The 288,358-nt window shown below is 38.4% G+C and overlaps 5 protein-coding genes and 1 long non-coding RNA gene across 7 annotated transcripts in view; 4 read left to right on the top strand and 2 right to left on the bottom strand.

Annotated features, from left to right (window-relative positions):
* The window catches only part of spdl1 (spindle apparatus coiled-coil protein 1), a 111,384-nt gene extending 73,432 nt beyond the window's left edge, over positions 1–37,952 (top strand). For both annotated transcript variants that reach the window (XM_053505756.1, XM_053505755.1), the window contains 7 exons: positions 11,527–11,625; positions 11,708–11,818; positions 11,904–12,044; positions 12,139–12,239; positions 34,557–34,744; positions 35,900–36,182; positions 37,402–37,952. In XM_053505756.1, coding sequence (XP_053361731.1) covers positions 11,527–11,625; positions 11,708–11,818; positions 11,904–12,044; positions 12,139–12,239; positions 34,557–34,744; positions 35,900–36,182; positions 37,402–37,558 — 1,080 coding nt within the window. In that variant the 3' untranslated portion in view covers positions 37,559–37,952. The remainder of the gene's footprint in view (positions 1–11,526; positions 11,626–11,707; positions 11,819–11,903; positions 12,045–12,138; positions 12,240–34,556; positions 34,745–35,899; positions 36,183–37,401) is intronic.
* A 1,979-nt stretch (positions 37,953–39,931) lies between these two features.
* LOC128532295 (uncharacterized) lies at positions 39,932–41,095 on the bottom strand. Its single transcript, XR_008361280.1, has 3 exons — positions 40,891–41,095; positions 40,520–40,566; positions 39,932–40,336 (listed from the first exon to the last, which is right to left on the bottom strand). It is a non-coding gene; the product is annotated as an uncharacterized LOC128532295 (long non-coding RNA).
* Positions 41,096–51,882: 10,787 nt separating this feature from the next.
* On the top strand, positions 51,883–95,675 carry atoh8 (atonal bHLH transcription factor 8). The gene is made up of 3 exons (XM_053506251.1): positions 51,883–52,890; positions 79,480–79,671; positions 95,145–95,675. Exons 1-3 carry the CDS (start codon positions 52,249–52,251, stop codon positions 95,148–95,150), a joined length of 840 nt encoding a protein of 279 aa, XP_053362226.1. The 5' UTR covers positions 51,883–52,248; the 3' UTR covers positions 95,151–95,675.
* Positions 95,676–103,190: 7,515 nt separating this feature from the next.
* Positions 103,191–115,605, top strand: timm8a (translocase of inner mitochondrial membrane 8 homolog A (yeast)). Its single transcript, XM_053506253.1, has 2 exons — positions 103,191–103,322; positions 114,129–115,605. The coding sequence occupies exons 1-2, from the start codon at positions 103,212–103,214 to the stop codon at positions 114,288–114,290; spliced, it is 273 nt and encodes a 90-aa protein (XP_053362228.1). The 5' UTR covers positions 103,191–103,211; the 3' UTR covers positions 114,291–115,605.
* Positions 115,606–153,703: 38,098 nt separating this feature from the next.
* btk (Bruton agammaglobulinemia tyrosine kinase) lies at positions 153,704–201,029 on the top strand. Its single transcript, XM_053506245.1, has 18 exons — positions 153,704–153,828; positions 163,286–163,442; positions 163,593–163,697; positions 174,471–174,552; positions 174,658–174,786; positions 174,929–174,987; positions 175,082–175,269; positions 175,357–175,419; positions 176,222–176,276; positions 182,099–182,181; positions 197,222–197,355; positions 197,450–197,524; positions 197,680–197,851; positions 199,165–199,381; positions 199,490–199,554; positions 199,681–199,799; positions 199,892–200,049; positions 200,149–201,029. Exons 2-18 carry the CDS (start codon positions 163,308–163,310, stop codon positions 200,218–200,220), a joined length of 1,911 nt encoding a protein of 636 aa, XP_053362220.1. The 5' UTR covers positions 153,704–153,828; positions 163,286–163,307; the 3' UTR covers positions 200,221–201,029.
* Positions 201,030–206,906: 5,877 nt separating this feature from the next.
* On the bottom strand, positions 206,907–269,788 carry st3gal5 (ST3 beta-galactoside alpha-2,3-sialyltransferase 5). The gene is made up of 7 exons (XM_053506246.1): positions 269,594–269,788; positions 242,183–242,283; positions 234,389–234,512; positions 227,524–227,861; positions 226,883–227,069; positions 217,035–217,193; positions 206,907–207,236 (listed from the first exon to the last, which is right to left on the bottom strand). Exons 2-7 carry the CDS (start codon positions 242,218–242,220, stop codon positions 206,979–206,981), a joined length of 1,104 nt encoding a protein of 367 aa, XP_053362221.1. The 5' UTR covers positions 242,221–242,283; positions 269,594–269,788; the 3' UTR covers positions 206,907–206,978.
* Positions 269,789–288,358: the final 18,570 nt, after the last annotated feature.

The following is a 288,358-nucleotide window of genomic DNA, read 5'->3' as shown; positions in this document are numbered from 1 at the left end:
GCCATAAGAGGGCCGTTCCCTTAATTCCTACTACATTTTCTAATCTGTGAAGGAGAATACCATGATCAATAGTGTCAAAAGCTGCACTGAGGTTGAGTAACACAAGTATAGTGACACAACCCTGATCAGAGGCCACTAGGAGGTCATTTACTACTTTAACGAGTGCTGTCTCTGTGCTGTGATGAGGCCTAAATCCTGACTGATACAGTTCATGTATGCTATTCCTATGTAGATATGAACATAGCTGTTGTGATAAACGGGAGGTTTGATATCGGCCTGTAATTGGAAAGCTGACAGGGGTCAAGGTCAGGTTTTTTGATTAGTGGTTTAATAACTGCTAATTTAAGGGATTTAGGAACATACCCACTGCTGAGTGAACAGTTAATTACTTTTAACAGGGGTTCTGTTATTGCTGGAACTATCTTCTTGAGAAAATGTGTCGGTATAGGATCTAATTCACAGGTTGACGATTTTGAAGAGGAGATGAGTGAAATTAGTTCACTCGCTTCAAGGGGAGTAAAGTATTCTAGGTTCTGATGTGATGTGATTAATTTATCATCTGTATCACTTAAATTGTCTGGTTTTAAAGCCTGAATTTTTTGCCTAATATTTATGATTTTGTTATTGAAAAAGTTCATGAAATCCTCACTACTGTATGTTGTTGTTGTGGAGATTTCTGCAGTGGTCTTGTTTTTAGTTAATTTAGCTATGGTATTAAATAAAAAATCTAGGATTATTTTAGTTATTTTCTATAAGAGTGGAGAGATACATTGACCTAGCAGCACTGAGAGCTCTTCTATAGTTCAGGATGCTCTCCTTCCATGCTATTTGGAAAACTAACAATTTAGTTTGACGCCATTTGCGTTCTAATTTCCGAGCGGTTTGTTTTAGAGTGCGTGTGTGATCGATATACCAAGGAGCAAGTTTCTTATCTCTAATCATTTTTCTTTTAACTGGAGCTACATTATCTACAGTGTTGGGGAGTAGTTAACTACAAGTAGCGACGCTACTAACTTAACTACATTTTTCAGTAGCTTGGCAGTAGCTCAGTTGCTTTTTAAACAGTGTAGCTTTTCCAGTAGCTAACTACTTTTTGCAGCAAGTAGCGGTGTAGCTGCGCGAATCAGCGCGATGCAAAGATATTCTTCTTGTTAGATTACAAACTCATTTTTTGCCATTACCGCCACCTGTTGTTTAATCACGCATCTTGCGGCTAACGGTTCACTGACGTACAGAAGTGGGTTGACACACCCATCCATGATGGAGCAAGACGTGGCGGCAGATTTGGAGGATGGAGAAACAACTAACGTTAATTACCCATGGCCTTATTTGTCCAAGTTCATGTCTCTCAAAGAAACAACAAGTAAAAGTTACACTTTTGTATGCAATCTTTGCAAACCAAAGTTTAAAACGCTGTCTACGTCGAAGACCTCAAGCACAAATTTAAGGACGCACATACAGGTGAGTAATGGCCATTTTAAATGTATTAATTATCCTGCTTTATTGCTCTCTATGTTACATCAAATTTCTATTTCTGATTTAATTACAATGACCCGCCATGATCTGTCCGCCAGTTTGGTAATGAACATAAAAGACCACTAACGTTAACGTTTGCGCCATCGTGTTTGTCAGTTGAACAAAAAATGTAATCTTAGTTTTTTATTGCACGACAAAGGCTTTGATCTAATTAAATTGCTGTATAGATTTGTTGTGACTGGTTTCAGAGCAGCTGAACTGCATGTGAGCGAGTTTAACGTGCATTTTTCAAATAGCAGTTATGCTGTTTAACATTCACATAACTTCCAACATTTGTGTGGGCAGCCAGATAATTACAGCATTTCACTCGATTTGTCATATAAAAGCGTGTGCCAGTGCCACATGTGAGCGGTTGTTCAATGTATTTTCTTGCCAAAATGCAACCATCTCACAATCTGTATTTTTGAGGAAATGTTCTACATGCAATTTACGTTGGATGTAAATTTTGTTCTTGCAATGTTGTATTTGTTGCAATTTTGCACTTTTGACAAACAGTCTGAGATATTTGAGTGTTGTGTGTAATAAAACAATGCAATACAATTATGATTTTAAAGAGTATTGTTTCAAACACTAAATATTTTACTTAAAACATTCCTCAGACACTTATTCAGTTATTTATAATATACGTTGTTCAAAAAAATCAAAAGTAGTTTCAATGTAGCTAGCTACTTTTTGATAGTAACTTGTAGTGTAGCTAACTACTTTTCCAAAAGGGTAGCTTGACTGTAGTTTAACTACTTTAACTTACGAGTAGCTTGTAGCTTGTCAAACTACAGTTTCAGAGTAGCTTCCCCAACACTGATTATCTAAGCTATGACGAAGTGTTGACTCTAGATATTCAGTCGCTTGATCGAGTTCTGTGGAATCAAATGGCGATCCAATTAAAGTTGATAACTCTGGAAGATTATCGATAAAGCTCTGTGTGGTATTTGATGTGAATGTACGTTTAAGGCGGTAGCGCGGTGCTGTGCGTACATTATTACTATGAGACACTTTAATTGAGACAAGACAGTGATCTGATATAACTTCAGACTGTGGAATTGTAATTATGTTTCTTATACTTAATCCGAAGGATAATATTAAGTCCAAAGTGTGACCTGCTTTATGAGTGGGTCCTACTACACACTGATTTACTCCTACTGAGTCCAGTATAGACATAAATGCTGTTCTCAGAGGGTCTTCTGGATTCTCAAAATGAATATTAAAATCTCCAGCAATTAACGCTTTGTCTACGGAAACGACAAGGTTTGAAAGGAAATCTGCAAATTCACAAAGAAATTTAGAGTACGGCCCTGGAGGTCTGTAAATGATGACTAGCGGAATCGTCTGAGCTGTCTCTATGTTACTATAGAGAATTTCAAATGCATTAAATTTAAATCTGTGTTTTTGTACGATAGCCAGATTATCGTTATAAATAACTGCGACGCCTCCTCCTCTACCAGTTAACCGAGGCTGGTGTATGTAGCTGTATCCAGGAGGACTAACTTCATTTAGAGCTACATACTCATCCTGTTTAATCCAGGTTTCAGTTAAACATAATATATCAAACTCCTGGTCTGTGATAGTTTCGTTAATAATAACTGCTTTAGATGCGAGAGATCTAATATTTAACAGTCCTAGCTTCAGATCAGAGGTGCCGGCTGCGCATTCAGTTTGTTTCAAGTTTGTGGTCTTTATGTTAATTAAATTACTAAAACAGACTTTCTGAGTCTTTCTAAATTAGTTTTTAGCTCGGGGAACAGACACAGTCTCAATACAGTGAACCCTGGGTGACGACTCTATGCAGCTAGCAGACGGTTGGTTTAGCCTGTCTGTCTGCTCCCTGGCCTGGGCTCTGGATTGTCACCGATTAACTAGGCCTCTTCTGAGACTATGAGCTATACTGCAAGAAATGAGAGCAGCACCTTCCCGAGTGGGATGGACACCGTCCCGCCCTAACAGGCCAGCTTTGCCCTCAAAGGTCTTCCAATTATCTACGGAGCACCACCTGGACATCCGGCGGTTCAGCGACCATAACCTGCTGTAAGTTAGGTCACCACATCTCATTGGGATGGGACCAGAGCATACAATTGCACATTGTACATTGATTGCATCCTTACTGCAGTTATGTTCTAACTGGCAACAATACTTTTAACCCTAAATTATGCAGTAAGTACAGTAGGTGGACAAGCGGTATTCAACTTTTACCGTTTGGCGACAGCATTTGGGTTTGTGCGATTGCTGGCTTTTACCGCTGAGCTGCGCTTTATAACTGTAGACTGACGCCTCAGGCATCAGGTCGTTCTCTCCAGGCTTATTGAGCCGCAGCTTGTCTAGAGCCGCACGTAGTTGCAAATAAAATCAAGTGAAGCATTGTTATTAAACGAATTCATAATCACAGTAGTAACATTTATAGTACAAATTTATAATATAAATTAAATATTTTTAGGATCGAATTTAAGCAACGTAAACGTTAACACACTGAGCCTTTAGATTTTATGTGTAATTAGAAAAGATACACGTGTAGGGTCTTGCATCATCTTATATTTTGTGTTCTTTAAATTTGTAGAAGATTTATTAACTGAAATAAATTAAACAACCATAAAATTAAAACACTGTCAGATGAATGTGCAAAAACTATAGAGTAAAACTATATAAGCTACATAGCCTTTATAAGACTCTACTTTTATTTAGGTGCACTCACAATAACGAAAAAACTTTGTGATTTTGTTAAATAAAGAAAGTAAACAGGGTGCGCTGTTATGTATTGTTTTAGGTGAACTTGATCGCGTCAGAAAATTAACCGAAACTCTGTGTATACTCGCCTCACAGACGTGAAAAATATATACTTATAAAAAGTTAAATATGTGCTTTTATATAAAATAATAAAAAACAAATTATTAGATTATGTAATTCGTATGAAAAGTGAATTGTAGGCACGTCCACTGGTGCGGAGACGACGAGATCACCATCAGTTCAGCCGAAACCAAAGAAATCACTAATTTATCAATTAATTATTAAAATGGTCAAAGTGATTTTTATTGCTGTTTTTCCCGACGCATTTATAATCATTACTCTACTTCTGCCAGTGTGCTCTGGAAAACTTTATGCGTGCGGTTGAGCGCTGACTACATAGGAAATTAAAGAGCTGGATCACGATGCTCAACGCCCCGAGGCCAAACCTAATTTAAACTAAATTAACAAATATTTGAAGTCGATAACAATAGCCCACTTTTATTATAGCATTTTTATTTAGACTATAAAAAATAATCCTGCATTTATTTTTAGGTGTGCCCACTGCCACAGTTCTTATACGGCTCTTTATCGATGTAAATTATTCAGTAACAAGCCTGTAACTTTCCATGTAATACAGGTACATCTGTATGAATAAATTGTTTAAATGTATGCATCATGAGCTATTGATCAGTGATTTATGTAAACGACTCGGTTTAGATGTAAGTAAATGCTTATTGCTGTGCTGTTTGGGGAAGAAACGTGCTAATGACGATTTGATCTGCTGTGTGTGTGAGAGTTGTCAAGAGGTCTTACATACTCATGAAAAGTCGTGGATTATTTAGTGAAACATAGGCTCTGCTGAAAAAAGTTAGGCACATCAGTCACTTAACCCCAAATAAAAGGGGGTAAAAATAAACCGAGATGCGTTTTTCTTAGCCCCACCCCCGTGAACATAGCGTATACAGAAGAAAGCGCCCCGCGAGAGACCACTCAGACCACTCAGCTTCTCCACTCAGTACTCAGACCCATCAGCTTCTGCGGATTCTAAAATTCACAGTGTTACCGTTTTTTTAATCGCTGAAATGGAGATAGAAAGTTTCCTTATCATAACATGCCTTGTATTGTTTGTAATCACTCTGTAAATGGATTTTTTTAAATAAAATATTAATTTTCAATATTTTATATAAATACCAAAGAAAATTGTGTATAGAGGGTTTACAACCAATACAATTTATGATAAGGAAAATCTTCATTTCTTCTTTTCCAGTAAAACAGTAATAATGTCAATTTTAGAATCTAGAATCCAGAAGATGAAATCTGCAGAAATTTAAAAAGAGGCCTGAATCACTGCAGGTCTTTAAAATCCAGGTCTTAAAGTGGGGAGAGGTGCATTCAGTTTATCTGAATGTATAGGTGAGAACAGCTGACTTTGTAGGATATTAAAGAGGAGGAGATAAACAACGTTTAGAAAATCAGTTTTATTTAGACTCTATAAAATAATTCTGCATCTATTTTTAGGCGTCACAATGACACAAAAATTTTATGATTTTGTAAAATAATTAAAGCAAATGTTATTCTGTATTGTTTTCGGAACTTAAGCGCGTCAGAAAATGAACCGAAACTCTGTGTATATGTGAATTATTTAAATGGTCAGATGGGTCTCCTTGCTGTTTTTCCCCTTACGCATTTTTTTAACTTTATGCGTGCAGCTGAGCGCTGAGGAAGGAAGTTAAAGACGAGGATCACGATATGTCACGCCTTGCGCCTGTGATGGGTGTGCGCCCAAATCTTCTATCGCGCCAAGAGATAATATTATGATCTCGGCCTCCGGAGTAGAGTCCGGGAAGTACGTTTTGCTGTGGAGCAGGACAGAGTGGCATGCGAGTGGGGCGATGTGATGCGCCCCAGGGACTTTAAACAGGACACTGGAATTCCGCCCTTTGATCCTCACGCTCCCACAGTTGCGCTGCCTCCACGTGCTAAATTCTGCTCACCGCCATCTTTCGCCAGCCCCCGGATCTGCACGTGCGCTACATCACTTCCCCTTTCTTTCAGTCCTCCCTCCTTTAACCCTTTCTTTCACTATTTTACCTAAATAAATTATTTCCCTTTTCCTGTAAGACCTCGCCTCATGTCCGTGCTTCATGGTGCCGCCCGTGCAAATAGGCTAGAACCCATTACAGATACCAAATCCGAGCCCCAACCTCATTTAAATTAAATTAACAAATATTGTAAGTAAACAATAGCCCACGTTTAGAAATTCTTTCCAAAGCTGCATTGGGCAGGTGTTATGCGCAGAGCGCCGGGAGATTTCCTGAAGCTTAAATCTCTGGAAATTACACTTGTGACACAATAACAGTTATATTTTAAACATTTTGCAGGCTGCCGTTTGGAAAAACAAGAGATTAAAGAATAAACCAGTTGTTGGGTAAAAATAACTTAACCAGGTGTTCATTTGTAAATGACTCAATACATCTCATATGACCCATGAGCATGAGCAACCCAACAATGTGTCTAAAGTACCTGAAATAACCCAGAATTTTTACCCAGCATAAACCACCCAACGATGTGTTTACAGAAACAACACAACATTTTTAGTGCGTCTTTTTTAAGTTATTGTAATGTTTTATTCTAAAAGTCTATTTTACCAGGTATTTTTATATTTAAAGTATTGAATGCATTTTTTAAAATAACAATAAACAGATACAAACAGAGATAGGCAATATAACAGTTCATTCTTTGTACAAATAAAATTATCAGCTAGTGAACTTCGTCTGTCCAAACAACATTTTAAACAAAAATCGTCTGTCCAAACAACATTTAACCTTTTTTTTATATATTTTATATTAATTTATATATATATATATATATATATATATATATATATATATATATATATATATATATATATATATAATCATTTTTTTTTATTATTATTGTATTTTATTTTACTTATTATTATACAATAAATATCAATATCTCTGGTTCAGATTTTTCATTTTTGTTGTATAAAGTTCTCAGATGTGGAAATTACAATCACTGTAGTATTTCTTTGATACAGTGAACATATTGTTAAGACTTTTTTATGACTTAATATTTAAAACTGCGTAGAATGAAAAATGTCACTTTGCGCTATCTGGCTGTCATTTCACGAATGACTTTAAAATGCAACTGATTTATTTTGGCTGCTGCAGTTTTCGCGGTGGGTGCGACGGTAATAGGCATTCTGGTTGTCTACCTACTGTAGGGCCTCAGTTGTTCCCAACGATGACAAGTAAGGAGACTGCTGAAATTACTGGGAATGGTAGAGAACATAAAGCTTTATCTATTAAAACAATGGATAAAGCATCATCTGGTCCGATGAGTCTAAATTTCCCTATTCCAGTGCAGTAAACATGTTGGAGTAAGTAGGATGCACCCAGCGACCAGGTTATCTCAACTTTCCCTCAACACATTAATTTGGCCACCATGGAGTTCTGATCTCGGATTCATTTGGGATGTGTTGGAAAAGACTTTACAAAGAGTTTTAATATAATTAAATTTTATTTGTATAGCGCTTTAAACAATTATCATTGTCGCAAAGCAGCTTTACACAATAACCCCATCCCCCCCAACACACCCACACACACACACACACACACACACACATAATCTCTAGCAAATCTTATTTTAGGACATACATTCAAAGGTTTATTATTATTGAATATATTATTACTATTATAATTACCCCTAGGCACGTGACAGCCGTCGAGACGATTAATACAAATCCCCAAAATGATTATTTTATGGCACATTTATTTTGCAGGGGTTTGTCAATGTACAAATAAATTATTTATCACAAATTACACTAACTAAATATTGTTTGTGGTGAAAAATTACAGGAAATGATTTTTATTATAAAATAAGCAATATACAAATATACATGTGGTATATGAAAAAATATATAATTTATATATTTTGCCCCCTATACAACCTTTTTTTTATATTGCTTACTTTATAATTAAATTGATTTGTTATAATTTGTAATTTGTAAACCATAAACCTATGAATTTAGGTGGGCAATCCGTGGCCTAGGTCGGGGGCATTTTAGACCATAACACAGTAGCGTACTGTATGTAGTGAGCATAATAACATCAATGGATACATTTGTTACATGGACCACAAATAAGCAGGTGATTCAGCCTAATCAACCAAAAATCCAGCCGAAAGGAAAACATGATGGAGCCTATGTTGCGCTTGCATTCATGGTGGGGATGGGGGCAGAGGAGAGACCTCTGTGTGTTTTGTGTCTTAAACGGCTGGCAGCAGACTGCATGAGACAAAGTAGGAAGACACTTATCGACAACGTCTTTTTTGTAAGAAAGCTCTAGATAAGTGACAAAGTAAGCCTGTTATAACAATTGCATGTGTATTTTATCTGTTTTGAACTTGGTGTTATTTGATCTTACTGGTTTAGAAATTGATTTTTCAATAAATAGTACACTTGGCAGTTTTTAGTTAGCATTTTGTTGACAAGTGGGACTTGAAAATTCGCCCACCCCCTTAAGTGGGGAATGACAGAAAATGTTTGGGAACCACTGATTTATACAATCTGTTAGGTGGCAGGCAGTTCAGCTATAACAGTTGATGTTAATTGATGTTAATATGGAGTGCAGGTAGTTATTGGAGACTCAGGTAGACAGGAAATTCCTGTCCTGAACTATCGAGCAACCGCAGCCAAGTCAAGTCCTTAGAGAAACAGCTGCCAACACCAGTCGAGGCCATAATCATCTTTATGGTGAAGTGAAACTATCCCCAGACACCAGACGCATTCCAAAGAGACACACGGGGTATCCATGCGATGAGATCTCCACCCAGAAGCGGGGCACCAGAATGGGGCATCCGGAGGGCAGACGGAGTCTGGATCACTGGCAGCTCAGTAACGACATGTGTAGCTTGACAGAGAAAGAGAAGAGAGAGAGGAGGAGATAGGGAAGAGAGAGAACAGAAGAGGGGAGAGCAAAAGAGGGGAGACATAACAGTTAGGTATGGTCGCAGTCACATAATGTATAATGTGAATGTATATTTAGTGTAGAGTGCAAGCAGAGACTCCAGCAGGACTAGCTATAACAGCATAACTAAAAGGGGAGAACCAAAAGGAAACACAGACATGAGGGCTCCCTGAGATGTAAAGCAAACAATCACCTCACCGTCAACAAACCTGAGTGATCAGTGAGAGTGGGGAAGACGGTATCTAAACATATAAGTTTACCATAATACTCTACGTCCATGAGTCCCCCAGATCTGCTCCTTTACCTAAGGCAAATCTATTTATAAAAATGCTTGGCTAAATAAATAGGTTTTTAGCCTGGACTTAAACACTGAGAAAAAGCTCTGCCCCTAGCTGTAGTTTTCATAATACGCTGTACTGATAAGCAGCCTGCATCCTTTGATCGAAGTAGGCATGGCGGATCGTAAGACACTAGCAGTTCACTTAGATACCGCGGTGCGAGACCATTTAAGACCATTCAGGTTGATGAATTTGCAAAAGAGATGAGTGAAATTAGTTCATTCTCTTCAAGGGGAGTAAAGTATTCTAGGTTTCAATCTGACATGGCTAGTTTAACATTTGCATAACTTACATTGATTGGTTTCAAAGCCTCAATTTTATGCCTAATATTTACAATTTTATTATTAAAAAAGTTCATTGATGATTACATGATGCTGTTGTGGAGATTTCTGCAGTGTTCTTATTTCTGGTTAATTTGGCTATGGTATTAAATAAAAATCTAGGATTATTTTTGTTATTTTCTATAAGAGTGGAGAGATACGTTGATCTAGCTACACTAAGAGCTTTTCTATAGTTCAGGATGCTCTCCTTCCGTGCTATTTGAAATACTGACAATTTATTTTGATGCCATTTACGTTCTAATTTCCGAGCGGTCTGTTTTAAAGAGCTAGTATGATCGTTATACCAGAGAGCGAGTTTCTTATCCCTAATAATTTTTCTTTTAACTGGAGCTACATTATCTAAGGTATAACGGAACGTCGACTCTAAATATTTAGTTGCCTGATCGAGTTCTGTGGGGTCAGACGGTGATCTAATAAAAGTTGGTAACTCTGGGAGATTACTGATAAAACTCTGTGTGGTAGTTAATGTGAATGTATGTTTAGTACGGTAGCGTGGGGCTGTGCGTACGTTATTACTGTGACACACTTGAATTAAGACAAGATGGTGATCTGATATAACTTCAGACAATGGACTTGTGAATAAATTTCTTATACTTAATCCGAGGAATATTATTAAATCTAAAGTGTGACCTGCTTTATAAGTGGGTCCTACTTCACACTGATTTACTCCTACTGAGTCTAGTATGGACATAAATGCTTTACGCACAGGGTCTTCTGGATTCTCAAAATGAATATTAAAATCTCCAGCAATTAACGCCTTGTCCACAGAAACGACTAAAATTATCACTAACGACGGAGGAAGAATGTCTAAACGTCCTGCACTCAACACACTGAACAAGCTGAATGGTGGACCTGATGACGTACCTGAGTCGGAGTTTAGTTGTTTGGAGCTGAATTCCGTTTGTTCTTCTTAGACAAAGATACTCGCACATTCTCCAAAAATTACAAAAAACGGAAAAAGGCGAAGTCCAACAGTATGAAAAACGTAACAAAAATAGTTGCTGTTAATATTCATAGTTGCTGTTAATATATGACTCTTATAAATACAATATTTTGGACAAAGATTTATGCAATTATAAATGAAAAAGGTTGTGACCTTATGTAAGGTCAAAAGCTTAATCCTGGCAAAAGCTAAATGCAATGCCATAAATAATTCTAAAGGTGGTATTAATATTGTCCACTATTTTTTTGGCCAGAACTGTGTACTACACATTGTGGTTTGCTAAAGACATTTTTATTATGTTTATTAAGTAAATACTTCCCAAATCCATGCTTTAACGTTGCAAAGGCAAGTGTCGGATGCACTTCTACACTGGTTCACTGAATAAGCACACGAATAAGGATTTGTGACTACAGGGTTTTAGATAATAAGATAGAAGTTGCAGAAATCAGGCAAAAACCATTATTGAAAAAATAATTGGCATGTTTACCCTGGTCTACCTACCTGCCTATTGTGCAAGTCGTGTGGGCAAGTCATATATTTTGAATATCGACGTGTAAGCTAAAAAAGAGAAAAGAATTGTTCATGAATAAATGTGTATTTTTAAAATAATTATTAATATCAGCAGAAATTTGTGCTAATGCTAATCTCTTATTTTATAATAGAATTCCAGGAGAGACAACCAGCAACTTCAAATACAGTTGGACCAAGTATTGACTCATTCGCAAGATCCAAACAGCAGAGGAAATTCATTATTCTCTGAGGTATAGCGTTAAAAACATTTTATATTATGAAAATAGTTGTTCATATGATATTAATAACCTGTTTGTTTGTTTTTTTTTCAAGGTAGAGGACAAGCGTGCAGAAATGGAGAGACAGTTGATCAGTGTAAAAGTACAGTACCAGTCTCTTCAGAAGCAGCATGCTTTTACCAAACATCAGATGCTTCGCATGAAGGTAAAAGACAGCAGCATTGTTGTTGAGAGAATTTTTATTACAAAATTTTATTTTACATTGATTTTGTCAATTTTTTCCATTATAGGTGCAGATATCTAATGTGATGCAGCTTCAGGGCATTACAACTGACCCAGCCCAGCTTGAAAGACTACAGTTCATGTTGTTAGAGAAAAACCATGAGATAGAAACCTTGATAAAGAAAGTGCAACAGTTGGAGAAGGTAGAGGTAAGGTCACTAAAGTTAATGCATTTTTTTTATTGTGATCTATTTGATGCAATCCCACTGTGTTGAAACACAAACTTAACTCATTGAACAACAGGTGACATTAGAGAATCGGTCCACTGGTGTCTCCAAGGAAGCTGAGTTTGTGGATGAGACATACTACACTGACCTTTTGAAAATGCAACTATCGAATTCTAAGTAAGTTTGAAACTAATTAAACGTGTAACAGATTGATGTCATTTAAAATTGAATTTATTGGGTAAGGCTCTTCCCTAGGGTATTTTAAAAGATAAAGAGTGAATATCTGGAGAGTTTTCATTATGTTAAAACATAGCTTAACTATAATATATATATTTTTTTATCTGCTCCTCCAGCTGTATCACAGGGCAGCATATGCATGAAAAAGCTGCCTGATTTTACGGAAAAGGGCTAAATATGAAACTATTATAAATTAAAACTATTTTTCTTGTTTCTTTTTTTCTTGGTAAACAACTAAAACACCTACAGCGCTTTTTTAAATCATTTGGTCTTTTAGTCTTGGATTATATGAAGCAGAAATAATGGTAATTATTTATGATAATAAAAATATTGGTAATGGGGATGATTAGTCCCATTAGTCTTTTATTACTTAGTGTAGGCATCGGCCCACCTACTTGTACATTGGTCCATCATTATATATAAGCACTTAAAAAAAAAAAAAAACTATATATATATATATATATATATATATATATGCACACACACAGTGAGGTCAATAAGTATTTAATCACCCTGTGATTTTGCAAGTTCTTTTACTTAGAAATCATGGAGTGGTCTACAATTTTCAGCATAGGTGCATTTCCACTTTGAGAGACAGAATTTAAAAAGAAAAATCTTTTTTTACAATTTATTTGTGAATTACTGTGTCAAGTAAGTATTTGATCACTTGCTTATCAGCCAGATTTATGACCCTCAAAGACCTGTTTTGGACACACGGGGCATCCATGTGATGAGAACTCCAACCAGAAGCGGGTCACCAGGATGGGTTAGACAGGTCCGGAGGGCAGCTGGAGTCTGGATCAATGGCAGCTCAGGAACGACATGTGTAGCTCGACAGAGAGAGGGGAAAGAGAGAGAGGGGAGAGCAGAAAAGTAGAGATAACGGGTAGACCGAGTTAGTGTGCATGTATGCGTGTGTGTGTGTATATATCAGAGGTGGGACAAAGTCATTGTTTGGCAAGTCACAAGTAAGTCTCAATTCATTGCCCTCAAGTCCAAAGTCCTACGGTTTGACTTTCGAGTCTTTTCAAGTCTTTTTAGCAGAAAAATAAAATGTATACAGATTATGTATGGTTGTAAGTGCTGTATTTATTAAACAAACCTTTTTTTTTTATGAAAGAACATTGCTCAGATACATAAAAATACAAATGTTAGTAAATGCTAGTAGCAATGTAAAATGGTAGCACATATTCTCAATGAAGTAGGCTACTTCATACAAACAATAACGTTGTTTTCTTCACATAACATTAAAGAACTTTGCTCCCTACCTTGTGTGATACACTCACGTACAGTGGTTACCTAATCGGAATGTAGGTTCTACCGTCGCCGCGCTCGGCGGTACCGTTTGGCTTTGTGCATTTGCTGGCTTTTACCGCTGAGTGGCCCTATATAACCACAGACTGACGCCTCATGCCTTAATTAATTCTCTGCTGGATTAATGAGACACGGAGTTTTAGAACTGCACGTAGTAGCGGATAAAATCAAGTAAAACATTGTAGTTAAACAAATTTATAATTACAGAACTAAAATGACAATACAAATGTAGAATTCAAATTAAATTATATCTTATTAGGATCAAATTTAAACAAAATTAATGTTAACACAGTGAGCCTTTAGATTTTATCATGTGTAATTAGAAAAGACGCGTGTAGGGTTTTGTGTCGTCTTATATCTTGTGTTCTTTAAATTTATAGTAGATTTATTAACTAAAATTATTAACATTGTCAGGACGTTCTACTGCGTCAGCTGATGTTGGTCATTCAGCCCCGCTTGTGTTTGTGCGTTTTTATAAGAATGAAATGCAGTAGACTGTTATGATCTGTAAACGGGTTCGACCCATGTTGCACGGGCGGCACCATAAAGCATGGACACAAGACGAGGTCTTAGGGGGAAAAGGCTAATTTATTTAGGTAAAATAGGGAAGGAAAGTGTTGAAGGAGGGAGAATGGAAAGAAAGGGATAAAGGTTGTGCATGTGCAGTTCCGGGGGCTGTGCCACACTGGCATGCGGGCACACAGCTGACGCTAAGTGTTGGTGCGCGGAGTGGCAGAACTGAGCACGCGGAGGCAGCGCTCCTGCACGCTCCCTCGTGACGGCGCTTCTCCCGCTGTCGATGGCCGGCACGAGTTCTCGCTGACGCAAAAACCTAACCACACTTTTTCTCTTCGGCAGCGGGGCTGCGAAGGCGGGCACGGTGCGGGAGTGAAGATGCCGCGGTAGCTCGCGCAGCTCTTTCTCGCGCTGTCCTCAGCGCGGAGATCAAAGGGCGGAATTCTAGTGTCCTTGTTTAAAGTCCCTGGGGCGCGTCACATCGCCCCACTGACATGCTTCTTTCATATTCTCAATTACATCACGTACTTCCCAGACCTCAGACAAAACTCTGCGCCTTGCTTTTATAATGCGGAGCAAGCCCGAGATCATATTAACGTTAATTATCGCCAGCCGGCACGAATAGGGAGCCTATGGAGTGAGGGAGTAGTTATAGTAGATTTGGGCGCACACCCATCACACGCGCACGCCGTGGCAGATCATCATAATTGTCCTAAACTTGTATTTCATAAGGTTTTCCCAGCGGAGGTACAGCGCAACGGGGGTCATTATTTACTATTAAACATTAAACGAATTTACAAAACTTTATGCGTGCGATTAAGCGCTGATTCTACGTAGGAAAGTAAAGAAGAGGATCATGATGCTCAACATTCCGGAGACCAAACCCCATTTAAATTAAATTAACAAATATTGCAAGTAAATAACAATAGCCCACGTTTAAAAAAAAACATTTTTATTTAGATTATAAAAAAATAATCCTGCATCTTTTTTAGGTGTTCCAGCTGCCACTGTTCTAAAATTCAAATTAAATCAAATCTTATTAGGATCAAATTTAAGCACAATAAATGTTAACACGGTGAGCCTTTTGATTTTATCATTTGTAATTAGAAAAGGAGCGTGTAGGGATTGTGTCATCTTATTTCTTGTGTTCTTTAAATTTATAGTAGATTTATTAACTGAAATAAATGACCATAAAATTAAAACAGTGTTAGGACGTTCTACTGCGTCAGCAGATGTTGGTCATTCAGCCCCGCTTGTGTTTTTGCGTTATTATAAGAATGAAATGCAGTATGCTGTTATGATTTGTAACGGGTTCGACCCATGTTACTCAAACAACTCAGTTCAGGTGTAAGTAAATGGATAGAAAGTAAATGTCTGTGCTGTTTGGGGGCGGAACGTGCTAATGATTTGGTCGGCTCTGTGTGTGCGTGTGTGTGTGTGTGAGAGAGAGAGAGAGAGAGAGGGGGGGGGGGGGGGTGTCGCGGTCGTTTTTAGTGAAACAAAGGCTCAGCTGAAAAATGTTAGGCACATCAGTCACTTAACCCCCAATAAAAGGTATTTGAGTGTTATGATAGTTGTAATATAACAGATGCGCACTGAATACTGAACCTAAACCAGGCACGGAGATTAATAAACCAAGATAGCCCTCATACGCGTTTAATAAAAAAAAAAAAATTACCAAAAAATATTATTGTGTATAGACTGATTAAAAACAAATATAATTTTCGCTATCATAAGGAAAATCTCAAGTTCTTCCATTTCAAGTATTAAAAAAAGGTAACAATGTCAACTTTAGAATCTAGAATCCAGGAGATTAAAATTACACAAATTGAAATCACTGAAAGTCTCCAGAAGAGCCTCAGATTCAAGAGGTTTTTAAAGTGGGGAGAAGTGCATTTCAGTTCTCTGAATGTATAGGTGAGAACAGCCGATTCACACCTGGGGAGGGTGAATAATTTGTATTTGAATGTTGTCTGGCATGTCTGGTCCCGCTGCTTCGCATGTCTGAAGGGGAGGCCGTCTAACTAGTGAGCGAGGAGCGACATTGATTTGGGCGCACGCCGTGACAGGCTGAAAAAATTGTCAGATTAATGTGCAAAAACTATATAAAACTAAAACTATATAAGACTACATGCCTTTATAAGACTTTTATTTAAGCGCACTCAAAATAACGAAAAAACGTTGTGATTTTCTAAGTGTTGTGATTTTGTAAGTGTTGTAAGCTGCGCTGTTCTGTATTGTTTTTGGTGAACTTGAGCGCGTCAGAAAATGAACGCAAACGTTTTTTTAAATCGTCAGAGTCAGTCTGCTTGCCGTTTCCCCGACTTGTTAATAATCATTAGTCTACTTCTGCCGGTGCGCTCTGGAAAACTTCATGCATGCGGCTGAGCGCTGATTAAAACTATGTAGTAAATTAAAGAGGAGAATCACGATGCCGAATCGAAGTCCTGAGCCCAAACCTCATTTAAATTAAATTAACAAATATTATAAGTAAATAACAATAGCGCACATTTAGAAACCGTTTATAAATTATTTCCGACATGAGTTGGCCCGGTGTTATGCGCAGAGCGCCGGGAGATTTTTCTGAAGCTCTGAAATCGCTGGGCATTTTTTCTAAATAGACGCTATCTTTATAACTGATGGAGGTTTTGAGCTGTATACACACGCATTCCTGCCTATTCCTGCCTATAAACTACATCTCATATGACCCAACATGAGCAACCCAACAATGTGTTTAAAGTACCTAAAATAATCCAGAACTTAAATAACAATAAAACCGATACAGAGAACCGATACGTTATATAACAGCCACTATTGTATTTACTGCAACGAGCGAAAATGTCACTTTGCGCCACCTGGCGGCCAATTTACGAATGACTTTGAAATGCAACTGATTTATTTTGGCCGCTGACGTTTTTACACGTTTTTACATGGTAATAACCATTCCAATTGATTAACTACTGTAGGCTACCTCATACAAACAATCCGGTGCTGTGTCGAAGTTGGTTCCCCAATCAGGATGCGTTTTTGGGCACAAAAAGGGCACAGGGAATGCACATTTAGGAGAAGGCTCGCCCGCGAAGGGTTATGCGCGGACCACTGAGATTCTACGGAGCGCGGTAAAGGCCAAAAAGGACAGTTAGTGTTTTTTAATCCCTGACGAACTCTAGCCAACAGGATGTGTTTCCCTTGTTATCTTGGACATATTTAGAATGATGAACCTCGGCTGAGTCACTTGTAGGCTGTAAACATGTCAGTATTTTGTCTGATATATCATATCAAATATGCCTTTTTAGCAAAACCATAATGCCAAAATAGAGACCCGTCAGATACAGTCTCAAGACATTACTAATAATAATAGTAATAATAATTATTATTATATATAAATTAATAATAATAAATATTATTATTATATTATAATTAAATATTATAATATTAACAAATAATAAGTATTATTATAATTAAATATTATATAATAATAATAATAATAATTATTATTATTATTATTATTGTTATTATGCGAGATAATTATCATTTTATCCGCGTGATGTCAATTCACTAGGTCACATTATTTAACCCATTATTAACCCAAACTGCATATGAAAGAAATCAGCAAATCATGGGTAGTGTATACCAGTGATTAAATATAAACAATACAACGCATGTAGTGACATGTTTACAGCCTACAAGTGACTCAGCCGAGGTTCATAATTCTAAATATGTCCAAGATAACAAGGGAAACACATCCTGATGGCTAGAGAAACAATTTCCTTTTTGGCCTTTACTGCATTCCGTAGAAGCTCAGTGGTCCGCGCATATAGCCAATTTTTTATAGCCAAACGAAACTACCTTCGGTATTATTTCGCGAACTGGCGCGTTCACGTTGTTGTCATGTTGGACGCTTTGAATTGAATTGAATTGAATTCAATTCAATTTTATTTGTATAGCGCTTTTAACGATTTACATCATCACAAAGCAGCTTTACACAATCAAAAGAACTAAGTTTGTATGAAATGTAAATGTGTATGAATCAAAATGATATGATTGTCCCTGATTGTCCCTGATGAGCAAGCCTAGGACGACGGCGACAGTGGCAAGGAAAAACTCCCTGAGATGGTAATAGGAAGAAACCTTGAGAGGAACCAGACTCAACAGGGAACCCATCCTCATCTGGGTGAAAACAGATAGCAGGGATTGATGTGCATAATAATATGCGAGACTGGAAATTCAATATAAGAGGAGATGTGTAAGATTAAAGTCCAGTTTGTTCCTGGAGGCTCAGGTAGACTGTGAAAAATTTTAGTCCTGAACTATTGAGCGACTGAAGTCACAGGTCCTCAGAGAACAGCAGTCTGCATCAGTCGAGGACAGGACCACCTTCATGGAAAAGTGGAACCAACCCCAGTCACCACACGCACCACACGTTGTATTCCAGGCAGACCACACGGGGGCATCCATGTGATAAGATCTCCAACCAGAAGCAGGACTCCAGGATGAGTTAGGGAGGTCCAGCGGGCAGAGGGGGTCTGGATCACTGGCAGCTCAGGAGCGACATGTATAGCTCGACAGAGAGATAGGTAGAGGAAATAGGAGAGAGGGAGAGAGAGAGGAGAGAGCAGAAAAGGAGAGAGCAAAGAGATGGATAAATAACAGTTAGGTATGATCACAGTCGAACAATGTAAAAAGTGAATGTATATTTAGTGCAGAGTGCAAGCAGAGACTCCGGCAGGACTAGCTATGACAGCATAACTAAAAAGGGAGAGCCAGAAGGAAACACAAACATGAGGGCTTCCAGAGATGTAAGGCAACCAATCACCTCACCGTCAACAAACCTGAGTGATCAATGAGAGTGGGGAAGACAGCATCCAAACATACCAGTTCACCTAATACTCTACGTCCATGAGTCCCCCAGATCTGCTCCTTTACCTAAGGATAATCTATTTATAAAAATGCTTGGCTAAATAAATAGGTTTTTAGCCTGGACTTAAACACTGAGACTGTGTCTGAGTCCCGAACACTATTTGGAAGACTATTCCATAACTTTAGGGCTTTGTAAGTAAAAGCTCTGCCCCCTGCTGTAGTTTTAATAATATGCGGTACTGACAAGCAGCCTGCATCCTTTGATTGAAGTAGGCGTGGCGGATTGTAAGACACTAGCAGTTCACTCAGATACTGCGGCGCGAGACCATTTAATGCTTTATACGTCAAGAGTAGTATTTTAAAATCGATGCGAAATTTCACAGGAAGCCAATGCAATGTAGATAAAATAGGGGTTATGTGCTCATATCTTCTGGTTCGAGTGAGGACTCTCGCTGCTGCATTCTGGACTAATTGAAGCTTGTTTAAGCACCTAGTTGAACAACCAGACAGTAAGGCGTTACAATAATCCAACCTAGACGTGATAAAAGCATGAACTAGTTTTTCTGCATCGTTTAGTGACAATATATTTCTTATCTTGGCAATATTTCTGAGGTGAAAGAATGCTATCCTGGTAATATTATCTACATGTGCTTTAAATGAAAGGCTTGAATCTATAATCACACCGAGGTCTTTTACTGTTGCACTTGATGGAACAGAAAGGCCATTTAAAATCACATTGTGATCAGAAAGCTTACTTCTAGCTGCTTGTGGTCCTATGACTAGAACTTCTGTCTTATCAGGATTAAGCAGAAGGAAATTAATTAGCATCCAATCTCTTATGCCCTGCACACATTGCTCAACTTTAGTAAGCTGGTTTTTCTCATCTGGTTTTGCTGAAACGTATACTTGTGTGTCATCAGCATAACAATGAAAACTAATACCATGTTTGCGAATTATGTTGCCTAGAGGAAGCATGTAAAGGGAAAAAAGCAGTGGGCCTAAAACAGAACCCTGTGGAACACCAAACTCAACTTGAGAACATGAGGAATGGTCACCATCTAAATCTACAAACTGATAACGATCAGTCAAATAGGATCTGAGCCACAAGAGGGCCGTTCCCTTAATTCCTACTACATTTTCTAATCTGTAAAGGAGAATATTATGATCAATAGTGTCAAAAGCTGCACTGAGGTCGAGTAACACAAGTATAGTGACACAACCCTGATCAGAGGCCACTAGGAGGTCATTTACTACTTTAACGAGTGCTGTCTCTGTGCTGTGATGAGGCCTAAATCCTGACTGATACAATTTATGTATGCTATTCCTATGTAGATATGAACATAGCTGTTGTGATACTACCTTTTCCAGAATTTTAGAGATAAACGGGAGGTTTGATATCGGCCTGTAATTGGAAAGCTGACAGGGGTCAAGGTCCGGTTTTTTGATTAGTGGTTTAATAACTGCTAATTTAAGGGATTTAGGAACATACCCACTGCTGAGTGAACAGTTAATTACATTTAACAGGGGTTCTGTTATTGCTGGAACTATCTGCTTGAGAAAATGTGTCGGTATCGGATCTAATTCACAGGTTGACGATTTTGAAGAGGAGATGAGTGAAATTAGTTCACTCGCTTCAAGGGGAGTAAAGTATTCTAGGTTCTGATGTGATGTGATTAATTTATCATCTGTATCACCTAAATTGTCTGGTTTTAAAGGCTGAATTTTTTGCCTAATATTTATGATTTTGTTATTGAAAAAGTTCATGAAATCCTCACTACTGTATGTTGTTGTTGTGGAGATTTCTGCAGTGGTCTTGTTTTTAGTTAATTTAGCTATGGTATTAAATAAAAATCTAGGATTATTTTTGTTATTTTCTATAAGAGTGGAGAGATACATTGACCTAGCAGCACTGAGAGCTCTTCTATAGTTCAGGATGCTCTCCTTCCATGCTATTTGGAAAACTAACAATTTAGTTTGATGCCATTTGCGTTCTAATTTCCGAGCGGTTTGTTTTAGAGTGCGTGTGTGATCGTTATACCAAGGAGCAAGTTTCTTATCTCTAATCATTTTTCTTTTAACTGGAGCTACATTATCTAAGCTATGACGAAGTGTTGACTCTAGATATTCGGTCGCTTGATCGAGTTCTGTGAAATCAGATGGCGATCCAATCAAAGTTGATAACTCTGGAAGATTATCGATAAAGCTCTGTGTGGTATTTGATGTGAATGTACGTTTAAGGCGGTAGCGCGGCGCTGTGCGTACATTATTACTATGAGATACTTTAATCGAGACAAGACAGTGATCTGATATAACTTTAGACTGTGGAATTGTAATTATGTTTCTTATACTCACTCCGAAGGATAATATTAAGTCCAAAGTGTGACCTGCTTTACGAGTGGGTTCTACTACACACTGATTTACTCCTACTGAGTCCAGTATGGACATAAATGCTGCTCTCAGAGGGTCTTCTGGATTCTCAAAATGAATATTAAAATCTCCAGCAATTAACGCTTTGTCTACGGAAACGACAAGGTTTGAAAGGAAATCTGCAAATTCACGGAGAAATTCAGAGTACGGCCCTGGAGGTCTGTAAACGATGATTAGCGGAATCGTCTGAGCTGACTTTATGTTACTAAAGAGAATTTCAAATGCATTAAATTTAAATCTGTGTTTTTGTACGATAGCCAGATTATCGTTGTAGATAACTGCGACGCCTCCTCCTCTACCAGTTAACCGAGGCTGGTGTATGTAGCTGTATCCAGGAGGACTAGCTTCATTTAGAGCTACATACTCGTCCTGTTTAATCCAGGTTTCAGTTAAACATAATATATCAAACTCCTGGTCTGTGATAGTTTCGTTAATAATAACTGGTTTAGATGCGAGAGATCTAATATTTAACAGTCCTAGCTTCAGATCAGAGGTGCCGGCTGCGCACTCAGTATGATCTGAGTTTGTAATATCTATGTTAATTAAATTATTAAAACAGACTTTCTGAGTCTTTCTAAATTTGTTTTTAGCTCGGGGAACAGACACAGTCTCAATACAATGAACCCTGGGTGACGACTCTTTGCAGCTAGCAGACGGTTGGTTTATCCTGTCTGTCTGCTCCCTGGCCTGGGCTCTGGATTGTCACCGATTAACTAGGCCTTTTCTGAGACTATGAGCTATACTACAGGAAATGAGAGCAGCACCTTCCCGAGTGGGATGGACACCGTCCCGCCCTAACAGGCCAGCTTTGCCCTCAAAGGTCTTCCAATTGTCTATAAAGCCCACGTTGTTTTCGGAGCACCACCTGGACATCCAGCGGTTCAGCGACCATAACCTGCTGTAAGCTATGTCACCACGCCTCATTGGGATGGGACCAGAGCATACTACTCCATCGGACATTGCCTTCGCTAATTTAAACACCTCTATAAAGTTATTCTTACTAACCTCTGACTGACGAAGGCGTATATCATTAGCTCCAGCATGTACTACTATCTTGGAGAACCTGTGCTGTCCTAGAGCACTAAGATTACCTGCTATGTCCGGTGCTCTGGCTCCCGAGATACACCTAACCACTGCCGCTGGCGCCCCTAAAGGTCTAGCTAATTTCACGTCTCAGTATAGAGTCTCCTATAACCAGAGCTCTTTCAGGTTTCTCAGTGGGTGCATCACTGAGGAGAGCAAACCTGTTGGACACGTGAAGCGCAGAAGAGGTGTGCTCCGGTGGGCTAGCCTTAGCGTTAGCTTTGGCTGAACGAGTATGCCGCCGAGTCGTCACCCACTCGCCCCGCTATGAGGGCTCTAATGCCGGAGTCGGGGGCTGTTTATCTCCGCCTGCGGCATCCAGACTGTCCGCTACAGGAATAACACGGCTCTCACACTCTCTAACCCTCTCTAAAGTCTGGATGCGCTCCTCTAACGCTAATATCTTCTCCGTCAGAGTGCTCAACATTTTTTTTTTAACGTGGCACTAAAGCTCCATTGTACCGTCGTAGTATTTATACATAGATATATAAATATATATTACTATATATATCACCATTTTTTTCATATTTAGCAGATGTTTTTATCCAAAGGGACTTATAAATGAGGACATTTAAAGGAATTAAAATCAACAGAAGAGCAAAGACATGCAAATGCTATGCCATGTCTCAGTTAGCTTATACACAGTGCATTTAGCAAATGCTGATGATAGAATAGAAAAAGAATAATACATGCTTATGGTAGGCCTCTGTTTTTATTTTATATATATATATATATATATATATATATATATATATATATATATATATAATAGCCTAAATAAAATAAAAAATATAGTAAACAAAAAGAACAGGAAAGCTAGTGTTACTTGTTAACATTAGTTTAGTTTTTTTAATGTCACAATTCCTACCCTCCTCCTTTACCCGGGCTTGGGACCGGCAAAAGTGACCCAAATGAGACACTTTGGCGGAGTTTTTTTTTTTGTTTGTTTTTTGTTTTTCTGTTTTTTTTTTTTTTTTTTGCTTGTTTTTTTTTATCTATATAATCTTATAATCCACTTAGAACCTTAAAACATGAACAGTTTAACCATAACATTGTAACATTTTTTAAATACCATCTACATTAACAATTTAACAGAGTAGTCCAAATTTTTTTGTTTTTGTTTTTTCCAGACCCCCCTCAACACTAACACTAGTTAACATTAACTAGGGGAAGGGGACTCTTGCGAGAGGACAGGCCTGTCTGTGAGTGCTTTGGGACGGGGGAGGGGCCGGCGGCGGCAGCTGCTGTGGCAAGTTGAGAAGAGTCAGTACAGACACATCTCCAAAAGTCTCCAGTAACACAAAAGTCGCCAGATTTGTCGCTAGTCGCTTTTTAAAAAAAAGTCGCTAGAGGGATTTGAAAAGTCGCTAAGTTGGCAACACTGTCCACACCTCTGGTATATATAATATTACTTAGCAAAAATAGAAACGTCCTCTGACTTTCAACTGTTTTTACTTTTAGTAAACTTAATGTGTAAATATTTGTATGAACACTAAAAGAATCAACACCATAAGACATAAACTAAAAATGTTTGACAATGTGTCCCTGAATGAAGGGAGGCTTAAAATCAAAAGTACCAGTCAGTATCTGGTGTGGCCACCAGCTGCTTGAAGTACTGCAGTGCATCTTCTATTCATGGACTGCCGATTGCGGACAGTCTGAGCACTGATGGAGGGATTGTGTGTTCCTGTTGTGACTCGGGCAGTTGTTGTGGCCATCCTGTACCCGTCACGCAGGTGTGATATTCGGATGTACCGATCCTGTGCAAGTGTTGTTACACGTGGTCTTCCACTGCGAGGATGATCAGCTGTCCTTCCTGTCTCCCTGTAGCGCTGTCTTAGGCGTCTCACAGTGCAGACATGGCAATTTATGATCGAGGATGATCAGCAGTCTTCATGCCTCCCTGCAGCATGCCTCCCTGCAGCATGCCTAATGCACGTTCACGCAGATGAGCAGGGACCCTGGGCATTTTTCTTTGGGTGTTTTTCTCAGTAGGTAGACAAGTTTCTTTAGTGTCCTGCGTTTTTAGAACTGTGACCTTAAACGCCTACTTTCTGTAAGCTGTTATGGTCTTAACGACCATTCCACAGGTGCATGTTAATTACATGCATGGAAAACATTGTTTAAACCCTTTACAATGAAGATCTGTAAAGTGTGTGTGTGTGTGTGTGTATATATACATAGTGTATATATACACTTAGCAAAATAAAAAAAGGTCCCTTTTTCAGGACTGTGTATTTCAACAATAATGTTGTAAAAATCCAAAAATATACACAGTGGTTACTCAAGCGTGGTGACTGCAAAACGGCTGCAATTAATTTTGTTTAAACAGACTCTCTGTTTCTATCTGTCTATTGTTATTATTAAAGGAAACAGCACAAACAACAGTTCAAGGGCTTGTAAAAACATTTTTCTTTTTAACGGTAAAAATGTCACTTTTGGAGTCAATGGTCCGAGCACAAGGTAATAATCTTTGTATGATAAAATGACTCGTGGCATGAATCTACACGAGGCGCTTCAGTTTCAAATAATAATTTAACGCTAAACCCAAACAGCAAAAGAACATGATAATAATAATCTAAATAATAATCATCTTGATTTTAGCTGTTTATGTCCAGCATTGAATAATTATTTAATTATTAATCATTAAAGCTGCTCACTTTTTTAAAAAATGAAGTGTTTTATCAAGTATATGTCGCCTCTCTTTATGAAACAAAGCTGCTCGTGGCGGCTCATATTGGGAGCATTTTGATTAAAGGGGAGATTAGAAGGGGAAAAGTAAAAGTGTGTACCAACAACATAGCACAATGCATGTGTGTGAATGGCCGAAATGTGGTTATGAATAAATCTTTTAGTGAATGTAAAATGTTCGCGTGAATCCGCGGCGCGCGTGTGCGCTCTTTCACTTTGCCGAGTTTTGATCTAAAGTCAGATGAACGCGCGCGTTGATATGAGACATTTATAAGAGATTTCTCTTTCCCAGAAATATAACAAATACAAATTTATACGTGTTAAATAAGCACTCACGCCGATGTGAGCCGCCTTATCTCAGTCATAATATACAAACATGTTTTTGCTGTGTAGTGGACCGCGCGCGCCAACCTCTCGCGGGTGAGCCTTTCTCTAAATACGCCGTTTAAGGGGGGTGGGGTTAAGAAACACCGCATCGGCAGAAGTAGACTAATGATTATGAATGCGTCAGGGAAAAACAGCAAGGAAACTGACTGGCCAAATAAGCACTAACAACAGCTCAAGGGCTTGTAAAAAAAAAAAGATTATTTAGACTAGCTAATTAAGTTCATTAGCAAACGATTTTATTTGTTCAAAAAATGAAGTGTTATATAGCTTCTGTTTGTATCGGTTTATTGTTATTATAATCAAAATTTGGTTGAAAATTTTGTGGAAATGGGAAAATAGACCTACAGAATAGAACAAATTCAAATCAAATTCAAATTTTATTTCACATACACAGTCATACACAGTACGAAATGTAGTGAAATGCTTATACGACTGCCAGTGACCTAAAAGAGAATTAAAGCTTATAATAGAAATAAATATGAATAAAACAAATAAGATAGAAAAATTAAATAGAAAAAATTAAATTAAACTAGGAAAAATAGAACTAGAAATAGAAATAAAGTAACTTAAATATACACTTCTATCTTTGGTATAATATGGTTATAGTATAGTATATCGCGGCTGGAATTTTGTTTTACTAAATAATATTTATGCAGTATAATTAGGGCCTCTTATTTCTATTTACTTTAGGTTGTTGTTCTTGCAGTGTTACTGTGTGTGCTTTGCGATATCAGTCACATTCAAATGCAAATAATACACCCTCCTCAGGTGTGAATCAGCTGTTCTTACCCTTACACTCGGAGAAACTAAACTGCACCCCTCCCCACTGTGCATGGTTTCAGCAAACTGGGGAGGATCTTGGATCTTGCTTCAGGCCTCTTTTTAAATTTGTGTAAATTTAAAATCTTCTGGATTCTACATTCTAAAATTGACATTGACTTTAATTATTTTACAACATCATAACTTTTTGTTGTCATTGTGTGTGGACTTAAATAAAAGTAAAGTCTTAGAAAGGCTTATGTATCTTATATAGGTTTATTATATAGTTTTTGCCCATTAATCTGACAACACCTGTGACTCACCCACTGGCTACGCGGGTGTTACACATGATAAAATATAAAGGCTCACTGTGTTAAAATTTACTTTGCTTAAATTCGATGGAACTAAGAAACGCCTATATTTAAGTTTTAAATTTGTACTTTAATTTTACCACAGTGATGATAAATTCGTTTAATATTTCACTTGTATTTTATAAGGTTTTTGCCCGCGGTGGTACAGCGCAATGGGGGTGCTGGGATGTTAAAAAGTTTTCATTATTTATTAAAGAACATTATGATGATTATAACAGCCTACTGCATTCAATTCTTATAATAACGCAAAAACACATCGACATCTGCTGACGCAGTAGCACGTCCTGACAATGTTTTAATTTTTATTTTTATTTCATTTATTTCAGTTAAGTAATCTACTACAAATTTAAAGAATACAAAATTTAAGATGCGTAGCTTTTTTAATAACACATGATAAAATACAAAGGCTCACTGTGTTAACGTTTACTTTGCTTAAATTCAATCATAATAAGATTTACAGTGGTGTGAAAAACTATTTGCCCCCTTCCTGATTTCTTATTCTTTTGCATGTTTGTCACACAAAATGTTTCTGATCATCAAACACATTTAACTATTAGTCAAAGATAACACAAGTAAACACAAAATGCAGTCTTTAAATGATGGTTTTTATTATTTAGAGAGAAAAAAAATCCAAACGTACATGGCCCTGTGTGAAAAAGTAATTGCCCCCTGAACCTAATAACTGGTTGGGCCACCCTTAGCAGCAATAACTGCAATCAAGCATTTGCGATAACTTGCAACGAGTCTTTTACAGCGCTCTGGAGGAATTTTGGCCCACTCATCTTTGCAGAATTGTTGTAATTCAGCTTTATTTGAGGGTTTTCTAGCATGAACCGCCTTTTTAAGGTCATGCCACAACATCTCAATAGGATTCAGGTCAGGACTTTGACCAGGCCACTCCAAAGTCTTCATTTTGTTTTTCTTCAGCCATTCAGTGGTGGATTTGCTGGTGTGTTTTGGGTCATTGTCCTGCTGCAGCACCCAAGATCGCTTCAGCTTGAGTTGACAAACAGATGGCCAGACATTCTCCTTCAGGATTTTTTGGTAGACAGTAGAATTCATGGTTCCATCTATCACAGCAAGCCTTCCAGGTCCTGAAGCAGCAAAACAACCCCAGACCATCACACTACCACCACCATATTTTACTGTTGGTATGATGTTCTTTTTTTCAAATGCTGTGTTACTTTTACGCCAGATGTAACGGGACACGCACCTTCCAAAAAGTTCAACTTTTGTCTCGTCGGTCCACAAGGTATTTTCCCAAAAGTCTTGGCAATCATTGAGATGTTTTTTAGCAAAATTGAGACGAGCCTTAATGTTCTTTTTTCTTAAAAGTGGTTTGCGCCTTGGAAATCTGCCATGCAGGCCGTTTTTGCCCAGTCTCTTTCTTATGGTGAAGTTGTGAACACTGACCTTAATTGAGGCAAGTGAGGCCTGCAGTTCTTTAGATGTGGTCCTGGGGTCTTTTGTGGCCTCTCGCATGAGTTGTCTCTGCGCTCTTGGGGTAATTTTGGTCGGCTGGCCACTCCTGGGAAGGTTCACCACTGTTCCATGTTTTTGCCATTTGTGGATAATGGCTCTCACTGTGGTTTACTAGAGTTCCAAAGCTTTAGAAATGGATTTATAACCTTTACCAGACTGATAGATCTCAATTACTTTTGTTCTCATTTGTTGCTGAATTTCTTTGGATCTTGGCATGATGTCTAGCTTTTGAGGTGCTTTTGGTCTACTTCTCTGTGTCAGGTAGCTTCTATTTAAGTGATTTCTTGATTGAAACAGGTGTGGCAGTAATCAGGCCTGGGGGTGACTACAGAAATTGAACTCAGGTGTGATAAACCACAGTTAAGTTATTTTTTAACAAGGGGGGCAATGACTTTTTCACACAAGGCCATGTAGATTTGGATTTTTTTTTCTCTCCTAATAACGTAAACCTTCATTTAAAAACTGCATTTTATGTTCAATTATGTTATCTTTGACAAATAGTTAACGTTTTTTGATGAGCAGAAACATTTAAGTGTGACAAACATGCAAAAGAATAAGAAATCAGCCACACCACTGTAATTTAATTTAAATTCTACATTTGTACTGTAACTTTAATACTGTGATTATGAATTCGTTTAACTACAATATTTCACTTGATTTTATCCGCTACTACGTGCAGCTCTAACGGAGCGCCACTTAGCGGTAGAAGCCAGCAAACGCACAAACCTAAATGCTGCCACCGTGAGGCGTGGCGGTAAAACGAGAATACCGCATGAGTAACATCTATATATTTATTCTTGTTTTGACGCCGAGCCAACTGAGCCAGCGGTTTTTCTCTCTCTTGAGCTGTAAGCGTAAAGAACATTTTAATTTGTGTTTGTTTTAAAGCGCGTATGTACAGTTTCTTATAACGTGTGTGTGTGTGTGTATATATATATATATATATATATATATATATATATAGTGTGTGTGTATATAATAATACTATTACACCCAAAGAAAGATGCCCAGGGTCCCTGCTCATCTGCGTGAACGTGCATTTGCCATGTCCACACTGTGAGACGCCTAAGACAGCGCTACAGGGAGACAGGAAGGACAGCTGATCATCCTCGCAGTGGAAGACCATGTGTAACAACACCTACACAGAATCTGTACATCCGAATATCACACCTGCGTGACAGATACAGGATGGCCACAACAACTGCCCGAGTCACACCAGGAACACACAATCCCTCCATCAGTGCTCAGACTGTCCGCAATAGGCAATCCATAAGGAGGAGATGCACTGCAGTACTTCAAGCAGCTGGTGGCCACACCAGATACTGACTGGTACTTTTGATTTCGAGCCTCCCCTCATTCAGGGACACATTGTTAAACATTTTTAGTTTATGTCTTATGGTGTTGACTCTTTTAGTGTTCATACAAATATTTACACATTAAGTTTACTGAAAGTAAAAACAGCTGAAAGTCGGAGGACGTTTATTTTTTTGCTGAGTATATATTCACAATTATCTAATCAACCAATCACAAGGCAGTTGCTTTAAAGCATTTAGCGGTGTGGTCCTATCTCCTAAACTTCAAACTGAATGTCAGAATGGGAAAGAAAGGTAATTTAGGCAATTTTGTGTGTGACATGGTTGTTGGTGCCAGACAGGCCGGTCTGAGTATTTCACAATCTGCTCAGTTACTGGGATTTTTACGCACAACCATTTCTAGGGTTTACAATGAATGGTGTGAAAAGGGAAAAACATCCAGTATGCGGCAGTCCTGTGGACGAAAATGCCTTGTTGATGCTAGAGGTCACAGGAGAATAAGCCGACTGATTCAAGCTAATAAAAGAGCAACTTTGATTTAAAAAACCACTCGTTATAACCGAGGTATGCAGCAAAGCATTTGTGAAGCCACAACACGCACAACCCTGAGGCGGATGGGCCACAACAGCAGAAGACCCCACCGGGTACCACTCGTCTCCACTAAAAATAGGAAAAAGAGGCTACAATTTGCACAAGCTCACCAAAATTGGACAGTTGAAGACTGGAAAAATGTTGCCAGGTCTGATGAGTCTTGATTTCTGTTAAAACATTCAAATGGTAGAGTCAGAATTTGGCGTAAACAAAGAGAACATGGATCCATCATGCCTTGTTACCACTGTGCAGGCTGGTGGTGGAGGTGTGATGGTGTGGGGGATGTTTTCTTGGCACACTTTAGGCCCCTTAGTGCCAATTGGGCATCGTTTAAATGCCACGGGCTACCTGAGCATTGTTTTTGACCATGTCCATCCCTTTATGACCACCATGTATCCATCCTCTGGTGGCTACGTCCAGCAGGATAATGCACCATGTCACAAAGCTCGAATCATTTCAAATTGGTTTCTTGAACATGACAATGAGTTCACTGTACTAAAATGACCCCCATAGTCACCAGATCTCAACCCAATAGAGCATCTTTGGGATGTGGTGGAACGGGAGCTTCGTGCCCTGGATGTGCATCCCACAAATCTCCATTAACTGCAAAATGTATCCTATTAATATGGGCCAACATTTCTAAAGAATGCTTTCAGCACCACAAAGAAATTAAGGCAGTTCTGAAGGCGAAAGGGGGTCAAACCTTGTATTAGTATGGTGTTCCTAAGGACACTACTATATATGAGATGGACTTAAAGATCTAAAATTCATTCCAGATACACAATATTACCATTTCTCTCAAACATTGTTCACAAATCAGTCTAAATGTGTGATGCTGATCTGACATCATGAGTAGTGCACAGGTGTACCTTATACTGCCCACAATAAAAGGCCACCCTGGAATGTGCAGTTTTTTGCTTTATTGGGGGTCTGGGGACCGGTCAGTATCTGGTGTGACCACCATTTGCCTCATGCAGTGCAACACATCATCTTCGCATAGAGTTTATCCATCTCATGAAAAATCGGAACAGAAACAAAGGTGTTGCGTTTATATTTTTGTTGAGTGTGTATATATATATACTGTGTATATACACACACATTATATATTCTTCACCGTGCAAATACTGTCCACTGTACCTTACTTTACATTCCCCCACATCTGTGTCTTATTAGGGGCCCCCTTCAGCCCATACTGATGGTGCCTCAATGTCTAGCCCAGCCTTCATACACTGTCACATTCTATAATGTTTACGTTAGACAAACATCTAGATGTACAGCACTCACATACATATCAGGCTCATTAGTTAATGCTGATTATATCAATAGTGGGTACATTTTATTCTTTAATGGTAATTAAAATCATACCATACTTTTATACTGCGGATATAAGAAGACAAAATATTTAAGATGGCATAAAGTTATTAGATGTAACAGAAAGTAATTTCATGGCTCTAAGCCAAGGAAATTGAGTGGTCAAGATCCGCTTATAAGCACATACATTTTGACTGAAAGATAGATTGACAGATACGTACATACATAATTAATTGATTCTGCAGGCAATTCCCAGTACCCAGTAGTAGAGACAGTAACACCAATAGATGTCTGCTACTGTATATTTTACATATACACTGTGTGCACAATTATTAGTCCAGATAATTTTGACCAAATCACATTTTTTATGCATATTTTTTCAACTCCAGACTGTATAAACTTAAATGCTTATTGAATTGAAACACATCAGTTGATGTGTATTTGTGTAAGAAGGGAGGTTGTGGCCTTAGGAGATCATCACAATATCAAGGTGTGTGTGATCATTGGCCTCAGGAAAAAAGAGATTTAGCTGTTTCTGAAAAGTGAAGAATTGTTTGAAGTCTTCCAAAGGTCTTTCAAACTTTTGGTTGCGAATAGTTAACAGGGTCACAAGAAACGTGTTGAGAAAAAAGACGCAAATTAACTGCCAAAGATTTGGGAAGAATAAAATGTGAAGCTACCAGGAACGCATTATCCTCCAGTGCTGTCATATTCCAGAACTGCAACGTACCTGAAGTGCCCAGAAGTACAAAGTGTTCGGTGCTCATAGACATGGGCAAGGTAAGGAAGACTGAAACCCGACAACCACGGAACAAGACACAAGTTGTCTGACTGGGCCAAGAAATATTTGAAGATTTTTAAATGACTTTATGGACTGATGAGATAAGAGTGACAGTAATGGGCACAGAGGTCCACTTTGACCCAGACGAAAGCAAGGCAGTGATGGGATACTGGTATGGGCTGGTATTATTAAAGATCAGGTAGTTGGACCTTTTCAGGTTGAAGATGGATTCAAAATTAACTCCTTAACCTACTGCCAGCTTTTAGAGGACATGCAGTGGTCAGGAAAAAGTCTGCATCTTTTAAGACCATGATATTTATGCTGGACAATGCTCCATAACATGCATCAAAGTAATCCACTGCATGGCTAGATAGTAAAGGCCTTAAAAAAAAAAAGAATTACATGGCCCCTTTTCTTACCTGACCAAAACCCTATTGAGAACTTGCGGGCCCTTCCTAACTAGGCGATTTACAGGAAAGGAAACATTTACTCAAGTGCCTGGCAGGCTGTGGTTGAAAGAAGTAGAAGAAAAAAAAAAGTTAATCGTCAACATCAAAAAGAAACTGACAGACTCCATGAATAGAAGGCTTATGACAGACATAAAAGAAATTCTCCTAATATTTTCCTAAGAAAGCTCCAAAACCTTACTTTTCCTTTTTTAAATATTTGTTTGAGGTTTATTAACATTTTGAATTGACAGAGAGCACTGTAATTGTTCAATATATAAATTAATCCTCAAAAATACAACCTTCTTAATTGTGCACACAGTGTAGTCAATAGACAGAAATTACTAGTGCAATGTAAGAAAAAAAATAGAATATACACAAGAAACATATAAATAAAGCATATAAATGTCAAGTTAATAATTGAAATGAAGTTCATTGTAGTGCAATGTTGATGTGCAATTTTATGTTGCAATTTTTAGATAGGTGTTGAAAGGCCAAAGGGCTCTGGGGACAAAGGATTTCCACTGGACATACTCTTCTGTAGGCATAAAGTTTTGTGCAGTACAGATCTGGCCATTAAGAATGCATATTTCGAGAAAAGGGATCCCCTGACTTGCCACAGCTACGCGCGGCAAGCTGTAAAAATACCCTGCATTACCTGTAGGGGGCAGTCGTGTTTCAGTCTGAATTTATTGTGTGTCTACTGAAGTCAAAAATGTGTTCTCTCTTAGGCGCCCCATTGACAGCAAGCGACGGAGAGCTCATAAACATGTCGAGCTCAAACTGTAAATACTAATATATACATACATGCACACACATGACGCACACAGTGCATGCCCGGATAAATGGAAACTCTTATCTGTTGGGATTTATTTTAACTTTCTTTCAGTAGAAGAAAAATCCATTTTCTTCCTCAGCCTGTCGTTATGTGTGCGCGCGCATAATTTAACACCGTACCGGTTCACACACACTCTCTCTCTCTCGTTCAAATTTTTTTTTTAGGGCTAAGAAACAAAAAATTAGCATTTCTATTATTTCTTATGGGAAATTAAATTCGGTTTACTAATGTTTTGTAATTTGAGCCCACTTCCGGAATAAATTATGCTCGTAATCCAAGGTTCTCACTGTAACCCCCCCAACCACATTTCTTCCACAAAGTTGACAGTTGAGCACACTCCTTTCAGGTTCTGATAACGTGTTTAAGGATTCTTCAGTTCCAATAGTTTTCATGGTCATTGTGTGCACAAAGGTGGAACTTAAATGTAGTATGTATTTAGCGCAATTAAACACCATAACGTTAACTTTAAGCTACAACTAATAGCATTAATAATTGAATAAAGATAATCATGTGCAAAAAAAAAAAACATTTCAGGGTTACATGTTAACAGGGTGTGTGCCTGTGTGTGTGTGTGTGTGTGTGTGTGTGTGTAAGATGGCGACAGGTTCACCTGGGGGATGCCTCAACAAAATGTCTAAAATAACAGGAATTGTTTTAAGAAATTATCAATCCATAATTAAAATCTGAAACTATAGGGGCGGAGGATCCTTCAACTTCACAAATAGTTGTGGGTGGGGAAAAAAAGCATGAATAACCACAATAAGAGGGTAAATGATTGGTGACATTGCATAATTAAAAGTTGACAGTAAAAGAAAAATCACAGTTTGTTTAATAGTAAAAAGTGGTAAAAATGTTAGCCTTTTTAGGCTAACTCTAGCTCATTTACAGTATTCTTAATGTGGATTAGTAATAAGTATTATCACTGACAGTATTTTACTTTTAGAACATGATTTACAGGATTTATTCAAAAGGAATGGCATTTTACATTGGACTAAATAAATTCCTTAGTGCTAATTGTCAAAGGTTTTTTTGTTTGTATGTATGTATTTATCTGCCTTTTTTAAATAGTTTTTTTGTATGTTTTTAGGAAAATGGCAGAGAAACTAAAGGAGGAATTATCCATGGCAAGAATGAAAGCTTTGTCTGAGAGTCAAAAGGTGCTTGAGTTAGAAAGGAAACTCTTTGCGACAGAGACTGCTTTGAAGCAAGGGCGCATTGACATTATCAAGCTCCAAGTGAAAAATGAAGAGCTCCAGATGAAATATGAGCCTAATGGTAAAATAATACACACTATACCATAGCAGTAATCCCTCTTTATTTTAACATAGTGCTGAAAATTTATTTCAGAATTGTAGTTATTGAACTTTAGTTCTCATAGTTGCTGAAAACAGTCACTAGAAAGAAATCACTTCAAATGTACTTAAAAAATTATTGATACAACTTAGACCTGTGCCTAAACTGACATATTTATCAGATGCTGTGTGCTAAACATAACCTGCAGGCCTACCTCAACCTGCCTATACTTTACATAGCTATACACATTAAGCATTGCAATCTTTGTTATTCCTAGTCAGTGTTTAGTCCAGTCAGACCTGAAATCTATTTAAGTGGTTATTGCATAGCAGGCTGCTTAACCATATTTTAGAACATTTCATCAACTTAATTAGTAAGACAAGGCACTGTCTACGCGGGTAAATAACTATTATCCGCTGTTGGCTGCACTGTTTTTCCCCTTCAAGGCTGCTAAAAACTTTTTGCTCAGTATGAAGGTCGCACCAGTGTTATCATGGTGTTCGCAAGTGTTTTACAAGTGTTCATCAAGGGCCATCAAGAAGGAGCCAGCCACCCATAAATGTCAACAGCTTTGTCATCAGTTGTCACACTGCACCCTCCCCATAGTCCTGATCTTGCTCCATCAGACTTTCACTTGTTTGTTCCCCTGTAAACAGCCTTAAGAGGATGAAGATTTACACTTAAAGTACAGATAATTTTTGACTTACCCTCGTAGTTGTTTGTTGCATACAACATTCCTTTTCAAAACCATGGCTACGGAAATCCATTTTCTAAAATTCCCAACATAGAAATTATATGCAGGCTGTTGCTTCTGGAGACAGTTTGAAACTCTGTAGCAAGTTTTGCAGGAGAAGCACAATCCTGTAATGGAAGTTTGCATGAGCAAGGTATGTTTAGCAGGGCAGTACATTTCCCAAACTAACTTTGCGTTCTGTGACATTTAAAGTCACTGACTTCAGTATCTATTGTACTGCCAATGCTTGTCTATGGATATGGTTGTGGCTTAAACACCTTAACTTAATAATTAGTGCAGTTTTCTTCATTGTATTTATGAACTTTGCAAGTCCACTAGTTTGTAAACAAACATTTTACAAACAAATGTATGCTTGTAAGTAACTATAAATTTGCTTTCCACAGAAGCGAATAAGACACAGGCTCAAAAGTGCAAGAGGGAGAAATTCCCAATAAACTTACCTCATGGATCTGACCATAGCAGCATGGACATTCCAGGCATGAAAGCTGAATCAAGGAAGAAGGCTATGGATGAAGAAGTCCACCCTTGTCTAAATAAGAATGAAATCGTGACCCCAGTACACTTATCCCAAACCCTAAGCTCTAGCTCTAGCTCTGGCTTGCTTTGTGACACTAAATATGTTCGCATTTCTGAAAACACCCCAATTTCTCCTTTTGATTCTTCAAGGTAAATAGCTTACTTTGTTTAAAAATATTAAATGGTGTGGTTTTTTTTTTGTTTTTTTTGTAACAGTGAAGATGCTTTAAAACAGTAAACAGTTACATGGCTGACAATGTCAAAAATAATTATACACGCAACGTGAAATCAACGATAAAACAAGCTGCATAATCAAATCAAGTAAACAAATTATTCGAGTATACTCAATATAATGAACTGTTTTTTATTTTTAATTTTTTTTTTTTTAAGATCTCTATTTTGCATCCCTTCCCCGGGGGTATGAGCGGGTTGCCGTTTACTTACTTTTTATCTTTAGTGGTAAGGGTGAGGCAAAACATTGTTACTTTTTTTTTTTTTTACATTCTACTATCGCCTCTTCAAGCAAAACGGTGTCATCCTCTCTCCAGTTTCACTTTCATTTTGAAATCATTTTAATCAGATTATAACAGTCCTACACAGCTCTATTATTGAGACTTGAAACAGTTTGATTAGAATAACTAGAATAATTAGAATAATAAGTTTTGTCTGTGTGCATAAAGCTTTCACATAACTGCCATTGATTTCACCATTTCACTTTTTTACTGTTTCAAAACTAAAACTAACTGTCTAAACTAAAACTAAACTGTCTTCAAAAACCTGTCAAAACTACAACACCCACTATGTGTTGCCCGGAATGTGCAGCCTACTTTTCGGCTCTCAGTGTCATAAGTAACGCCACACACTTTCCTTTGTGCAGAAAAAAAAAGGTTCCTATTTTTTTCTCCTCACTGGAAAAAAAACTAGGAAGCTTCCTAAATAACATTTATGTAAACAAAAATAAATGAACTTTTGAGCCTGATACCTACGAGTGATTCATATAAATTCTTAATAATGCATTCATACTGTTTTACGTTTTAATATAAAAACAGACCATCTCCAAATGTTTCACACATACAGTAGATTTATGCATTATTTTTTTTTATTCTGGTTCTTCTTTATGATTACTAAATTCAGTAAGGAAAAACATTAACTTCAACATAACCAAATTTATGCAGACTTCACTGAAATGCCCATGATTGCTTGTCTCATTCAACAGCATGCAAAGACCAAAATGCATATTAAGTTATCATTCTACTGGTGGCAGCCCTCTACATAAATTATAAATATATAATTAATTAATATATAGATAGATAAATAAATAAATGAATAACTTATTTCCTTTTTTTTTACTTAACTTTTTACCTTTTAGATCTTCAGTGAAAGAATATATCAGCACACCCAAGCCTGAAATGCTAGAAAAGGATGAGAAAAAGGACAACCGAACATCTGAATGGTGCAAGAAGTATGAAGCACCTGTCCATGTTGATTCAGAAAATACCATGGAAAGACAGTGTGCCCAACAGTAGTAATCACATGTTTGTTAATGTTCACAGTTTAACTTCTTGTTACACAATAAATGTTTTGTGAAAATAACTTGTACTGTATCTATGTATGCCTGTCTCTCTGATTTATATACATTTAGGGATTTTGCAGATGGCCTTATCCAGAGCTTACATTTTTTTAAGGGGTAATGGGCAAGGGGCTTGCTCAAGGCCCCAACAGGGATAACTTGGTGGTTGTGGGATTTAAACCTGGGACCTTTCAAAGCATAGTCCAATGCCTTAACTATTGAGCTACCCCTGACCCACATACACACATATGTACATACTGTACACACACAAAAAATTACACAATCCTAAGTTTCCTGGGATAGGCTCCAGGCACCCTGTAACCCTGTATAAAAAAATTAAATAAATTGGTATAGACAATGAGAGTGAGACTGAATTCTTTAAAATAACCTTCTGCTTTGATGACAGCTTTGCACACACTTGGCCTTCTCCCAGGCAACCTTATGAGGTAGTCCCTGGAATGGTTTTCCAACAGCCTTGAAGGAGTTCCCAGAGGTGTTTTTATATTTGTTACTGCGTTTCTTTCATTTTCCAGTCCCAACTTATCCGAAACCATCTCAACTAGATTTAGATTTGATGATTGTGGGGACCAAGTCTCTGATGCAGTACACTCCTAGTGGTGTGTATCATTGTCCTAAACAGATGATGGTCCCACTTTTACTTATCAGACCAAATCACAGCTTTCCACTGATTTAATGTCCATTCTTTCTATTATATTGGCTTAAAAGAGTCTCTTCTGCTTGTTGTTTTTCTGAAGTAATGGTTTCTTTGCCACAATTTGACTACAATTTTGAAGACCTGATTTGCTTTTTGCAGGAAATAAGGAGTTCATTTTTAAGGCCTTGTTCACACGGGTGTTAAATTTTTGGATAAAGGAAACGTGTTGCGTTTTGTAGTGGCGCTTGATTGACTTCTACACCGGCGTTTGTTTGTCTCTGTCTAACGTTAGCCTGCAGCCCAAATTGTAGTTTGTGTGTTAACCTGTGGAGGCAGTGTTTTGAACACCAAGAAAAAGCTGCATGCAACGTTTTTTTAATGCCAGACAAACGCACGTCACCAAAGCCAGTGTAAACACACTCATTGACTCCTAGAAAACACTCGCTGCTTGATCCACGCTCATCAGACGCTACAAACACAAGAAAAACGCTCCATTTTAACGCCCGTGTGAACAAGGCCTAAAAGCCAGTGTTTATTTAGCATTGGAGAGCTGCTGGATCTATCAGAAAGTAAGTGTTTCAATGGAGTCACTGACAGGCTGCTTAGCATCACCAGTATCATAAAGAATGCTCCCATTGGCAAACGAAGTCCAACACACATGAATTACATTTAAACTGAGACCATGGCCACAGGATGTCATGGGCAGAGGTGGAAGGTAATATTTACTTCATTACTGTACTTTATTAAGTACATGTTTCACATATCTGTATTTTACTTCACTATATCTTACAACAAATATATCTACTCCTACTTAACTACATTTCTGCATTGTGTTGCCTTACATAACCACAGTCATCAGTAGTATGTGAAGCGGGCCACCTGCTGACTATTATGCATAACTGCATGACTCGAGTATTTTTTGCAATGAAAATTGCGAGCTTATACAAGCGTTATACTTTTGATTTGTATGTTAATTTTACTTTTAAAATTAAAAAGTACTTTTGTACTGTTACAAAAAAACGTACTGTAAATAGATGACTTCTACTTTTACTTAAGTAATATTTGATTTAGTAATTTTCTACTTTTACTCAAGTACAGAATTGTGTACTTTGCCCCCGTCTGCATATAAGTAATATGACGGCTAAAAATTATTTTTCAGAAAAATTAACAGCTGTGCAGAAACAGTAGCATTCAAACAATATTATATGCTAATATAATTATTAGGGAATGGTAACTCGCACACATCTTAATAGCCCTCTCCTGATGGAGATTTCTGCAGAGTGTTACACTCTAAAAAATAAAACTGCTGTACTCAATTTTTTTGGTAAAACATTTTTACACTTAAAAATATTGAGTAAATATAAAAAAATATAAAAATCATGTAAAATATACTTCATGAGTTGAGTACAAGTCAGTAAAAAAATTAAGTAGACCTGAATAACTATATTTAGTACAATGATGTACAAAATTGAGTAAATGTAATGAAAATTAGAAGTTAATGAAAAGTAAAAATGAGTAAAATAATTGAGTAGATATAAATGAAATGGAAGGTAGAAGATACTGAAAATGATACTATTATTTAATAAACAAATGTGCTACATTTACTAAATATTTTAACTGAATGAAAGAAACAATACACACATTTTCATTGTAATTAAACATTTATTTGCCAAATTTGACAAGACATGAAGTCTAAACTCAACCTGGTTTACTTTGCAAATGACATGTAACAAGATCATAAACAAAGAGCTGAATTTATGTTATTAGTAAACAGTTTCAGAAACAATACTCCTGCCACAAGTATTATACAGTTAACACATGGAAAGTAGACTTTTGTATTAGAATCTAATGAGTCACATTTTACATCTGAAAGATTGCACACCTTCACACTTCAGTTTCCTGCAAACTGTGGGATCCATACAAATGTGTGTGCAGACCTTCTCAAATCTTAAAGAAGCAACGACAGTCTAAATGAAGACAGGACACAACAGTACCATGCTTCACTCGGTAATGATCGAAATTCCTTTTGATGATACGACAAATGTGCAGAGCTTACACCGTTATCCCATAAACTGGCACCTGAAAAAGGAACAATAGTATACAAGTAAGTACAAGTGTGACTGTTACTGTAAAGTCTACCAGACTGGTAAAATAGTACTCCCGTTAAAATACATACTTTTTGGACTAATAGTCTATTTCTATCTTTGATTCAATGGTTACACATTTAATACTTCTGTAACATTTAAAAAAGTTGACATTTACCTCCTGTTTTATCTCTATTCAACTTCTCTTCATTAGTGGTGTTGGTGCTGTGAAAGAGATATAGAAAATATATAACATGTTTCACACAAACACACAAAATCAATCAGTTTTAGTTTATTTTACTTACATATCAGAACATACATAACATTGTAAATATAAATATTTAAATTTCATATTACTTTCTCCCAATTCTAATTCTGAGAGAAATGTTGTATTTTCACTAAATCTTTATATTTCATAGCTTTAGTTATTAGTACAGTACTTAGCACTTTTATTTATAACATCTGCTGCTGCGTGCTCAGTGTTTAATCATGTTAAAAATACTCATATACAGTAACGTATAAAACAGTACCAGAGTCCGGACACTGCACCTCATTTCTGCTGTTTAAACCTGCTTTGTTCTGAGTTTCCTCCTTAAAGTGTCGGAGTGACCGAGCAGACTCGCGGTTCAGTGTGTGAGGTGGACCGGTGCTGTGTCGAAGTTGGTTCCCCCATCAGGATGCGTTTTTTTAGCCCCACCCCCGTGAAATCGGCACAGGGAACGCGCATTTAGGAGAAGGCTCGCCCGCGAAGGGTTATGCGCGGACCAGTGAAGTTCTACGGAGCGCGGTAAAGGCCAAACAGGACATTGTTAGCGTTTTTTAATCCCCTGACGAACTCTAGCCATCAGGATGTGTTTCCCTTGTTATCTTGGACATATTTATGATGAACCTCGGCTGAGTCACTTGTAGGCTATAAACATGTCAGTACATGCGTTGTATTGTTTATATTTAATCACTGGTATACACTACCCATGATTTGTTTATGCTATTAAAAAAAAAAATTCAGTATATATTTAATATAAAGAAATGGACCACTACGAGTGCTTATTTCTTTCATTTGCATTTTGCGTTTATTCATATAGATGTGACCTAGTGAATTGACATCACGCGGATAAAATCCTTATTATCTCGCATAATAATAATAACTAGAGAGGTACATTTCCTGAAGAAAATGTGAGTGGTGCTTGCCGTGGCGAAACTCTGGCCCTCCATATCCCTACGACAATGGGATCTTGATAGCAACATGCTAATATAGCTAGCATCAAGCTAGCACCATGCTAATCAGCTAAACATCGTGCTAATTACACTAGCATGATGCTAGGAACATTCTATACATGTTATTAGCGAAAAGTTAGCATAATGCTAGCGACATGCTAATAGCGTTAGCATCATGCTAGCGATGTGCTGATGAAATTAGCATAACGCTAGCAAGATGCTAATTTTGTTAGCATCATGCTAGCAAAATGCTAATCGCGTTAGCATCATGCTAACAGCATGCTAATGAGGGTGCTAGGGGGCGTGGCTTATGAGCATGATGATAAATGCAAAAGAGTGTCTCTATGACAGTCGGTTCCACAGTTAAATCAATTTTAAGTCTGTGGGTGGTTAATTGCCCCCTGCGGGGGCAATTAACCACCCACCCCTTAGAAAAGTCACACCACCCTGTTCCCGAAGATGGGCCGCACGGTTTGACACCTCACTCATGGGACTCAGTCAAAGTTGGTCTCAATGTTAAGTCTGTGGGTGGTTAATTGCCCCCTGCGGGGGCAATTAACCACCCACCCCTTCAAACAGTCAAAGCAGCCTACTCCCGAATAAGCCGCACGGTTTGACACCTCATTCATGGGTCTACGACGAACGGTGCAAGACTCAGTCAAAGTTGTTCTCAGTGTTAAGTTTGTGGGTGGTTAATTGCCCCCTGCGGGGGCAATTAACCACCCACCCCTCAGAAAAGTCACAGCACCCTGTTCCCGAAAATGGGCCGCACAGTTTGACACCTCACTCATGGTACTCGGTCAAAGTTGGTCTCAATGTTAAGTCTGTGGGTGGTTAATTGCCCCCTGCGGGGGCAATTAACCACCCACCCCTTCAAACAGTCAGAGCACCCTACTCCTGAATAAGCTGCACGGTTTGACACCTCATTCATGGGTCTATGACGAACGGTGCAGGACTCAGTCAAAGTTGTTGTCAGTGTTAAGTCTGTGGGCGGTTAATTGCCCCCTGCGGGGGCAATTAACCACCCACCCCTCAGAAAAGTCACAGCACCCTGTTCCCGAAAAAAGGGCCGCACAGTTTGACACCTCACTCATGGTACTCGGTCAAAGTTGGTCTCAGTGTTAAGTCTGTGGGTGGTTAATTGCCCCCTGCGGGGGCAATTAACCACCCACCCCTTCAAACAGTCAAAGCACCCTACTCCCGAATAAGCCGCACGGGTTGACACCTCATTCATGGGTCTACGACGAACGGTGCGGCACTAGTAATTTTTTTAAATTCCCATTATAAGTCAATGGGCAAAGTCACCAAATTCCCCATTCAAATTCTATGGGGCAACTTTGGGGACCTCTCTTGCCCCGGGGGTCGAACTTATCCCCCTGTGCCGGGTATCTTCTGACACAGGCTGCAAACCTCTTCAAATGTGTTAAATCTGACGTCTCTACAAAATTCACTCTCTGCGCTACAATCCGTCAAAGTTGGCCTCAATGTTAAGTCTATGGGACTTTTCGGGGCGGTTAATTGCCCCCTGCGGGGGCAATTAACCACCCACCCCTTAGAAAAGTCATAGCACCCCATTCCCGTATAGGCCGCACGATTTGACACCTCATTCATGGGTCTACGACAAACGGTGCAGGACTAGTTACGCGCCGAACTTTCATACGGAAGAAGAAGAATAAGATAAAGAACTAGAGAGGTACATTTCCTGAAGAAAATGTGAGTGGTGCTTGCCGTGGCGAAACTCTGGCCCTCCATATCTCCACGACAATGGGATCTTGATAGCAACATGCTAATATAGCTAGCATCAAGCTAGCAGCATGCTAATCAGCTAAACATCGTGCTAATTACACTAGCATGATGCTAGGAACATTCTATACATGTTATTAGCGAAAAGTTAGCATAATGCTAGCGACATGCTAATAGCGTTAGCATCATGCTAGCGATGTGCTGATGAAATTAGCATAACGCTAGGAAGATGCTAATTTTGTTAGCATCATGCTAGCAAAATGCTAATCGTGTTAGCATCATGCTAACAGCATGCTAATGAGGGTGCTAGGGGGCGTGGCTTATGAGCATGATGATAAATGCAAAAGAAAGTCTCTACGACAGTCGGTTCCACAGTTAAGTCAATCTTAAGTCTGTAGGTGGTTAATTGCCCCCTGCGGGGGCAATTAACCACCCACCCCTTAGAAAAGTCACAGCACCCCGTTCCCGAAGATGGGCCGCACGGTTTGACACCTCACTCATGGGACTCAGTCAAAGTTGGTCTCAATGTTAAGTCTGTGGGTGGTTAATTGCCCCCTGCGGGGGCAATTAACCACCCACCCCTTCAAACAGTCAGAGCACCCTACTCCTGAATAAGCCGCACGGTTTGACACCTCATTCATGGGTCTACGACGAACGGTGCAAGACTCAGTCAAAGTTGTTCTCAGTGTTAAGTCTGTGAGTGGTTAATTGCCCCCTGCGGGGGCAATTAACCACCCACCCCTCAGAAAAGTCACACCACCCTGTTCCCGAAAATGGGCCGCACAGTTTGACACCTCACTCATGGTACTCGGTCAAAGTTGGTCTCAATGTTAAGTCTGTGGGTGGTTAATTGCCCCCTGCGGGGGCAATTAACCACCCACCCCTTCGAACAGTCAGAGCACCCTACTCCCGAATAAGCCGCACGGTTTGACACCTCATTCATGGGTCTACGACGAACGGTGCGGGACTCAGTCAAAGTTGTTCTCAGTGTTAAGTCTGTGAGTGGTTAATTGCCCCCTGCGGGGGCAATTAACCACCCACCCCTTTAAACAGTCAGAGCACCCTACTCCTGAATAAGCCGCACGGGCTGACACCTCATTCATGGGTCTACGACGAACGGTGCGGCACTAGTAATTTTTTTAAATTCCCATTATAAGTCAATGGGCAAAGTCGCCAAAATCCCCATTCAAATTCTATGGGGCAACTTTGGGGACCTCTCTTGCCCCGGGGGTCGAACGTATCCCCCTGTGCGGGGTATCTTCTGACACAGGCTGCAAACCTCTTCAAATGTGGTAAATTTGACGTCTCTACAAAATTCACTCTCTGCGCTACAATCCGTCAAAGTTGGTCTCAATGTTAAGTCAATGGGATTTTTAGGGCGGTTAATTGCCCCCTGCGGGGGCAATTAACCGCCCACCCCTTAGAAAAGTCATAGCACGCCATTCCCGTATAGGCCGCACGATTTGACACCTCACTCAGGGGTCTACGACAAACGGTGCGGGACTAGTTACGCGCCGAACTTTTGTACGGAAGAAGAATAAAAATTATAATAAAAAAAAAAAAAATAATAAGCCTGCAAGATAACAATAGTGATGCTTTGCAAGCACCACTAATAATAAGTTTGCAAGAGAATAGTAGTGATGCTTTGCAAGCACCACTAATAATAATTATTAGTAGTAGTAGTAGTAGTATTTATAATAATAATTTATATATAATAATTATTATTATTAATATTATTATTAATAATGTCTTGAAACTGTATCTGACGGGTCTCTATTTTGGCATTATGGTTTTGCTGAAAAGGCATATTTGATATGAAATATCGGACAAAATACTGACATGTTTACAGCCTACAAGTGACTCAGCCGAGGTTCATCATTCTAAATATGTCCAAGATAACAAGGGAAACACATCCTAATGGCTAGAGTTCGTCAGGGGATTAAAAAACGCTAACAATGTCCTTTTTGGCCTTTACCGCGCTCCGTAGAACTTCACTGGTCCGCGCATAACCCTTCGCGGGCGAGCCTTCTCCTAAATGCGCGTTCCCTGTGCCGATTTCACGGGGGTGGGGCTAAAAAAAAAAGGCATCCTGATGGGGGAACCAACTTCGACACAGCACCGGTACACACGCGGTAATTATTTGAACATGTTAGTTTTATATCCTCACAAAATCACCTCATTTGGCGGGAGAAATTCAAATATTGCGGCACAACCGCCGCCGTTTACACCGAGAAACCCCGGACATGCACGCGCTGCTGCTCGGTGTTAAATCTCTCCTTTTACGCCAGAGTTAAAGTGCCTGTATTAAACGCGCTTTAGCTGAGCAGTTTGGTGGTCGGAACAAACAAGCTAAATCACACTGAACCCCAGGACTGGCCTGTTGCTAGCTATCATTAGCTCTGGAGCTCGGCTGTGACAGGATTCAGAACAGTAACTCACACCCTGTAAAGTTGTGTGTGCAGGCAGACAGAGTCATTATTACAGTAACTTGTGTTAGCTGTTTACTCACCAGGATTTGTAAGGAGTGTTCCAGAATGTTCCAGGTGCTTGTTCTTACATCCTCACAGTCTTCTTGTCTCTGATGTTACACCAGACTTCCCATGAGTACTTGCACAGGGGAATTTACTCAATTATTTAAGTTTTTGTTGTTAAAAATAAAGAATATTGAGTTGGAATAATTTATAATTGTAGTTCTTGAAACTAATCAGTACAATTACTCCATTACCAGATATTTTGATTGAAATGTATCAAAAAATATTAAGTGCATGTTAAAAATATAATTCAGTTAGTCAAATACTGATTTTTACTAGTGAAGTAAACTTAAATTATAGTGTAAATTTAAGACAAAATGAATAATTGTTTTTTTAGGCATTTATTTTGATTTGTCTAACTCAAACAATCATGTATGTGACTTTTAGAGATTTTATTAAGGTAACATAACTTTTTTATAACTGTGAAATTTACAAGGCCACAGAATCATTTTTTAGAGTGTAGTGCTTTGAGTTTTAAGACTTTTAAAGAAAAGAACAGCAAAAGACTATCAAACGATTGGGGTGTGTTGAGCTTAATGGTTTTTAATCTACTTGAAGAAAAGAAGATTATAGGAGCCTTACCAGAGAGTGAGAACCTGAATCTCTGGGGCAAAATTGAAGAAAAAATTTGTCTTAATGAAACAACAACGGCAACAAAGACTGTGCTGCAAAACGAATCTAAGAAAAGACAAATAAGAATAATATGGGAGACAAAAGCAGCAGCTACGAGCAAAGGCCAGGGGTAGCTCAGTGGTTAGGGCATTGGACTACAGTTCGGAAGATCCCAGGTTCAAACCCCACAACCACCAAGTTGCCACTGTTGGGCCCTTGAGCAAGGCCCTTAACCCTCAACTGCTCAGATGTGTAATGAGATAAAAATGTAAGTCGCTCTGGATAAGAGCGTCTGCCAAATGCCCAAATGAAATGGTTTTACCGCGTGAGCTGGGGTTTGACCCGCGAGAACGAGTCAGAGGGGCTGGTGATCGTGGAACGCTTTAACACAGAGTGTGGTGTTTTTCACACAAATCTGAGCATTCTGATCCAGACGTCGACCAGAATGCTCAGATTTGTGTAAAAACACCACACTAAGTTTTCGGAGAGCGAATCACAGGACTTCCACAAGAGTCGTGATTGGAGGGATCAGCTCGTGACGAAATGCGCTCTCTTCTAGCCCCGCCTCCTCTTCAGGCGGTTAGTTTAAATCCCTCTAGTTCACAGCTTCGACACATCTGTCACGTTATCCGAATTTATGTTATCGGCGTCATGGCAAGCAACTCGTCACAAGCCTCGGTGCCTTCAACAGTGTCTGAAAGTCAGCTGTGTGAATCGAAGGGCTGCGAGTGCGCGATGGTTGGCTTTCTAGTTTTCTTCTGCACACGGTAAAAGTTGTGGTGACAAAGCTGTTGTTTATAGTCTTGTATCGCTACCGAGAGGAAACCTGCTATGATTGTATCATAGAGCATCCTAGTCAGAAACATCACGTGTGTCTGTGGGGTTTTACGGACAAATTTTTCCAAGATAACTTTGAAGAAGTTCGGAAAAGACTATGGACTAATTGGTTTATTCCGTCCATTTTGCGCTTTCTGGAAGCGAACAGTGTGTCTCCACCGGACGAGGCTAAACTGCCTGGTGTGACCAAGACCTTTGTACACGAGTTGAGATCCATTGTAACTGTCTAAGAAAATGGAGCTCGTATACATGCGAGTATCTGTTGATCCGCGAAATGCAGAGACTGCTGGTTAAAGTTATCGAAAACAGAGTCGACGACACTTTAAAGTTTAAATTCATTTTTAAGTGTGTACCTGATGAGGTAAAGAGATTCAAAGAGATTCTGTGTATTATTAAATCTGTAACCGGTTCTACTGTACATACAGTACTGCGACCTTTTGTAAGATTATTGATGTTTTGAGTAAAAAAAAAATAAATGAACATGCATTATATGCACTTTATGCATTGTTTGTTGATATAACAGGTTTTTTTTATAAAAAAAACAAAAAACAATCATTCTGTAAACATTGTTAACGATTTGCGGAAAATTCATTGTTTTAAACAGAAATGGAAATGTATTCCTTACACTTTTTTCATACATTTAAAAGTAATCAAATGCTGTTAATATTACTACGTAATTATTTCTTTTTTTTTTCTTGTATGATGTTTTATGGGAAAAAAATGATGAAATAAAAGATGTTAATTTATATAGAAATGGCAATTTATTCCTTACACAAGCTTTGAAAGTGATCAAACGCTAATAGTATTACTATGTGATTGTTTCTTTTTTTTTTTTCTTGTATGATGATTTAAAAAAAAAAACTGTTAAAATAAAAATGAGCCTAAACAAAATAATGATTTTTTTTTTCAGCCCTTAACATTAAGTCTCATGTAAACAAGCACGCTAAATGTAAACACACTTCCTAAAGGAGGGACAAGCCTAAAAGGGTCATAAAACAGACACTTTCTAAATGTGCACTTTACAGTGACAAAGACTCTTGGGTCATAAAACACTTCTTTGCGTTAAGCCTAACAGATCATAAAACTCTCACACACCTTAAACGACAAGAGTATTGTGAGATACATCACAAACACAGAGAGTGAGTCTTTACAATAAACATTAATTCAGATCAAGAATGAAGTTATTCTGATATATAAAATAATAAATTAAATAAATTAAATAAAAAAAAGTCAGAAGATCGGGTTAGAGATGTCTCGAAATAGGTTAATGGAAAAAATCTATTTCGATCCTTCACACTCCGCTGGTTTCGGTGGGGTGCAGAGGCTGCATAAGGCCTTACAAAACGAATCCGAACAGAAAATAAATCTCAAGAGGGTTAAGGATTTTCTATCCGAAAAAAGACGGATACACACTATATAAACCTGCCAGATTGCGATTTCCTCGAAATAGAGTTTTTACCTCGGGACCTCTCAACCAGTTTCAATCAGATCTCTGCGGTATGCAAAAATTGGCGTCATACAATGATGGATTCAAATATTTACTGACGGTAATAAATGATTTTTCAAAGAAAGCATATGTAAGAGCTATAAAGGAAAAAATCAGCTACAGAAGTAACCAGCGCCTTTGCATCGATTTGAAAAGACAGTGGGGTTCCTCATTTTTTAAATTGACAGTGAAAAAAACAAAAAAACAGTGAATTCTACAATAAAACAGTCAAAAAACAGTGAATTCTACAATAAAACTTTTCAAACCCCAATGAGGAAAAAATATCACGCTTTTCAGCACAAAAGTCTGCGTGGTTGAAAGGTATAATCGGACGTTAATATCTATTTAATAATTTACCTTTAAAAACACTTTTAGATACATTGACGTGTTGCAAGATTTTATCAAAGGCTATAATAACACCTACCAGTCCAGTATAAAAATGACCCCTATGCAAGTGTCTTCCGAAAACACTCCAAGTTTTTCAAAACCTCTACAGTACATTCCCTTCATGGCACAAGAAAAATTTTAATTAATTAATCCTCATTACATACCAGTGGCAAAGAATCATACTGAGAACATACATGTGAAGATTAAATCTGATCAGAATAAACAGGTAGTCTTCACCTACGGTAAGAGGATACTCATGCTCCAATTCGATTTTTGAAATAAACTCTAAACGAAACTTCCTACTCGACTTTTATTATTATATTATATATATATTATTCTGACAGATAAAAAAAAAATTACCAATCATCAGCTGAAAAATCTTCTCCGTCATCTAGTGGAAAATTTTACCCGTCGAGCTGTCACCACAAGTGATTTAATGTTCCGCCACGCATGGCTGTTAGGCATGGTGGATAAGGGATTTCCGCGAGGTCTTTGTTTTATTTAGAAATGGCACTGCTGATCAGCTGCGCTACAAATGGTAGAGCTGTGCTAAGTAAAGGTAGGAGAAACACGCCTGTTTGAAGAATTTTTTTTTTCTTGGATACAGGTATCTTTTTGGCAGCGATCAGTCTAATGTGCTTCTTCTGTCGCCGGAGTTTCTTATACTGTATAAAAATATGCCTCTGGGAGGGTAAACCTTGGGCTCTTATTAAACCGGAATAATCTCGAGGGTTTTCAAAATCCTTGAAAATTATTTCAGGATGACCTACCGGATACGGGAATGTGTAATTCACATAAAGGTAGAGTGATGTCACGTATACATACCTCACGCTTTCAGTGGGGCCTTAACGTGTAACGCAATCTTACAGGACAGGTCCGGCCACCGTACAACGCATTGCGGGTGGAGAGCGGTTGAGCGGGATTAAAGATTTTAGGAAAACTCTGCAAACCCTGATGGGTCTGTTTAATCTCTTCCCATGTATGCTCTCTTATAGCTACAACTTTCATCCCGTGCATATGTTGTAAGCGCCTCCGTTTCTCCTCACTTTCCTCATTCATGCATTCATACGTATTATCCGTTAAAGGAGAGAAGTATTGTGTACAAACATGATAAAAATCTCCCTGGAACTCATACAGTGTTTTCACCCCGTTCACCACGGCATAGCCATCTACAAAATACCGACCTCAACTGCTTTTTGCCTCTGTTAAGCATGTTAAATAAAGATGTTTTCGCTGAACATGAGCCATTCTAGTCATTGAATTCTAGCGTCCGAATATTTTCTACACTGTTTCCTATAATCATCGGGCGCTGCGCTGGTATAGCAATGTGTGTATATATATATATATAAGGGCTGTAACGGTATTAAAACTTCACGGTACGGTATTTATTAAATCATTTACAGGAAAAACAAAACTAATGAAGAGACTCAAAAAGTGTGAGAAGTGTTTATTAAACAGTATACATAAACACTGAATATATCAATGACATACAAATTAGCCATCTATCTGTATACTTTGAAACAGAAACTTGAACTTTTCAATTTTAACAACAAAAAATTATTGAACCATGTAAAAAAAAAAAAAAAGTTTTAATTTACCCACTGCGCATTGTGACGTCGTAGTGACGTCTTTTCCATGTAATTTTTGGATGTCCAATTTCCGTCCATTGATGGGGTTCTTATGTAAGATAGGAATAAGGTGGATAGGCTAGGCTACCATGATTTTTTATATAAAATATAATTTATATATATTTATTATTTATATATATATATATTTCTAAATATATATATATATATATATATATATATATATATATAATACTGCAGTGTTACACCGTTGGAAGGATCTTGGAGAACGAGTGAACTTAATTACTGCCCAATGCAAATGGCCGGGAGTATTTTTATTTACACACAGCACTGTACCTACTGGACCCACACCCAATTTCAGCCTTAGCATGAACTTGAGCAGACTTACAGGTCTCACTCACACACACACACACACACTAATACACTAGCCCAAACGAACTTCCCCAATCATATTGATAGGCTCTATTTTGTAAAACCTTACTGCCACTGCCATAGACGTCCAAATGATGTCCAAAAAAAAAAAAAAAATTAGGTCAAATGTTGAACGTCAAAATGACGTCCAACTTGGGTCATGGTTGTACGTCCAAATAGTGGACCTAGTTTGGACGTCGAATAAATGTCCAGAATTGGTCATGGACCCACGGACCCAATATAGACCCGATCTGCACGTCTATCCGACGTCCAATGTTAATTTTTTAAAAATCATATACAACATGTATTTTTATATAGATTCGTTTGGTGGAATATGTAAATCATCAATAATATTTGATGGGGATTATGTAGGGGGGGGGGGGGGCATTTTAGTGCATAACAAGGATGTTTCGCTGTCCTTGTCCGATGTGAACATGCAACTTGGTGATGATACTTTTAAAAACATAGATTTAGCCAAAAAAAAAAAAAGAATCACAGACGTTTGTGTAGTGCTCAATATATGGTCAAATTGACAGCAAAACTTGCCGAATGCAAATTTTGGACTTAGAACAGCCATATAGCCTTTTATTAGAGGCTATAAACGTCCACGTTTTGGGCAAAAAATGACATACAGCCATAAAATTTTCATTCCGAAGCTGACGCGTTGTGGCAAGCCAATCACATCCTTTTTTTCTGTCACATGATCAGTGAAATGAAGATACTTCCTGTAAATCTTAAAAAGGCAAACTTCAGACACAAAATATGTTTCAGCTGGGAAAAAGAAAAGTTACGTAAATGTTATGTTTTTTTCAGACTACGTATATTATCCTTGCTGTGTTCAGTCACAGGTCACATCGTGGGAAAACCTTTCTTTTGGTCAGCCTCCTCCTGCAGGCGGGGTAACGTTCTCGCCAGTAGGGGCTTTTATGTAAATACGGATAAGGAATGTCTGCTTGACTTTAGACGTGTCTCATAACAGCAGCGTGCTCTTGTTATAACGTAAGACTGATTTCTTTCCCCCCAGACTTATGCCAGTATTGGAGAAATAACGGCTTTAGGATACGAGAGTTTGTTATACGCTGACGGTACGTTATCAGAAATGAAGAACAGTCATCTAAACATGGATCGCTTTAATCCAACAGATGGATGTAAGAAGATTAAACGGAAGGTTCGGGATTCTGTTAAACATGAGGAAAAGAGTTCAGATGACTTTAAAAAAAGCGATGAAACAGTGGGAGCTTTGCTGGGAGAGGATTATGGAAAAGCACGTGAAAAAAAGTTACCGCATTTTTATGCAGCTGGAGAATACGTACGCCAACCGGACATTTTAAGTACTGCTCTTGATATGAAAATGTACACTTTGCAATCTGTGACTAAGGATGAAACGGAAACCCCACTATGGCCGATTTCCGAGACACCAGTTAAAGACAGAAACGACACAGCATCTATGCAAGTTTCAGTTTTTGAAAATCAGCAAACGTTTCCAACAAATCTTTCTCCACAGTCGCGTATTCTGTTATGCAAACGCTCTGAAAGATCGATCTGCTCAACCCCCCGGGGTTTATACCTTCATAACAGTGTTGAACCAACCGATTCACTAAGGAAACGATCAGAAGAGAAGTCTGCTGGCGTAGTAACCGAAATCAAAGCAATTCAACAGACAAGAAGACTCCTGGCAAATGCCAGAGAGAGGACCAGGGTGCATACGATCAGTGCAGCATTTGAGGCTCTGCGCAAGCAGGTATCCTTATTTTATTTACTAGTTTTATTGGTTTGCACCTCCCTTCCAAGCAGTTTTTTTTAATCGTAGATCAGCAAGTCACTTTGCACATTCAGGTAAGCCATTATAAGCGTGTTGAAAGACTGCAATTAATATATCATGTCTTTTGGGAGGTCCTTTGGGGGACCCTTAAAGTTTTGATGTAGAATCCTACAGTAGTTCTATTTTGTTATAAGTCCAAGAAGAACAGTTTAAAATGCTTAGAATGCTTAACTCCCTAAGAAACCCATAAAGAATAAATTACAAACTATTTTGAGTGATTATTCTTACACATCATACAAAAATGAAAATCCTACCACAGGATGTTTGCTACTTTAGGCCAGACATTCTTAACCAGTGGGCCACAGAGTAGTACTTTCAAATCATTAGGTAAAACCTATTTTTGTTTATTTTTTACATCTACATGTGCTCAAATATTCACATATATAATAAAAACAGGTCAAATTAAAAGACACAGTTTCAGTGACCAATTGTATTTGATTATCTCCATGTCAATGACATATTAGGGGAAAGACAATCGTGCATAGTCACTTCTAGCTAGGTTGCCAACATTCTGTTGAATGCAGTGACACAAAAGGGATTGATTTTTTTATTTATTTTAAAAGTGATGTAATGGAGACAATGAGGATGGAGAATGAGAGATTGCATCAGTAAAGGTTAAAAAACGTCAAAAAATTGTGACCTTGTTTACATGAAATTTAAATTTATAATAGCAGGCTGTTATGGTGAGCCAAAAACAACAATGCGATGAATGTGATGAAAGCCTGCCTCTCAAACCATGAAAACTCTAGAGACACTTTAATACAAAGCACCTGCATTGTGTTAGGAAGTTAAAATAATATATCTTACAGAAAGGGCAAAACAGAAACCCAAATAACGGCTCTGTCAAAAGATACTTAAAAAGCTAGGTATACAGAATACACTTAAAATACACCTAAAATAAAAAGGAATTTAGTGGGTTTGGTCTGTATGAATTTTAAAGACCAATTTATGTCTCTGTATCAGGTCTCTGTAGAAGGTCTTACATAGCACCCTACCCTATGGTGTAGCCTGATGTGTACCTCCTAAAAAACGTAACTACATGCTACTCCGAAGCGTGAAATCAACGTGAAGAAAACACACTACAAGCGGTTTCCTTGCGTTCGTTGGGTTTTGAACTCCAAGAAAAAGCTGCATGCCACGTTTTTTTGATGCCGTATAAACGCGCAGCCGGACAAACGCACGTCACCAAAGCCTGTGTGAACACTCTTATAACTCCTATGTGTAGAAAACACTCGCCGCTTGATCCGCGCTCAGCGGACGCTACGAATGCAAGAAAAACGCTCGATTTTAACGCCCGTGTGAACAAGGCCTTAAATGCATTTTGATTATAACTTGCCTGTGTGAAAATGTAGTGAATAGATAAAAAAGTTTCAGGAAATGCTGCTAAGGGTGATATCTGTCCATATTACAGCTTCTGTGTATGTCCTGCTTCATTATCTTGGTAACCTGAATCTAACCGTTTTGCTTCTGAGCGAAAAAACTGAAAAATCATGCCCTATCGTTTTACATTTTCTTTGCCAATCATGAGAACGGTTAGGGCAGTTAATGATACAGCAAGTTCTCACAATTTTATTGTGTTTTATAGGGCTATAGCTATTGAATATTTTAGTAATCGAGTTTTATACCAAAAATATAATCGAGTAATCGGATAAAATGTAATTTTGCCTAATTAAATAGCAATGTAAAATATAAATGTAAAACAAAGATTAATTGTCTTTTTTTTTTTTTTAGAAAATGCATATAGCATTTTATCAAAAATAAACATTGGCATTATTCACAATACAAGGAATAGCTTAAAGTTTACTGAGATGATAAGTGCATTACAGTGCCATACATTCTTATTTTAAAGCCTTTTCTCAGATGCAAAAACAAAAAAAAGATATTTCAAATGACTCTCTTATTTGGCTCACTGACGTAAGCGCTGCTTCTTTGTCTGTGTTAACTAACGGTAGTAATGGGAGGTTTGAATCATTTTAGTGACCCGGTTCTTTAAATCTCGTTCATCAAAATAAACAAATCTTTTTTTGAGTCATTTGGTTCATTTCGTTCTTTTGATAAGAAATAAAATGTTGAATTGTCAATAAAAATACCCCAATATATCTACATACACAAATTTTGGCTATAGTTCCAGTAATGAAAATATTACAATGCAGCTAAGGACATATTATATTAAACAGAATGTGAAGCAGAGAGGGGGTGCTTCTTACACACACACACACACACACACACTAAAGCCGAGAGAGTATGTGACCCGTCACGGTGGTAAATCGGGTGCGCACACAGAAGAGAAGGGGGGAAAATGGATTTTTAGCCTCTGATGAAACTTTCTTTTGCTTTACACGTGCGCACACGTGTGTTATAAGAGACTGTACACGCACTTACAAACACAAAATAAAATGTTTTAAACTTCTGTCTGTTGTTACAAACATTTGCAGATGATTTCCCAGAGAACCCACAACATGAAAACCTTTGGATTTTAGAACTTTTATCTGTGTGTCCTCCTACAGAAGGACTGATTGAACTATCAGCAGGCAGAAGTCCGAAACTTCAGCTTTCACAATTGACCTTGGTTCATTCTGGATACTGGCTGACAGTCAGTATTCCTCTCTTTCAATGAAGGCAATCAAATTTCTGTTCCATTCAGAATCAGGATTTTTTTACTTTTTGTCTTTCGGCTGCTCCCATCAAGGGGTCACCACAGTGGACCAATCTGCACAAAACTTTGCACAACCCTTTCTTTTTATCTGGGCTTTGCATCCAGTGGCTGTGGTTTTGGTGAGAATTGATTCCAGGCCCTCCACATGGCAGGTGAGAAACCTGCCACTGAGCTACCAATGACCATTTCAGAATTTTCCACAGAGATTTTCACAAACGGCAAGAAACAAATTTAAAGAATTATTAACTGGTCATTTACATTTTAACAAACCAATCATGATTTGACCTCATAATTTCCAGCAGGATGCAATTTTCTGTTGTAAATATAAAGTAGGCAATTCAGGAAGAAATTGTGAAATTGGGGTGCAGTGGTTCATTTTATGGCCAGATGCTGGTATTGGCTCATTTCAAGCATATATCATTACAAAGATAATAGTTTGTATTCTGCCTGTGGTTCCTGATACTATGTAGCTGTGCTTCCATCAGTAAGTAATTCCCTGCGAAGTAGACTGCACAGGATATTTATTATTATTATTATTTTTTTTTACAACAGATCTTTCATGATGAATCTGTGTATAAGTAAATATTCTTTTATGAACATGAAGTGCCTCGGGCTTTTGATAATAATCATCATGTTTTTGCTGTTTGTGTCTAGCATTAAATAGTTGATGAAATCCATTATTTGACCCCGGCTGGAAATAATAGCTGGAATGTGATTGTAAATTTATGACTGAAATAAAGCTGTTTGTCGGCGTGCAGAAACCCGCGGCTCAAACTTTCACTTCACAAAAGGCAGCGTTTTAATTAAAAGGCTGATAAAGTCGTGTTGTACAGTATATACAACGTGACAGTGTGCTCAGTTACTGTAATTCCACCTCTCACCTTTCATGTAGGTCTGCTCGGTCTTGTTAATTAATTTTAAATCCCTCAATTCTGTAAATTCCCCCATCAGCGAAACCGGTTTGATAACTTTACACCTATTGTGAATAAAAGGTTAGAGGGATTACAGTAACTAGGGGTTTTGTGGGAGAGCAAGAATTGTCAGAAGATTCTGCGGAATCTCTTCTCACCTTTAATTCACGATAGGTGTGAAATTATCAAACTGTGTGCGCTGTTGCAAATACAGGGGGATTTAGATGAATTAAGAAACCAGAGGACGTCTCTGCCTAAAATAGATTTTTAAAAAATTAAAATGATTAATGATAGCAATTAAATCAGACTCAATTGTTGGATTTGATACTTTTCTTTTTATTTACTATATGGAAGTTGTATTAGGCTTTCTCTATATTATCTATCTATCTATCTATCTATCTGTCTATCTATACTGAACAAAAATATAAACGCAACACTTTTGTTTTTGATCCCATTTTTAATGAGAGGAACTCAAAGATCTGAAACATTTTCTACATAAACAAAATAACCATATCTCTCAAATATTGTTCACAAATCTGTCAAAATCCGTTACGATGAAGAACTGGAGTCAAGTCGAGACCCCAATGAGGACGACGAGCATGCAGATGAGCTTCCCTGAGACTGTTTCTGACAGTTTGTGCAGAAATTCTTTGGTTATGCAATCCGATTGTTTTAGCAGCTATCCGAGTGGCTGGTCTCAGACGATTATGGAGGTGAACCTGCTGGATGTGAAGGTCCTGGGCTGGTGTGGTTACACGTGGTCTGCGGTTGTGAGGCCGGTTGGATGTACTGCCAAATCCTCTGAAACACCTTTGGAGACGGCTTATGGTAGAGAAATGAACATTCAATTGACGAGCAACAGCTCTGGTGGACATTCCTGCTGTCAGCATGCCAATTGCACGCTCCCTTAAAACTTGCGACATCTGTGGCATTGTGCTGTGTGATTCAACTGAACCTTTCAAAGTGGCCTTTTACAGGTGGCCAGTCTAAGGCACACCTGTGCAATAATCATGCTGTCTAATCAGCATCTTGATATGGCACACCTGTGGGGTGGGATGGATTATCTCGACAAAGGAGAAGTGCTCACTATCACAGATTTTGACAGATTTGTGAACAATATTTGAAAGATATGGTTATTTTGTGTATGTAGAAAATGTTTCAGATCTTTGAGTTCATCTCATAAAAAATGGGATCAAAAACAAAAGTATTGTGTTTATATTTTTGTTCAGTGTATATATATATATATATATACTCTTATTATGACTTAAACAAATTGGCTCACATCGGAGCGCGCTGGCGTGTTGGAAAAGCCAGCGTTTATCTAGCGAGTACTCTATATATTTGTGTTTGTTGTATTTCTGGGGGTGGGGGTTATACTGTATCTGCATTTTTATCAATAAATCACACGCGTTTATCATTCTTTTGATCTGCGAGTTTATACACGCCGATGAATGAATTTTTGATAAATTTTAAAGCATCTTTTTTTAGCCCTAAATATTCATTTTTATTAATGACCAGGTCTATTACAAAGTTAAGACCTGTTGTTCAGTTGTTTACTGCACGGTGTATCTGCACAGAGAAATTGTGTGTGTGGGTGTGTGTGCACGGAGAGTTTGTGTGTGTATTTGTGACGGTATCTTCTCCTTCAAACGTGCTTCCAACCAACCAACCCTGGCCTCCAAACTCAGAAGGCTACGTGTCATAGCCGATAACTGCTCCTTTGATCTGCTGGTTACCGCGGATTGCAGACTTTTAATCAGTGTAAAGTAGCCTGTACAAGCCAATCCCTGCCCGCAAAAATAGTGTGAATGTCTGCAATGTTAAGAATTTAACTAAACATATATAATAAAATTATTATGTATAATAAAAATGGTAATATGAATGACAATTAAATATTACAAAATGTGCAAGTTAAATTGGATTTGAATTAAAATGCCACATATTTGTGTTTTTAAATTTTTTATTATATTTATTGAGGTAATTTTTTTTTATTTTCAGACATACAAAAATAACACAATCACAAAACACACCTACACTAGTGTAAAGAATTTTACAATACAAATATTAATATATAATCACCTAGGTACTTAAAGCAAGAGTGACAGGGGAAGTGAAAATGTAAAAAACAAAAAGCAACAAACAAATAAATTTGCAAGTATCAGCACTATCGGTAGTATTAACAAGACATTAAGATCGAAAACAAACAAAAAGAAATGGTCTATTAACACCGACACTACGATTACAAGGTTTCAAGTAGTTTCGCAATAATCGGAAATTTTAAACAGGTGTTTGAAAAGAGGCCTCCAAGAAACTTCAAATAGATCTATATTTCCAGACATACTGTATCTAAGCCTCTCTACATGAAGGGTGGATGAAAGTTCAGACAACCAAATCTTGAATAGTGGCCTTGACATATTCTTCCACATGCAAAGAATAGATTTTTTTGCGATCATCAAACCATACTGTATAGGCACTCGGAAAGCGTTGTTATGATGCTGCAAGGAGACTGACCAGCCAAAAAGAGCAATTCCAGGGTCTAAGGGAAGTTCACAATCATAAACTTTTAAAAGAAATTAAAAAACTTCTGACCAGAATTCATTTTACGGCATGCCCAAAAAAGATGACCAAGCAAACCCTCAGCAGATTCACTCTTATTGCAGAGAGAGTAAATAGTGGGATAAAAAGTGTGAAGTTTAACCCTAAAGTAGTGCGATCTATGTAACACCTTGTACTAAATAAGTTGGTGCCTAGCATTAATAGAGCAGGTGTATATATTTTTAAGACACTTTTCCCAGTCATCCTCACAAACATGAATATCTAGTTCCTTTTTCCAATTGTTTTTCAGATGATTAGTAGAGACGTCTAACTGACTTGTAAAAAATCTACACATTTTGTGACTAACTTTGGGTTATTGGGAACGCAAGTAAGTAGTTTGTGTAATTCATTATCAGCTGGCAGAGTTTCGAAGTTCGGCATAGTGGAACAAACATAATTTATAATTTGTAGGTATCTAAAGTAATGCGAAGCAGTGTTGGGAACTTTTTCAGAGACCAGGAGACGTTGGGATGTCATTCAAGCAGAAGTTACTCTTTATTGAGAACTCGCCGAGCGTCGCTGTAGTCATCCAAGTCTGACCAAAAAAACTTAGCTCTGGAGAGTTTATACTTTACAAGAGGGAGGGATACAAAGAGGTGGAGACAATCTAAACAAAGCATAGTCTAGTACAGGAGTCAGCCTGGTAACAGAAGTTCCCCAGCCCTGATCTCATCAGCATAACAGTGGCTTTCAAATGCATAGGTACTAATCTAATCAGCCTGACAGTATCACCCAAACCTTTACATTCTCATAGAGACAAAGGCATAGCCTGGCCTTGAGATTAGCATTCACATTGACTTTGGGACCCTACCCAGTGGTCAGGAAGTACATAAAGACAAAAGGTTAATGTCTCTGACACCTGGGGTACAAGACTTGATCTTCTTAGAATGTCACCAACTTTACCTTAAAATGTAAAACCCAATGTACATAACTTGTTCAGTTTATATACTATTACGTTGGAAGCTAGATTTAACATTTTATAAATTTGTAATCCTACAGCAGGAAGGTCGAATTTCTCTTTTAGTTGAGAAAAAGTAGGAAAATTGTTGTCTATATATAAATCTCTCAAAGTGAGTATTCCTTTTCTTGCCCAATCTGTGAACCCCAAGTCTAATAATGAGGGTTTAAAGGCGATGTTTCAACAAAAAGGAGCCAAAAAGGAGATATTTGGCAGTTTGAATGTCTTACTAATCTGATGCCATATCCTGAGAGAGTTATTAATCATAAAGTGGGATCTAACTGCAACTTTGAATTTCTCTGGGGCAGCAAATAGCAATGAGGAGAGAGATGAGTTTAAAGCACCACGCTCAATCACAAGCCATGAGGGGAGATCAGCTATAAGACTATCGGGGCATGGGTCCTGCCAAAAGTTAAGGCTCTAGAATTGGCAGCCCGGTAGTGTTGAAAATTTAGCAAACCTAACACCCCCAATGACCTAGGCTTACACACATGCAATTATGCAAAAATAGATATTTTATGTGTTTTAAAGCCGCATATAAATGACAGTACAATAGAATCCAAAGTTTTGAAGAACTTTTTGGGCAAATAAATTGGTAGCTTCTGAAAAAGATACAGAAATCTGAGTATTATCACCATCTTAATGGCATTCACCCACCCCATCATTGATAGTGGCAGGGTCCTCCACTGTTTTATATTGGTTTTCAGATTTTCTAGCATAGGTAAAAAATTTAATTTTTATATATCCTTAGGGTTTCTAGATATATTAAGACCCAGATATTTCAAACTGTTTGTGGCTATTTTAAAAGGAAGAGTACTCATAAATTGTGAGTCTATATTGTTAGTCACTGCCAGAAATTCACTTTTTTGCCAGTTTACTGAATATCCTGAGAATTTACCAAATGTTTCCAGTAAATTTAGTAGGGGTGGTACAGACTGTTCTGGGTTGCGGAGATACAAAATAATGTCATCTGCATAGAGAGAAATATGATGATTAATTTGGCCTAAATTTGAGGGCAATATTAAAGGGTTCTTTATAATTGCAAGGGCAAGGGGTTCAACTGCAATTGCAAAAAGCAAGAGCCTCTATGTTGTAAAAATTGAGATGATCTATTAAAATTGGTTAAAACCAAAGCTCTAGGATGAGCATATAACATTTTCACCCAAGAGGCAAATGTATCACTCATGTCAAATTCTTTAATCACAGCTAAAATATAGTCCCACTCAATTTGGTCAAATGCCTTTTCTGCATCCAAGGCAAGAACTGCAATTCCAGCTTGAGGCTCAAACCTAATATACAAGATATTCATTAGTCGCCTAACATTAAAATAGGAGAAACGGTCAGGAATTAAACCAGACTGGTCATGATGAACAATTTTCCCAATACAATTATTTAGTCTGTTGGCAAGAATCTTAGTGGAGATTTTAAGATCAGAGTTTAAAAGAGATATCTGTCGATATGATGATGGATTTGTTTCTTCTTTACCTTTTTTTTAAATTAAGGAGATATTTGCCTTATACAAGGACTGGGGAGCTGATGTTTACCAGATAAGTGGTTAAACATTCTCAACAGTAAAGGGGAGAGTGTCTGTGCAAATTTTTTATAAAATTCAATACCGAACCCATTTGGGCCGGGTGCCTTCTCACCCGGGAAAGATTTATTAGCATCTAGTATTTCTGCGATTGTTATGTAAGCATTCAAAGTTAAGCTAAGTGTAAGCTCTGCACCCTAACTTTGGAAGATGTATTGAATGAAGAAAATTACTTAATGCTGAGGGGTCAGAGCAGCCCTTCGGCTTGTATAATTCTTTGTAAAATTCTTTAAATGTATTGTTGATTTCAGTGGGATTTGTTTAAAAAAAACACCCTCGTTGTTTTTGATTTTCTGAATTGCTCTACTGGCTTGAAGCCCTCTTAGCTGGCGAGAAAGCAATTTATCTGGTTTATCGCCAAGTTCAAATTGTTTTTAACTTTTAATATGTAATTTACTTGGTTTGAAAGAATTGAGTTATATTCCAATTTGAGTACTGCAATTTCATTAAGCAAGTCCGAATCTGGGGAATCTCTGTATGCATCTTCTAACTGCAGGCTTCATTTCTCTCTTTGTTTTTTAAGACTGGATTCATGAGAAATAATATGTCCTCTCAGGACAGATTTTAGAGTTTCTCAAAATATCGAATCTGAAACCTCGTCCGTATTATTAAATTTAAGAAACTCAGCAAGCAACTCTGCCAATTATGCTCACAGAACCCAGAGTCCAAAAGCATGGTAGGATTAAACCGCCAATTATAACGGGGCCTAATTTCTGACAGATCTAGGGAAAGTGTCACTGCTGAATGATCAGAAATGATTCTATTATGTTGTTTAATTGATTTAACACATGAAATTATTTTGGAGTCAATTAAAAAAAATCTCTCCTAGAGTATGATTTGTGAACCTGCAAAAAAAAAAATTTATGCTTGCCTGTTGAATATTTTAATCTCCAGATATAAACAAGGTCAAGGGAAGCCATCAGATCATTAAGAAGAATGGCAGAATTAGTCAAGGATATACAGATGTCGCCATTAAGACTGCGTGTGTTTTCCCACGAGATGCTGCAATTTAGTGTCTCGCGTGCCGCGACTTGCCACAGGCAACGTTTGGGAATTGAAATAAATGTTTTGTGCTTCACTGAATATTTGCCAGACGGCGCATGGAAGGACTTTATCTAAAAGCCGGACCAAGTACAACGATGAATTGTGTATAAAGTTAAACAATGTTGTTTCCAATGCTGAAGCAAACATGAATTTTATTTTGTTTTACAACAGATATTTCATAATGAACGTGTGTATATGTGCTTCATGTTATTTTCATAATGATGAAATGAGATGCTCAAATTCATGCTTTAAAAGTTTCTTACGTAGTTTTTGTAACTTCTTAACAGGGACAAAACAATGAAAGACATGGCAATGCCTCGGTTTGAATTAAATTTCCTGATAGTAGGCTATCTGATAGTGTTAACTATGCGAATGTCCTGATTCGTGAATATGCCAACATATCTTCTGAACATATCTCATCAGAAGACATAAATGAACTCTCTCTCTCTCTCTCTCTCTATATATATATATATATATATATATATATATATAACACTATCAGATAGCCTACTATCAGGAGATTTAATTCAAACCAATATATATATACACTTAGCCATTTGGCAGACGCTCTTATCCAGAGCGACTTACAAAAAGTGCTTTAATATTTACAACATTGGATACATACTTACACTGGGTTAACTAGGTTAATAACTAAGTGTCATTAGTTCAACACAACTGGGAAGAGTTTTTTAGTTAGTCCAAGTACTGGAGAAACAGATGCGTCTTGAGTCGTCGTTTAAAGATAGTCAAAGTCTCTGATGTACGGACATCTAGAGGAAGTTCATTCCACCACCTAGGTGCTAGAACAGAAAAGAGCCTGGATGAATGCCGCCCTCGATCCCTGAGAGATGGTGGGATGAGGCAAGCAGTGCTGGAGGATCGGAGGGAACGTGGTGCAGTGCGTGGTGTAATTAGCGCAGAGAGGTAAGTGGGTGCTGGGCCATTTTTAGCTTTGTAGGCAAGCATCAGTGTTTTGAATTTGATGCGGGTAGCTACAGGAAGCCATTGCAGGGAGCGGAGGAGTGGGGTGGTGTGGGAAAACTTGGGAAGGTTAAAAACGAGACGTGCTGCTGCATTCTGGATCAGTTGCAGAGGACGAATCGTGGACAGAGGCAGGCCTGCCAGGAGTGAGTTGCAGTAGTCCAGTCTTGAAATAACAAGGGACTGAACAAGCACCTGAGTAGCCTGTAAAGAAAGAAATGGGCGAATTCTTCTGATATTGTAAAGAAGTAATCGACAAGAGCAAGTAAGGTTAGCGATGTGTGAGATTCGGGTGGAAACCTGAGTGTCAGAGGGAGGAAAGGAGAGAACAAGTTGGGTGTCGTCTGCATAACAGTGGTATGAGAATCCATGCAATAATATGACCTTACCAAAAGACCGGGTATAGAGGGAGAACAGAAGAGGACCAAGTACTGAACCCTGCGGGACACCAGTAGAGAGTCTACGTGGGGCAGATGTAGATCCTCTCCATGTTACCTCATATGACCTATCTTTTAGGTAAGAAGCAAACCATTGCCACGCTGTTCCACAAATTCCAAGGCTTGTAAGAATAGATAATAGAATCTTGTGGTTCACCGTGTCAAATGCAGCTGGAGTCCAGGAGGAAGTCCAGGAGGATGAGGACAGATGACAGTTTAGCAGATCTAGCAGCATGGAGCTTCTCAGTAACTGACAGAAGGGCAGTCTCTGTGGAATGTGCCACTTTGAATCCAGATTGGTTTGGATCATTAAGGTTGTTCTGTGAGGGATAAAGAGACATTTGATTATAAACAGCTCTTTCAAGAATTTTGGGAATAAAAGAGAGCAGTGATACCGGGCGATAGTTGTTAACTTCTGATGGGTCCAGGCAGGGTTTCTTGAGGTTGGGAAATCGTCAGCAGTTAGAAAGGAAGGGGCAGGAGGAGTCGGTGGGTTGAGTAGTGAGGAGAAGATGTTGTGGAGTTTGCCAGGATCATGTGCAGAGGCTTCCAACTTTTGTCTGAAGAAGGTAGTTTTGGCAGAAGTCACATCACATGAGAATTTGGAAAGAAGAGTCTGGTAAGAGATGAGATCTGCATCAAGTTGCGATTTCTTCCATCTTCTCTCCGCAGTTCTTAATTCTCTCCTGTTGTTGCACAGTACATCAGATAGCCAAGGAGCAGGACAAGACGTCTTCCTTGGTTTAGATGACAGCGGGCAAAGGGGATCTATGGATGAGGAGAGAGAGGAGAGGAAAGTTTCAGTCGCAATCTCTAGTGGTAAAGAGGAGAAGGAGTCTGGGTCTGGGAGGAATGATAGGGTGTATGAAGACACAGAGGAAGAGGAGACAGAGTGAAGGTTTTTGCGGGTAAGAGAGACATTTTGGTGGTTAGGTTTACATAGAATGGAAAGGGTTATGGTGAAGGATACCAGGTAATGATCAGATTTATGAAGAGGAATAGTAGTGATATCTGTGACTGGGGAAGGGCGGCAGAAAACAAGGTCGAGAGAATTCCCTGCCTTGTGTGTAGGAGGGCAGCTGTTTAGAGTTAAAGAGAAGGAGTTAAGTAGAGGGAGAAGGAAAGAGGATTGGAGTTTATCAGATGGAAGGTTAAAATCTCCTAGAACAGTGAGAGGAGTGTTAGCAGAAGGAAAAAGACTAAGAAGTATGTCTATTTCATCTAGAAAGTTTCCTAGAGAGCCTGGAGGATGGTAAATAACTAAGATGTGGAGGTTAATTGGAGAGGTTACCTTAACTGCATGAAATTCAAATGATGAAAAACTGAGATGAGACAGGGTGATAGGCGAGAAGGACCATCTCTTGGACAACAGGAGACCCGTACCACCACCTCTGCCAGTTTCTCGTGGAGTGTGAGAGAATACATAGGCAGAGGATAGGGCAGCTGGTGTAGCTGAGTTCTGAGGAGATATCCAGGTCTCAGTTAGTGCCAGAAAGTCAAAAGAGTAATGAGTAGCTAGGGCAAAGATAAAGTCTGCTTTCTTTACAGCAGATTGACAGTTCCAGAGCCCACCTACCACCAGTGCAGGGCAATGAGACAATACTGGAGGGTAGATGAGGTTTCTGGAAGATCTGCCTCTGCTGTGTGAGTTAAAGCATCTTGGTCTGTGAGAACTGACAGAGATTGGTTGAAGACACATGCTAGACTAAGGTAACTGTCTATAAAAACTTGTAACTTCTTGGTAAACAAGAGTTTGAGTCAATTCTCTGTGCACTATCTTTGTTGCAGGATATTCTTATAAACCGATACAGACACTTGTGTCTGTAGCGGAGACACCTTCAATATATGTAGCTAAGCCCTGCCCACAATTCACACCTTAAGGAAGCCTGAAACTACTCGTGAATAATTACCTGAGAACAAATTGCTTTAGACCTACTTCAATCACACTGCAATCAACACTACCAAACAGCAAAAACTAGGTACAGTATACAGTATGAACTAATTGTGTTTTCAAAAACAGTACAAAAGTTAAAAACCTACCTTACCAGTGGAGAAGAATCCAATTTAGAAAACTAAAGCACATATACTGTACATATGTATATACTGTACAGTATATATATATATATATGTACAGTATATATATATATATATATATATATATATATATATGTACAGTATATACAACGCGACAGCGCACTCAGTTACTGTAATCACACCTACATCAAAGGTGAGAAGAGGGAAACCGGTTTCGCGGATGGGGGAATTTGCAGAATTGAGGGGTTTAAAACTATTTAACAAGACAGAGCAGACGTCTCCGCCTAAAATGTATTTCGCCAGCAAAACATAGAATAAATGGAAATAAAATGTTTAATGGTAACAATACAATCAAATCAGACTTTATAATTACTTTGAGTTTAATTCACAAATTTACTGAATATATTATGTTTATGTGTATACAGTATGTGTTTTTATGTGAATATATTATATAAGTATGTGTTTGTGCGCATACGTAACATTCATATAAAATGCAATTCATGATAAGTGTATGTTAAAGTATTTGTGGATATGTATGTAATGACGCGTCTCGCGTGAGAGGCAGAGCCGCGCATAAACTGTTCAGAACGGGCCGGGTCGTGATACCGCGACACTTCGTGTGATCATTCGATCGCACCAGTAAAAGGTGTCAGGGCTAAAGACAAAGCGCGCTGAAGAAGACACAGGCAAAGCCCAAGCCTCTGTCTGTCTAGGACACCGGCGAAAAAGTGAGGGAGAGCGACACGCATCAGTTTAGCGCGAGCTCTCGGGTTAAAGTGCACAAAGCACAAACTCTACTCTCTCTTTTCCTATAAATCCTTGGTAAAGGCATAAGCTCCGGGAGCATCTTTAGTTTTTTTGTTTTAGTTACCAGAATCCCGTCCGTTCTCGTGTAGACGGCGGAGCTCTGGTTATTTTGTGTTTTCGGTTTTCTTTTGGTTTCTTAATTAATAATCCCACGCTATCTCCAAACGGAAATGTCTTCCCGTGTCTGTCATAAGCACTCAGCCAAGGCCGGTTCTAAACAGGCACATATGGGGGGCAGTGAGAAATGTGAAGGGGGCATCATGTGTACACATCATGTTCGAGCACTGTTTTTTCACTGTGCTTACAGTAACAGTATTATCCTTGCTGAATTGTGTTGGTAACTGCAACAGAAGCCTGGAGAAGTGGAATGCACTTTGTCAGGCCTCTACCCTCAGACCTGTCCAACTTGGGTGTCCCACTTGAAGACTATGCTCCTGCTGGTATAGCTCTTAAGGTCACTGAGGCACACAAACCCTCTGACCACAATAAGGTGGCAATCCCTCAGGGGGAAACTGAAAAATAAAAATGTAATAAACAAAATAAAATATCCTTAATACAGATTTTATTAATCAACGACATTACATTTATCTTAGCTGGATGGTCTAATTCTCAAAAAACATTTTACCTTAAGTAAAACTTAACACACTATAACTAGAATATTTACAAAACTGAAAGGTTGTCTTATAAATAAAAAATAAAAAAAACAGGTTAAAGCGGATGGGCTGTAGAACAGATCATATGTTTTTATATATTTTTTAGATTTTTTTTTGTTATTTTTTTTTAAGTAAATGAACAGCTCTCTTCTCTCCGATTCACTCCTAAACAACTGTCTCCTATTTCCCTGTGCGTGCGCTGCAGCCTGTGAATGAATACACGCAACGGAGGGACATGAGAGAAACGAAGAAGTTTCTTTTTCCGTTTTTTTGCATTGAGTTTAATCATGCAGCACTTTTAGTATTCATAGCAAAAGCAACCCAACAGTGTTATTACAGTACCCGAAATAACAGAATTTTGACCCAGCATAAACAACCCTCGACGTGTTAACAAAAACCCAGCATTTTTACTAATGAATGGAGGAATCACGGTCAAAGCCCGGGGATTCTGCGTGCTGTTGCGTTGTATTCAGCGAGTAGCATATATTTTTGTGTTTGTTTCATTTCATGTCAGTAGTTTTATCGATAAATCTGCTCATATCTGCGCACGAGTTTATCAGCCTTTTGATCAAAAAGCTGCACGCGTAACTTACTTTCACGTTACACAAGGCAGTGTTTATTGTTTAGTGTATGTTTAAAGTGCATAAACACAATAAAACAATATTGTTTTAGGCTAACATATTATACATGTTTGTATTATTACTTCGTCTTTTTGCACACGCGCGGGTGCATTACAATAATAATAATAATAATAATAACAATAATAATAATAAATTCGGAGCACTACTAATAATAATACTGAATGGAGAAAGCGCAGTTAAAGAAGTATCATTACTGAAAATGAAGAATAAATACATATCAATATTTACAGTTTGACCTCGCCACGTTTATGAGCACTGTCGCTTGCTGTTAATGAAATTGAAATCGCCGCGTATTATCAGATGTGTGTTTACAGTGGTTGGCAAAAGATTAAAAACCTTGCGAAAAAAAGTGGGATCATCGAAATGAGTTGAGAAAAGTAAGCCTGATACAATTACATACTGTAACAACCGTTGGGATCACTGGTAGTCGGTTTGTGCTTAAAAGAAACAGATTAACGAATTAAAATAGCTACCTCCCTGGCCTTAAATGAGAAAGAAGACTGGAATACCTGAAAGATCCAACTGCATCTCGGTCGCCTTTGTTCAGAGTGCCTAATATGCGTCTCTGTAAAAATATGTCAGCAGCAATAGACTTTAAATAAGAAAAAACTTTGGCTCTCTTAACCTGAAACCACAGACATTCCAGCTGGCAGGGGTGACGTTCCCAACTTTAGATAAAGACCTATTACAAGTCATAATGTATAATATTTATGTAAAATTTAGTGGCTACTGTAAATGAATTTGGAGAGATACTAGCCGGTGAAGGAGGTACACAGACAACACACTACATACACAATGAAGAAAAAAGACACCGCCCATACCTCCCTTTTCAACAGCTTCCCCAAATGAAGCCGGAAAAAAAAACCCATACGAACAGTGGAACTGCTGGGCAGCGTAAGAAGTGAACGAAAAATCTACCTATCAAAGTAACCTTAAACAGAGAAACGAGGGCTCTCTCGCAGCCTCCATCCTAAAAATATAAGAAAAGCAATTGCTTAATGAACTTTAGCTATGGATTTAGAACTCTATTAACTGTTTGTAAAATTATTTTAAAAACTATTTAGACAAATATACTGGTCTCAACATTCACATGTAAACAAGGGCATTAATGACTACATATATAACGTAATCCAATAACAGACCGTGAACGATCTATAACTGTCCTTTTTTCTTTTCTCCATATGAGAACATACTCACAGCATGGTATAAAGGCCAGTAAGCAAAAAGATTAAGTCCTTTAGCAATGGTCACAACACTAAGAAACAGTCCTGAACTGCAGATCTCTACAATAGATCAGGGTTTCTACGATAGACTTCACAAACTCTTAAGCCTCCGGCACAGAGCCGAAGATTTTCTTGTCCTAGGTGACAAAAAGATGTGCGGGGAAGAGCAATCCAAATCAGATACCGGCCCCCTTTAGCTTCTTTATCCAGTACCTCTGCCGTAAAGTCCGGGAAGATGGAGATAAGTTCTCCGTCAACTATAAAAGGGGCATGTTGCCGCGCAAGTCGCAGTATCGTCTCTTTGACCAGATAATGATGTATCCTTGTGATCTTAATTCGGGGATGTCCTCCTTTTGATGGTGAAGGCCTGGTGCGATGTGCACGGTCAACTTTAATCCATTCGGGAAAGTTCTCAGTACCCAGGAGTTTCCAAGTTGTTCCACAAACTCGGTTGGGCGGCCAGCCTCCATGTTCTCAAATAACCCCACGATCTTGATATTCGCTCGTCGAGAACGTCCCTCGAGATCGACTCTCAAGATCGTCCAATTTAGCACGCAGGGCCTTGTTAACTGCAAGAATTTCCTGACAGGAGGCCTCCAGGTCAAAAATACGGGCTTCATGCTCAGCTTTAGCACCCTCAAGGTCAGCAATATGGCATTCTTCCTTAGCCACTGTACTTCAGATAAATGTGATGCATTTCTGTTTGATTAAAAGCAATGAAACTGCATGAGGAACTGAAGAGTCAAATTACTGTAACCCACTACTGTATGACATTCACTAAGTCTCTCACAATATCCCAAACTTGTTGTGAGTAGTGTATTTAAAGAATACATAAATAATAATAAATAAATAAGTAATTTAACACCAGTTACAGCGAAGTAGTAGGTATTTTAGTATGCTACAAACCAGCTTCAAATCTCAGCAATATTTTTGTAAAAATATTACCATATTTTTTCTTATTTAACAAATCACAACAGTCGTCCTGACTTTGCTAGGGTTGGTTTGACTGGGGCTGGTGATGCCCACGCTTCCAGCTGATGTCCACAAGCTGTTAAACACGGTGCATACCTCTGATTTTAACTTTATTTGTATCCTCAAATGTTCCATTAGGTTTAACATGTTTCTCTTTTTACAAGCAGTTGTTGGAAGACATTTGTTTTATGTTGTGGTGTCAGAATCCTTTGTTGTGAAGTACCGTGCAGATGCAAGGTGACGGTGCTAACCACTTAGCCACCATGCTGCCTTGAAAACTAATGCAATGCTTATGAGTTTTGTTGCACAGAGAAGGCATGGATAGAGAAAGCAGCTGTAGATATGTTTGTCATGTCCATCATCACAGGTTAAATTTACATTCCATGTCGCATACCCTAGATTATGGTGATTATTTCAGACAGGACTGTGCATCATGTAGTTTTTCTCTGTTTTTAAATTGCAGTTCCCAGTCTAAACATGAGCAGTCTCATAAGTTCATGTGAAGTTGATCTAAATTCCATAAAAAAATACAAGGAGTTAATGCAGCTCCGGCTGCATTCAATACGGTCAGGCAGCAGCTCCGTGGCATTGAAGATGTTCGGTACGGCCTGTTTCAGCGCGACTTTGCATCACATATAAGGGTGTTGAAAGGAACTTTGTTTGTTTTAGCGAAGGAAGCCAGTGATTATGTCAAAACTGTGATCTCTGGGTGAGCCTTAACAGCCCTTTAGTTTGGTGCTATAATGCTGCTAAGTGTTTACGCTCTCATTAGGGTTAACGCTACATGCGCATTTTTTTAGTGTGTCGCGCTAGGTACTGTACTTTTGTTTGCTTTTTATTTTCACTTTTATATTAAGACTAAATCGTATATTATACTCTTGTACTTTGGATTAGTCCAGCACAATCTTTTCTATGCTTACTGCATCTATTTGCACAGAACTTGTTTATTTGTATTTTTACATATTTTTGTTTTGTTGGAATGTTCACCGTCTGAGGAAACAATATTTTTATGAAAGTATAATAGTGGCAAAATTCCTCAAAGCAAAATAGCAGGTTGAATTACATGAACTGAAAAAAACGTGTTGCAATAAAAATGTTTGAATTTTTCTGCATTGCAATTTGATCTGAATTAAAATAAATCCTTAGAGCATTTACAATTTTTTAAATTTTTGCCACTGCAATTTATTGTGGTTGTATATATTTCAAGTGAAAGTGTAATCCAAGCATTTAAAATTCAATGCAAAAATATTTAAGTTACTAAATTGCAGTTCAAAAATATTTTCAAGTGTTAAAAATACAATCTTCATTATTTTTTAATCTTACAAATTTAGGTCGACAAAATTCAGGTAATAAAATTTAGGTTGCAAAAATTCATCTAATAAAATTCAAGTCGCTAAAATTCAGGTCTTCACATCCGGGATATCACAGGTAGAGCAGTGGAGAGTCGATTGCTGCTGTCCGTGCCGCAGTGTACTTTAAAGTGTGCTTCCTGCTCCCTGTGCAGTCTACTTCTCAGAAACTACTTACCGATCGGAACGCAGCCCTCTTAACTAACAGGCCGGGTTTTTTATTTTTGAAGGGTTAATGGCAATATAGATCCCAGCATTGCTGGGTCAGGCATGCCCCTTAGATTCATTAGTTGGAATATCAGAGGTATGGGTAACCCTGTTAAGAGATCAAGAGATTTTGATATAACATTTTTATTAAACATCATTATAGGTTAAATAGCCCTTGGGTAGGTCAGGTCTTTCACTCAAACTTTAATTCGAAAGCTAAAGGAGTTGCCAGTCTCATTAATAAGAAGGTTCAATTCTCTTCCACCAATGTTGTTGTTGATAAGAACGGTAGATACATCATTGTTGCTGGTACCTTAATGCAAAAAAAAGTTTTGTTGGTAAATGTATACGCCCCAAATTTTGACGATGCTGAATTGAGTAACATCCCCTTCTTAAATACCCATTTGCTGATCCTCGGTGGAGATCTGAATTGTGTTTTTGATCCAATCTTGGATCGATCTAATCCTCATAATCTGACTCCATCATCTATGTCTAAAATATTTTCAGATTTCATGAAACAGAATGATCTTATTGATACTCGCTATAAGCTATAAGGACGAGTAAGTAGGTAAATATATTTATTTAGAAAACTGAAAAAAGGTAAATTGTATTTCTGTACATGCAAGTACTGTATTGTTGTCCTTTTTTTCCAATAAAAAATATTTGCAAAAAAAAAAATAATAATAATTAAAGAACACAAAATATAAGATGACATAGATAGAACCCTACACATGCTTTTTTAATTACACATAAAATCTCTATTGTTAAATTTGTGCAACTGTTTTTAATATTTTTCTTATCATAACATAAATTGTATTGGTTGTAATCACTCTCACAATAAGTTTCTTTGGTATTTTTATAAATATTGAAAGTTAATATTTTATAAAAAATCTAAATAAAAAACAAAAAAATATTTCATTTGTATTTCCCATCTCTAAAATAGGGTTGTGTATATTAAAAGTGATTTTGAGTGATTAAAAACAATACAAGGCATGTTATGATGAGGAAACATTCTATTTCTTTTATTCCAGCGATTAAAAACCGTTAACACTGTCAATTTTAGAATCTGCTGAAGCTGAGTGGTCCGAGCACAACCTCTCGCAGGCGCGCTTTTTTCTTGTATTGGCTGTGTTCACGGGGGTGGGGCAAAGAAACACGCATCTCGGTTTATTCCGAGATTATTTATTTTATCTGGGGTTTAATAAATTATTTTATAAATAAAATAATTTATTTTATTATTTTATTTTTATCTGGGTATTTTATCAAGTGACTGATGTGCCTAACTTTTTTTCCGCAGAGCCTGTTTCACTAAATAAATTACCTCTTGACCTCTCTCTCTCTCTCTCTCTCTCACACACACACACACACACACACACACACACACACACACACACACACACACACACACACAGCAGAACAAATCGTCATTAGCACGTCGCTCCCTTAAAAAGCGCAGCATTTACTTACATCTAAACTGAGTCGTTTACATAAGTCACTGATCAATAGCTCATGATTCAAACATTTAAACAGTAGGCTTTTTACTGAATGATTTATTCTTTAAAAAAATACAAAAGCCAAATGTTCAACGTGTGACAGTGGTGAGACTGGCTATGCTGTATAGTTTAGACACAGTGAGTAACAGGAGTCAGAGGTGGGCGAAGCAGACCTGAAGATTTTGAGGTACTTTTTGGGACTGCCATAGTTGAACAGGACTAGAAATGAGTACATCAGAGTCATAGCTCATGTTTAACGTTTGGGGGACAAAGTTAGGGAGCCAGATTAAGATGATTTGGACATGTTTGGGAGAGTAAGTATATTGGTAGGGGAATGTTGGACGTGGATCTGATAGGCAGAAGGCAAAGAGAAAGGCCAAAGAGGAGGTACAGTATATGGATGTAATAAATGAGGATATAAAGCGAGTGGGTTTAAATGTTGAGTGTTAAGTTCCATATGACTGCTTGAATAAAAAAAAATAAATGCTATAATTTACCAGGGAGGGTAAAAGAGGGCTCTTATTGTGAAGAGGGGGCGTATAAAGAATGTTCTAGGGGGTTACGGGAGAAGTGGAAGGTGTAGTGTGTTGAAGCCTGACGGCGGTTGGTAATAAAGGTGTTATTGAGTAATTCCTGGTTTTGTCATTTATCGTTTAACATTGTTAGCAGAGGATGGTTGGCAATTACAGAATACCACCAACTTTTGATAAAGAAAAACCTTACGAGAGCTGGAAAAATTAAGTTGAAGTTGGAGTTTGGATTAGAGTTAACGAGCTTAAAAAAAGTAAACAGGCTCTTGCAGTGGCTTTGGCGCTGTCAGCAAGAGCAAGGGAAACTGCGATGGAAATACCGGTAGACGATTTGAATAACGACAGCGGGATGACGACTTTACTAACGAAACTTGATGGTTTGTTTCTGAAGGAAGAAAAAGACCGAACATTTAAAGCTTACTCGAACTTTGACCGAATTAAGAGAGATAGTGGTGTATCTATGACGGATTACATCATCGAGTTTGAACAATGCTACTCACGGGTGCAAAAGGACAAAATGGAGCTTCCTGATGCAGCATTGGCTTTTAAACTACTAGATACCGACAGTTAATGCTAACGGCATGTGCAGATTTGACTTTTGTGTCAATGAAGTCGGCGTTAAAAAGAATTTTTACAGGAAATGCGTGTGTTAAAGCAGTGGGAATTAATCAGGAAAGTGCATATATGACAGAGCAGAGGTGACAGAGAGGCACACCATGGCCCCAAAATAAACAACCAAGGGCACCACTGCCTGGCACAAACCCACTGGGCAGGTATGGGCGCAGATTTAAATGTGCTATATGTCAAAGTATATTCCACTGAGTGAAGGACTGACAGTGGAACAGAAAATGTAGAAGAATGCAATATTACACTGTACACAAGAGTCGCTTTCTGACGCAGAAGTCTTTATAACAGAGTGTTTTGGTGCAGCTATAATAGACACAGCATGCACCCGAACTATGTAATTATGTAGCCATCCTTGTCCACACAATTTAATTTATTTGTATAGCGCTAAATAAAAAAAAAAAGCGCTATACAAATAAATTGAATTGTGTGGACAAGAATGGCCAAATAATTACATCACTGAATTATATAAAAATGAAATTAAAAAAGTAAACAAAACTGAAACACATAGCCATAAACCATTTAGATTTGGAGACGGAAAAGTGATATATTCTATCAAAATGCTGAAAATATCTGCAAAAATTGGACAGACAAAGTGTAACATAGAGACTGAGGTTGTCCCAGCAGACATTCCATTGCTTTTGAGCAAAGCCTCTCTGAAGAGAGCAGGAACAGTGCTTGACATGAAAAATGACAAAGCAATAATGTTCAGCCAACCAGTTAAACTTGAGTTTACAAGTTCAGTCCATTACTGTGTGAACATTGGGGGCAAAGGAGACCGCATTAAAGATATTGAGTGTAATGAGCAGATCTTAGCAATTACCGAAGATGTTCCCAAGGAAGTAGAGGATGAGGATGAGATACTGACAGTTACAGAAACTATGAACTCACCAGAAAAAAACAAAATCCTGATAAAGCTTCATAAACAATTCGGCCATGCTTCTGCTGAGAGACTACAAAGGCTCCTTAGTAGCCCAGGCAACAAAGACCCAGAATGCATCATCATCTTACTAAAATTGTGAGCGAATGTGAAATATATCAAAGATACAAAAAAAGCAAGACCAGTTGATGGTCTACCACTAGCATCCTAATACAATGAGACTGTGGCTGTAGACCTGCATGAACTCGAACAAGGTGTGTGATATCTCCATATTATTGATCAGTTCACAAGGTTTAGTGCAGGAAGTATCCTGACCAGCAAAAGGTCCTGTGAAATAGTGAAACATTTTGTTCATGACTGGATAAGTGTACATGGTCCTCCTCAGAAACGGTTCAGTGACAATAGTGGAGAATTCAACAATGATGAGGTGAGAGATATGGCAGAGAACTTTGACATAGAAATAAAGACTACAGCAGCATACAGCCCATGGAGCAATGGTCTCCTGGAGCGACGCAACCAAACACTTAGTGAAATCATAATGAAAGTGAAGACAAGTACTGGTTGTGATTGGAACACTGCGATGGACTGGGTTCTTATGACGAAAAATACCATGCAAAATGTCTATGGTTACAGTTCTCATCAGTTAGTGTTTGGGCAGAATCCTAACCTACCCTCTGTACTAACAGATCAACCTCCGGCCTTGGAGGGAACTACAAAAAGTGAATGGGTGGCAAGACACATTTCTGCGTTACATGCATCAAGAAAGGCTTTTACAGAAGCTAAATGTTCACAAACAATACGAAGAGCACTGTGAAAGCAACTACGTCACAGAGATGAAAAGTATGAAATGGGTGACAAAGTGTACTACATGTGAATGGACTGTCCAGAGTGGAAAGGACCGGGAATTGTTATTGGTCAGGATGGTGCGGTGGTGTTTGTCAGACATGGAGAAACATGCGTTAGGGTAAATCATCTCAGATTGAGGAAAGTAAATACAGAAGGCAAATGTCAAATTATAGCACAAGCAGGCGCAGAAAATGACATAGACTGTGATCAAGGACAGGAGTTGGATTATGATAAACAAGGGACAGGAGAAGCACTGAATGAGATGCAGCAGGAGGTGAGGCAATTGGAGAACACAGAAGTAATCTCTAGGGTGATGAGTGAAGTGGAACACCACCCACTTGACATTACAGAGACTTTTACAAGAAGACAAAAACGTGATTTCAGCTAAAAACATGGACAAATTGTGAAATACAAGGACAGAGAAAAGGGTGTCTTACAAAGAGATAAAGTTTTGGGACGTGCAGGTGAAGCTACAGGTAAATATAAAAGCTGGTATAATTTGATGCTTATTGAGCCCACTGATGTTGCAGGCACTATGGAGTCAGTGGACATGTCAAATATAGAAAACCTACAGGTAGAACCTACTGTAACAAATGCAAGTACATCAGATGTCTGTAAGGAAATATTTGTAACAAAGGACACAACATTTGACTTGGCAAAACAAAATGAGATGAAGAGCTGAAATGAAAACAAGGTATTTGAGAAAGTGAAGAATCAGGAACAGAAGTATATTTCCACTAGATGGGTTTGTACCCTCAAAGAGACACCTACTGGACCAGTACCAAAAGCACGACTAGTGGCTAGATGTTTTGAGGAGCTGGAGATGTCAGATCTGCAAAAGGACTCGCCCACATGTGCTTCAGAACGGACTGGACTCTTAATTCCATAGACAAAAAAACTGCATTTCTTCAGGATATGGAATTGTTATGTGACATCTATGTCAAGCCTCCTCCTGAGGCCAGCTGTGGAAGCTCAAGAAATGTGTATACGTGTTAGCTGATGCTTTACTATACTGGTACAACAGAGTAACTTGTACTTGCTTGCCATGTACAGGTAGATAATTTTATTTGGGGTGGCACACAAAGCTTCACTACAACTGTAATACCTCTCCTTCGGGCAATGTTCCAGGTAGTACCTGAGGAACATGAGAATTTTTGAAAATGTGAAAGAGACACACTCAGATTCAAGGTGGGTCAAATTCTTTGTGTTGCAAGACAGAGCAGACCAGATGTCATGTTTGATGCAAGCAACTTGGCGTCAAGCATAAAAAATGCAACTGTGCAAACAATTTAGGAAGCAAACAGAGTTGTGTGCAAACTTAAGTCTAAAAATGTCATTCTGGACTATCAAAACTTAGGGAGTGACAAAACTCTTAAAATTATTGTATTTAGTGATGCCTCCTTTGGAAATCTTTCAGATGGAGGAACTCAGAGCGGCCATTTAATTGTTCTGATGGGTGAAGATGGAAAGTTCTCCCCTCTTTCTTGGCAGTCAAAAAGAGTCAAGAGGATTGTGCGGAGTACACTTGCTGGAGAAACGCCGGCAATGTCTGATGGCATTGATAATGCCATATTTCTGGCTACACTGTTTTCCGAACTGACCACTGGTGAGGCTGACCATACACCATCAATAATGTGTCACAGACAATCTTTCACTTGTTGATGCACTAAAGTCTACAAAATCAGTTGCTGAAAAACGACTACATCTAAAAATAAGCATCTTTAAAGAACTTATAACGTATAAAGAATGTTCCAGGGGGTTAGAACAAGTGGAAGGTGAAGGTGAGAAGTGGAAGGTGTAGTGTGTGTTGAAGCCTGACGGCAGTTGGTAATAAAGGTGTTATTAAGTAATTTTTGGTTTTGTCATTTATCGTTTAACATTGAGGATGCAGAAGATAGGGATAGGTGCAGAAAGATGATGAATCTAACACTGTGGGGTGTTTGCTAATTACACCTGTTGTAAAATCTCCAACCCTAACCTCTCTCTCTCCTTCCTTCTGTACTCCTCAAGCAGTTCTGGGTTCCTGTAAAACGTTTCCCTGAACTTTGTCAATCTGGCCTTTGCTAAAGATTTTTTTTCTCAGCTACACTTTTCCTGTCTACATGAAACAAGTCATAAAGCAAAACATCAGCTTTTTAAAATGTGTGTAATATATATATATATATATATATATATCATGGAAAACCTCCTGTTTCGATAATGATAATCTCAAATGTTAACATTCTGGCAATAGAAATATAAAATTTAACTGGAGCAATATAAAGAAATATTACCTTTTGGTAGCCATCTTGAGGTAACTCATAATCAAACTTTGTTTAAATTTTTTATATAAAACTGTGTTTAAACAGTCCTTAAAAAATGTTGCGGAGGATGAGAATTTTTCTTACTTTTTTTTCATTATTATAAATGAATATTCAGCAAATTATTTTCTCTGTAATCTGAATTATTTTAGTAGAACATCCATTCATTTTTTATTTTTTATAAATTATGCTAATTTATTTAAATTACAATATAATACACTGCATAACAGACATAAAACAAATTACACATTGTGCAAGGTAGAGAACAGTATTGTCTTTATTCTGATGCTTTTTTTATATTACTTAATTACACATTTCATATTTAAAATCATTAGTGCAGTGGTGTTTTAATGATTTTGTGAGAATCACCCATATAAAGATTACAATTCAGTTTATGTCATATGTTAGAAGTTACAGTGTTTAACCATAAGTCTAATTTTCACGTTTCACACCAACTGATGACCTGTCCTTACATCAGTTTAGTGAGTTCTCTTTTGTTGACCATTCAAACATTTTTAAAAATTTTCCACTATTTTATGAACGCTCATCTATGTTTTGACAGTGATGTAATGATGCGGGTGCAATGTGAGTAAGAATGTATTCATATATGAAGCTTAATCAGGTTGTATTTTGAAAATCTTTTAAAATTGCTTGGCCAGTATTACATGTGTGTTAAAGTGGAATGTAGGAGGATTCTGTATAAGCCTGCTATGTTGTAAAAGGATAAAAACTTTTACATCCTACCCCTTATCTTGTGTTTAACAATCCTTCTGTAGGTACCCTGCTACTCGTATGGACAGAAGCTCTCCAAACTGGCCATATTAAGAATTGCTTGCAACTATATACTGTCACTGGCTCAACTTGTAAATCTGGACTATACACCAGACCACAGCAACATGAGCTTCAGAGAGTGTGTTGAACAGTGCACCAGAACCCTGCAGGCTGAAGGTCGGTCCAAGAAGAGAAAGGTAATTAGAGGTTTACCTATATTATACTTGGTTTGGCTCACCTTTGGCTTGCCAATTAGGAAGCCAAACCTTAATATACAGTATATGTTGATTTCTGTAACTTTACAATGTCCACTGTTTAAAGGTCCTACACATCCCATTTTTCATTAAATGTTAATATGATCTTTAGGGTCCTAATGAAAAGTTTGTATTATACGTTAATTAAAAATTCAAAAGGATTGTGTAAAATAAACACTACTTTTATCTGGTAAAAACTAGCTCTGTTCTCAGCAATCTGTTTCAGTACATGCTAATTTAAATGCTCATTACCTCTGCTGAGCCCGCCCCCCCAGTCCTGTGGTGCGTGTCTTCACAACACACGTGGGGTATAGCCACGGAAGTGTAGTCCAGTGCGGGCAATGCTTTGTGGGTAATGCAGTCCAAACTGGAAAAAGCTGGAATATGGAGCCTGAGCCTGTTTTCTTCAGTCGTTTTTGGTTTGATTTAAGTATGGAACCTACGCGGAAATATCGCCTGACAACGCAGAAATTAAAAGAATGGACATGCATCGAGTCTTTCTCATCACTGCATGGGCATGAATTAACGGGCTGTTGCGCTGCCGCGAGCAACAACAACATAAAGCGGAGAAGCTTACTGAGAGAGATACGGACGCGATGTGTTTACTGATGTGTTTACATGACTTCTTAATCTTCGACAGACATCGTTATAAACCATCTAACGTAACAAAGGTAAGCATAATATAGTTTTCCGACTACCCACACAGTTTGCAACTAGACAATCACCTTAATGCATTGTTTATTATAAACAGGCGATTAGGGATTATATAGAGACGGATGTACACATAATAACCATGTTGTATGAGAGTGTAAGTTAACTTACACTCCGCATTCATCGTGATTATTAGAAAAGGTGCAAAAAGTCATAGTAAAAGGAATTACACTCACCGAGCCTGGTGAAGATGAAGCAGGAACACGAAGCGTTAGTACAGATCAATTTTTAGGCGCTGCTTCCTAGTAAAACCTGCTTTATATTGACCCGCGTTTAAAAAGCAGTCTGGGGAAAATGATTATCGCAAACATAAACGCATTTAGGTAAATCGGCGGGGACGTTAGCTTTAAAAACTAAATTCAGCCACTGCGTCCTCAGTGGCTCAGATACCTAACCCTAGGTAGGTACCCTGGGTCACTAACCCTAGGTAGTAAATGACGACTGCTGTGTTCGCTATTACACCCAACAACTGTACACAACGCTTGCTTAGGCGCCATTTTGCTCCAGCGGCGAAAAACAATGGCCGACAGCTTCTTCTCACTCGGAGCGGGTCTTTGCTAAAACACCAGTGTCATTCACTCATTCACTACCTGATCAACTAGTGTAGGATCATTCACTACCTGAATAACTAGTGTAGGAGAGGTCTCTTGTGGTGTGGCGTCACATCGACAGGCATTTGCGATTGGCCTGATTTCAGAAGGGGCATGTTATTGTAATAAATGAAAAGAAAACCACTGGGCGGCTCTTTATCATCGTAGAGTGGTTGTGTACGCACTCTCCTAACACACAGTTCAGTCCAAACAGCTTAAAAAAGGGCATGTAGGCCTGTATGACCCCTTTAAAGCCAGTCAGGTCACATATTTGGATATTTTTGTACAAGTTATCGTTATTTTGGCTATAATAGCTGAACATAAGGCTGCAGGTAACCAATTTCTTTTAGAATCTGTTGCCGTTAACTCTTTAATGAAAGTTAATTGGACTATAAAACAAACCCATTAAAAACAATGCATGAATGTTAGGCCTGGCTACAGGTATTGCAATATCAACTATTTGGAACATTTTTTTTCATAAATGATATAATGTGTGAATGTAGAATGCACCAGAGAGCTCAGGAAAACCAAGAGCACGGTAATGCACAGTTTGCATTTTCATTATGGCACACTTTGTGCGTCCACATATGGGAAACGCAATTGCAAATGTAATTGCAATTCCTTTTGAATATTGTCCGGGATATCGCTTCATACATCCAGCTTAGATAAATGTTATGTCATTGATTGATAAAAACTGGATTAAGGATATTTTATTTTATTTTGTTTTATTTATTCAATTTTTCGTTTTTTAGTTTTCCCCCTGAGGGATTGCCACCTTATTGTGGTCAGGGGGTTTGCATTCCTCAGTGACCTTAATATACCAGCAGGAGCTTAGTCTTCAAGTGGGACACCCAAGTTGGACAGGTCTGAAGATAGAGGCCTGACAAAGTGCATTCCACTTCTCCTGGCTTTGGTTGCAGCTAACAGCACAATTCAGCAAGGACAATACTGTTACTACTGTATAAGCACAGGGAAAAAACAGTGCTCGAACATGATGCCCCCTTCACATTTCTGACTGGCCCCCCCATATGGTCTGGTCATATGGTCCCCCCCTGCGGAGGGGCCTGATAAAAATCTCCAGAGATAATGAGCAGGGCATTTGGAGTCTGTTAAAAACAGAACGCAGAGCAATGCATGCCTCTTGATGATACAGCACACTACAAATAGCCAGCCCTTTCAGCGATGACTACCTGTGGCTTACCCTGTGTAGCCCACACGTTCTATAGAGTAGGCCAGCTTCAGAAGGTTCCAGGTTTGGCAAGAGCCAAGAGTTAAGTGATGCACTGAGTCGGAAAACACAGGACAGAATAGTAAAAAAAAATTCTATTCTAATTAAGGGTGTGTATGGTTAACATACATAACAAATGGAATGCAAATTATATCACAATGTTTTTAAAGAGAACTCTAGTGATGCATTCAATATGTAACTAAAATACATTAAAAAAATAAAACCGGCCTGGGTCTACTAGAGTCTAGGTGCTCCACTTTGGATTATTACACGAATTTCGATTCGGTTCGTTATAGTGTGTGGACACAATCCTTCCTACCGCACTTACATTTAGGCATTTGGCAGATGCTCTTATCCAGAGCGACTTACATTTTTATCTCATTATACAGCTGAGCAATTGAGGGTTAAGGGCCTTGCTCAAGGGCCCAACAGTGGCAACTTGGTGGTTGTGGGGTTTGAACCTGGGATCTTCTGAACTGTAGTCTAATGCCTTAACCACTGAGCTACCCCTGGCACTTGAAGATCAATCAACTTGATAGTATCTTATGGGCTATGCTCGCCATCCATGACAGAGAAAAGTAATCCAAGAAATCAATTCGAAAAGGTGTCCTCAGTGCTGTTCGCTGTTCTGGGTCCAGTCTTGACAAAAAACCTGACCGTTGCACTCATCAGATACAGTAAATGTCATCACATTTAACTCCAGGAACAATTTGCTATGGATTGCTCCTAATCGTGAGGGGAAAAACACAAATCCATTGGCTTTTTGCACTCTTGCAAGTCTAGGAAGTTCCAGCGCTGCGCGCATTCTTTTTACCTTTCAATCAATAGGGACAGACAACCAGCAGGGGTAAATCATTTAGTAAATAACCACAGGGGTGATCTTTAGAAACAACTGATTTCAGGACAAACCACATACTTGCACGGGGGATTTTAGAGCCTGTCTATTTGTCCATCTTTCACTGTTACAATAAAAACCTTAATTCTGGATTATTATTGTGTTTGTCACTCAAAAAGTTAACTCTCTGTTGGTGTATGATCGCCAAACACTCTTGAACCTTCGTCCTGCTGTATGAGAATAATGAGCAAAATCACTTGCCACCACTGTTATCGGGAGTACCTGCTCACCTCTACCGCTGTGCAGTCCGCCGTGGCAAACGCAGCGGTCGCCAAGTGATGCTGAAAGCCTGTTTGGCTTGTTTTCCTGAGACCTTCCGATCCATCTATGGAATTGATCAGCACCGTATTATGTTTCGGGGTTTCATGGACGCGGTACCCTGCCTGGTACCTGTGGTTGGCTTGGATGAATTTTCTCGGTCGCATCGTAGCATCGTTTTCGGGTGCGAGGGGTGAATGTGGGGAATCTGTGCTCGCTTTGTCGGGCGCCCTGGCCTTATCTCAACTCGCCCTCGACTCTAAACAGGATGGCCAAGATGGGCCTGGTAAATGTGAGGTCACTAACCAACAAAACTTTCATGCTAAAGGAGTTTATCACCTCATGTGGTTTGGACTTTCCTTTTATTATGGAGACGTGGCTGAATGTTGGTGAGTACAGTGCCTTATCTGAACTTCTCCCCTCATCATATGCATATCTAAACTCCCCGAGAACATTGGGTTGAGGAGGAGAAATTGCGGTGGTCTATAGGGATAACTTCTATTGTAAGCAGCTGTCGTTATTTACTTTTTCCAGCTTTGTGCTGAACTTATTTGAGCTCGGCCACTCTCACACAGTGCTGTGTGGAGTGATTTATCATCCACCTACGTATAATAAGGACTTTTTAATTGACTTGTCAGACTTTTTGGCTGAAATGATGCCGAAATATGATCGTGTCCTTATTGTGGGTGATTTTAATGTTCATGTCTGTTGCCCTGAGAATCTGCTGGCCAAAGATTTTTTAATTGATTCGTTTGGTTTTGTGCAGTTAGTGTCTGGCCCCACACAGGAGCAGGGGCACACCCTTGATCTCGTTTTATCTCATGGATTATCCATTTCTAACATTGAAGTCTGTGATGCAGTATTTTCTGATCATATGCCTGTTTAACTCTGTTCTACCAAATAATGATGTTAAACCCTGTGTGCGTGCACAGCGCTGTCGCGTGTTTAACTCCTTCACCGCTGCTGCCATCTGATGCGTTTAATCGGTGCTGTGATGATGACATCTCGGAGTACACTTCTGTTGCTGGCTTCAATACTGAGCTATTAGCATCCTGGTTCCATTCCACCTGTAAGGCTGCCTTGGACTCTTTGGCTTCATTAAAAATCAGGCGCCCCAAAGTTAAATCCGAACCCTGGTTAAACGACTAGACTCGTGCTGTCAGACATGAGTGTCGAAAAGTGGAATGCAAATGGAAAAAGGACAAATTGCAAGTGTCTTTTATTTCGTTGAAAGATAGTTGGCGTCTTTATCAGAAAACTGTAAAAGCTGCAAAAACCAAACATTACTCTGAGGTAATTTTAGCAAACTGTCATAAGCCTCGCGTTTTATTTCAGTCATTTAATGCAATTCTTAATGGTCCCCAAATTGCTAGTTTCGAAAGCTCATATAAAGTGTGTGAAAACTTTCTCCAGTTTTTTAGGAGGTTTCTTCTACAAGGGCTCTTATTACATCTCCTGCATGTAACCCATCTATTTCCATTTCTTTCTCTAGCTCTGCTGTTTTTAACCAGTTTGAACCCATCTCTCTTTCCTTTCTGTTGAAGATTATTAATATTATGAAGCCTGCAGGATCTCCTGTTGATCCCATTCCTCCATATTTTTTTAAAGAGTTGGCTCCCATTCTAGGTCCTGTAGTCTTAAATATGATAAATAGCAGCTTGGGATCTGGGGTGGTACCTTGTGCATAGGTACCACCGCATGCACTTGGGCAGCCTTTGTTAAAAAAAACCCTAATCTTGATCCGTCTGTGTTGTCTAATTACAGACCAATCTCTAAGCTACCATTTCCGTCTAAGATCCTGGAGAAGGTAGTTTATACACAACTAAGAAGTTATCTTGGTGAGCATGGAATGCTTGAGGTCTTTCAGTCTGGTTTCAAGGCTCTTCACAGTACTGAAACAGCTCTGTTACGAGTCCTAAATGACATTTATCGTATTACAGATTCTGGTAACTCTGAGTTTCTTTTGCTGCTTGATTTAACAGCTGCCTTTGATGCAGCATGCATGACATTCTTCTGAACACTGGGTGGGAATTAGGGGGACAGCTCTAGACTGGTTTAGGTCCTATCTTATTGATGGAACTTTTTCTGTTAGCCTTGGAGATCTAGAGTCATCATCAGCTCCTCTTACATATGGGGTCCCACAGGGGTCTATCCTTGGACCCCCTCTTTTCTCGTTGTATTTGTTGCTGCTCGGCTATATGCTGAGAAATCATGGCATCTCCTTTCACTGCTATGCAGATGACTGTCAAATTTATCTCCCGTTAAAAACAGAAGGAAGGCTACTCTGTCAAGGCGCTTTTATCATGTCTAGATGATATAAAGGCATGTTTAGCCCAAAATCTTTTTAATTTTAATGATAAATAGATGGAGGTTTTGGTATTTGGTCCTGGTGCCAGGGGTAAAGTTTCACCTTTGGATTTAGGAGATTTGGACCAGTATGTGAAACCTACAGAGTCAAATTTAGGGGTTATATTTGATCATGGCCTTAAATTTGACAAACAGATTAGTGCCGTGGTTCGGTCCAGTTTCTTTCAGTTAAGGCAATTGACAAAACTTAAACCTGTTTTGTCCTTTAGGCTGTTTGAAAAAGCCATCCACACCTTCATCACCACTCGCAATGATTATTGTAATGCTCTGTATTTTAGGGTTTCTCAGACAGCATTACATTGGCTACAGCTGATCCAAAACTCTGCTGCTCGACTATTAACATCCACGCGTAAAAGAGAACATATCTTTCCAGTTCTGGTTTCATTTCATTGGCTCCCAGTACAGTACCGAATTAATTTTAAAATTCTTTGGTCACGTTTAAATTCAATTCAATTCAATTTTATTTCTATAGCGCTTTTAGCAATTTTCATTGCCGCAAAGCAGCTTTACACAGTCAAAAGAATTATTTAAGTTAGTATGAAATGTGAATTTGTATGAATCAAAATGGTCAGTTTGTCCCTGGTGAGCAAGCCGAGGGCGACAGTGGCAAGGAAAAACTCCCTGAGATGGTAATAGGAAGAAACCTTGAGAGGAACCAGACTCAACAGGTAACCCATCCTCATTTGGGTGAAACAGAAAGCAGTAAATGATCTGCATTTATACAGTGTGTAGGGTGGGAGGCAGTTCAGCTATAATAGCTGATGTAAATTGATATTAAAATGGAGTCCAGGTAGTTATTGAAGACCCAGGTAGACTTGTAAGAAGTTCCAGTCCTGAACTATCGGACTGTCAAGTCCCCAGAGAAACAGTTGCCAACACCAGTCAAGGCCCATTTTCTAGGTAGAGAGAATCATCCCCAGACACCAGACGCATCCCAGAGAGACACACGGGGCATCCATGTGACGAGATCTTTAGCCAGAAGCGGGGCACCAGGATGGGTCAGACAGGTCCGGAAGGCAGAGGGAGTCTGGATCACTGGCAGCTTAGGAACGACATGTGTAGCTCGACAGAGAGAGAGAAAGAGTGAAAGGGGGAGACAGGAGGAGAGAGGAAAGAGAAAGAGGGGGGGGAAGAGAAGACGAGGAGAGATGGCAGTTAGGTATGGTCACAGTCACACAATGTATAATGTGAATGTATATTAACTGTAGAGTGCAAGCAGAGACTCCGGCAGGACTAACTATGACAGCATAACTAAAGGGAGAGCCAGAAAGAAACACAAACATGAGGGCTTCCTGAGATGTAAAGCAAACAATCACCTCACCGTCAGCAAACCTGAGTGATCAATGAGAGTGAGGAAGACAGCATCCAAACATACCAGTTCACCATAATACTCTATGTCCATGAGTCCCCCAGATCTGCTCCTTTACCTATGGCAAATCTATTTATAAAAATTCTTGGCTAAATAAATAGGTTTTTAGCCTGGACTTAAACACTAAGCCTGTGTCTGAGTCCCGAATACTATTTGGAAGACTATTCCATAATTTTGGGGCTTTGTAAGAAAAAGCTCTGCCCCCAGGGGTATTTTTCATAATACGCAGTACTGACAAGCAGCCTGCATCTTTTGATCAAAGTAGGCGTGGCGGTTCGTAAGACACTAGCAGTTCGCTCAGGTAAGGTAAATGTTTACATGGCCCCTCCCTACCTCTCGGATCTGCTCCAGCCCTATGCCCCACCCCGATCTGAGACCTCCGATCATCAGATAAACGTTTGCTGATGGTACCCAAGACCAAATCCAAGCTCTGGGGTGATCTCTGTGGCGGAATCCAAACTACTCAACTCAACTCATCTTTATTTGTATAGCACTTTAACAACAAGAATGCCCCAAAGTGCTTCACATAAATAATATAATAACATAGTAATCTTAATAAAATAAAATAAAAACAAGATGATAATAAAAACTAGAGAGGTACATTTCCTGAAAAAGTACAATTAGCATAATGCTAGCAACATGCTAATCACGTTAGCATCATGCTAACAGCATGCTAGGGGGCATGGCTTATGAGCATGATGACAAATCCAAAAGACTAAGTTAAATGGGGCCTCCCCCATGTCTCTATGACAGAGGGTTCCACAGTTAAATTCAATTAAAATATTCCTATGCAATTAACCATTGTATGTTAATTGCCCTCTGCTACGGTAGTTAACCATTAGCCCCTTAGAAAAGTTATAGCACCCCATTCCCAAATACGCCGCACGGTTTGACACCTCATTCATGGGTCTACGACAAACGGTGCGGGACTCAGTCAAATTTGTTCTCAATGTTAAGTCTGTGGGGAGTTAATTGCCCCCTGCGGGCAAAATGCGCACCCCTCAGAAAAGTCATAGCACCCTATTAAGCCGCACGGTTTGACACCTCATTCATGGGTCTACGTTGGACGGTACGGGACTAGTGATTCACCAAAATCCCCATTATAAGTCAATGGGGAAAAATTAGGGACCTCTCTTGCCCCGGTGGTAAAACTTATACCCTTGTGCGGGGTATCTTCTGAGACAGGCTGCAAACCTCTTTGCAAGCACCACTAAAAAGAAAAAGAATAATATTATATATAATATAATAATAAGCCTGTGACATAACAATAGTGATGCTTTGCTTCGTAAGCACCACTAATAAGAACTAGAGAGGAATAAGAAAAAGAAAAATAATAAGCCTGTGAGATAACAATAGTGATGCAATAGCAAGCACCACTAATAAGAAAAAGAATAAAAATAAGCCTGCAAGATAGCAATAGTGATGCTTTGCAAGCACCACTAATAAATATAAATTACAATAAAAAAGAGAAATGGGTTAATTGCAGTGCAGTCATTGATGTACAATTTTATATGTGATGAAGTCACAGTGCGACAGGTAGGTCTTAAATCAAACTTCACTTATGCACACACATATGAAACACTTGCAAACACATATATGAAACACTCGCACATACTTACAGTATATACTACTAATTGTTCAAATAACTACATGAAGACTTATGACTTCATACTAAATATTAAACTGAAACTGAAATGTTGTAATTGTGTTGCATAAAATAATTTATATAATTCATTTATTATTATATTTTAATCAGACTGACATTAAACCGTACTATTCACACTTTACGTTTTTCTTAATTACAAAGTTTTTATGTTCACCTTTATTTATAAGCAATATAAACAAAGTGTAAACAGCATGTATGTTGTTGCTGCTGCTGAATAAATTAATCCCATCTTGTTACTGAATGTGACTGTACATTACCGAGCTCGGGCAGGAATCTATCGCTCTCACGTGTGAATGAAACAGCGCTGGCTTAGTTTTGAATATAGCGTTTACGGCAAAGGGGTAATTTTAACACATTACACCCTTTATTGTGCAACTTGCAACCCGGCCTGTTAGTTACGAGGGCTGCGTTCCGATTGGTAAGCAGTTTCTGAGAAGTAGACTGCACAGGGAGCAGGAAACACACTTTAAAGTACACTGCGGCACGGACAGAGCCAACGGCTCTCCACTGCTCTTCCTGAAGAGCGACTTTAAATTTTATCGACTTGATTTTATTACCTGAATTTTATTACCTGAATTTTGTTTCCTGAATTTTATTACCTGAATTTTTTACACCTAAATTTTGTCGACCTGAATTTATAAGATTGAAAAATAATGAAGATTGTATTTTTAACACTTTAACTTTAAATATTTTTGAACTGCAATTTAGTAACTTAAACATTTTTGCATTGAATTTTAAATGCTTGGATTATATTTTCACTTGAAATATATAACCACAATAAATTGAAGTGGCAAAAATTTCAAACATTGTAAATGCTCTAAGGATTTTTTTCAATTCAGATTAAACTGTAATGCAGAAAAATTCAAACATTTTTATCGCAACACATTTTTTTCAGTTCATGTAATTCAACCTGCTATTTTGCTTTGAGGAATTTTGGCACTATTATACTTCCATAAAGCACCAAGCACCTGTGCTCACCGAGATTTTAAACCTCTCCTTATCACAATGGGTAATCCCCACATGCTTTAAATAGTCAATCATTGTTCCTGTTTTAAAGAAAACCCATCCTGTTTCCCTCAACGATTACCACCCTGTAGCCCTCACCTCGGTAGAGATGAAGTGCTTTAAACGGCTGGTCAGAGACTTCTTCATCTCTTCCGTCTGAGTGCACAGCTTTCGATAATTCTGTGTTCACATCACACAGTTCCTGTCATGGGCCTATCACATCCACACATGGTGAAAAAGGCTCAACAGTGTCTCTACCACCTCAGACGCTTGAGGGACTTTATCGGGAAACATCATAATCTGGTTCAGGAACAGCACCATGCAGGACAAACGAGCTCTATAGAGGGTTGTGCGATCAGCTGAGTTCATTACTTGCATCAAGCTCGCTGACCTGCACTCAATCTACAACAAGCGGTGCTGGACCAAGAACAGGAAGATCATGAAGGGCCCCAGCCATCCCAGCATTGGACTGTTCTCTTTGTTGTGGTCAGGAAAGCACTTCCACTCCCTGAAGGCTTTACACATGTGTTGGAACACACGAAATTTGCACATTTGCATAGGACTGAAAGACTGAATACAGAAACATATATGTTTGCCCATTGTTTTGTTTTTTTTGCACATTCTGGCTAATGTTTACATATAAAAGGACTACTTTTTCATCATTCGGTTCATCATTCTATTTCACACTCCATGACACTGCTGCTGCCTGCACATTGCACATTCCATACTTTTTACAATTTATTTATACAGTTCTTACTTTTTTAGTCTTGCATTTTTACATATTTTTACTTTATTTTATTTTATTGTAACAAAGATAGTAGATTGAATATTTTATACTGTATTTCTATTCTTTCCTATTGTAAATTTATCCCTTCTTACTTCCCTTTTTTTTTCTTTCAAGGTCACAAGTAGTCGTGTAAGCATTTCACTAGACATCATACCGTGTATGGTTGTGTCCGTGACAAATAAAAAAAATAATTTGTTTGTACTGTGTGACTAGTGATGAAATATTCTGTTATACTGGATTTGTGATTTTCTTAAACTAGAAGCCATTGTTGCCTATTGCAGGTTTTGTTGTTGGTGGCAATGGCAAGTAAGGTTTATTAGACCTGTTCTAGACAGACAGAAAAACAGACAGACCGACTTCAGCCACATTTTTTATCTCCTCCTCTCCAAATCCTAAATGGAACAGATATTGTTCTTATATATCTTCCCATTTGTCTGTGTTGATTTTAAGGGATTTTATGTCTCATTTGAGCACATCTTTATATTTGAGCTTGGTTTAGGCAAGCTTCCTGTTTCTGGACATTAGTTCACCATGGAACACATTTTTAGAAATTCTCCCTTCCTGCATATAGCAAACATGTCTTTGGACAACTTATATTGGTATTTGTCTGTACATAATGGCTGTAATTTGAAGTGCTGTTATTTGGACATTTTTAATGCTGGTGATTCTAAATAAACAACATAGGTAGGTTTTGTTTTTTCGTTGGATGGTCATGAGGGGAATGGTAGACATTTTTTTTTTAAATAACTGTTGTTTTCCTTAATTACATAATTCCATAAGTGTATTTGCATAGTTTTATAATCTAGTTTTGAAATCTGCAGTATTGTTCTCGAATATTTGAAGCAAATCCACCAAAAAAAATTCCTTAATAAACATTAATTTGAAGTAGATTGACTAGTATTTTACATGGTAAGATTGTGGTGTCAGGGACCTTGTCCATCCAGGTTATGATGAGATGTGCCATAGGCAGCGAAGGTGGAAGTTGTTCAGACTTCCCTTTAGTTTCAAGTATGCAGTCCAAGTATACCATCGTATAAGAGGCTGCTAATGAGCCAGGTTTCAATTTTGAGTCATTCAAGACATGGCTTGACAGTATGGACATTGAGCTGAGATAAGTAAACTCTCATAAAATGGATGATTTTTAGCCTGTGTTTGTTAATCTTGACAGTTGGTTAGTGTTATTCTTTTTGGGCCCTTTACCTTTTTCAGGCTTGTTGCCAAACCAAATTCAGTGCATGACTGGAAAAAATAATTCACAAGACTGTGGAAATACTCCTCTGAGCAGGCCACAAATTGACACAGTAGTTCCCGATCTGTTGTTTTTTGTATTTTGTTTTTTGCTTAGAGCTGAACAAGATGGAACAGGCCCTCATCGCTCCAGGGAATCATAAGGATTTATGGATGTTACAAAGGCATATTCTGAGAAACTTGGTCTGCGAGTGTTTTGCAAGACGGGCAAAATTTTTTAATAAATTTAAACTTATTGAACGAGCGAGGTCTTGAAATACGAGTAGTATAGTACATATACGCTTTGCTGAGCGTTATGTAATCACAACTAAGCCAATGGTTCTCTCTCTCGCTGTGGGATTGCCATCATTGATCATTTGCCATGCTCTGTCTCAGTGCTCGTGTGTCACTCGTACATTTAACATCTGTGTGTGTAAAGCATTTTTAAATTTTGCTTCTAAGTGTAGTGACTGTTCTTTAGTAACTGCATTGCAACAACGGCCCCAATGCAATGTTACATTTCTGCGAAATCCTCAAAAGAAAGGAAAAACAAGTGCCATTTGATGGGATCCTTTTTAAAGATTTCAGTTTTCCTGACAGAGACTAGTAATTCCTTTAGTGTGTGTGTGTGTTAGAGAAAGTTGTCCACAGTAGCCCTCCTCCTCCTCTCGTCTCACATGTACAATGATTTTATTCAAGGGTAAAGTGCAGGTAAATTTTTTACTTTATATTTTGTATTAATCTTTTTTATATATATTTTTTTGGGTTGTGGAATGTATCATGAGAGTTTCCATTATTTATGCGGGAATTGGATTTTGATATGAGTGCTTTAGATTACAAGCACAATTGGTGTAATACGAGTGCTTAATGTGCAGTAAAGCATTAATAATAAATAAAAACTCACTCAGGTATAAACTCAAAAAATGCTTCATTTACATTTATTAAACATGTATTAAACACAAGTTATAAATCCCATCATCTTAACTTGACAAAAAAATTAGTTCCATACATCTTATTTTCTGTGTTTAAACTGTCACAGTAAAATGACCATGACTGTAAATTAGCATAAGCAATATAAGGGGCAGCTCCATCAAAACAACAGCTGAAGTTTATCAATAATAGTAAGCCAGCCTGTGTGAGCATCATGTTCCGCATTGAATGTACGAATTCCTTGTTTTTCCTGTCTGTATGCAGATCTTTTTATTTTTATTTTTAGTTGCTGTTTCCCCTAAAAGTCTCTACCTCCACATATCTGCACTTTCTTATTAAGCAATAAAAATAAAGAGCTGTATTATCATTGTAATGAAGCAAAAAAAAAAAAATTAGTTTGGTCGCTCTCCGAGAACATCATCAATAAAGAAAATCCAAATACACAATATGTACAATTCAATACATGTACAGTGGGACTTGGACATTCAGGAAAACAGGTATTGTCAGAAATAAAAAGGCATTACACTGTAATGCTCTGGGAAATAAGCTGTTCCTCAGTCTGTTAATGCATTTCCTGATTGTCTTGTACCTTTTGCCCTATGAGAGTGGCACAAACAGTCTGTGACCTAGATGGGTTGAATCCTTGATGATGTTAATAGATCTCTCATGTAGACGCTAGCACAGACTGTGAACAGATTGAGAAACTTAGTTCCTAATTCTCCAAGCAGTCTTAACTTTCTTAGCCAGGTCTCTCTGGTTCTCTGCAGTGCAGCTGGTATACCACGCTGTGACGCAGGGACAGAAAATGTTCTGCTTTCTATCATGCTCCTGTAGAAATTCACTTGACTTGAGTTTAGGACCCATCCCAGTGTGCTCCTGTATTCAGTTGTGAGAATACCTAAATGTCAGGGCCCACCCTAATGTGACATTTGTCAACAAGTCATTAGTTATCCCAAGTACCACAGACACCAACAGATCTCAGTAAGAGAGGCCCTAGCTCTCTGGAGGCACAAAGTTTTTCTCCAAAAAGGGGTACACTTGGGTGCAGTGTCCCATTAAAGAGCTTCTGTCACTGATTAGGGAGTTGTGTGGTGTGTCAGAGGCATGGAAGGCATGCATTTGCATAAAAATAGAAAGAAGTAAGTGTGACAAAGTTACCAAAAGGGCTCATATTCTCCAGCAAGCTCAGTAAAATCCAACAATCATTTTATTTATAGTACTGGGTAAAGTCTTGGGCACATATAAAAATATGGCATAAGCAAAAGATGCTTTTGACAACATTTCTGCATAAAATAAACTTCTATATATAGCAATAAAGAGTAATAAAATCTAATAAAATAGATTTGCGCAGTTTTATAAGAAAATAGCTGTTAGGTTTTACTGAGCATGCTGGAGAATGAGTTCTGGTAACTTTGTCACACTCGCTCCTTTCTATTTTTATGCAAATCCCAGGAGCGTACATTAGGTTTTTTCGTTTCCATTTAAAAACTAGTCTGTCTTGTACTATATATATATATATACACATTTTTTACAGCCATACATATATTCTCCTGTAATGTTATTTATTATATTTTTTGTACATAATTATGCAGACATGATAAACATATATAACAAAATTAGTACAGCATATAATCTGGTGCCTAAGACTTTTGCACAGTACTGTATATATATATATATTAAATGTGTAGACATACAGTTCTGCTCTGCTTTATAATTTACTTTACATTGTATTGCATAAAACCCAGTTAGAAAGAAACAGCCAGGCACTATACCCCCCCTCCCCCACTGCTGACAGTCCCAGACACCAGATGTTTGCAAAGCTAACTGGGAAGTCCTGCTGGCGCCATTTAGGGCAGAGGGCAGAGTGAAGGCACGCAACATGGAACCAGGAGAATCCACTCACTGCAGGAATTGGCACATTACCCTGGCTGGATCCCCAAAGTCTTCCTAAGCCAACTGTTGATTTTTTTTCTGGATCTCATTCTAAGAAGCACCTATTAATAAGAGTGGGGGAGGGCAGAACTAAAAGAAATCTGTCAGAGAAAGAGAGGGAGATATGCATTCTGGGGTGGGGGTGGGGTTCATAAGAAGGAAAGATGTGTGCATGGTCCTATGCTTATAGCATTTTTAGCATAATTCACTCATTACATCTCTACATGTATCTAATATAAATAAAATAAAATGGTTATCTTTTTATGTGACAACCTAATTTGGGAAGTTCATGGTTGCCCACAATGTTTACCATGTTCTCCATGCTATAATCACAATTATTTATTAGCTGGCTTAACTCATACTAATATCTAGTTAAGCTGGCTTATACTAATTTATTTTCATTTTAACATGAAGTTTAATTTGTGTAATTTTCATATTTACATTTGTATAGGAATAAAGTGAAGACTTTGGCATAGAAGAAAGATGAACTTCACCACAGAATGGTAAACCAAGGCGTGTTCTGCACTGAGGCATTTGAAGCCTGATCTCTTGGAATGTTCTACAAAGGTCAAAGCATATTCGGGAAACATTTTTAACACATAATAATAATAATTATAATAATAATAATAATAATAATAGTAGTAGTAGTAGTAGTAGTATAGTAATACTACAGTAACTACAGACAATTGAGATATAATGCTTTTAACAGAGCAAATTTATTATATTTCTGATTCTAAAATTATCAAATGGTATTGTAAATTTCCCATTTGATATATTGGATATATTGGCATTTAATTTACTTATTGGATTTAATTCACTTTTTTTTTTTATTGAAACTGGTAAAATCAGATGGATTTTAACACATTCATAATATGAATTATTAACATAAAATGTGTAATGCCATAAAAGATCTTATGGATAATCAATATGGATAATAATTTGTATTTAATGTTTACTCCTCAAAATAAATACTAAAATAATTTTTGTTCTGATCTGTCTCTCAGTTAATCTGATATGTGCCAACATAAATCAATGTTTATCTTAAATGTAGTAATTTGTTAACATTACAGCACAGTATCTTTTGTTATTAACATGGATAATTAGATAAATATCTATACTAGGTGTCATTATATTGGTTACAAATCTGGTGTCCCCATTTTTTATTTTCTTTAAGTCATGTTCACCAAAAGAACAGTCAAGCACTGCAACATTTTATTCATCACCTTTAGCTTTGATTACAGCACACAATGTGGTGGCCAGATCACATGTGAAAATTATTCCTCATGCTCTCAGAATCATCGCTTTACAATTTGAGTCCTGCAACATGCCTGTGCCATCAGGGAAGAAAACCTCTATTGAAATGACACCTTGGTCATTCACTACATTTAGGTTGTCAGCTGACTTAATTTTAATGCCACATAATATCTCTGAGCCCTGACCAGGACCTGATCAACAGTAGCAACTCCAGATCAAACCACTGCCTCCAGAGGCTGGTATAGTATGCACTATGCATGAAGGGTGCATTGCTTCATGCGCTTCCCTTCTTACCCTGAAACACTTAATAGGTTCAATTTGAACTCATTACACATCATAACCTTTTGCTTCACAGTCCAATCTTCATGCTTCCTAACAAATTTAAGCCTTTTTTTTTCCTGATGATTTTAATTAACAAGATTCTTAGGGGGCTTATGGTAACACAGCAGTAAATCCTGTGTGTTCTCATTACATTGTGTGCATATGGAAATGCTTTTACTTTTACAATTAAACACATTTGTTTTTTTTGTCTGATTTTTTTACTATGCGACTTCAAGTGATCTTCATTCATGATTTTACCTAGATTTTAAAAATGTGTTGAAGTGTTCTTAACCCAGTTCCAGTAATATCGAATCTTACTTCTTTTTTTTCTTTTTTTTTTTTGCTTAATGCAGGCCAATAATTTGACTTTGGTGACTTTTTGGGCCAGGCGTGTATAATGGAAGTACACATCCTGCTTATCTGCACAAGTATAAATACTGTATCTTTTTCTTTTTTTTTTTTTTCAATTTCTTCCGTTCTATTACAATATTCATAAACCAACTGTCTTTACACGCATGTCCATACATTTTGGAGCAAAGATATGAAGCAAATCATTTGGCCTCTGTACACAACATCAAAATTCAAGCCTTTTAGCTTTAATTCAAACTGTGTGGCATAACCCATTCAGAAATTAAAGCCATTTTCACATGCATACCCACATTTTGAGGGGCTCAGAAATATGCAAAAAATGCTATAATTCCAAGCGTAACGATTGCCTTTACTACTTGTATGAAAATCTTTTAATTAGTGTCAATGACTGCCCGAAGTCTGGAACCAGTAGACATTACCAAATGCTGTTTCCTCATTTAGAGAAGCTTTAACATGCAATTACTGCTGTTTTGTGAGTCCTTCTGCCACCAGTCTCCTCTTTTGTTGGTGTAAAACAAAGTGGGTAGAGAGCAGGTGACTGACTTGGCCAGTGAAAAATAACCCATTTTTTTGCCACTGCACCTCATCAAGTTTTCTTCCAGTGCTCCATGTGGGATTTGTGTCTGTTTCTCACATGCCCCATCTTGATGGTGGATGATGAGATGACTGCCCACAAAGTCTAATCACCTCGCCAGGGTTGTCTAAGGACCTAAAAAAAAAAAAGTTTATATATTTTTAATATAATCATTTTTACTTCAACCATTCATGTCAATCTTGCATCAGGAATTTGGTCTGCAGACAGCGCAAAGTGTAAGTACAGATAATAAGGCTTTTAGAAGCAAAATAGAAAAATAAACAGAAACAAAAACAAAATATCAGCAATACTCAAAATTACAGTAATTTTGAACAAAAGATTGAAGACAACGACCAACTGTCAGAGAGGTGTATGGGTAAATAAGTTTAAGACAACATGGCTGGTGCAGAACTGAAGTCTGGAAATAACACCCATAACACAGGAGAGTACATAGGCACAGTGTGCCCTCCAGTGGTTATCTCTGACACAAGAGGTGCATTCCGGTTGGCCTGAAGTACCCTGCAAAGTATACTTCACAGCATTCTCAGCCAGAATACCTATGTCATTACATCTCACTGGAGTGTGGAACAAAATGGAGCATAAAGTAAAATTTATTTATTTATTATCACAATAATTTAAAATCTTTATTTAATTAAGAAATCCTTAGCATTATAAATAATTTATACATGTTTCAACAGTGTTGTTTTAATAAATATTTAATATTTAATGTCCATAATGTGAAATTTCCACAGGACAGGTTGAACTAAACTTTTTGCCCAGACATGGTGTGTGTGTGTGTGTGTGTGTGTGTGTGTGTGTGTGTGTATACACTCAACAAAAATATAAACGCAACACCTTTGTTTCTGCTCTGATTTTTTATGAGATGGACTTAAAGATCAAAAATTCATTCCAGATACACAGTATTACCATTTCTCTTAAACAGTGTTCACAAATCAGTCTAAATGTGTGATAGTGAGCACTTCTGCTTTGCTGAGATAATCCATCCCACCTCACAGGTGTGCCACATCAAGATGCTGATCTGACATCATGAGTAGTGCACAGGTGTCCCTTATACTTCCCACAATAAAAGGCCACCCTGAAATGTGCAGTTTTGTCTCACAGCAAAATGCCACAGATGCCACAAGCATTGAGGAAGCGTGCAATTGGCATGCTGACAGCAGGAATAACAACCAGATCTGTTGCTCGTGCATTGAATGTTCATTTCTCCACCATAAGCCGTCTCCAAAGGCGTTTCAGAGAATATGGCAGTACATCCAACCGGCCTCACAACCGCAGACCACGTGTAATCACACCAGCCCAGGACCTCCACATTCAGCAGGTTCACCTCCAAGATCATCTGAGACCAGCCACTCGGACAGCTGCTGAAATAATCGCCTCTCTCTCTCTCTCTCTATATATATATATATATATATATATTATTGCGAGAGGCGATGACTTTCTGGTGGAATATGTCTGCATTTTATCGATAAATCACACGCGTTTATCAGCCTTTTGATAAAAACGCTGCCTTTTGTAAAGTGAAAGTATGAGGCGCGGGTTCACGCACACCGATAGACAGCTTTATTTCAGTCATAAATTCACAATCACATTCCAGCTATTCCAGTCACCATTTGCCATATACTGTCTGCTATATTTTATATTTAATTAAACTGTATTGAAACAAAATAGTGTATTTTCCTTATTTAAAATCGCTTCCGGAACATGGAAAACAGTAAAACCTAAGCACAAACAGAAACGACAAATAAGGGAATGTACGAAACATTAACACCTTTACCGTGTTCAAATGAATAAATAGTTACTGCATTATGTTTCAAGACATCCTTAATTTACATCTTTGTCCTAATTATATTGTTACGGGGCGTGGTGTGGCGGAGATCCGCACCACGAGATGTTTTACTGATTATAAAGCCCTGATGCAGGGCTTTAGAGGGGGTCAGTGAAATAGGAGTTGTAAGATCTTATGACAGGCACGGGAATACCTTTCCGTTTGGAGATAGAATGGAATTATTAAGAAACTTAAAAGGAAACCAAAAGAAAAGTGAAAACAAAATAAACAGAGCTCAAAAACTCAAAATCCTCTCGGAGCACATTTATAGTAAGGGAGAATAGAGTTCGTGCTTTGTGCACTTTAACCCGATTGCACGCGCTAAACTGATGCGCGTCGCTCTCCCTCACTTTCTCTCTCTCTCTCTCGCCGGCTTCTTAGACAGACAGAGGCTTGGGCTTTGCCTGTGTCTTCTTCAGCGGGCTTTATCTTTGCCCCTGACACCTTTTACCAGTGCGACCTTATAATCACACGAAGTGTCGCGGTATCACGAGCCATTATATAAACACGCTGCCAGGTGCGGCTTGTTCTGGCCGATTGCCTGACGGCGGCGCTGCCTGGCAACCGCGTGTATAAATGGCTGCGCAATTATAGCCGATCCGCCTCAAGGTTGTGCGTGTTGTGGCTTCACAAATGCTTTGCTGCATACCTCGGTTGTAACGAGTGGTTATTTCAGTTAAAGTTGCTCTTCTATCAGCTTGAATCAGTCGGCCCATTCTCCTCTGACCTCTAGCATCAACAAGGCATTTTCGCCCACAGGACTGCCACATACTGGATGTTTTTCCCTTTTCACACCATTCTTTGTAAACCCTAGAAATACTTGTGCGTGAAAATACTACAACAGCTACAACAGCAGAAGACCCCACCGGGTACCACTCATCTCCACTACAAATAGAAAAAAGAGGCTACAATTTGCACACGCTCACCAAAATTGGACAGTTGAAGACTGATGAGTCTCAATTTCTGTTGATACATTCAAACGTTAGAGTCAGAGGCGTAAACAGAATGAGAATATGGATCCATCATGCCTTGTTACCCATGTGCAGGCTGGTGGTGGTGGTGGGGTAATGGTGTGGGGGATGTTTTCTTGGCACACTTTAGGCCCCTTAGTGCCAATTGGGCATTGTTTAAATGGCACAGGCTACCTAAGCATTGTTTCTGACCATGTCCATGTACCCATTCTCTGATGGCTACTTCCAGCAGGATAACTCCCCCGTGTCACAAAGCTCAAATCATTTCAAATTGGTTTCTTGAATATGACAATGAGTTCACTGTATTAAAATGGCCCCCACAGCCACCAGATCTCAACCCAATGGAGCATCTTTGGGATGTGGTGGAACGGGAGCTTCGTGCCCTGGATTTGCATCCCACAAATCTCCATTACTGCAAGATGCTATCCTATCAATATGGGCCAACATTTCTAAAGAATGCTTTTAGCACCTTGTTGAATCAATGCCATGTAGAATTGGGGGTCAAACACCATATCAGTATGGTGTTCCTAATAATCCTTTAGGTGAGTGTATATACACTCACCTAAAGGATTATTAGGAACGCACACACACACACATATATATATATATATATATATATATATATATCCTGTTTTCTCTGACCATCCTTGAGATGTTTTTGCAGCTTAATTGAAGTTCTGTGGTAAATTCAGTTGATTGGACATGATTTGGAAAAGCACACACCTGTCTATATAAGGTCCCACAGTTGACAATTCTTGTCAGAGCACAAATCAAGCATGAAGTCAAAGGAATTGTCTGTAGACCTCCCAGACAGGATTGTCTCAAGGCACAAATCTGGGGAAGGTTACAGAAAAAATTCTGCTGCTTTGAAGGTCCCAATGAGCACAGTGGCCTCCATCATCAGTAAGTGTAGGAGGTTTAAAACCACCAGGACGCTTCCTAAAAATGGCCGGCCATCTAAACTGAGCGATCGGGGGAAGAAGGGCCTTGGTCAGGGAGGTGACTAAGAACCCGATGGTCACTCTGTCAGAGCTCCAGAGGTCGTCTGTGGAGAGAGGAAAGCCTTCCAGAAGGACAACCATCTCTGCAGCAATCTACCAATCAGGCCTATATGGTAGAGTGGCCAGACGGAAGCCACTCCTTAGTAAAGGAGCCCGTCTGAAGTTTGCCAAAAAGCACTTGAAGGACTCTGAGGCTCTGAGGAGGTGTTCTCTATCGTATGCAATCAGTAATGGAGATTTCAGCTTCGTCCCACAACAGGTTGATGTCTTTTAGGTCTTTTTCCCATGTGATCTTTGGGCGCCCTGACATTCTTATCCCTGGCTGTGTCTTCTCCTGACGCAGTCTCAATATGGATGCAGCCATCATCGCTGGAAGGCATTTATCCGGTGGATGATTCTGAAATAAAAATCTTTCATTTCTGCATACTTTCTGGACATTTATATCCATTTGATTTTTCACACTTTTGCACATTACCATATTTTGCATATTTGTACAGTCATCCCTGTGTATATTTTGTACAGCTATTATTATTTTTGACCATATCCCATATTTTATATTTAATATTCTGTTCTTCTTATCTTCTCCTCTATATTTTATTCATTTCCATTCCATAAATTTCTATATTTTTTAAAATATATTTCTATTCATAATTTAGAGTTTAAGGGTCACGAGCGGTTGTATAAGCATTTCACTGCATATCGTACTGTGTATGACTGTGTATGTGACAAATGAAATTTGAATTTGATGTTTTTTGTCACCTTCTATGTCCTTGCGAGCATGGATTGCAGTTCAGACAATGATGGCATGAAAAAGGAAGATTTTGGTTTGTATACTGATGATGTTAGTGTGCCATATTGATTTCAGGTCAAATATGCTCAAATAATTTGAACAAATGCTCAAATTATTATAGTCAGACTTAAAAAAAAAACATTTAATAGTAGACTGCGTTTTGTGCAGAACTTCATTCTTGCTAGGTTGGAGGTCACTCACGTACGTACGTGTGTGTGTGAGGGAGAGAGAGAGAATTGCTAAAAAAAAAAAACACTGTATAATAACAATAATAATAATTAAGAATATTTTTTTTACCAAGGTTATTCGCTTCCATGCAGGTTACTGTGGTTTAATGTTTGAAACAAAACAGTGAGCGCATATATCCTTTGACGTGTTCATATGCCTCAGCATATTGTTTAAATAATCATTGTGGGCCGCTATGGCCAATATGCCAGGGCTGTTTTTTGATCCCAGTCCAGCCCTACTAGTCATTAGTCTGGCTGCAAGCACACGAGTATGCTTTGGCTGTTTCCTAGTGTATCCCGTTAACACTCCCTACCAATAGATGGCGTGATGCACTCATTGTTGTTTGCCAACCATCATAAGGCTCAAGAAGAATTTTTTCCGTCCACTTAAGGGTGGAGTCCAATCCGAAGTGTACTTTACAGGGTACTCCCTACTCCCTGTTTCGTTTGCAGTGAATGTTGATGAAGGGAACTTCCCTCGACAAAATCCCACAATTCGGAACACCCTGCGAAGTTACCAGCACAGACGTCACTTTCTCCGTGCGTTACCATGATAACACAAGCACCTCGGATACATGTCGCTGCTACTGTGGAAATTTTTAACTACGGACATTAAATATTGAATATTCATTGAAACAAAAACTGATAGCATTATAAAACATACTATAGAAACGTGTATAACTTGTAAATATATTATTGATTAAATATTTACGGAGCTGTATTTATTATTATTATTATTTTTTTTTACAGATTTCTTACCTATATAGCACTAAGGATTTCTTGGTTAAATTAAAATTTAAATGTGTCCTTTTAATATGTTACCGTCCTCGATGATAATTATAATAATAAATGAATTCTTTTTCTAACTGCTTTTTTTTTCACGCTGCAGCGAGACGCAGTGACTACATTTTCCCTTTACCGGTAAAGTGTTCCCTTTACCTGATGTTCACTCGTCCCCTACACCGTTCGCAGTTCCCTTTAAACTAAACATTTCCGCTCGTTTGGAACCACACTTAACATGGCTGAACACCCTATGAACTATACTTTGCAGGGTACTTCAGGCCGTTTGTAACGCACCCAGGTTAAGCTCATACTTCAAGGGCAGGATCACGAGCATTAAGGTGCTATCTTTCAGTAACTTATATATTTGACATACGCGAATGTAATGGATAGTGAAGGTGTGCGGACGGACTCTCAGCTTCAGCAGTTTGTTGAAATCGAGTCTCAAAAGCAAAGGTTTCAACAGCTGGTTCACCAAATGACAGAAGTCTGTTGGGTAAGGAAAGACGTGTATTAGCATATTAGCATGAAATTACTTAAATTGTATAAACTAATCTCATAAAATAATTAAGTTAATCCAACGAACTGGGTTTAGGTAAAAAAAAAAAAAAGAGGTAGCTTGCGAAGTAAGTACGAGCTGTTTTAAAAAGAGGCAAGTGCTGTGCTATTTACAGCATCTAGACTTTATCTTGCTTATATGGCTAAACCATATGTGTCAGACTCAATAAAATCGAGTTGGACCTTAACTGGAAATGCGTAATCTTCTCAAACCTAAAAATTGTACCTATTAAAATGACTTGGTTTGAATTTTATATATCAGTGCTGGGAATTGTTCAAGAATTTTCAGTACAATACCAAATTTTATACATTGTGTTACAGTTCCTGAGCAAATCCTTAAAAAAAACATTTTAATATAATGATGTCTTAATGCAAATGTTGAAAATATAAGTACAAAGATAATTTCTGAAAATGCTTCTTTTTTTCATTCTTTTCTAATTTAGTACAAACACTTTCATTATTTTCAATAACTAGTTTGTCTCAATTTAATGACAACATCCATTCAGACAGACATATTTTGAACAAGGGTTAACATGGTCAGTACCACAAATTAGTTTCATAATAAATAATGTGAATGTATAATGTATATATATGTATACACACTACGAAGTCACGTCTCACACGCAAATGCAAATTGTAGAGGGATTTTTGTTATTTCAAACAGGTCAGCCGTGACGATGCCTTAAACGTATGCCGAGTGGTTAATAACTTTGTGTGGCAATATATTGAGTGATATTATAATCAGTGACACCATCAGTGACATGTTGAGTAACATCATAGTGTTCATAGCATCTGTGGCCTATTCTACACACATACAGTACACATCACAAATGCTAACACTTTCACACGAACAAACACACACACACATCACAAATCTTAACATTCACACGCATGAAATAAGTTTAAGGCATTATCACGGCTGACCTGTTTGAAATATACAAAAATACCTCTACGATTTTGCATTCTCAATGTCTTTAGATCACATTGGCTCGATTTGGTGGCGATCATATAAATTTCATGAAATTACTAGAATTCGCGTACCGGTCCGGTACATACCGGTTATATAGGTTTTCGGTACCCAACCCTAGCCTCCTGTTGAGTTGAGCCCATGACATGCAAAAGTTGTTCGGCTCAATGAGCTGTAAATGTGTTTCTTGTGAATATGTGCAAGTGTGTATGAGCTATGCAGCAAAATCTCATGTGAGGGCTCCTGAGGGCCCCAGGCCACGTGACTTTCAGGTATTCTAATAGCAGCAGATTCCAACTTTTCTGTAAATTTTCAAGAGTTTTTAAGTATGTAAAAAAAAAAAAAAAGCGTTGGAATTTTTAAAAAATCCTTAGGAAAACAAGTGCGTAACGTGTAGTGCCATTGCCACCTGGGCACACCGCACAACCTGTGTGTTATTCGAGTTTGTTAAGACTTATAAAAAGCCATTGGCGCCCAGGTGCACCTCACAACTTGCACACTTCACACACTTTATAGGGATAATGTCAGATTAGGCCCTAAATATTTGTTGTGTGTGTGTGTGAGAGAGACATGTGACATGTGAGGGTTAGTGTGTCCGTGTGAGAGAGAGCCAGAGGTGTTTGTGTAATGATTAAATGTCTGTGTGTTTGTGTGACGAGTAAATGTGTTAGTGTGTGTGTAGTGTGTGTCTGTGTTCTGTATTAACATTTTTGATGTGTGTGTGAGACATGACTTTAGTGTGTATGTGTGTTTCTGTATGCGTGAGAGAGAGAGAAGGTGTGTGAGTGTTAACATTTGTAATGTAAGTTTAAGGCATCGTCACAGCTGACCTGTTTGAGATATCAGAAATCCCTTTACAATTTTGCATTTGCTTGTAATGCGTGTGTGAGACTTGACTTGTTTGTCCGTGTTTGTGCATGTGGGTTAACATTGTGTGTGTTAGTATGTGTGTGTGATGTCTGTGAGACGTGACTTATTAGTGTGTGTGTGTGTGTGTGTGAGGGATGTGTGTGTGTGAATGTTAACATGTGTGATTTGTACGTGTGAACAAAAGGCCACAGATGAAAAAAAAAAAAGTATCACAGTGATGTCCCTGAATGTGTCACTCAATTTAATGTCCTACAGAAAGTTGTTATTCACTTTTCAGCATAAGTTTAAGGCATTATCACGGCTAACCCATTTACGGTATGAAAAATCCCTCTAAAATTTTGCATCCTCAATGTCTTTAGATCACATTGGCTCGGTTTGCTGGCAATTGTTTAAATTTCCTAGGAGAAGTATATCAAAATCCATCGGGTGTGTTTTGGCAAACAACCCAAAATAACTGACTCTCTGTTGAGTTGAGCCCAAGACAGGCAAAAGTTGTTCGGCTCAATGAACTCGAGTTTCGTGGTACACATTTATAGCTCACACATAAGTGTGTATGAGCTATGCAGCAAAATCTCGCCACGTGACTTTCTGGTGGCAATCTTAATCCTAATGGCAGCGGATTCTTGTCTGTCAATGGCAGGAGATACTTGTCTGTCAATTTTCAAGAGTTTTTGAGCATGTTAAGACCCCCCCTCAAAAGCCTGAAAAGGTGAGGGGAAAAAATCCTTAGGAAAACAAGAGGGTTCTGCGCACCCTATAGTGCTTGGTCCCTAACTTAGGAAAGAAAGAGTGCCCTGCATCATCTAAAAGGACAGCAGAGTCTGCCATAAAAAATAGATCTACTAGTTTTGGTAACTACTGTACATACAGTAGGGTGATTCCATCTCAAATCAACCAGAGGGTTTCACCACATGATCACAGATTTTGCTGATTTTTTTCACCAATTGTTGATATTGCCATGAAAATAAAAACCACCAATTTTTTTGTCCCAACTCCCACTCGTTAAAAAATGGCAGCCATCTTAATTTTTGGCCTCAAAGTGCTTTAAGACATGCCACGCCCCTTTTTCGAAGTCCTTTTTTCCTTGATAACTCACTTGCTATATGTCATATGGGAATGAAACTATGTATATTTATGTAAGTTTTTATGTAGATTCAGATTCTGCAATCGGAATTTGGCTATCTGCTGTGGTTATGAAGATATTTCTGAAAAACCATTTTTTGGGGGTACCCCTCTTCGACCCCCCCAGAACCCAAGGTCTGCATGTATGTATGTTACTCAAAAAAATAGGGGTTACTTCACATCACCTTATCTTGAAAATAAATAAAAACCAGGGGTGTGTTATGCCCTGTTTTATAGAAATCATTAAAAATCAATTGTCCAGGTTTTGCAAATGTTTTACGATTTGATACACATTTTATATACAGAGAATGTACATGGATCTACACAATAGGCCTTATCTACCAGTAAATGTGTCATTTTATGGTGGTACATGTAAGATACATGTATCACTGTCAAACAGTATCCTGTAACTGAACCATTCAGGTTCATACTGATCAGAAAGTTGAATTACCTCCAACCAACTCCATGAGTGACCTCACACTCAAGAAACTTGGTGATTGCATCATCTTTTTCTTGGTGCTTATTAAGTGCAGAAAAACAAAAGCATGTGAGTGTGTTTCATTTATGTTAATTTATTAACTGAAGCTTTCCAATGTAGTTTGTTATCTTAATCACAATCTGATTACAAAGACTTGATGGCAAAGCTTGTCGGTTCTTTGGATTCTTGTAACTATATGTTGCACAGGTGTGAGCAGTGCCCCCCTAAATCAAAACTATCTGATTATCTTGATTAGGGCAGGGCAATATGGCCAAAAATATTTAGCACCATATATATTTGAAAATTTGCGATAATGATATAACTGACGATATGATTGACACGAGACAAAGCAGCTGTTTGTATGTGCATTAAAGCTATATAACATTTTAACAATGCAAATGCAAATTCCACACCACTGAAGTTGCACAATTTTTACAAACCAATTCTGGTTTATCTGTTTCATTCAACAACCCGCTTTCGCCCTTCTTATTCTCCGCCGCCGCCATGCTTTTTCCGTCATAAGCGTTTGGAAACAAAGGCACTGCACATGTGTGTTTTACCCATATTCTATCGCAATATTTAATTTTCTTATCATTGCCTAACATTGTACCGGTATTACCGTGGAAGCAGTGTTGCCAACTCGTCAGTAAGGAAAGTAGCTATTGGCTGTCGTAGAAGTCGCTAGAAGTCGCTAGATGACGTCATCACGTAATTTGCATAATGCACGCTTTTTCACAGTGTGAAAAAGCTGCTTTACCTGCTTCTCCAATGTGATCACATGCCAGCATAGAACAGTGTTCAGCGATAACTAATGCCATGGTGGCTTTAGCTTTTTTTGAAGAGTCATTATTTATTTTTTTTTTTACCATAAATGGCAGTTTGTTTTGTGTGAAACTATTGTAAGTCTTTGCCTTTTGTGTATGTTTCTGAGTTGACATGTGTTTTTTTTATATCGCAAAGTTTGGCATAAAAATCAGTCTTGCAATACAGGGAGTATGCCTGTGTATTATCTCTAATAAAAGGCTTCAACCATCCGTTAAATTCAGGATTTGATTCCCACTCCTTTCTGAATTTCTGAGAGTATAGTTTTGACTGAGACATGATGAACTAGCGAGCTATATGTTTATGCTAAAGTCACAGAGAAGCACAAACACAGTGGATGAGGTAAGTAATGAGGCTGTTTGAGTCAAATGCAGCGATTTATTCTTGTGCAGCAATTTATTTTAGACAAAGAACATTTTTTAATATGCATCGGAACAGGATATTTTTATTACAAGCCAGGGCGGGATCACTTAACGGCGGATTCGCGCATGGGCAATTCATTTGCAGTCGAGACTCGTAGGAGTGAGCATCTCCTGCTGTAACTGCAGCTTGGGGGGGTTGGGTTATGGCAAGCCGTTTTAACATTTAATGGCAAAATTTTACTATCCGGAATAAACCTTACAGATATCAACAACATATTTTTGAAGTTGTAATTGCATTCTGACAAGTCAAAATGACAGTTAGAGATATCTGTAATTCAGGTTTGGATAGTCACAATGAAAGTTAGGGATATCTGCAATTAAGTTTTTAAGAGTCAAAACTGAATTATGGATATCTGCAATGACGCCACTGAAACTGATATTCGACTTGTCAGACATTCTAAATTACAATAACAGATATCTATAACTGAGTTTTGCCTAGGCAGAATTAAAGTTAAAGATATCGTAAACGTCAGCATTCTTGTGTCCGACGTTGCTCGTGAAAGACTTCACATTGGATATTTGCCCAGCAGACAAATTATTTGAACAGTTAGCAGAAGAAATGGCGGTCGCTGTTGTAGACAAAATAATTAAAAAATGCCATGCCATAGAACTCATATACAATCAAGAAATCTGTGGGGAACAAGAGCTTAGTTGTGGGAAAAATTTACGTCGTATTTAAACAGTAAGCCGCTCCCGTCAATATCAAACCCGTCCCGTCCTCCTATTTGCCGTAACTTGTGACACAATTACAGATATCTGCAACGTTATTTTGCCTAGTCAAAGCTCTATATTCAAGATATCTGTAATTACAATTTGACTAGGCAGAATGAAAGTTAAAGATATCTCTCATTTGAGATATCTCTAATCAAAATTCATTTAAAGATATCTAAAATTTGATAACAGATATCTGATTCTAAATTATGTCTATTCACAATTCCTGTTAAAGATATCTACAATTTCATTCTGACTAGTGACAATACCAGTTCAAGATATCTATAATCCAGTTTTGACTAGTTAAAGTAGATTTTAAGATATCTAAAAAGGACATTATAAATATCTTTAATTGAGGGGAGTTGATGATATCTTGAATTGGAATTGTGACTAGTCAGAATTAAATTGTAGATATCTCTAACAGGAATTATGGATAGTCATAATTTACTTGTAGATATCCACATTTCACAATGTGAATATCTACAACTGAGTTAAAGATATCTGTTAAGGAAAGCTCCATAGACATGAATGGTAAAAGTGACGTCATTCGTCCTAGGAAGAACGACGTTGTGGATATCTGGAATGGTCGTTGTTGATAGAAGGAATGCTATTGTGGATATCTGAAATTTTCATTTTGCCTAGGAAGAACTGAATTACGGATATCTGTAATACATATCCAGACTTGCCATTAAATGTTAAAACGGCTTGCCATAGGGGGGGACTCCTGCGAGAGGACAGGCCTGTCTGTGAGTGCTTTGGGACGGGGGAGGGGCCGGCGGCGACAGCTGCTGTGGCAAGTTGAGAAGAGTCAGTACAGACACATCAGAGTCTCCAAAAGTCTCCAGTAACACAAGAAAAAGTCGCCAGATTTGTCGTTAGTCGCTTTTTAAAAAAATTGTCGCTAGAGGGATTTGAAAAGTCGCTAAATATAGCGACAAAGTCTCTAAGTTGGCAACACTGCGTGGAAGGTATAATCTGGCCCAGCCCTAATCTTGATGGTATATTTGAAAATGCTGATTTGGACCCAGATGACACTGTTCAGTTCAAGCAGTGGATTTCATTATGAGACTTTGTGAAAAATGTGACCCCTGCACAGCTCATCACTATACAGCCAAGGCCCAAGCTGCTTATTTGAAAGAACTGAAAGAGAAACTTCCCATTGGAAAGGAGGCTGTTATCCTCATGGATTTTGCCGAATGTTATTTTTTATTTGTCAGGATGCTGTTCAAGGTTTTCATTGGGATACATCCCAGGTGATTCTGCATCCCTTCGTGGTTTACTATAGGGATGGTAGTGAAAACGATGGTTCACTAAGTTGCAAAAGTTTTTGTGTTGTCAGTAATAAAAGGGAACACAATGCTATTGTTGTTCACTAGTTTATTAAGGTTCTCATGAATCCACTGAAAGTTCTTCTACCAAATTTAAATCATGTGCATTACTTCTCAGATGGTGCAGCCAGCCAGTACAAGAATTATAATTTTTTTTTACAAATTTGTGGAGTGATTTCCTATCAAAATGACTTTGGTAGATACAAAGTGCATGCCTTTCCTAGTTGATATTATTATTATTGTGTCACTGCAACGTGACAGGTCTCATACATGTACATGTACCTTTTTGTCTTATTCCATGAACTCATTTTTGTGGGCTAATAGGAATTTAATAATTCAAATATTGAAAAATTATTAAAATGCTACCTTTTTTCTGCCGATAACTGCACATGCTCAAATCATTGTTGTGTAAAATGGCAGACAGTCCCGACATCACCTGTTATACAACTGACCTGAAAAAAGGTCAATCCTGGATGTGGCACAATTTGGATTTTTGTCTAGTCATCTTTTGTCTGTTCTTTACCCAATATAGCTGGTACTGTATATTGTGTAAAGGCACCACCATTCTCCTTAAAAACTCCTTGCATCCTACTGCACAATACTGCTACTTGCTATTTAAACTATTTATTATAGTGTATATAATGCACACTACGGCTACTTGCATTAACTTGCAGACTCACTTTATGTACATCTGTTACATACTTATGGTCCTTCCCGGTCTTTATTTAATCTGTTTAGGGGGCAAACACTTTTTCACACAGTGCTTTGTAGTTTTGGATTTTGTTGTCCCTTAATAATAAAAAAACTTCAATTAAAATGCATAATGTGTTTACTTGTTATCTTTGATAACATATATTTAATATTTAAATTTGTTTGATGATCTGAAACATTAAAATAATGGTAAGGGAGCAAACACTTTTTTACACCAATGTATTTTTAATCTTTTATTTGCCTTATAGGTTTTGAACGATACCAAACTTCCACCTTCCAAATTTGTAATTCTTTGATTTTGTCCTTAATGCCTGTTTTAGAGTTTTAGGAACTCCTTCTTGGATGATGTAGCTGCTGTTTCCAGTCATTACTATAGGTTCTAGTCATCCATATAGGCAAACGCATACATACTATGCTTTTGTGATGTGGTCTTGGTCTTGGAGAGAGGGAACAAAAATGAATAAAAAATGGAGAGATGGTAGATGGATCTATAAGGAAAGGGCAAGGAAAAAAATCTGGTCAAAGGAATTAATCTTAAGAATACCATACCAGATTTTTATATCTAAAAATCTGGTATGGGTGGGAGAAGAGTGAAGGAGAGAAAGAGATGAGGAGCTCCCTTCCCCTGATTTGTTAATGGTTGAACTGCCTCCAGGTTTGCAGCTAGGGGCAATGGCAACTCCGTAGCTCTCATTTCGCTCTCAGCTTTTAAATCAAGATAATAAAAATGAATACGTCTTTACATCTTTTCAATAGAAATTATTTAAATACATTTTTCTGATGAAGCAACATATAAGACAAAGTAAACACAAAGAAGCAGCAAAAATATAACTTATTAATTAAAGCGTAAAAATAGCAGATGACAATTATGGGAATTAAGTTGAAATTTTAAGAAAATTGAGATTAAGTCTGTGGTGAAGAGGTGTGGTCAAGTGGTAGGAAAGGGGATCCATCGAGATCCTAAAGGGCCACAAGAGTGAGGTAAGTGAGACCCACACCTAAGCAGAATACAAGCACGATAACATCATCAACTTATTGATTAACATAATTTTTGGTTTTAGTTAACGTTGATTAATCTGGGCATTCCATGACAGTGGTAGTAGACAAACTGGCCACTGAGTCCCACAATGCCACCTTTCGCTAAAGGAGCTCAGTGCAGGCCTTTGGCTTTTTCTAATGTCTCATTTTAGACAGGCTGTTGTAACATGTAGTTGCTGCATCCAAGGTGGTGAACCATGCTCTAAAGTATTTGTTAATCTCCAGTCTGTACATAGAGGAGAGCCTCCAGACATTGCTGTTGCTCAGTATGCAGCTCAGAAATAGCTTCTTAATCCAAAGTCAAACTTGACACAAATTTGACTTTGGATTAAGTACTTTGTAATGTTTTATTCCGCCTTCATTGACAATGTCATAACTTACTGGAAAGCTAAAATGCTATGGAGGGTTTCACAACTGCAACTTTGACTAATTGCAATAGACGAAGAGACCAACATTATTTAAGCCATTACTATGTGCAGTACTCTTTATATTTTGCTCTAGAATTAAAAACATTTAGTTTATAAAGTAATAATTACAGCTTCACTGTTTCAGTTATAAGTTCATATTTAAAAGACAATATCATAGGTTAATCTTGAAATTCTGAAAGCCTTGTTTACCCTATGAAGCAGTCATAGATGGAGGAAAAACATTAAAGCCACATCTTACTACGTTGCACACTTAAAATGCTATTGCATGCATGAAATAGTTAATTTTTATGCATTTTTTGTGACATACATCCATGTGCACAGTTAAATATTGGTCTATTTTACAACTATTTCATTGTATGATTTATTAACTAACTAACTAATCAATCCACTTATTTTCCCCAAGTACCTGTGTATGTTTTAGCTTTAATGTATTCTGTGCACAAATATCACTTCCAAATATCCCCCCTCCCCCCCAGCTTTCTTTTTACTTTTTGAGGAAAAGTTCAATTAATATGAATACTTTTGCAAGGCGCTGTAATGTAACTAAAATGGCTACTCTGTAATGAGAAACCTTACTTTTTACTGTAGCTGCCTATTGTCCTAGTACAACTATTATTGTCTTGTCAGAATTTAGTTGAAAGAAGTTAATAGGCAGTCACTGTCCAGTGTTATTTGCATATTCCTCAACATTACAGTATACAGCCCACAGTATATTTTTTTCTGTGATCCATCCTACATTTGAGACCCTACTGACTGTGATTCTGTTAGCAATTTTAAAAACATATACACAGTACAGTGAAACCTCGGATTGCGAGAGTAACGCGGTTTGCGAGTGTGAATTTTGGAAAATTTATTAAATTAAATTTTGGAAAATGAACAAGTCTTGGTTTAACGAGTATCATGTATCATGCACACGCTTCTTGTTTTAATGCTGAGCGTCATCACAACTGAGCCAACGGGTTTTCTCTCTCTTGCGCTGCGGAACTGTGGGCGCAATCTTTGCGTGTAAAGCAAAAGCAAGTCTCATTGAGAGGTTAAAGGTCCAATTTCTCTCTCTGTATCAGTCTGCTCTTTGTGTCTGTGTGTGCCTTGGATTACAAGCATAATTCGTTCCGCAAGCTGGCTCGTGTTTCAAAACACTTGTAAACCAAATTGAATTTTCCCATAAGAAATAATGGAAACTCAAATTATTTGTTCCATAGCTCCAAAAAATAAATACATTGGACACCAAACCACACAGACCCCTCCAACTTTCGCCTTCAGAGAGACACAAACACACTTTCTCTCTTTTTCTCTGCTCCACACAGAAACACTGCTCAGTCGCAATTCTTTTAAAAGGTAAAGTGTGATTCCGTTAGTGTGTCGCTCAATCGAGTGTCATTAAAGAGATTTCTTGTTTATTTTTCTGTAAAACAGTGTTTCCGTTGTGTGCGTGCGCATGTGTGAAAAGAGTGGAGGAAGGGTAACTGTAAAACGAGAAGGGGAAGAGGGGAGGGGCTCCTTTAGCTTCACATACACAGTGCCTACGCCCAAACGGAAACACTTATCTATTTATTTTTACTTTTATTTTTCAAGATAAAGTGCACTTTTTAATTGGTTTATTTTTACTTTATATTTCATGTTAATTATTTTTATGTATTTATTTTTGGGAGCTATGGAACAAATAATTTGAGTTTTCATTATGGGAAAATTCAATTTGATCTCTGTTTTAATATTCTGATGTGAATAATCTTATAGGTTCTTTTTCCTAATTGCTTCATCAACAGTTTGAACATACTGTAATTTTGTTCTATCTAACTACAATGTACAGAGTTTAATCTGCCTGATTTTATGTGTTTTTTGTATAGGAAAAGTGCATGGATAAGCCTGGTCCAAAGCTTGACTCAAGGGCAGAGGTGTGTTTTATAAGTTGTGTTGAACGCTTTATTGACACAAGCCAGTTCATCCTCAACAGACTTGAACAAACTCAGAAGACAAGAGACTCCTTCTCAGAGACCATAACAGACTAGCTGGAACCTGACACCAGAACAGACATTATCTGTTACCACACTTGTGAAATAACTGTATATAAATGAAATAAAATAAAAAAATTAAATGTGAAATAAACTATTTTTTATTCTTTTAAAGTGCATGTTTATTGTTTAACACAATACACTGCTTGGCCAAAAAATTGCACAGAACGTTGCTGGGCCTAGACCTGACCATCTGAAGCAACCCCAGACCATAATGCGGCTTCCAGAGGCTCGTACAGTGGGCGCACTGCATGATGCTTTCAGGTTTGAATAATGTGTTTAGAGGTTCTTACCGCAGTTACAATAAGATTAAATCTATGTAGTATTATTATTATTTTTTTTTTTGCTTGATGCAGCCCAATAATTTTATCCAACTTTTTTGGCCAGGCAGAGTATTTTAAAACATATTGATTGAATATGTAAAAAAAAAAAAAAAACAAGGAACAATGAAACCTCATCTAAAACAAACTCCTATTTCTAATATAGCAAGTTTTAGGTATGGCAGCTGGATAATTTGTTTCTAAAAACATCTTGCATCAGTTTACTTCCCACATACATTATTAGTAGGAGTACTCTCTCTACTATTGTTATTGTACTTGCAATTATTTAGTTGGGACTGAAAAGTATGGTGTGCTATTACTACTTTTTTTGTTGTTAAATACATACAGTGCAATTGGAAAGTATTCACAGCGTATCACTTTTTCACAATTTTATGTCACTGCCTTATTTTAAAATGGATTAAAAAAAAAAAATCAACACCCCATAATGACAACATAAAAAAAAATTACTTGAGATTTTTGCTAATGTATATAAAAATAATTATATATGCATAAAATGCACATGTACATAAATATTCACAGCCTTTACAAAATTGAGCTCAGGTGCATCCTGTTTCCCCTGATCATCCTTGAGATGTTTATGCACCTTAACTGGAGTCCACCTGTGGTAAATTCAGTTGATTGGACATGATTTGGAAAAGCACACTCCTGCCTATATAAGGTCCCACAGTTGACAGTTACAACCCTGGCTCAGGGAAGCAACATCAGGGACAAAACATGGGTTTGCCAATCAAATATAATTTATTAACTTAAATTGTCAAAAATAAAAAAGATCAACACTAGAGAGAAAAAACACTGCTGCCAAGCTAGTAGCACAGCCAGAGAGTAAGAGCCAGTCCTGGGATTTAAAATGGCTCCCTTTCAGGTGCCATCAATCAACAGCTGATTGCAGGTCATTCCTCCGGAGATTAAAAAACTAAATCAGATTACACCCACATAACACTCCCACCCTTAAATAGTTGCTATGAAAAAACCTAATGCACTTATACTTAAACCTACAACACTTATATTTACAGTACAGGCATCTGCCAAAACATTGTTTTTGCAGGGGTATGATCTTAAACGTTACCATATCCAGGGGAAGGACAAACTCCACCGCATTAGCTGTTGGTTGGAATTTTTCATGCTGTGGAGAAAAGTTAAAAGATTATGATCTGTATACACAATAAGTGAAGCACAGCATGCAAAATACACATTAAAATAATTCAGAGCTAAAATAAGAGCCAAAGCTTCCTTCTCAGTGGTTGAATAATCCTTCTGATGGACATCAAACTTCTGTAAAGAGTAGCATACAGGATCAAGCCCTATTGAATCATCTTGAAGCAGTACAGCGCCCACCCCAAAATCACTAGTGTCCACAGCATAAAGGGCCTGCTAAAATCAGGAGCAACGAGAACAGAACTACTCAACCTGACATAACTGTCTAAACAAAAAGAACCTTGGAAATAAGCAAGTTTGTCAAAGGTGCAGCAACTGTAGCAAAGTTCCTGCAAAAACTCCTATAATATTCTGCCATGCCCAAAAACCTTCCTAATTCCCTCCTTAAAAATGGCACTGGAAAATTTACAATAGCCTCTACTTTCGCTCCAACTGGTGATGCATATCCCTGGCCAACAACTTTGCCCAAATAAGTAACCATGGCCCCTCCAAACTCACACTTGGAGAGGTTCAAGGTCAGATTTGCAGCCTTTAATGGTTTAAACACATCCTCAAGCTAAGCCAAATGTTGAGACCAGTAAGAATTATAGACAACCAAATCATCAAGGTAAGCCTCACATCCTGAACTCCTTCCAGCACCCTGTTCACTAAATGTTGGAAAGTGGCTGGTGCATTTCTCACCCCAAAGGCCATAACTTTATACTGACAAAAGTGATCTGGTGTCACAAATGCAGTGATCTCCCAGGCTCGGAACCTGCCAGTAGCTCTTCAAAAGATCTAACTTGGTAACAAAAGACGCAGAACCAACCTGGTCAATACAATCATCTAGCCGTGGGAGCGGATAGCAATCAGGCTTAGGAAAATCTGTACAAAAACGAAAAAAGACCCATCATGTTTCTCAACCAGTAGACATAAAGAATTCCAAGCACTGTCTTCATCTTCTCCTGGGCTGCTTTCCCAAGTGAAAAAAAAGTATTCTTAGTATATTAAATCCAAGCATATTTAAGTATACTTGCAGCAGACTAATGATTAGTATACTTAAAGTTTGCTATTTTGGAACAACTAATTTTGTACTAAGTACTGTATTATTTAAGTTGTAATTAAATTGTACAAAAGCAAAATTTTAAGTGTATTAAGTATACTTTTGTGTGCAAATATAATTTTTGATAAAAAATATACTTTTTAATACAAATATACTTTATTGTATCATACAGTACATACAACTTTCTATACTACAGAATTGCAAATGTATTAACAGTACATAAACAATATGTTCAGGATAATTTACAAATGCTAAATGCATTTTCTACACTATAACATGTTTTCGAAAAGCATTACATCAGTAATTATTAGGCAGATTTTATTCATGAGTTCAACAGATTTAATTTGCATTTGTTTACAAAAAAGCACTACTATGGTTTGTGTTCAACAATACATGTTTACAAACACAAAAACTTAAATTTAAACTGTTGTCTGAACACAGACAGACATTAGTATTAGAGTATACAAGTACAGTATTAGTTTAAACCTGGTGTGTTGATTCTTGCTGTTACACAGTGACTGAAAACAAGCCGAGAGCTACTGAGCATTATACAACAAGCAAAGTACATAAGATTTAGCAATAACACATTAGACAATACATTCTATAGCTTTATGTAATGTACTTTAGTATGTACTTAATTACAAATTACCTAACAAAAGCCATAAAATTTACCTCATGTGAATGAAAATAAAATAATAGCGATACAAACTAACGCACGCAATGATGCAGCTTTCAGCCGCTAATTCAAACCAGAAGCGGAGGATGGGGAGCTAATCAGAAAACAGACAATCTGAATCTGCCGTCTCCAATCAGTGTGTAGTAGGACCCACTCATAAAGCAGGTCACACTTTAGATTTAATAATATTCTTCGGATTAAGTATAAGATATTTATTTACAACTCCATTGTCTAAAGTTATATCAGATCACTATCTTGTCTCAATTCAAGTGTGTCATAGTAATAACATACGCACAGCGCCGCGCTACTGTATTAAACGTATATTTACATCAACTACCACACAGAATTTTATCAGTAATCTCCCAGAACTACCAACTTTGATTACCGATTAGATCACCGTCTGACCCCACAAAACTCGATCAGGCGACTGAATATTTAGAGTCGACATTTCATTACACCTTAGATCATGTAGCTCCAGTTAAAAGAAAAAAAAAAAACCATTAAAAACTCGCTCCCTGGTATAACGATCATACACGCACTTTAAAACAGAAAACTCGGAAATTAGAACGTAAATGGCGTCAAACTACTTTTAACTAGACAAAGTGTTAATTGATGGAGATTTTAATATTCATTTTAAGAATTCAGACGACCCTCTGAGAACAGCATTTATGTCCATACTGGACTCGGTAGGAGTAAATCAGTGTGTAGTAGGACCCACTCATAAAGCAGGTCACACTTTAGATTTAATAATATTATTCGGATTAAGTATAAGAAATTTATTCACAATTTCACTATCTGAAGTTATCTCAGATCTTGCCTCAATTCAATTGTGTCACAGTAATTATGTACGCACAGCGCCGCGCTACCGTATGAAACGTACATTCACATCAACTACCAAACAGAGTTTTATCAGTAATCTCCCAGAGTTCCCAACTTCGATTAGATCACCGTCTGACCCCACAGAACTCGATCAGGCGACTGAGTCAACAGATCGCTATACCTATGTAGCTCCAGTTTAAGGAAAAATTATTAGAGATAAGAAACTTGCTCCCTGGTATAACAGTCACACGCGCACTTTAAAACAGACAGCTCGGAAATTTGAACGTAAATGGCGTCAAATTAAATTGTTAGTATTTCAAATAGCATGGAAGGAGAGCATCCTGAACAGGGTTCAGTTTTAGGTCCACTGCTTTTTTCCCTTTACATGCTTCCTCTGGGCAACATAAGCATGGTATTAGTTTTCATTGTTATGCTGACGACACACAGTTATATGTCTCAGCAAAACCTGATGAGAAAAAACAGCTTACTAAAGTTGAGCAATGTGTGCAGGACATAAGAAATTGGATGCTAATTAACTTCCTTCTGCTTAATCGGGATAAGACAGAAGTTCACACCGTAACTTTAGATGGCCTTTCTGTTCCATCAAGTGCAACAGTGAAAGACCTTGGCGTGATTATTGATTCCAGCCTTTCATTTGAAGCTCATGTAGAAAATATTACCAGGATAGCATTCTTTCACCTTCTTTAAGAAATTTATTGTCGCTAAACGATGCAGAAAAACTAGTTCATGCTTTTATCACCTCTAGGTTGGACTATTGTAATGCCTTACTGTCTGGTTGTTCAGCTAGCTGCATAAATAAGCTTCAGCTAGTACAGAATGCAGCAGCGAGAGTCCTCACTAGAACCAGAAGATATGAGCACATCACCCCTATCTTATCTTCACTGCATTGGCTCCCTGTGAAATTTTGCATTGATTTTAAAATACTACTCTTGACATATAAAGCATTAAATGGTCTCGCGCCGCAGAATATGAGCGAACTGCTAGTGTCTTACTAACCGCCATTCCTACTTCGATCAAAGGTTGCAGGCTGCTTGTCAGTACCGCGTATTATGGAAACTACAGCTGGGGGCAGAGCTTTTTCTTACAAAGCCCCAAAATTATGGAATAGTCTTCCAAATAGTGTTCGGGACTCAAATACAGTCTCAGTGTTTAAGTCCAGGCTAAAAACCTATTTATTTAGCCAAGCATTTTTATAAATAAATTTGCCTTAGGTAAAGGAACAGATCTGGGGGACTCATGGACGTAGAGTATTATGGTGAACTGGTATGTTTAGATGCTGTCTTCCTCACTCTCATTGATCACTCAGGTTTGCTGACGGTAAGGTGATTGTTTGCTTTACATCTCAGGAAGCCCTCATGTTTGTGTTTCTTTCTGGCTCTCCCTTTAGTTATGCTGTCATAGTTAGTCCTGCCGGAGTCTCTGCTTGCACTCTACAGTTTATATTCACATTATACATTGTGTGACTGTGACCATACCTAACTGCCATCTCTCCTCTTCTCTTTCTCCCCCTCCTTCTCTTTCCTCTCTCCCCGTCTCCCCCTTTCACTCTCTCTCTCTCTGTCGAGCTACACATGTCGTTCCTAAGCTGCCAGTGATCCAGACTCCCTCTGCCCTCCGGACCTGTCTGACCCATCCTGGTGCCCCGCTTCTGGTTGAAGATCTTGTCACATGGATGCCCTGTGTGTCTCTCTGGGATGCATCTGGTGTCTGGGGATGATTCTCTCTACCTAGAAGATGGTTCTGGCCTTGACTGGTGTTGGCAACTGTTTCTCTGGGGACTGGACAGTTCAATAGTTCAAGACTGGAACTTTCTACAAGTCTACCTGGGTCTTCAATAACTACCTGGACTCCATATTAACATAAATTAACATCAGCTATTATAGCTGAACTGCCTGCCACCTAACACACTGTATAAATGCAGATAATGTACTGCTCTCTGTTTCACCCAAATGAGGATGGGTTTCCTGTTGAGTCTGGTTCCTCTCAAGGTTTCTCCCTATTACCATCTCAGGGAGTTTTTCCTTGCCACTGTCGCCCTCGGCTTGCTCACCAGGGACAAACTGACCATTTCGATTCATACAAATTCACATTTCATACAAACTTAAATAATTCTTTTGATTGTGTAAAGCTGCTTTGCGGCAATAAAAATAACTAAAAGCGCTATACAAATAAAATTGAATTGAATAGTACAAAATGCAGATGCAAAAGGGTTTCTGTACTCGCAACCTTTAGTGCAGTCAGTCATTCATGCAATCTCAGAGACACTGTGAGCGAGGTAATTAGAGATAAGCCCAGCGACGAGTGATGGAAGACATAAAAGAAGAACTCAGTAATAGCTAGTGACCAGCAGCAACTAAAAACTAGTATTCAGAAGAGACTAGCAGTCCTGCAGGGTGATGATTACACACATCAAGAAGTTCAAGAAAAAACACTCTGTTCTTTCCTCTACCAACATGTAAGACAGCTGTCTGTCCTTCCACATTCAATTCACTTAATAAGCTCTTTTTATCAACACAGCATATGTTACACAATTAACACATTAATCATGGGTAACAACATGTACTGCTATCACATCTACAGTCATTATCAGTAGCCTTAGCATGCAGTCATGCTAATCACATTTGGCATTAGTTTCTAGTACTAACTTTGATGAGACAGACCACAGAGATATACATAGGGCTCAATTTGAGTGGGGATGCAGGGGGATGGCAACCCCCCTGTTAAAAATAAGGGCAAAACCATCCCCTCTGTAAAACCACCATCCCCCTTAGCGTCCCCTTTGAATTAATAATGCTATGTATTATGTAAAATTAAATATTAAAACTCTCTATGTATGACCATCTACAAACTATAAATAATGCAGATTAGCTAATCAGAATTCAATATTGCAACATGCTGTTCAATTCAATTCAATTCAATTGATGATCAAGCCAGGGGTGATGGCGACGGTGGCAAGGAAAAACTCCCTGAGATGGTAATAGGGAGAAACCTTGAGAGGAACCAGACTCAACAGGAAACCCATCCTCATTTGGGTGAAACAGAGAGCAGTACATTATCTGCATTTATACAGTGTGTTAGGTGGCAGGCAGTTCAGCTATAATTGAATTGAATTGAATTGAACAGCATGTTGCAATATTGAATTCTGATTAGCTAATCTGCATTATTTATAGTTTGTAGATGGTCATACATAGAGAGCTTTTAACATGTGGTCATTGTCTCAAAGCAGCTTCACAAAAATGAAGGAAAATTCTTAAAAAATAATAATTAAAAGAAAATTTATAAATAAAATAATAATAATAATAATAATAAATTCTGTATGTGTGAGAAAAATGTGTCTAGATAATAATGAGATGAATGAATGAAATTTCTCTAATGAGCAAGCCAGGGGTGATGGCGACGGTGGCAAGGAAAAACTCCCTGAGATGGCAATAGGAAGAAACCTTGAGAGGAACCAGACTCAACAGGGAACCCATCCTCATTTGGGTGATAACAGATAGAGATGATATAACACCATGTGTGTTAAGCAGCTGAAAGTACAATATAACAGAAATTCTTTAAATTAACATGAAATCCAGTTCAGCATAGGGATGAGTCAGTAGGTGCAGAGGGCAGATGGGGTCTGGATCACTGCGAGCACAGGAGCAGCATGTGTAGCTCCAACCATAATAAGGCAGATCCCAGCTGGAGCTGGTCCTTCTCTGGGATGCCTCAGAATTCTCGCAGGGTTGGCCTTTGTCTACTGAAGCTGGCACAATCTCCAGATGCCTCGGGATGGGTAGAAAAGTACAGAACAGATGGAGAGAATTAGCGTAGTTGCTATTCAGGATAGATGTACTGAAGATGTACTGTTCACAAGCTCATGCAAGTTTGCATTTTTTTCACGCTGTTCGCATTAATGCAATGGCCAAGATTACAGTTTAAGCACAGCTTTGACATAGTTTAAAAAGTAGAGAAGGATTCAGTTTTAACACAGGAGTTTTCAAAATGACTGACAGCTTTAATGATGATAAAAGACGAGTTCTTTACCCAATTTGTGTGATTTCATTCTCAATTTAAAGAATAAGTTTGGTATTTTCATTAGACTTTTTGGCTTCACCTACTAGCTTGAGTACAAAATGGTCAAAAATAGATTTTTAAATAGTACTTTAATTATGTGTGTGTGTGTGTGTGTGTGTGTGTGTGTGAGTGAGAGAGAGAGACTGGTGCATAGTCATACAAAACTACAGTACTATTAATAATTTAATTACTAATGTTTATGTAGATTTCCATTCTACTCTTATAATCCTCCCTAAATGAAAGCCATACAAAGGATCAAATGAAAGTTTTGACAATTGTTAAAATGCATGTTTTGTTTTGATGGCAAGTTGATTTAGTTATGCTTATATTTTGTTATTAAAACTTTTCTTAAAAATGTGACATTTCACAATCATTTTGTATGGTTAATTGTCGTCCCTCAAGCAAAAATAAATAAATACTTGACCACGGCATTCCCCTTAAAAATCTTTTACAATTCGACCACTGAATATACATAAAGTCTGTAACTCACTTTGGCTGAAATATGTCCTTTACCACTCAGTTAATTCTGTATCCACCTTAGTAAAAAATCCAGCCTTCCAAACAAGCAACACGTGCTCTTTACCTGCTCTAGTCTCCACAGGTATTGATGTTAATAAGCCCTTAAACTCTCTATACGGAGTTTCCTTTAACTCCCGTCTTTTTGCATTAGGATTGGTCAGAAAAATACTACACAACCAATGCAACTCCATGCAAATTATGATGGACAGCTTCACTTTGGGTAGGTTGCCAAATACCCATGCTTTCAAGTGGTACATGAACAAGGCGTATTTTCTTCCCGTGACCACTTCGGAGAAAAAAAAACTTTGATTTTATTAATACCTATGCTTTAATATTTGTAAACTATCTCTCATCGCTCTTTAAACATTCTGGATTAAATGATTTAATTAAACTATTTTATTTATTTATTTATTATATAATCAGTCAAGTAAATTTGGTTGATTTTTGTCTTGTCCATAAATGAAATTTTAGACTGGGCTACATCTACATGAGCTTCAAATGAAAGGCTGAAATCTCTAAATCGACCGAGGTCTTTTACTGCTTACTGAGTTACTGTGTGATCAGAAAGCTTACTTCTAGCTGCATGATGTCCTATATTAATAGGAATAAAATAACTTATGTCCTTAAGTAAATAATATCCTTAACACATTCCTCAACTTGTTGGGTTTACTCATCTGGCTTTGCTGATACATAAAACTGTCATCAGCAGTGGAAACTACTGTAATACAATGCCTATGAATTATGTTGACCAGTGGAAGCATGTAAAGAGAAAAAAGCAATGGGCCTAAAACTGAAAGCTGTAAAACACCAAATTTTACTTGTAAAAATTGTACATACTGGATGGTCACTATTTAAATCTAAAAACTGACATTGATTAGTCAAAAAATATCTGAGCCAGATGAGGGCCGTTCGTTTAATTCCTACTTCATTTTCTAATCTATCAAGGAGAATACCGTAATCAAAGGTGTCAAAAACTGCACTAAGGTCAATTAACACAAGCAAAGAGAGGCAATCCTAATCAGAGGCCAGTTGGAGATCATATATCACTTCAAATAGCGGTGCTCTGTGCTTTGATGGAGCCTAAATCCTGACTAATACATTTCACCAATGTTATTCCTATGTAGAAATTCACTGGGAGCTCAGGAGCTCCATGTTTAGCTTAACAGAGAGAGTAAGGGAGAGGGTGAGAGAGAGAGACAAAAAGAAGAGACATTGCATCGTACACTGGTGGTTAAGCAAAGAGCTACGTGCACACTGCTCTGGGTCAGACACAGACAACGGCAAACAGGAACTAAGCTCTTAAACAAATGCTTCCCAACAGAATATACCGTAGGTCCGATCGCCAAAATTCTTTCACCGTGAGTGGCAGGAACTTTCAGACATTGACTTTCAGGGGGGCATTGATTCAGTGTTGAAATTCCATATATATAATTGTTATTGAGGAAAAAGGTTTTGTGTATTTATCTTGCTGTCCAGTCACTTGAGAGCTTGATTCCTGTTTGCCGTTCAAAAGTACTCAATTTTTGGCTCGCATTTAACATCGGAGGGTGTCTTACACTGTCGCCACGTCAGTATAATACACTCTACAGGAATCAGAATTCAATATGTTGTAGTCTAAAAGTTCCTGCCACTCACGGTGAAAGAATTTTGGCGATCAGACCTACGGCATTCTGTTTAAGAGCTTAGTTCCTGTTTGCCGTTGTCTGTGTCTGACCCAGAGCAGTGTGCACGTAGCTCTTTGCTTAACCACCAGTGTACGATGCAATGTTGAAGAAACTAACTAATTAGTCACAACTGTTTCCCAACACCATAGTACCTGTGTCGCAGAGCCATCGTTAGAACCATGTTGGTTTAATCTGTCGTTATGACGTTCTCCTTCTTCTTCTTCGATACAATGGCGGAGTAGTGCCATAAGCACATATCGCCCCCTGCTGTAAAGTGTTTTTTTTTTTAATCGGCTCGCAGTGACGTTACGTAGAAGTGATGTACAGTAATAATGTCACAAACGCAACATTCATTATTTGTACAATAAAACATATATAGGCATACACAGTTTAATGTGCTCTTTTCGTGTCATTTTTTATTTGGTATTGATACATCAGTACAATTAAAATAAAAAGGGAATTATGGGTTTTGAAAATGCTGGGATTGTGTGGTGAACACCTGTTACCTATTTTGCTCAGGATTATTTCCTATATAATTCCCTTTGACATACAGCCATGGTTTAATGAGAGTTGAAGTGAAAAAATGACAGGAAAACCACAATTTACTAAAAAAAAAAAACTTGCACTTATTTTGAAGGAGGTGGAAAACAATCTACTCTTGCTTTTCTCCAAATTAAAAAAACACAGTTACAAATTCTGACAAAAAAAATTGGAAATGAAATCACACAAAAAAATTATGCTTTTGGAAGTGGGTATGAGAAACGCCCAGAGGAATTTAGAAACAAGTGGAGGGACTGATGAGGATGATGATGATAATGATAATCCTTTAAACATGCATCAAGGCAGAATGCATCCTGCAGGAGCAGAAGTCAGACAACTGTTAATTCAGAATATGTTTGGTTAGTTATTTTTTTTACAGTTTGGATCCTGTATTTTTTTGTTTAAATGAATCTTGAATGAACTTGTGTTAATAAATATTTTGTTTATTTGCCTACATAGTTTTATTATTTATTTATTTATTTTTATTATTATTTATCATAAACCTATGAATACTCCATATTCTACTTCTACTTCTGAGAGTACAACAGAAAAACCCTATGCTTATTTATACCATTGTTGTTGGGTACATTCATTGAATATATATTGAATAATATTTTAAATAGGCTTACACCTTGACTTACTATGGTAGTGTATAAATTTGACATTTTCTTAGTGCTTAACACTTTGTGCACTGTAAATGTTGAATACGTGAACAGTACAGATAACATTCATTATAAGTGAAAACCTCTAACATACTACTACAAATATTGTTATGAGAAATTTCTCCTTGGGTAAGTTTTAACACAGATACTCACTTGAAAACTCACGTTTTCTTCGCACAAACGAAACCAAAGCTGTGTTCCAACTGGCATAAATAATGCGTAGGATGAATAATTGCGATGGTACCGCTGTTACATCGTTTCAAAGTGAAATTGAAATGGGGCCAGGGGTAGCTCAGTGGTTAAGGCATTGGACTACGGTTCAGAAGATCCCAGGTTCAAACCCCACAACCACCAAGTTGCCACTGTTGGGCCCTTAAGCAAGGTCCTTAACCCTCAACTGCTCAGATGTGTAATGAAATAAAAATGTAATTCGCTCTGGATAAGGGCATCTGCCAAATGCTTAGATGTAGATGTAATCAAAATAACTGAAAAATTAATAACCTTATATCTAAGCACCAAAACATTAAGGTTTCCAAATCGCTTAAAGTGATTGGGAACAATTTTAGAAACTGGGCTTAGGGTAGTTAACTGTAAATAGAACACACCCAGCCGCGGCAAGGAACTATGCTTCTAACCACAGGTCGAAGGCTGTAGTTCCAACCACGTAAGTTTGCGACGCTGTTTGCGATTGTTCGTTTGAACTATGGTTTCGAGAAACACTGAATTGTTGAACTATGCTGGTAACGACGGAACTTGTGACCATAGTTGGCTAACGATGCTTTTGGGAAACGCACCCCTGAGAAATATTGTGACACAGCCTGGAGATGGCCTGCACTTTCCAGAATTCTTCTGAGGTGAGTAACATTTGTTAATATTGTTACCTGCTACATGTAAAAACAATTTTTTTTATTTAATTGTAATGTGCAAAACTCTGTAGACTACCCTTCCCATATATCAACAAAAGACAAAAAAAGTACGGCTGCATAACTATTGGTTGTGTACCTTAAGTTTTTGTGCTTCTGATTACCTCAGCAATATTGTGACACTGCCCGGAGGTCTGCACTTTCCAGAATTCTCCTGAGGTGAGTGGCATTAGTTCATATTTTTAACTGCTACCTGAATTGAGTAGCGTTAGTTCATATTTTTAACTGCTCCCTGAGGTAAGTAGCATTAGTTACTATTTTTAACTGCTATCTGAGGTGAGTAGCATTAACCGCTATGAATTTTGGTAGGGATTCGTCACACGGTTAATTCATATTTCACAAATTGATATGGGTGTTGTTTAAAACTTTTTTTTTAATTTACCAGACTTGATGAATATGCTTATTCTATAACTTATCTATGCAATTTTTTTTCATTGATACAAGATTGGAATAATCGTGAAGTAGCCTAGTTCTTAAACCTCAAGGGGAAAATGTGTTTTATTTAAAATGTCTTCAGAGCTTACTATTTACAGTGCTATTTGAAATGGAAATGGTAGCTGGCATCAAAAGCAAAACAGTATATATTTTAGCTTTAGATTTTTGTTTTTGGCTGTCATATTGGTCCAAAAAAAAAAAAAAAAACTAAGCAACTTCTTTTTTAAATTGACTTTTGAATTCAATTCAATTCAAAAGTCAATTTAAAAAAGAAGTTGCTTAGTTTTATATATATATATATATATATATATATATATATATATATATATATAATATATATATATATATATACAATATATATAGATATATTGTGTTTAGGTAATAAATATGTTTTCATTTAAATTATTTTCCTTTTTTTTCTCCTACAGTGTGCTGGAGCTCCAAAATGGAATTTGCCTCCAAACACAAGGTTTTGATGGAAAAAACAAACAAGGAGAACAGAAACTGAGAAGGGCAGAGGCAGAGGGGTTTTAGAGAAAAAAAATTATTTGACGCTAAGTTTTGTGTATTTTTCTTGCTGTCTAGTTTACTAACATGCTTAGCTCATCATCACTGTTAATCGTAGTTTTACATTGCCAACATTACCGTTATATTACTGTTACATTACTGTTAATGTTGTGGTAGTATTTATTAGTTTGCTGTTTACTTACTGTAGGTTTATTAAGGCTTTGTTCACACGGGCGTTAAAATTTTGAATAAACGAACGCGCTGTGAATGTCCTAAACGTTTATGTTGCATTTTGTGGTGGCGATCGATTGACTTCTACACCGGCGTTCGTTTGTCTCTGTCTAAAGTCAGCCTGCAGCCCAAATTGTAGTTTGTGTGTTAACCTGTGGAGGCAGTGTCGGGAACTGGATATGAAAGCCCTGTCGTTTTATTTCAGGTGCCTCCTTTCAATATGGACCATTTTGCTATGTTAGATATTAATTTTCTTGTTTTAAAAATACTTGTAATACGGCGACGTAGGGAGAGAAAAAATCGCCGCCGCTACTGGGTTCACCCTCTGACTGCACAACGTCGGGTTAAAGGGAGTTTTTTTGTGCTTTATAGAGAAATGCGAAAGTTTCCGCGCAAGTTTTTTAATTACTGTCGGATGTCAGTTTCCACTTTTGATTGTCTGCTGCAGCTGGTGCAATGCCACATTGCACGCCGATCAACCAATATGCGACTTGGTGTTAGCCCCGAAGAGAGACTACTAGTCACTTTGAGGTAAGGAAACAGTAGTCGAGTGTGTAGTTACACCGGTGTTATGCACTGAAATGCCCCCCTGCCATGGATTGCCCCCCTACATAATCGTTATCAAATATTATATTAGAACATAAATTAATAGGTTCATGGTTTACAAATTACATGAGACAATAAAATAAAATAAGCAATATGAAAATATATATGTTGTATATAAAAACATAAAAATATTAATATTTTTCATATACAACATGTATACTTTTATATTGTTTATTTTATAATAAAATTACTTTCGTCGAATTTTATTATATATAAATATTTATTTGCATATTCATGACAAAACCCCGAAAAATAAATGTCCCACAAAATAAACATTATACAAGAATTTGTATTAATGGTCTTGATGGCTGTCACGTGCCTAGGGTTTATTATAATTGTAATATCATATTTGATAATAATAAATCTATGAATTTATGTTCTAATATAATATTTGATAGCTATTATGTGGGGGGGCAATCCATGGCAGGGGGGCATTTTAGCGCATAACATGATGATACACACACACACACACACACACAAATATATATATACTCCCAACAGAATTATCTATCTATATATCTATATCTATATTCCTTATTTCTAATCAAATTATTATTATTTTTTTAACTAAGGTTTTTGGCAGCTGGGGAATCCTTTTCTTCCTTACATTTCCAGTACCTATTGGGAAAGTCCACCATTTCAAGGATAGTGCATGAAACATGTTGTGTACTATGGCAATGTCTCCAGCCTCTTGTCATGCCAGAGCCAACAGAACAGTTATGGACTGATATCGCTGAAGGATTCTACAAGAGATCCCAGTTCCCCAATTGTGTTGGAGCCCTGGATGGGAAACACATCCGTGTTCAGATGCCCCCTAAAAGTGGAACAATCTACTGTTCTTCCGATTAACTGCTCCTTTCAGTCCTCCTCCTCCACTCCACTACAATCTGGAAATATTAAGTATTTAGGTATTAATGTCTCACCTAGGCTCGCAGATTTAACAAAATTAAACCACATCCCACTTTCAAAGACGATAGAAGATGATCTAACCAGATGGAAGTCTCTACCCATATCACTCATGGGAAGAGTAGCTTCAATAAAAATTATGGTTTTGCCAAGAATTAATTACCTATTTGCAATGATCCCAAGCAAACCGTCAACTGACTGGTTTAGATCTCTAGACTCCTCCATCTCGAAATTCCTTTGGAAAGGTAAACCCCCGTGTATTAGCTTAAAAACACTACAAAAGACCAAGGACAAAGGAGGACTAGATCTGCCGAACTTTCACCACAATTTCTTAGCCAACAGGCTTCAACACATATCAGGGTGGTTAAAACACACCCTCTTAGATGAGCCTTGGCTAGATGTAGAACAGGCACTATGCAATAATATAGAGATTTCAGATCTACCTTTCATTAGCTCAAACATCAAACGACATGTTTGCTTCAAAAGCATCAGTATCAGCTCCTCTCTGACAGCATGGTGGGAGTTTCTTAAAATGACTGAGTCTTCACTAATCCCATGCAAACGCACTCCCATATGGAACAACCCTGACATAGTACAAAACAATAATATGATAAACTTCAGGGACTGGGGTGGTAAAGGTATTAAATACTTGGAACATATATTCGAAGGGACAGATTTTATTCCAGATTTTATTCCTTTTGATATATTGGTCAATCAATATGGGATTAACAAGAACAGATTTTTAGAATATCAACAAGTTAAATCTATAATAAAAAAGAAATTTAATTCCGATCATATCAAATTACAAATACCACCAAGAGTTGCAGAATTCCTTAACCTCAGGACCCCCAAATTATTATCTAAAATATACAGGACACTATCCAAAATGGATGAATCAGTATCGATTCCTATTGCAAAATGGGAGGCAGATTTATCAGTCAGCTGGGACCACAATTTCTGGTCTCAGATATGTTTAAAACCTTTTGAACTGATTAGAAATCCCAGTTTACAATTAATACAATACAAAATTCTGCATAGAGTGCACTACACAGGTCATCAGATGTTCCGGGTGGGTCTTACAGCTTCTAACAACTGCTTACACTGCCAAAACAACACACCTGACAATTACATACATGCTCTATGGTTCTGTCCACCTGTTCAGAAATTCTGGTATGAGATTTGTGAAGACTTATCAAAGTGTCTTAAATGTTCCATTCTAGCCTCTCCTTCAGTTTGCTTGTTGGGTGACCTAGAGGGTGTCACTACAGAGGTCAACACAATCCACATGGGGGGCATGCTGGCCTGGGGCGTCTAGGCGTTCTCGGGGGGTGGGTTTCTGGGGGGGTCCGGCGCTGGGGCTGCGGTCCTGGCCTGGAGGGGGCGCGGGTGGCTCCTGGGCGGTGTTTTTTTTAATTTATTTATTTATTATAATTATTTTATTTTTTATTTTCTCCCCCCCCCTACCGTCCGCACGCGGCGCTGCTGGGGAGGCCCGTGTCGGCGGACGTAGGTAGCCGGCCTGGCGGCCGTACCGCTCCGAGATAGGTCCGGGGGGGTTTGGGGTCCTGGGGGCGCTCTACCTCTGCCGGGATGTGGGTTGGTGCTTGCCCTGGTGCCCGGCCCTGGGCGGGGACCTTCGACGCATCGGTGGAGCTGGGGGGCCTCTTCAGCTGGTGGGTGTGTTTCTACCATCTGCAAGTGTCCTCTTTGCAGGGGGGGTCCATTACAGGAGGAGGACGGACCTAACTTGGGTGTCTATTGTTCTATGTAGTCTGGGAGTCGACTGAATGTGGGGGTGGGAGTATTTTTTATTTATTTTTTTATTTTATTTATTTTTTTATTTATTTATTATTATTTTTTTTTTTCTTCCTTCTTCTTCCCCTCTGTTGTGGGGCCTGGTGGGCTGCCCCGGGCTCTGCGGTGGCCGGTGGGGCCGCTGCCATGGGCCCTGGTTTGGATGGGCCTGGGCCCCCGGCCCTGGGCGTTTTTTTTTTTTTTTTTGGGCAACGGGGGTGCCTATGGGGGTCAGTAGGGGAGCTGGTCCCAAGGGGGGGATACTTGCCCCCTCTGATTATTTTCTCCCCATCCCCGATGCTTCCCTCTTCCCGCTCCATCACAACACCATACAGGTAGGGCTTTGGGGTGCAGGGGTGTTGCTGGGATGCAGGGAAGGTTTTCCTTTCCTGTCTCCTTGTGACCACCTGCATCTCAATTTTATATCACATCTTAGACACTCTCATTACTTACTGTCATGTTACACATACATATAGGGCCTTGGGGGTGGGCACACTGAATGGCGTCCAGAGGGCGGGCTGTTTAATCAGCCTTACCTCTGGTGCCAGTGCCCACTTCCCAATTTTAAGTGGCACGTAGACATTTAGGGTTCTTGGGAGGGGCAGAGCTGACACGAGCTGCCGGAGGGTGGTTAGTGTCTTTCCCCCTTCCTTGTTTTAAAGCACTTTAGAACAACACACACCAACACTACATTAGAGCGGGAGGAGCGAAGCGGGGGTCTTCCTTTTTTCCACACCCCCGTTCTCTATCCGCGGTCCAGGGCCGGGGGCTGAGAGGAGGAGCTGGCCGTTCGGTCGGGGTCTGGGCTGGTGGTCCTTTCCGCTGCTGCGGGGACCGGGGGGGGTCTTTCTGTCCCCACGGCGGAGGGAAGTGGGTATATGGGGAGTGTGAGTGTGTATACTGTCTATTTTTGTGTGTCTACATGTGTGTGTGTGTGAATATTTGTTTGTGTGTATGAGGGTGGGAATGTATGTTTGTGTATGTGTGTGCCTGGCTGTCTACGTTTAGGTGTCAGGTCAGGTCCTAGACTCCACCTCTCTCAACATCCCAGGCCCCCCCTGCTCAGCCACCACACACAGCTGTGGGGTGCCCCCAGCCGCTGGTGGGTTGTTGGTTTCTCGCTCCGGGGCGGGGCGCTGGGCGAGATCTGGCTCTCCTGGCTTGGCAGGGCACCGGCTGGTGGATGGGGGGGGGCCCTGGGATCTCTGGACCCAGGGACCGGACTGCCTCGGAGTGGACGACCACCGGCGGAGCCTGCGGTCCTGTCACCACGGCCCCCTGGGGCGTCTGCACTGGGGCTGCTAGATGACCCCCCTCTGGGCTCTCCGCTGCCCCTTTCGGGGTGGGGGGGCTGTCCCTGCGGTGGTTCTCCTGAGACTCCTGTGCTCTGGGGGGCCTCTGGATGTCTGGGACCCGTGTCTCCGCCGTATCTGCTCCATGCCTCGCGGGACGGGACTGTGGTCCCCCACACACACTATTAAACATTTACATGCAGGAGCCCTATGAAAACAAGCGCGCTCACACACACAGGTGTGCACACAAACGTTCACACTGGTGTACAAACTCACACACACACTGTCTTTGCTGTTGCTTCAAAACAAAATGTTTATTTCGAAATATTTTATTATGTGCGCGGCTCAACAGGTTTTGGGATTTGTGGTTTGCCGCGAGTCGTGCAGGTGTTGAATGTGGCTGCGGTTTCTCTGCTGTTGTGTCTTCTGTTGTTTTTTCTCTTTTTCTTCGGCAGGTGCGAAAGCGAATTTTGACTGTATTCTCTCCCCCCTCCCACCCCCCCTCCTTTTTTTTTTTCTCTCTTTTCCCTTTTTTTTTTTTTCCCTTAAATGTTTGTTTGTTTATTTATTTTTATTCTTTTTTTTTTATTATTATTATTATTATTTATTATTATTTTTTTTTGGTTGATTTTTTTTTTTTTTTTTTTTTACTCTCTCTTCTCTTTTTTTGGTCCCCCGGTCTTGTCTGTTATAATATGGGAAACAAACAAAATAAATAAATAAATAAATAATTTTTTTTATATTTTTTTTTGTAATTGTAGAATCTTGTTCCACTTTTTTTTTTTTTTTCCCGGCCTGTCAGTATCACAGATAACACATAGCAGAGTGTATGTGTAGCTGTTCTATCATCATTCACAGCCATTTTAATAGCAAAATATAAAAAAAAATGGCTGTGAATGATGATAGAACAGCTACACATACACTCTGCTATGTGTTATCTGTGATACTGACAGGCCGGGAAAAAAAAAAAAAAAGTGGAACAAGATTCTACAATTACAAAAAGTTTTTTTCTGTTGTGCTGATGGCCATTGCAGACAGCTCTTACAACTTTGTGGCTGTAGATGTTGGAGCATATGGAAGCTCTTCCGATTCAAGCATCTTTCGTTCTTCGGCCATGGGACGTAAATTTTATAAAGAGTCATTACATTTTCCTGCACCCAGACCTATTGTTGAAGGGGGATCACCAATGCGACATGTTTTAGTTGCAGATGAAGCTTTTGGACTTCATGAAAACATGATGAAGCCGTTTCCCAAGCGTGCACTTACAAGGGCACGGCAGTATGTAGAATGCACATTTGGCATCCTGTCAAACAAATGGAGAGTCCTTCGAACAGCCATGCAGGTGAAACCAGGAAATGCTGATGGGATTATAAAGGCCACATGTGTCCTCCACAATTTTGTACTTCAGAGGGAAGGCTACAATGTGGATGACATGTCTGCAGACTTTCTAAAGGACTTCAGTGTTCAAACTGTTCGCAGCACACATGGGGCAAGTGTGGTCAATACTTTATGTCCCCTGCAGGAGAGCTCGCATGGCAGTATTCAAAAATTTGATATGTGCATGAATAATCTATTTGGTTTGACAAGACCCATTTTACAAAAATATTTAATCACACTGTTTTTGAAAACCCTTTTATTATAACTGTATATAGAAAATTTGTGTATATGTGTAAATAGCAAACACACACATAATTATATGTATATACTGTGTGTGTGTGTGTGTGTGTGTGAGTGAAAGAGAGAAAAAAAATATGAAGCAGCATACTGTACAGTGACATTTAGGTCAAATAAGTCATATGCTACAGACAGAAATAACATGTTTTATGGAAAACTGTATAATGATAATAATAAAATAAATAATAACCTAAATGGATTTGTAAACAATCACAAAGAATCAGTACTTGAAGAATACTGTTTTCCATTAACAGTTTGTAAACAATCAGTACTTAAAGAATACTGTTTACCATTAACAGTTTGTAAACAATAACACTTGAACAAACAGCACATTGTGCTAACATTTACTGTACTAAACATTTACAGAGCATGATAGTATGGCTCAGATGCTCCTGAGTGAACAGCATTCGTTGCTGAAGCCAATTGCTCAGAGATGGTGGTGGGACAGGTGTGTAGGGGATTGTTAACGGCATGAGAAGAAGTGCTTATTCCGGAGTACACTGAAGGGGATGGTGGAGGAGGGTAAAATGTGGATGTGTTGTGGGAAGAGGATGCAGCAAAGGTTGGTGATTGCAAGTGTGGTGTTGTGTGTTGCATGGATGTTGAGGGTTGTTTACAACTTTGACGAGATGTGTAAAGTGCTCTGTAAACACATTGCATTATTTCCATTTTATTTATTTATTTTATTTTATTTTTTTTTTTTTTCGGCCTGTCAGTATCACAGATAACAAATAGAGTGTATGTGTAGCTGTTCTATCATCATTCACAGCCATTTTTTTTTTTGTTTGTTTGTTTCCCATATTATAATAGACAAGACCGGGGGACCAAAAAAAGAGAAGAGAGTAAAAAGAGAGAAAAAAAAAAAAAGGGAATAAAAATAAATAAACAAACAAACAATTGAGGGAAAAAAAAAAAAAAAAAAAGGGAAAAGAGAAGAAAAAAAAAGGGAGGGGGGGGTGGGAGGGGGGAGAGAATACAATCAAAATTTGCTTCCGCACCTGCCGAAGAAAAAGAGAAAAAAAACAACAGAAGACACAACAGCAGAGAAACCGCAGCCACAACCAACACCTGCACGACTCGCGGCAAACCACAAATCCCAAAACCTGTTGATTAATAAAATATTTTGAAATAAACATTTTGTTTTGAAGCAACAGCAAAGACAGTGTGTGTGTGAGCACCTGTTTGTACACCAGTGTGAACGTTTGTGTGCACACCTGTGTGTGTGAGCGCGCTTGTGTTCATAGGGCTCCTCCATGTAAATGTTTAATAGTGTGTGTGGGGGACCACAGTCCCGTCTCGCGAGGCATGGAGCAGATACGGCGGAGACACGGGTCCCAGACATCCAGAGGCCCCCCAGAGCACAGGAGTCTCAGGAGAACCACCGCAGGGACAGCCCCCCCACCCCGAAAGGGGCAGCGGAGAGCCCAGAGGGGGGTCATCTAGCAGCCCCAGTGTAGACGCCCCAGGGGGCCGTGGTGACAGGACCGCAGGCTCCGCCGGTGGTCGTCCACTCCGAGGCAGTCCGGTCCCTGGGTCCAGAGATCCCAGGGCCCCCCCCATCCACCAGCCGGTGCCCAGCCAAGCCAGGAGAGCCAGATTCCGCCCAGCGACCGCCGCGAGTGAGCCAGCGCTCACCCGAGCGCCCCGCCCCGGAGCCAGAAACCAACAACCCACCAGCGGCTGGGAGCACCCCACAGCTGTGTGTGGTGGCAAAGCAGGGGGGGCCTGGGATGTTGAGAGAGGTGGAGTCTAGGACCTGACCTGACACCTAAACGTAGACAGCCAGGCATACACATACACAAACATACATTCCCACCCTCATACACACAAACAAATATTCACACACTCACACATGTAGACACACAAAAATAGACAGTATACACACTCACACTCCCCATATACCCACTTCCCTCCGTCGTGGGGACAGAAAGACCCCCCCTGGTCCCCGCAGCAGCGGAAAGGACCACCAGCCCAGACCCCGACCGAACGGCCAGCTCCTCCTCTCAGCCCCCGGCCCTGGACTGCGGATAGAGAACGGGGGTGTGGAAAAAAGGAAGACCCCCGCTTCGCTCCTCCCGCTCTAATGTAGTGTTGGTGTGTGTTGTTCTAAAGTGCTTTAAAACAAGGGAGGAGCAAAACACCAACCACCCTCCGGCAGCTCGTGTCAGCTCTGCCCCTCCCAATAACCCTAAATGTCTACATGCCACTTAAAATTGGGAAGTGGGCACTGGCACCAGAGGTAAGGCTGATTAAACAGCCCGCCCTCTGGACGCCATTCAGTGTGCCCACCCCCAAGGCCCTATATGTATGTGTAACATGACAGTAAGTAATTAGAGTGTCTAAGATGTGATATAAAATTGAGATGCAGGTGGTCACAAGGAGACAGGGAAGGAAAACCTCCCCTGCATCCCAGCAACACCCCCGCACCCCAAAGCCCTTCCTGTATGGTGTTGTGATGGAGCGGGAAGAGGGAAGCATTGGGAATGGGGAGAAAATTATCGGAGGGGGCAAGTACCCCCCCTTGGGACCAGCTCCCCTACTGACCCCCATAGGCACCCCCGTTGCCAAAAAAAAAAAAAAAAAAAAAAAAAACACGCCCAGGGCCGGGGGCCTAGGCCCATCCAAACCAGGGCCCATGGCAGCGGCCCCACCGGCCACCGCAGAGCCCGGGGCAGCCCACCAGGCCCCACAACAGAGGGGAAGAAGAAGGAAAAAAAATTGATAAATAAATAAAAATACTCCCACCCCCACATTCAGTCGACTCCCAGACTACATAGAACAATAGACACCCAAGTTAGGCCCGTCCTCCTCCTGTAATGGACCCCCCCTGCAAAGAGATGGTAGAAACACACTCACCAGCTGAAGAGGCCCCCCAGCTCCACCGATGCGTCGAAGGTCCCCGCCCAGGGCCGGGCACCAGGGCAAGCACCAAGCCACATCCCGGCAGCACACCAGCCAGGACCCAGGCCCCCCAGGCCCAGCCGGAACCCCAGCCCAGAGGTAGAGCGCCCCCAGGACCCCAAACCCCCCCCGGACCTAATTTGGAGTGGTGCGGCCGCCAGGCCGGCAACCTACGTCCGCCGACACGGGCCTCCCCAGCAGCGCCGCGTTGCGGACGGTAGGGTGGGGAAAACCACCGCCCAGGAGCCACCCACGCCCAATTTCCATTTTAGCTGTTATTAATTTGTCCTCTGGTAGTTGCCGCAAGTCTCCCTCAAGAGATTTTAAAAATGCAGACACATTATCCATCTTTGAAGACTCACGGCATTTGTCGATACTGTCTTTCATCTGGTCAATTACCATCATGAAGTCCAGATCAGGTCCCCCCTTCTCTGCACGGCGTGGCTTAACCTTTGTTTTCCGTGGAGTGCGTAGGAGTGGAGTGCTATGCCTTTGCACTTCTTCTGGATTGCTGGTTTCTCTGTCATCCACATAGGTGACTTCACTTCCTGTTATTGACGTACTATCATCGGATATGTCACTGTCGTATACATTTCCACTAGTCCTGGACAAAATAGTTATGATTTTTTTTACTTGACAGTATGAAAAAGTGTTTCACAGAATGATTAACATTAATATAACCAATGTAACTGCAACAAATAGAAAACATGCATATATTTCAAAAATAAAGTGAATTGCAAAAATAAAAAGGAATAGGAAAACATAAGTACTTACTGTCTCTTTTCTGTGGAAGACTTTAAAAACAGCATTTCCTCGAATAATGGATGTGATTTCTTTCTCTTTGTTGAACCCATTCCACTCCTTTCTTCATTCATGTTTCTCATATCCCTTGTGAATCTATCTCTGAGTGACTTCCACCTTTTTTTTTTCAGTTTTTTTACTGTAAAGACAGGAAAAATATTAAACATTTTTCATACAAATAAAATCACAACAATCATAACTGAGGTAAAGTCGGTTTGATGTTAGATGTTTGTTTGATATTCAGCTTTTCTGCCTCTCTACATGCAACAGAAAGGTTTGGAACTAATAGTGTTGTGATATGTTCACTTATTTGCATTAAATGTGCTTCCAAAAGGAACTGTCATTTTCCGACATTTTCAAATCGATATAAACAAAAATATGTATTCGGGGAGGTGCATACCCCGTTAACGACGGAGCTGCTCTGTGTGCGGCTGAAAAAAACGTAGAAAACTGCAAGTACAGTCAGTCATAAGGGGATATTGGCAGCTGTCACTTACACAGCTGTGCTGCATAATACAATAATCAATTAAAGAAGAAATCCATTCCACTTTTCCCCATAATTCCTGTTGTGATATGTCTCACTCTATCCCAGCTGCTTGTCACAAGAGCTTTTTTCCCAGTTAAACCCCCCTATTTATGTCATTATGCAATGACAATAAATGAATATAACTGTAAATAGGGGGTTTAACTGAGGAAAAAGCTCATGTGACATGCAGATGGGATAGAGTGAGGCATATCACAACAGGAATTATGGGAAAAAGTGGAATGGATTTCTTCTTTAATTGATTATTGTAAAAAAAAAATATTATGCATATATTTCAGCTGCAGTACAGCTGTGTAAGTGACATCTGGCAATATCCCTTAATGATTTACTGTACTTGCAGTTTTCTACGTTTTTACAAAGTGCATGTAATTTTTTACCCGGTCCCTAAGCCGCACACAGCGTAGCTCCGCTTTTAACGGGGTTATGCACCTCCCCGAATACATATTTTTGTTTATATCAACTTCAAACACATCGAACCATGATAGTTCCTACTTGAAATACATACAATGCAAATAGGTGAACATATCCCAAGACCAAATATTCGTTCCAAACCTTCCTGTTGCATGTAGAGAGGCGGCAAAAGCTGAATATCAAACGAACATCTAACATCAAACGGACTTTACCGCAGTACAATAATACCCATTTACAGTATTTCCACTTACCTTCTTCGTTTTTTTCTCTGACGGATTTATTTTTCCATTCTTGTATAAGCTGCTCAGCAATAGACTCCCACGCCTTGGCCTTCTTATAACAATCACTGTAGTCTGGTAAAGAGATGTCCCATATCAGCGGTCTCTGCTCCACTTCCTGCACGAGCTGGGCTGGATCAACCTCTTTTGACATTTTTTTTTTCTTTTTTCCCGCATTTCCCGATGTTTAGCATGTAGCATCATGGGATATATCCGGTCCTCCGAAGCGTAAAATGAACGCGCAGAAAACGAACTAGAAGCGGTTTTCTTGCGTTCGTTGGGTTTTGAACGCCAAGAAAAAGCTGCATGCAACGTGAGCGTTTTTCTTGCGTTTGTAGCGTCCGGTAAGCGCGGATCAAGCGGCGAGTGTTTTCTACACATAGGAGTCAATGGGAGTGTTCACACGGGCTTTGGTGACGTGCGTTTGTCCGGCTGCGCGTTTATACGGCATTAAAAAAACGTTGCATGCAGCTTTTTCTTGGCGTTCAAAACCCAACAAACGCAAGAAAACCAATTCTAGTTCGTTTTCTGCGCGTTCATTTTACGCTTCGGAGGACCGGATATATCCCATGATCCTCCATGCTATACATAGGGAAATGCGGAAAAGGGCAAAATAAAAAAAATCATTGTTGAAAAACTTACGCGGACATTTTCATTTCTTCATAAACCACAAAAAAAGACTTCCTTTAATCCGACGTTGTGCAGGCAGAGAGTGAACCCGGTAGCAGCGGACTTTCATATCCAGTTCCCGACACACTGCCCCCACAGGTTAACACACAAACTACAATTTGGGCTGCAGGCTGACGTTAGACAGAGAAAAACGAACGCCGGTGTAGAAGTCAATCAAGCGCCACTACAAAATGCAACATAAACGTCTAGGACGTTCAGAGCACGTTCGTTTATCCAAAAACTTAACGCCCGTGTGAACAAGGCCTTAATGCCGTATAAACACGCAGCCGGACAAACGCACGTCACCAAAGCCCGTGTGAACACTCTTATTGACTCCTGTGTGTAGAAAACACTCTGCGCTTGATTCGCGCTCACCGGACGCTACAAACGCAAAAGAAACGCTCGGTTTTAATGCCCGTGTGAACAAGGCCTAATGCTAAATTATGTTTTAGAGGTTTATGAAGGTACTATTAGTGTGAAACTATTAATAGGCCTTAGTAATTAATTCAGCATAATGAGAGAACAAATCGTTTGGTAGCTAGCTATGGCTGAGTTATTTTTTTATGAGTTGCTTTGTGAATATTTTAGTTTTGAAGTAAGTTGTAAAATCTGTCTCAGATTTTAGTGGTCATGGCTTCAAGTGTCATGGGTATATTATTAATGTAGTAATTCTAAGACTTATTACCCATGCAATTTCCCTTGAATGATACAAGATTGGTGTAATCGTGAAATAGCTTAGTTTTATTTTATTATTATATATATTTTTTCTTTTTGATGTTGGTTTTCCCAAAGGTACATTGTGTATAGGTGATGAATATGTTTTTATTTGAATGAGTCTCTCTTTTTATCTCCTACAGTGACATGGAGCTCCAAAAACGGATTTCGCCTGCAAAAACAAGGTTTTGACGGACAAAACAAACAAGGAAAACAGGAACTTAGAGGATTGGCATAAGGTCAGAGACAGAGGGGTTTAGAGAAAAACCGTGTCAGATTTTAGTGGTCATGGCTTCAAGTATAATGGGTATATTATTAATGTTGAATGCAATCATTAGCAAAGCCACCAACTTTATGTGACCTTTACTGTATGTAAAGACTGTAGAACCGGTGCAAAAATTTCACACCTATTCTGATTTATAATGCACATAATTCATAATTGCTCATGTTTGCACTTATTTATTCTTTTATTAATGCAGTTAATTCATATTTTACAAATTTATATGAGTGTTGTTTAAAAACGTTTTTAAAAAGTATTCAGGTGATAAATATGTTTTTATTTGAATGAGTCTCCTTTTTTTCTTCTACAGTGTCCTGGAGCTCCAAAAGTAGAGCCTCGAAGACAGCGCCGAGTTGTCCCCTAATCTGGGCGCTCGATGCAGTACTGGGTGATCCTCAAAACCTGGCGGCTGATGCAGCACTGAGATGTAGAGGTTATGGGCCCTATGGCGAAACACAGGCTTATGGACATAACACATAGTACACACAAACTAAGCATGGAGCTGAAACGGGAACTAGCTGGCACAGAGACTAGGCTAAGGGACACAGAGCTAGGCTAGGAACACAGAGTTAGGCTAGGAACACAGAAAGGCTAGGAACACAGAGGCTAAGGATACAGAGAGGCTAGGAACACAGGAGGTTAACTACTTACCTATTCTCTAATACACAACACAACATGACAACACTGAATCAGCTCCACACAAACTAAAACACAATGAACATATAACATTGACCACACTAGAGCCTTATCGGACAAAAGAATGAACAGAACTAAAATTCAAACATAAATGAAAATACTTAGTAACCAAAAAACAAAACAAAATGCCCAGATTATGACAGTGATTACAAACCAACAATGCTCGACCCAGTTTCCCAGACTAATCAGCTATTTATAGGAGATTTAATGATTTACCTCAGATCAGGTGAGCTCCCGCATCACCTGACCGAGGTGCCTTCTGGGAGTCTGCAAACAAACAAAAAAACTGCAAACAAATTTGTGACCTTTAGTGGAAATCCTTACAAGAATAAGAATCATGTTTATAATAGGATAATTAATTACATAATAAAATTATATCAAATAAGAACTTTATCTAAAAGCCAAACCGACCAAATTTCCCATGCACTGCTGAAGTAGTTAAATATGCTTATACTTTAGATATGTAAGTTATATTTTAAAAGTACAATTGCAAGTAAATTACAAACTGCATGTGATGTTGTAAAATATGAATAAAACAGTATTAGACACAAATATATGATATGGTAGTATATATGCAATGAAAAAGCTATTTAAACAAGTGCTCAAATGTAAAGCAAACGCAATTATTAATTTATTGTGTATATTTAACTTCATTCAGCCATTTAAGTTATAGGCAAAATAACGTTCCTATCAGCTCACTATTATTTTCTGTTCAAATTTAAAGATACCCACGTGTGTGTGCAAATAGGCAAAGTTTACAAAGAATACAAGAGTGTATAATCTTTAATAAAGTTAGCCTAATACAATATTGTTTCCAGTGCTGAAGCAAACATGATTTTGTTTGAGTCTATTCTTTTAATACAACGTGACAGCGCGCTCCGAGGTCAAGCGCACCCACAGAACCCCCAGTTACTGTAATGCCTCTTCTCACCTTTCATTCACGATAGGTGTGAAGTTATCAAACTGTTTTCGCTGGTAGGGGAATTCGCAGAATTGGGGGTTATAAAACAAATTAACAAGACCGAGCAGACGTCTCTTCCTAAAATATTTTTTGCCAGCAAAACATATCTCTCTCTCTCTCTCTCTCTCTCTCTCTATATATATATATATATATATATAGAGAGAGAGAGAGAGAGTGAGAGAGAGAGAGAGTAAGAGAAAGAGAGAGAGATTCTGGTTGACTTTTCAAATGCAGATTGACCTGTATATCAACCTACATGTAAAGCGCGCGTTGACAAACACAAACTCTCCGCGCATGCGCGCACAATCTCTCCGCGAGAAAACAACGCGAGTAGCCTATATGCAATACATGTAATTGTCTTTGGTGCATTTCTGTGCGAGAATGTCTGCATTTATGTCTGCATCTAATGCACGATTAGCAGCCGTTTAATTAAAAACGTTGCCTTTTGCAAAGTGAAAGTATGGGCCGCGTTTTTTCGCACAGCAAAGAACAGCTTTATTTATTTCAGTCATAAATTCACAATCAAATTCCAGCTTATTTCCAGCCGTGGTCAAATAATGGATGAAATAATTATTTAATGCTGGGCACAAACAGCAAAAAACATGATGAAAAAAAGCTCTAAGCACTTTTGTGTTCATAAAAAAAAATTACCTATGATATGATAATATATATATATATATATATATATATATATATAGTTCATTTATCTCTTTTGATGATGGCGACACATTTTTACGTTTTAAATAAGATATGTTGGCATATTCACAAATCAGGACATTCGCATAGTTAACACTATCAGATTATAAGGTTATACTATCAGGTAATTAAATTAATTTAAGACCATTTAAACCGACGCATTGCCATTTCTTTTATCAATTTGACATTAATTTGACACTTTCTCGCTGGTGTCTTAGACAGACAGAGGCTTGGGCTTTCCCTGAGTCTTCTCCAGCGCGCTTTGTCTTTGGCCCTGACACCTTTTACTGGTGCGACCGAATGATCACACGGAGTGTTGCGGTATTACGACCCGGCCCGTTCTGAACAGTAATGCCCTCGTGCGAGCCGCGTCGTTACATACATATCCACAAATACTTTAACAACATACACTTATCATGAATTGAATTTTATATGAATATGAGATGTGCGCATAAACACATGTTTATATAATATATTCACATACAAACACATACTGTAAACACATAAAAACATAATATATTCAGTAAATTTGTGAATTACACTTAAAGTAATTATGAAGTCTGATTTGATTGTATTGTTACCATTAAACATTTTATTTCTATTTATTCTATGTTTTGCTGGCGAAATACATTTTAGGCGGAGACATCTGCTCGGCCTTGTTAAATAGTTTTAAACCCCTCAATTCTGCCAATCCCTAATTTGCGAAACCGGTTTGATAACTTTACACCTACATCAAAGGTGAGAAGAGGGATGACAGCAACTGAGCGCGCTGTCGCATTGTATATACTGTACATATATTGTTCATTCATGTCTTCTGATGATGGCGACACATTTTTATGTTAAATAAGATATGTTGGCATATTCACGAATCAGGACATTTGCATGATTAACACTAGCAGATAGCCTACGATCAGGAAATTAAATTAATTTCAATACCATTTAAACGGAGGCATTGCCATGTCTTTCATTATTTTGTCCCTGTTAAGACATTACAAAAACAAAAATAGGAAACTTTTAAAGCATGAATTTGGGCATCTTATTTCATAATTATGAAAATAACATGAAGCACATATACACACGTTCATTATGAAATATCTGTTGTAAAACAAAATAAAATTCATGTTCGTTTCAGCAATGGAAACAATATTGTTTAAGGTTAACTTTATACACAATTCATCGTTGTACTTGGTCCGGCTTTTAGATAAAGTCCTTCCACGCGCCATCTGGCAACATTTATTTAAATTCCTGAATGTTGCCTGCGGCAACTCACAGCAAGCTGCGCGCTAAAATGCTGCATCTTGCAGGAAAACGCGCATTCCTAATGGCCCCATCTGTAGAGGTAGAAACTGTGAAGTGGCAATTCTCTGTCACAGATGAGCCTGTACAGTGGAACCTTGGATTACGAGCATTATTCGTTCCGGAAGGGGGCTCGTATTCTAAAACACCCCCTCTCTGTTTCACACACACACACACACACACACAATAAAGGCGAGAGAGAGAGAGAGAGAGAGAGAGAGAGAGAGAGAGAACCGGCACGGTGTCAAATTACGCGCGCACACACATAACACACACACTCAAACACAAACACACAATAATGATGCTATACCCTGTTTGTGTCACGGTTGTTCGTTTGTTGAATAACCTAATCGCCACATTCCTGTCACGCTCTCTTCTCATTCCTCAGTTTTCTCGCGTTCAAGTTCATGATTCTTTTCACGTTATCGACCTCGCTTTGTTTCTCGTTTTTGCCTCTCGTCTCACGTTTTGGATTTATCACCACACTCTGATTTAACGGCTTTGAACTTTCGCTTTCGTTTCTCGACTACGGCTCTGCTTCGTGTTTGTTTTGGCTCGTCGCCCCCGCTGACAGATTACACGGCTTTGAACTTCTGCTCTTGTCCCTCGACTACGACCCAGCTTCGCCCCGTTTCGGCTCGCTACCCTCCGCCGACGGATTACACGGTTTTGAACTCTCCCTTTCGCCCTTCTACTACAACACTGCCTCTCGTCTCTTCTCGCCGCACAGTTTGCCCAACGCCTCACATAACCACCTGCTTCTCTGCACCTGGATCCATCTCTCCGCCTGCTTGTTTCGCCGCCCCTTGACAATTCCACTTATTTTAGCTTAACACCTCCCAACTGAACTACTGGTTTTAAAACCCATTTACATTTAGATTAAAATTTACATTTACATTTATGTATTTGGCAGACACACTTATCCAAATTTTTCACATTTAAAGAGTCTAGCAAGCTGTGTCAGAACATATCCCAGCAAAAGGTAAAAGTTGTGCCCCAGGTGCTTAAATTTGCTCTAGTGATTTTGATGCATGACTAGTCCCGTTCCATTTGTCGTAGACCCATAAAAGAGGTGTCATATCGTTTGGCTTATTCGGGAATGGGGGGCTCGACATAACCTTTCTAAGGGGTGAGTGGTAAACTGCCCCAGGAGGGGGCAATTAACATACAATTGTTCTTTCCGTAGGACCTTTGAAACTGAATTTAACTGTGGATCCCACTCTCATCATGATGCATGTTGCTAACATGATTAGCATGTTGCTAGCAATACGCTAATGCTGTTAAGAGTTGTGTCAGTTCATACTCCGTACAAGGGTAAAGGTTTTACCACTGGGGCACAGGAGGTGTGGACATATGGTGCGAACGTTGGTGTGTAACTAGTACTGCATCGTTTGTCGTACGCCCATTGAAGAGGTGTCAAATCGTGCGGCTTATTCGTGATTGGGGTGCTAAGACTTTTCTAAGGAGTGGGCTACAAATTGCATCCTTAACACTCCTACAAATCCCACAGACTTAACACTGATACCAACTTTGATGGCTTGTAGTGCAGAAATCTCGAATTTAACACATTTCCCCCCGCAGGGGGCAATTAAACCACACCAAAAAGTCCCATAGACGTGACATTGAGACCAACTTTGACAGATTGTAGTGCAAAGTAGGAATTTTGTAGAAATATAAAATTTACCACATATGAAGAGGTTGGCAAGCTGTGTCAAAGCATATACGGGCAAAGGGTAAAAGTTGTACCCCTGGGGCGCAAGAGGTGCCCAAAATGTTAAGTCTATGGGGATTTTTCCCATTGTATGTCATGGAAAACAAAACCTCTTCTTTAAATTAAGAATGAAATTACACAAATTGGGTCCCACCCGCCATATTACCCTCTCACTCAGATTGAGCACTGGTGATAACGGATAGCAGGGTTCATTATTGAAGTCTCATGTACCCTGTATGAAATTCCAGTCCTAAACTATTGATTGACTGTAGTTACAAGTCCTCAAAGAACAGCTGTCAGCATCAGATGAGGCCAGGACCGTCTTCATGGTAAAGTGGAACTGTCACCACACGCATCCCAAAAATAACCACTTGGCGAATGTCGTGTCGGTGCTCACCTGGTCTGGGAAAAAAACTAGGATATTGTTCAAGTTCACGAAAACCCATGAGTTAAGGAAGTCCCTGAATACCTCATTGCCAGGAAAAAATTACGGGAGAATTAGTAAGACCAAATGGGACCACGAGGTATTCATAATGTCCTGTAGGGGTGATAAAAGCTATCTTTCACTCATTTCACCCCTGAATGTGGACAAGGTGCTATGCGTCGCATAAATCAAGCTAAGATCTTGGCTCCCTGGAGGAGTTTAAAGGGAGTTGCCATTAGCAGAAGGGGTACCACAGTGATCTCGTTCAGGCCCGTACAATCTGTGCATAGGCGAAGGGAAACATCTTTTTTTGCCCCTGAAGAAGAAACCAGCCCTTGCAGGAGAGGAGGAAGAAAGAATGATCCTTCCTGTGAGGGGGTCAGTGATGTATTGGTTCATAGCTTTATACAGGAAGTAGTATAGGCGGCCGTATAGGAGGCGTGGTACCTGGGAGCAGGTCGTTGGCACAGTCGTATGGTCAGTGGGGACGGAGAGAGAGCACAAGATTTACTGAACCCCTTCTTAAGATACCTTTGTTCTTGAGAACAAAGCGCCATCTAGTGGTGGCATCAGGAAAATGAATAAATAGGGCTTCAATGGGCGTGTTTACTGTGAAATCTTGACACGCCTTCTGGCAGTAGAGGGAGGGGGAAAACACGGCGTGCATAGGGCAGCCGTACGCCATTCGCACGCCATTCACACAGCCGCGGCTATTTGATGTGGCTCCATCTGTAAATGTATTAAGAAAACTGTTGTGTTCTAATGTGGAGTAACTTTAAGTATACTTAGTACACCTAAAGTATATTGCAGTGTGTGTACTTACATACATACCTGACAGTAATTAAAGTTGATATTTAATGTTTTATAAGTACATTACAGCTATTTTTACTGTTACAAATACATGAGTAATATATTATGAATATATTGTAGCGTTTTTACGCCCGAAAGGATGGTGGAGAGATGAGTTAATTAAATTGCTGCCCAATGCAAATGGCTGGGAGTATTTTATTTAACTCACACAGGGTAACCAGCAGCATAACAACACACCACATCACACATATCCTGGCTGAAGCCACTAAACCAAATACCTTTTCCCAACAGGGTGAACACATAACAGCCCCTCCCGCAAAGCATGATGGTTCCCAAGCGAAACCCCGCCCCCGTCACACTATTCTTATTGCAGCAGTAGCATGCTGTTATACCCTTGGCCAATTCCATATAATAAAGAAGTACACTCGGTGGTAATAAAAAATGTTATTACATCAAATAGTGTCACATCTGAACCATCTCAGCCCAGGGGAATAAAATCTGGCTCAACGGATTACTTAACCCCGCTTTGTCTCCCCCTAGTGTGTCTACGTGTGTAATTGTTTCCCATTAAGTTCTACTAACACCAAATGGAAATTACCTGTGTCTACCTCGTGTGTCGCACTATTTAACCCAGCTGAACCCATACCACTTCGTCTGGTCACCGTTGTGCAATCTCATGTGTTGTGTCACTAACGCCATTGTGTGTGTGTGTGTGTGTTTTCTTCTCCCCAGGGCTGAGCAGTATATGCAGGCGTAGGTGGACACTTTTTTTGGAGAACCTTCTTAAAGGTCAACGTCAGGGCTAAGAGAATGGCCCTTGTGTTCGTTTCATGGAAGATCTGAGTTATTCCTAGTTTCCCTTTCGCACGTGAACCCGCCTGCAGACCCAGCCTGGTGAAACGACTAGCGTGTTGTGTATTTTCTTTTCTTCCTTTTTCTTTTGAACTGAACAATTAATAAATCTGTGTACTTCACCCTGAATCTGCGTTCGCCTGTTCCATAATGCAGGACATGACAGATAGTACACACAGTCTTAGGATAATTTAGAAATGCTGAAAGCATTTTCTACACTATGACATTTAAAAAAAAAAACATTACATCTGTTATTATGAGGCAAATTCTATTTGTGAGTTAGACAGATTTAATTTGCAGAAAATTTACAAAAAAAACTCAGTACTATAGTTTATTTGTTTTCAACAAAACATCAGGTTGTCTCACAAACACACAAACAAAAATTTAAACCGTCAAATGAAAAAAGACAGAGAATAGTATTAAAATTTACAGGTAAGGAATTAGTTTAAACCTCATGTGTTGATTCCAGCTGTTACACAGAGACTCTGAAAACAGGCTGAGAGCTACGAAGCATCATACCAGAAGCGAAGTACATAAGATTTAGCAACAACACACTAGACTATACATTCTATAGGTAACTATGTACCTAATTACCCAACAAAAACCATAAAATATACCTTTTGCAGATAAAAATAAAATAATAACAATACGAACTAACGCAGCAATAATGCAGCTTCCCGCCTGGGAAGCCAATCAGAAAATAGACAGTCCGAATCTGCCCGCCTCCAGTTTCTGATTGGCTGGTATTGCCCCTACTCTAATCTCTGGTTGGCTAAAATAATAGAGTTATAATAATTCTGCAGTTTGTGAAAGTCTAACTTTATGTGTGCTCTGTATGCATGGAGATGGCATGTTCTTCCCGTGCTTGGTGGGTTTTGTCCGGGTACACAGGGTTTCTAAATTGCCAGTAGTGTGTGAATAAGTGTGACTATGTGTATAAGTGTGCATTGCGATGGATTGGTACCTGTCCAGGATGTACCCTGCCTCATGCTCAACAGTAAGTCTTCGGCTTTAGGCCCCCAGCGACCCTAAATAGATGATGAGTGAGTGAATGAGTTCAAATATACATAAATGATCTTAAATGCACAAAAATGATTTTGAGAACGTGCACGAGAGAGATTCAGCGTGCAAAAACGAGTCTGAAAGTGTACACGAGAGAGTAGTGCACTAAATATAAGCATAAATAAGTACATATGTATAAGTACATTCAAATTTACCTGAAAATATACTGATACTACTGTATATTAAAAATTTTATTATAATGTATTCTTTCTGTACATTGTAACGATTATTTCGAGCATATTTTTAAAAATAGGCCAAAAATTAATTGAAAAACAAGTTTTAATAAATATGCTTTGGAAATTACACCAACCCTTTTACTTAAAGCATATTTTTCTAAACTATATTTTTGGAAAGTGTACTGAAATACAATTATTTTAAATATGTTTAAAGTTTAATTCCAAAAATTGGTAAAGGTGATGTTAGTATATTTTTTATATACTAACTGATGGTACAATTTTTTATTAATATACAGTGGTGTGAAAAACTATTTGCCCCCTAGCTGATTTCTTATTCTTTTGCATGTTTGTCACACAAAATGTTTCTGATCATCAAACACATTTAACTATTAGTCAAAGATAACACAAGTAAACACAAAATGCAGTTTTTAAATGATGGTTTTTATTATTTAGGGAGAAAAAAAAAACCTACATGGCCCTGTGTGAAAAAGTAATTGCCCCCTGAACCTAATAACTGGTTGGGCCACCCTTAGCAGCAATAACTGCAATCAAGCGTTTGCGATAACTTGCAACGAGTCTTTTACAGCGCTCTGGAGGAATTTTGGCCCACTCATCTTTGCAGAATTGTTGTAATTCAGCTTTATTTGAGGGTTTTCTAGCATGAACCGCCTTTTTAAGGTCATGCCACAACATCTTAATAGGATTCAGGTCAGGACTTTGACCAGGCCACTCCAAAGTCTTCATTTTGTTTTTCTTCAGCCATTCAGAGGTGGATTTGCTGGTGTGTTTTGGGTCATTGTCCTGCTGCAGCACCCAAGATCGCTTCAGCTTGAGTTGACGAACAGATGGCCGGACATTCTCCTTTAGGATTTTTTGGTAGACAGTAGAATTCATGGTTCCATCTATCACAACAAGCCTTCCAGGTCGTGAAGCAGCAAAACAACCCGAAACTATCACACTACCACCACCATATTTTACTGTTGGTATGATGTTCTTTTCTGAAATGCTGTGTTACTTTTACGCCAGATGTAACGGGACACGCACCTTCCAAAAAGTTAAACTTTTGTCTCGTCACAAGGTATTTTCCCAAAAGTCTTGGCAATCATTGAGATGTTTTTTAGCAAAATTGAGACGAGCCTTAATGTTCTTTTTGCTTAAAAGTGGTTTGCGCCTTGGAAATCTGCTATGCAGGCCGTTTTTGCCCAGTCTCTTTCTTATGGTGGAGTCGTGAACACTGACCTTAATTGAGGCAAGTGAGGCCTGCAGTTCTTTAGATGTTGTTCTGGGGTCTTTTGTGGCCTCTTGGATGAGTTGTCTCTGCACTCTTGGGGTAATTTTGGTTGGCCGGCCACTCCTAGGAAGGTTCATCACTGTTCCATGTGACATTGCCACATTTACAGAACAAAGGCAACTGTTCACACATGATTAAGGATATTAGGTAAAAACAACTGGGCCAAATGGCCCCTCTCTGGTAGTCCTAGTGCTAGACCAGTTTAAAACAACAATGATGTCAAACAAGGAAACGATTATGTTTAGCCTTCATCTTGGGCCAAGATCACTGTCACAATATCCAGATCAAAACTAACTACAGTGAAACCTCGGATTGCGAGTAACGCGGTTTGCGAGTGTTCCGCAAGATGAGCAAAAATTTGTAATCAATTTTGACTTGAAAAACGAGCAAGTCTTGTTTTACGAGTACCAAGTATCATGTCGCACGCATGTGCTTCTTGTTTTGATGCCAAGCGTCACATGATCACAACTGAGCCAATTGTTTTCCTCTCTCTTGTGCTGCGCAATTGAGGGTAATCGTCTCCCCTGCTGGGTCTTAGTGCGCATAGTGCATCTCACCTTCTCACACACACACTCTAACCGAAACAAGGCTCTGTCGTGATTTTATTTTGTGTGTGTGTGTGTGTGTGTGTGTGTTAGAAGGTGAGATGCACTATGCGCACTAAGACCCAGCAGGGGAGACGATTACCCTCAATTGCGCAGCACAAGAGACGCATGTACACGCACACACAAAGTAAATTTCTCTAAAAGTTGAGTAAACTTAAAAAAACTGTGCAACTTGTTACTAATTTTTTAGTAACTAAATTTTTTTTTACGCTTTTACCGTGGCTGCCTATGGAAAATGTACAAGTGTCATGATAGTGTCGTTGGTTATGCCTATACTGTTATTAAACAGATTGCAATACTGTCAGTATTAATGTGTTAATGTTTAGATGTTAATCCAGCATTAAGTTGTCTATTTGCAATAGCGTTTTTAGTGGATATAGAGGTTGGAACTATTTTGGGATTGGCATTAAATACATTTAGCCATTGAAATGTACACACTGGCACAGTTGAGGAAACAGTATACTATTGGAGTTTCTGCATTAGATTTATCATTGTATTTAAGTCATTTTGTACAGGAAATTGTCAAAAATCCCACAGGAAATAAATCACCTACGAAATATACAAGTACTATACAGCAACACTATTATTAATGTATTTTAGTTAAGTCTTAAATTTTTACTTTGTAGATGTTGACTATTCAAGGGAAGCTGCCTTTTTTGCAGTTCAATGAGATATGTCTCCTTAATATTTTAACAACTTAATAAAACAATAAAATACCTCATCCATTTGTATTACTTTAAAGGATGTACTGTGATCAAGTTTGTGACAGCTATATGTGTGAGGGGATCACACTTCTGCATTTACTTCCTTCCTTTTTTGTTAAGAGCTACTTTTATGTGGTTGTTGAAAGCACATGAGGTATTAGCTAAGTAAAAGCTGCACAAACGCTTCATAGTCTGCCATTGACAAAGTAGATCAAGCATTCTAAAAGTCTGACTATGCTAAATATACACTTCTTTTAAGGTTTGCGGTTTGTTATTAGCTTATTATTGTTATTATTTATTTACTGGTTTGTTATTAGTTTGTTATTAGCACAAAACAATATTTGCTTTTGTTAGATTCACTAGGCTTTGTTCCAGTAAATATGCATCCTGAGCACATAAAAAATATCAAATACAGTTACAAGAACAGTTACTTGGCTTTTGACTTTTAATTGGATCATAGGGCCTGTGGTAAATGGTAGGCAAAGAGTCCACGTTTCTTTTTTTAACTGACTAGTGTTGTGTAACTGGCCACCATGGTTAAATCTATACATTAATAAGTAATAAGGATGTGAATTAAGTTTTTTTTTTAAATAACAGCGGTTTCTTAAAATATACTCCTTTAACTATAAAATGAATTCCAACAGGCTGGCTGCAAAAGGTTTAAGACTGTTGGCGTTTTTTTTTTTTTTTCACCAATTAGTGATTAGCAGAAAGTAATGCCATTTTTCCCACCAAGACAACATGGACCATTTTGCTCCCTTAAATTCTTTTTCTGGACTGTAAATTAGTTTTGTCTATGGTCTTTTGTTGTTGTAGCTCATCAACCTCATGCTTGATGGTGCTTGCATGTTGAGATATTTTTAGTGACTAAATTACTTACTTGCAGCATGAAATTGGATATATCTGGATGTCTGAAATCTCTTAAGTCATTTCTGTCGCCCCTTTAAAAACGCTTCAGTGTGTTTTTCTCTCCCACCCATCTGTGTAAACTCTTTGGACTATTGTATATAAAAATTCCAAGATGTCAGGAGTCTTTAAAATATCCAAACCAACCCTTCTGACACAAACAACCATACCATGGTTAAAGTCACATTTTTAATTTATTTAGAATGACCTCTTAATCTGCATTTGCTTTTTATGCATGGTTGTGCTACAGTACCACATAACTGCATGATTGGAAAACTGAATAAGGGTCACAGGTCCTCCTATTATAGTGGTGAATGAATGTCTAGTTCCTGCCAAAAGCAAGGCCAACTATTTTGTTTTTGATGACATTTGATAACCATTCAAATAATTTTTAACCTCTAAATATTGTATTAGCGTTGCTGCTTTGATACTTTTGAAGGGAAGTGTATGTATGTATGTATGTATGTATGTATGTATGTATGTGTGTGTGTGTGTGTGTGTAATAGTAGTAGTAGTAGCAGTAGTAATAGTAGTCATGAGAATACCACATCTAAGAAAAAATACATACTTTGCTTAATTTATTTAAAACAATAGTGTAATGTGTACTTTAAGCTTACAATTAATTTGCTGTTGTCTGCAGTTATTTATAAACTATAATGTCTGCTGATAAGTGCTGAAGAGCAAAACAACTGGTGATATGAAAATTAGCAGGAAGCAAAAGAGGAACTGGTAAAAAAAAAAGTCCTGTGAAAGGGTGGGGTTTAGTCAACTGTTGTGCACATAGACACACTCTGAATAGAAGGAATAGAGAAGTTAGACATTTGTGCCACCAACAAGATTGTCTCTACAACGTTTTCACAGGATATTTTAGAGAAAAACATAAGGTAGGCATTCTAGGCTTCTATAAATGTAGAAAATATGATTTAGTTTGGACAATCGTAAACATCTTAAAAAAAATTTGGGTTTCTTACGCAAATGATTTCTTTTGCAATTGATTACTGGGCGGAAACACAATACAAATTATCCAGTCTGATATATTTGCTGTAATATTTTCATAAACTAATTCCTTACAGCTTAAACCTCTTTTGTATGCTGGAACAGAATACTCAAAATAAGAGCCTCCCTCCACCTCCAATTTATTTATTTTTGTGTTTATTATACCTGTCTGATTACAAACAAACATGAAGCTTTTATATTATATTTACTGTCCATGTTGAGCTTAAGATGCTACGTTTTATGTTCAGGCAACATTCAAGGCAACAGTACTTCAATCCAACTAACCATTAATTACTTTATTTAATGTTCCTAATACAGGTTTATATTCTTCTTGACTGCATCAAAAAAATCTAAATGTAACTTTCTGTAACTTAATTGCAAGCTTAAAGTCCATATTACACTCTTATTTTTCTTGCTAGCTTGTGAAAGGATACACAAAGAAAAACTTAAAATGTGCACATTCTTATTTGTAAGATTTAGTTAAACTGTTTGTTGGAAACTATACTTATTATGTAGTAAATGTAAGTCTACCATTTGACTTTCCTGACCATTTTCATGATAAAAGTTTTATTGTGTTAAAATGGCCAACATGAGCAGTTTCCCCTACCCTCTATTTAAGCAGCTAGAGTTGACACAGTTGAATTGTCAAGTTGGTTCAGTATTTCTTTCTCACTTTAACTTAAGAATATGCGAAATGTTCCATATAAAAAACTGTGGTGATTGTAGTGCGGTAGTAGCAATGGGAAAATAAAGTAAAGGTTATAGTTCATTGCTCTAAATCCATGTGTGGAACACAATTAATGCTTTAATTAATTAAAGTAAGTAAACTAGTCTGGCATGCACAGTTACCTATAGAATAAGTAAAAAATTGTAGTTACACTCCACTAACCACTATTAAAATGCATAATTGTTGACATTACTTAGCAGGATAACATTGCGGAAATGTTTACACCTGCTAGCAGCAGAAAAAAAAATCAATTATTTAAAAATTTTACTTAAATGTCATAATTTCCATTTGTCATAATTTCCATCTGTTATCTTTACACTTACATTCTTATTATATATTATTGTGTAATGCTGCTTTGCAACAATGTCAATTGTTAAATGAGCTATACAAATAAAAATTGAATTGAATTGAATTATTATTTTACATGAAATTTCAAGCAACTTTTCCTAGGCCTTTTCACACATAAACATTGTTGATATATCAGCTTTGTCTTCATTAAGAACATGTGTAGTACTCTGTACATATTTGACTAATAATACTTATAGTTTTCAACCTAGAAACCCAGTGTAAGGGTCTACACTGGGTTTCAAAGACTTAAAAGCACTTTTGTAAGTCGCTATGAATAAGAGTGTCTGCCAAATAACTAAATGTAAAAGTAAATGCTTGTCATAAAATAATTACTTGTGATTAACAACTAAATTCCGCTCTCGTGACCTGAATACAGGATAAAGCAGATGATGAGTGAGTGAGGGAGTAAATTCCACTCAATATACTGCTATTTTTAGCCCTTTTAATCTATATGTTAAACCAGGACAAAACATTTAACAAAGTCAGAAAATGCTATATAAAAGTAGTATTTGAAACAAATACAGCCACCTTTGCCTGTCATATTCATAGACAATGTCAGTGCTGCTTTAAACTTTAAAAGAACACTGTTTATTTCCTTGGGTACATAGAATAAGATTTACATATGAATAGCAATCTGTTTTACCTCTTTTAACAGTGATCGGTTTTGTGGTGTAAAAAAGTTTATGAATATTTATCATGTATACATTATTGCACAGTGGTATATTTTTTCTCTGCATATTTAAGCTTGTTAGGAAGTTGCAGTGTTCCCAGGTGTACTATAATTATCATATTTTTGTCCTCAAATGTCGAATATTTCACATCATAGCTTTTAATGTCATAGTTTAACAGCATACATCTGATTTGGAACAGCTATTTATTTTATATACAGTGGTGTGAAAAACTATTTGCCCCCTTCCTGATTTCTTATTCTTTTGCATGTTTGTCACACTTAAATGTTTCTGATCATCAAACACATTTAACTATTAGTCAAAGATAACACAAGTAAACACAAAATGCAGTTTTTAAATGATGGTTTTTATTATTTAGGGAGAAAAAAAATCCAAACTTACATGGCCCTGTGTGAAAAAGTAATTGCCCCCTGAACCTAATAACTGGTTGGGCCACCCTTAGCAGCAATAACTGCAATCAAGTGTTTGCGATAACTTGCAACGAGTCTTTTACAGCGCTCTGGAGGAATTTTGGCCCACTCATCTTTGCAGAATTGTTGTAATTCAGCTTTATTTGAGGGTTTTCTAGCATGAACCGCCTTTTTAAGGTCATGCCACAACATCTCAATAGGATTCAGGTCAGGACTTTGACTAGGCCACTCCAAAGTCTTCATTTTGTTTTTCTTCAGCCATTCAGAGGTGGATTTGCTGGTGTGTTTTGGGTCATTGTCCTGCTGCAGCACCCAAGATCGCTTCAGCTTGACTTGACGAACAGATGGCCGGACATTCTCCTTCAGGATTTTTTGGTAGACAGTAGAATTCATGGTTCCATCTATCACAGCAAGCCATCCAGGTCCTGAAGCAGCAAAACAACCCCAGACCATCACACTACCACCACCATATTTTACTGTTGGTATGATGTTCTTTTTCTGAAATGCTGTGTTACTTTTACGCCAGATGTAACGGGACACGCACCTTCCAAAAAGTTCAACTTTTGTCTCGTCGGTCCACAAGGTATTTTCCCAAAAGTCTTGGCAATCATTGAGATGTTTTTTAGCAAAATTGAGACGAGCCTTAATGTTCTTTTTGCTTAAGTGGTTTGCGCCTTGGAAATCTGCCATGCAGGCCGTTTTTGCCCAGTCTCTTTCTTATGGTGGAGTCGTGAACACTGACCTTAATTGAGGCAAGTGAGGCCTGCAGTTCTTTAGATGTTGTCCTGGGGTCTTTTGTGGCCTCTCGGATGAGTTGTCTCTGCGCTCTCGGGGTAATTTTGGTCGGCCGGCCACTCCTGGGAAGGTTCACCACTGTTCCATGTTTTTGCCATTTGTGGATAATGGCTCTCACTGTGGTTCGCTGGAGTCCCAAAGCTTTAGAAATGGCTTTATAACCTTTACCAGACTGATAGATCTCAATTACTTTTGTTCTCATTTTTTTCTGAATTTCTTTGGATCTTGGCATAATGTCTAGCTTTTGAGGTGCTTTTGGTCTACTTCTCTGTGTCAGGTAGCTCCTATTTAAGTGATTTCTTGATTGAAACAGGTGTGGCAGTAATCAGGCCTGGGGGTGACTACAGAAATTGAACCCCGGTGTGATAAACCACAGTTAAGTTATTTTTCAACAAGGGGGGCAATCACTTTTTCACACAGGGCCATGTAGATTTTTTTTTTTTTTTCTCCCTTAATAACGTAAACCTTCATTTAAAAACTGCATTTTGTGTTCAATTATGTTATCTTTGACTAATAGTTAACGGTTTTTGATGAGCAGAAACATTTAAGTGTGACAAACATGCAAAAGAATAAGAAATCAGGAAGGGGGCAAATAGTTTTTCACACCACTGTATAACACATGTCACAGAATTAAGACCCTGGATCTGTGGTAAATAAACCAATCAACATCTCCTCTGAGATCTTGTGAGACAGCTGCTGTCACCTTGGAGGAGGAGGTTGAATTAATGGTTCATGTCATGTGTAGCCTTTGTGTCATATGTCTGATTGTTTGTGGATGTCATTCAGCATTTTGAATGTGCTTTTTACAACTCTGCTCACTGGTAGGTAACATGCAGTAACATTTTAGAGTAATCAAGGCTACTTGTAGTATGTTGTGAAGAGATGGTAAATGGGGTACAAAATGAATATAAAAATTTTAAAAAGTTAAGGTGGTGTTGAAAAAAATCACTAACAAAAAGAAGCATGAATTAGAGGCAGTAGGATCTTGTTTGGTAATCAACATTCTGAGAAACAGGTTTTTTAAACAAATGGTGTTGATAACATAAATGTGAAAGTCTAGTAGAGAAAACTGAGAAGCGTTGACATTAATGAAACAAATTGTGCCTAGCATTGTTAGTGTCTTTTATTACTTTAGTAGTTTATCTAGCTACATACAGAAAATACTTAATACACACATCCCTAGCGGACCAAACATGGCTATCCTGAGCAGGAAGCATGAGGCCTCCATGCGAACTTCAACCTGAATGCACAAGGATATATCAGAAAGGTCCAGAAAGCAGAAGGGTATGGGATCCCTGTGCCATGTGCAACTGGACTAAGAGACAGAGAGAGAATATATAAATAGGATATAATATAGGATTATTTTTATTAGGTGCTATAAAAAATAAGATACATTTATCTAGCACCACTTAGAATGTTAATATAGTTCAAGACGCTCTCCTTCCATGCTGTTTGGAATAAGTTAGTTTGGTGCCATTTACATGTTACTTGTTTTCGAATGGAGGTGTGTGTGGTGATTATAGCAGAGTGCTATTTTTTTCTTTTATCTTTTTCTGTAATTATTTTTTTGAATGTGGAGCTACATTATCTTATGGAGCTACATTATCTAGTGTATATGAAGAATAAAGTTCTGTGCAGTAGTTGATATGAATGTACATTCATTGTACGTACATTATTACTAAAATTTACTTTAAATGAAATGATATAATGATAAGATAACTGTGGAAACGATGAATTAAATGGCTGTCTAAATGTCACTATATTTTCTATATTAATTACAAGTTTAGTGTAAATTCTAAAGTATGACCAGTGTTATAAGTGGGTGGTGCTATGCACTCATTTTTCTCTACTAATAAATATTAAAGTCTCCAGTAGTTAAAGCTTTGTCTACAAATTATGTTTAGTGGAATCAAATGGGCAGACTTATTATTTATTGCTATGTTATGTTATGCTATGCTATGCTATTTTATGTTATGTTACATCAAATGCATTGAATTTGTGTCAATGTTATTTGTATAATGTTTACATTATTATCATAGTTAGACATGACTGATTATTTAACTTTATCCAGAAGGACTAGTTTTAAAATGCTACTGATTTGGTTAATCCACAGTTCTGTTAAAAACATTTTATCTACCTCCCAATGAGTAGTATTTCATTAGCAATACATGCTTTAGATGTAAATGATCTAATATGTAACAGTCATAGCTTAAGATTAGAGATGCTCGATGTATATGCAATATAATGGAAGCTGAGTGATGACTCAGTGCAGCTATCAGATGATTGGGTTAGCCTGTTAGTCTGCTCCCAGGCCTGGACTCTGGATTGTCACTGATTAACTAGGCCTGCACCTGTGACACTATAAACTATATTGGAAGAAAGCAGCACCTTCCAGAGTGTACTGGACACTGTCCTGCCATAACAGGACACCTTTGTCCTCAATAGAACTCCAAATATCTTCAAAGCCCACATTGTTTACTGAGCACAGACTGGATATCTATCAGTTCAGCGATCATATTTTTGTTAATTTAAACAACTCTAAAAATTTACTCCAGCATGGACAACTACCTTAAAAAATTATGCTGGCCTACCACACTAAGATTACCTGCTTTTTTGTTATTGCTTGTACAACTAATGAGCTCAGTTGGCATGCAGCATGTCAGGGTGCATGGCTGCTAAACATGACACTGCTTGGCATTAGATGATGGACTTTCACCCCTCATCAATAAAGGAGTTAAGGAGCAAATAGTCAGAAGTCAGAAAAAAACGAGTGTAGAACTGGGCTAGAAATGGCATGTTGTGAGAGCCATGTTGTGTACATCATGGACTTTTATCGATGAAGAGTGTTCATCGCCACTTAGCAGCCAGCCAAGGGTCAGCCCCCAAGGGACTATGCTAGTTACCCAAGCACTTTCGCTTTTACTTACAGCCAGTCATTGTGATTTAGCTGCTGTAAAGAAATCAGACATTGCTTTAACGTCAAGGTCCCCAGTCGAGACTGCCAAGGTGTATGGGGTTCTAAATGGTTTTGGTTTAACTCATCATTCTCAGTACAGTTAAAATCTCCTTCTAAGAATAAAAGATCTTCAGGGCCAAACTGGCTTAAACCACACTGGTTTCATTTAAGACCTGAACCCTCTCAATTTGGTGCATAAACATTTATAAATATCAGACTGGTGAACAGCTCATATATGGCTCTGACTACCATTAATCTGCCCTGTACTATTTCTTCCAAAACATATGATTCTGGTAGGAAGATTTTGGAGAGTGGGATAGCCACTTCTCCACTGGATTTCCTAATAGAATGGCTTAAAATACCCCCCCTTTCCATTCAGTTTCATTTGAAATATCACTGTGCACTTCTTGGGTAAAACTCACATTTATGTTTTTTAACTTTAATAATTCAAACATGTAAGTATAAACATATAACCTTTTTCTTATATCTTTAGCACTATTTATGTTGAGTGAGAGATCTTAAACTCAGTCATACTGTGAAAAAAAGTATACTTAATAACCTATTTAGGAAATTCACACTGTATTTGTGCCATCATATTTATTTTCTGTTATTTTGTGTACTATGGATGTTTTGTCTTGTTTTTTAGTTTATCTGTATTTTCTTCTTGGGAAGTAAGACAACCAGCCATTTTATGTCAACAAACCTGAGTAAACTTAGAACAAATTTGCCGAAAATAACATCTAAACATAGGAAGTTCACAATAAGACTCTATGCCTGTGACTCCCCCAAATCTGCTTCTTTTCCCAATGGAACTATTCACAAATAGTTTGACTTAAACACTGATACTTAAACACTGAGACTGTACTGGAGTTCTGTTATAAGCTATAAAATGGGGGGCTTTGTAACTGAATATTTAATGGCACAGTGCCCAGAAGAGTTGCTTCTGCATCAAAATTCTGGAAAAAGTTTGGAAGACCATTAGTCTCTTTTCAATAATGCTATATGCATATGCATATGCTTTTTGTACTGCTGTTCAAATGTTTATTGATCACTCGGATCATCAATAGCAGACTGTGTAGTTGCAAACATACTGGGATATCGAATCCTGGAAAGATTGGTAACAGGTTTGAATGTTCTCTATTTACACTTGCTGAACACTAAACTAATACTGTGTGAAGACTTCCATTTGCTTTCAAAACATTATTTATTGATATTATTGGGCCCAAAGTGTGCCAAGGAAACATTCATGACATCACACCACTGTGTGCACTTTAAAACTTTTACCCTAGACTTTTGACACAAGGCGGGATGGGGCCATGGATTCATGCGGTTTGTGCCAAAGTGTGACTATACCTGTTGTGCAGTTTTCATATGTGCCCACTGCAGCCTCAGCTTTCTGTTCTTTACAGAGTATTAAAACTTGATCTCGGTTCCACATGTTGTACATTCTTAGGTGCTGTTTCACTTAAGTGGTTAGACAAAAATATATTGGACCGCTAATACACCACAATAAGGGCTGCATATTACTCCATTCCCAGAGCAGCTTTGGGACTACTGTGTGGGCTCATCATCTTTTGACCTACAGGCAAAAACTTTAATCTGCTAAGCCTGTAGTAAAGACTGTAAAGCAATGGAAGCAGAAGCAGAGCGAGGAATACAAGCCTGTTTTGACTGCACTAATTGAAGTGTTTTTGAAGCTGCTGCCACCAGTCTGAATCAGTTCACAGATTTTGTAATCATATATCAGTTTCTGTGGATATGTGAATCCCTACCAGGACTTATTTAACATACAAGAACAACAAACCATGGTTCACAGAAAAACGTCAGGCCAAACTGTATGCTGAGCGGGGACAGCATCGATTACACCCAGGCCAAGAACATACTAACAAAGGAGATCATAATGGTTAAGAGGAGCTGCTCTGTAAACCCTGAACCCCAACTTTCGATCTGTTCTTTAAGAAACAGTAGAGAAGGAAAGCTCCAGGCCCAGATGGCATTACACCAGCCTGTCTAAAATCCTGTACTGACCAGCTGGCCCCATCTTCACATGAATCTTCAACTAATAACTGGAGCTGTGTGAAGTCTCTTGCTGCTTCAAATTATCTGCAGTCATCCCCATACCTAAGAAACCCCAATACACAGGACTTAATGACTACAGACCTGTTGCCCCAATGTCTGTGCTGATGCAATTGTTTGAAAGACTGGTGTTGGCTTATCTGAAGACATCAATTGACCCCCTGCATCAGGCTGTCAGGATGTTGAACTCTCATGAGTTCTCCCACCTCCCCTGAACTCTAAAAATCTAAAACTTTCCCACACGTTTTTCATTGCACATAAGACACTTTATACTCTCTCTGTAGAACTCTGCACAAATGGACTTGTTTACAAACAGAACATGCAAAAACACTGTTTGCACTATAACACTTTACGGTCTTTTTTGCACTACTGCCGCTAACTGCTACTGTATGTGTTGATCATCTCCCACTGTGCTACAAGAATGTTAACAGAGATGACACCATTGAGTAGAGACAAAAGATGTAGAAATTCCACTATTTGAAACACTGAGCACAGATGTCCCTTCATTTGTACATTACCCTAGTGAAATAAGCACCTATCTACTGATACCTGTTGCTGGTGCTGTGGAGATTACACACTATGAAAATTAAACATTGGATATTTTTAGAAACAAAAATTAATACATCATGATACTCTCTACTGACATGTGTACACTGTAACTTGTAAATAGATTATTTGATTATTTTACAAGATACAGGGAATATATTATTGTGCAGTTTTACTACAGATTACTAACATGTATACGATAATAGTAGATATTTATTGATTACACTCACTCATCGTCTACACATCCACACACTACGAACAATTTGGGAACACCAGTTAGCCTAATCTTTGGACCTTGGAAGAAAACCAGAGTACCAGGAGGAAACCCACCAAGCACAGGGAGAACATGCAAACTCCATGCACACACAGATAGGCCTTTCTGCCGCTCTATTTATTGATTACATTTAATTTCAAATTATTATGTCTTATTAATATCCATTGTAATAATGATAATAAATATTTAAATCCATGGCCTAGGGCATGGGTGGTAAAATTGAAAAATTACATCAAGGCAGGGCATGTGCTGGCTATAGCAAAAAGCTTCATTATAATTTGGGAATATTTTCCTTTATGAACAATGTTTTATGATTCTATGCGTATTCTTTGTTGTATTAATTGTGTTTTATGAGTATTCACAGTATTTTGTCACAGAAGGTGTGAGTACATAAATGGAAAAGCACAAGGGGAACGAGATGCATTTGTGTGTGTGTATGTGTGCATGCTGGTTTTCCTGTAGCTAGTCTCAATATATTTTTATTGAATACAATCTTTTGTTTAAAACATGTGTTTTTGTTTAAGATAACATCGAAGCTGATAAACAATGTCAGATCACATGCTGGAGGAGGTATTCATAAAACGCTCTCAGCAAAAGAAGAAAACTTCACCCTTAAACTTCAAAGAAAGATTGTTTGTACTTACACAGGAAAAGATTGCATACTATGACTACGAAAAGGGGGTAAGAATTTAATTTTAATATTTTGATTATTAACTAGAATCATTTTTATTTATTAAAGGAAGCTATGTATTTTTCTTAAATGATTAATCCCCAGAGCAATCTTTGATTTATTGCTTTATTACTAACTTTACTTAATCCTTCTGTACACAGAAAAAAAAAGCATTAAAAGGATTTGTTGACATTGACAAGATTAAATGTGTTGAGATTGTGGCACCAGAAGAAAATGCTCCACCTGAACGATTGTTCCCATTTCAGGTGAGGTGATCCACTGGCCTAAAAAAAAAAAAGGTTTTGTGATTGTAGTGATGTGTGTCAATATTATGAACTTATTTTACCCATGCTTATTAAGCCTCACTTACTCACTCGCTTACTCATTATCTATACCACTTAATTCTGTATACAGGGTCACGGAGGGCCTGAGGCCTATCCCAGGAAATTTAGGGACACGAAAATGGGTACAGGACAGGGTGCCAATCCATCACAGGGCCCACACTCAGTTACACACTACGGGCTATTTTGAAATGCCAATTAGCCTAATTTGTATGTCTTTGGACTGTGGGTGGAAACCAAGTACCCAAAGGTGGAAAGAGTAATAAAATGTTGTACTTAAGTAAAAGTACTGTTCCTTTAATTAACTTTTACTGAAGTACAAGTAAAGTTACCCTTATAAAAATCTACTCAAGTAAAAGTAAAAAAAAAAATCAAAGTGGTGGCTTAAATACGACCAGGGGTTTGCTTTATAAGAATTTGTTGGCATTTCACTTTCAGCTGTGTCTGCATCACTGGCATCCGTTTTGTCTGTCTCCATCATTCTTGTGAATTTAGCACGTTTGTTTTCGATGCCCATTAATCAATCAGTGCAGTGCTTTCCGGGGTGCAATTTTTTTCCTTCCCTGTTGTATTATTTTTCATTCATTTATTTTTTACTCAGTAGCGAAAATAATTTAAAATGTAGTGAAGTACAATACCCACGGCTACACCATCAGCCTTTACACCCGGACCCATGACACATAAATTGACAGACAAGCTCTGTGTTAGGCGCACTCCTGTGGCTATGTGCCGTGACAAAGGCCCTAAAGCCTCTCTTAAACAGATCACGTTAACAAAGACTCAAACAGACAAACACTACAACACTCGAACATATGACCAAAGCCCCTTGAGGTAAACTTAAACCTGGTATGCGTCTACGAGCGGACCTCACGCACACACGCTCCTATGAGCGGCTTACATACACGCTCCCACAAGCGAACCTCACGCACACGCTCCCACAAGCAAACCTCACGCACACGCTCCCACGAGCGAACCTCACGCAAACACGCTCCGACAAGCGAACCTCACGCACACACGCTCCCATGAGTGAGTTACACATACCCATGCAATCGTAGAGCATACCAAGGCCTACAGCTTTGGTCAAACACAGGGGGATACACACTAAAGACCTTAACAGAAGTGACATGAAACAAAAGAACAATAATCACATGCTACATACTCACACATAATGGTATAACCAAAGATAAACTTAATCCCTTAAACACAGAAAACAAACCCTCTGACCTAGTACTAACATAACTTAATTTTCAAACAAAACAAAAGCCCACTAGACAATAACAATGCTCGGCCCAGTTGCCCAGAAATAAAAGCTTTTTATAATGTCTCTAATTGGCTGCCTCGGCGCAGGTGAGCTCCTTCCTCACCTGACCGAGGTGCCTTCTGGGAAACTGGGTCTTCCAACAAACTACAAACAAAAAGAAATGACAACCACAGTGCCCTCTAGGGGCAGTCCCTTACAATATACAGTGGAACCTCGGATTACGAGGAACGTGGTTTACGAGTGTTTTGCAAGACGAGCAACAATTTTTAATAATTTTTTACTTGGAAAACGAGCATTGTCTTTGTTAACGAGCACCGAGTATCATGTTTCACGCATGCGCTTCTTGTTTTAACAACGAGCGTTACGTCATCACAAGTGAGCCAACGGTTTTTCTCTCTCTTGCAGCAGAATTGTAGGTAATCGTCTCTCCTGCTGGGTGAATACACACGCGCTGTGTGTGTGTGTGTGTGTGTGTAAGATGTGCGTGTGCGCGCGCACACACACACACACACACATTAACGGAGAGACCGTTTTTAAAACCGTTTAAAAATTAGCAAGGAACATCGCTAGTCACACTCGCGTGAGTGCATACTAACGGGATTACTACTGTAAAGTAAAACAACAACAACAACAACAAAAATTAAACAGAGGTCCGTTCTTCGTACGTCGCTTGACACATCCGAGATGAACTGACACATCTAAGATGAGATCATCGTGCTAATTACGATCTGGTTAAGTCGGTTCTTCGAGCACACCTGTTGTTGATGATTAGTATAGCTGGATTGAGTTGTCTAGGATTATTGCGGGTTCGTGCGTTGGTTTAAAAGGCGATATGCATCGACAATAGAAACACTGATCACAAGCCCTCTGATTGGTTGATGAAATAGAAAAAGAGCGGCTCAATTTTTTTTGTAACGTGTCATAACGTGTTATGCGCTGAAATGCCCCACTGCCATGGATTGCCCCCCTACGTAATCGCTATCAAATATTATATTAGAACATAAATTCATAGGTTTATGGTTTTCAAATTACAAATTACATGAGACAATAAAATAAAATAAGCAATATGAAAATAAATATGTTGTACATGAAAAAAATAGAAATATTATGTATACTTTTATATTGTTTATTTTATAATAAAATTTGTTTCGTCCAATTTATCATTATAAAATATTTATTTTTAATATATAATATTATATATAGCATATTTTTATGACAAACCCCTGAAAAATAAATGTGTTACAAAATAAACATTATACACGAATTTGTATTAATGGTCTTGACGGCTGTCTCGTGCCTAGGGTTTATTATAATAGTAATATCATATTTGATAACAATAAACCTATGAATTTATGTTCATATATAATATTTGATAGCGATTATGTGTGTGTGTGTTGTCCATGGCAGGGGGCATATACTTTTCTTTTTCCACGTGAGTCAGTCGTGCTCTTTAACCAATCAGATGTGACCTCGCCATTTCAACCAATCATAACCCGGCAGGAGCGCAGGCTAAATCCTGTTTACATGAAATAAACCTGAGGTCCGTTCTTCGTACGTCGCTTGACACATCCGAGATGAATTGACGCATCTAAGATGAGATCATCGTGCTAATTACGATCCGGCTAAGTCGGTTCTTCGAGCTCACCTGTTGTTGATGATTAGTAGAGCTGGACTGAGTTGTCTAGGATTATTGCGCGCTCGTGCGTTGGTTTAAAAGGCGATATGCATCGACAGTAGAAACACTGATCACAAGCCCTCCGATTGGTTGACGAAATGGAAAAAGACCGGCTCAACTTTTTTTTGTAACACGTGTTATGCGCTGAAATGCCCCCCTGCCATGGATTGCCCCCCCTACATAATCGCTATCAAATATTATATTAGAACATAAATTTATAGGTTAATGGTTTGCAAATTACAAATTACATGAGACAATAAAATAAAATAAGCAATATGAAAATAAATATGTTGTATATGAAAAAATAGAAATATTATGTATACTTTTATATTGTTTATTTTATAATAAAATTAGTTTCGTCCAATTTATCATTATAAAATATTAATTTTTAATATATATAAATATTTATTAGCATATTTTTATGACAAACCCCTGAAAAAGAAATGTTACAAAATAAACATTATACAAGAATTTGTATTAATGGTCTTGTCGGCTGTCTCGTGCCTAGGGTTTATTATAATAGTAATATCATATTTGATAATAATAAACCTATGAATTTATGTTCATATATAATATTTGATAGGGATTATGTGTGTGTGTGTGTGTGTGTGTGTGTGTGTGTGTGTGTGTGTGTGTGGGTGGGTGGGTGGGGGAGTCCATGGCAGGGGGCATATACTTTTCTTTTTCCACGTGAGTCGGTCATGCTCTTTAACCAATCAGATGTGACCTCGCCATTTCAACCAATCATAACCTGCCAGGAGCGCAGGCTAAATCCTGTTTACATGAAATAAACCTGCTCCCGAGCAGGTTCAAGCTTGCGGATATGTTGCTATGACAACAAATGCTAGAAGCGCATCGAAGAACGAAACAATCCAAGATCAGGACAAATCCACAACAATCAAATCCAGCTAACTGAGTTAGCGACGTACGAAGAACAGACCCCTGTTTAATTTGTTTTTTGTTGCTGTTTTACTTACAGCAGTGATCCTGTTAGTATGCGCTCACGTGAGTGTGACTAGGAATGTTCCTTGCTAATTTTTAAATGGTTTTAAAAATGGTCTATCCGTTAATGTGTGTGTGTGTGTGTGCGCGCGCGCACATTTTACACACATACACTCTGCATGCACAAACGAAAACCCTTATTTGTCGGGGTTTAATTTTAATTTTTTTTAAGGTAAAGTACAGGTTAATTTGTTTTATTTTTACTTTATATTTTGTATTAATTATATTTATGTATTTATTTTTTGGGCTGTAGAACGAATAATTTAAGTTTCCATTATTTCCTATCGGAAAATTTAATTTGGTTTACGAGTGTTTTGGAATACGAGCCCACTTCCGGAACGAATTAAGCTCGTAATCCGAGGTTCCACTGTATATATATATATATATATATATATATATATATATATATATATATATTCCTGTTACCTTCTTGGTACGCTGATGCTTGGTTGTGACATTTCGCTCGAATCTTGAGTCTCTATCACAGACATCTTTGTCTACTTATCACAACCTTATCAACAGAACATGCTATTTTATTCAAACGTCCTTGCTGGAGTGTGTGACGCGACGTCATGTGCAGGTGCGATGGATCGTGACAAACCAATAGGGTGTCGGAATGGTATGTTTTACTTCTCATCTAACCACAATTAAATTCGCTCCATCCGGTTGGCGCGATTTATCCGGATTTTTATTATTTTTTTAATGACAAGCTGAAATAAAATAGGAGTAACAAGGCTATTTTTAAAATGTAAGGAGTAGAAAGTACAAATAATTGCGTGAAAATGTAAGGAGTAGAAGTAAAAAGTGGGCTGAAAAATAATTACTCGAGTAAAGTATGACCCAAAATTTCCATTTAAGTAAGGTAACGAAGTATTTATACTTCATTATAACGAAGTATTTATACTTCGTTACTTGACACCTCTGCACAAAGGTATGAACTTTATTTAAGCAACTGTAATGTCTACATTTACAATTACATTTAAGCATTTGGTATACACTTATCCAGAGCGACAAAAGTGCTTTGAATTATCCTTACACTGGGTTAGTAGGTTACTAAAAGTTTACGTACCATCAGTCAAAGACCATTGCAAATGTTATTTTACCTTGTTTTTGGTGTGGGAGAGGCGGATTAACCCAAATATTGAAAAAACAGATACGTCTTAACTGGTTGTTTCAAGATTGACAAAAACTTAACTGTGCGGAAATCTACAGGAAGTTAATTTCACCAAGTGCCAGTACAGAAAAACAGTCTAGATGCATATGTTCCTCGACCTCTGAGAGATGGTGGGACCAGCCGAGCTGTGTTGGAGGATTGACGGAAATAGCGGAGAAGTGGGGTGGCGTGTTAGAACGAGATGTGCAGCTGCATTCTGGATCAGCTGCAGAGGATGAATAGTGGGCAGAGGCAGACCTGCTAGGAGTGAGTTGCAGTAGTCTAGTCTTGAAATAACAATGGACTGAATTCTTTGAATTCTCCTGATCTTATAAAGAATAACATTTTATCTATTGCTGTGCAATAAATTGGATAGCTAAGGAACAGGACAATAAATCTTCCTTGGTTTAGATGACAGCGGACATAGGAGGTTCATGGATGTGGAAAAAGAGGAGATCAGTGTAGTATCAGTGGGAGTCTCTAGTGGAGGAAAATAGGTCTGGGTCTGGGAGGGATGATTGGGTACAGGAAGACACAGAGGAAGTGGAGATAGAGTGAAGGTTTCTGCAGATATTCTTAGAAGGTTTCTAGGCAATACTTAAATGTTTATGTAATAATGAAATTTAATAAAATGTAAATATTTTCTTTGTATATATATATATATATAGTTTAAACTAGAATTGAAATCAGACTGGCTGGCTAAATTAACTGATTAGAGTAGCAAACAGAATATATCAAAAGTTTGATATGTGTTTAATGACATAAAGCAGGGGTTTTATTATTCAAATTCAAATTTTATTTGTCACATACACAAACATACACAGTACGAAATGTAGTGAAATGCATTATACGACTGCCATTGACCCTAGAAGAGAATTAAAGTTTACAAATAAGAAATAAATATGAATAAAAGAAATACGATAGAAATTAAATAAAAAAATTAAATTAAACTAGGAAAAATAGAACTAAAAATAAAAATAGAAATGTGCTAGAAAAAATAGAACTAAAAATAAAAAAATAGAAATATGATGTACAAAAATAGAAATATACTGTACAAATTGAAATATACTGTGCTGTGTGTGCAAATATGCATAGAACAAAGTGTCTTTGTGCAGAGGTTATTAGAGTGTCTTTGTGCACTGGTCCAGGATGTAAACGTAAAACTGTAAAATGTAGTGTAGTTGTGAAGGTAGGTGTGCAAAGTTATTAAAGTGTCTTTGTGCAATGGTCCAGGATGTAAACGTACGACATGTAGTGTATATATGAAGGAAGGTGAGCGTGTAATTGTCCATAGTGTTCATGGATGTAAGAAGATTGATAGATTTGATCAATTATGAAAAAGATGAAAAGATTGTTAGTTCTGCATAGTGGTGTGGTTGTGGTTGAGAGACCTTATCGCCTGCGGGAAGAAGCTCCTCCTCAGTCTCTCTGTGTTGGCCTTCAAGGAGCGGAATCGCTTCCCAGACCGCAACAGAGTAAACAGTCCGTTATTGGGGTGGCTGAGGTCCTTCACGATCTTCCTGGCCTTGGTCAAGCACCGCTTGCTGTAGATTGAGTGCAGGTCAGGGAGCTCGATGCGGATGATGCGCTCAGCTGATCGCACCACCCTCTGTAGAGCTCGTCTGTCCTGCATGGTGCTGTTCCTGAACCAGGTCGTGATATTTCCCGTCAGGATGCTCTCTATGGTGCAGGAGTAGAAATTCCTGAGCACCTTGGAGGGCAGTCTATTAAATGATTGAACTATTCTTTATTAATTTTAAACTTGCTTATAACTTACAAGCAACATACTTTTAATTCACTTTTGTAAGTCGCTCTGGATAAGAGCGTCTGCCAAATGCCTAAATGTAAATGTAATGCAGTCTGAGTCAATATACAGTCAAACCTAGTGTACAAAATGTGACTCTTTGACAATCAGATGTTTAAACCAAAGGAACAATTACTTTAAAGCAATATACAGTACATTCAAGTGTCAGAAAGATTTAAAATACGGTGAAACTTTGAAGTGCCAGTCACTTGGTCCGTGTGTGTTTTGCAAGAAAAGCTAAATTTTTTAAATAAATTTTAACTTGTGACCCTCAAGAATGAGGTCTTGAAACACGAGTAGTACAGATGTGCTTTGTCTGCAGAGCGTCATGTGATCACAACTAAGCTAATGGTTCTTCTCTCTCTCTAGTGCTGTGGGATTGCGGGTAATCTTCTTATACTTAACAACTGTGCGCACATTTACTGTTTACTGTAACATTCTGAGCATGTGTGCACGTGCATGTGTAAAGTTTTTAAAGTTGCACAGTAGAAGAAGCGAGTTGCTCTTTCAGACAGAGAGAGATAGAGAGACATAAAGAGAGAATGAGAAGGTGAGTGTGGGAGCGTTCGCACCTTTAAGATCAGATGCAAGAGGAGATAGCAGCAGGAAAGATTTAACACGTTAATATCAGAAAGAGATACAGTATAAGGAAGAGAGCAAGTAAGAGAGTAAAAATAACTCATTTTTATATAAAATAATTCAAACCGCGTGCGTAAAGCATTTTTTAAAAAGTATGTATCCATGTTACTGTTCTTTAGTACTGCAACAATGGCCCCTGTAAAGTAAAAGGTTAAAAAGGCTATAGCAGTGTTGGAGATGATTCTGTTAAACACCAATGCAATGTCACATTCTTGCAAAATCCACAAAAAGAGGCAAAAGCAAGTGTCATTAGAAAGGTTCCTTAATTAAAAATTCCAGTTTGTCGACAAAGACTCTCTTTCAGACGAGCAGTAATTCTGTTTGTGTGTGTGTGTGTGTGTGTGTGTGTGTGTGTGCAAAAGTCATCCTACACAGTAGCCTCCATCCTCCTCTTTCATCTTACACTAGCCAAGATTCTTTTTTTAATTGTAAAGAGCAGGTTAATTTGTTTTATTTTTACTTTATATTTTTTATTCATTATTTTTATATGATTTTTTTTGGGTTGTGGAACAAATTATCAGTTTTCCTTTTTTTCCTTATGCTTTGATATATATGGGTGTTTTGGATTACAAGCAGGCTTCTGGAACAAATTATGCTAGCAAACCAAGGTTTAACTGTACTTCCAAATCAAAAAAAAAAAAATACTACTGTGTGACTACAAATTGTTGCTTGTGAACCTGAGCAGCTTTAATTTTTAACATTACAAAGCATACAATAGCTTTTGGTCATTTCTGTCTGTCTTCCGCATGCTCTATCACGTTGATTGGCTCTGTTGAGTTACGCTTGTAGCCACGGCCACCTTGAGGGAAAAAGTGCTATATTTGTCCAAAAAGCGCTAGATGTTGTGATGAAATCTGGCACATAATTGCTCACAACTTCACTTCTACTCAACAATTTGATTTCATTTATGGCTTTACACCCTAAAAAATGCTGGGTTAAAAACAACCCAATCTGGGTTGTTTTTAACCCAGCTGCTGGGTAACTATTGGACTAACTAAATGCTGGGTTAATTTAACCCAGCAAAATGGATTAAATATTCAACCCAAATGCTAGGTCATATTTAGATATAATGCTGGGTTAATTCTACCACATAAATTGGTCAAATGTTCTACCCAGATGTTGGTTCATTTTAACTGGAATGTTGAGTTAATTCTACCTCACAAATAGGTTATTATTATTTTCATGTTTTACAGTGAATCTGTAAAAAAAAAAAAAAAAAAACTACCTACGTCTATTAAACCGTTAAATTACTTTGATATACTGGTTTATTACAAAAAAAAACTTAAAAGTTTTGCAAACCATACATATATGCAATAAACAACATCCTATTAAATGTTCATAGAAAAAACGTTTATTTTTCAAAAGCACAAGAGCAGATGATCAACAGCGACATCATTACTATACTATTACTCACAAGGGCAGAATGGAGTAATAACACAAATAGGCTGAGGCAGCTTCTACAGAGCAGGATCTCTTTGTGACATTAGATATCTTTTCTGCAGAACAAAACTATCCAGCCCTGGTTCCGTTTTAACATACAAACACTGTCTATGACTTTTCAAGTAGGCCTCGCTATTTCATAGCAACATTACAAAAAGTCCTATACAGGTGCACACTACTTTAAATAGTTAATGCCAAAAATATAAAATGCCTTGAAGCACACATCAACCGCCCCAAGTAGTGTGCATTGCTCCAGAGCCTGTCCCACCAGAATGAAGAATGCCTGAGAGCAGCGCTGGTGATTATCTCCCAACATTAGGATGTACAGTAGGGGTACGGCCTTGACCCTTCAGCCTGCTTGAGGTATTCCACCATGTTGGTGCCAACCTTAGAAAAAAATGAAAGAAAAAAGTTAAAAATTAGTTGACTAACAAAAAATAAACTGAATAAGACTATTAATTTAATGTGTAATAGGATTTATACTAAATAAAAAATTTACAAAGCTAGGGTACAGGTAACATGAAACAAAAACATGGAGACAGCTACTACCAAAAATAAAATAAGCAAAATAAGCATGGCTCTTGGAATAAAGCTCATATCTATTTATTTTTTAGTCAGACTAGTTGATCCCGTGGTATGTGTTGATTTTAAACTAATTACAGAGGAGATGCATTGTCATAGCTGGTGTCATACTGGCACATTACAGTCACCTAAATATTAATACTTCCATCTAGTAGTTATCTGTACAGCTGACTGATAGTTAATTTAGTCTGAGTCACAAGCAACTTTGGTTAAAGAGGGCTACCTGGTTAGCTTACAAACAGCAGTCATATTTGCATACTACTTGCCAAAGGGGGAAAGGTGTAAAATATTGTTATAACTCTGGAGAAACACGGCAACTTTTGACCGCGGAGTAAATTACTAGCTAGTGAAAAACGGGAGTGTTAGCAGGTGTGTATATTTGTGAGAGGGTCAGTGTTTTGTAACACTCCAGCATTTTATTGTCTCAAACAGTGAGATTAATAAAGTTCTAATGTTAACTAAATGCTAGCGTCATGCTAATACTACAGTTACAGTTTCGTTACCCTGCAAACATTCTACAGAGAAAGATAAAAAGCTCAGACATCTTATCCGTTTCCTTCATACACAGGTGGGGTTCTTTGGCTAACTATAGCAGCTATTGTCAGCTAAATTATCTTACCTCAGACCAGCCTGAAAGTTTGAGTGTAACCTTAACACGGTAACAGTAATAAACTCTGACTGACAGCCGCTGAATCCACCGGTGAACTTTGGTGGAGGGGCCAATCAAACTTCAACCCAGCAGCTGGGTTACACAAAAACTACCCAACTCTTTGTAAATAACCCAGAAAAATGACCCAACAGAGGCAACCCAGCCTTTGGGTAGAAAAAACAACCCAGCGTTTTTTAGAGTGTAGGAAAATGCCCAAGTACTTCTAAAGTTTCACTAAATTCTGTACAGCCATTTTTGCATGATACTGGACACATCTGGCTGGAAGTCAGACAGAAGTTTCAGGTCCTCCAATGTATGAAACAATGATATTATAGATAGTAGGAAGCATACATAAATTCTGGACTTTGAGAAACACTTGACATAAAAAAGTGCATTAAACAATTACAATGTTTTTTAAACATTTATGTACAAACAATATGAACTTTAGGTTCTTTACTCATAAATCTAATAAAATGTTTTCTTTTTATCACAGATAGTCTATGATGAGGGACCACTCTACATATTTGCCAGAACAGATGACATACGAAAGCAATGGATACATAAACTTAAGCATGGTCAGTTACTTCTTCATATGTGGTATAAAAAAAATCAAGCCTTTGCAGATGTGTTAATTTATTATGAGAAGACAATATTTTAATGCCATGTATTATCTTTTTAAGTGGTGCGATTCAACAAAGACCTAATGCAAAAATACCACCCCTGTTTTTGGGAGGACGGAGTGTGGAAATGTTGCCAGCAAGAAGTCAAGCAGGCTGTGGGCTGTAAGGTGCTGGAAATGAGAAATGGAGGTCTGTAAGGAAAAAAGAGAGAGACCAATTTAACCACTAATGGCATTTCCTAACAACGCTCCAAAAATATCTATTAAAATAAAGTATTAATATATCTGTATGAAATAACTGTAAAATTCTGTTTTAATGAACAATTTCCTAGGATTTTCTCTAGGGTCACGACGTAAATCTAGAAAGCCTCTCCCACCTACACCTGAAGAGGTAAGCTAGTTATCATACTGTCACCATGTAAATTATCTGATATTTTATTCTTATATCTCTTGATCTGAGATGTCTGCTTACCCAATTTCCTCAGGAAAAGCCCTCTCCTTCTTTGCCTCAAGAGCCTTTAAAGCAGCATGGCTTCCAAGTGGGTATGACGGTCATTGCTGAATATGAGTATACTCCCATGGCACCACAAGACCTGGAGTTGAAGAAGGATGATGAATACACAATTTTGCAGATATGTGATGCCAACTGGTTTAGAGCCCGAGATAAACATGGGTAAGGCTGGAAAGACAAAATATAAAAAATACAAAGAATTTAATACCACTGGTTGTGTTAATTAATTTTTCCCAATGTATTTTGCAGGAAAGAGGGACATATACCAAGTAACTATGTCATTAGGGCCTTAAATGGATTGGAGAAGTTTGAGTGAGTACTCTTCTTCTAATATTCACTGAAACCTCTGGCTTTGTAAGCATTAATAAAAATGCATACAGTACAGTGCTGGAAAACAGTATTTGTCCCTTTCTGATTTTTTGGGACATTTGCCACACTTAAATAAATCAGATCATCAAACTAATTTTAATATTACACAAGGATAAAATGAGAAAATATAATGTACATATAATGTTTTAAGTGATGCTCTCATTTATTGCGGGAAAACAGTACTGGCTTTCGCCTTGGAATTGTTGAATCAAGAACACTGACTATAACTGAGGCAAGTGAGGCCTTCAGTTCTTAAGATGTTGTTCAGGGTATATTTTTATAAGAGTTGTCGTTGTGCTGTTTTTGGTAGGCCGGTCACTTCTGGATAGACTCATCACTGTTCAAACTTTTCTTCATTTGTAGATAATGGTTCGCTGGAGTCCGAAGACTTTGTAACTTTTTCCAGTCTAATACATGCCAATTACAGTACTTTGCTGCTTTGTAGATTTTTTGGGGCGTGGGTTGGGGGCATGGATTATTCTTGCACTTTTCCCTTAATACATGAAATCAATATTAAAAAACTACATTTTGTATTTACAAAATGTAAATATTTGTGTAGTATTAAAATTTGTTAATTTCCATCAAGCCAAGTGTGACAAAAAAAAAATTGTAAGGGGCAAATTACTGTTTAGTACATGCCGAAGTTTTTTTGTGTTCACTCATTTTATATGCTTTAAATACGAGAGATTATTGATGAATGGCAAACAGTGCCACAACTTATATGTATATTACTTTTTTTATATAGATGGTATTGCAAAAACATGAACCGCAGTCAAGCTGAAAATTTACTTAAGATTGAGGTGAGTATGGGCCAGAAATATAGAATTTGCTATCTTATTTATGCTTCATATCTGTGGAAATTCATAACTCAAATGTTCCTAAGTCGGGGACTACCTGTAAAACGTGCCTGTCTTTATTGAGTACAAACATAAAAACCTCAGTGCTAGTGGAAAAAGTATGTGCATCCTTGTGTTGACCTCAAAAAAGTTAATTGGAGTCAGGTGTTAAATATACCTGGCGTATGGGAAGCCAAACACATCTAAAGTGGGACGAAACCACGGCACCCGATTAAGCCACCCTGGGCGGTCCAAATATCAGAGAAGCCCAATGGACAGTGCAACGCGACAATCGGGATAGCACAGGGATGTTCTGGTTTATTTGTGCAGCCTGGTGGATCGCGCAGCATGGACCAATTTGAGCAGCGCTGCTCGAATCACAAACCTGCGTCACCCACTGCGCGACTCAGATAGAAATAGACCCTTCCTTTATGGAAACTGCAGTGTCCGACGGCAATTTATTTAAAATGTCAGGAATGTTTAATATTGTATGGCGCCTTGCCATGCCTGGTTAGTACGTACGCATCCAAGAAGAGTAAAATATAAACTGATGGTGGACGTGGTCTATTTCTGCCGAGTGGGTTGCGCAGGGTTGTGATTCGGACGCTGCTCTAGTCCGCGGCTGCGCGACTGAAACTGGTCTGTGCAAATAAACCAGATCATCTCTGCACTATCCAGATTGTCGCGCTGCGCTGTCCACTGGGCCACGCAGATATTTAGCCAGCCCAGGGCGGCTCAATCCGGTGCTGCGCTTTCATCCCACTTTTGATGTGTTTGGCTTCTCATACTGGAATATTGTTATGAAAACGAGTTTGGAGTTGTGGACGAGAGCTACTTTGACTGATTGAAAAACATTCGAACTTTTTGAGTTTGCTCCGCACAAGAAGAATACAGTAAAGTTAGTCATGGCTCACAAAAATGAGCTATCGAGAATCTATGATCAATAATTTTTTATTTACATAAAGCTGTAAAGGGTAACAAAGTGATTTCAAAGAAATTCACCAGTCTACAATTAGGCAAATGGAGACACTGTTATTACTCTACCGAAAAAGTGGGTGACCAGTATAAAACCACCCGAATAGCACAATCAAGACTCATCAATGAGGTAAAGAAAAAAGCCAGAGTGACAGCCAAAGATTTAGAGGCATCATCGGATTGGCTAATTTTTGTGTTTATGAGCCTACAGTATGTAAAACATCGAACAACTAGGAAAGGAAGTCAAAGGAAGTCGCAGCTTACTAAAAACAACATTGCTGCCTTCCTGAAGTTTGCAAAAGAGCACAATGACACTCCACAGTGGTATTGGCAAAATGGTTTGTGCACTAATAAAGCTAACATTGAACTCTTTGGAAAGAACACACAACACTACATCTGGTCGTAAAAAGGGCATGGCATATCATCATGAAAACATCATCCTAACCATAAAAGTACAATGGAAGAAACATCATGATTTGGGCCTACTTTGCTGCATTATTGACTGGCCAGCTTTAAGTCATTGAGGCAATATGCTTGGCAATATGAATTGGCAAACGAATCAAAAGGATACGCTTTATCCTACGCATTTAGCATAATGTGAGAATGTCTGTACACCAGCTGAAACTCTATAGAAGTTGCAACAGGGCAATGACTCAAAACACCAAAGAAAGTCTACAACAGAATGACTTCACAAAATATATACATTCTAGAATGATGGAGAAGGGTGGGTTGCATTAGCAATTATGATTGTTGTAATCTGTACATGTGTACATGTCTATCTTTTTCATTTGTGTAAAATAAAGGAATAAAAGCAGTGCGAATTCATCGGGTAGAAAGGTATGCATCAACAATGTAGTTTTGGGTAAAATCCCAGCATGTGTAATGGATAAATATGTGTATATTTCTGGAAAAAATGTGTAATATCAAGAGTGTGTGAGGTGTTTGAGGTTTGACAGAATGATCAGTTTAAGTTGCCAATGGTCAAGGTTGAATGGCATGTGGGAAGAAGCTACAGTACTCCTTATTTTGTGTTGGCCTTGAGGGAGCAAAAGTCCCTCCCTGACCTTAACCGAAAGACAAGTCAATTGATGGGATGGCTAATATATTTTTGGCCTTGGTCCACTAGCATAATTTTATATAATTTACTTGCATGGTGTCCAGGTGGCTTAGTGTTATATGTAGGAGGTGTATAATGGCATAATTCTTTTGATTGTGTAGAGCTGCTTTGGGACAATGGCAATTGTTAAAAGCGCTATACAAATAAAATTGAATTGAATTGAAAATTTAATACTTGGTTGAATATTTTAGATGTTACATGTACTATAGTGGGTGCAGTGTATCATGTAGCTTACAGATGATGAAGTCTCTAACCTGGCTTTTAAAGCACTTACTGTAAATCACCACTGAGGTCACATGGAGGTTACTGATATTGGGAGGGAGAAGTTGAATAGCTTAATGAATATCAGTGCTAGCTGGTCAATGTAGGCTGTTATGACATAAACTGATATGTTTACCGGATGGCATTAGCAGTTAGAGAAAACAAGCTAAAGTGATAAACAGGTATTCACTGCACACAGAACTGTAGAGCCCTGGTGTATGTATGTAATTAAAAGTGACATACATTCAAACTGTGAAATTCAAAGAGAGGACTGGAAAATTTTTCTCACAGTTTACACAGTTTTATTTATTATTGACATAAGATTCCCTTCAATATTTTTTTTGTGTCATTAAAGTTTGAGATAAAACACGTTACATGCAAGTAGATGCTATAGGGAATGCTCTTTCAATTTCTGTCTCTCTGCCTCACTGCAGACAAACCAAGTATAAAAAAAAATCATTGTCTGTTGATTTAACAACAGTGGAAAGGGTCTTTTTTTTTCCCATATCTTTAGTTCATCAAATTTAGAAACTGTGTTGACATTTTTAAAATCCACACTGAGTTGACAGCCTTCTAAACTACCCCCATGCTCAGTTCATTCCAAACCACTTTTTTGCGCAAAAAGTAGGGGCAGCTGCATATCGCAACACCTTGAGACGTCATTATGTGATTTATTTCCAAGGTTCCGGAAAAAAAACATTCCCCTTACAACATGACAATCTTTGCTTTTTGGTATGGGAAGAGGTTCCCACAATGAACCATGATAAATTGTTCCATATCTTTCACTTAGCTCCAACCTCTCAGGAGCCACAGTTGCCAGAGCTAAAGGAACTACCTCTCACCAGAAGATTAAAGTAATATATCTGAATTGAATCACCTCTAGCCTTTGACCCAACTTCATAGTTGATTTCTCTATTTCCCATTGTAGGCTCACTGTGCAGGCAATTAAGAGTGTGATGTGTGTAGTAAAGTGAGCACAATATCTCCTGATGCAAATTCTTGTTACAGTACCAAGTTTCATACAGGTGGGATTGTCATTTTTAGCCTTAATGCAAATAACACTTTTGCACCACTTTGTTCTGAGATGTTGTTAAAGAGGTCTGCTTTCCAGGTATTACAGTGTATCTTCCACTAAAAATGCTGTACACCTTTAGATCTCTTAGAAATTATGTACATGCTCATACAGCTTTATTATATATCACCCTCTATAATTGATAAGTGTCTTGATCGCTAGTAAGTAAAAAGGCATTAATAATTTATGATCTCCTACAATTCTTTGATTCTCCTTCTACTAGATTTCTTAAGAAAGAGTGGGAGAAAGAACTAGGAGTGAAAATTTCTGATGAAACATGGCAGGAGAATTTAAAGGATCACTGTCTTATTCATTTTAAAATTATTCCAGACTGCATTGTTCAAAAAAGAAACTGCATAGAACATCTCACCTCTCTGTGACAAATGTAATTTAGTACATGCTGATTTGTCCCATAGTTTTTTTTTTTTTTTTGTGCTCCAAGATATAGAGTTATTGGAACAGAATTTCTGATGTCTTTCAGAAATGTTTAGAGAGCAAAAACAGCTAGACCCAGAACTTATTATTATGGCACTTTCTTTTTGTTGTTGTTGTAATTTAATTTAATTTAATTATTATGTTTTCCTTTAGTTTCAAATGTATTTGTATTTGTACGGGGAAAAAAAGATTTAAATTTTGTAAGCTTGTTAATCCATCTTCTAATCTTTGTCTCTCAGTAAAATTTACTTGACAAAAAAAAAAAAAATCTGAACACAACCGGCATAAATGCTCCGCCAATGGAAACTGGCCATAAGACAGTTTAGTGTCTTATCCTAGAAGTTAAATGACACTGGATTGTAAAGATTCTTGTAAAACAGAATGTAAAAGAACAACTTACTGTTGAATTTACTGATCATCAGTTGCTCTCAGTTGGTCAAAGGTGATTCACCAGTCATGAATTACCCAATGCCCTGCACTGATTTAGTACCTCATTCCAGTAGAGCTTAAACATAAAGCAAAACACAGAGAGAGAGAGAGGGAGAGAGAGAGAGAGAGAGAGAGAGAGAAAGAAGTTACTTTAGATGCCACCCGGTTCTGTTATTAATATCAGTTGGTTGCACTGGGACTCTACTTCCAGGCAGAGAACTGTTCCAGTGCCACCAGGCAGCAGAGCCCATCATTATTTCACTCCTCCACCAAAATCCACTGCTAAACTGAAATTTTTGAGTTGCTGTGTGGATACAAATAGGAGTGATAGGGAGCTGAAATGTTGTCAGTACTATCATTCGGCCAAGCCATTGCAGTACTGTTCATTTGATACTTTGGGACTCCAGTTGCATGTGTGGTGGCAGTGGCTGGCTATCAACCTGGGCTTCTTCCAATATAAAAAAGCCTACTTCCTCAGGCAGTGGAGGCAAGTTTGAAAAACTTTACAAAAGCATCCATTTTTTGGCTTTACACTGACAAAGAAGTCATTATGGACTATTGAGATGGTAATAGGAAGAAACCTTGAGAGGAACCAGACCAGGAACCCATTCTCATCTGGGTGAAAACAGATAGCAGGGATTGATGTGCATAATATTATGTGAGATTAGAAGGTCCATCCTCATCTGGGTGAAAACAGATAGCAGGGATTGATGTGCATAATATTATGCGAGACTGGAAGTTCAGTATAAGAGGAGATGTGTAAGATTAAGTTTGTTCCTGGAGGCTCAGATAGACTGTAAGAAATTTCAGTCCTGAACTATTGAGCGACTAAAGTCACAGGTCCTCAGAAAACAACTGTCTGCCTCAGTCGAGGACAGGACCACCTTCATGGAAAAGTGGATCCATCCTCAGTTACCATCCACACGCATCCCAGGCAGACCACACGGGGCATCCATATGATGTGATCTCCAACCAGAAGCAGGACTCCAGGATAAGTTAGACAGGTCCAGAGGGCAGAGGAGGTCTGGATCACTGGCAGCTCAGAAGCGACATGTATAGCTCGACAGAGATGGGTAGAGGAAAAAGGGGAGAGTGGAAGAGAGACAGGAGAGAGCAAAAGAGGAGAGAGCAAAAGAGATGGCAGTTAGGTATGGTCACAGTCGAACAATGTATAAGGTGAATGTATATTTAGTGACTTTCACCTCATCAAAACAACCAACCAACTTGTGTGCAGGTGCTTGTGGAATGGGTACTGCTCTGTTTCCATCTTTCTTTCTCATTGGCTTAATGAATCACTATATACCTGGAAACAATCACATGCAGATAAGAATCATCACACACTCATGTGCACAACAACATATGCAAAACATTTTTGTTGGTTCTTTTGGATGGATGGGTCTTTTGGTGGTTAGGATGGGTGAAAAAGAACTTTTAATCTAAAATCATGCTCTTGTTACACAGTTTACTGAAGCTGTTCTAATGTTCTTTTACATACAGAATAAAGATGGTGGGTTTCTGGTACGAGACTCGGGAAGATACACTGGAAAATATACTGTCTCTGTTTTCACCAAGGGTATTGGGTAAGCATGATATTCACATTATGAAAAGTAGGAAAATTGTGGAATTTGCACAAATATATACCAACATGGGACCAGGGTAACTTTTCTAAGAAAGAACTTATAAGGTTAAAGAATAAGGGGCCAAATTGTCAAGTGCCCTTACACCAGAGGCCACATTTTACTTGCCCTACACAAACTTGCAAATATAATTTTGAAACATCTAATATGCATTATTTAGGTGAAGAGACCAGCTATATCTATATTTTTTAGAATTGCATGGAATCTGATGTTTTTTATCTGTGTGTGTGAGTGAAAGAAGACCCATTGTGATAATATAAAATGCTAAATTCAAAGGGCAGTTCTGTTTCACACCTCTGTTTATTTCAGAAACATCAGTTTAATTGCTATTAATATTTATTTGAAATATTTCAAAGCTTTTTGGTCCAAGCCAATAATAAAAATTCTCAAACAGTAACATCTACCACCCCAGCCTGAATACACATCAGTAAACCAGTGCAAAATCCACCATCTGATGTTCAATTTAATTAGATTTGTATAGCACTTTTAACCGTGATCATTGTTGCAAACCAGCTTATTGAATTTAAATACAAAATAAAAAATGAAATTAATTAGAAATATGTAAAGAAAAAGTTCATTATAACAGAATCAGGTTATATTTGCCAAGTATGTTGACACACACAAGGAATTTAATCACAAATGTTTATTGCACTCAAAGTCAGTTATAGACATTATACACAGTAAGTACACAGCATTCAATATTCAGGTTGTTTTAAGTATTCATTAAGAATTCAACAAAACTCTTTATAGAAAATTCAGTCCTAAACTATTGAGTAACTGCATTCATAAGCCTTAAAAGAAAGTCCAAAAAAATCTTCATGGGTATCAAGTGAACTGGTTGTCAGTCACCTCATACGTAAATGCTGAGCAGACCATACAGAGCCATCCTCAGCAGTGGGCCAGAGACCTCTATGCAATGAGAGGTCTCTGGCTCACTGCTCAAACCAGAGGTGGAGCACTGGGGTGTGTCAGCCAGGTCCAAAAGGAAATTTTTTATTACAGTACCTAACTATATTCTCTCTCTCTCTCTCTCTCTCTCTCTCTCTCTCTATCACTGGTAATTCAGATGGGGAAACTTGTAGTTCAATAGAGAGAGAGAGAGCGAGAGAGAGAGAGAGAGAGAGAATACAGTTACGTACCAACAGTTAAATAATGTAAAGGTACATCTTAAAAAATTAAAATATAATAAAAAATGTCTTTTATTTCTGATGAGTATGGCTTAGAGCTATAATTAGAATATTGTGAAAAAGTTCAATATTAGAGACTCACGGCATTACAATATAGTCAAGGAATTATCTCAAGACACCTGAAAAGGTTTCCTGAGTTTTTAAATGGTCTCTAAGTCCGGTTTAGAAGGCTACTGTTCACTGAGTGCTGTATCCAAGTACATTAATGAAAAGTTGAATGGAAGGGGAAAATGTAGTAGAAAAAGGCTTACAAGCAACAGGGATAACCTCAGGCTTAATTGTGAAATGAAGTCTTTTCAAGAATTTGGGGAAGATTTACAAAGAGTGGACTGCAGCTAGAGTCAGTGCTCCAAAAGCGACCATGCACAGATGTATCCAGGACATGGGCTACAACTGCCGCATTGTGTCAAGTCACTTTTGAACCAGAGACGTCAAAATCGTCTTTAAGTAAATTTTACAATTCATTTCGAAGTCAAGGTCCCAGAGTCTGGAGAAAGAGAGTAGAGTCACAGATCCCATAGCGCTTGAGGTCCAGTGTAAAATTTGCACTGTCAGCGGTGATTTGGCCATGTCATCTGCTTGTGTTGGTCCACTGTGTTTAATCAACTCCAAGGTCAGCACAGCTGTCGACCAGGAAATTTTAAAGCACTTCATGCTTCCTTCTGATGACTAGCTTTATAAAGATTTTAATTTCATTTTCCAGCAGGATTTAGCACGTGTCCACAGTTCCAAAAGTACTAATACTGGGTTTAAGGACCACGGTATCCTGTGCTTAATTGGCCAGCAAACTCACTCGACATAAACCCCATAGAGAATCTCTATGGAGTATTATGAAGAGGAAAATGCGAGACATTAGACCCAACAACGCCGAAGAGCTGAAGGCCGCTGTCAGAGCAAACTGGGCTTTGAACACCTCAGCAGTGTCACAGACTGATCGACTCCATGCCATGCTGCATTACTGCAGTAATTTATGCAAACGGAGCCCCAACTAAATATTGAGTGCGTTACATGTTCATTTCTGAACCTTTTTTTAATTGGTCTTAAGAAAATATTCTATTTTTCTGAGATTCTGAATTATGGGTTTTCATTAGCTATAATTCATAATCATAAAAAAATTAAGAAATAAACACTTGAAATATAACAGTCTGTGTGTAATGGAAATATAATATAAGTTTCACTTTTTGAGTTTAATTACTGAAATAAATCAACTTTTTGATGATATTCTAATTTATTGACATGCACCTGTATATTGTGTCTAAACTAAATCTAAGGTAAACTATGGCAACTGAAACCGAAAGCCAGAAGGTAACAGACATGAGGGCTTTCTGGAAAATAAGGAAAACAGTCAATTCCCCCTTAACAAACCTGAGTGGTCAATGTAGGTAGGGGAAGACAGCATCCAAACATAGTAGATCACCATAAAACTCTATGTCAATGAGTCCTTGGATATGCATCTTTATTTAGCTAAATAAATATTTTTCACTCTGGACTTAAACAGGAAGGCTATTCTATAAGTTAGGGAGAAAAAAGGATCTGCTCTGTTGTACTTTTCATTATATATGAGTTACCCACAAGCAGCCTGCCATCATTGACTGAAGTAGGCTCCAGGTACTGTAGCATAAGACCATTTATTTTGAAATTTTCCACGGAGCGAATGCAGTATGGATAAATAAGCTTTTAGTATGGACTATGGCTACTGTATTCTGGACTAACAGAGTTTGTTTATGCACCTTGTATACTAGTATAAAACACTAGTATAAACCAACAATACTAGTCCAACCTAGAGGTAACAAATGCATGAACTAGTTTTTCTGTAGTGACATTATCAGTTTCTTATCTTGGCAATATTTTTTAGATGAAAGAAAGCTATGCTAATAATAATAATAATAATAATAATAATAATATCTATATGAACTTCAAATGAAAACCTGAAATTAAATTTCACACCAAAGTCTTAAACTGCTGCACATGATTAAAAAAAAAGACCATCCAAAGAATGATCAGAAAGCTTACTTCTAATGGACCTAGTACCAGTCTTTCTGTCTCTTTTACCTGGCTTTACAGTGTGTCCTTAGCGTAACAATAGAAAATAATACCATGTTTATGAATTATGTTGTCCAGAGGAAGCCTATAGAGAATTTAAATTCAAATTCAAATTCTTCTATGATTAGTTGAATGTTTAATTCATATCAAATGCTATCCAATCATGAAGGTGAACCTTAAACAGTTTGAAGGTGAACCTTAAACAAGGTGAAGGTGAACCTTAAACAAGGTGAAGTTTAAAAGTTTTAATTATCCAGTTGAACAAAAATATAATCAACAAGGCCCTGATACATGTACACATAATCAAGTTCCCCAGGTAATATAAAAGGCTGATCATGTACATATAGTACTCAACCAGAATAATGGTTTTACTGCCACGTCTCACGGCAACAGCATTTGGGTTTGTGCGTTTGCTGGCTTTACCGCTGTGTGGCGCTATATAACTATAGACTGATGCTGCCTGGCCCACATTTTCTCAAGGATTAATGAGCCACAGTTCCTTTAGAGCTGCATATAGTAGCAGATAAAATCAAGTTATATAGTATACAGTGGGTATGGAAAGTATTCAGACCCCCTTAAATTTTTCACTCTTTGTTATATTGCAGCTATTTGCTAAAATCATTTAAGTTAATTTTTTTCCTCATTAATGTACACACAGCACCGCATATTGACAGAAAAATACAGAATTGTTGACATTTTTACAGATTTATAAAAAAAAAAGAAAAACTGAAATATCACATGGGCCTTATGTATTCAAACCCTTTAGATACTTTCCGTACCCACTGTATATATGCTAGCGTTCAAAAGTTTGGGGTCACTTTCTAACTTCATGATCGTTCCTGATTTTTATTTCTTTTCACATTGTAAAGGAATGCTAAAGGCGTCCAAAAAATGCATTAATCTCCTTTGAACAGTTAATGGTGAGATGTGTCTGCTACTTATGCTCTGTAAAGACTTTATAATGCCTCTAATCTGAGGTGCTGTTAATTGGTCATTTTTCAGGCTGATAACTCTAAATGAACTTCTCGTCTGCGGCAGAGGTAGGTTTTGGTCTCGCCCTTCTGGGATGGCCTTCATGAGAGCCAGTCTCAGTATGGTGCTTGACAGATTTTGCAAATGCACTTGACAATACTGTTCTTGCAAGAACTATTACAGAAAGGCTGACCTCTGTGTCTTAAAATAACAACTACTGTAACTGTTGTTTTTGTTGTTGTTACGTAATTACCTAATTCCATATATGTTATTGTATAGTTTTGAAATTCCCAGTATTGTTGTAGAATGTAGAAAATAAATCACTAAACAAAAACAAAGAAATTTGCAAGTGACCCCAAACTTTTGAACGGTAGTGTATATGTTCTCCAAACATTGTAATTAAACAAATTCATAATCACAGTACTAAAATTATAGTACAAATATAAAATTTAAATTAAATTACATCTTATTAGGATGGAATTTAAGCAAAGTAAACTTTGACACAGTAAGCCTTTAGATTTTTTTTCTATGTTTAAGTAGAAAAGCTATTTGTGTAGGGTTTTGTGTTAACTTTGTGTTATTTAAATTTGTAGTTTAAACTACATTTATTAACTTTTTATAATTTTTTTATATCATAATATATTATATTTATTAACTTAAATGAATTAAGTTGAATGACCAAAAAATTCAAACATTGTCAGGATGTACTACTGCTTCAGCAAATGTCGATTCAGCCTTGCTTGTGTTTTTGCGTCATTATAAGAATGAAATGCAGTAGACTGTTATGATCATTGTAATTTTCTTATAAATATATAGACATTTTAACAAATGACATTTTTACATTCCAGTAGCACCCCCGTTGCGCTGTACATGCCAGCAAAACCTTATGAAATACAAGTGAAACATTAAACGAATTTTCAAACACAGTACTAAAATTACAGTTCCAATTTAGAATTTAAATTAAATATAGGCATTTCTTATTTTCATTGAATTTAAGCAAAGTAAATGCTTTTTTTTATTTTTAAATGCCTTTATATCTAGCCTTTAGATTTTATCATGTGTAACACTAGCGTATAACGAGAAAACAGACTCTGGGTGTGCATCAGAAAAAGTTTGTCAGATTAATTTGCAAAAACCATATAATAAAACTATATAAGTTACATAGCCTTTACAAGACTCTTCTTTTATTTAAGTGCATTCACAATGACAACAAAACATTATGATTTTGTAAAACAATGAAAGTAAACAGGGTGCTCTATTCTACATTGGTGTCGCTGGAGCACATTAAAAAATAAACCAAAAGTCTGTGTATACTTGCCTCACAGACATTAAAAATATATACTTATAAAATAAAAAATGTCTGCTTTTATATAAACTAATGGGAAAAAAAAATTACATTATGTATCTCGTATGAGACGTGGATTATAGGTACATCCACTGCTGCGAAGATGACGAGATAACATGATTAACTTCATCACTACAGCTGACACCAAAGAAATCACTAAGTTATCAATGAATTATTAAAATGGTCAGGGTCAGACTCCTCACTGTTTTTCCCCGATGCATTTATAATCATTACTTTGTAGTAAACATTACTACAGTCTACTTTTGCCAGTACACTCTGTAAAACCTTATGTGTGCGGTTGAGCTCTGATGAGACTACGTAGGGAATTAAAAAGGAGGATCACAATGCTGGCTCAAGCCCAAAACTCATTAAATTAACAAATATTATAAGTTGACAATACCCCACATTTAGAAAAGTATTTTTATTTAGACTATAAAAAATAATCCTGCATCTATTTTAGGCCTCCCAGATGCCACTCTGTACTTTATCAGGGTAAATTGTTCAGTGACAAGCCTGTAAATTTCCATATAAAACAGTGGATCCTCGGATCGCGAGTAACGCGGTTTGCAAGTGTTTTGCAAGACGAGCAAAGATTTTTGGTAAATTTTGACTTGAAAAACGAGCAAGTCTTGATTGATGAATACCAGGTATAATGTAGCACTCATGCGCTTCTTGTTTTGACGGTGAGCGTCACGTGATCACAACTGAGCCAATGGTTTTTCTCTCTCTTGTGTTGCGAAATTATGGGTAATCATCTCCCCTGCTCGGTCTTAGTGTGCGTCTCTTACTGGTAAAATCAACATCCGTGCACGTGCGTACTGTTTACTATAACACTGTGACCACGTGTGTGCGCATAAAACATATTTTATTTTGTGTGTGTATGCGTGTGGGCAAAAGCAAGTCTTATTAGGGAGGTTAAAAGATCTATTTTCTCTCTCTCTGTTTTACCCTGCACTTTGTGTGTGTGCATGCGTCCTTGGACACCATTCCCCTTCACACACACACCCCTCCTCCTCTCGCCTTCACACACACCCCTCCCCCTCTCGCCTTCACACACACACACGCACGCAGGCACACACACACACCCCTTCTCCTCTCGTTTTCACACACACACACACACACACGCACACACACACCCCTCCTCTTCTTGCCTCCACACCCACACACTGCTCTACACAGAAACACTGCTCTATTGCGATTCGTTTACCCCAGTAAAAACCAAAATTGTTTTTTTTTATTTTGTACTTTAATAGTACATTTCAAATATACTAACAAAAAGTTGTGTGTGTGTTATTTCTTTATATTTCGAGCGGAACATAGGGCCCTGACTATTTGTCTTCATTTGCTTCTGTCTTGAGCAGCCTTCTTTGCCTCTCCCCATGACATTTGGATTTTTTTCAACTCATAGCTGAGTGTGCGACGCCATGTTGTGACTGGTCTTCCCTGTTTGCGTTTGCCCTGGGGATTCCAATCTAAGGCATGGTGCGGAATGCTGTGTGGATCTCCACGTAGGGCAGTGGTTCTCAAACATTTTCTGTCATTCCCCACTTAAGGGGGTGGGCGAATTTTCAAGCCCCACTTGTCAACAAAATGATAACAAAATGTTGTCTCTAAGTGTCTTCCTACTTTGTTCGGTCTCATGCTGTCTGCTGCCAGCGGTTTAAGACACAAAACACACACAGGTCTCTCTTCTGCCCCCACCATCCCCACAATGAATCAAAGCGCAAGGGTTTCATCATTTTTTCCTTTCGGCTGGCTTTTTGGTTGATTAGGCTGCAGGTGCTGAATAACCTGCTTTTTTATGGTCCATGTAGCAAATGTATCCATTAACGTTATTATGCTCACTACATACAGTAGGCTACTGACCCGGTTTGTGTCCGCGGTAAAGTTAGTTTTATTTTCGCATCTCCGAATTTAATAGCTGCTTAAATAAACCCGCAAATAAGATACCCACATATATTTCCTCTCTACATTGTCTTTAAGCTACATCCGCCTTAAATTATACATGTTTAAAAGCATAAACACCATTATTCTCTACGGCACAACGAATGATTTAGGGATCATCGCAAAATGCCGCACAGCAACAAAAAGCGTACAGCGATATTGATCTTCCCTTTTTTTCACCGCCTGAAGGATCAAAAAGTACCTAAAATATAAATTTTTTAAATACAGAAACATCAAAATAAACATTGGAATTAATGAAATTACATATATAATACCAAACGTTTTCTTATACATTGTTCCTCTGCAATTAACATGCCAATGTTAAACCGTTATTGTTGCACTATGGTTCCATTTTTTTCTCTGATGTTATTTTAATTTACTTGTATTAATGACCCGTTTCTTTGCGTGTAATTGTTTAGTTTTGAGAGTATGATCTTTATTGTCAATTAAGAAAAACATGAATTAGAATAGGTACTTTTTAAATTATTTTCCACTTATTCCCTCCCGTTTATTGCCTCACCAGTCATGTTTGTATTCCCCACTAGTGGGGCGCGCCCCACACTTTGAGAACTACGACGTAGGGTGTGGCCAATCCATTTCCATTTTCTGTGATTTGGTCAATACAGGATCTCCCAGCTCTAAAGCCAGCTTGTTCATTTCCCAAATTGGTGTCAACTGTTGCTTTAATTCTCTCTTGGAGAATTCTAGTAAAAATTTTACTGTCAACTGCTGCTTTAATTCTCTCTAGGAGTAATCTAATAAAGATTTTACTTGGCATTATAGAATCTGTATACCCTGCTAGTTCTGGCAGTCATTAAGGTTTCCTTTCTTTGGCAGTTTGATGATGTAACCTATCTTCCACTCTGATGGGACTCTTTCTTCTTTCCATATTTGCTGTAATAGTGGCATCATCATGTCCGCAGTCACACTAGAAATTGCCTTTAGGGCTTCAGGCGGGATGTTGTCGGTCCTGGTGCTTTTCCACTTTTTTTTAATTGCCTGGATAACTTCCTCTTTTGTAATAGGACCTAAGTTGATTTCTATGTCTACACCATCTTCAATGTTAGGAGGGTTGGTTACTGGTGTACCGTTGAGTAGTTCACAAAAGTGGTCTCTCTATCTGTTTAGTTGGTCAGATTGTTTGCTGAGGATGTTACCATCTTTCTCTTTAATGGGTCAGCTAATGTTTATTTTTCTGCCTGAGAGCTTTTTGGTGATGTACAATTTCCGCAAGTTTTAGTTTTTGGCTGCTTCTTTTGCCTCCATTGCTAGTTTATCTATCATTTCTCTCTTATCTTTTCATGCACTTCATTTTGCTTTTGTTTTCTTGTTGGAGTTGTTTTTGCGCTCTATTTTTTGTGTGGTTAACTTTCTGTTTAATTGTTCTTCTTGTTTCGATCTTCTCAATTGTGTTATTGGAAAACCAACTTTTGAAATTGTACCTGCGTGTGCCCAGTTTTTCTTGGGATGTCATGGTGAATGTGGTTTTAATTCATTCCCATTTCTTGTCCATGGATCCATTCTCCAGATTAATTAATGCTGTTGTGTTGCGGTTTGAAGCTTTGAAGTGTCTAATTTCTGGTATTTTTGTTTGTCTTTTTAATGTGGCTGATTTTAATCTTTAGTTTACCTATTACTAGAAAGTGGTCAGAACCTATGTCAGCACCCCTATATGCCCTGACATCTTGTAGTGTCTTTTTCCACCAACGTAAGATTGTCAGATGGTCAATCTGGTTTTCTGTGATCAGGTCTGGGGATGTCCAATTAATTTTATGTAATTTACATTGTGGGAAGATTGTGCCACCTATAACTAAGTCGTTTTGCTTACAAAAATCAATAAATAGATCACCATCCTCATTTGTTTCCCAGGCCTTTTTTTCCCATCACATGTTCTCTATGCTTGTTGTCATTTCCCACTTTAGCATTAAAATCTTCCATGACAATGGTGATCTCTGGTAGGGGTTTTATCCAGAACGCTTAGTAGTAGGTCATAGAATTCATCTTTGGTCTTTTGGTTTGCCATATTAGTTGTAGCATAGCATTGAAAAATTGTCACGATTTTGGAGTGGAATCTTACAGTTAAGATCCTTTCATTGATTGGTTCCCATTCCATTAAACATCTACTAGTTGATTTGTCAAGCAAAAGTCTTACACTACATCCACTCTGTGAATGTCATCCACATTTGGTGAGCCAGAGTATAGAAGTAGATGTCCAGATGTGAGCTTTACCTGACCAGATGTTGTCAAGCGTACTTCACTAAGCCCCAGTTTTTCTAGCTTATAATTGTCCATTTTCATGGGAGTCAGCAGCGCTCTCCCCGATATATATATATATATAGAGAGTCCTTACATTTCAAGTTCCAATCCTTATAACTGTCATTGGGGAAAGAATATTTATCCGCGGGATAGCTTTCATATGGATTTGTCTATTCCGCTTCATACGATCTTTCCATGGTCTTTTGCCTTGATTTATTAATGGAGTGCTTGGGTGTTTGGGTTGCTGTAGCAGAGAATCTTTTACAAGGTAGAGTTGCTGGCCCCATGCTCAACCCTCAACCTGAATGAACAGGTGCTTTTATTTGTCTGTCCTCTAACCTGAAACGTGCCCGGTTTGGTTGAACCTGCTGGGAGCAAAGCCCCCACTATCAGGATCACTTTCAGGATCACTGAGGCACACAAACCTTCTCACCACGCCAAGGTTACAGCACAGGAGAAGGCAACAAAAAGTTGTACCATCAGTTAAAATATAAAAAGTATAGTAACATCACGCTTTTAGCCAATTTTGGAATTGAACTTTAAACATACTTCAAAATAATTCTATTACAGTACACTTTCCAAAAAAATATTATAGAAAAATATACTTTAAGTGAAAGGTTGGTCTAATTTCCAAATCACACTTATTTAAAATTTGTTTTTAATTTTTTATATATATATAAAAAAAATGCTTGAAATAATTATTGTACAAATGTACAATGTTAATTTACTTTACTCACTTTTGCATGTTTATGTTTGCACTCTCTCTCTCTTCTGTTCGCTCACTATCATAAAGCTACACTTGCACAAACTGCAGCAGCGTTATAACTGTGCAACTATTCCAGCCAACCAGAGACTAGAATAGGCGCAACACCAGCCAATCAGAAACTGGACACGGGCAGATTCGGACTGTCTGTTTTCAGATTGGCTGTCCAATCCTCTGCTTCCAGTTTGAATTTACGGCTGAAAGCTGAATCATCAAAGTGTCAGCTAGTGAACTTAATTGTCTGTCTAAACAACATTTAATAAATTTTTTGTACTGTTTATTATTGTACATTAGTGTACAATAAATGTCAACAGCTCTGGTTCAGATTTTTTATGTTTGTTGTTGTTTTTTATGCAGAAATTACCATCACTGTAGTATTTCTTTTATACAACATATTGTTATGACTGTTTTATGACGAGGCTCTAATTATAGTTTAAAACTGCGGCAAATGAAAATGTCACTTTGCGCCACCTGGAGGTCTTTTTACAAATGACTTTAAAATTCTACTGATTTATTTTGGCCACTGTCGTTTTGCCACAGCGGTAAGCAATAGGCATTCTCGTTGACCACCTACATTGACCACCTACTGTACAGTATATGAATATAAGGATAAGACAGAATAAAAAATCTTAATACAGTATTTTTATATATCTTATCTTAATATTAGGTTTATTAATCAGTTAATCAATCAATCAATTCATTCATTCATTTAAATCAAGGGAAACAAGCGGTGTAGAGAACAAGAGCGGCATGGTCACCAGATTTAACCCTTTAATCTTCCTTAATCTCTTGAGGATTTGAAAGAAAGGATTAAATAGGAAATCAACGGCATTCAGCCTGATATGATCTGGAGAGATCTTTATGCCCCTATATTGCCAAAAGTATTCACTCATCACAAAGTTGGGAACATGAAATTGTCCAAAATGTCTTGGTATGCTGAAGCATTTCCTTTTATTGGACCTAAGTGGCTGAGCCCAACTCCTGAAAATGTTTGTAGAAACGGTCTGCATGCTTATGTACTTTATTTTATACATATGTTAATATGGAAGTGATTGAAACACCTGATTCAATGTTTTGGATGGGTGAGTGAATCCTTTGGGAAATATACAGTATGTTTTACAGGATTAGTTAAAAGAATTTAAAAAAATCCATAGATGGGTGAAATAGCTTCATCTCACACTAAACAAAATAGAAAAACACCCTTCAATTAAAATTTAGGTAATTTAAAAAAAAGAAATCCTTCAAAGAAAGAATTATTTAAACAAAAACTCAAGTGCCACAATTATTTACAACACTGCATTTAATAATCTGTTTAACATCCCTTTGTCAGAGAAACATTCCACCTTACAGAATCTCTCAAAATCATTAAAGTGTCTTTTGTGTATTCTTCTCTTCAGGTCAGGGGACTGAGATGCCCATATATGATGATTTGTGGTCAACTTAATTTTGTGGTCAGCTAACCATTTTTGTGTTGATTTAGACATTTGCGAGGTTAAACTTATTTCAATGTAAAGACTCTAGAAGCTTGAGTAGCATGGAGTGTCTCCTTCAAATGCAACATAAGTTATGTTACTGGTTTATAAAGGTGCAGGGACCAGGTGTCATGGCTACCTACATATGGACTTTGTTTGGCCACCAACACTATAAAGGCCCTTTTAACTGGCCTCAGGCTCCCTGAGCTGCTTCTACAGGTAGTATTTCATGGAGTCCATGATTCCATAGACACTAACAAGATTTACAGAACATTTTAAGGTAAAAGAGCCTCACATTATCACATAACCGCTGCTATATTTTACAGTTGATATAAGATTTCTTTTATTATAAACACAATTTGTTTAATATAATCAATTATAGTGTTTATTGATTAAAACAAATAAAAAAACACCTGTTTTTTTCATCAGACAGTAAAACACTTTGTAGTTGCATTAGTGTTTTGCAAACTCAGTCCATAATTTTCAAATAATTTGTTGGCATGGAGCTGGCATCTAATGTTAGTTATGGAGACTTGGTAAGCCCAATATTTCATTTGATCTTTTAATTCACCAACAGTGATCCTTGGATACTTTTTATTTACACTTCCCATTCTTCTTCCTGACTATGGCACTTGGGCCCACATCCAGCCAAGTTTGTATCCAATCTGTTGATGTCCACTTTTGTCTAATGCCTACCATACAAGCCTGTAGGGGCAGTGTTCTGATGTTGACCACCCTCACAACTAAGGTGTAGTAGTCACCTTGCACCTCCAAAGCAATTTCCCTCTGGGATTAATAAAGTTATTTGAATCTTGAATCATATATATAGTACCAGTAATAATTTAAAACTTTTTAAAACTTTGATTCCTGTCTCTATGTGCATGGAGTTTGCATGTTCTCTCCCAGCTTGGTGGGTATCATCCAGGTACTCCGGTCACCTCCCACAGTCCAAAGACATGCAGGTTAGCCCAACTGGCGTTCCCAAATTGCCTGTAGTGTGTAAAATGGGTGTGCGAGTATGTGTATGTGTGTGCCCTGCAATGGATTAGCACCTTGTCCAGGGTGTACCCCGTCTCGTGCCCTAAGTTTCCTGGAATAGGCTTCATTTTTAGTAGTTTTTATTTCTAGTTTTTATTTCCAGAGCCAACCTTAAACTGATCAGGGACATACATCTATTACTCACTCATCATTTTAGGATATACTATACTTTAAAAAAACAAGAAATAAAAATGAATCATTAAGAAGTCTAATTGAATTATTTACACACACTATATATATACTACTGTACATACTGTATATATATAGACAGAGGACAAATTTTCCTCGGTCTATATATTATATATAAAACTTAAGCAAAAACTTAAAAATTAGAATCAGAAAAAGGTTTATTGCCAAGTATGCTTGCACGTAGAAGAAATTTGTTTTAGTGACAGAGCTTCCAGAACAAACCAAATGACAACACAAAACAGCAACAAACACACACACACACACACACACACACACACACACACACACACACATCAAATGGAGTAGGGTGTGAGATATTTTAGGAAGTTAACATAAATATCTGTGGTATTGCACAGTAATACTCCTTAATTTGATGTCTCACTTTAATATTAGCACCTTGTCCCACTAAAGTCCAAAATTATAGTGTCATGAAAAAGTCTTTGCCCCATTACTTTTATTACTTTTTCACACAGGGCACAAAGCTTTATTATTTTGAAGTGGTGAGAATACGGCAAATCCAGATTAGATGCCCATGGAAAAAGCTTGATTTTGTGATCAGCTAACCATTTTCGTTTTAAATTAGACATTTGCTTTAGATCATTGTCCTGCTAGAAGATCCAATGATGACCCAGATTTAGTTTTGTGGGAGAAGCAGATAGATTTCGATTTAAAATGTCTTGATATTTTAGGGTTCAATGAAGGATCATCTGATTAAGGCTCATTTCTCATGCAAAGGGTAAGGCATGAAAATCAGGATCAGGTGAACTTATCTCACTCACTCATCTTTATACCGCTTTATCCTGTATTCAGGATTGCCTAACCCAGGAAGCTTAGGGCACGAGGCATGGTACACCCTGGACAGGGTGCTAATCCATCGCAGGGCACACACATACACACACTCGCACACCCATTTTACACACTACAGGCAATTTGGGAACGCCAGTTAGGCTAACCTGCATATCTTAGGACTGTTGGAGGAAACCGGAGTACTCGGAGGAAACCCACCAAGCACAGGAAGAACATCATTGACGGGAATCAAGCCTGGCCAGGAATCGAACCTGGACCCTGGAGGTGCAAGGCGACAGTGCTAACCATTACACCACCATGCTGCCCCAGGTGCAAGCTTTGGTATATATATTTACAGTATATATACAGATTAGTCTCCAGTCCATATAAATAAAAGCACCCGACCCCCTTCTCAGGCACAAGGCAGTTGCAGGTGAGTTGGTGTATGTTGGTTACGCTGTGTGAATGAGGAGTGTGAGTGATAAGGCGTGCGATGTGTGTTCACTGGCTGTCAGCCCGCCATCATATAACATCATAGAGTTGTTCCAAATTGCCTCAATGTTGTTTTATTTGTGCCTAGAACGAGCTACAAAGCTAACTAGCTTCTAACACAAAGCTGAATCACAGATCCCTTTGTACCGCCCAATAAATGGCACTATTTGGCGTGTTGAACAAGTTATTGTAAAACCTAGCACGCTACTTTTGTATTTAATGCTTAATGAGGATTTTACCCCGGAACCAAGTAAATGGCAATATAAATACAAATTTACAACATTTATTGGTCTGTCCACAATCTCAATGGCTTATTTTTTATCTTTTGGCTATACAGTATCAGTAAGAATTTAAAACTTTTATCTTTGTTAATTACAAAACGGTTGGTTGCCAGCTTCTCCAGTAACGGTTAGAATTGTATTGGCGGGGCAAAATAACTGATTAAATGACAAACAAACAAATCATAATTTTGTTGCATCTTCTCGTCACTCTTCAGAGAAGAGAGGCAGGTTGGCAGCTGCAGACACTACAACATCTTAACCACACAACAAGGAGAGTTTTACCTGGCAGAGAAGCATTATTTCAGTAATATTCCTGACCTCATCAATTACCACCAGCACAATGCTGCAGGTAAAAACTCCTAATCATGCTATTTACAAACAAAATCAGTTCATTTTAAAAGACTAATTTATCAACAGTTGTTTGATTCTTGCTTTGGTTTCAGGACTTGTCAGCAGACTTAAGTACATTGTATCAAATCGAGCTCAGAATGCTCCATCTACTGCAGGTCTGGGTTATGGTGAGTTTTTTATTTTAATAGACTTTGCTGAATTAAATTAATTAGCTAATCAATTCAATTCAATAAATTGTGTTTACTGTTCCCGCTTTCATTATATTTTCTTAAATGATTACTTGTAGAGAAGATGTAATTTTTTTTTTATTTATCTACTTTAGGCGTCTGGGAGATTGATCCTCGACAACTCACATTTATTAAAGAGTTAGGTAATGGACAATTTGGGGTTGTTAAGTATGGAAAGTGGCAGGGTCGACATGATGTAGCTATCAAAATGATCAAAGAAGGTTCAATGTCAGAAGATGACTTCATTGAAGAGGCTAAAGTCATGATGTAAGTCTAAAATTTTTTACATTTTTTGTAGAATATACTTTTATATAATCTCCTTCATTAGGAATATTATACTAATGCTGGTTAGGGCTTTTCTTTGTTGGAAACATTCCTTTTATATTCTGGTACATGGTGACCAGACTGAATCAAATAAATTTTCAGATGCACATTCTGCTCAAAAATACAATTGCATCTTAGAGGTGTTACACAGGATTCAGATGCAGGATTCCTTGGGAAAGTCACTGAAGAACATTGAACAGATTGTGATGTGCAATCAATTTCAGACATTTTATTTTCATTTGTGGCACAGTACATTAATTGATCCAGATGGCTAAACATTATCCAATACTTGCTATGTTTATTATCCAAGCAGTGCAAATTTTTTATAAAGTCATAAAATATCCTGTGGTCGGGGCAAAATGGTACTTTGTTTCAGAAGGGTCAAATTATTGTCTTCCAAGAAACGAAAACAACTAAGGAGATGCTGACACTATTAAAATTGGATTAAAAACTGTAAAACACATTAAACTGTAAAACCTGGAAGGATAGTAGTGAACCATCATCTTTAAGGAAGAATTGTGGTCAGAAAACTATCCTAAATAAGCATGGAAAATCACCTAAATTCTCAATGAAATCAAATAATTAAAAAAAAAAAAAAAAAACAGTAGAACTTATGGTTATGTTTAATAGTGAAAATAAGAACGCTTACTCACACAATGTGAAGGGAACTTAAAAGACTGGCATTAAACAGGTATGTAGAAAATCACTTATTAGTGTGGGAAATTGAAAAAAAAAAAACTGCCTGCAACTACTGTAGATGACGCAACACATCCATCATGGCTAGTGCATACCATACAAGCCTGTAGGGGCAGTGTTCTGATCTGGGGTTGCTTGTAGGCAATCCTACATGCCAATAAAATTAGGTCAGCTGACAACCTGAATATACAGAATGACTAGGTTTTTCCATCAATGCATTGTTTTCTTCCATGATGGCACGGGCAAATCCAAGATGACATTTCCATTATTCATCAGGCTCAAATTGTAAAAGAGTGGTTCAGGGACATGAGACATCCTACTGTATTTACACATGGATTGGACACCACAGAGTCCAGACCTTAACCCCACAAAGAATTTTTGGGATGTATGCAGCGGTTTGACTCTTCTATCATCTTGGAGAGAAATTATTGTGACTGTTGTGACATTGCATAAGCTTCTGAAAACAATGCCCCCCCCCCCCCCTTTTTTCTGCCAGACAGTGTGTGTGTATGTGTCTTTAACAACAAAACAAATTATATCTTTGTTCTTTATAAAATTAGGAAACTTCACCATGAAAATCTAGTACAGCTGTATGGTGTTTGCACAAAACAAAGACCTATTTACATTGTAACGGAGTTTCTTCCCAATGGATGTCTACTGACCTACCTACGGGAATCCCTGAGACACCCATCTGCCGTTCAGCTCCTTGAGATGTGTAAAGATGTGAGCGAGGGAATGGCCTACCTTGAATCTGAACAGTATATTCACAGAGACCTTGTGAGTTTTACCACAAAAAAAACTGAACATCATGAAAAACAAACAAACAAACAAGGGAACTTTTTTTTTTTTTTTTGCAAGTGTTAATTCTATGATTTTCTGTTTTAGGCTGCCAGAAATTGTTTGGTGGATTCGAATGGGACTGTTAAAGTGACTGATTTTGGATTGTCACGGTAATATATATAAATAAATATATAAATAATTTTTGTAACTATGTCCTCCAAAAGCTTTTAAAACCTTCCATAAAACACGACTCTTTTAGGCTTCACCTGATAAAAATGCACTCTCTCTTATTATAGTTATGTCCTTAATGATGAATATACTAGCTCTGCTGGCTCACAGTTCCCTGTACGGTGGTCACCTCCTGAAGTACTTCTTTACCACAAATTCAGCAGCAAGTCAGATATCTGGGCATTTGGTTAGTATGTGTCACACTTTTACACGCATTTGCTATGTTGTATAAATAGGATTTTTAAGAAGAAAAAAAACCCAAACATTTTCTTTCCACAGGTATTTTGATGTGGGAGGTCTACACACTAGGTAGAATGCCATATGAACGTCTAAATAATACTGAAATAGTCCATGAAGTTTCTGGTGGCTATAGACTATATCGACCTCAGATGGCCAATGACAAAATCTACTCCATAATGACCAAATGTTGGCATGAGGTAACGATTGGGCTGTCTTTAAAGCAACCCGAGATTCATGACAATTAAAAAAAAGCAAAGGAGTTGGTGACTCATACAAGTCTTTCTCTCTCATTTCAGAAGCCAGAAGAACGGCCCACATTTCAGGATCTTGTAATGGTCATTCAGGATTTGCTTGACAATCTGCACTAGATCAGATCTGCTGACAGCAAAGATCTGCGAAAAAGGATGAAGATGTTGTCATAAACTGCAGCTACATTTAAGATTAGTTAACATAAAAAGATTATTTATGATTTTATGTAAGTTTCAATATAAATGTTTTTTTCTATCATGCTTCTAATTTTTACACTCTCAGTTTGAAAGGTTTACTGTGTAAAATTTACTCAGCTTTCAAAGTCAGTTATCAGGCCTGTATTTTATTACATGATTGTTCCTACAAATTCAAAATAAAATGTATTTTGCTCGCTTCGCACTGCAAGAGATGAATAGGGAATAGTTTACCCTTGCTTACACAGCTACCTGTGTAAGGTTTCCTGGAATTTGTTGTCGAGAAAGGTTTACTAGGTTATGTGAATATGTGATAGAAGTCAGTCAATGCCATAAATGCCAGATCAATGAAAAAGATCATTTAAATGTTCATGTGTATAAGAAATGACAACATAGCCTTTAATTGACAATAACTGTGTAAACCGATTATCCAGTAACATAGAAACACAGAGAAAATTAAGAATAACTGATCTTTCGTGATTTGTACTTTTATTGGGCTTAGTCTGTTCACATAGTTTCTCCTCCATTTTGTGAAATATTAATATGAGTAAGTAATCCACCTCATTTATGCTGATTACACATGCTACTGCATTTTACATGCACTTTCTCAGTATAGACATAGTTTGCCAGGAGAAGGGAGGGAGGTTGATACAGTAAAACATTTAAATGGACATTGAATCCAAAATAGGTTTAATGAAAATATTTTTGTACATAGATTAAAGCTGGAAAAAATACCCTACTAATGCTTGCAATAAGTGTGAATTGTTTAACATGTTAAAAAAAACACATTAATTGGGTGGTGGTTCGGAGTGGCGCAGTGGTAAAGCAATCGCCCTATTATCCTGAGATCCCGAGTTCGATCCCCGGGTGATGCTGTAACCTCTCGCGAGAGCTGATTAATCACGGCTCTACTGTACAGCCAATCAGGGGCGTCTGTGAGCTCACACAAGTGAAAGGAGCTGTCCTCCGAGTATGTTACGCTGCCCCCAATGGTGCGTGAGCGAGCAGGTCGAAAAGATGCGACAGCTGGCTTCACATGGTTCGGAGGAAACACATATTAGTCTTCGGGCCCTCCCAACTGAGTAGTAGTAGTAGCCTTAATGTGGGAGCCCCCTAGTGACGGGGAGGAACTGGACACGACTAAGATAGGGAGAAAATGGGGAGGATTAATGCAGTGCCCTTTTGCACTCTCAATGTTTCTGCTGTTTCCATTGTAACTGGTACAATCATGATGGTAAAGAATCTGTAGGGCAAACTACAACCACACAGAAAAGCATGGTAACATGTTCTTCTGTGTGGTGGTGGTTGGCCCTATCGATACTCGTTTAGCAAGTTAGTGTCTCTATAATCTGATAAAGTTTCTGCCATGTCCAGAAATGGTAATTTACCAGGTTTGTTTTGTTGTTACTAGGAATTTTAAGTCTTACCACTAACTTGTTGACTTTTGTTTAGCCTCTTCTGTTTAACGATTTTTGTAGCAATAAATAATTATATGTCACAAGTTATTGTTGAAGTTAAAATAATAAAGCAATAAACACAAATAAATTTACTTGTTGTACATTGGTTATTACATACACATGATTTACAAGCCTACTGTTATTACAGTTGATACTGTTGCTAAGCATTTTCTAGAGTAGTTGCGTGCGTGCAGATGAATTATAAGTTAGTTATGAGTAAGTGTATATTTCAAGGATTTAAATAATACACAATTATTTTATGGAGACATTAAATATTTTAAGATAGTACATAGGAAATGAGAGCCTAACAAAATAAACCAGGGAATATTTAAATTTTCTCTTCTATAATTTATCCTAAAGGTGTTCTATCGGCTTGAGGTCAGATCAGGTTCTTTCACACCAAACTCACTCATCCATGTTTTTATGGACTTTGCTTTGTGCACTGGTCCACAGTCATGTTGAAACAGGAACCTAACTCCTGAAAAACAACCGCACACCAGTTCTAACATGACTGTGCACAAAGCGCTGGGTGGGGAGTGGGTAGTGCCAGTGCAGGTAGGGAAGTCTCAATGAAACAATCAAAACATGTGAAACAAGAATCAGTTAAAGTTAGGTGATTAGCAGACAATGTAAACAGGACCTAAAAAATTTTAACAAAGGGGGACAGAAAAAAGATTTTGTCAATAACTAGGAGAGCAATGGCTTTCTATAGACTCAAGACAAAAAAAAACAGAGTGTATACTTCATAAAGAGTGTGTAAACACAAAGTCCTTATATACGGTGGAGGTTGTGGGTGAGGAATTAAATCGAGCATTGTAATCAGGTGAGATAAATTATGTAGGCTGTCATAGATACTGACATTTGGAGCTCAATGCTGATTCTGCTGATCAACATGGCAGTGTGTAACAGATGTACTTAGAAAAGCAGTCAGAGCAAAACTATAAAAATCTATATTAATATTTACAACAAAATCTAATGAGAGAATTTTGAAAAGGAATTATGTTAGTGTTTTATTTATTTATTATTATGTTATAAGTTATGTTATAACTTTCCATATTGTATATATTACTACAAGATACAGATACACCCCAGACATGATGCGAATTCCCCGCAGGGTACACACAAACACACTCACATGCTCATTCACCTATTATGAGCAATTTGGGAATGCCAATTAGCTTAATCTGCATGTCTTTGGCCTGTGGGAGGAAACCGGTGCATCTGGAGTAAACCCACCAAGTACTGGGAGAACATTAAAACTCTATGCATGCTAATACAGGTTTAATGTCTTTCTCTTCCTTTTCCACCATCGTCCCTATCTTTCTGCTACTCTCCTACCTTGTTTACTGTCTCTCTCCTACAACCCCAAATCAGAAAAAGTTGGGACAGGGTGGAAAATGTGATTTAAAAAAAAAGAAAAAAGGGAATAAAAAAAGAAAAAAGAAAGTCATAAATTTTTCTTGTTTTATTTCATTGCAGACAGTATGAACACAAAACACATAAAAAAAAAAAGTTGGGACAGTACAGCATTTACCACTTTGTACGGTTCCCCTGTCTTTTAACAACACTTAAAAGATGTTTAGGCAAATCAAGTGACTAAGTGTTGCAGGTGTTAGTTTGTCCCATTCTTTCTGCAAACAACGTTTTAGGTGCGCAACAGTACGGGGTCTTCATTGACGCACTTTTCGTTTTAAAATGCGCCAAACATTTTCTATAGGAGACAAATCAGGGCTACAGGCAGGCCAGTCAAGCATACGCACCCTCTTCTTACACAGCCATGCCTTTGTTATGCGCGCAGTATGTGGTTTGGCATTGTCTTGCTGAAATAAGCATGGGCGTCCCTAAAAAAGACGTCGTCTTGAAGGCAGCATTTGTTCCTCCAAAACTGAGATATACTTCTCAGCATTGATGGTGCCATCGCAGAAGTGCAAGTTACCTTTGCCATAGGCACTGACACAACCCCATACAATGACAGACCCTGGCTTTGGACCGTAGCACACGGCGTCCAATTCTTCCAAAAAAAATGTCTGACCACAATACATGTTTCCACTGCACAATGGAGCATTCCAGATGACCCCAAGCCCAGAGAAGTCGACGGCGCTTCTGGACACTATTTATGCAGGGCTTCCTTTTGGCACAGTACAGTTTTAGCTGGCATTTCCCAATATAATTATGTACTGTAGTGCTTGAGAGTGACTTCCTGAAGTAGTCCTGAGCCCACGCAGTTATATCATTTATTGATGAATGATGATTTTTAATGCAGTGCCGTCTGAGGCAGGGCCGGTTCTAGACCAGACCATATGGGGGGGCAGTCAGAAATGTGAAGGGGGCATCATGTTCGAGCACTGTTTTTTCCCTGTGCTTATACAGTAGTAACATTATTGTCCTTGCTAAATTGTGTTGTTAGCTGCATCCAAAACCAGGAGAAGTGGATTGCACTTTGTCAGGCCTCTACCTTCAGACCTGTCCTACTTGGGTGTCCCACTTGAAGACTAAGCTCCTGCTGGTATAGCTCTTAAGGTCACTGAGGCATGCAAATCCCCTGATCAATGTACGGTTGCAATCCCTCAGGGGGGAGACTGAAAAATAAAAATTAAGTAAATAAAACAAAATAAAATAAAATATTCTTAATTAGGATTTTATCAATCAATGACATAACATTTATCTAAGCTGGATGGTTAATAAGTTAAAACAGATGAGCTATAGAACAGATCATAATATGTTTATATATATATATATATATATATATATTTATATATATATATATATGGGTCATTGACGAATTTTTTTCCTAAAAAAAAAAAGCCTTAAAAAAGTCATCTGGGGCGACCGTAATATATATCTCAGAATTCACATTTTTTTGTATTATTAAGACTAGTTGAACTCATATCAGTAAGTAGATAAACTGATGAAGAAAGATAAACTTTAGTGCCCTTTCATTTTATGAAAACCATTATTTCACCAGTTTATTCTATAATATTAGAGTCTCCTTCATTATCCAGTTAAAATAAATGTTTATCCCTATAAAAGGAATGGAAAATGGCTGAATTTAGAAAAAAAAGATAAAATATACAAATAATTATACTTAAACAATTAACTCTATGTATATAATTGATGTATAGAATATAAAAAACTACAAATATAGGACATATATCTATCATTTAAAACATTTAGCAGTGGTCGCCTCACATGATACTCGGTCGCCCCATATGATGTTTTCAAGTTTACTCAAGTATAACAGGCTAACAGTTAGCCTCAGAAACCAAACTAGCTTCTTCTAGTGACGAAGCACTATCAAATTTATCATCAAAATATAGATTTGTGAAAAAAAATTAAAATTCACAGTTTTGTGGTGGTTGCCCACATGATGACCAAAAGTGACTACGACATCACAGCCGTTAAAAAACAGCTTTTTCTTACTATATGAGAGAGACTGATTTACTATACAGTTGTTTCCAGGGGGTCTTCACTTGTGTCTGGCGGATGCAGTATCCCATCCTTTAGATGTTTTTTAAAATAAAGGTCCCAAAATTGTGGTTTGTTGATGGTCGCCCCGGATGAAATGGATAGAATCAACATAATTCGGACAACATTCGTTTGTATATCATGATAAAAATATATATATTTATAGTTTTGTCAATGGATGTAAAACATGTTTAAAATTATGCCAACTAGGAAAAGAGATATATTTAAGTTGATTTAAAGTGTTTTTAAACCAGTTGTCCTAACTAAAGTCAAGGCCGGACGGTCGCCCCATATGGTGTTTTGGCACTTCGGATAGCAGAAAAATGATGAAAAACTTAAAAATTTGGATAAGTTAGAGTGGTTTAGTAGGTAAAGAAGGTATAACAAGTAGATGAGAAATTATGTATTTTTTTGTTTTTTCTGCAAAATAAAATTAACCCGGACAGAAAAAGGGGGCGTCACGTCATTGACCTATATATATATATATATATATATATATATATAAAATTTATTTATTTATTTATCTATTTTTTAAGTAAATGAACAGCTCTCTTCTCTCCAATCCACTCTACAACAACATTCTCCTATTCCCCTTTAAAAAAACTTCCACAAATTCATCCATGAACTAAAGTGTGGGGCGGGTGGGGTATTGTTTAGGGCCCTTTTTTAGGCTGAATTTTCCGCTACCGCATATCATTTTATCAACTTGTAATATATTAATTTTGTAAGTATATTAACATGTGCTTTCTCAACATTTAAAAATTTTTATTTGAGAGGGCAAGACATTTATTTAAAGGGGGCGCTGCCCCCTCTTGCGCCCCTGTAAAACGGGCATGGTCTGAGGGATCGGAGATCACGGCCATTTAGTTTAGGCTTGTGCGCTTGGCCTTTGCGCATGGTAATTTCTTTAGATTCCCTGATTCTTTTCACTATGTTATGCACTGTAGAGGGAGAAATGCCCAAATCTCTTCCTATCTTTCTTTGAGAAACGTTTTTCTTCATCATTTCAAAGATCTTTGCCCGCACTTGGTGGCAAACCCAACTTTTTTTAAATGTGTTGCAAGCCTGATTGGCAAGAATGGATATTTATTTACAAATCAAAAGATGTTGACAAAAAAAAAAAACATGAATTATTTTGTGTTCATACTGTCTGCAATGAAATGTTCTTTTTTTATTCACATTTTCCACCCTGTCCCAACTTTTTCTGATTTGGGGGTTGTATTAGCCAAAGATGTGCTCATAAATAAATAAAATTGATGTATTTTGCCTAATTTGGTGGGGATGGAGGTGCCTAATTTGGTGGGGATGGCCAAGACACTAATATAGACATTCTGATAAAATTTTAGCAAATAGATCTTCAGAATGACATTATTCACCAATTAAGTTAAAAAAATTAGCATAACAATGATTATACAATGTTTATTGGGTGTTCACTGCCCCAAAGCAGTTGTCTGCCTTTGCTTCCGTTAATAATGTATTTTAAATTAAAAAGATCTAATACTGCAAGATCTTTTATCAAGATCGTTTAGAAATATGTCTGTCTGCAAACAGACATATTTAGCTAAATATGATAATTAAAATAAAGTCAACTTTAAAATACGCTGTTCACAATCAGTGTATCAGAACACACTTTGATACACTGATAAGTGTTTTAACAGCTATACAAAAAACTAAACAAATGCTTTTAAATTACAACATGAAACAATTAAAACACTGTATCCTAACTAAATATCAGAGCATTAGATATTAGACAGCATTTTGTTATGTTAAACAAAAACTGCAATGTATGCCCCCTGTAAGGTCCAAAATGCTGCCAGCTGCAACCAATTTCTGGAGAAAAAGTCTCTCACTGTGTACATTGTGCATGGCTTGCTTCAACATAGCAGACATGGGTTGCTTGTCATAATAATGTAGTGGTGTTTCCTTCTGGCTTAGGTTGTATCCAAAGCCTGCTAGGCTGACTTCATCACACAAGTAGGTTGCCAGGTTAACAGCAGATACCCCTAAGGTAGGAATATTCTAGAAACAGAAAAAACAAAAAAACATGAGAAAAAATCCATTTCCAGAATAAGAAGCATCACAAGATATTTTCTGTTTGGGTTTGTGCCTCTGTGTATTAAACACATGTCAGATTTTGCTGTTTTTGTTTTAAAATGTAAAGTTTAGATACTAACAAATACCCAAAACCTTCTGTAAATATTTGTTATTATTTATTCAAAATGAAACGCAATCACGCATGTAGTTAACGCTCATTTTAGCATTTTGTTTGCCTGTTTTTTTTTTTTTTTTTAATAAACATATATAGGGCTCAGGATTGTGCAATATAGACTGACAAGCTTTTTTCAGCACAAAATAGGTAATATGATGAACTAAATTTTAGTTTATTTTAACCAACTACCCAAACATAACTGAGCAAAAAATTTAAAGAGACAAAGAAACAGCACTGTTACACATGGTCACATGTTTTTGTTGTTGTTTTGGTTATTTTTATTACCAAAAATATATAATATGCTTATTTTGAGAGTTCTACATGACAGTTCGCAGCATCATTCACATTTTCTAATCATGGGAAACTTTACTTAGTCAAAACACTTTTAAGAGGAATAGCGTCAACAACTGTATTAAACCCCTTAGGGGTCTGAGGCCATTTTTGAGGACCTGCAGTGATTCAGCTCTCTTCTTTAATTTGTGTAAATTTTAAATCTTTATCATTATAGTAGCTAATAAATTTCCCTTATTTATGTAAAGCCTAAACTGGACTTTCATAATGTGGCTGATGGACATACGTTAGATTCCTGTGTGACTTTTAAAAAGAACACATACAAAAAAATACAACTTCAAACAGAAAAGCAGAGAAAAGTCATGTGATTGTGTAAAGCTGCTTGTATACAGCTTTACACAATTAAAAGAATTATTTAAGTTTGTATGAAATGTGAATGTGTATGAATCAAAATGATAAGATTGTCTCTGATGAGCAAGCTAAGAATGACAGCGACAGTGGCAAGGAAAAACTCCCTGAGATGGCAGTAGAAAGAAACCTTGAGAGTCAACAGGGAACCCATCCTTATTTGGGTAAAAACGAAAGTGATGTGCCTACCTTTTTTATTCAGCAGAGCCTTCGTTTTATGGAATAATCAATTAATTTCTATGACTATGTAAGACCTATTGACACCTGGCTCAGGTGACACCAGGTTTCTCCAGGACTCCTACTGATGTCTCAGCTGTTTATACCTATACACTCAGATTTGTAACGCAAAACAGGGCTCACTGAGGGCATTGAGATAAACAAAAAATAAAGCATGGTTTCTGAAACATTCATTGAAATGCAGTTCTTATGCACGAAAAAAAAAACAACCCAGCAAAAATATGCTACAGTACATTATGACTGAAATAAAGCATCTCACATCGGCCCTGATGAGACAGGACTTGCAGTCATAGGACCACATGCTATGATTACAAGCTTCCTGATCACACTGTAACTTTAAATGGCCTTTCTGCTCCCTCGGGCAACAGTAAAAGACCTTGGTGTGACTATTGATTTCAGTCTTTCATTTAAAGGACATGTAGATAAAAATACCAGGATAGCATTCTTTCACCTCAGAAATATTGCCAAGATAAGGAATATATTGTCACTAAACGATGCAGAAAAACTAGTTCTAGAGGTTTTATCACCTCTAGGTTAAACTAATGTAACGCCTTACTGTCTGCTTGTTCAACTAGGTGCATAACAAAGCATCAGTTAGTCCAGAATGCAGCAATAAGAGTCCTCACTAAAACCAGAAGATACAAGCACATCACCCCTACCTTATCCTCACTGCATTGGCTCTCTGTAAAATTTCGTACAGATTTTAAAATACTACTTTTGACATATAAAGCATTATAAGGTCTTGCGCCGCAGTATCTGAGTGAACTGCTAGTGCCTTATGATCCGCCATTCCTACTTCTATTAAAGTATGCAGGCTGCTTGTCAGTACCACATATTATGAAAGCTACAGCAGGGGGCAGAGTTTTTTCTTACGAAGCCCAAAATTATGGAATAGTCTTCCAATTAATGTTCTAGACTCAGACCCAGTCTCAACGTTTAAGTCTAGGCTAAAAACTTTAGCCAAGCATTTTTGTAAATAGATTTTCCTTAAGTAAAGGAGCTTATGGTGTACTGGTACTGTATGTTTACATGCTGTCTTCCCCACTCTCATTGATCACTCAGGTTTGTTGATGGTGAAGTGCTTGGAGCCCTCATGTCTGTGTTTCCTTCTGGCTCTCCCTTTTACTATGTTACATTATCATAGTTAGTCCTGCCAGAGTCCCTGAACTAAAAATACATTTACCTCATACATTGTGTGACTGTGACCATACCCAAATCTCTCCTTCTCCTTCTCTTCTGATCCCTCCTCTTCTCTCTCTCTATCTCTCTATCTCCCCTTGTCAAGCTACACATGTCGCTCCTGAGCTGCCAATGGTCCAGCCCCTCTCTGCCCTTATGACCTGTCCGACTCGTCCTGGTGTCCCGCTTCTGGTTGGAGATCTCGTCGCATGGATGCCCCACGTGGTCTGTCTGGAATGCATGTGGTGACTGGGGACGGTTTCACTTTTTCATGAAGACAGTCCGGCCTAGACTAATGCCGACAGCTGTTCTCGGAGGACTCGAAACTGCAGTTAATCGATAGTTTAGGACTGCACTTTCCTATAGCCTACCTGAGCCTCCAATAACAAATTGGACTTCATAATAACTTAAACACATCTAATGTTATGCTAAACTTTCAGCCTCTTAAGACACAGTATGACTGCAGATCAATCCCTGCTTTCTGTTTCACCCAAATGAGGATGGGTTCCCTGTTGAGGCTGGTTTCTTTCAAGGTTTCTTCCTATTGCCATCTCTGGGAGTTTTTCCTTGCTACTGTCGCCGTCACCCTTGGCTTGCTCATCAGGGACAATCTGATCATTCTGATTCATACACATTTCATACAAACTTCTATAATTCTTATGATTGTGTAAAGCTGCTTTGTGACAATGTCAATTGTTAAAAACGCTATACAAATAAAATTTAATTGAATTAATACTGAAACAGTAAGCAACCTCTAATGGATGTAGGACACTTTCTGGAACCAGACCACAAATAACAGCTGAACAAGAGCTATGGTTTTAGATGCTAGAGATCATGTCTCCTTGTATCTGACCTGAGAGCCATAAATAAAACTGTTGATCCTAAATACCCTATTATGCCTGACTAGCCCATTACACTGTCCAAAATCATAGCTGACTTAAGTACTATATGGTTGTAGACCTGTACTCTGCGGTACAGCCCATTACACCCTGAAAGCATCTGTTCCTCATTCACATTTTACTGTCCACAGCACATGTATGCCAGACTGCACAGGGCGTTCAATTTAAGTCCAAGCATGTTTAATATATTTGGCGAAGAAAGATCTGTAGTCTTTCTAACAAAAAGCACAGTCCTACAAGATACTGATTACTGCCAATCGTCTACAGGTCAAATCAGACACCTAATGCATACCTTTATTTGGATTAAGGTTATGGGCACAGCTGATAGGACTGGCTTGGATGACGTGTTATCGCCCTGGCAACATTTAAGATTTATACTTTTTTTGTATCGTTGCCGCGAAAGTTTCGCGTTTTTATCAGCGATTAAATTAAATAGCTTTTCCGTTTATACAATAATAATATTAACAGCGTTTTTCATACTACTGGGCTTCGCCTTTTTTCCCGTTTTTTTTGCGCTTTTTGGAGAATGTGCGACTATCTTCGTCTCAGAACAACAAACGGAATTCAGCTCCAAACAACTAAACTCCGACTCAGGTACGTTATCATGTCTACCATTCAGCTCGTTCAGTGTGTGAAGTGCAGGATGTTTAGACATTCTTCCTTCGTCGTTAGTGGTAATTTTATTTGTGATAGGTGTGTGTTGCACTCTGACGGAGAAGCTATCCAGACTTTAGAGAGGGTTAGAGAGTGTGAAAGCAGCGTTGTTCACATAATGGACAGTCTGGGTGCCGCAGGCGGAGATAACCAGCCCCCGACTCCGGCATTAGAGACCTCACAGCGGGGCGAGTGGGTGACGACTTGGGGGCATACTCGTTCAGTCAAAGCTAACGCTAAAGCTAGCCAACCGGAGCACACCTCTTCTGCGCTTCACGTGTCCAACAGGTTTGCTCTCCTCAGTGATGCACCCACTGAGAAACCTGTTATCACCCAAAAGAGGAGTCCCTAGGAGACTCTATACAGAGACATGTGAAATTAGCCAGGCCTTTAGGGGCGCCAGTGGCAGTGGTTAGGTGTATCCCGGGAGCCAGAGCACCGGACATAGAAGGTAATCTTAGGGCTCTAGGACAGCATAGGTTCTCTAATATAGTAGTACATGCTGGAGCTAAACCAACCGTCTGCTAGCTGCATATAGTCGTCACTCAGGGTTCACTATATTGAGACTGTGTCTGTTCCCCGAGCTAATCACAAATTTAGAAATACTCAGAATATCTGTTTTAGTAACTTAATTAACAGATACCACAAACTCGGATTACACTGGATGTGCAGCCGGCACCTCTGATCTGAAGCTAGGACTGTTACACCAGCCTCGGTCAACTGGCAAAGGAGGAGGCGTCGCAATTATTTACAATAATAATCTGACTATCGTACACGGACACAAATTAAACTCATTTGAAGTACTCTATAGTAACATAAGTGAAGCCACTGTACAAATATGAAGTCAGCTCAGTCAATCCCGATAATCAGCATTTACAGACCTACATGGCCAGACTCTCAAACCTAGTCATTTCTGTAGACAAAGCTGTAATTGCTGGATATTTTAATATTCATTTTGAGAAACCAGAAGACCCTATGCGTATAGCATTTATGTCCAAAATGGACTTAGTAGGAGTAAATCAGTGTGTAGTAGGACCCACTCATAAAGCAGGTCAAACTTTAGATTTAATAATATCTTTCGAATTAAGCATAAGAAATGTATTAACAACTCCATTGTCTGAAGTTATATCAGATCACTATCTTGTCTTAATTAAAGTGAGTTATAGTGATAATGTACAGTATGCGCAGCACCACGCTACCATACTAAACATACATTCACATCAAATACCACACAGAGTTTTATCAGTAATGTCCCAGAGTTAACAACTTGGATTGAATTACCGTCTGACCCCACAGAACCTTGATCAAGCGACTGAATATCTAGAGTCAACACTTCGTTATAGCTTAGATAATGTAGCTCAAGTTAAAAGAAAAATTAGTAGAGATAAGAAACTCGCTCCCTGGTATAACGACCACACACATACTTAAAAACAGACAGCTCAGAAATTAGAACGTAAATGGCGTCAAACTAAATTGTTAGTATTTCAAACAGCATGGAAGGAGAGCATCCTGAACTATAGGAAAGCTCTTAGTGTAGCTAGACCAACGTATCTCTCCACTCTTATAGAAAATAACAAAAATAATCCTAGATTATTATTTAATACCTAAGCCAAATTAACTAGAAATAAGACCACTTCAGAAATCTCCATGACAACATCGTACAATAGTGAGGACTTTATAAACTTTTTTAATAACATAGTTGTAAATATCAGGCATAAAATTGAGGCTTTAAAACCGGACAATGCAATTGATGCAAATATCAAACTAACTATGTCAGATCGGAACCTAGAATACTTTACTTTCCTTAAAGAGAATGAACTAATTTTACTCATCTTTTCTGCAAATTCAACTTGTATATTAGATTCTATACCGACACATTTTCTTAAACAAATAGTAGCAGCAATAACAGAACCCCTCTTGAGAATAATTAATTCCTCACTCAGCATTGGGTATGTTCCAAAATCTTTTAAATTAGCAGTTATTAAACTCATCTCTAAGATTCACGAAAAGATACTAGCGGAGCAGCTATCATGTCAGTACCAGTACCCATCACCACCACTCGGAAGTCTTAAGAGTCGGTCACATCCGGGAGCCAACATTCCATTCACAAAACAAACTCTGTGGCAGTTTACCATGGCTCTTTTTTTTGGGGGGGGGGGGGGGGGGGGGGGGGTGCGGGGTCTTTTGTATTTACATGTCGCTCCAGAGCTGCCAATGGTCCAGACTCCCTCTGTCCTCCAGATCTGTCTGACTCATCCTGGTGCCCCGCTTTTGGTTGGAGATAGCATGGATGCCTCGTGTGTCTCTTTGGAATGCGTCTGGTGTTTGGGGATGGTTTCACTTTACCATAAAAACGGTTTTGGCCTCTGAATCCCCGGGCTTTGACTGCGCTATCTCCATTTAATTCAACACGAATAAGTAGCATTTTAATTCAAATTAATTAATTACCTCGACTGGTGTTACCTGGACTCCATATTTACATCAACTGTTATAGCTGAACTGCCTAACACACTGTATAAATGCAGATCTGTACTGTATAAATGCAGATCAATTCCTGCTTTCTGTTTCACCCAAATGAGGATGGGTTGCCTGTTGAGTCTGGTTCCTCTCAAGGTTTCTTCCTATTACCATCTCAGGGAGTTTTTCCTTGCCACTGTCGCCCGCGGCTTGCTCACCAGGGACAATCTGCTCATCTTGATTCATGCACACTTACATTCCATACAGACTCTTTTGATTGTGTAAAGCTGCTTTGCGATAATTGTTAAAAGCGCTATACAAATAAAATTGAATTGAATTAAATTGTAACATTTTCTACCATCTAATGTTTGTATATAATTTTATTCAGTTTGTAGTTAAATTTGGTCATATACAATGTACAAATATATGCAAATTCATCTTAAATTTGAGTTTTCCTTTAGATGTATTTTTTTTTATATAATCAAATATTTTTTAAATCATTAAGCATATTCCCTTTTCTTCCAGCAATTTATGTTACATATACATGTCAGCACTATAGCTAAAAAAATTATCATTATTTAAATAATAATTATTGAAATTAAGTTTATTGCAATAATGTATACATTTTAAAAGTTTGAATTAAACAATTCAAATAAAACATAATTTAAATCATTTAACACAAACGTCAACACAAAATGCTACTTTTAATGATTACTACAGTATCAGAATTATTCAACCCTGTGATGAGAAACATCTTCTGTACTTAATAGAACCCCCTGTGGCTATTTAGACCTGCTGCAGACATGATGTATAGCCAGAGACTAGCTTCTGGCAAAGTGTTTGAGGAATCATTTTCTTGGATTCTTGGATTTGTGTGCTGCGACTGCTTTTTTTCAAATACCAACAAAGATTTTCTATTGGATTCAAATCAGGTGATGGCCACTCTAGAAACCCTCCAGGACTTCATCCAAAACCTACATTTAACTGCTTTTCAAAGCATACCTCCACCTGTCTAGATTTTCCTATTTCCTGCTTTTGCTACAAAGCACGTCATTTGCAAACAGCTATGACCATGGAAACTCCTGTCTAACCTTATTTGTCATCCTATCCAACACCAGAGTAAACAAGAAGGGGCATAAAGCCAAGCCTTGATGCAGTCCCACTTCACCTTGAACCTTTCCGTCACACCTACAGCACATCTCACCAATGTCTTACATCTCTCATACATGTGCTGAACTATTCAATATATACTTGCCAATTCAGACTTCCTCATACATTCCTCCTCTTTCCGCACCGTTATACGCAATGCAACACGATGCAACTCCCTGTTACCTTTTCTGTACTTTTCCATCAGCATACTCAAAGAAAATACTGCATATGTTGTAAATTTTCTAGAGTTAAACCATATTGCTGCTCACAAATGCTCACCTCTGCCGTTTACCTAGCTTCCACTACTCTTCTCCTCCATCCCTCTGGGATCCTCTTACTCCCCATATTGATCTTACTACAATATTGTTACTAATATAATAGTAGCATTGGTAATACAGTATTGTTCGTAAAACAGTAGTGTTTTTGCTACGTTGAAACGCATTAGGCCCACCCCAGGTGCTCCACAATGTAACGGGGTAGGAACAGACAGACCTTACACATTTTTTATGTGTAAATACAAGGTGGGTAGGGTACAAATATATGCAAATTCATCTTAAATTTGAGTTTTCCTTTAGATGTATTTTTTTTTATATAATCAAATATTTTTAAAATCGTTAAGCATATTCCCTTTTCTTCCGACAATTTGTGTTACATATACATGTCAGCACTATAGCTAAAAAATATATCATTATTTAAATAATAATTATTGACATTAAGTTTATTGCAATAATGTATACATTTAAAAGTTTGAATTAAACAATTCAAATAAAAAATAATTTAAGCAAGCCTAGTGCTTGCTTTTCTCCCTCAATCAGCATGATTCACTTTCTCCTTCTGCATCAGTAGAGACCTCTGCAAGTGCTTAGTGGTGTGTACCAGGGCACTGTTGCCTGGTGCTGGATTTGGGCTCATCAACACCATAGTTCAGAAGCCGCAGTGGTTAACAAAAGGCTACATGGACCCAAGATTCAATTCTTAATCAAGAAATAATAGAGATTCAGGAGTCAAAAAACATTGGAATTGCTAAGCTGACCCTGTCCTTTCAGCCCACAGCCAGCACTTTAGTGAGGAGCATGAACCTGGTATACTGCCATCACAATCCCTGTTTCAACTACTGTTTCCCTTTGTTAGGCCCTGTTCACACGGTCCTTAAGTTTTTGGATAAACAAACTTGCTCTGAACGTCCATCAGCGCCAGGGGTAGCTCAGTGGTTAAGGCATTGGACTACGGTTTAGAAGATCCCAGGTTCAAACCCCACAACCACCAAGTTGCCACTGTTGGGCCCTTAACCCTCAACTGCTCAGATGTATAATGAGATAAAAATGTAAGTCGCTCTGGATAAGAGCGTCTGCCAAATGCCTAAATGTAAATGTATGTTGTGTTTTGCAGTGGCGCTTGATTGACTTCTACACCTGCGTTCGTTTATCTCCGTCTAACGTCAGCCTCCAGCCCAAATTGTAGTTTCTGTGTTAACCTGTGGGTGCAGTGTCGGAAACTGGATATGAAAGCCCGCCGCTACTGGGTTCACTCTCTGACTGCACCATGTCGGATTAAAGGAAGTTTTTTTTCGTGGTTTATGAAGAAATGCGAATATTTCCGCGTACGTTTTTCAACAATTAATTTTTTTTTATCTTGCCCTTTTCCGCATTTCCCTATGTATAGCATGTAGGATCATGGGATATATCCGGTCCTCCAAAGCGTAAAATGAACGTGAAGAAAACGAACTACAAGCTGTTTCCTTGCGTTCGTTGTGTTTTGAACGCCAAGATAAAGATGCATGCAATGTTTTTTTAATGCCGTATAAACGCGCAGCCGAACAAACGCACGTCACCAAAGCCCATGTGAGCACTCTAATTGACTCCTACATGTAGAAAACACTCTGCGCTTGATCCGTGCTTACCGGATGCTACGAACGCAAAAAAAACAAAAACGTGTAATTTTAACGCCCGTGTGAACAAGGCCTTAAAGCTGTTTCACCACTTGTCGATTAAAAAAACGTTGAGATGGTTGCCTAATAAACAGGAAAATAATTTGTGATTTTTGTGAATAGTGCATTCAGGAATAAGAAATCCACTATACTGGGCCTTTATAGAATGTGGTTAGTTGCCTAAAATTTTGGATTGTGACAGGGTTGCAAATTGATGTGGCTTTATGAGAAGTATTTTGTAAATAAATTATTTTATATATAAATAATATACATATTTCATATTATATTATATTATATATAATATTGTACCATACTGTACAGTACATCATAATATATTATATGAATCATATATTATAATTTTAAATGAACACTTGGAATACACCTGACCAAGTTAAAGGTACATTTACCTGATCCCAGCCCCATTGTCTAGGCTTAGGATTAGGGTATTTGAGCAGTTCCAAGGCTGTCTCCCTGATGATCTCAGGATTCAGTACACGGAACTTTGAAGGATCAACTGGAATGCTACCAGGTACCTTCTGCCAGAAAAACAGCTTGTCCCAAAGTGACTGAAACAACAACAATAAACAATGTTTTCAAGGGTTTTCGTTATTCCCACAACTACAAAACATACATTTTAACATAGTATGGATATTATTTTGTACAATAATATGATCTCGGAGTGACAAGAACTGTAAGTCTTCAGAGGTAAAGGCATGGTTTAATCACAGCAATGTGCAAACATATGTTGAAAATAAAATGGATATGTATAATATATGCTTTGCACTTGCAAATTACTTTTTGCAATTACATTTTATACTATTCAGAATTTAGTACAGTAAAACCTTGTTTTGTTCCAAAAGTTTGCTTGTATATCAAAACACTTGTATATCAAAGTGAATTTCTCCATAAGAAATAATTTTTTTATTCGTTCCACACCCCAAAACAAATATTATGAAAATAATTAATACAAAATTGAAAATAAAATAAAACTAATTACCCTGCACTTAACGTTTGAAAAGAGTCATGGCTATGATTGAGATGAAAGAGATTAGAGGAGGAGGAACCAGCATGCGCTTACAGATACCTGCATGCGCTCACACACACACCAGTTTACTGTAAAAGACTCTCACTCACACAAGCGCACACACACACACCACTTTCCAGACAGAGACTCTCACTCACACAAACATGCACATACACACATACAAACACAAAACACAAAATCCTTTACACATGCAAACGTTATAGTAAACAGTGGGCGGCATCACAATCCACTGTATATGCTTCAGGTTTACGGGACAAAAAAAAAAAGGGACATAGGCCACAAAAAAAAAAAAAAAAAAAAAAACGTAGGTGGAATAAAAATCGAGACCACGTGACTCATACTTCCGGATCAATCTTTCAGCGCCAAAATATGAAAGGGCAAGCTCCGTGTACAAACTGAATGTCTTTATATTTTAGGCAACTAAAATATAGGTCTACTCACAAAGTAATTCTCTTCATGCCTGTTTAACAACGCACATGTACAGACCTGGGGCCTGATGTATAAACGTTGCGTACGCCCAAAATGGGCATAGAAATATGCGTACGCATTTTTCCACGCACATATCGGGATTTATAAAAAATAAACTTGCCGTAAATAAGTGCGCACCATAAGGATGCTCTTGACCGTGCGTACGCACTCTTTTAGAAGAGTATGTGTTTTGGTGACACCAACTGGCCCAAATAGCAATAACTATTTAAAATAGTCATCACCCAATTAATCAAATTGCATCAACCTGAATTATCATTATCAGCATTCTTAACCAGGTGCAAATACTTTGAATTAACTTTTTTTTTTAATGAATGGGCTATAAAAAGGTATGTGCGTATAAAACATATCATAATGGATGCTCTAGCGCTGTTAGAAGACCTTGCTAATGATGCTCTACGGAGGGAGCGTGTTTTCAGAGACCGTGAAGAATTCCTTGCTCATGATGATGATTGGCTCATGAGCCGATTTCGATTCCCAAGAGCCATCCTCTTGGAATTGTGTTCTGAATTACGGCCAGTATTGGAAAGACCCTCGCGGAGAAACCACGCGCTGTGTGTTCAAGTATTTGGTGTTGTCTTTTTAAGTTAATTTTTTTGCATATGAATAAACAGGAAAATCGACTGTTTTAATAAACGTATCTTAAATACAGCTGCATCTATTGCTAGATTTGTCACTTGGATATTTTAGGACTTTTAAGGAATTTGAATTGGTTGATTTAAATTATCCACAATAAAAAAGCAGAATTTTAAACAGACAAAAACTTATATAACGTGTAGATAAATCAATTACTTAGCATCGTCACCGCAAATCACATCCGTATCACTTTGGAATTCTGGAAGAACTCCACTTAATCCTGTTTCCCCTATAATCGCGCCCACCCTTGCATCAAAGGCTGAGAGGTCAGTGATTCCTTGACCACCACCAGTTGTTACAACACTGCGCCTGTGTGCACATATTCTTTTTTTTTTTAACGACTACTTTTAAGTCTGACCATTTTTTTTGGTCTCTTGGACTGTGCGAGGCACCGATGTAACAGCATTGACTGCTTCTGTTAAACTTGCCCCCATTCTACCATCATTCTTTTATTTGAAATGCCCGCAGAGAGCCCACCAAATAAAACTTTTTTTCGGCCCTCCACCTCAGACAGCAGTACCTCCATCTCGCAGTCGGTGAAGTTTCTTTTTTTTGCTTTTCGTTTCTGTTTTTCCATTTTTAGCCAACAGATCAATGACAATTATCGGTCGTATTAATATGCAGGGAGATCATACATATTCAAAATAGGCGGTCTTAACCTCCAAATATGGTTATTTCGGGAGGAGATTGGGGTAAGCTATAAGCACGTGCACCTGCGCACAATATTCAGATAATTGTGATTTATAAAGAGAACCTTGCGCAGGTTCTGGCGTATGTACGGTTTTATAAATCTGAAAACTTTTGTGCGTACGCAAATTCTGCCTTATGTGCGTACACACATTTTAAGGATGAAATCTACGCAAAGTTTTATACATGAGGCCCCTGGCCATTAAGAACGCACGTTTCGAGAAAAGGGATCCCGCGGCAAGCTGTGAAAATGCCCTTCAGCATAGTAAAAGTACCCTAGCATATATCACATATACTGTATATCAATATCAATTTATATATTCGTGTTTAATTAAATTTTTTACATTTTAATGGTTAGTGATTGTTGCAGACATTCCCACTATTTTGGGGGGAAGGGATTGGCTTGTTTAGGCTACTTTACACTGAGCAGCAGTTGGCCTCCGCTTTAACCAGCAGATCAAAGGAGCAGTTATTGGCTATGACACGTAGCCTTCTAAGTTTGAAGGGCAGGGTTGGTTGGTTGGAAGCACGTTTGAAGGAGAAGCCGTTTGAGTTAAATGAAAAACACAAACCCCCAGTTACTGTAATTCTCCTTCTTACCTTTCATTCACAATAGGTGTGAAGTTATCAAACCGGTTTCGCTGATGGGTGGATTCGCGGATTTGGGGGGTTTAAAACAAATTAACAAGACCGAGCAGACGTCTCTGCCTAAAATGTAATTCGCCAGCAAAACATAAACATAAATAGAAAAATAAACATAAGTAGATATAAATGTTTAATGGTAACAATTAAAATATACTTCATAGTTGGATTTGATACTTTGAGTGTAATTCATGAATTTACTGAATACATTCGGATTGTGTAAAATAAACCTTCCTAGACCTTTTGTACTACACTGTAAACCCTAGTGTTTAAAGTCATTAAACATATGAAGTACTGTTAACTTAAATAAATACAATTAGTTCAAATTAATAGACCTTGGTGAATATTTTATAAATTTTTTGCCAACTTATTCGGGTTTACAGTGTATTAAACATTTTCTAAAATTCATTTAAAACCGGCGTGCTTAAACCCGTGGCTTGCACTTTCATTTTACGTTTAAGTTTATTCAAATAAACACAATATACGGCAAATATATTATCTCAAAGCTTTTATTTTTTGAGTCATAAATGCAGTGTTCAGTTACATTCCAGTGTGTCCACCCTGATTTTTAACCACTACTGAAAGGACTTTTACAACCTATTTATGTATTTATTACATGCCTCGTCTGTAAGTATCTCAAACCAGAATTTATTAATGGCAGTAATTAAATCGGATTTTGTAGTCGGTTTTGCTTCTTTTTTGAATATGGTCTTTCATAGCATGCCACACCATTTCAATGGGATTCATGTTAGGAGATTCGGCGGGTGTCTTCACCCAGTTAATTCCCTCTTCAGTGATCACTTTTCTTGTTTGATATATTGTTCATTCATGTCTTCTAATGATGGCGACACATTTTTACGTTTTAAATTAGATATGTTGGCATATTCACGAATCAGGACATTCACATAGTTAACACTATCAGATTATAACGTAGCCTATCAGGAAATTAAATTAATGTAAGACCATTTAAACCGAGGCAATGCCATGTCTTTCATTGTTTTGTCCCTGTTTGTCATGAACGGGGTGTATTGGCAGGTGTTGATCGCCATGGGCAGAGAGAGCAGGCATAGAGGCAGAGGGGTTGTGTAATCAAAAAGAGTCTTTTAATGATGATAAACATAAAAGTATAAGTAAAGACTCCAACAAACAAAAGAACAAACAAACTCAAACAATACTTAACTCTGTGCTAACAAGGACTCTCTGGCAGGACACAGGCAAAGGGACAAATAACACACCCTGTGGCAAAACACAGGCAGAGGGACAAATAACACACCCTGTGGCGAGACACAGGCAGAGGGAGGACAATCACATAACGGTACACATGTTAAGATTGCTCTTAACTATGGCAGTCAGCTACACATACACCTAGCTAAACATGTCTTCAGCCCCAACATGCACTAAGCTACACTTACCTAATAGCTCAACACACACTAGGGAATTGGGCGAGGCGGCACCCTAAGGCTAAGCGAGGCAGCACTAAAAAGCTAGGCGGCACTCCAAAGCTAGGAGGGGAGGCACTCTAAAGCTAAGCGAGGCGGCACCCTAAGGGTAAGCGAGGCGGCACTAAAAAAAAAAGCTAGGGGGTTACCTAGAAAGGGGCTATGGCTAGAAGCATGCTTGTTAGCTCAGCATAGATTTTAGCTAAACACGCTCCTAGCCAAACACACACCTAACTACTTACCTGACCCTAGCTAAACACACAAGAACACAGGAGGACAAAAACCACAGTACTTACATACACTTAGGACAGGACTGAATCAGCTCCACTAACACAGACACACAAAACATACACAGAAACATTGCCAATATGAGAGCCCAAGTCAACACAACTTAAATCAAAACATAAACTAAACAAAGAACAAAACAAACCAAAACAAACGGACAGTGGTTAAACCAAAAAATGCTCGACCCAGTTTCCCAGTCTAAACAGCTATTTATAGATGGGTTAATGGCTACTCGCATCACCTGACCGAGGTGCCTGCTGGGAAACGGAGTCAGCCAACAAAAACTACAAATAAAAAAAAAAACAGTGACCTCTGGTGGTGGACCCTTACACTGTTAAAACATTACAAAAACTATATAAGAAACTTACTATGAATTTCAAAGCACGAATTCGGGCATCTCATTTTATCTTTATGAAAATAATATGAAGTACATATACACCCATTCAAAATGAAAGATCTATTGTAAAAAATTTAATAAAATTTATGTTGCTTCAGCATTGGAAACAATATTGTTTTAGGCTAACTAATTATACACAATTCTGCGTTGTACTTGGTCTGGCTTTTAGATAAAGTCCTTCCATGCTCAATCTGGCGGATATTCACTGAAGCACAAAAATTTATTTAATTTCCCAAATGTTGCATGCGCCAAGTTGCGGCAGGCTGCATGCCAAATTGCTGCATCTCACGGTAAAACACACGCATTCTTAATGGCCAGGTCTGTAACTTTAATCTGAGTATTATCTTGCCCGTTTGCTATTTTCTTTATTTTTTAGCGGTTAGCAGTCAGTTTTTAGGTGCATTATTGACACACTGACTCTCATTACTGACTGGATCAGTAACACTCTCCTTTCAGGTCATGGATCAAGTTTGGCATTACTGCCACCTGATGAACTACAGTAAATTGGTAAAACAACAGTGTCAAGTTTTCCCAAGATCAAAATGTTTGCCCATGTCCTGTTTTTTTTTGTTCTCCTTTTTTTGGCAGAACAGATTTCTTCTCATAATTTCTTATGACATCTGTATATGTCACTTGTACAAACTAAAATAAAATACTGTTACATGTATCTGTTATTTCACTATACCACTGCAGTGCTAAAATGTACAAAACCTGAGGCATGCAGGGTGAGTTGCATGGTTAGTGTTTGACAAACGGCCGGGCAAGTGCAATGGGGCGTTCTGTATGTGAATGCGCAGAACCAATGCCTACATATAGTTGCTGCTTGTTCAGACACCATGCAACACACACACACAGACCCCTCCTACTTTGGTCTTTACAGACACACGCACTCTTTCTCGCTGCTGAGGAGTTTGTAAGGAATGTTCTAGAGGTGAAGAGAGTATCAGATAGGGTGATGAGTCTGAAGCTGGAAATTGAAGGGATAATGTTCAATGTTGTTAGTGGTTATGCCCCACAGGTAGGATGTGAGTTAAAAGAGAAGGAGAAATTCTGGATTGAGTTAGATGAAGTAATGCAGAGCATCCCCAGAGGTGAGAGAGTGGTGATTGGTGCAGACTTCAATGGACATGTTGGGGAAGGGAACAGAGGTGATGAAAATGTGATGGGCAGGTTTGGTCTGCAGGACAGGAATGTAGAAGGACAGATGGTGGTGGACTTTGCAAAGAGGATGGAAATGGCAGTAGTAAATACTTTCTTCCAGAAGAGGCAGGAACATAGGGTGACATATAAGAGTGGAGGCAGAAGCACTCAGGTCGACTACATCTTGTGTCGACGTTGTAACCTGAAAGAGATCAGTGACTGCAAAGTGTTGGTAGGGGAGAGTGTAGCCAGACAACGCAGAATGGTGGTGTGTAAAATAACCCTGGTGGTGAGGAAGGCGAAGAGGACAAAGGCAGAGCAGAGGACAAAGTGGTGGAAGCTGAGAAAGGAAGAATATTGTGAAGTCTTTAGGGAGGAGTTGAGACAGGCTATGGGTGGTCAGGAGGTGCTTTCAGTTGACTGGACAACTACAGCCAATGTGATCAGGGAGACAGGTAGGAGGGTACTTGGTGTATCATCAGGTAAGGGGAAAGTGGACAAGGAGACTTGGTGGTGGAATGAGGAAGTCCAGGAGTGTATACAGGGAAAGAGGCTAGCTAAGAAGAAGTGGGACACTGAGAGGACTGAAGAGAGTAGACAGGAGTACAGGGAGATGCAGAGTAAGGTGAAGGTAGAGGTGGCAAAGGCCAAACAAAGAGCATACGAGGACTTGTATGCTAGGCTTGACAGTAAGGAGGGAGAGGTGGATCTGTACAGGTTGGCAAGGCAGAGAGATAGAGATGGGAAGGATGTGCAGCAGGTTAGAGTGATTAAAGATAGAGATGGAAATGTACTGACAGATGCCAGGAGGGTGATGGGAAGATGGAAGGAGTACTTTAAGGAGTTGATGAATGAGGAAAACGAAAGAGAACAAAGAGTAGAAGAGGTGACTGTTGTGGAACAGGAAGTAGCAAATATTGGTAGAAGTGAGGTGAGAAGGGCGTTGAAGAGGATGAAGAGTGGAAAGGCTGTTGGTCCTGATGACATACCTGTGGAGGTATGGAAGTGCTTAGGAGAGGTGGCAGTAGAGTTTTTGACAAGTTTGTTTAACAAGATCTTGGAGAGTGAGAGGATTCCAGAGGAATGGAGGAGAAGTGTATTGGTGCCAATTTTTAAGAACAAGTGAGATGTGCAAAGCTGTGGCAATTATAGAGGTATAAAGCTAATGAGCCAGACAATGAAGCTGTGGGAAAGAGTAGTGGAAGCTAGGTTAAGGGCAGAGGTGAGCATATGTGAGCAGCAATATGGTTTTATGCCTAGAAAGAGTACATCAGATGCAGTATTTGCTTTGAGGATGCTGGTGGAGAAGTACAGAGAAGGTAACAGGGAGTTGCATTGTGTCTTCTTAGATTTAGAGAAAGCGTATGACAGGGTGCCAAGAGAGGAGCTGTGGTATTGTATGAGGAAGTCTGGAGTGGCAGAGAAGTATGTTAGAGTGGTGCAGGACATGTATGAGAGCTGTAAGACAGTGGTAAGATGTGCTGTAGGTGTGACAGAAGAGTTTAAGGTGGAGGTGGGTCTGCATCAAGGATCGGCTCTAAGCCCCTTTTTGTTTGCTCTGGTGATGGACAGGATGACAGATGAGGTAAGACAGGAGTCCCCATGGACTATGATGTTTGCAGATGACATTGTGCTCTGTAGCAAGAGCAGGGAACAGGTGGAGGAAAATTTGGAGAGGTGGAGGTATGCTCTGGAAAGCAGAGGAATGAAGGTTAGCCGCAGCAAGACGGAATACATGTGTGTAAATGAGAGGGACCCAGGAGGATCGGTGAGGCTACAGGGAGCGGAGGTAAAGAAGGTGCAGGATTTTAAGTACTTAGGGTCAACGGTCCAGAGCAACGGAGAGTGTGAAAAGGAGGTGAAGAGGCGGGTACAGGCAGGTTGGAATGGGTGGAGAAAAGTGTCAGGTGTGTTGTGCGATAAAAGAGTATCAGCGAGAATGAAAGGAAAGGTGTACAGGACAGTGGTGAGACCAGCGATGCTCTACGGCTTAGAGACAGTGGCGCTGAAGAAAAGACAGGAGGCAGAGTTGGAGGTAGCAGAGCTGAAGATGTTGAGGTTCTCTTTGGGAGTGACAAGGATGGATAGGATTAAGAATGAGTTTATCAGAGGGACAACCCACGTTAGATGTTTTGGAGATAAAGTCAGAGAGGCCAGATTGAGGTGGTTTGGGCATGTTCAGAGGAGAGATTGTGAATATATCGGTAGAAGGATGCTGAGGTTAGAACTGCCAGGCAGGAGGTCTAGAGGAAGACCAAAGAGGAGATTTATGGATGCAGTGAGAGAGGACATGAAGTTAGTTGGTGTGAGAGAAGAGGATGCAGAGGATAGGGTTAGATGGAGGCAGATGATTCGCTGTGGCGACCCCTGAAAGGGAACAGCCGAAAGACAAAGAAGAAGACACTCTTTCTCGCTGCTCTAAACAGAAACACAGCTCTGTGGTGATTTTTTTTCAAAGGTAAAGTGCAGGTTAATTTGTGTTATTTTTACTTTACAGCAGTGATCCCGTTAGTGTGTCGCTCAATCGAGTGTCATTAGAAAAATTTTCTTAAATTGTCTTGTTTATTTTTCCAATAAAAGTGTTTATGTTGTGCGTGTAAAAAGTGTAGAGGAAGGGTAACTGTAAGATAAGTAGGGGGAGAGGGGATCTTACTTTAGATTCACACACACAGACAGACAGACAAACAGACAGACAGCACTTGCGCGCACAAAAGGAAACACTTATCTGTCAGGATTTATTTTTACTTTAGGTAAAAAGTGAAGGTTAGTTTTTATTTTTACTTAATATTTGGTGTTAATTATTTATATGTTTTTATTTTTTTGGGCTGTGGAATGAACAATTTGAGTTTCCATTATTTCTTATTGAAAAATAAAATTTGATTTACGAATGTAACGAGCCCGCTTCTGAAGTACGAGCCTGCTTCTGAAAGGAATTATGCTCGTAATCCAAGGTTCCACTGTATATGCCTCCAGCATGTCCATTCTTTATTCTTACCCTTAACATTCGTAACTGGACATGCTTCTTTTGAGCAAAATCTAATATGTTCTTGAGTGTTATCAATAGCTACCAGTGGGAGACTCTATTTGTTTAAATTGATGAAGATATCTCTTGATTATAAAATTGACCCTATACACTGATTTCTGAGATTTTTTTTTTATTATTTACTGCATCTACCTATGAAGACATGTAACATTCATCTAACACCAAAGCCAGATTAACTTTATAACAAAAATGAAAAAACTTCTTAATGTAAAATACATTTTATGTTCCCTCTTGATTTTGACTTTCAATGATTAATTAATATGAGGTAAAAAATGTAATAGAAAAATATAAAGAAATGACAATTTCTTTGGAATCATGATGTGGCCCTAGACAGTTTGTGCAAGCAGTGAGGTGTGGACATTATTAACAGGACTGACAATGTATGTAGAAAAGTTTATAAAATTTTACATTCTAGAGATAAGGATAGAAATAGTAAAGCAAGATATACTACTCACTAATGATGTTTTTGAAATCATAGCATGAAGCCAGTTAAAATCAACAGATTTGTAAATAACAGCTACAAACTGAAGCTGAGGGTCCACATCTTCCCATATCTTTGGAGTGCCTTCCGGATAACTCATCCTGATAGTAGTGCGGTTTCCCACATCTCTGCTGTAATCCTTCACTGGACCACTGTTTAACCTGCGAAAGGGGGAACACGCATTAAAACTTTGTGTGATATGATGGCATCCAACATCAGCCACATAAAAAAAAAACCTAATTGTCATGCTATTCAAAGAGACATGTTTTCACTTTGTGTTTGATGGTTTATGCCAGTTAAAAGGAGGCTTGCCATTTCCACATTTTAAAAATCCTTGTATATCAAATGTTGTCAAACTGATCAACTGGCTGACACAAAAGATGATGCGGTTTGTTACAGCAGACAGTCTAGATACTGTAAATGCTGATTAAGCAGTATGGAATACACTGGCAAAACATTATTAGTAACCCAAGTCACTAAGAAGCAATTTTTAAAGCTGCAGTAATGCTAGTGAAGGCTTCACGATGGTTAGTGTTTAAAACTGTCGCCTTGCTCTTCCGGGTTCGGAACAACACCTCATGTATGTACACAAACTTCTTTGCTGATTTTACTTACCTTAAGATTACATTGAACTGATTCAGAAGAGGCCCAAGCTCCAATCCTTTAAGTATGCCTCCATTGCCAATTACAACACAACGACGGCAATCAGGCATGTTAATATTCTTTGACAAGGAAATGGGTATGAGATCCAGAACTCCTTTTAGCTTGTGTTGCAGATTCCGAAATCCAAACGGTGGTGAATAGTCAAATATTTGTTTTGTTAAGTTGCTGTTTTTTTGTAAAAAGGGCTCAGCTACAGGCTTGGAATTAGAATACATCCTCTCAATCTTCTTTCTTGTAAAAGATGGTCTGCATTCTCGGGCTAACACACTTCTGACAAAAGAATGAACACGCTAAAAAGAGGACACAAACAGTTGAATTCAGAAGTTTATATATACCTTATACAACCAAATACATTTAAAATTTAAATTTTTACTTTTCCTGACATTTAATCCTAATAAAGATTCCCTGTCTTGGGTCAGGTAGGTTCACTTCTTTATTTTAAGAATGTGAAATGTCAGAATAAAGGTACAAGGATTTAGTTCAGCTTTTATTTCTTTCATCACATTCAAACTGGGTCAGAAGTTTACATAAACTTAGTTTGTATTTGGTAACTCTCACCCACTCATTCTCTATATTCTACCCTCAACCCTGGATGTATGAGGCCATAAAACTAATCACTCTGCCACCATGCTGCATGTATAACATTGCCTTTTAATTGTTTAACTTCTGTGAAAAATTTCAGGTAACCTTTCACAAACTTTTTAAATATGATGTTAAAACTTTAGCCCACTCCTCCTGATAGAACTGGTTCAATTCGTACGATAGAGTCAGATTTGTAAGGTTTGCCTCCCTGCTTGCACATGCTTTATTAGTTCTGCCTATAAATTTTCTCTTTTTTTCACAAGTTTGCAAGTACACACATTGACAAAATAGCTGGGACCCCTTCGTAAAATATATAAAATAAAATGGAAAAAAATGGAATGAAAAATAAAATTGGAATGGAAAATAAAAATTACACATTGCTATTAAATTGTGGTTCAAACGAAGCATTAAAAAAAAAACTCTAATGAAACTAGGCCAGTTTTTTTTTGCCAGATTAATATAAAACTAGGCCAGTTTTTTTTGCCAGATTAATGTTAAAAAACGGTATAATAAAACTATATAAGTTACATAGCCTTCATAAGACTCCACTGTTATTTAAATGCACTCTCAATGACGCAAAAATGTTATGATTTTGTAAAAAATGAAAGTAATCAGGGTGCGTTATTCTGTATTGTTTTCGGTGAACTTGAGCGCAGCAGAAAACAAACAGACACTCCGTGTATATTCGCCTCACAGACAAGAAAAATATATACTTATATTTTTATATAAAAAGCGAAATGTCTGCTTTTATATAAACTAATGGACAACAATTTTAGACGTCTAAAGACCTATTCGGGCGGGACTAGTTTTACAGGGGGTTGTTAGAGAAATTTCTGTTTCACAGACATACTTTGTGATTTTAATCCCGTCCAAATCTGCCATGTCTGTCTTTCTCTTACACAACCTCTGTAAAAATTTCAGAGCAAATTATCTACAGCAAACTCTGCGGTCCTCTAAAAAATCTAATTCCTTCTGAATGCGAATGTCTGTAATTGCCGAAAATGTTTTTTTTCAAAAAGCGGTTTCTTTTGTGTTTTGGTCAACGTGAACTAGCGTACTCTTTCTGGCACGCCGGTATTCAAGTTTGCGCACCAATAATGGCTATAGAGAAGTAGACCAAAAGCACCTTAAAAGCTAGACATTATGCCAAGATCCAAAGAAATTCAGGAACAAATGAGAACAAAAAAAGTAATTGAGATCTATCAGTCTGGTAAAGGTTATAAAGCCATTTCTAAAGCTTTAGGACTCCAGCGAACCACAGTGAGAGCCATGATCCACAAATGGCAAAAACATGGAACAGTGGTGAACCTTCCCAGGAGTGGCCGGCCGACCAAAATTACCCCAAGAGTGCAGAGACAACTCATCCGAGAGGCCACAAAAGACCCCAGAACAACATCTAAAGAACTGCAGGCCTCACTTGCCTCAATTAAGGTCAGTGTTCACGACTCCACCAAAAGAAAGAGACTGGGCAAAAACGGCCTGCATGGCAGATTTCCAAGGTGCAAACCACTTTTAAGCAAAAAGAACATTAAGGCTCGTCTTAATTTTGCTAAAAAAACATCTAAATGATTGCCAAGACTTTTGGGAAAATACCTTGAGACAAAAGTTTAACTTTTTGGAAAGTGCGTGTCTCGTTACATCTGGCGTAAAAGTAACACAGCATTTCAGAAAAAGAACATTATACCAACAGTAAAATATGGTGGTGGTAGTGTAATAGTCTGGGGTTGTTTTGCTGCATCAGGACCTGGTAGGCTTGCTGTGATAGATGGAACCATGAATTCTACTGTTTACCAAAAAATCCTGAAGGAGAATGTTCAGCCATCTGTTCGTGAACTCAAGCTGAAGCGATCTTGGGTGCTGCAGCAGGACAATGACCCAAAACACACCAGCAAATCCAGCTCTGAATGGCTGAAGAAAAACAAAATGCAGACTTTGGAATGGCCTAGTCAAAGTCCTGACCTGAATCCTATTGAGATCTTGTGGCATGACCTTAAAAAGGCGGTTCATGCTAAAAAACCCTCAAATAAAGCTGAATTACAACAATTCTGCAAAGATGAGTGGGCCAAAATTCCTCCAGAGCGCTGTAAAAGACCTGTTACAAGTTATCGCAAACGCTTGATTGCAGTTATTGCTGCTAAGGGTGGCCCAACCAGTTATTAGGTTCAGGGGGCAATTACTTTTTCACACAGGGCCATGTAGGTTTGGATTTTTTTTCTCCCTAAATAATAAAAACCATCATTTAAAAACTGCATTTTGTGTTTACTTGTGTTGTCTTTGACTAATAGTTAAATGTGTTTGATGATCAGAAACATTTTGTGTGACCACTATCAATGAATTTTTTAAATGGTCAGTCTGCTTGCTGTTTTTCCTGACGCATTAACAATCATTAGTCTACTTCCGCCTGTGCGCTCTGGAAAACTTTATGCGTGCGGTTGAGCGCTAATTAAACTATTTAGGAAATTAAAGAAGAGGATTACAACGCTGAATCAAAATCCCAAACCCAAACCTTATTTAAATAAATTAACAAATCCAAGTGAAAAACAATAGCCCCGTTTAGAAATTCTTTCCAACATGAAGCTATGTTGGCCCGGTGTTATGCGCAGATGGCGGGGATATTTCCTGAAGCTCAAATCTCCGAAATCGTTGGTGCATTTTTTCTAAATAGACGCTATCTTTAATAACTGATGGAGGTTTTAAGCTGTATACACACGCATTCTTGACTTGTGACACAATAACAGTAATATTCTAAACATTTTGCGGGCTGCCATTTGGAAAAATGAGAGAATAATGAATAGACCAGTTATTGGGTCAAAATAACCCAACCAGGTGTTCATTTGTAAATGACCCACTACATCTCATATGACTCAACATGAGCAACCCAACAATGTGTTTAAAGTACCCGAAATAACCCAGAACTTAAATAACAATAAACAGATACGCTATATAATAATAAAATTGTCAGCTAGTAAACTTGATCTAAACAACATTTAACCAAATGTTTTTTTTTACTCATTATTGTACAGTAAATATAATATAGAGCTACATAATATATAATATAAATAAGCTATATAATAGCTCTGGTTCAGATTTTTCATGTTTGTTGTATAAAGTACTCATGGAAATTACCATTAATATTGTATTTCTCCGATACAACATTTTTTTTTTTTAAAGACTAAATTGTAATTTAAAACTACGGCGAGTGAAAATGTCACTTTGCGCCACCTGGCGGTCATTTCACGAATGACTTTGAAATGCAACTGATTTATTTTGCCAGCTGTCGTTTCGTCGTGGCGGTGAGCGCGGCGGTAATAGCCATTCCGATTGGGTACCTACCTTAAGAACAAACTTATGAATTGTCTGTAAGTTGGGGACAAGAATGTTTTTATACATACATTTAGAAATATCGTCTAAAAAAATTGGTTCTAAATGCATCCTTTAAGAAAATATATTATTATTATTATTATTATTATAGACAGCACGATGGCTTAGTGTTCGGGTTTGATTTCCGCCTCAGTGTGCATTTTCCCAACAAGCTTGGTGGGTTTCCTCCGGGTACTCCCTATTCCTCCCACAGTCTAAAAACAGATTAGGGGAAGCGGCATTCCCAAATTGCCTGTAGTGTGTGCATGCGTCTGTGAATGTTGACCACAGTCATAAAATAGGAATAAATACAATGCTAACCAACAGTGGCCTCCAAGGTCCCTAGTTGGACTACAGAGGTTACTAAATGAATGATAAATGGATTATTATTATTATTATTATTATTATTGGAGTGGATTTGCACGGGTAGGACAGCGGCTTCACACTTGCTGCATCCATGCTAATATTTCTTAAAGAAAATGCCCAAAACGCCCAAGTCCACAGCATATCTGCCTAGAAAGTTGTATGGAGGCATAACACAAATCCTTCCAGGGGCATTGCTAAAATGCCTAGACCTCGTGTTACTTAATTTCTATTTGATTTTTTATGTCTGTTGTGTTTATGAAATGCCCTAATGTGCTATTCAACTCCCCTTGCTTATCTCACTACTACTGCCACTGACATATGGCTGTATTGGCAGTTTTCTTAATTCCATAATCATAATTTACGGAAAAAAAATAAAAGAAAAAAAGCAAAGACCATTTTATGCAATTATTTCCTGAACTGAGGCTGATATTTAAACATCATCTGTCCACTTTATAATGAACACCTGTGGATGTGACTCCTCAAATCAGCCAATCATTTTAATAACATGATGCATGCTTTAATTCATGCAGTTACAAGTCAGGAACTTCAGGTAATCTTTAGACCAAACGTCATAAAAGGGAAAAAACTAAAAATGTGTGATCTCTCATAGTTTTTTTTTCCAAAAAGTTTATTGGTAAATGTTTGTTATTAAATATCAGAGATAAAAAGCGTAAAAAAAAGTTTGTCAGGAGCCCTGCGCTAAGTGCTTTATTCACATGCAAGATTTATGTAAACGACTGTTGTGCTATTTGGAGGGGAGTGATGTACTGATGTTTGTCTGTGACTAAATGAACAGGAAGGGCTTGGATAAAGAAATAAAATAAATTAATATTTCACGTAAATATTCTAATTTGCCTGTGAGAATCTTTCCTCGAGAAAATGACTTGTTGCATGATTCCACACGAAGCGCATCAGTTTTTAATTATAATAAACTATTTAAATAATAAATTATTTTTAAACATAACATAAACAAAACATTTAATATTATAAACAAAAACCTTTTTGGCTGTTTGTGTCCAGCTTTAAATAATTTGTTGACTACAAATGGCTGGAATGTGGCTGTGAATTTATGACTGAAATAAAGCTGCTCACAATTGGCATGCACTTTCATTAAAAGTAGTGAGTATATATTTGTGCTATACGTTTCTGATTTTACATTTTGTCTGATGAAGCGAAAGTGTGCACCAAAGAGAGCAACTTAATTTCACTCATAAAATACTGAGATCAAAAACAACAATATAGCACAGTGCTTGTTGCCTGTAAATAGCTAAAATATGGTTGTGAATATGCCTTGTAGCCGATGCAAAATGTTCAAATGAACCAGTAATGCAGTTTCTCTTTACATAATTCCTCAGAAATACAACAAACAAATATATGCGGCGATGTAAGCCGCTTTATTTCTGTCATACTGATAACATGATATACTATGACATATTTTTGCTGTGTAGTTTGTGCATAAGAATTGTAATTTTTTTGTAAATTTCTAAACTAAACTCTCTAGACGAAATCTCTGTCCTCTTTCCCCACACTGCCAAAAATATAGGCCTAAGAAAATGAGTCTCATGTGAAATGTAAGTGTTGTCTCTGCGCCTTTAAATCGCGAGTGGAATTATTTTACTGAAACCGGGCCGACTAATTTCTCCTGCACCCCCACATGCACACACAAAATATAAGTGACATTTTATACATTCACTTATACACTAAAAATATTGTATATAATTCTAAATATAAGTATCTGACGCACTGCAGTGTCTGCTTTTTTACAATATACGTAAGCTACTTTCGTGATTGAACTGGAAGTGGGACCATGGTCCAATACCTGTATTGTAGTTGATCCGCATAAAGGTATGTCCTAAAATGTGTTGCACAACATCGGTGTAAAAAGTGCTTGTTTGAGTTAATATAGACCTCCTGATCTCCAGCTTAGGCCAGTCTGGTCATTCCCCTCTCATCTTTGACATGAACAACATGTTTCAGGCTGCAGACTCTTTTATTAAAATCTTTTTGCATTCTTGAGACTGTTGTGTGTGAAACTCACAGCAATTTCGTAAACTCTCGAAGCAGCCTCTATTTATTTAATCCAAACAGGCTTATCAATAAAACACATTTTCAAAAATATTTTCAAATATTGACTTAACTTTTCCAAAATTTGGAAAGTGTGATTTTTATATTTTTCGAGGACTCTAATAACAACCCTGTTTGTCCAAACCTAAAGTGATCCTTCAACCAAAACATATAGGCCTAAAGTATAGATAACAGCTGTGGTTAAACACATTACTTTTTAATTTTACTCCCCCGCATCTTCTTTCAAACTTGTGAGATGACTGTGCAATGCTTAGTACATGAGAGGATAGACACATTTTTTCTGCACATCACTTGATACATGTTTGCATACATAGTTCATTCTTGAAACAACCTCTAAGTTGTAATTTTAGGTTACTGTAAGTCCCTAACTGTCTAATACTTTTACATTAGACTGTGTCAAAAAGAAAGACAACTTAATCTTTACCTCTCTATGTTCCGGATCCACCAGCATCATGACCTGTTTTGGATCGGCATTGAATATAGGCAGCAGTTTTAGAAGGCCACTGATAATCAGGCTCACAACCAGAAGCTGTACAATTAACCGCCTCCTAAAAAAAAAAGGACATGAAAGAGAAGATACCATAAGACCAAATAAGTATACATACAGTTTATACATGTGTGTCACAATGAGCACACAGGATGCCTTTCGCAACTTGTGCATAATGATAGTCAGTAATCTTCAACATTGCTGCTATTGTCAGTGTGTCATAAGGAACAGTAACAGGTAATCTGTGTAGGTAATCCTCACGTGTGTGTGTATACACTCAACAAAAATATAAACGCAACACCTTTGTTTCTGCTCCGATTTTTCATAAGATGGACTTAAAGATCTAAAATTCATTCCAGATACACAATATTACCATTTCTCTCAAACATTGTTCACAAATCAGTCTAAATGTGTGATAGTGAGCACTTCTGCTTTGCTGAGATAATCCATCACACCTGTGATGATAATGATAATCCATGGCACACCTGTGAGGTGGGATGGATTATGTCAGCAAAGCAGAAGTGCTCACTATCACACATTTAGACTGATTTGTGAACAATGTTTGAGAGAAATGGTAATATTGTGTATCTGGAGTGAATTTTAGATCTTTAAGTCCATCTCATGAAAAATCAGAGCAGAAACAAAGGTGTTGCATTCATATTTTTGTTGTGTGTATATATATATATATATATATATATACTCAGCAAAAAAAGAAACGTCCTCTGACTTTCAACTGCTTTTACTCTTAGTAAACTTAATGTGTAAATATTTGTATGAACACTAAAAGAGTCAACACCATAAACTTAAATGTTTAACAATGTGTCCCTAAATAAAGGGAGGCTCAAAATCAAAAGTACCAGTCAGTATCTGGTGTGGCCACCAGCCGCTTGAAGTACTGCAGTGCATCTCCTCCTCATGGACTGCCTATTGCGGATAGTCTGAGCACTGATGGAGGGATTGTGTGTTTCTGGTGTGACTCGGGTGTGTCTCCCTGGCCATAGTGTACCTGTCACGCAGGTGTGATATTCGGATGTACCGATTCTGTTCAGGTGTTGTTACACGTGGTCTTCCACTGCGAGAATGATCAGCTGTCCTTCCTGTCTCCCTGTAGCGCTGTCTTAGGCGTCTCACAGTGAGGACATGGCAATTTATTGCCCTAGCCACATCAGCAGTCCTCATGCCTCCCTGCAGCATGCCTAATGCACGTTCACGCAGATGAGCAGGGACCCTGGGCATCTTTCTTTGGGTGTTTTTCACAAGTCTTTTCAGTGTCCTGCGTTTTTAAAACTGTCACCTTAAATGCCTACTTTCTGTAAGCTGTTAAGATCTTAACGACCATTTCACAGGTGCATGTTAATTAATTGATTATGGTTAATTGAACATGCATGGAAAACATTGTTTAAGCCCTTTACAATGAAGATCTGTAAAGTTATTTGGATTTTTACAACATTATTGTTAAAATACACAGTCCTGAAAAAGGGATGTTTTATTTTTTGCTGAGTATATATATGTATAGAGAGAGAGAGTCAAGCCCGAAACTATTGACAAATTCTAACTTTTCAACATCTCAACAACAATTGGCAAGATCTCAATTCAGACAGTCCAACAGACACTGCACACCGCTGGGTTCCATAGATGCAGACCAAGGAGGACATCACTTCTCCAGATAGGGCACACAAAAGCCCGCTTGGCCTTTGCAAATGCTCATCTGGACAAAGATGACGACTTCTGGTCCTGTTTTATGATACGATAAAACAAAAATTTAATTGTTTGGCTACAATAATTTATTTGATGTAAAAAGAAGAAGCCTTAGCACTGGTTGGAGTGGTAACTGACCTACAGGGTTGGAACTCTTTGCTTGTGTTGCTTGTTCTTAGTATAGCTTTTGACACCATTGATCATAGTATTCTCTTTAAAATATTAGATTTTTAAATTTTTTTAAAGAAAAATTAGTTAAAGGAAAGGTCCTCTTCTTACTCAGGTCTTATTTGGCTGATCGTTATTAGTTTGTAGAAGTAATAGTGACTATTCCACGTGCACTGGTGAAGTTTGGGTGTTCCACAAGGTTTATTTATTTTTGCCCGCTGCTATTTTCCTTTTTTATGATTTCTCTGGGCACCATAATTCGTAGGCATGGTATTAGTTTTCACTGTTATGTCAGATAAGGAAAAAACAGCTTAACATAGAGGAATGTGTAAAGGGCATTAGACACACGATGTTAATTAACTTTCTTCTGCACAATCCTGACAAAACAGAAGTACTTGTATATGTGGAGAAGTAATATATCTTGGTATGATTATAGATTCCAGTCTTCATTTGAAACTTCTGTACAATATTACTAGGATAGCATTCTTTCATCTCAGAAATATTGCCAAGATAAGGAATACAGTGCAGAAAGTATTCACAGCGCATCATTTTTTCCACATTTTTTTTATGTCACAGCCTTATTCCAATTATGCATATGTACATAAGTATTCACAGCCTTTGCCATAAAGCTCAAAATTGAGCTCATGCACATCCTGTCCAGTCACAGATCGGGCGGCTGTTTAAAAGGGCTACTACAGTACACTTAACCTTTTCCCAGTTACTCTTGTACTATATTTCTTTTTTTACAGCCATGCACATATTCTCCTTAAATGTTATTTATTTATTAATTTTTAGGTTATATATAGAAATACTCCATGATTTTGTACATAATTATTCAGACATGATAAACACGTATAACAAAATTGGTACAGCATGGTGCCTAAGACTTTTGCACAGTACTGTATACTGAATAGTCTGTAGTTGCTTCTGTTGGTCAGCTTTAGGTTCAGCAATTTTGTGTGCCCAAAAAATGGGTTTGGCTGTCTATGTGAATGTACTGAATCAACAGGTTTGTCCATCAAAGGATTGTTCTCTTCTGTGATGTCACAGGCATATTCCAAGGTGACAATTGTGACAGAGTGAAAGCGTTAAGACCTTCTGAGAATCGTTGAGAATCTTCTGGATGTGCTGAAGAAGACTTTAAGCAAGAGTCTGACTCTCCAATAACCTTGGGAAAAAAATTTATATGACTTTGGAGGAAAATAAATGTTGTGACATTGTATAAGCTTATTAAAGCGATGCCATGGCAAATGCATGGCATAATTAAAGCAAAAAATAAATGTCAAAAAAAAATATATATATAATTTTTGGTGTCCCAGCAATGTTGCAACAACTCTTGGATAAAATCTGTCTTGTTCAAAAGCTGACTACAGGTTGAAGGACAGTATCTGGGCTTCCATTCGGGCAATTGCAGCCAGACCCAAAACAGTGGTAAGACTAGTAAGAGAGTTACAGTTAGACTTGTTTCTAAATGTAACCAGCACACCTACTGACCTCTCTAAAAAGAAAAACACCAGATCCAATACAGTAAATGGATCAGCTGACAGGCTTTTACAGACATAGGTGGGCTGGACAGCTGTAGCGATGAACAGGGCTCCCAAAGAGAGAGAGGGCAGTCAATTGATCACATCCCAGAGACCCTCCCGAGTTTTACAGCTTCACCCCGAGTTGGGAAAGAACCACCAAATCACACTTTGACACTCTCCAGAGCACATGCCTTTCAATGAACAAAGGCATACACACTATTTTAAACCATCTTAGAGCCAGTAGAGCAAAATGCATATATATACACTACCCTTCAAAAGTTTGGGGTCACTTTAAAATGTCCTTGTTTTTGGAAGAAAAACACAGTTTTTTTTCAATGAATATATTTAATCAGAAATACACTCTATACATTGTTAATGTGGTAAATGACTATTCTAGCTGAAAATGTCTGGTTTTTGGTGTAATATCTACATAGGTGTATAGAGGTTCATATCCAGCCACTATCACTCCAGTGTTCTAATGGTGCAGTGTATTTGCTCATTGGCTCATTGAAATCATCAGAAGGCTAATGGATAATTAGAAAACCCTTGTGCAATCATTAGCATAGCAGAAAACAGTTTAGCTGGTTAGAGAAGCTATAAAACCAACCTTCCTTTGAGCAGGTTGAGTATCTGGAGCATCACATTTGTGGGGTCGATAAAACGCTCGAAATGGCCAGAAAAAGAGAACTTTCATGTGAAACTCGACAGTCTAAACTAGACAGCCAAGAAACTGAAGATTTCCTACAATGGTGTGTACTACTCCCTTCAGAGAACAGCACAAACAGGATCTGGGAAGAAGTGGGAGGCCCCGCTGCATAACTGAGCAAGAAGAGAAGTACATTAGAGGCTCTAGTTTGAGAAATTATTAGATAAAGGAAGGAATAAGTGGGTAAGATATGTAATGTTTGATGTCAATCTAAAGCTGGCTTTATTCAAAAGAACATTGGTCAGGACAGGAAATTGGTAACATGAACCAAGCTCATGCAAAAATTACTTTATAAAAAGGTATTAAAAACTCCAAAGTATTTTAAAGTCTAAACATTTGCCCAGATCTTTTTACCTTGCTCATAATTGATAAATACTGTTCATGCGCCCTCGCCAGATGCTAACATTAGCACGGCTGAACCGCACCTGGACATGTCAGTGATTCTGTCAGAAATAAGGGCTAATGGAACACGTCTGGATGGAATCACAATTCATCTGGAGGGTGTTGCCAACTCTGTTTCTGGCCTTCAAAATTAGTTTACCGCACTCTCTGAAAGAATCACTGGCGCTGAATCACGTCTGGAAGAAGCCGAACGGAGGATTTCATCTGCCGAGGATTCGGCGACAACTACGGAAAAGCAGATGACTAACTTGAAGATGATGGTGGACCAACTGCAGGCCAAAGTAGACGACCTTGAAAACAGAGGCCGCCGCAAGAATCTGAAGATTGTGGGCCTGCCGGAGAAAAACTTTCGTCGTATCTTCGAGACATGATCCCAAAGTGGTTAGATCTACCTGTTAATTTTCCTGTACTGGATATTAAAAGGGCTCATAGATCTCCCACTTTCGCGTCTGCCAATCTGAATCCATCTCCGAGAAGCATCTTAGTTCGGTTCCTGAGGTTTACCAATAAAGAAGCGATATTGAAAGCTGCCATAAAGAAGACGATAACGTAAAATTCTATTCGGATTTGTCAGCTGGCGTGCTGCAGAAACGCTGTGAGTTCGGGTCTGTGGGGAAAGCTTTTGCTACCCATTGTTTGTATTGAGGGTTTGCCTATTCTGCCCGGCTCAAATGTCTGCATAATGGAAAGATTCGCCTGTTCAACGATCCGGACTCAGCCAAGGCATTTTTGGACTCTCTGGATAGCTAAATTAAATTCTTGGCTGAAATATACACTTTTACTTTTGGTGGAATATTTTCATTATGCCATTGGACAAGTATGTAGGACATTTTCTAAGGTAATATTCAGAATGCTGCTGTCTACCACAGAGGGTTGTAACATTTTATACATTTTGCGTTTCTGGTGGATGTGTAAGTTATTGGTTATGTTTATTTAATGTTACCTTCTTATTCTTCCTACTATTATTTATTTTTATTTTAGTTGTATTTAGTTATTTTTATTTTATTTGTATTTATTTTTACTTATATTATTATTATTATTATTATTATTATTATATTAATTTTTTTATTTTTCCCAATGGTGTTATTCATTACTGATAATTGCCTACATTAGCGATATCAGCGGAGCAGGTTATGAAGGAGCTATAACTTGGTGGTTTCATTGTGCTGTTGTTACTTGTTGCTAGGTCTCTTATATTGTTCTGTGACTTTTTGATACTATCTATGCCTCATCATATGGGGATGGGGTCTTTGGGGGAGAGTTTTATAGGTTTTTTTGCGTTTTATTTGTGGTACTTGTTCATATTTGGTATCTTGCACTAGCACAAGTGTCGTTCTTTTCCCTGTATATTATAATTTTTGTGACTTTACTTTGTCTAGATTTTCAATATGGTCAATTCATTTAAATTAGTAACATGGAACGTGAAAGGCATAGGTCATGTAATTAAGAGGAAAAATTTTTTAACATTTCTTATTACAGGAAACGCATTTATCAGATAAAGAACACATAAAGCTGAAAAGAGATTGGGTTGGCCAAATACTCTTCCTCATTTACATCTGTTACGTCCCAGGACGTATTTCTTATGTTTATGATCCAGTTTACATCTGTGATGTATATGGTCCTGATTTATTTATTTTGATGGAAGCTGGTGTATAAAGCTGAGGTGGAAAGCAGGAAGCAGTGAGAATCATTCCTCCTGCCCCAGCATGTGGTTGTTTAGCCTGTGTGTTTGTAGACTGTTGAGTCTAAATCCTTGACCTTGTGTTGTTAAGTGCTTCTTCTGTTTCTAAGATTTGATCTGTAAATAATTTGACTCTTTTAAACTATACTGTTTATTTTGTTGCTGCCTATAATTAATTGTGGGAGCTGTAGAGAGGTGGATGCCATTTTCCTTTTTTTCTAATCATGTTTTCTCCTGTTTCTGGATAGTTAGGGAGTGAGGTAAAAGTTATGTTGTTTATTTGTTTTTCTTTTTCAGGTAAGTTAATTTGATCCTCCCAACATTTAGACAAATTTTTGTTTATTGTGTTGGCCTGGTCCCCTCTTGAAGTCTTTGCTCCCTTTTTTTAAAACAAGAGTCAATAAAAAAGAACAAATTATTTAAAATTTGTTGTGTGTTGATTGCTGGCTGGGACAGGAGTGATGACCTCCAAAACCTTTTTTTTGGTTACAACTTTTCTCTAACCCCTAGAAGGGAGAAAAATGTAACATCAAATAGCAGGGGCACTGCAATTCTCATTCATAAAAACATCCCGTTTATCCTTGAACATGCAAGGGAGATTTGTGTTGATCTCTGGTTCAATTCATGGAAATCACTATAGGCAATTTATATGCCCCAAATGTGGATTGCCCTCATTTTATGTCTCATGCAGTTCTAAAGTTTAATCAGCTCTGCAAAAACATTGGTTTCTTAGCGGGTGATTTCAACTGTGTACTTGACGGATCTGGATAAATCTTCACCCCAGAAGACCCCAGTTAGCCGCCATAGAATATTTCCCATTTGTTCTCAGCTACTGTATGCTTAAAATGTAACATGGAGATTGGCACAGTGATGCATGTGTTTTGGGATTGTGACAAAATTTAAAATGTACTGGAAAGAGATTCACAAAATTGTTTAAAAATCAATTGGAAAGACATTTGCTTTGTCCCCAAAAGTATATCTCTTGAATTGTACAGTGAAACTGTGTCTTGACTGTGATAGAGAATGTGTATTGAATTTCTGTATGGGTCATTGACGGATAAGACTTTTTAATAGGCCAATTTTAAAATACCAAAAATATGGATATGTTTGGCCATTTTCTAAACATTTGGAATGTAGTGTACCTGTGCCTTTATAAAGAAAAGTAAAAAAATTGTCATTTTAGGGTTTTTACACTTAAGTAAATAAAACATACTTAAAAAAGTCATCTGGGGCGACCGTAATATCTCAGAATTCACATTTTTATGTATCATTAAGACTAGTTGAACTCATATCAGTAAGTAGATAAACTAATGAAGAAAGATAAACTTTAGTGCCCTTTCATTTTATGAAAACCATTATTTCACAAGTTTATTCTATAATATCAGAGTCTCCTTCATTATCCAGGTTAAATAAATGTTTATCCCTATAAAAGGAATGGAAAATGGTTGAATAAAAAAAAAAAAAGATAAAATATACAAATAATTATACTTAAACTATATGTTAATAATTGATGTATAGGATATGAAAACTACAAATATCCTTATGCTTACCTTGAAGGCAAATGGCATACCGGAATTGCTTGCCTCATCCCGTCAGTTAACAACTCAACCCCTTTTTACCCACTTTTTTCCCATCCTTTATGTGGTCAGACCTATACAAAAAAAAAAAAAAAAAAAAAAAAATGGAATAAGACCAATGACAACTCTTTACACTGCTAAGTCCTTAAATATGTCCTGACAAAGACACCGGTACTTCCCAGCAAACAGTTTTTCTATTCATTCAAATAAATGAAACATATCGAATCAAATTAAAACTTTCTTCATTACAAATCTCTTCACATTTAATCATTTGTATAGTTTACACATTAAACAATTACAGCAAATCTAGTTTCTCCCTGCAATTCATACAATATTTATTATATTTAATGCCATATTAACACTGCTTATTCATAGATTTTTATTGGAGCATTCCTTGGTATTCCATTATTATTAATAGCTTTAATTTCTAATATTTTTATACCAATAATTGTGATATGCTGTATCATCAGTGATGCACTTACACCTTGGATTGTGAGCATAATTTGTTCCAGAAACATGCTTGTATATCAAATCACTCGTATGTTAAAGCAAATTTCCTTATAAGAAATAATGGAAACTTAGGTGATTCATTCCACAGCCCAGAATATTCATATAAAAATAAAACAAATTAACCAGCACTTTACCTTTTTTACCTTCATGGGGGCCAAAATGCACAAAAATGCTTTATGCACGCACACATACAATGTTATAGTGAACAGTACACGTGCACGGGTGCTGACGAAACGAGTGGCGTATTTGGTTGGGCTCAACCCACAAGAAAAACAAAAGCTATGAAAAATAGAAAATAGACACATTTTATTTTTGTGAAATTTATTTATGTTGCATAAGGCCCATGTGAATAAAAACACTACTGTTTTTTTCATATATATTCTTCCTGCAAAGTGCAATGTCCGCTACTAATTAATCGATCACAGATGGTAAAAAGGGAGAAAAAAAAAAACTTACATTCGCACATGCTCTGTTTCGCACGATAAACAGCTTTCCTTTATAAAACCCAGGAAGATTAATAAAACTCAAGCAGGCATTGGTCAATTACCAAAAAAAAAATAAATAACTGCCGGTGTGGGTCCTTCACAATCCAGACATCACACTTTGCACACTGTGTATTTTTAGATATGTAAAGTAGAACCAAAGTTATCATTACCACTGCTCCTGGAATATTGGAGTGACGTATTGACGTATAATTATTTTAACTACTACCACCACCATCATTTGTTTACAGAAACAACCTAAAATCAAATGATATTATCTATAGCTGGTTAAAATTAAACAAAATTTATTATATTGCCTAGGCTGTGCTGAAAAAAGGATATTTCTCTATATTGCACAATCTTGACCGCATATATAAACAAAGGAGTGCAAAATGTGTTAAAATGTGTTAAAATGCTCTAACAGACAGTGGCATCTTTATACACAAAATGTTTAGTTCTTAATTTTTTTTTCTTCATCTTACTCGTCAGATATGAGTAGAAGGAGGTAAAGATTTGTAGGTTGGACCTCTAAAATGTCAAATCAACAGAAATACAAAAGTATTTAGTCAGCCACCAATTTATCCAACTTAAAAAAATAGGAGAGACCTGTAATTTTCATCATATGTATACCTCAACTATGAGAGACAAAATAAGAAAAAATTTATTTGCAAATTATGGTAAAAAAAAAAAAAAGAGGATTTGGTCAATAACAAAATTTCATCTTAATACTTTGTTATATACCGTTTGTTGGCAATGACAGAGGTCAAATGTTTTCTGTAAGTCTTCACAAGGTTTTCACACACTGTTAGAATTTTGGCACATTCCTCCACTGAGATCTCCTCTAGAGAAGTGATGTTTTGGGGCTGTCGCTGGGCAACAGACTGGCTAGGCCACTCCAGGACCTTCCAGTCTACTCTTATAGAAAATAACAAAAATAATCCTAGATTTTGATTTGATACCATAGCTAAATTAACTAAAAACAAGACCACTGCAAAAATCTCCACAACAACATACAGTAGTGAGGATTTCATTAACTTTCTCAATAACAATCATAAATATTAGGCAAAAAATTCAGGCTTTGAAACCAAACAATTTAAGTGATACAGATGATAAATTAATCACATCAGAACCTAGAATACTTTACTTCCCTTGAAGCGAGAGAACTAATTTCACTTGTCTCCTCTTCAAAATCTTTAACCTGTGAATTAGATCCTATACCGACACAATTTCTCAAGCAGATAGTTCCAGCAATAACAGAACCCCTGCTGAAAGTAATTAACTGTTCACTCAGCAGTGGGTATGTTCCTAAATCCCTTAAATTAGCAGTTATTAAACCACTAATCAAGAAACCTGACCTTGACCAGCTTTCCAATTATAGGCCGATATCAAACCTCCCCTTTATCTCTAAAATTCGGGAAAAGGTAGTATCACAGCAGCTATGTTTATATCTACATAGAAATAGCATAAACTAACTGTATCAGTCAGGATTAAGGCCTCATCACAGCACAGAGACAGCACTTGTTAAAGTAGTAAATGACCTCCTAGTGGCCTCTGATTAGGGTTGCGTCACTATACTTGTGTTACTCGACCTCAGTGCAGCTTTTGACACTATTGATCATAGTATTCTCCTTCACAGATTAGAAAATGTAGTAGGAATTAAGGGAACGGCCCTCTTGTGGCTTAAATCCTATTTGACTGATCGTTATCAGTGTGTAGATTTAGATGGTGACCATTCCTCATGTTCTCAAGTTGAGTTTGGTGTTTCACAGGGTTCTCTTTTAGGCCCACTGCTTTTTTTCCCTTTACATGCGTCCTCTGGGCAACATAATTCGTAAACATGGTATTAGTTTTCATTGTTATGCTGATGACACACAAGTATACGTTTTAGCAAAACCAGATGAGAAAAACCAGTTTACTAAAGTTGAGCAATGTGTGCAGAAAATAAGAGATTGGATGCTAATTAATTTCCTTCTGCACAATCCTGATAAGACAGAAGTTCTAGTCATAGGACCACAAGCAGCTAGAAGTAAGCTTTCTAAACACACTGTGATTTTCAATGGCTTTTCTGTTCTGTGCAACAGTAAAAGACCTTGGTGTGATTATAGATTCCAGCCTTTCATTTGAAGCACATGTAGATAATATTACCAGGATAGCATTCTTTCATCTCAGAAATATTGCCAAGATAAGAAATATATTGTCACCAAATGATGCAGAAAAACTAGTTCATGCTTTTATCACGTCTAGGTTGGATTATTGTAATGCCTTACTGTCTGGTTGCTCAACAAGGTGCTTAAACAAGCATTAATTAGTCCAGAATGCAGCAGCGAGAGTCCTCACTCGAACCAGAAGCTACGAGCACATTACTCCTATCTTATCCACATTGCATTGGCTTCCTGTGAAATTTCGCATCGCAGCATTTTAAAATACTACTCTTGACGTATAAAGCATTAAATGGTCTCGCGCCACAGTATCTTAGTGAACTGCTAGTGTCTTACAATCTGCCACGCCTACTTTGATCAAAGGATGCAGGCTGCTTGTCAGTACCACGTATTACAAAAACTACAGCTGGGGGCAGAGCTTTTTCTTACAAATCACCAAAGTTATGGAATAGTCTTCTAATTAATGTTTGGGACTCAGACATAGTCTCAGTGTTTAAGTCTAGGCTAAAAACCTATTTATTTAGCCAAGCATTTTTGTAAATAGATTAGCCTTAGGTAAAGAAGCAGATCTGAGGGACTCATGGACGTAGAGTATTAGGTGAACTGGTATGTTTAGATGCTGTCTTCCCCACTCTCATTGATCACTCAGGTTTGTTGACGGTGAGGTAATTGGTTGCTTTACATCTCAGGAAGCCCTCATGTCCGTGTTTCCTTCTGGCTCTCCCTGTTTAGTTATGCTGTCATATTTAGTCTTGCCGGAGTCCCTGCTTGCACTCTGCATTAAATATACATTCACCTTATACATTGTTCGACTGTGACCATACCTAACTGCCATCTCTTTTGCTCTCTCCTCTTCTGCTCTCTTCTCTCTCTCCCTCTCTCCTTTTTCCTCTACCCATCTCTCTGTCGAGCTATACATGTCGCTCCTGAGCTGCCAGTGATCCAGACCTCCTCTGCCCTCTGGACCTGTCTAACTCGTCCTGGAGTTCTGCTTCTGGTTGGAGATCTCATCACATGGATGCCCCGTGTGGTCTGCCTGGGATGCGTGTGGTGACTGGGGATGGATCCACTTTTCCATGAAAGTGGTCCTGTCCTCGACTGATGCAGACAGTTGTTCTCTGAGGACCTGAGCCTCCAGGAACAAACTGGACTTTAATCTTACACATCTCCTCTTATACTGAAATTCCAGTCTCGCATAATATTATGCACATCAATCCCTGCTATCTGTCCTCACCCAGATGAGGATGGGTTCCCTGTTGAGTCTGGTTCCTCTCAAGGTTTCTTCCTATTACCATCTCAGGGAGTTTTTCCTTGCCACTGTCGCCGTCGTCCTCGGCTTGCTCATCAGGGACAATCATATCATTTTGATTCATACTCATTCACATTTCATACAAACTTAATTCTTTTGATTGTGTAAAGCTGCTTTGTGACAATGTAAATTGTTAAAAGCGCTATACAAATAAAATTGAATTGAATAAAAATTGCTTCACAGGCAAGGATATTGTGACTGCTAAGATTGCACGTAAGTCAACAATTTATAGGATTATTAAGAACTTCAAGGAAAGAGGTTCAATTCTTGTTAAGTAGGCTTCAGGGCATCCAAGAAAGTCCAGCAAGTGCCAGGAACGTCTCCTAAAGAGGATTCAGCTGCGGGATCGGAGTGCCACCAGTGCAGAGCTTGCTCAGGAATGGCAGCAGGCAGGTGTGAGCGCATCTGCACGCATAGTGGGGCGAAGACTTTAGGAAGATGGCCTGGTGTCAAGAAGGGCAGCAAAGAAGACACTTCTCTCCAAAAAAAACATCAGGGATCAGATTGATCTTCTGCAGAAAGTATGGTAAATGGAATGCTGAGGACTGGGGCAAAGTCATATTCTCCAATGAAGCCTCTTTCCGATTGTTTGGGGCATCTGGAAAAAAGGCTTATCCGGAGAAGAAAAGGTGAGCGCTACCATCAGTCCTCTGTCATGCCAACAGTAAAGCATCCTGAGACCATTCCTGTGTGGGTTTGCTCCTCATCCAGGGGAGTGGGATCACTCACAATTTTGCCCAAAAACACAGCCATGAATAAAGAATGGTAAAAAAAACACCCTCCAATAGCAACTTCCAACAATCCAACAATAGTTTGGTGAAGAACAATGCATTTCCCAGCACAATAGAGCTCCGTGCCATAAGGCAAAAGTGATAACTAAGTGGCTCGGGGACCAAAACGTTGAAATTGTGGGTCCATGTCCTGGAAACTCCCCAGATCTTAATCCCATTGAGAACTTGTGGTCAATCCTCAAGAGGCGGGTGGACAAACAAAAACCCACTAATTCTGATAAACTCAAAGTGGTTATGAAAGAATGGGTTGCTATCAGTCAGGATTTGGCCCAGAAGATGATTAAGAGCATGCCCAGTCGAATTGAAGAGGTCCTGAAAAAGAAGGGCCAACACTGCAAATACTGACTCTTTGCATAAATGTCATGTAATTGTCGATAAAAGCCTTTGAAACGTATAAAGTGCTTGTAATTATATTTCAGTACATCACAGAAACAACTGAAACAAAGATGTAAAAGCAGTTTAGCAGCAAACTTTGTGAAAACTAATATTTGTGTCATTCTCAAAACCTTTGGCGACGACTGTACATATATTGAAGGCGGATCTAACTCAAACTTTAGTGTGCTTTAGTTTTTTTATATTGGATTCTTCTCCACTGGTAAGGTAGGTTTTTAACTTTTGTACTGTTTTTGAAATACAACTGGTTCTTACTGTATACAGTACCTAGTTTTTGCTGTTTGGTAGTGTTGGTTGCAGTGTGATTAAGGTAGGTCTAAAGCAATTTGTTCTCAGCTAATTAATCAAGAGTAGTTTTATGCTTCCTTATGATGTGAATTGTGGGCAGGGCTTAGCTACATATACTGAAGGCGTCTCAGCTACAGACACAAGTGTCTAGCGGTTAATAAGCATAACCTGCAACAAAGTTGGTCAAGAACCTAGATATGCTGCTTAGTCTTTTTCCTTCTGCTAACACTCCTCTCACTTCTTTTTCCTTCTGCTAACACTCCTTTCACTGTTCTAAGAGATTTCAACCTTCCATCTGACAAACTCTTTCCTTCTCCATCTCCTTACCTCCTTCTCTTTAACTATAAACAGCTGCTCTCCCACACACAAGGCAAGGAATTCTTTCGATGCCGTTTTTTGCCGCCCTTCCCCAGTCACACATATCACTATTATTCCTCTTCATAAATCTGATCATAGCCTAGTATCCTTCACCATAACCCTTCCTGTTCTATGTAAACCTAACCACTGATATTTCTTTTTTACCCGCAGAACCCTTCACTTTGTCTTCCCTTTCCTCTGTGTCTTCATGCACCCCATCATCCCTCTCAGACCCAGACTCCTTCTCCTCTCTGCCACTAGAGGCTGCGACTGAAGTTTTACTCTCCTCTCTCTCCTCATCCAAAGATCTCCTTCTGGAAAAGGTAGTATCTCAACAGCTATGTTCATATCTACATAGGAATAGCATACATGAATTGTATCAGTCAGGATTTAGGCCTCATCACAGCACAGAGACAGCACTCGTTAAAGTAGTAAATGACCTCCTAGTGGCCTCTGATCAGGGTTGTGTCACTATACTTGTGTTACTCGACCTCAGTGCAGTTTTTGACACTATTGATCATAATATTCTCCTTTACAGATTAGAAAATGTAGTAGGAATTAAGGGAACGGCCCTCTTATGGCTCAGATCCTATTTGACTGATCGTTATCAGTTTGTAGATTTAGATGGTGACCATTCCTCATGTTCTCAAGTTGAGTTTGGTGTTCCACAGGGTTCTGTTTTAGGCCCACTGCTTTTTTCCCTTTACATGCTTCCTCTAGGCAACATAATTCGTAAACATGCTGTTAGTTTTCATTGTTATGCTGATGACACACAAGTATACGTTTCAGCAAAACCAGATGAGAAAAACCAGCTTACTAAAGTTGAGCAATGTGTGCAGGACATAAGAGATTGGATGCTAATTAATTTCCTTCTGCTTAATCCTGATAAGACAGAAGTTCTAGTCATAGGACCACAAGCAGCTAGAAGTAAGCTTTCTGATCACAATGTGATTTTAAATGGCCTTTCTGTTCCATCAAGTGCAACAGTAAAAGACCTCGGTGTGATTATAGATTCAAGCCTTTCATTTCAAGCACATGTAGATAATATTACCAGGATAGCATTCTTTCACCTCAGAAATATTGCCAAGATAAGAAATATATTGTCACTAAACAATGCAGAAAAACTAGTTCATGCTTTTATCACGTCTAGGTTGGATTGTTGTAACGCCTTACTGTCTGGTTGTTCAACTAGGTGCTTAAACAAGATTCAGTTAGTCCAGAATGCAGCAGCGAGAGTCCTCACTCGAACCAGAAGATATGAGCACATAACCCCTATCTTATCTACATTGCATTGGCTTCCTGTGAAATTTCGCATCGATTTTAAAATACTACTCTTGACGTATAAAGCATTAAATGGTCTCGCGCCGCAGTATCTGAGTGAACTGCTAGTGTCTTAAAATCCGCCACGCCTACTTTGATCAAAGGATGCAGGCTGCTTGTCAGTACCGCGTATTATTAAAACTACAGCAGGGGGCAGAGCTTTTTCTTACAAAGCCCCAAAGTTATGGAATAGTCTTCCAAATAGTGTTCGGGACTCAGACACAGTCTCAGTGTTTAAGTCCAGGCTAAAAACCTATTTATTTAGCCAAGCATTTTTATAAATAGATTAGCCTTAGGTAAAGGAGCAGATCTGGGGGACTCATGGACGTAGAGTATTAGGTGAACTGGTATGTTTGGATGCTGTCTTCCCCACTCTCATTGATCACTCAGGTTTGTTGACGGTGAGGTGATTGGTTGCCTTACATCTCTGGAAGCCCTCATGTTTGTGTTTCTTTCTGGCTCTCCCTTTTTAGTTATGCTGTCATAGTTAGTCCTGCCGGAGTCTCTGCTTGCACTCTGCACTAAATATACATTCACTTTTTACATTGTTCGACTGTGACCATACCTAACTGTTATTTCTCCATCTCTTTGCTCTCTCCTTTTCTGCTCTCTCCTCTCTCTCTCTCTCTCCCCCTCTCCTTTTTCCTCTACCTATCTCTCTGTCGAGCTATACATGTCGCTCCTGAGCTGCCAGTGATCCAGACCCCCTCTGCCCGCTGGACCTCTCTAACTCATCCTGGAGTCCTGCTTCTGGTTGGAGATCTTATCACATGGATGCCCCCGTGTGGTCTGCCTGGAATGCTTGTAGTGACTAGGGTTGGTTCCACTTTTCCATGAAGGTGGTCCTGTCCTCGACTGATGCAGACAGCTGTTCTCTGAGGACCTGTGACTTCAGTCGCTCAATAGTTCAGGACTGAAATTTTTCACAGTCTACCTGAGCCTCCAGGAACAAACTGGACTTTAATCCTACACATCTCCTCTTATATTGAACTTTCAGTCTCGCATATTATTATGCACATCAATCCCTGCTATCTGTTTTCACCCAGATGAGGATGGGTTCCCTGTTGAGTCTGGTTCCTCTCAAGGTTTCTTCCTATTACCATCTCAGGGAGTTTTTCCTTGCCACTGTCGCCGTCGTCCTAGGCTTGCTCATCAGGGACAATCAGGGACAATCATATCATTTTGATTCATACACATTCACATTTCATACAAACTTAGTTCTTTTGATTGTGTAAAGCTGCTTTGTGATGATGTAAATCATTAAAAGCGCTATACAAATAAAATTGAATTGAATTGAATTGAATCCTTTGCCCGCTGTCATCTAAACCAACTAAAATGTCTTGTCCTGTTCCTTGGCTATCTGATGTACAACTTAACCACAGGAGAGAATTTAGAACTGCAGAGAGAAGACGGAAGAAATTGCAGCTTGATGGAGATCTCGTCTCTTACCAGACTCTTCTCTCCAAATTCTCATGTGACGCGACTTCTACCTTCTACAGAGAAAAGCTGGAAGCCTCTGCACATGATCCTGGCAAACTCCACAACATCTCACTACTTAATCCACCGACTCCTCCTGCACCTTCCTCTCTGACTGCTGACGATATTGCCACATTCTATGATGGGAAAATTTCAGCAATCCCCCAGTCCTTCGCTCCCAACCAAATTCCTACAGCAGAACCTAAGGACCTTTCCTTCCATTACTTAGCAGAATTCTCCAACCTGTCTTCTGATGAGATTCAGCAGATCATCTAACCCCACCACCTGTTTATTAGACCCAATTCCTTCCACAATGATCCAGGCAATCTCACGAGACCTCCTTCCCTTCACCACAACCATCATCAACTATTCCATATCATCTGGTCATGTTCCTGCTGCTTTTAAGAAGGCAAGAGCTATTCCCATCCAACCCTGCCTGGATCCATCAAAAGTTGACAACTAACTTAAAAATCTTCAAAGGACTGTTTATAACCAAATGTCTTTATCTCTCACAGAACAACCTTAATGATCCCAACCAATCTGGATTTAAAGTGGCACATTCCACAGAAACTGCCCTTCTGTCAGTCACTGAGAAACTCCATGCTGCTAGATCTGCTAAACTGTCCTCATCCTCCTGGACCTGTCAGCTGCATTTGACACAGTGAACCACAAGATTACCTATTCTTACAAGCCTTGGAACTTGTGGAAGAGCGTGGCAATGGTTTGCTTCTTACCTAGAAGATAGGTCATATAAGGTAACATGGAGGGGATCTTCATCTGCCCCACGTAGACTTTCTACTGGTGTCCCGCAGGGCTCAGTACTTGGTCCTCTTCTGTTCTCCCTCTATACCCGGTCTCTTGGTAAGGTCATATCATCGCATGGATTTTCCATAGCATGGTTATGCAGATGACACCAACTTACTCTCTCCTCCCTCTGACACTCAGGTTTCCACCCGGATCTCGGCATGTCTGGCAGACATCTCATCCTGGATGGCAGCTTATTAGCTAAAGATCAATCTGAGTAAATCCGAACTGTTGTTCATCCCTTGTGACTCATCCCCAGGTCAAGACCTTGTGATATCCCTGGACAACAACCAAATCACTCCTTCAACCACCGCCCACAATCTTGGGGTAACGGTGGACAACATTTTGTCATTTTCCCCACACATCGCTAACCTTACTCGCTCTTGTAGATTTCTTCTTTACAATATCAGAAAAATCCGCCCATTTCTTTCTTCACAGGTTACTCAAGTGCTTGTTTAGTCCCTTGTTATTTCAAGACTGGACTACTGCAACTCACTCGTGGCAGGCCTGCCTCTGTCCATGATTTGTCCTCTGCAACTGATCCAGAATGCAGCAGCGTCACATTTTTAACCTTCCCAAATTCTGCAACACCACACCACTTGTCTGGATGTAAATGTAAATGATTATAGAATGGATACTGATTACTCACTAGTGCAAATACTTTTTTTACAGCTTCATATTATTATAAACTGCTTGGCCAAAAGAACAACTTTGTAAAGTCCCCATCACATCCTAAAGACAGTAGTAAGATGCTAATTTATGTCTGCACTAGTAATGGCTAGAAACATCTTTGGCGTTGTTAGCATGATGCTAACATGATTAGCCTGTTACTAACATGACGCTAACAATATTAGCATGATGTTGAGATGATTAGTATGTTGCTAACATGATGCCAACCTAATAAGCATGTTGCTAGCATGACTCTAACCTATGTAGCATGTTGCTAGCATGACATTAACACGAGTAGCATGTTGGTAGCATGAATCCAGGGTGATTAGCATGTTGCTTTCTTGATGCTAACACAATTTTAACATTTAGCATGGAGACCTTAGCTACCTGATATTAGCATGTAGCTTTTAACTGCTGGCATGTGTAGCATGTCAGAAGCACACTTTCCAGGTACGAGTCAAAAAAACGAAACCGACATGTCTATTCTTAGGGCTCTAGGACAGAATAGATTCTCTAAAATAGTGGTACATGCTGAAGCTAACGATATACGGCTTCATCAGTCAGAGGTTAGTAAGGGTAACTTTACAGAGGTGTTTAAATTAGCAAAGGTAATTTCCGATGAGGTAATATGCTCTGGTCCCATCCCAATGAGACGTGGCGACATAGCTTACAACAGGTTATGGTCGCTGAACTGCCGGATGTCCAGGTGGTGATCGTAAAACAATGTGGGCTTTATAGATAACTGGAAGACCTTTAAGGGCAAAGGTGGCCTGTTAGGGCGGGACAGTGTCCATCCCACTTGGGAAGGTGCTGCTCTCATTTCTTGTAGTATAGCTCATAGTCTTAGAAGAGCCCTAGTTAATCGGTGACGATTCAGAGCCCAGGCCAGGCGAAACCAACCGTCTACTAGTTGCATGGAGTCGTCACTCAGGGTTCATCATATTGAGACTGTGTCTGTTCCCTGAGCTAAACACAAATTTAAAAAGACTTAGAAAGTCTGTTTTCATAATTTAATTAACATAGATACCACAAACTTGGATCACACTGAATAAGCAGCCGGAACGTCTAATCTGAAGCATCAAAAGCAGTTATTGTTAATGAAATCATCCCGGATAAGGAGTTTGAAATATTATGTTTAACAAAAACCTGGATTAAACAGGACGAGTATGTAGCTTTAAATGAAGCTAGTCCTCCTGGATACAGCTACATACATCCTGGTAGAGGAGGAGGCGTCGCAATTATTTACAATGATAATATGACTATCATACAAAAACACACACAAATTTAATTCATTTAAAGTTCTCTAAAGTAACATAAGTGTAGCTACAAATATTAAGTCTGCTCAGTTGATCCCACTAATCATTTACAGACCTCCTGGGCCGTACTCTGAATTTCTTACTGAATTTGCAGATTTTCTCTCAAACCTAGTCGTTTCTGTAGACAAAGTGTTAATTCTGATAATTTTGAGAATCCAGAAGACCCTCTGCGTTGAGCATTTATGTCCATACTGGACGCGCTAGGAGTAAATCAGTGTGTAGTAGGACCCACTCATAAAGCAGGTCACTTTAGATTAAATTTTATTCTTCAGATTAACTATAAAAAAATTATTCACAATTCTACAGTCTGAAGTTATTTCAGATCACTATCTTGTCTCAATTCAAGTGTGTCATAGTAATAATGTACGCACAGCGCTTCACTACCGTATTAAACATACATTCACATCAACTACCACACAGAGCTTTATAAATTATCTCCCAGAGTAATCAACTTTGATTGGATCGCCATCTGACTCCACAGAACTCAATCAGGCGACTGAATATTTAGAGTCAACATTTCGTTATACCTTAGATAAATGTAGCTCCAGTTGAAAGAAGAATTATTAGAAATGAGAAACTCGCTCCCTGGTATAACGACCACACAAGCACTTTAAAACAGACAGCTCGGTAATTAGAACGTAAATAGCGTCAAACTGTTAGTATTTCAAATAGCATGGAAGGAGAGCATCCTGAACTATAAAAGAGCTTTTAGTGTAGCTAGATCAAAGTATCTTTCCACTCTTATAAAAAATAAAAAAATATTCCTAGATTTTTATTTAATATTGTAGCCAAAAAAAAAACCACACAGAAATAAGACCACTGCAGAAATCTCCACAACAATATTGTGCAAAAGTGAGGACTTCATGAACTTATTTAATAATAAAATTGTAAATATTAGGCATAAAATTGAGGCTTTAAAATTGCACAATGTAATAGATGCATATGTTAAACTAACCATGTCAAATCAGAATCCAGAATATTTTACTCCCCTCGAAGGGAATTAACTAATTTCACTCATCTCTTCTGCAAATTCCACCATTTCAATTAATTTCCACTACACTGGTGCTCGGCCGGTGCTGGACGGGGAACCACCGAGAACCAGTCCGCATTTACACTAGACAGGAGCTCAGCGCGAGCTGCATGATAATACGTCACAGGCCACGCCCACTAAACAGAAACGAACATGGCCGAAGTCAGTTTACTGGTTATTCTCCAAACTATGAAAATGTATTTCAGACATTTTTTTTCTTAAAAAAAAAGCTCTTGTATATTTCTTCTTTACAATATCAGAAAAATTCGCCCATTTCTTTCTTCACAGGTTACTCAGGTGCTTGTTCAGTCCCTTGTTATTTTAAGACTGGACTACTGCAACTCACTCCTGGCAGGCCTGCCTCTGTCCATGATTTGTCCTCTGCAACTGATCCAGAATGCAGCAGCACATCTTGTTTTTAACCTTCCCAAATTCTCCCACACCACCACCCCACTCCTCAGCATGTAAATGTAAATGATTATGGGATGGATACTGACTACTCACTAGTGCAAATACTTTTTTACAGCTTCATATTATTATATAATCAACTGCTTGGCCAAAAGAACAACTTTGTAAAGTCCTCATCACATCCTAAAGACGGTAGTAAGATGCTAATTTATGTCTGCACTAGTAATGGGAGTCAGTACCATTCCATAATCAATGTTGCTAGAAACATCTGCCCTCATTTTTTTTTTTCTTAAAGCACTTTTCAATTTCTGCAGAATCTCGGCGGATGTCCAAATTGCTAAAAGCGCTTTTGTTTCGTCCGCTTCACATTAACGGATTTTGGGTCTCCGCAATTTTTTTTTTTTACGCTCCCTATAACTCCGCCCACCGCTCGTGACGTCACGGGTTCTCGCTACTAGACCAGCAGAGTTTAGAGACCGGTTTGGTGCTAATTTTAAGGCACCGGCACCAATTTTGTTTCTGTGGAAAAGCGCGGCACTGGTTCCAGGAAAAGGGGTATATTAGATCCTATACCGACACATTTTTTCAAACGGATAGTGCCAGAAATAACAGGTCCCTGTTTAAAATAATTAATTCTTCCCTCAGCATTGGGTATGTTCCAAAAACTTTTAAATTAGCAGTTTGTGACTGGTCTATGACAAACTAGTTACACGTCAAATCCCAATTATAAGTCAATGGGGAAAATCTGACCACTTCTTGTGCCCATAAAGTCATGTTAAAAGACTTCATCTAGAGGACATAGTTTAATACTGCAAAATTCAGGGCAAAATTATGTCTAGTCAATAAGCTGATTATTGTATAAATTTGTGACCCATTAGAGCATCACAAAATTATGAAACTAAGCAAACAAACAGTTGTTCTTTCTATAAAAATTGTTTTGAAACATTAGAACTTTTCACTCTTAAGATACAAGAACTGAGACTCACTGTACGCATGTCATTGTGAGCAGCTTTGTTCTCTTAACATTAAAATGAGGTTTGATGTAAATTACTCAGTTTACACAGAAGTTATTAGCCACTTCCTGTTTTCTATAATTCACCATAGATTTGAGGGCTCACCAACGCTGACCCGTTTAAAATATTAAAAATCCCTTTACAATGTTAGATCGTCAATGTCTTAAAATTATATTGGACCCTGGTACAGTGGTGCCTTGGACTGCAAGCATAATCTTCGTTCTGGAAAAATTTTCAGTTGTTGCATTTATCATGGCATAAGATAATTGTGCATCTGTGTTATTTTTATCAGCATATGGTAAATGTCTAACAGACACATACTAAAAACTAAAATACGTACTACAAAATTGACTTTCCAAAATGCACAAGTGCTACTCATTGGTTATTTTTATGCATTACTGTTGATTCCATTTCTGTTTAACAACTTTTCTTTTTACATTAAAATTGTGGAAGGTGACTTATTTTAATACACGAAAGTTGAAAGTCTTATGCACATAACACTTTGTTTTTCTTAAGAGCAATCAATGTTTTATGTTGGAAAAAAAAACAAAGAGGGAGAATTGGGAGAGAATTGTGATCTCAATTTCTATGGAGAAAAAACTTAATTCACATTTTGTCAAAAATCGTGCAGCCCTAGTGGAAAATGTGGATTTCTTAACCCATGTCTTCATCTAGTGGACATTATTTAGTACTGCATGAGTCAGGCCAAAAAAAAGCTAAGTAAAAGGGTTGATAAAAGTTTTAAAAAATTGTTGTAAGCTTCTTAAGCATTACACAATCATGAAAATAAACCACTTTTTCTCTCTATATGGACATTATGACATGCAGCGTGAAAGTTGATCAGCTTATTGCGATCTAAGCATCTATGGAGTTTTACATGTATACAGTCGTGGCCAAACGTTTTGAGAATGAAAAATATTAGTTTTCACAAAGTTTGCTGCTAAACTGCTTTTAGATATTTGTTTCAGTTGTTTCTGAAATATAATTACAAGCACTTCATACGTTTTAAAGCCTTTTATCAACAATTACATGACATTTATGCAAAGAGTCAGTATTTGCGGTGTTGGCCCTTTTTTTTCAGGACCTCTGCAATTCGACTGGGCATGCTCTCAATTAACTTCTGGGCCAAATCCTGACTGATAGCAACCCATTCTTTCATAATCACTTCTTGGAGTTTGTCATAATTAGTGGGTTTTTGTTTGTCCACCCGCCTCTTGAGGATTGACCACAAGTTCTCAATAGGATTAGAATCTGGGGAGTTTCCAGGCCATAGACCCAAAAATTTCAATGTTTTGGTCCCCGAGCCACTTAGTTATCACTTTTGCCTTATGGCACGGTGCTCCATCGTGCTGGAAAATGCATTGTTCTTCACCAGACTGTTGTTGGAAGAAGTTGCTGTTGGAGGGTGTTTTGGTACCATTCTTTATTCATGGCTGTATTTTTCGGGAAAATTGTGAGTGAGCCCACTCCCTTGGATGAAAAGCAACCCCACACATAAATGGTCTCAGGATGCTTTACTGTTGACATGACACTGACGGTAGGACTGACGGTAGCGCTCAACTCTTCTTCTCCGGACAAGCCTTTCTCCAGATGCCCCAAACAATCGGAAAGAGTCTTCATTGGAGAATTTGACTTTACTCCAGTCCTCAGCAGTCCATTCACCATACTTTCTGCAGAAGATCAATCTGTCCCTGATGTTTTTTTTTAACAGAAGTGTCTTCTTTGCTGCCCTTCTTGACACTGGGCCATCTTCCAAAAGTCTTTGCCTCACTGTGCATGCCGATGCGCTCAGACCTGCCTGCTGCCATTCCTGAGCAAGCTCTGCACTGGTGGCACTCTGATCCCGCAGCTGAATCCTCTTTAGGAGTCGATCCTGGCGCTTGCTGGACTTTCTTGGATGCCCTGAAGCCTTCCTAACAAGAATTGAACCTCTTTTTTTAAAGTTCTTAATAATCCTATAAATTGTTGATTTTAGTAGCCACAATATCCTTGCCTGTGAAGCCATTTTTTTGCAACGCAATGATGGCTGCATGCGTTTCTTTGCAGGTCACCATGGTTAACAGTGGAAGAACAATAATTTCAAGCATCACCCCCCTTTATCATGTCACGTCTGCCATTCTAACCCAATCAGCCTGACATAATGATCTCCAGCCTTGTGCTCGTCAACATTCTCACCAGAGTTAACAAGACGATTACTGAAATGATCTCAGCAGGTCCTTTAATGACAGCAATGAAATGCAGTGGAAAGCTTTTTTTTGGAATTTAGTTAATTTTCATGGCAAAGAAGGACTATGCAATTCATCTGATCACTCTTTATAACATTCTGGAGTATATGCAAATTGCTATTATAAAAACTTAGGAAGCAATTTTTCCAATTTCCAATATTTATGTAATTCTCAAAACTTTTGGCCACGACTGTATGTGCAAGTATGTATCAGCTATACAGCAAAATTTTGGGCGTGTGCAACTCCCAGGGCCGAGCCTCACTGAGGTCCTAATGGCCACAGACTCCAACCTGTGTGCTGATTTTGCTGTGTTTTTGAGCAAAAAGAATGAAAAAAAAAGAATCCTTAGAAAAACAAAAAGGGCCCTGCGCACACTGCTTTGGCCCTAATTAGCCTGTGAGATAATACATGTGATGCTTTGCTTCTCAAGCACCACTAATTTATTGTTGGCAAAAGTTTTATTGCTCAATCTTTACATATCTCTAGTATCATTTTCTGTAGCTTTTTATCTGTTCACAGAGTCTCTGTGTAACAAGAAGAATCAACATGTCAGGGCTAATTAACTAATACAGTGGAACCTCTGATTACGAGCATAATTCGTTCCGGAAGTGGGCTGGTATTCCAAAACACTCAGAAACCAAATTTAATTTTTCTATAAGAAATAATGGAAACTTAAATTATTCATTCTACAGCCCAAAAAAATAAATACATAAAAAAATAATTAATACAAAATAATAAGTAAAAAAAAAAAAATAACCTGCACCTTTCAAAACAGTAAAAAATAAAGCATGGCAGATAGGTGTTCCCCTTTGTGCACGCAGGCGCTTTGTATGTGTGTGCGTGTGTGTGTGTGGCTAGAGTAAGTGGAGACTCCCCCTCCTGTCTCCCCCTCCTGTCTCGCCCTTCTCATCTTACACATTAAAACTTTCTCCTCTCATTTAAACACACTTACACACACATTAACGGAAAGACTGTTGTTCTCCTCTAAATCATTAAAGCTTCTCCCCTTTCTTTTATGTTGCTCGCGACAGTGTAACAGCTTGTGAAATGATGAGATGGACAAACTGGTCGATGCCCCCGTTCTTTTATTTGCTGTATTGTCAGGTTATTGTACAAACTTTCAGGTGGATACATCTCCCATTTTTGTTCTCACACACACACTGCATTACCCACAATGCATCTCCCGCACTGGGCTACACTTCCATAAACAGCGGTCATAAATGAACGTCTCTCTCCCGCTACACTGTTTTATCTTAAATTAGCAATAAACATCACTAATGACACTCGTGTGAGCGCAAACTAACAATCACTGCTGTAAAGTAAAACAAACAAACGACCCAGCACCTTATCTCTAAAAAGATTTGCAACAGAGTTTCTTCGGAGAGCAGTGTGTGTATCTCGCCTTCATTTCTGTGCATGCGTGTATGTTTGTGAATGGGAGTTTCACACACACACACTCATAGCCGGCACAGTGTCAAATTACGCTCGCTCACACACACCACGATAAAGATGAAAATAGATTCTTAACCTCTGTATTGAGAATTTCTTTTGCTTTACTCGTACGCACACACGTGTTATAAGAAACAGTATGCTGTACACACGCGCTTCCGAACACAAAATAAAATATGTTTTACACACACACGAGGTCACACTGTTATAGTAAATAGTACACATGTGCACGGATGTTGATTATACCAGTAAGAGACGAGCAGTAAGACCCAGCAGGGGCAAGAGAGAGAAAATCCGTTGGCTCAGTTGTGATCACGTGGCGCTCGGCGTCAAAACAAGAAGTGCATGTGTAAAACATGATACTCGGTGCTCGTAAACCAAGACAACGCTCGTTTTTCAAATCAAAATTTATTACAAATCTTTGCTCGTCCTGAAGAACACTCGTAAACCGCATTACCCGTAATCCGAGGTTCCACTGTACCCTAAATTATACCCCAATTACCATTGCTCAGGCAGTAGTCTACATTTTGTTTGTGTGTGCAGATGAGTGTGAGAGAGAGCTTCACCTTATTCTGATAAAAATAATAAACACAACAATAAAGTATATGGTAGCTGCTAAACACAGGAACAGAAAACAGAAGAAAACCGGTTTGACACATGTACATTAAAAACAGTCAATTAGAAACAGGTTGTCAGAATCTATCCTTCACTTTCTGACTGGCTGGTACTGTCCTTTCTTTAGCATCTGATTGGCTGGAATTAAGCAAGTGAGTGTTTGCAAATTCCAATCTGGCCTTCTCATTCTTACTGGTGATAAAAAAAAATTAGTTTTACAATTTTTACTAGTACTATCTAGCCAAAAGCAGAGAAGAATAATACATAAAAGGTAGTGGACAGTCTACTGTACACACTTCTTTTTATATTTCTACTTATTCTACTTTAGAATCTTAGCTTGTGGTTAAATCCCACATAGCATTAAATGGAAAGCTAGTGCTCTAGTACAGTGTGTACAATGTTTTGTCCAACAAACCAAGTAGTGTCCTTGATCAGGGATGGGGGAGTGATTTCCATGACCACAGAAGTGCTCTAGAATCTCCTGAAGCATGTGTTTGGATGACACGCTGATGGATTTTATTTACTATGGTTCAATATGTGAAGACTGAAATGCACATTGTCATTAAAACAAAAAAAGGACATAAAATACAAATATATATTTAGTAGTAGTTAATTTCAGATAAAAAAATAAATAAATTTGACTCATGTTACTGCAGGTAATATCATTTTGCGATCAAAACCTGTGTGTTGAATTTAATAAAAGAACGTTGAACATGAGCATTTTTCAGAATGAAAATGCTGGTTTGCGAACAGCACTATACAGGACAGACAAGCTCTACAGAAGATGGTGCAATTAGCTGAATGCATCATCCATACTGAGCTCCCAGGCCTGCAACCAATCTATAGCAACTGCTGCTGGACCAAGGCCAAGAAGAAAAGAACACAACATTATTACTAAATAATCTGATCCGTATTCTTTGTTCTTCACACAATAACTTTTAAAAAATAACCTTTACATTTTAGGTCACAGCCGGTCTTATGACCATTTCACTGCATATCATGCTATCTGTGGCTGTGTACAGATGTGGCCATTAAGACTGCGCGTGTTTTCCCGTGAGATGCCGCAATTTTGCGCCGTAAGCAACATTCGGGAATTTAAATAATTGGGTTGTGCTTCACTGAATATCCGCCAGATGGCGCATGGAAGGACTTTATCTAAAAGTCGGACCAAGTACTGTACAACGAAGAACTGTGTATAATTACTTAGCCTAAAACAATATTGTTTCCAATGCTGAAGCAAACATGAATTTTATTTTGTTTTACAACAGATCTGTCATGATGAATGTGTGTATATGTGCTTCATATTATTTTCACAATGATGAAATAAGATGCCCAAATTCGTGCTTTAAAAGTTTCTTATATAGTTTGTGTAATGTCTTAACAGGGACAAAACAGTGAAAGACATGGCAATGCCTTGGTTTAAATGGTGTTGAAATTAATTAAATTTCCTGATAGTAGGCTATCTGATAGTGTTAACTGCGAATGTCCTGATTCGTGAATATGCCAACATATCTTATTTAAAATGTAAAAATGTGTCGACATCATCAGAAGACATAAATGAACAATATATATTATCATAGTAAGTAAATCATAAATATCATATTTGCTGTTTTTGTCCAGCATTGAATAATTATTTCATCCATTATTTAACCACGGCTGGAAATAATAGCTGGAATGTGATGTGATTGTGAATTCATGACTGAAATAAAGCTGTTTGTCTTTTGTAAAGTACTTTCACTTTACAAAAGGCAGCGTTTTTATCAAAAGGTTGATAAACGCGTGTTGTACGGTATATACAACGCGACAGCGCGCTCAGTTACTCACTTCTCACCTTTCATGTAGGTCTGCTCGGACTTATTAATTCATACAGAATTCATACAGCTCAAAACCTCCATCAGTTATTAAAGATAGCGTCTATTTAGAAAAAATGCCCCAGTGATTTCGGAGCTTCAGGAAATCTCCCGGCGCTCTGCGCATAACACCGGGCCAACTTATGTCGGAAAGAATTTATAAACGGTTTCTAAACGTGGGCTATTGTTTTTTTTTTACTTATAATATTTGTTAATTTAATTTAAATAAGGTTTGGGCTCAGGACTTCGATTCGGCATCGTGATTCTCCTCTTTAATGTACTCCATAGTTTTAATCAGCGCTCAGCCGCATGCATAAAGTTTTCCAGAGCGCACCGGCAGAAGTAGACTAATGATTATGAACGCGTCGGAAAAACAGCAAGCAGACTGACTCTGACCATTTAAAAAATCATAAAGTTTTTTTCGCTATTGTGAGTGCGCTTAAATAAAAGTTTTATAAAGGCTATGTAGTCTTATATAGTTTTGCACAGTAATCTGAGTCCTCATCTGTTACATTTTTGAAGACAATAGATTTTTCAGCCTGTCACGGCGTGCGCTCAAATAAATATCACTCCTCGCTCACTAGTTGGGCGGCCTCCCGTTCAGATATGCGAAGCAGCGGGCCGCGGAATTAGGCACGGATGGTAATAGTTAAAATATTAACAAGGGAAATGTTTGATGTCATGTGGGCATTATACGATTTGTACTGAACACTTCTAACTAAAAGGTGGCAGCTGGCACGCCTAAAAATAGACGCAGGTTAATTTTTTTTTTAGTCTAAATAAAAATCCTCCTCTTTAGTGCCTCCTATTCCTATTAATCCTGGGTTGTTGTTCTTTAGTGAGTGTGTGCTTTACAATGCCAGACAACATTCAAATGCAAATTATTCACTCTCCCCAAGTGTGAATCAGCTGTTCTCACCTATACATTCAGAGGAACTGTAATGTATCTCTCCACACTTTAAAAACCTCTTGAATCTGAGGCTCTTCTGAAGACTTTCAGTGATTAAGGCCTCTTTTTAAATTTGTGTAAATTCTATCTCCTGAATTCTAGATTCTAAAGTTGACATTGTTACCGTTTCTAATCCTTGGAATGGAAGAAAGTGATATTTTACTTATGAAGGCATAAACTGCATTGTTTTTAATCAAAAAGGCCAATTTGTCTTTTCCTCATAAAGTGTTTAGGTGAAATTCCACCTATACAAGTGTGACAAATACGCAAAAGAAAAAATTAGGAAGGGGCAAATACTTTTTCATGGCACTGCACATGTAGTCAGATTGTTCCACTGGGATCCGCGGTAACATAAACACACGCTCTTTGTCTGCGGCGCACTTGCGCATCCATATGCGTAAAAAAGAGATGCATGGTATTATGGTTTCCGTCATTTTTTTTTTATATACATATATTTGCGTACTGACTGGGCTGGCCCACATTGGCCAGCGGCCCACCGGGAAAACTCCTGGTGCTCCAAATGGCCAGTCCGTCACTGCATAAGGGTTTTGCCAGCGGTGGTACAGCGCAACAGGGGTCATTATTTACTATTAAAGAAAATTATGATGACCTGTCATGGCGTGCGCCTGTGATGGGTGTGCGCCCAAATCTACTATCGCTACTCGCTCACTCCGTAGGCTCCCTGAATAGCGGCAAAGGAACGGAGCCGCTTATTTGTTTCGGCTGGCGATAATTAACGTTAATATGATCTCAGGCTTGCTCCACATTATAAAAGCAAAGCGCGGAGTTTAGTACCCCCGCCCCCGCCCCCGCCCCCCCCGTCATCGCCACTTCTAACCCCCCTGCGCGATGTGTATAAATCAATATGTGTGTGAATAATATTAAATTTTATTTGATATAGGTATATATTAACTCAGGGTACTTTTACTATGCTAAATTTATGAATTACACTCAAAGTACCAAATCCAACTATAAAGTTTGATTTAATTGCTACCATTAAACATTTTATATCTACGTGTTTATTTTTCTATTTATGTTTATGTTCTGACGGCGAAATACATTTTAGGCAGAGACGTCTGCTCGGTCTTGTTAATTTGTTTTAAAACCCCCAATTCTGCGAATTCCCCCAGCAGCAGACCGGTTTGATGACTTCCCACCTGTCGTAAATGAAAGACGAGATGGGGGATTACAGTAACTGTGGGTGCGCTTCACCTCGGAGCGCGCTATCGCGTTGTATTCAAAGAATAGACTAAAACAAAATCATGTTTGCTTCAGCATTGGAGACAATATTGTATTAGGCTAACTTTATTAAAGATTATACACTTTTGTATTCTTTGTTCACACACGTGGGCATCTTTAAATTTTTAGATATTGATCCTTTCTTGATGCAGCGAATTTTCTGAGCAAATTAATAATAAATTCCATGAATAAAAAGAAGGAAGAATAAAAGGTTACACGAAAATAAGAAACAGCTTAAGAGGTAAATGCTGTGAAATGCTTTAAATGAACAGATTCTGTCTATAACAGGTCAGGGACAGTAGGGCTGGATCCAGCAGCCGCACCACATCCCACATCATAATACATTGGCTCATTAAAGTGGAGATTAATTTTGAAAAATACTTACTATAAAAATATAACACAATACAAAACGTAAAAAAAAAAGTTTCACTGAACATATATTGGGTCATATTTGTAAAACAAAGGAAAGAATAATAAGTCAAACAACATATAAAACTAGAATATTTTCAGTGTCCAGTAGCACCAGTCTCACAGAGACCCAGGAGGCTTAAAAACAGTTTGACAGCAAAATGAGACATTTTGTCAGTATTGTGATTTTTTTTATGTATTTATGTATTTTAAAAGATGCAAGACAATACTGCCAAAATGTATCATTTACATGCTGTTAGAAAATATTCTTTGCATTGTCTCTTATTGAGTCACAAGGGTGGTAAAAAGCTATTCATATCATTCAAAGATATTCATATCAGTGTAGTTAGTATGATTTTGAAAGTGCTATACCTCCACCTGGCACAGTTTAATCCCAGTGGAACAATCTGACTACATGTGCAGTGCCATAAAAAAAGTATTTGCCCCTTCCTGATTTATTTTTTCTTTGCATATTTGTCACCCTTGTAGTGGAAGTCCAGGGCCACTTTTTGGTCCCAGTCCGCCCTGGCAATAACGAATGGAGAAAGCGCAGTCAAAGCCCGGGGATTCTGTGTTTCGCGGGGGCCAGTCGTGAATAGCTGACACTTAGTGACAGCCAATGAAATTGAAGCATTTTTGCGGCTTTCCACGTGGTGTGGCGTTGCTTAAATAATAGTATAAAATCGTCAAGACTCTGGTTCGAATCCCGCTCTGGGTGAAAATGTAATAAATGTGAATCCTTTGTTTTATACTTTTTGCTTATGATAATCATTAAATTATAGCAACTGTGAGGTGAGTGCTAATGTGTTTCATAGCTTTTTCATAGCTAGAAAAAATTCTCAATTGCAAACATGCATTTAGTACTGAAGCATAACTTGATAATGTAATGGCTATGACGTGGCATTTTAGCGCATAACACCGGCATTTTGAGCACTGGCTGGGAATCGAACCCGGGTCTTCCGCATGGCAGGCGAATCACCTACCACTGAGCCACTAGTGCCCGTCTATGTTTAAAGCGCATAAAAGCAATAAAACAATAATGTTATACACTAACATATAATACATCTTTGTAGTCCTTTTGCACACACGCGCGGGTGCGTTACAGTAATAATAATAATACATTTGGAAAACTACTACTACTAATAATAATAATTCTGAATGAAAATGAAGAATAAATACATATCAGTTTGAGCTTGACACGTTTATGAGCTCTGTCGCTTGCTGTCAATGGGTGCCTAAGAGACATAACATTTTTCGGCTTCAGTAGAATGAAACATGTAGAAGAATGAAACATGACTGCCCCCTACAGGTAATAAAGGGCATTTTCACAGCTTGCCGCGCGCAGCCGCGGCAAGTCGTGGGATCCCTTTTCCGAAAACGTGCGTTTTTAAAGGCCAGGGGCCTCATGTATAAAACTTTGCGTAGATTTCATCCTTAAAATGTGCGTACGCACATAAGGCAGAATTTGCGTACGCACAAAAGTTTTCAGATTTATAAAACCGTACGTACGCCAGAACCTGCGCAAGGTTCGCTTTATAAATCACAATTATCTGAATATTGTGCGCAGGAGCACGTGCTTATAGCTTACCCCAATCTCCTCCTGAAATAACCATATTTGGAGGTTAAGACCGCCTATTTTGAATATGTATGATCTCCCTGCATATTAATACGACCGATAATTGTCATTGATCTGTTGGCTAAAAATGGAAAAACAGAAACGAAAAGCAAAAAAAAAAAAAGAAACTTCACCGACTGCGAGATGGAGGTACTGCTGTCTGAGGTGGAGGGCCGAAAAAAAGTTTTATTTGGTGGGCTCTCTGCGGGCATTTCAAATAAAAGAAAGATGGTAGAATGGGAGCAAGTATAACAGAAGCAGTCAATGCTGTTACATCGGTGCCTCGCACAGTCCAAGAGACCAAAAAAAAAAATGGTCAGACTTAAAAGTAGTCGTTAAAAAAAAAGAATATGTGCACACAGGCGCAGTGTCGTAACAACTGGTGGTGGTCAAGGAATCACTGACCTCAGGATTAGGGGAAACAGGATTAAGTGGAGTTCTTCCAGAATTCCAAAGTGATAATGTGATTTGCGGTGACGATGCTAAGTAATTGATTTATCTACACATTATATAAGTTTTTGTCTGTTTAAAATTCTGCTTTTTTATTGTGGATAATTTAAATCAACCAATTCAAATTCCGCGGAAGTGGAAAGTCCTAAAATATCCAAGTGACAAATCTAGCAATAGATGCAGCTGTCCTTAAGATACGTTTATTAAAACAGTCGATTTTCCTGTTTATTCATATGCAAATAAAAAATAACTTAAAAAGACAACACCACTTGTACTTGAACACACAGCGCGGTTTCTCTGCGAGGGTCTTTCCAATACTGACCGTAATTCAGAACACAATTCCAAGAGAATGGCTCTTGGAAATCGAAATCGGCTCATGAGCCAATTATCATCATGAGCAAGGAAATCTTCACGGTCTCTGAAAACACGCTCCCTCCGTAGAGCGTCATTAGCAAGGTCTTCTAACAGCGCTAGAGCATCCATTATGATGATATGTTATATACGCACATACCTTTTTATAGCCCATTCATTAAAAAAAAGTAAATTCAAAGTATTTGCACTTGGTTAAGAATGCTGATAATGATAATTCAGGTTGATGCAATTTGATTAATTGGGTGATGACTATTTTAAATAATTATTGCTATTTGGGCCAGTTGGTGTCGCCAAAACACATACTCTTTTAAAAGAGTGCGTACGCACGGTCAAGAGCATCCTTACGGTGCGCACTTATTTACGCCAAGTTTATTTTTTATAAATCCCGATATGTGCGTGGAAAAATGCGTACGCATATTTCTATGCCCATTTTGGGCGTACGCAACGTTTATACATCAGGCCCCAGATCTGTAACGAACTGAAACTAAGGCACTAGTTTACTGTACGTAAGTCCACCATTGCACAAAATATCATCATAAACAAAGCTGGCATTAAATCAAGGAGACTAGCACACAGAAATTGACATCATCGACACACAAGGTCACATTACAACAAACCGAGATCTTCGTTTCCCCTTCCGTATCCACACGTAGCCGGGTATTTTTTTAAAAACGGAAATGTTTATCTGCGGTTTTGGCCTTTCCTCTATTTTTTTTTTTAACTGATTTTTTTTTCTTCTTAGTTTTTAAAAATAATTCCATCCACACAACCTACGTCTTAAAAATATCTTTCTCCACATGAAAACGCAAAACGACGTGTTAATTGCAGTTAGAAGCCCCCTTAATCAACAGGTTATTACCTGTTGCCCTTTGTGGTTCTTTTTGAACGAATATTTAACGTGACTTAGAAGAACGAGTAGTCTCGGAGAGTGATTCGCTTATTTTCTATTGTGCGCGCATACGCAAATAGCAAAACCTCCATAGGTTATGTAAAAGAAACAAAATTGAGCGATTCTTTCTCAATGACTCTTCTACTCCGAGTCGTTCGTTCTTATGTCACATGAATCCCATAGACGCTATGCAATGCAGTATACAGGAAACAAAATTGAACGGTTCTCAACAAATCTTCAAGTCCCGAATGGTTCGTTCATTTGACACGTGATTTCCCATATACACTTTTGCGGTGCAATAGATTTAAAAGAACGAACGACTCAGACTCAAAGATATGAGGTGAGCTACTCATTCTGTTTATTATAATATGTCCCTAACTGCATTGTAATATTTTCATTACTGGAACTATAGCCAAAATTTGTGTACGTAGACGTATTGGGGTCTGTTTATTGAAAATGCAACGTTTTATTTCTGATCAAAAGAGCGAAATGAACTAAATTTTCAGAAAGTGTCCCACTTTACTACTATTCACCCTACATTTAGCCACCTCTGTTCATTTGCATATTGTGTGAGTAACTGAGCGTGTATGTACACGCATGCAAAAAGTCCAGTATGCACAGTCAGTCACTAGTTTACTGTACGTACGTCCACCATTGCACAAAATATAAATGACCACGTCCAGCATAATACGCTGCGTTAGGAGCCAAGAACACGACATAGATAGGTTTGTAAATTAGTTATACCACGTTAACGTTTTTAACACCAACCCTACTCGTCCATTTAAGACGTTAAAGAGTCTTTAAGCGCTAAATTACACAGATCAGTGCAGTCCAGTCCATTTACCAGAATTTCAAATAACCGTTGTGGGATTTAAACGTATGTATATGTAATTAGTGTGCTCTTACTAGAGCTACTAATTTTAATTGCCTACGCAAAAGCTCTTAAACGTCTTAAATTTTTATAAATATATATATATATATATATATTCAGAACCTACTGTATTTGATCCTCCCAGACGCCCTGCCTTCTTTTTCGTTTTCGTCTTGGTGCTGACTGCAACTGGCAACTACAGAGTCTGATTACTGTAGTCTGAAAAATAAAGGTATGGGAGCAGACATCAGATCATCACTTCTTCATAAACGTTGTTGAAGCCAGAAGCGGAGACTGGCGCCATATTGGTATACGCAGAAAAAGAGGGGGGGGGGGGTATTCTTCTTCTACTCCCTTGGGGTTTTTTTCGCGGTTGGCAAACAACGAAATGGTACATTTCCGCCACCACCTGGTAAGGAGTATGTATCAGGACTTCATTTTATGTTGCATTCTTTAAAAAAAAATAATAAAAAAATATCTTAGTCTATCGACCTAGTTGATGACCTCAGTGCGTTAATCTAGCTCACAGTTTTTATTTGTTTTATATTTGTATGAATTAATAATATATGTTAAAAGCTCGTTAAGTTCATTGTATGTACACCCACTCACAAAATTGAGTAGGCTACACTCTCTAATTTCAGCAAAACATTTTGTATATCTTCTCAAAGGACAATATTATAAAAATGAAACTGATAACAGCTGTTCATCTTTAATTATGCAAAGTCACATGTCCTATTAATCATGTTCATGTATTTTTCAGAGGTCAAGAATGTCTGCAGACCTGAACCGTATTGCCTAGTAACCTTTGAGGCATCCTTATGCGGAAGGTCAGCTATTCACGACTTGCCTTGCCAGGCAAGTCGTGAATAGCTGGCACTCAGTGACAGCCAATGAAATTGAAGCATTTTTGCGGCTTTACACGTGGTGCGGCATTGCTCAAATAATAGCATAAAATCATTCAGACCCTGGTTCGAATCCCGCTCTGGGTGAAAATTTAAATATTTTTTTTTACACTTTTTGCTTATGATTATCATTAAATTATAGTGAGGTGAGTGCTAATGTGTTTCATAGCTTAAGAAAAAAAATCTCAATTGCAAAAATGCATTTAGTACTGAAGCATAACTTGATAATGTAATGGCATGGTTATATCCAAAACTTGGTTTGTGGCTGTTAAATAATAAGACTGACTTCACTTATTCAGCTGAAACACTTTTAATTGAAATTGCAATTAATTGTTACAATCTCCACACTCATTAATTTATTTTACTTCTCACTATACATTATTCACTTTTCTTAATAAAGCATGCAGAAATTATTATACAGTACTGTATTTTAAACACTCTTGGCAACAATAACAAAAACTATAAAGAACAAGAAGAAGAAAAAAAATACACACTTGAGAAACCACCGTCAGTCTCCCCCTTTCTCACATTATCATTTCTGTCTTTTCCCATCTTTGTCTTTTTATCTCATTGAATGTATAGTCCTGAAATTCTCTCCATTTCATCTCCTTCTCCATGCCCAGATCCTTCCTTCTCTATAATTCTACAGATCCTTGTACAAAGAAAATACCTTTGCAGTTCAGTAATCTACTTCCCTGCCATTCCAGTGTAACCCGTGTGTACAAGTCGGCTGTTTGGGATGAGAAGGAAAGATTTAATAGAAGATTTAGTTTGGGAAAACGACTTGTGGTCCCAGCGCAGGAGGACTTTTGGTTAGACAGCTCTTTCAGGTCCCGATGCCTGTACCTTCTCTGGCAGTCGATGTCGTTTGCGGCGTAGCAGAAGCAGTAGCAGAAGCAGGAGCTGAAGCAGGAGCTGAAGCAGGAGCTGAAGCAGGAGCTGAAGCAGGAGCTGAAAGAAACATGGAAAAATAATAATGAAATAAAGACTACATAGGCATGCACATTTCATAATAGGCATACTGATCAGCTTTTAATTTAAAATACATGGATTCAAGTTTGTGCATTTTACCTGTTACAAAGAAAAAATATTTTGTTTAATTAAGCATCACAAGCAAGCATAGTTTTTATAACATGTTATATAAATGCTCAGTGGACAACAAAGATTATAAAGATTAAATATAAGTACAGGTACTTTTACTGTCTGTACTATCTAATTCTAACGGTCTAGGTTTCCTTTTACACAAATTAAACAAACACACATTATCCGTAATGCTGGCAAAGGCCTGGCATTGCCATGAAAATTCCTCGGATACATAGGAGCTTTCACAAAAACTATAAATTTTTCACAATACAGTTTAACTTACTGTGCACAAACAGTACAAACAGTTATGGTTATGTTATGGTTCCCTCTAAAGGATAATTCTGTGAAGACCATGGTACTACAGTGGGTATTTAATATGATACTGCCTGTGCTTTACCACACCAGCATTGTGTACAAACATATCCACTGTGGTACTGTATGAACAAAAATACCATATTAGGTACCTGCTGAACTGAAAAAAAGTACCATGAAGTTCACCCAAAGTGGATAAATATACTATATAACATTTCTTATGGGATAAACACATTAGAGTTAGATGTAATTTAGCGTGTTTTTTTTTATTAAATTTTTTGTTTGTAGTTTTTGTCTCGTTGCTACTTCATCTAAATGTCCTTTACCTAAATGAATGAATGATGTGTTCACTGTGTTTAGACGTGAACACGAGCAGTCAGTGAATGATGAAGGTTAACGCACACGATAAACTCTGCAAAAACAAAAAGATTACAGCGATGGCGGCGATAAATGTATAGCAAGAGCTAAGATAAGGTCTGTTCATCTGTTAGTGTCTTATTCAAGTTAAAATTAATAATAATATAAGAAAAAACTTACCGATCAGCGTGGTCTCTGTGTCGCGCAAGCGCACGCCGTCCGTCTGTCTCACTCAGGTTCCCGGCTCGACCAATCAGCGCGCGGAACGACGCCGGCGGGCCACACAGCGCCACCGGCGGCCTAAAGTATATTACATCCGTAGTGGTTTAGCACTACCATTGAAAATGAATGGGAAACGGTTTAGGGTTTTTTCTAAGGCGGCTCGACCAATCAGCGCGCGGAACGGGCGCAGGCGGGCTCCGCAGCGGCCACCGGCGGCCGAAAGTATATCGCATCCGTAGTGGTTTAGCACTACCATTGAAAATGAATGGGAAACCGTTTAGGGATTTTTAGCTAAAGAATCCGCGGCCGCCGCGCGGAAGCGCCATGTGTGTAACATCCAGCAGCTCCTTATGGAGGATTGGCGTACTAGGAAGACACATCCAGCAGTGACGATGTCATAAACGTATGCCATATTAAGCAAAATAACAGGTCTTTGAGGGTCAGAAATCTGGCTGATAAGCAAGTGATACAATGTGATTTCCAGATTTTTCTTTTTAGATTCTGTCTCTCACAGTGGAAATGGACCTTTGCAGAGTGCAATCAAGATCCCCGGCAGGACTAATTATGACAGCATAACTAAAAGTGAGAGCCAGAAGAAATTTGGAAAGAGATTTGAGGATGATAGCATCTAGCATCTATATGTCTCCCAGATTCCCTTCTTTACTTAAGGCAAATCTATTCACAAAAATGCTTAGCTAAATAAATAGGTTTTTAGTCTAGACTTCAACACTGAGAAGGCTATTCCGTAACGTTGAGGCTTTGTAAGAAAAATGTTTGCGCCCTGCTGTAGTTTTCATAATACATGGTAGTGACAAGCAGCCTTGACCAATCACAAAGACCAATCATAAATACCCGGAATATCTGAAAACAGAAAAGAAGCTCCAGGCACGACAGGCCAGATGGTCTCCTATTATTTTTTCCATGTTCAATTTCACTCTCTCATACCTTTCTGAAACCAAGAACTCCAAGCCAGATGTTCTGTCCTGACAGTTTTTTTCTGGACCAAGTTCCTTCACCCAAGGAGACCATTCTCCACCCTGCTGTTTAGTGGCTGCCACATTGCTAGAGATAGAAAGCCAAGTAAGTCAAGTCCATGCCCAGGAACCTGCTCCAAGTAACGTCCCTCAAAATCACCTTTTCGTCCCCGCAACCATGCATACCCAGGTTCTTGAATAGGGGCAAGGCTCTAAGCTCACCTGCCACCCCGGTGCACATGCACCCAGTTTATCATTTAGCAGCATTTCTGGTCATGTGGCATCATGTTCCTCAATTCCTCACCGCCCTTGGTCACAGATTGCCATTGCCATCATCCACAGACAAACGGCTAAATGCATCAAAATTAATCAGAATGAATCAAATGGACCCTGCTCTTCAATTTAACCTCTTCTAGGTCGAAAATGCCCACGACTCCCTCCCAACATCCTCCACAGGCATTTCCCTGTTTCAGAGTGCTGCCTGGGCCATCTGGTGGCAAGTGCAGTATTATTTGCTTTCATCTGCTGGGGCAGTAGCGTCAGAAGCAATGACTCTAAGAAATTCAACAAACTCATCAAAAAGGCTAGCTCATTTGGGCACTCATCTAAATTGTTTGGAGCTGGTAATGGAGAGAAGGATGCTAAACAAACTGTTAACCATCATGGAGAACACCTTACATCCCCTCCACAATCTACTAGCTAAATAGTGGAGCACTTTGAGTAAGAGAATGCTTTAGCTCCATGTGAGTGCCATTACGCAGTGAAATCTGGAAGTGGAATTAAACGTGAACAGGTCCGTAATGGCAAGTGAAGCAAGGAAGATTAAAGTCAGTTCCATCGTACAGCAACTTCAGGAGTGGCTTTACATGATGAAATTGGCCGGACGAAATGTGGGTCAAAATCTCTGCAGTGATAAGGCCAGGTCAAACATACACTGATAAAAGATTTGCAACATTTTTCTGCAGACATTTTAGGACCCGAGTTTCCTCAAGAGGTAGAGTCTGCTCTGTCCTTTTCTATAGACAGTGTCTGTGTTGCATTTCCAGTACAGTTTGTTGTCAATGTGAACTGTGGTTCTACATAACCTCCACCTCCTCACCCAGAGTGTAGACTGTGCTTGGTGTAAACTTGGTCCTCCTGAGATCCACCACCACCATCTCCTTAATTTTGGTCACATTCAGGACAAGGGCATTCTCTGTACTCTGTTTCCTAACCCCCATTAACACATCCCACAACTACAGACTTATGTGAGAACATTTGCAAATTACAGGGTTCAGAGTGCTACTGGAAGTGCAAAGTATATAATTTGAAAAGGAAAGGAGAGAGTACCATCCCCTGCAGTGCTACAAAACTGCTAACCACTATTTTAGACATACATTGACCTTGGAGGCAGTGGTAGCTCTGAGAGCTAAGGCAGTGAGTTTAATGATCAGAAGGTTAGCGGTTTGAGCCCCAGCTCCACCAGGTTGCCATTGTTGGGCACTTGAGCAAGGCCCTTAACCCTGTTTGCTTCAGGCGTGCTGTGCTGACCCTGTGCTCTGAACCCAGTTACACTGGGATATGCGAAGAAAGAATTTCACTGTGCAGTTATGTATATGTGACAAATAAAGGCTAAAACTAAATACACTACAAACTGTGATCTGTCTGTCAGATAGTGATCCAGAAGGTTGTGCAGGTGTCTACTTGCATCTTCTCTAGCTTCTCTTGTAGCAGTGCAGGTTGAATTGTGTTAAAGGAACTAAAGAAATTAAAGTGCTGACTGCTTTATTCTGGTGAGAAAGAGTTTAAGTTCTAGGGGAGGTCTAGGAAGGTGCTAACCTGAAGTCTCAAATGAGCCAGCACCATCATCTCTAATTAGCTAGTTCATTCTGGGTAAGGACAACTGTTCTGTAATAATTTTTGGGACTGGAATACAGTGTGGAAACCTTCTCCTCAGTCATGCAGTCACGCAAACTCATGGCTAACAGTTCAATATCTGGGCTTCAATACTTTCTCTAAATGTTAATCTGACTGGGATTACACCATCTGTTAATAAACATTCTTTTTGGCTCATACTGTGTGAAAGCCAGTGATGGTGATGTTTGAGCCGGTATTAGCTCATGCACCCATGTCTCGGTAAGGCACATAACACTGCATTCAAGAATATTTTCGTTGGTCTTGGTCAGCGGAAAGAGAGTGAAAAGAGATTTAAGATATCTACATTTATGAATGTAGTATGCTAATAAGGTTATATTATTAATCAAATCACTCAAAACAGAGTACTCTTTGGTTGTCCCGTGCATAATATTTTGTTAAGTGAGTCTGAAATTATCATCCACCACACCCTTTTACCAGCCAGCAGAAAGAGCTTGGTCAGCGGAAAGAGCTTGTACATTTTGTTCACCAGTGACTTTCTGTTTCCCAGAATAAAGTGAAAAAAGGTTTGTCCTACAATTTCCATCTCTTCGCCTTCTGCTTTGCTCCAGTTTGTCAAAACTTGTGGCCACACTGTGTTTACACACTGTGTGTGTGTGTGCGCGCGTGTGTGTGAGAGTGAGGTGTGTGTGTGTGTGTGTAGAATAGGGGGAATCTTATGTTAAGATGCCCAAGAAGCTGGTGTGTGTGTGTGTGTGTGTGTGTTTGTGCTAAAATATGGTAAATATGGTCAGTGTACCTTTTTGGTATTTAAAATATTATGAAAGTAATATTTCATTTTTATTTTAAAATCCATAAACAAAAAATTAAGTAATATTTTTTTTATTATGTGATGAAAATGTCAAGACACCTTTTTAAAATTAAGACTTGATTTTTTTCCCCCCTTGTTTATACTTTAAATAAAGAAAGTTCTATAGCGTAGAAATGGAAAAACACCTGCATTTTCGTTGTGTGATACTGGAAGTATCTCTTCTTCTGTAGTTTGTGGCAATGTGCAGTCTTCTTAGTCTTCTTTTTTTTTATTTAAGTAAAAGTTGTGAATACAACAAAATACCATTATTTGTATACAAAAACAGAAAAAAGACAGGCTCAGCACAGTAAAACCATTAAAAAATATATCAAATATCAACCATTTAAAATATATGAAACATAATATAAATAAAATAATAAAAAACAAGATACAATTACAATAAATTATTAATTTCAAACCATTGAAATCATTTTAGTGCATATCAACTTTACATTTTACTAAGGGCATCTGAGAAATTATTTGGGTCATTTTTTAATATAATAAACAAAAGAGGAGATTTAAGATATCTACATTTATGAATGTAGTATGCTAATAAGGTAATATTATTAATCAAATCACTCAAAACAGAGTACTCTTTGGTTGTCCCGTGCATAATATTTTGTTAAGTGACTGTGAAATTATCATCCACCACACCCTTTTACCAGCCAGCCCTGCAATGCTTTCCAGAAAGAATGAGAATAATTAGATTTAAAATAAAATATATGTTTTGTGTCTTCAGATGAGTGTTGACATAGATGACAAGGCATATTTTCCAAATGAAACTTTAAATGTAGCAATTTATTGGAAGGATATATGTCATTTAATATTTTAAAGTGTGTTCTTACCTTTGGGAAGAAGAGGGAATTTTAAATAGACTGTTCAAAAATATTTAACAGTATTTTTATCAATTGTAGGATTTAATTTATTTCTAATACTTGACAGGCGTAGCATGACCGGATGATAGTTTGTCGTATATATTTGGTGGTACAAAGTTTACTATTTATTTCAACGACACTAACATATAATGAGGGAAAAAATGCATTAATTTTGGATTAAGATAGGGAGAATCTCTAACATTTTTATACCTGAGGTTATTGCATTTATAACAGTAAAGAACAGTTTTGGATGACAAGCAAATCCATGTTTTAAAGTGAAGTCTAGAATATTACCACTCTCATCCATTAAATCCAGAATTGACCATATATTTCTATTATATTCCAAATAGTAGTATTGTGGGGTGTAAAATTATGTGTATGTGCCAATTTCCAACATAATAAGACTTGTGGGTTTGATGCTTCACTGGAAGTTTGGGTAAATCACATCTGAGAAGAAAACGAATACCTGCCAATTTATGAAACAAAGCAGAAGGCACTGTATACCAGAAGCTCTCAATATTACCTAAAACATTTGGAGCCACTTAAGTTTTAACAAAATGTTCTTAAATTACATTTAAACCACCTTCATCCTATGATTTAATAATATCAAATTTTTTACAGAATGGATATTTGAGTCTCCAAATAAAGTTATAAATTTTTTAAGTGGTTGTTTTTATAAAATTTGATGAAGGGGCCAAGGCGAGAGCTGGATAGATCAGTCTAAATAAATATTTCAGTTTAGATAAAATAATTCTCTAAAAAAATTTACATATCTCTCTCCAGCCAGCAATTCAAGATTGTATTGGCTTTGTTTAGCTTATTTTCAAAGTTTTCTTTCATACAAATCTTCAGATCTTTGGAAATTGATCCGTCTGTTTAACTGGAATATTGTATATTGTCATAGCTTGATTGGTGTATAGAGCCATAAGTTCACATTTATTCAGATTTAGCTGAAGGCCTAATGCTTTACAGAATGAATAAATTAGTAAAACTAGCTAGAGGAATTCGGTATTTGTTTTGTAAAAATAGTGTAGTATTATCTGCTAATTGCTAATTGTTAAAGTTTTCCCAAATATGTTTAATTTCTTCACCAATAAATCATGATTAACAAGAATGGACAGTATATCTGGAGCTAAAATTAATAAAAGGGGATAAAGGGCATCCCTGCCTTATTCCACTGCCAATCAGAAACCTTTGCGTAGTAGCAAAAGGAGGAAAAATGTAACTATTAATATCTTTGTAGATCATTTTTATAGAACCAATAAATTGCTCACCAAAACCAAAATGTTGTTGTTGGTGGTCTTTCGGCTGCTCCCAGCAAGGGGTTGCCACAGCGGAATACCCAGTCCGCACTGCAACTTGGCACAGGTTTTACGCCGGATGCCCTTCCTGATGCAACCCTCCCATTTTATCCGACTTGGGACAATCAAACAATATACAGTCACTTAAGATTTAAAAAAATATTTAAAAAAAGATGTTCTCTCATATCAAAGGCCTTTTTTAAATTTATAAACAAAATGAGTCCATCCTTCTCTAAAGTGACTGTATTCCACCAAGTCCAACACCAACCTTATATTATTGTGAAAAGATCTTCCTTTAAGAAAGCTTTATTGTGATTCACTAATTAAATTATTAAAGCATTTTTTTTTTTTATCAAGAAATTATTACACTCTATTGGGAGGAAGTTGCAAGAATACAAGTCACTATAAAATGTATACATTTCCTTGCTTACTAAAGTAGGATGCATTCATTATTATTAATCATTAGTGAGAGAAGTGAGAGAGATTGTCATCTTTTTTCTAATCTACAAAAAAAAGATGTACTTTTCTCCGCCCTCTTCCATCCACTTAGCTCTAGAGCTCTGTCTACTTACTTTGGCGAGGGTTTTACTGTAAATAATGGAAAATTCACAAACTTTAAATTTAAGAAACTCCCAACTTCTTTTATGAGAATTATAATTCCTACTGTCCTTAATTTCCAAGATTAAATTTTTTACTTAGTTTGAGAACAGATTTACATCTATTAATGTGAGATTAGTGCAGAAGTGGGAAATCAGTGGATATGGAAGAGAAACATTTTGGGACGATGTCTATCCTGCATCTCGTCTGGTACAGCGTTAAAGTCTCCACCTACCACAATATTATCCATTATCCATTATTATGGGTATAGTCAAAGATTACAGAAGAAACCTCTTAAAGAAGATTTTGATTCAGTTTAGGATTATTGTGACCATACTGTATGTAATAACAAGAATTAAAAGAATATATTCCATATCTAAGACAACCGCTAACCAGTGTCCATTGGGATCAGCTATAGAAGCGACTATTCTTCCAGGACAATTATTAAACAGAATTGCAGTACCAGCCAAGGTTAGAGGATCCATGGCTAAGTAAAATCTCCCTATTGGCTAGACCAAAAAACAGTGTCAGTTACATTAGAGTGTGTTTATTGTAGAAAAATGTAGTGCAAACCATTACTTTTACAATGTAAGAATGTTGGTTTTCTTTTGACCTACTTTTGAATGCCCCTAACATTTAACGACAATAAAGTAACTGGCAACTTAACAGGACATGTAAAGAAAGAGATAAATAATAAATGTTAGAAAAAATGCAAGTACTTGTATACACACATACAGTAAGCATGTAACCGTCCCCAAGCAAATATCCAGATTGATGGGACGATGGGAATAATAATGGAAATAAATAATTGCAATGACCTTATTTTGACTTAAGCCTTGTTCACTTCTGTAACTGAGCATCAGAACATTATTTAGTTTATACAGCACATTTCACATTTTAGAGGAAAAAAAATTGTTGTAAAATGAGTTTAGGGGTGGGTGGGCGCTCCGTGCCCCAGTAGAGCTTTATGTCCAGCAACGAATGACCTGTCATGACCTGCGTTCCAATCCAAAGTGTCCTTCACAGCGTACTCTCTGCTCTGTTTGCAGGGGATGTCGGTGAAGGGACACTCCAAAACTTTACCATTCGAAACACCCTGTGAAGTCACCAGTGCAAACGTCACTTCCTCCGTGCATTACCTTGGTGACATAAGCACTTTAGATACCTGTCGCTGCTACTGTGGAAAGTAAAGAGATTTATTTAAAAAGAACGAATTGTTCATGAATTTTATCCAGGTTGGAACAGTGGGTGGGCATTACAGGTTCAGCCTTGCAGTGGTTTAGGTCCTACCTCTCTGATAGAACCTTCTGTGTTAATTTAGATGGTTTCACTTCCAACTCTGCTGCCCTTCCTTGGAGGTACCACAGGGGTCCATTCTTGGTCCACTTTTATTTTCCTTGTATTTGCTCCCACTGTGAGCTATTTTCCGGAAATATAACATCTCCTTTCATTTTTGTGCAGATGACAGTTTACCTCCCATTAAAGCACAATGGTGCATGTTCTGTCAAGCTTCTTCTGGACTGCCTTGTTGATGTTAAAAGGTGGTTGGCTTTTAATTCCTTGAATGTCAATGAGGAAAAGACAGAAGTTATGTTGTGGCTCCCGCAAATCTGCTTGCTTTGACCTCTCCTCTTTGGCCCCATCTGAGAAACCCTTGATTACAAATTTGGGTATTAAAATGGATCCTACTCTAAAAATGGATGGTCAAGTAAATGCTGTGGTAAAATCCTGTTTTTTCCATTTGAGGCGAGTAGCAAAGATTAAGCCTATATTGTCAAGACAGGACCTGGAATCGGTTGTCCATGCTTTTATAACCTCTCGTCTTGACTATTGCAATGCTTTGTTCTTTGGAATCAGCCACACCACTATGGCTCGCTTACAGTTGGTGCAAAATGCCACAGCTCGTTTTTTAACTGGTATAGGCAGACGAGAGCATATTACCCCAATCTTGGCACCCCTTCACTGGCTTCCAGTGTATTTTCGGATCCATTTTAAAATTCTTTTATTTGTTATGTAAATGGTCTTGCTCCAGCCTATCTGGTGGAATTGTTGCACCCATATGTTCCATCTCGCTTCCTCAGGTCTACTGCTTCTTCAAATTCCAAAAACCTGTTGCAAACTTCGAGGTGATCGTGCCTTTTCAGTAGCTGCTCCTCAATTATGGAATGAGCTACCCTTACTCATTCGACAAGCTCCATCAGTGGCTGTTTTTAAATCACGGTTAAAAACTAATTTTTACTCTCTGACCTTCAACCTAGTGTGAAGCATTTTGAGATGTTTTGTGTTTTATATCTTGTTTCTCTTTTGATTATTATTATTTTTATTATGACTATTATTATTAGTAGTAGATTATTGTGTCGCTATGTTCTTAGTTGTTTCTTTTTCTTGTTACGATCATTTAAATTTATTATTATTTTTTTAAATCAAATTTAACTTTTTATTATAAAACACCCTGCTGTTTATGGCCTGATTGTTGACTTTTGTGCAGCACTTTGGTCAGCTTTGTTGTTGTTTTAAAGTGCTTTAGAAATAAAGTGGTATGGTATGGTATGAATGACCCATCACTATTAGCAATCCACCCTTGCCTTAGTATTTTACTTGCATGCCTCTCCCCTCATCAATCTGTGGTTTTTCCCTAGTGCCCTGTATCTGTCCTTTGACCCTGCCTGTTTTCTAGATTTCATTTTTGTTTTCTCGCCATCTGGATTTATCCTGTTTGGATTTCATCTCTCTTGCTGCTGGACAACTGTTATCGACAGCACATGAAATCCTTTTTAACTGTTTATTCTCCACCATTCACCAAAACTGAACTCTAACACTCGCGAAGTGCGCATGCCTATCTACGGCAAGCCCCGAGGGGAAAAATTAGTAAGTGCATGGAGCATGCGCACTTCACGTATCACATACACACACACACACACACACACACACACACACACACGTGAAGTGTAAGGGCACGGAGCATGCGCACTTCGCGCATCCGACACACACACACACACACACACACACACACACACAGATACACACACACGAAGTGTAAGGGCACGGAGCATGCGCTTGCCCCATGCACCAAGAGGAAAATGCATGAGTAGTAATGGTGGACCATTGTTATTTGTTTGGAAGAGAGAAGCTGTGGATCATTTTCTTTTGAAGATTTTTTAAACCGGATTATCTTTGACTGGACATATTCCCCGGACTTCTCACCCTCCGTCATCTGTCTCCCGGACTTCATTAACCCCGGTGAGACCGAACCATACTCGGTATACTCGGATACCACATATACAATAAACACGGACTTCAGACATTTTCCACTCAATCGCGTTCACACACAAACTGTTTATTATATGTAGTTTGTAAATATTGTTTATATCTTTGTTTGGTTGTGGTGCACCTTTGTCGTTTACTTTATTTAGTTTTGTATAATAAACGTTTGCTTTATTTACTTGTTTGTGTTTGTCCTTTTTGCTCACCTGCCTTTTAAGACAGCACCGACACAAAGATGAGAGACCTCTCAATTTTTGTAGCCACAGTTAATATAAAATTAGCTAGTCGTTACATGGTAAAACCGGCACCATCTTTTCTATGTAATGACGGGTCTCCAGGGCCGTCGTTCAGTTATGGTAATAGGCGTTTCGTTTTCCAACACACGCTGTAGCAGTAGACCAGTCATAAAGGGCCGCGGCATCTGACCAATCACAGCAGTGAGGGCTCACGGAAAGGAGGGGTTTAGATAGACTGAATTTTTGAACAGCTTCACACGAGTCATTTACGATTTATTTAGAAATGGGATAAAATTAAATCTATTTTTGGAGAAAACTAAAGTGTTTTTGACCTTACATACATGTAAACCTGTTTTAAGAGACTCATTAACACTGTCCAGAACATTCTGTAGAGCTTCAGAAAACTGTACAGTACATAACATCTTCTAAATACACAGGAAACTTATCGGATCTATGTGTATGTTTGGGGGCGCTGCCTTGTATGTACTGTAGACAGTGCCAGACTGGCCATCTGGAGCACCGGGCGTTTTCCACGGGGATCGGCTCAGTCAGTACATAAATATATTTTTAAAATGACGGAAACCATAATATTGCATCTCTTTTTTACGCAGATAGGTAAGTGCGTTGATCATGCGGTCGCCGCCGGCAAAGAGTGTGATTAGTAACAGCCACTACTATGTTCTATATCACATTATGTATGTATGTTGCCCTTTAAGAGTTGCTGCGGAGTGTGCCCTGCAAAGATGTGCGCGTGAGGAGGAGAAAACGGAGTAGGAGCTCAGGTGTGCTGCTTTCCACCGAAACGCTCTATTGTTTTACCCTTTTCTTTACTTTTACTTAATGTTTTGTATTATAATTTTGTGATGCTGAAAAAGGCTGATAAAGGTTTTGTGCTAGATGCTATTGTTGGCTCTGAGCTCTTCGCTGAGTTTCAGTTCATTTTAGTGACGAATTTTAAAAAGATTTTCGACTGAGGCGGCTGAAAGCACAACCTGTTTATTTTCTTTATGTACATTATGGGTGTACATTACCAAACATAGATGCTTTACAGATTCAGGTGATGTATTACACGTATGTGTATGATTATAATGATGGAGCATTTTAAGTTCTTTTTATGGTAACCAGAAAAAGAACCGGAACCGCCAACCCCATAATAATGGTAACCAGCATTATAGCACCATGATGCTGATGCTGATATGCTGGTCACCTTACTGATGCTGGTCCCCAGCATCCAGCACCAAAACACAACATATACTGGTATAAATTGCTGGTCAAGCTGGAGACCAGATATTATGGTCTATGCTGTCTTTCCTTTCTTAGTTTTAAATGATTTCAATTGATTACTTTTGTGGCTGAGGAAGGTGAAGTGGCGGCTGGAAGAATCACCTGCCACTCACGCACACCTGAACTCAATCAGGTAATCACGCCGAGTGAACCATTCAGTGCCGCAGTTTCTTACTCGTGTGCCTCACGTCTATTTTGTCAAGCAGCTTTCATCTAGCCTGTGTTATCTGTGACTTCTCTCCCGTCTACGCCCCTCCTGGTACTTCTGTTGTTATTGGACTGATTTATGTGTATGACCGCGCATGTTCCCAGGATTTCGGATTTGCACTTACGTTTTTGGATTCGTTTGCTCTCGCTGCTGGATTTCCGGATATCGACCTCTGCCTGGACAAAGACGATTCTTCCAGCCGCCACTTCACCTTCCTCGCCAGTCGGCTTTCCCACCGCGCTGATCTTCTTGATCCCCTCGCGTCATAGCCCCGCCTCCTCTCTCGTCACTCGTCCCGCCTCTGCTCTTCCAGTCACTAAGCACACACAGCCACTGCTTCTCTCCCCTGCTCCTGCTGCGCCTGCTACCCAAGCCTCAGTTTATAAAATAAAGGTTAATACACTATTCTCTATCATTTAATCACTGTTTGTCTGCTATTGGGTTCATTTCCGTTCAGCCACCTCTGCCCGCCCCTGACAGTATACTGCGGCCAGCGGACGCTTCTCGCCCCAGACATAGCCCTCAAACCAGACTCCAGCTCAGGTCTAGTGCCCGTTCTGACGCCCGCTTGCGCCAGACTGTCGCTCAACAAGGAGCCTTGATTAATTCTCAACAGCAGAGTCTCCAGCAGATCTCCCAGATGCTATCTCAGTTGTCAGCTCAATTTTAACAGGCATCCACTGCTCTCCCTTCTACTTCGACACCCCTGACTCGGCATGAACCTCGTCTGCCCAACCCCCAACCGTACAATGGCAATCCCGGAACATGTCGTTCCTTCCTGTCTCAGTGCTCGCTGTCACTGGAGCTCCAGCCCTCGACCTTCCCCACCGAACTCTCTAAGGTGGCTTACATCATCACCCTCCTCACAGACAGAGCTTGTGAGTGGGGGACTGCGGTCTGAGATGCTAACGACGCTTGCTGTGCCACCTTAAGCGCCTTCACTGAGGAGATGGGGAGGGTCTTTGATCGTTCTCACGCAGGAAGGGAGGCCGCGAGGCATCTGCTGGAGCTTCGTCAGGGTCTGCTTATGACTACACCATCGAGTTCCGGACCCTGGCGGCTGCTACTGAATGGGACACCCAGGCCCTGTATGACACCTTCTTGAATGGACTTTCGGAGGCTGTCAAGGACCCTTTAGTCTCCCAGCAGCTCCCTGAAGACTTAAATGGCTTGATGGATCTAGCCGGGCGGGTGGATGCACGTCTTCGACAAAGGCGCCGCGCCCCTAGCCAACTTCAGCCCAGGACCAACAATTCACCTGCTCCAACCACCTCCGCCGGCTCTCCGGCCGAACCCATGCAGATCGGGCGAATCCGGATCGAGCTCTCTTTGTCTAGCCTCATGCCTCAAGTCTGCGCTCAGCCCCGCTTCAGTAACAATCCCCTCCGAGGAGTTCACTGACATCTCCTCGGTCCCAAATGACTACGCGGATCTCAGTTTTTAGTAAGTCCTGGGCGACTTCTCTTCCACCACATCGACCCTATGATTGTGTCATCGACCTCCTTCCAGGCACGAGTCCACCTCGGGGACGCCTCTACTCACTCTCACAACACAAAAAGGTGGCCATGGACAAGTATATCTCCGAATCATTAGCCGCCGGCATCATCCGATCTTCATCGTCACCCGCCGGGGCTGGCTTCTTCTTCGTGGCCAAAAAAGATGGGTCCCTGCGTCCCTGTATCGATTATAGGGGGCTTAACGACATTACAGTTAAAAACCGGTATCCCCTACCCCTGATGTCTACCGCCTTTGACCTCCTGCAGGGGGCCCAAATCTTTACCAAGCTGGACCTTCGCAGTGCCTACCACCTGGTTAGAATCAGGGAGGGAAATGAGTGGAAGACCGCCACACCGTTCAACACCCCGTTCAAGCATTATGAATATCTCGTAATGCCGTTCGGACTAGCCAACGCCCCGGCGGTCTTTCAAACCTTGGTCAACGACGTCCTTCGGGACTTCATCAACGTATTTGCTTTCGTTTACCTGAATGACATCCTAATCTTCTCCCGCTCCTTAGAGGAACATTCCATACACGTTCGCCAGGTGCTTCAGAGGCTTTTGGGTTTTGCCAATTTTTACAGGCGATTTATCCGCAAGTATAGCTCGGTAGCCATGCCACACACCTCCCTGACCTCAGTAAAGAGTCCTTTTGTCTGGACAGAACAAGCCGCTGAAGCATTTCAGGAACTAAAGAGGCACTTTACCTCGGCCCCCATTCTCCAACAGCCCGATCCTTCCCTTCAGTTTGTTGTCGAGGTGGACGCCTCAGATTCTGGAGTAGGGGTGATACTATCACAACGGTCACCCAAGGACAACAAGCTACACCCCTGCTGTTTTTTCTCTTGCCGACTTTCGCCCAGTGAAGGGAACTACGGCATTGGTGATCGAGAACTACTGGCGGTGAAACTGGCATTAGAGGAGTGGAGACACTGGCTAGAGGTGACTGAGACCCCGTTTCTGGTCTGGACAGACCACAAAAATCTGGAGTATCTCAGGACAGCCAAACGCCTCAATTCCCGACAGACGAGGTGGTCCCTATTCTTTTCGCGTTTTAATTACTCCCTGTCCTACCGCCCAGGCTCAAAGAACACTAAACTGGATGCACTCTCCCGTCAGTTCTCTCCAGTCCAGAACCAAGTATCCGCAGCCACCATTTTGCCCCCTCAAAGCCTGGTAGGGGCGCATTACTAGATGTCGAGTCGCAAGTCAGAACGGCGTTTAACCAGGAACCCGGCCCCCCGAAGACACCAACAGGCAAGCTCTTTGTCCCAGGGGCAGAACGACCTGGTGTCCTGGAATGGGGGCATGGCTCGAGGCTGGCCTGCCACCCGGGGGCAGCACGCACATTAGCCCTTGTCCAGCAGTGCTTTTGGTGGCCCACTATAAGAGACGACATCCGCCGCTTTGTGAGTGTCTGCGATGTCTGCGCAAGGAATAAGACCAGCAATAAGCCGCCCGCTGGCCATCTCAGACCTCTTCCAATCCCGCATAGACCCTGGTCCCACATAGCTCTTGATTTCGTCACCGGACTCCCCGAGTCCGACGGTCACACCTGTGTTCTCACAGTAGTGGACCGTTTCTCCAAGGCGGCTCACTTCGTTCTCCTGTCCAGTCTCCCCACCGCCAAGGAAACGGCAGAACTACTAGTCACTCATGTTTTCCGGCTTCATGGACTCCCGACGGACATTGTATCGGACCGTGGGCCCCAGTTTGCAGCTCAATTCTGGGCTGCCTTCTGTAAACTTATTGGTGCCACACCCAGTTTATCTTCGGGGTATCATCCTCAGACTAATGGCCAGACGGAGCGGGCCAACCAGGACCTGGAGACAGCCCTCCGTTGTATGATCTCAAAGGAGCCACGTTCCTGGAGCCGAATGCTCCCATAGATCGAATACGCCCACAGCTTCTTACCCACATCGGCTACCGGCCTCTCGCCTTTTTAGTGCTGTCTCGGGTACCAGCCTCCGCCTCCCCTGTTCCCCTCGCAGAAGGAGGAGGTTTCGGTCCCTTCTGCTCAAGCCTTCATTTATAGATGCCGGAAAACTTGGCTAAACGCAAGGTCGAAGATCCGTCAGGCTGTCTCAACCTTCAAACAACAAGCCGACCGGCGCCGTTCCAGGGCACCGCCCTATCGAGTGGGTCAAAGGGTCATGTTGTCTGCTCATAATATCCCCCTCAAGACCATCTCTCGGAAACTGACCCCCAGGTTTCTTGGCCCATTTACAATCACGCCGAGTGAACCATTCTGTGCCGCAGTATCTTACTCGTGTGCCTCACGTCTATTTTGTCAAGCAGCTTTCAGTGTTATCTAGCCTGTTATCGACCCTGCCTGTTCTCTCCCATCTACGCCCCTCCTGGTACTTTTGTTGTTATCGGACTAATTTATGTGTATGACCGCGCTTGTTCCCATGTTCGGATTTGCACTCACGTTTTTGATTTGTTCGCTCTCGCTGCTGGATTTCCGGATATCGACCTCTGCCTGAACAAAGACGATTCTTCCCGCTGCCACTTCACCTTCCTCGCCAGTCAGCTTTCCCACCGACGCAAGCACTTCCGCATTTGAGCATTCCCGTATTCGCGGAGAAATACTGCACCCCATCCACCAACCTATACGTGCTAAGCGGACTGACAGCGAAGGATTGCTCGCAAGAACCGAGAGAATTACCCGCGTCCGACTTCCGGGATTGTGGAGATCCCCTCACGTCATAGCCCCGCCTTCTCTCGTCACTAAAGGCTTTCCCACTCTTCCAGTCACTAAGCACACACAGCCACTGCTTCTCTCCCCTGCTCCTGCTGCGCCTGCTATCCAAGCCTCAGTTTATAAAATAAAGGTTAATACACTATTCTCTATCATTTAATCACCGTTTGTCTGCTATTGGGTTCATTTCCGTTCAGCCACCTCTGACCGCCCCTGACACCCAGCAGATACTTAATAAATGTAAAATAATGTATTTACATGTTTTTTAATAAATATATTTTTTCTGTCTCTTGTATGTAGGGTAAATGCATTTAAAGATAACACTACATGGTCTATGTCTACATCACAAACTATTTTCAGTATTACTTATTAGAAT

The sequence above is a fragment of the Clarias gariepinus genome, chromosome 10, assembly GCF_024256425.1.
Source record: "Clarias gariepinus isolate MV-2021 ecotype Netherlands chromosome 10, CGAR_prim_01v2, whole genome shotgun sequence".
Taxonomy (NCBI): Eukaryota; Metazoa; Chordata; class Actinopteri; order Siluriformes; family Clariidae; genus Clarias; species Clarias gariepinus.
The sequence above is the reverse complement of the archived record's forward strand: the minus strand, read 5'-3'. Positions and strand labels throughout refer to the sequence as shown.

Coding starts and splice junctions, on each gene's coding strand:
- timm8a (XM_053506253.1), top strand. CDS start 103,212: ATGGATAGTGAAGGTGTGCGGACGGACTCTCAGCTTCAGCAGTTTGTT. Junction 103,323..114,128: donor AAATGACAGAAGTCTGTTGG/GTAAGGAAAGAC, acceptor TTTTTTGTATAG/GAAAAGTGCATGGATAAGCC.
- atoh8 (XM_053506251.1), top strand. CDS start 52,249: ATGAAGAACAGTCATCTAAACATGGATCGCTTTAATCCAACAGATGGA. Junction 52,891..79,479: donor TTGAGGCTCTGCGCAAGCAG/GTATCCTTATTT, acceptor ATCCTTCTGTAG/GTACCCTGCTACTCGTATGG.
- st3gal5 (XM_053506246.1), bottom strand. CDS start 242,220: ATGAGGCAAGCAATTCCGGTATGCCATTTGCCTTCAAG. Junction 234,513..242,182: donor GTATGCCATTTGCCTTCAAG/GTAAGCATAAGG, acceptor TTTTTTTTTTAG/GAGGCGGTTAATTGTACAGC. Junction 227,070..227,523: donor CAGTTCAATGTAATCTTAAG/GTAAGTAAAATC, acceptor CCCCTTTCGCAG/GTTAAACAGTGGTCCAGTGA.
- btk (XM_053506245.1), top strand. CDS start 163,308: ATGTCAGATCACATGCTGGAGGAGGTATTCATAAAACGCTCTCAGCAA. Junction 174,988..175,081: donor TCCCACCTACACCTGAAGAG/GTAAGCTAGTTA, acceptor CAATTTCCTCAG/GAAAAGCCCTCTCCTTCTTT. Junction 175,420..176,221: donor AATGGATTGGAGAAGTTTGA/GTGAGTACTCTT, acceptor TTTTTTATATAG/ATGGTATTGCAAAAACATGA.